Raw genomic sequence first — 288,358 nt, 5'->3', positions numbered from 1 at the left:
AAGAAACGACACTTGAGAAAAATTCAGCTGCCTTTTGCGAAGTACACGGACGTTCTGATAAAAGCAATCAAAGCTACTATTACCTGCCATCATCATCATGTCGTTGCTGCTCTGCATGAATCATTTTTTCATGCAATTCACCACGGAAGGGCTTGAAAAGACAGTGCCGAGGCCACAGCGCAGGGTCTTTGAGCCGCTCAAAACAAGCGTCGTCCACAGCGACGTAGAAAGAGGCGTAATAGTCATGCCTCGTCTTTAAGCGTTTGCACACAATCGGGGCGGCCCCCACACCGGACAAGTGCTCGAAGACTTGAGCTGAAGTTGTGGACGGAACCACTTTTCTTACAAACACAGCTTTTGGGGGCTTGCGACGGCTGACAGCCACAAGACCAGATCCCTCAGATACACCAACAGCCAGGGGACGCGGTACGGAGTTCTTGGGAGTGCGTTGCTGCAGAGGTAGGTGCAGGGGCGGACGGTCCAGGCGATGGGATTTCGAAGAAACCACCTTCGAGCTGGGGTCCGCCGAGAGAGGCGATGCGGCAGGCGAAGCGCTCTGCGACAGCGGAGTGGGGGTATTGTTTCCGCGTACGACGCGGTTGGAAGCGGCGGGAACTCGGCTAGCCGAGAGGGGGAAGGAGGGTCGGCCCTCAACCGAGTCAAATCTGTGCGCAGTGCACGCACCTCCTGCCGCAGGGTCTTCAGGACATCGGCGTGAGCTTCAGCCCTTGTCGCATTGTCCCGGCGCAGCCGCTCATTGTCCTCTCCCAACTTGGTAACCTGATCGGAGAGGAAGGAAATTCCTTCCAGGGCGTCCACGAGAAGGGCGCGCAGGGACAGCAGCTCGGCCGCAAGGTCAACAGGTTGGGTGGCGGGGGCTCTGCGGGGAGGGCTCGACGAAAGGGTCGCTGCCGAAGCAGCGCCGCCGTAGTCGTCGTTAAGGCTAGCCAGCACACACGGCGACGAGGCAGACTTGCAGGCATTGCACGCAAAACGACGCGCGCCTGATTTATAGACTGTAGGTCCTCGTCCGGCAACGTTATGCAATTTGCGTGAGCATGCCTGTTGCACTCACCGCAACGAAGAAATTTCTGTTTCCCGTAGAAGACGCACGAGCACAGAACACACGCATCCTTACTGGGCGCCATCTATTAATAATCAATCAATCAATCAATCAATCAATCAATCAATCAATCTATCATTTATTTAACGTGCCCAGGAACAACCGAGAGGTCTTGATGATGGCGCACAAAAAAGAAACAAAAAAAAACTAAGAATAACACAATATAACAAGATGACTGTTGAGAAGAAAACTATCAGAGACACAATGCGCACAGAAATATTAGGACGACAGGACAAAAGTAGATTAACACAGCATGTAAAATAGCTAATGATAATGACGAAAAGACCGATAATATACATACATACATACATACATACATAGATGCATACAACAATGCGCCAGATAAACTCAAAGAGAAGGATAGAACAAATTGCACATGTGATGTTATCTTATAACGGTAGAAACCTTGGAGGAAAACAATAACTGTGACCCATCAAAAACATCGAGGTCAAGAAAATAAAAATTATAAGACTTTGTATCCTGTTGAGGGTTGAGTGCTGAGAGAGGCGGGTAGTTACAAGAAACGGCCTGCTTTCTCTTGTTTGCTCCCGCGGAATCCGAAAATTAATACTATTGAGCAGTATAGGACAGGATATAGTACCGTGAACGAGCATGAAAAGAAAGAAGAGATCGGCGCGATTTCGCCGACAGCTAAGTGAAGGCAGTGACAATAGTTCAACGGGGTTAGAACACGAGCGAGAGCCATTTTTAGCGAAGCGATGGTTGTAAACGCTTAGAAATTTTTTCTGGACACGCTCAACTACGTTACTTAAGGAATTAGAGATGCCATTCTAGATCACAGATGCATACTCAAGTTGAGGAAGACATATTGCAGTGTACAATTTGCGGAGTGGCATAGGAGAATTGAATTCTTTCGATATTCTACAAACACAGCCGAGAGAACGAAGACCCCGCATAGCAACACGCTTAGTATAAGCTGAAAAATGCAAGGTGCTATCAAAGAGAACGCCGAGATCATTGATCTCACAAACCCTACATAAAGACACAGAATTGACAGAGTATAAAAAAGATACGCTAGATTATTTGCGAGTGAAACTCATGACTTTTGTCTTTGAAATATTGAGAGAAAGGTTATTGTTTTTACACCATTCTAAAAAAGAACACAAATCAGACTGCAACAAGCGACAGTCGTTAAGTGAATGAATTTCCCTAAATATCTTTATATCATCTGCATACAAAAGGAAAGAAGAATTGCAAATAGCAGAAGAAACGTCGTTAACGTACATTAAAAAGAGGAGTGGGCCTAATACCGAACCCTGAGGTACACCACTGGTCACTTTGTAAAAGGAGGACGTTTGGCCATTGCCTGCAACATAACATGATCTCTCACGAAGGTAGCTATGCAATAGATTCACAACAGCGGTGTCAACATCAAAATGAGCAAGTTTAACCATAAGCATTGAGTGACTGACTACATCGAACGCTTTGCTGAGGTCACAGTAAATGGTGTCGACCTGTCCTCTCTTGAATACAGGTGTAGATATTTGCGTCATGAAACTGGTAAGATTAGTGACGGTTGAGCGGCCAGGGACAAATCCATGTTGAATATTATTCAATGAGTTTTTCACATTAAAAGACAGTATGTGGTGAAGGGCCAGCTCAAAAATCTTTGACATGGCACAGAGAAGAGAAATCGGTCGACAATTCGAGACATCAGTTTTAGAGCCAGACTTAAATACTGGAAAAACACGAGCAATTTTCCACACGCTAGGAAATGTGGAAGTAATCAGACAGTTATTAAATATGCTAGTCAGTACTGGGCCAATATACTGCGATAAGCTTTTAGTATGGCTGAGGGGATACCATCTGGACCACATGATAAGGATGGTTTCAAGCGCTTAATGCATTCGCTGATGAGATTTTCATCTAGCGACATAGCATTGGGTTTGTTGATTTCGAAATGTTGTTCTATAGTAGTGCTAGAGTCAGAGGCTTTATAAACGGTAGAGAACTGCGTGGCAAAACACTCAGCGACGGCTTGTAGTTCTGTTCCATTGGAGTCCAGTAGTATTAAAGGCTCTTCACTTTTGTTAGACCGTTTGCGTACATACATCCATAACTCAGCCGGCCTGTCAGAGGCGCTTTTTTCTAAGTGTGCAATATATGAACTGTGATCCCGTTTATATAGGCGTTTACAGAGAGCTCGAAAGCATCGGAAATCTTCCTTGCGCTCGAGAGATGGAGTGCTTTTAAGCTTTCAGTGTGCGCGATCTTTATGCTTTAGAGGACTTATAAGTTCAGACGAGAACCAAGGGGGATATTTATGGAGTTTAAGAGTATATTGGGGAATATATTTGCGCATACTGCTTAAGATAAGTTCCGTAAGCTGATCTACTTGGTCATCAACATTGGTTTTTTCAGTTACCATAGACCAGTCAATGGAGGATAACTCACGGTGTAAGCCAACGTAGTCATCTTTTTTGAAAGAAAATCTGGGCGATTTGTTGATGTTATTTTGAAAGCTCTTTTTTCCCCTGACAGAGAGAGTGTTATTTTAAGTGGTGGGTGAAATTTATCGGGACGAACAAGAAAAACGTCTGAGAGTGACACTTCAATAGGCAGATTGTTCGAAATACACAGATGTAATATGTTACTGCAAGGATTGGCAATATAATTATATTGTTGAAGGGAATAAACGCAAGAAAATCTAATAGCAGGCCGCACTTATTCTCTATGTATTGATGGTAATGAGAATATTTAAGTGTTCTCCAGTCGATACCAGGGGTATTAAAATCACCAATAACAACAACCCTGTGCTTCCTATGTGAAGCTACGACATTTTCAATGGAAGAGATGATGTCATTAAAAGAGATTGGGGTAATGCTAGGCGGCACATAGAAGGACCCAATCAACAATTTTTCGCAGCGATCAAGGTTAATTTCGACCCATATTGATTTAGAAACAGTTTCAGTGTCACTTCGGTGAACAGATCTCAGAGATTTATCTACAGCCATAAGTACGCCACCCCCTTTTTGTTTGGTTGCACTGAAGTCACGATCACTGCGGAAGGTGTTGTAACTTGATAGAAAATTGTCTGATGAGGGAATCTCATTGCACAGCCAAGTTTCGGTAATCACAATGACAGGAAACGAAGACGAAATAACATTAGCGACGAATTCAGTTGGCTTAGTTCGTAGACCACGAGCGTTTTGGTAAAAGATGTCCAAATTACACACCTTCACTGTCAATTACACACTCTTAAGGATGGAGCATATCATCATGTAGAATCCCATGGAATGGCTTGAAAATGCAGCCACGCGGCCACATTGAGGGGTCGTTCAGACGCTTCATGTTTTCTTCGTCAACCATGACGTAGAATGAGGAGTACGACAAATATTTTGTTTTCAGCCGCCGGCAGGAAAGGGGACAAATATTTTGAGACTCGATGTGCTTCTTGAGGTCAGCAGTGGCAGTGTCCGGGCTCAACTTTGAAACAAATAGTGCCCTTTGACGCTTCGGCCGCTCAACCACCGACAATGCACACGACTCCATGGCTCCAAGGAATGCAGGCCTGTTTCCCCTCTTTGTATTCTTTTCACCCTTTGTGGCAACTGTTGTCAAAGGGGGTCGGGCAGGATCGTCAACGCGTTGCTCAAAAGGGGATTGACGAGCTGGCGGCGTAGGGCAAACAGGACTGGTCTCGGTGTCTCGAGGCGTGTCGGAGGGCGAGGGGTTGTCGGAGGTTGAGGGGATCACGGAAGCTTCAAGCGGAACAACCGTCGGGGACTTCGCTGGCGCGGGGATCACACGGCGGGCCAGCTCCTTACGTAAAAAACTAACCTCGGAGCGGAGGGAGGCGACCATTCGAGCCTGCTGTTCGGCAGCGCGGGAATGGTCCTTTCGGAGGCGCTCATTTTCTTCTCGCCTTTGAGACACTTCGTCGCTCAAAAAAGAAATTCCCTCCAGCGCGTCGAGGAAATGACAGCGGAGACCGGCAATCTCACCACAAAGGTTACCCGGAGGGGAGAGAGAGGAACCGGTCGGGGGAGCGCTGGGCTGCGGAGAACACGTTTCCGTCGGGGATGCCTCCATCTCGTCTCTAGGCTTAGCGCCATACTTGGTAGAATTGCACAAATTGCAGAAAAATACAGTGATCCAGCCCGCAAAAGTTCCAGTTGGTCGTCCGGCCAGGTCACACACTTTGCGTGCACACGTTTTACACAGCTTTCGCAGCGATAGAACTGTTTTTTTCCGAAAAAAGGGCAGGAGCAGAGAAAGCATGCATCCCGGCTGGGCGCCATGCTGCGGGACTAATAATAATAATCAATCAATCAATCAATCAATCAACCTTTATTTTCAGTGCCCAGGAACCACCCTAAGGTCTGGGTGCTGGCACACCATATACAATACATTATTAAAAGAAACGTAAGACAGCACGTCACAACACACAAAATCCCCGATATGACAGAAAAGCAAAAAAAAAGAGCGTTGCAAGCTATGGCACTCGGCCAGCGAAACTTTCAAGGCACTTGAAAAAGGAAATATACAACAAAATACACAGTGCACATGATGGAGACAGAATGTACACATAAAACGAGAGTTTTGATTTTTGAAAAGTCACACTGCAATAAAGTATTACCCTAAAACGAGCGATGCCTTTGCGATGTCCGATCTTGTCGAGACACACAGCAAAAAGAGCAACAAGTTTGACAGAACAATAGCGAAAAAAAACAATGGCAGGAGTATAGACATAAATGATCAGACCAACAAATCGCAAATAAAAATGATGAATGAAACAACCAATTAATTGTTCATTAGTGTGTCAAGGAACGATGTGCTGGTGCGGAAAGAAAGAAAAGTGTATATCTCAGAGAAATGTAGAAAATAGCATTGTATAGTCTGAACGAGAATGAGACACTTTGAGATACACACACGCCGACACACGCACATGACCCGAGCACATATGCAAACAAGGCATTGCAATCAATGCATAGCAATAAGACACTGCTGACTGCTATGGAGACTACAAGTGTAATACAACAAGGCATGATTAAAACTCTGTACACTGAAACATGTAGACCGGAAAAAGATATTAGCTAAAGATCACGCCACAATGAAGGCATAAAACTTAGATACACAAGTGAATATCGAAACAATTAGCATACATACATAGTTAACCGACCCCGGCAGCATAAAGTGTGTGAATGGACGTTACATACTAGGGCAAGCAAACTACTCCTGGTTTGTCAAGCGACGCAGTTTCTTACAAAAAGCTGGAAAGGGACGCTGGAATACGTCCAAACTTTCTGCGTGCATATTGTATAGGTGCTGAATGCGTCCCACGAGACTCTTGACACGGGCAGAGACATGAAACGGTCTAGGTGCCCTGGTGTTGCCTGTCGGGGTTCTCAAATTTATGGCACCCAGCAACTCTGTACAATCAATGAGGCTGTGGACCAGTTTGTACAAGAATAAAAGGTCAGCCTTGGCCCTCCGACTGTGTAATGGGTCCATTACAAGCAAGCTGGCGTCATCAACACCAGGATCATCTTTAGCCTTCGCAGTAGCGTACCTATGCTTTAGTATTGAGAGAAATTTAGTTTTCACTCTCTCAATGGCCGCCGCGTTGGACCGACACGTTGCATTCCAGACCACGGATGCGTATTCCAATAGAGGGCGACACATTGAGGTATAGAGCTGAAGAAATGTGTCTGGATAGTTGAATTCTCTGGAGACACGACATGGCACCTAGTGTTCGCAAAGCACGACGGGTAATCTCATTAATATGGGCTGTAAATGTGAGCTTAGAGTCAAACAAAACTCCCAAGTCTCTGATGTGGCATACCCGATTCAGATCTTCTTCACTTATGCGATAGGTGAAATTGATATCATCTGTTTTACGGGTATACGACACCACCTTGGTTTTTGCACTATTGAGTATCAACTTATTTCTGTTGCACCAGCCCGCAAAAGCGGCAATATCACATTGCAGTTGTGCACAGTCTGAGATGTTGCCAATAACTTTGAATATTTTTATATCGTCTGCGTATAGCAAGAACGATGAGTACTGAATTGCTGTCGAAACATCGTTGACAAACAGTGAAAACAAAAGAGGACCAAGGACTGAGCCCTGAGGCACCCCGCTGGTGGCTGAGTACGTTCCGGAGTGTTGCCCGTTACAGTGAACGTAGCAGTGACGACTGGTAAGGTAGTCACAAAGCAGATCCAGCAACGGATCAGGAATGTCAAGGTGGGAAAGTTTTCTACACAACAATGAATGGGAAACCACATCGAACGCCTTGCTAAGGTCACAGTATACCACGTCAAGTTGGCCTCGGTCTTCCACTGCCTTTGACGCATGTTCCATAAAAGAAACTAAGTTTGTAGTGGTCGAGCGGCCACGTATAAAACCATGTTGATTTGGAATAATTTCATATCTTACTCTGGATGTAATGAGGGAATGAATTATAGATTCAAAAATTTTAGAAGCACTGCACAGGAGGGAAATCGGTCTATAATTTTTTGCATCTGTTTTTGACCCGGATTTGTGTACAGGTACAACTTTAGCAATTTTCCAACAGTTAGGAAACGTGCCAGTACTAATACAGTTGTTAAACACACACACAAGCACTGGAGCAAGGATAGGACTGAAAGCCTTGAGTAGAGCCATGGGAATGCCATCTGGGCCACAGGCTAGCGAAGGCTTCGCGTCCCTTAGGCTTTTCATCACGATTTCCTCCCCCACAAATGCCGTGCTAGGTGCCGTACCGCGACAATTGGACATCGGAGCTGAGGGAACGTCGCAGGTATCCCACTGTTTTAAACTGCTGAGCGAACGCGGCAGGGACGTCATCGATGATTACTCCATCGGAGTTAAGAAGATTAATGCATTCAGTGTTATTCTGGGGTGATCTACTGCGGACATATTTCCATAAATCTTTGGGGTTCCTTTTAAGATTGCTTTCTATGGACGTAATGTATGCAGACCGATCACGATCATACAGTTTTTTACAAAGTGACCGGTATTCTTTAAATTCTAACTTCCATTTTGTCACCCCATTCTTTTGAGCTTTCCTGTGGGCACGCTCTTTGCCTTTTAGCGCCGACCGGAGTTCACTCGAGAACCAGAAAGGATACTTCGAAGATTTGGATATTTTGAGTGGTATATATCTGCGCATACCTTCTTGCAGTACTTTGGTTAATTCGCTGGCCTGAAAATTTGGGTCATTTGACGCGAGGATTGCCGACCAATCAAAATTCGACAAGTTTTGGTACAAACTAATGTAGTCACCTACAGCAAGATTATAGCGGGGCAGTTCGGAGACACGTGGCTTGGCCTTTTGCACATCACTATGAATAGGTAGTACTATAGATAAGGGTGGATGGTAATTGTCCGGGGTAACCAAACCAGTAGGGCTTATGTTGACACTGATGTTTTCGATATTTGAAAAACAAAGGTCAAGTAAGCTGCCAGCAGAGTTCACAACGTGGTTGCACTGTTCAAGACCAGTAAATGAAATAAAGTCCAGTAAGGCTGAGGCCTTTTGAAGAACGTAGGTATTGTAATGAGAAATACTAAGGTCACCCCATTCTATTCCCGGCGAGTTAAAGTCACCGAGAATCATGATACGGTGTCTAGGATGAGAGGAAATTACATTTTCTATCGATGTTAAACAAGTTTGAAAAGAAACCGGAGCTATGTTAGGAGCTAAGTAAAATGCTCCAAGCAGGACGCGTTCGCCACCGATTCAACACAATTCAACCCAGACAGACTCATCTTCTGTCTCAAGGTCTGCGCGGCTCACGCATCTAAATGAGCTATTGACGGCTATCAAAGCTCCCCCTCCCGTGCGTGTGGCACGGTCACTGCGGAACACGTTGTAATAAGGCGGAAAATAATCTTTAGACGAGATACTGGGTAAGAGCCAGGTCTCCGTAAGAACAATCACAGAAAATATTGAGGAAGATACATTACAAAAAAACTCGTTAGCTTTAGTCCTTAGACCACGGACATTTTGATACAAAACGTTAAGAGACCTATTCATGAGTGACCAGTTCATTTTCTAACTCAGATGCGTGCAGGTGACGATCATGAATAATTCCCTGGAAAGGTTTAAAAAGGCAGTTTGTTGGCCATACGCCCGGGTCCTGCAGCTTCTTTAATGTTTCGTCGTCTACTGCAACATAAAATGAGGCATAGGATTCGTACTTGGTTTTCAGCCGTTTGCACATCAACGGTGCGATCGCGACGCTAGAAACATATGCCGACACCTGGGAAGACGATGTTTCAGGAGCCAGCTTTGTCACGAACAGCGCCTTTGATCGCCGATGTTGACTGGCGACCGACAACGTTGTACTTGTTGCCAGTCCAAAGCACGCAGGTGATCGTTCCTTCGTTGGCCGGCGATAGCCTGTTGCCTGTAGAAGGGGTGGGCTCTCACCAGTGGTGGACGATTGCGAAGGCGTGTCCGAGGCAGCAGTTCCGGGCGCTTTCGGCTGCACTGGCCCCACGGGCCCGCATACAGACGGCGAGAGCGCCGGAAGCGGCGACGATTTGTTGCCGGGCGGGGAAGCACAAGCGGACGACTTCGGCGACGCCACCGCACCAGCAGGGCCCGGCTGCGCAGGCCACACAGTCCTACTGGTAGTGGCCGCCAGAGTAGGAAACGACGTCGATTCAGAGCGTTGACGCGTCAACTCGTTCCGAAGCGTATCCACTTCCTGCCGCAGCGATTTAACAGCAGCTGCGTGTGCATCTGCCTTCGCCGCCGCCTCCCTGCGCATCCGTTCATTCTCCTCCTTCAGTTGGGAAACCTGATCTGTCAGAAAGGAGATTCCCTCGAGCGCGTGAACGAGAAGGCCGCGCAGGGGAACCTGCTCGAGGTCAACCGGTTCCTTAGGAGGGGTGGCCGCTGCCGTCGTCGCCGCCGGCCGGGTAAGGGAATGCGCCGAGGCTGCTTCGGCTCCGTCGGTAAAGCCGATGTCGCGGGTAGGCCTAGGCGAAGCGGCGGCACACTCACACTTATTGCAGGTAAACTGCCGCTCCCCAGACTTCAGCATGTTGAGCTCATCGTCCGGCCAGGTGACACACTTCACATGAACACGTTTCCGACAGTCAGCACAACGGAGAAACTTTTGTTTACCGTAGAAATACTGCGAGCAGAGGGAACACGCATCCGTGTTTGGATAATAATATTAATATCTGTTTATTGCCGTTCACATGAGAAAATACATGGTGTTCGGGCCCGTCAAAGCCAAAAGGAGGCTTGAGGGACTGGGCCCGGCAATCGGCGGGTCAAACAATGGCCGAAGGGAAAAGAACACAGTGACACAGACTAAGGAACACCAAAAGAGCACCGTGAAGGCTGGTTTTTTACACTATCTTAAAAAAAAATTAACGGAGGGATTGTGACAATTTCTGAAGTTGTCTTTTTGAGGTCACAGCAAAAAAGTCTTCCGATAATTGAATAAAACAAACAGGCACATATACATTTCTTGTTGCTTTACCGTATCTGGTAGAGCAACGGGGCACTGAAAAACAAAACTCGTTTCTTAACACTCTTGAAGCATTGGGTTGAAGCTTGAAAGCGCAGCTCCAGAAGTGCTTGAGAATGACAGTCTCAAAAAACAAAGAATTAAAGGAAGGCAGTTTAACAGCGGTGAACAAATTAACAGAAGTGGATAGGGAAGAATTGTAAACGATACTTTTTAACATGTTCTTCAGCAGGCTATTAATTCGGTCCTTCCAGTTGGCAGAACAATGTGCATAAACTGTGATACCATATCTGAGGACACCGTACGCCAGGGCGTGCATAACCATTTTTTTTAGCAGTAGTGGCACAAAAGATTTCATGTTAAACAATGCGCACGCATCCCCGCGCAGTCTTCCGCAAACAAAAGCTAAGTGGCTGTTCCACGATAAGTCACTGTCAAAATAGACACCCAAGTATTTTATCGAATTTACGTAATCCAACGGAACACATTGACACTGCACGCAGTTTTGCTCATGCAAAGAAATTGGAACGTTTAGGTTTACCCTTTTCAACGGATTACGGAAGCATAACAGTTCAGTTTTTTTCATGTTAACTAACAAACCTTTTTCCGCGAAAGATGTCATTGCCCTGCAAACATTGCTTTGCAATAAACATGCTGCTGTCGTGAATGACAAATGTGAAGTCAGTAAAGCCGTGTCGTCTGCATATTAGAAAACTGAACATTTTGAGGTAACATAATCAATCAATCAATCAATCAATCAATCAATCAATCAACCTTTATTTTCGGTGCCCAGGAACAACCCTAGGGTCTTGGTACTGGTACACCATATACAAAACATACATAAAACAAACTAAAATCAAGACAACACAACACCCAAAACCGTATGCATGAAAAAAACAATAAAGATAGTTACAGTAATCTCAGAAAGAAAAAACAGCAAAAAAAAGAAAAGAAACAGGAGACCTAGCGTTGCAAGCCATGACACTCGGACAGCGAAATGTTCAAGGCACGTGAAAAACAGGAAATACTCACTGAACATGACAGAGATAAGTTATACGCATAAAACGAAGGTTTCATAATAAAATGTTCGGAAGTTTCAACTTTGAAAGAAGCTCAGCATTACAAGCACTGGCACTCAAACCTACAGAAATTCAAGCAAAGCAAAACCAGGAAATGTGAAAAACAAACAAACAAGAACATGATTTGCCTAAAATAAATACGGCACAGAAATTTGCAATGACATAAAGGCACATCAGCTACAACAGTTTTCAAGTCGTTTGAGAACAAAGAAAAAGAGCTCTGGAATATATCAAGACGATCAGAATATTCATTATATGCACATTGTATTCTGCAGATGGACGAGCGTCTTCTACTTAAAGCATCTGTTCTAAAAGTTCGAAATGTTCGGAAAAGTTTGTTCGGCAAGTTGACATTGATAAGTGTAACCAAGTCGTCACACAAAATATCCCCGTGAAGAAGTTTATAAAGAAAGATAATATCAGCTCGCATTCGTCGACACTGAAGGGAAGGAAGACTTTTCAGAAAAGGCACGCTGCCGTGAGCGTCTTCTTGTACATGACGGAAACGGTGCCTAAAGATAGAAAGGAACTTATTTTGAACTCTTTCGATACGGTCACTATTGGACTTGCAAGTTCCATTCCAAACTACAGAGCCGTATTCGAGAAGAGGTAAGCAGAGAGCCGAATACAACTTGAAGAAAGGAAGACGACCTTTAAACTCTCTAGAATATCTGCAAACAGCACCCAGACATCGAAGAGAGCGACGGGTAATTGGTGTAACGTGGGAAGAGAAAGTCAGAGAAGAATCAAATAGTACTCCCAAGTCTCGAATTTCAGTCACCCTCGGCAATGCAGTGCTTGCAATTTTATAAGAGTATTGCAGCTGTTGAGTTTTTCTACTATAGGAGACAACTTTCGTTTTTGAGGGATTCAAAATTAGGTCGTTTTTGGTGCACCAACGATAGAATGACACAATATCAGCCTGAAGAGAATTACAGTCCTGAACATTACGCACATCTCTGAAGATTTTCGTATCACAAGCATACAACGAAAAAGAAGAATTTTCAATTACAGAAGCAACATCGTTAATGAAAATGGAGAAAAGAAGGGGACCCAGAACAGATCCCTGGGGTACACCACTGGTTGCTTGGTACCTAAATGAAGTTTGACCAATAACACTTACATAGCAATATCGCTGCTGGAGATAGCAACGTAGAAGACCCACCAAAGAAGCGTGGACCTCTAACAGAATGAGCTTGGCAAGCAATAACGAGTGGTTGACTACATCAAAGGCCTTGCTCATGTCACAGTAGACCGCATCAAGCTGGCTTCTACCAACGATTGCTGGGACGGTCTGCTCCATGAAGCACGCGAGGTTTGTGGAAGTTGAACGACCACGCATAAAGCCATGTTGATTAGGAATGAGGACGTGTTTAAGTGAGAAAGACAAGACCATATGAAGAGATAACTGGAATATTTTAGAGGCAGAACAAAGGAGCGAGACTGGCCTATAGTTTATGGCGTCAGTTTTTGGGCCTGACTTGAATACAGGGAATACGCGAGAGATTTTTCATGAGCGATGGAACGTGCCAGACCGGAGACAGTTATTAAACATTGAAGTGAACACAGGAACGAATATGTTAGCATACGTTTTTAGAATGGCGGCAGGAATACCATCTGGTCCAATAATAATAATATATTAATAATAATAATAATAATAATCAATCAATCATGTTTATTTACGTGCCCAGGAACAGCCAGAGGCCTGACTGCTGGCGCACGGATAGTTACATGAAAACAAAACACAAGAAACATATAGCAAGAAACAAACAAGCCACAAGACACACACAAATTGAAGTAGTGAAAATGACAGAAATAAAGCACAGGCGGAGCCTGGGTACAGATAAAAAATAAAAAAAGAAGATGGCTATGTTGCTCTGCCTGTCGTAAAGACCACACGACAGGCAGAGTAACAAAGTTTGACAGTAATACAACAAAAACAACGGCAACAGTGTAGAGACAAATGAGAAGACGAACAAATAACAGTAAACAGTTTCAAAAATAGGGAACTATGAGTTGGATAGACCCAACAGCAAAGAAAGCAAATTAATAATAATAATAATAATAATAATAACCCATGGCCTTGAGACCCCCTTGCAACACTTTTTTGGAGTCTCTGCTCATCACAGTTCTTCAAATTCTATGCAAATGTTTTGAGCCTTACGGTTGCGATTGAATTTAGCGCTGCCGTGAAATGTGGGTGATCCCTTACATCTCATGCGACTCGGCGTGGCCTAGGCAACTGTTTGTAAAAAATGGCGCAGCTTGCCTAATCGTGCAAGGTAGGAGAAATAGCTGAGCTGGCGGACCCCTCCCCTCGTCGGAGACCATGCTGTTGCATCTCACATTTATTTCCGAATTTAGCGCTGAAAGCTCTCCATGAATGGCAGGCCCGGATCATTCCGCCCGCAGGCTTTCACATATCTCCCAAAGCGGACCGCCTACCACGCGCTAGAACTGGCGGCCGAGTCTAAAGTCAACGGCCGGACTACGAGCCCAAAGGAAATGCTGTGCACCCGGGATGCGATTAAAGCAAAATCGGTATCCGTAACGCGACGGATCGAGGTTCCATTCGACTGCGGACAGAGTTTTTTTTCTTTCCAATAATTGTTATTGTGTTGTTCACTGCTGCCGCTACTGCCGTACCCATGGGCCTTTCGGGTGGCACAGTTTTAGGTTGCCGGTTTCTCGGCATTAAGGGCCGGGGTTTGATTGGCGGAACCTCCATAACTACAATTATTGCTCAGGCCTTAAGATTTTTTGGTGCGACTGACGGACAAAGCTCGGCCTAACCAGCTGTGTTGTTAAAATGACTGAAAATGCACCATCCTTCGCATCCGGAGAGCACAAGGACGATGTTACCAGTGTGTTATTACATTGCCCAATAAGCTCCTGGATAAAACGTGAACTGTACCACAAACTATAGCAGTAGCTATCCACATTATGGTGGGTACAGAAACTGTTAGTTATATGACCTGACGCTGGCCGTTAAAATAAGGTTGTCCGTGCTTTAACTGCGTTCTTTATTTCAACAGGTATCCCTTCAAAATGTTGACGGACAGTGTACACCTTTCACCGCGAATCCACGAACCAAGGAGGACCAAGTAGACCTGAGGAACCTTGTCTACTTTGTCGTGTACTTGTGATTTTTTTTACCGGACCCTTCATTCAGTGAAATGGAGTGGCCGAGGCTTACTGGCATCCAACCCCTCCTCTGAATAAACAACTAACCAAGCTATGTACCTATTTTCCAAAAGACCTAGATGGGTTCCTAGGCAAAAACCTCTGAAGATAGCTTGACTGGCGCCTAGGGTCCAATACTTGGCATGGCTTACACTGCATAAGCCCACAGTGTCAAAATGTTTACAATATAAACAATACGATGTTTCCGAGAATGTGTACCTTGTGAAAAATTAAAAAATTCAAAGTCACTACATACAAGAATACAGAAGTTACAGAAACGAACACACTAAGTTTGAATATGAAAGCAAAATGTGTTTGCGAAAGAAGAAAGAAATGCCCAGACCATCTCTACTAACGTGAAACCTGGGGGGGGGGGGGCGAAGCATGCAGTGTATAACTGTATTGTTGGCGCTTTGGCGTTTTTGTCCAAGGAGATGAAACCGTGGGGGGAGTAGAGATATAAAGCTTTGCGGAAAGTCTGGTGTCTTTGCTTTGAAGCATGAAACGTTCTAGCACGACGCGCTGGAAAATGAGTGTACCGTTATTTTAGCACCGTGACTACAACGACGACGATGACAGGAGACGACGATGACACGAGGAGCAGAACGCCCAAACCCCTAAGGGGTTTCGTCCCTAAAAAAACATCAAGCAAATACTCATAACCTGTTACCATGAAGCAGTCACTGATGATTGGCTGAATATACAGGACAGTGATTGGGAATAAAACAAAATCACATCTTCGGCTCTAACTAACCATAAATTATATTTAATTTAGTAGGTTGCAAAGTAAACTGTATATACGCAAACACTTTGGAAAACAAAGTGGTCATTGAATATAACGCAAATTATTCTTGCACAGCTGATATTCAAGGCGAAACCTTTCCACCGTGGATATGGAATTATAACAGTGGTTTCAAACAAGTAAGCCTACAATCAGTTCACGCGCTGAAATAAACCGCGCCTCATAAATGCCTTTTTATAGAACGGCGTTTGTTTGAAGGGCATTCTTTCCAGACGTTTCGTTGAATTAAATCCTACACTTGTGGAGAAGCATCTTTGCGTGTATGAAAACAAAAATACGCGAGGCTGTTGTATTGCCGCTTGCTTATACCTTCAGGCTTACTGCCTTTCAAGTTAGTATTTCGACAGCAATCTTGTGCGTTCTCATTTTATTGTGCACTATAGCTACCCATGCATGCAGCTCATTTATTTCTTGCGAAACAATTTTATACCTTCAAGGGCTTAGCTCTTTGGCCTTCTGCGGGATAGTTTCATGCCTTTTCTGAGCGTGGCAAAAATGTGTGCCTTGTTTCGATTGCTGCCTTTCAAATGCTGTATTCAAACGCGGCTCCAGGAAACAGAAAATATTCAAAGCTCCTGTCATCTAATGAGGAAGGTGGCTGAAGTACGAAGCGTTCCATGGTTGAAGAGTCTTCCCGCCAGGGGGCCACGGCATGCACAAGCACTGCACCCCCGCTCCCAACTCGCAAGCGAAGTTCTTTGGTAACATCCACCTCAGACTGATAACACCGGCACCGTACCATTTGCTATGTCAAGCGGATCAACCTGACACCAAGATCGAAGGGATCCACCTACCCAGCGGTCAGTAGTCGACACCTGAAGTCTGTTCCTTTTCGCCAATTTCGCTAGGCCTGATCAGGCCTAGCGCCACAGCCTCGGTGGCGCTGCACTGTGGGTGCGCGCCATTGACCACTGCGAATGCGCGACACGGATTGAGACTCCCAGCTATGGATACCGTAGCCGGAGAAAGCATCGACCCCACTGAACTTAACAAACCAGAATGGGCAACTATACACCACAGGGAACGTACATTTCTTAACGGTGCAAATAATCTCTCAGCATCGCCACCACGAGATACCAAGCACAGCGAATCGAGGGCAGCCACTACACTCGGCGCGGCCTACCTGCTACGCCTCTACCTGAAACTGACATCAAGGTCGTCCTCCGGCCCCGCGGACGACTCGATCTCAGGTCAGTGGCTCAGGCCTCCCTTGCGGACGCTGTTTTTCAACAAGCCAACATCCAACAAAGCCCGACAGATAAAATACAGGCCCAGCATGTGGCCAACTTTCTGCTGATGAGCACCTCCTTCGAAGAACGGGCTCGAAAATACTCTGCCATCCAGTCCCGGTCTCTGACAGGTCGCCTGTACGCAGTCGCCGCACGCGTCTCCGCTTCAGTTAATACGGCAACAGGAGTCCTCTTTAACATACCAGAAGACGACACACCCGAGGAAATACACCGCAGCATTATCGACTACAATTCTGATGCACGGATCCTTTCGGCGAAATGACTTGGCACCTCGAACATGGCCCAAATATTATTAGATGACCACACAAATCCTACTGGATCCGATATAGAGCAGCAATGTACCGTTGCAACCCTTTCTCCGCAATACCGAAGCCTGCACGTCATGCTGCCATCCCGGACATTGCCAGGACATTTGCCCTACCGCGGGTGCGACCCAAGGTGCTAGAAATGCGGAACCCCTAATCCCGATAAACCCCACCGCTGCATTCCCAAGTGCATTTTGTGCGATGGCCACACGTCACGGGCTTGTCAAACGGTCCACGCCGCTTTCAACCCCGCAAACATCATCAAACATACGCCCATGTAGCTGCTTCTGGACAAGAGCAAAGGGACACCCAGGCTCTCCAAACAGTGGGTTCCAATCAAGAGGCACGTCCAGGCACAAGCTCCCGTAAAACTACCCAAGCTGAAGGCGGAACAACGAAGCCCCCACCCGGGTTGCAGAAGTCAAGCAAGCAGCAGCCCATGCAATCACCGAAGAATACTACGCCTGGCGGTGGGAACAAGGTGAGCTGCCCCAGCACCAACTCACACTGCTCGCCTCAAACCGAGCAACTCAATCTATCGATCTCCCCGGATATACTTAATGGACTAGCTAATATCAGGGAAGAAATCACCCTGCTCAGGCAAAAAAATGCGTCCTTCCGGCAAGAGAATAGGTCTCTTAAACTCCAGATCGAGAACCGTACTCGCGAAGACACCGCTCCGAATCCTCCTCTGCCCAAACACAGAGCCACCTCCGACGCTCCCAACACGGCAGCTGATAAAATCACACGGGACGAGCAGATAGACCAGCCGTTCCCCACCCTCGAGCTGAATGTGGTATCCTAAAGGCAAACTCTAGTACAACAAAAGAAGGAATACCTAGCACTCTATCAAGTGCTACAGGCCAATTTAGCCACCCTTCAATCGAGCTTGACATCCAGCACTGAGGAACTCCACACGAAAATTCATAGGTACATGAAAGACGTTCTCAGCTGCATAAATATTCCAATGGGATACAACCTCTCAGTGACTACTCACTATGAGCCTGCCCATCAACAAAAGTACCAAGACCGTCAGGGTCTGGCAGTGGAACTGCAGGGGCTTGAGAAAAAGCGTAGCAAGCTGCAGCTACACATTCAGTCGGTTGTCTTTCCCCCGGATGTTGTAGCCTTACAGGAAACGGGAAGAAGCGTTAAATGTCCCGGATACAAAACCCTGCAGGGAGATAGTGAGCCCAAAACAGCCGTACTAATCCAGTGTTGCAGTTTCTTGAATTCAGTATGTTAGGATTGTGGAACAACCTGCCCATCCCCTTGGAAAGTTGAAAGCCAATATCATCTTTTAAACTTTCACCTAAATGTTTCTTATTGAATGTTCTTCAGTCACTCTGACCCTGTAAATCAAAGGAAAACGTATAAAACCGGGGAAGCTGTATGTCTTCAGTTGACCAACGTTGATTTTTCTGGATCCATCCCCGTTATGTGTTTATTGTGTAATATTGAAGTTTGAAGTTCAAAGTTTGAAGTTTACTTTTTTTCTTTCCGCATACAGGGCGAAATGACGGAAAGACCGGGGGAAAAGCAAAACGCTAGAAGCCTGACAGAGGCTTTTCCCCGATGGGAGTTCTGCACGGCTATGCATTTACAAGAAGAACATTATAAGAAAAGTTACACAGCACTCATCTTTGATGTACCCCAAACAGTATTTCAGAATTGCACATATGTACAAAAAGCAGAGTCCCTGAAAAAGCATACATTTCGTAATAAATCAAAACATACAATGTTAGCATGGTACATGAAGGTGAACAAAAATACAAATTTTGTCCAAAAGTGAAGCAGCTGAAAAAAAACACAAGTTCGAGAATGCTGTTTACATTCACAATCTGAAACAGTACGAAAATATATTGACATTTTTTATAAGTAGTGTTTTATATTTCTTCTTTCATCTTATATTACTAAGGTCAATGAGGTGGCCGACTTTTTTTACAAGGGTAGAAACGTGGTAGTTTACGTGTAATTTACCATATTCTGTTTTCATGGTGTGTTTGCTTTATGAAGGCTTAACAAATCAGCCTACGCCGTTTTGCCGCAATTAAACTCTTTTGTTCTATATTTTGATATGGTTAATGCCCAGCGACGTGTCTTATTTTCTTTTAGACAGCACTGAAATTTTGGTCTAATCAATAATGAACAATCATCGCAATTTATTCATTTTTAAGTGTTCTATTGATTAGTGTATAAATGTACATTATATTTCTGCCTATTTCTTCTGACTGCGCATCTTTTACCTGCTATGTACTTTTTAACAAGAGGTCCCACCACAGGGATAAACTATGGGACCTCTTTTTCTATTCTTTTCCAATGTATGTACTGTATTATTTGCAAGTTTCCTAATAAACTTCAACTTCAACTTTAACAAAACATCCCACCACAAAGGACCCAATTCGGAAGCGTAGAAGTTCCCCATGGCCTAATCACGACTTTTCCCACGAAAAAAAGGAACCTCCAAGCTTTTTGTTCTAAATGTATATACTAACCCTAAAACGCTAAACCATCAATTCAACCTTTTATTCTCCCTTGATGGGAAAGAGGCTGGACCGCATGTTCCAGTTCTTTCAGGTGATTTCAATGCACCTCACACAGCGTGCGGCTACCCCAGCTGTACAAGAAAGGTAAGGGACCTCTTGGACCAGATGCAAATCCGTCATTTCAATTTAAAACCAGAACCAAACACCTCCACTAGAACCGGTAAGAGTGTTCAAAAAGGCTCCACCCTGGATATCTCATTTACACTTGGCGTGAAGGACACCCAATGGTCAGTCACCGACGCCTCCCTTGGAAGTGATCACTTCATTACCCTTACTCCATCAAAGCACATCCGCGACAACAGCAGCTCATAAATTGGGTCAAGTTCAGGAGTTTCCGGGAATTGCATGATGAAGCATCAGATAAGCCAACCCCATCAAATATCATTGCTTGGGTTCAACAGCAGCTTGTAGACACACGAGCCGCAACCAACACAATAAACTCATAGGTACCTTTAGAAGTCATAGACCCGCTCCTACAACATTCTCTGGGAGGCATACAAAAGCATTCAAGAACGGTGAAGGAGAAATAAACAGAACCGCAAACTACTCCGTAAACCCGCAGATCTAAAGAATAAAACTGAAAATTACACTCTCTGACTTTCTCAGGATCACTCGGGCCAAATCTGCGAAAAGGTGCGTGTTAACCTGGGCATGAGAAGCACCTGGCAAGAAGCATCTTTTGAACCCAAACCACTCAAAACAGAAGAGGTGCATCGCCTCATTAGCATTATCGAAAATTTTCCAGGCTCGAACTGAGACCTTATTGACAAAGTCAGATATTTGCCTGCCCCAAGGCGCTTGCATTCCCCTTCCCCCATACGCAAGATGAGCAAACGCCCCTATGGACGGCGATATAACAGAGGCAGAGGTCAGAGGAGCCCTACTAAAACTTTGGTCAAGGTTAGCCCCAGGCCCATAGTAGGTAACCAATAAAATGCCTAGGAATCTAGATGACAGCTCTATCACGTTTCTCACAGGATTCTTTCAAGAATGTTGGCAACCAGGATTCTTACCACAATCGTGGAAACATGTTAAAATTATTATATCCCCAAACCGGGAAAACCATCGGCATTGGAACATCTTCGACCAATTTACCTTACATCGTGTTTGGGGAAGCTCTTTGAACACATTATCCTAACGCGTCTAATCTCCCGCTTTTGAGACTCCGAGTCTCTCCCACACACAATGATAGGGTTCCGTGCTGGCCTATCCACACAAGGTGTCCTTCTCCGAATTTCCCGCGAAATATTAACACCCCAAAAAAACCTGGGCACGGCAGCCATTCTTGGCTTAGGTTAACTAAGGCATTTGACAACGTATCCCACAAAGCCATAATGATCTAACTGCAGTCTATTATTCCGGGAGCCCACACCTATAACTACATACGTAGCTTTCTGTCCGGTCGAACTGCAATTATCCAAACAGAGGCATTACCTGTGAAACGGTTCAAATTCAATCCACGAAACCAGACAAGTGGGGGTGCGCTCTCCTGTACAATTAAACTTGGCAATACGAAACATTCCCAATCGATTAGAACGAATTTCCGACCTCAGTTTCAGCCTAAACGTCGGTGACATTATCTTATGGGTCACGGTTGGCAGCGATCCACACATAGAGAAGATTCCGTAGGCAGGTGCTCAGGTCGTAGTAGAAGAATCTTGGCGTTCAGGTCTTTCCTGCTCCCCTAATAAGTCAGAACTGCTCCTATTACCTCTAAAAAGAAATTGTAAAGTTTATCAGGACAATAAAACTCAGATGGCCAACAAGCAGACCCCGGAGGTTCATGTACTGACAATATTGGGGATGACAATTCATCGAAATCAAGCCAACCGTCAATTTCTCCATAAATTAGAACAGCATGTCACCCAAACTATTGGGGTCATTAGGCGAATCTCTAACTGTCGCAAGGGGCTCAAGGAGGTGGAGAGGATCCGACTAATCCCGGCAATTCTTATCAGTAGGATCACTTACACACTCCCCTACTTGAACACCAGTAAAAGTGAATTAGAGTCAGTCAGTCGCCTCATCCGCCGGGCATACAAGCTGCCCTTACCCTGCCTCTAAATACGTCTACTGCCAGATTCGAGGGACTTGGGATATATACAATGGCAGAAGAGCTCATCGAAGCCCATTTATCCGATCATGTTATCCCCCTGTCGAAAACTCCCACTGGGCATCATATTCTCTAACAATTCGGAATAACCACTCTCGACGACCTTGAAGCGAACCTCCTCTCTACAGCGACATTCCCTCCAATATCACCATCAGACCAATTCCGCGTAACATGAATCCTATTCACAACGCGGGCCTTAGAGAACAAAAGGTACGAGCTCTTCACAATCGTCTCCCTGTCCGACCCGATGTAGTATATGTGGATGCTCCCGAATAAAGGAGCTACAGTGCCTACGCCATCGCTGTAATTAATGACCCCGATAACCCCCCACTCACCTGCCTGACTGTTAACCCTCCCAGGCCAGCCACGGCGGAGGAGGCGGCCAATTGCGTTACAACTCTCGATAAAGCCAACCCCATCAATCATAATTTCTGATTCTAAAACGGCCGTTCAAAATTTTGCTAGATGCCTAATATCAACGCTGGGCTTCAAAGGTTCGCAACAAAATTCACCTCATTCACCAACAGAGCTTACCCTATCTCGACTCCGGCTCACGCTGGTCTCGAAGAAAATGAGGCTGCTTACAACGCGGCTCAAGGACTTACGATCCGAGCCGAGGCCTGTCAAGCTCTCTACCAAGGGGCCAGATCTGCCAGAAACCGACTAGTCACGTACAATGAAATTACTAGACATTACCGCCTCTCTCGCCGAGATACCTTCCCGCCCATATACAACTCCACATTTCCCAAGAACACGCGTGGCGTCTTCTGCAGACAAACACCTACCCTAATCCCGCCAAACTAAACCTTATTCTCCCTTCTATACCCTTCTCCATAATGCCCTGCATGCGGTGCCCTCTCCACCATGCCTCACATACTGTGGGGATGTTCAAAGACCCGTTTCATTCAATTGTGAAGAGCAGTGGGCGAAAATGCTGCGGAGGTCAGACCAAGAGGCGCAAACCACTGTGGTCAACACAGCTACCGAAGTCGCCGCTCAGAACAAGCTGGGGGCCACTACAGACCCTCAGAGCTCAATAAGGGGGTTCTCTCTCTCTGGTTGAGACGAAGAAAATTGGAGTTTACGATTTATTTCTTTTAATTCGGTTTATTCAAAGGTTGGAGCAGCTTGGAGTATGATTAAATGGAGCAAGGATGCAATTCGTAGCTATTTATTACGGATGCTCTTCCTGGCGATTCCGCGTTATTTTTGGCGAGCAGGTGGTTATGCGGCCTTGCTAAAAATGTCTGCTTATTTGTTGAATAGGAGCCGGAATATTTGTCGCTTTGAGGGAATCTTCGTGTTCATTATTTTTTCGTGTGGCTTATTTTATAGACCAAATCAGTGACAGTATCCTCGTGTTTTTTTTTTCAGTCATTTCTTGTAACGACTTATAACCATATTTTTTATTTTCAAATATCAGGGACAGGAATTATTTTGTTGCACTTTAAGTAACCTGTGCAACAGCTGAGTAATATGGCTCCACGGCATGCGTAATTAAAATGAGTGCGTGTTGAAAAGGCACTCAAAAATTATTAGTTATTCCAAAAGCATCGACGAGCGATCCTTTTTAAATAATCGCACAAGACATGGTATCAAAAAACACGCGAAATTATAGTTCTAATATTTTTATTCTTGTTTCCAAGGTTATTTTCCGGGCTTTTCTTTTTAGTCTCTGTTGATTGTAGCATATGTAGAAGATGCACACTTTTTATTTGGTTAATTAATTTTTTTACTTTTTTCTTTCTATTGTTGAGTGTTCAAAACTTCATCGGACCAACTTTCTGCACTTACACTGTTATCAAGATTAAACGTGTCAGCCCCACAAATTATGCATTTCTTTTGCCTTAGTCTGCAAGTATGCTTTCGTAGTACCTAGGAAACTCTCCGTAGGTTTTTCGTGCCAGGAACGCCGCAAATGAGAGGGGTAGGAGAGAGTGTAGGTGGCGGCCGAAGGGCAGTAAGGAAATAATTGAGACGATATTGTGCAGGAGACTTTAGAATCACAGAACTTTACACTCGCACATGCTGACCTCGGCTCGAAGGGTAAACGTAGAGGAACCGAAAATTTCAAGTAAGCCGTTCCACGTGCCCCGCGGACCACTGACGGTCGTCATTGCATTGCCGTGGGTCATCAAAAACCTGATGTGGCGGGATAATGGGAGTGGAAAGGAAGACGTTGACCAGAGAGGTCTGCCGGCGTTTGCAGCCGATAGCTGGCATGTTGCCAGAGAGCACCCAACGTCTACTGTATACGTTTTCGCGTTGCAATATACGCAAACGAGTGAGGGAACAAGCACTCATGATATAATTAGTTGGAGTGTTCAATCTCGTCTGCATCGTCGGTGAAGCCGCAACGAGTCCTAGAGGGCTCGCGGGTTGTCACGGCCTCCGCACAAAACAAAAAACGTGAAAGATATAATGAGAATAAATCAACTCAGCCGCTGCTTGAGCCGGCGAACATGTTTGTGTCGTGCCCGCTAATTCAAGTGATGAAAATGACGGGAAAGACAAGCAAGAAGGGGCCCTCTAGCTGGGATCCGGTCAATTAGGTGTAGGAAATTTCGGTTTAGGACGTTTCGTTGTGGAAATTTCAGTCCAGGGGATATCCTAGGCATTCTTTTAACATTTTAGCTTTAGTATAAAATTCCATCCCAAGATGTGATTTTTAACGTTCTAGAGTTGTGTTTTAGCCACAATGCGCGGAAATGAACAGTAACCCGAGGCGGAGCGTGAGAAGGTAAAACCTCATTTCAATAAAAAGTAATAACATTAACGTTAATTTACGTCCGTTCAACGTTTTTTTATATTAGAATTTATGAGAGCGGATGTAAGCCTTTAAACTAAGTATTACTGAAGCGCTGTGATTTCTCTTCACCCAACTTCACTTTCAGTCCATTCCTATTCCAGCACCCCGCTTAACTGCCCCGAGAAAAAATGAAAGGAAAACAGCTAGCTTAAGCGTGCGTGCATTTCCATTTCAATGTTCTCTCTATTAACCTTATCTTCGCAGCATTCGGGGTCGGTTCTACTTAAAAACTAACCAAAGATCGCTCTTGCGTTGGCGCCTCTAAAGGGTTTTGGGTGAGGGCACCGGGTAACACCAACGCCAGGAAAAACTTCTCTAGGTGGCGTTGGTGCAACTCCCCTTGGTAAGGAGAGGAGTGTCGCTTGTAGTTCTCTAATGCGTAAACCGAATGTAGAAAAATTAGAAGCGTAGAAGCGTAGGCAACAGATAGCTTTAGCTGTCCATCTGTTCCGTGGTTTACGTAGTTACCGTGTTGACCGGGACCGGACTGTGCGTGCGCGCGCGGAGGTACGCGGAGGAAGGACGAGGAGGTGCACCCCACTGTGACGAATGCACGGGCAAAGCGAGGGCCGGCACCGTAACTAATCCATCCTTCCGCGACGAATGCACAAGCGCCCAGACGGGTCCCGGTCAACACAGTAACTACGTACACGACGGGGCATCCGGAGTGCTAAAACTCTCTAATGACTGCCGTAGCTCTCGCTGAACCATCCTATTCAATTGTTTTTTTTTCTTCTCTTTTATTAGAGGAACGCGAGGAATGTCTGGGGTGCTGATGATATGCGTGGTTTGAAAAGTTAGTTGCTGATGGGGCAACCGAGGGCGAAGAAGAAGCGATTCCTGGAGAGGGGGCGCCGTCGGTACGATCGCGACGCGCAGAAGGATGTTTTCAGCAAGTCTGTTCCTGGAGAAGAAAAAAGGGGCCAACAATACCAGCCATTGTGTCCTCAGAGGCTCTCTGGGAGGCTTTTTGTTGAGCATTAAAGAGGTTGTGTGAGCTAATGGTGAATATTTAGCTTTTTCTTGCATCAATGCGGTGACGCTTCGGCGACCATGATCTTTGGTAGGCTTGTAATGTTTTCAGGAGAATCGAACATAATATGAGTGATAAATTCTGCGGAAATTCAGAAAATTATCTACTAAAGCGTAGCATTCTGATGACGCCGGTCTTGAATGTGTTTCTGCAAGCCAAATTTTGGTTTTTTTGCTAAGTCCTGTCCGACCAATTATGTCCATTTACGCTATTGTAACGATTACAGGTGGAACTTTCTCGAAATCAAATCATTGTTGTGGAAAGAGCATGCAATATAGGTTTTGATATTTCCGTATTTTTAATATATTTATCTTATCTGTTAATTTTTAAAAAGTTCGCAGTTGCTTAGCTGCGCTATGCCAGGATATACGTAGCGTGAGCTAAGGTTCAGCTGGTTATTCTTAGGTATCCTAGTTGTCTAGGATAAGCTGATTATCATGCTTACTGGTGCTAAAACGATTTCCAATCCAATCAAATCGGTTTCATTCCTATTCAGTCCAATCCAGTCCAATCTAGTTCAATCCGGTCCATTCACTGCTCCTCGCGCATGCGCAGCACAGCTCTCTAGGAGCCACGCGAAGCGGCTCTCAAGCGGCTCCGGCGCAGCGTGAGACTTGGTTATTGCGAAACGGAGGCGCACAGCTGGGCATGCGCCGGCACCAGTGCGTCTGCCGCGGCTTTGACGCCACTCCTCTGTAATGCGCAGACCGGAGAATGTGCAGACCCAATCCTCTCCACACCCGTACTCCAATGGGATTGCATTTACAATCCAATCCAGTCCAATCCAATGTTCTTCGCGCTTGCGCAGCACGCCCCTTCAAGGTCCACGCAAAACTCCTCAACCTCGGCCAGTGTAGCTTACGCTACAATATGGTCATACCAAATATCTCCATTTACGTTATTACAACGATTACATTTCGAACTTTCGCGAAATCAATAATATTGTGGAAATGCACAGCGTTACACGGTTCGCCATTTTCCGTAATTCTTTTTCTTATTTTTTTAATTTTTCAAAATTTCGTTCGACAAATTATATCCATTTATTCTATTGAATGACTATAGGTGGAAATTTTGCGTTATTCTGGAATTGCAGCGCGCTACACGTTTCGCCGTTTTCCGTAAGGTTTAAAGACTATAGTCTTTCTTGGGCTACTTAATCCCAGAAATTTGGTCTGTCTGTCTGTCTGTCTGTCTGTCTGTCTGTCCTTCTGTCTGTCTGTAACTCGATTCAGCCATCCGGCCAAGGTAAAATTGCTATTGCTCAATAGTCTTATATACTCACAGCCAAATGTAAACATCTAAGCCCGGTTTATATGTTCCTACTTGTCAACTTTGTGGAAGAAGAACTAGACATTACGCAAATATGAGACAGGAAATTGTACACAAGGGATATTTACAGTGTTCCTTTATTAAAATTCATGGACGCTTGGTTTTTCGATAACAAATGATGTTCTACATCTACTGAAGAAAACCGCCGCCTCCTGGCGGCATCAGAAAAATCACGCGGCAACAGCAACGAAATGTCCCACTAGCTAGGTTCCACGTTCTGCTTGGAACGCCACGCGGATCTATAAACCTTGAAGTATTCTAGTTCACTATACCTGTAGTCGGCCGGCTCCATTCACGCGCGTCTCCACCGTAATGCAGCGCTGGCATCGAGGAACCCGGCCTGTAGCAGTGGGACGCGGTAAATTCAAATCGCCTTGCGCAAACCTTTAGTGTGTTTACCTTAGGATGAGCGCGACGGTACAGGAACAACATGAGAGGTGAGCGGGAAACCAAAGGGGGTCATTCCTTGGCAAATGTCTACAAAGACTATCGTCTTTTCACGACATTTGTAACAAAAGGAGTCGATACGCGGCCAATTTTTTCTTCGTTTTTATTACTCTGTTGTTCTGCAAAATTTCGTGCGACAACGTATCTTCATTTACGCCATTGTAGCAATTTAAGGCGGAACTTCCGCGATACCTAAATTTTTTGTGGAAACGCAGGGCGTTATACTGTCCTGGCTGTGGGGGTACTCGGCAAAGAGTGCTACACAGTAAAAGACAATCATGTACTCTACTACCAGAGGGCTCTCGTTTTCTGGCCCACTCTCTCCCACTATGCTGATGGAGCCCACGCGTGTTTACGTCTCCCGCCGTAGTGGCAAAACTTCCTGTGATGTCACCCAAAAATAAAAAACAAAGTACAAATATGCAGAAGCTCTTTATGGATTAAATAGTAATAAGGATGATCATAAAAAGTAAAAATATTGCTGCGTGTGTAAGCGTTTGCATCGAAACGTTTCACGCATTAACGGAAGTGGGGCGGACGCGCCACGAGTACCTTCTAGTGGTAACAGCAGTTATCAAAAAAAAAACAGCGGGCGAGTGCGATCGTCCAGGTGCGATGAGCCGCTGCTTGTGTTTACATTCCCGATTAACAATGGTTGTAATCGCATTGTTTTTCAGCACTATGCCAAGCTTTTCATATGGAACATTTCTGTGCTAATGCTTGACCCGAGCCCTGTCGCCGAAGCTGTAATTGTCGATAAATAATGGTATTTACTAGTTAACAGTTAGCGGTAGCGGTTGGATAAAAATGCACACAGGCCCTCACGGCGAGTTGTGAGCCGGGCACGCTTTTTGGCGTTCCGCCTGGACGGAACGCTAAGCAAGGGCTTTCTCGAAGTACCCTTCACCGTTTTTACGTTTTATAAAGAGCGCGTCCTGCACCTGTAGTAACTATTTTTAGTCAATCCACGTTTAGTTTTAGTCAAGTTCACGAACAAAAACACAGCCTCCGAAAAAATTGTTGTTCTGGTGTTGTATTTCTGAAAAGTAAGGAAGGAACGTACATTGCAAGATTGCTTTCTCAGCCAGCTAACAATCGGTGATATAATTGCAGAAATAATATTGAAATAATACTGCAGCAGGTGATGTTGGGACCATTTTTGCAGGGGCCGTGCTCACAATTCTCAAAATTTATATTTCTCGAGAAGGCGTATGTGTCAAAATTGGAATGTTAGCAGCAAACGTAGATAAAGAGAGCATTAAACGTAAACCGCACCTGTTGACTGTCATTTGCGAACGGTTTTGTTTATTGTCCGTACCAGTTAACAGCGGTTCAGAGACCAGAGTCACGTGACTTTGTTGGTACAGTGTAGGATATGGGGCATCTCATGGCACTATTCCCTAGTAGGCTGCATTGCAGATGCTTAAAATATAAATTATAGCCTACATCTGAGAATTTATGTCCGAAAACCTGTGTCACCGAAATAATGCGAGGGTCATTGACGAAACGTTTTTCTCTTATTCTCTACAACTGGAATGCCGCTATCTACCACCAGCTCAGCTCCAGTTTCTAAAATTTCCGTAATTGGCGACAGTGCCAGGGTTTGAGTAAACTACTTATGTACTTCATTTCCGCTTTCCAGTTTCCGCTACAATTTTCGTAGACTTTTTCTCCCATTACTTGCAATGTTTGAGGTGAAGATGTGTGCTAGCAGTCCATTTTTCTTATATTGATTTGATGAATCGTGTGGGGGCACGATCCAAAAAAATGTACTTTCGAGCAACCTCAATCCATAGAGGTAATTTCTTTTAAAAGCTTGGTCAACTTTTCAAGCGTTGTAGTCACACGCCAGGAGCACCTTCTAGTGGTAACAGAAACCGAGCACCAAGCTTGTACTTCCTTTCTCAATAGGTGCCCGGCACCAACAAGGCACACGAATGCACATGGCGACTTCCACAGCAACGCTGGACACTCTACTCGGTAACCGCCTGTGGTAGGACATGCCGCCAGACTCTTCCACCCTTCGGCAATGCGGTGTTGTAGAAGGCCGGGGCCCCACCAGATTGACAAAGGTCAGAGTCGCCTCGCAAGGGCAAAGGCAGCTTTCCAGGCGTGAGTTATCCTTTCGAAGGTCCGCACTTGACCAGGGGTGCCTGTACCCATTAAAGAAAGCAGTGGGTGCCCGGTGGTGCGCGGATTCGAACCCAGTACTTCCCCCATATGAGGCGAGTGCAGTACCTCTGAGCCATCGCTGATGAGGCATAGCCACATCACGTTTCTGCAGTGGGCTGCAGAAAGTTGTGTCCACGTAATCGAGGAACACACTGACCGCCATGCTCATAGGTTAACTGCTGAGGGTTTTCTGACACCAGTGCTTAAGGCGGTTGCAGACTGTCTTCGTATCAAGTTTAAAAGGCAAAACCAAAGTGCAGAGGCCTGATGAAAACAAGTTGACAGTGATGCCGTGTCTTCACAAGCCGTCGCACAACATAAAGAAAATTGTTTCATGGCACGGTGTTCCAGTAGTGTTTCCCACGCCATGAAAGCTGTCCAGGCTGTGCGCTCACATTGAAAACGCCAATACTGGGAGAGCCGGCAAAGGTGATGGCGGAGGTGTGGGTCCTATACAAAAATTACACTGGTGTGTACAAGAGAAGCACCAACTTCACAGTCTGACGCCCTGATATGAATACATTGTACTACATTAAATAGTCATCTTCAACTCTCACCGCAGCTTCATGGCTGTAAACAAGAGGTGTGCTTGAGAAGCAGCGGCTGTACAGCCCGAGGGCCTCACGTGAATCTATTCCAGCGTACTACATAAGCCTGCAATTCTTGCCGTAGCCTTCTAGTCAGAAGCAACAGCCCACCTCTGCAAAGGGCAACATTAGCAGTTTGAAGGATTGACATCAAACCATTTCAACCTGCTGGGCAACTGGTTCCTGCAGCTGTGCTGCAGGATTATTACTGCAGCTGTGCAGCCAGAATATTCTTGGAAAGCTGTGACATGAAGCACTAATGTCGTGAACTATTCTGATATGCCGCATCATTTTCTATTCTTACCGAAGCTGCATAATCAGATGCCACTGTACATGCATGAAAATCCGTGGCACAGCACTCTGAAGCCCCTCCAACTCGTCATACTAGCTAGAACAATAATACTGCCAAGTGTGTCGAAGAAGTGTTAAATCTAAAGAAACTAAATATTTATGGGAAGTCTGTGAAACAATTGTCCCACCTGGTAGAACAACGGCTCTATCATTGCAATGGGACGCTGGACACCTGACTGTTTGCCAATACACTTTGTAAACCCTTTTGTAAAAACTTATACTGCACTGTTAAACTGCACAAGCACCCAAACATAATCATAAAACTTCAGCCATTACTATGAAGCATAATTTCGAAAAACACATTTTTATTGCTCACGAAGGCCATTCTACAAACTCTGAAAAAAATAAACGAAAGATAAATTGCTGGGTTCATTCCTCAGAAATGCACTGCACAATTCCAAAATAACTTTAATAGCTGACAACACTTCAGACAGAATCCAACACTGCCAACAAAATAACGGCAATTTGAGGTCCCTTTGATGCCACGTTCATTAGCAATGGGAACAACGAACCAGCAGCGTAGCAGGCATAATAAAACACTGCGTGTACGTGGATTTTAAAAATCAATTTATCAAAAACACGTGAAGTAATGCCGCGGGGCCACATACTTCCAGTTTTCTGCAATGATGGGGTCCAAATCCAGCAATGGCTTTGGTACCTTTCTCATAACTTGTTAAGAATACTACTGTAGTGTCTTATGTAGTGGCGCTGTCGTCCCATACTCCGGAAACACAGCCGCGTGTGGAAATTGCGGCGCACAAAACTATCTACTGTATGCCTGTGTAGCACGTGGTTGAACCTGCTTCACGTGTGGCCGCCTCGAGGTCACTCACGTTGTGGGCGTGGAAGACGCCCGACCCGAGTCGCCGAAATTGTTCCAGAGGAAGACGCTGAGAGTGTCATGAACACTCTTACTGTTCACACTGACAATTAAACGTACGGGTGTATACTTTGATGTCGGGGTTCAACCTGTTTCTGTTGCATCACCCCCGCGCAGCATACCATTTTTAGTGGACACTGGCTCAGCTGTATCAATAATGGGAGAACAAAGCTTTCAAAACCTATTCAGAGACCAAGTTAGCTGGAAAAAGTGTCGCTAACATTGCTGGATTTTTCACGTAAAAAATTCTAGTGCGGGGACAGTTCCCCGTTCTCAATTTGCACAAATCGCAAGCAGCTGTAGTGACCTTCCACATTACTCAAGGTGGAAGATCACTTCTGGGTATTTATGCCGTACAAGCTTTTGGTCTCCAGATTGTGGGCACAGAATTACGCTGCCTTACTATGGCCAAACATTGACACAAACCAAGTAAAACGTTGCCACAAGGCCCCAAAATGCAACGCCCGAAATGCATCCACAGCGCTCAAACAAGTTGTCACCGCCCACCACGAAACCACCCGAGTCGGAAGAAATAGCGTCACTGATGACGTCTGTACATCAAGATAAACTGAGACGGGCGACAGTGGAGGATAACACTCTCCGAGAAGTTTTTCGTTACGTGCAGGCCTCGTGGCCGCCCCGCAAAAATAGGGCACCTAAGCTGACTCCATACTATGAAGTCCACAAGGAGTTGACATTTGTTGATGGCATGCTCTTCCGTACTAAGTGCATCGTAGTTCCTGCCAAGCACACATCGACTTTTGTCCAGCTAGTCCACAAATACCACCCTCGTATTGTGAAAACCAAACAGCGCCTACTAGAGAAGTATGATGGCATGGGTTAGGCAAACATAATGAAAAGCTATCCGCACTTGTTCCATTTGTCAGCACGCGGACAAAAGTGCCAAGATCTCACCCACATCACTTCAGACAATTCCGCTTCCTGACAAACCTTGGGACAACATAGCTATTGACATTGTTGCTCCTTTTGAGCGTGCACCTGCAGAATACGGATTTGCCGTTTCAATAGTTGATTATTTTTCAAAACGGCCAGAAGTAGCTTTTTGCACTGATGCCACTACTCACATGGTGACGAAATTGCTTCTAGCACTCTTCGCACGCGAGGGTTACCCTACCGAAATGGGAGGTTCCCGTTTGAACCCATTCCCATTTCACCCTTCCCGCTTGTTCCGTCCCGTTTTAACCCAGCGCAAAACGACCTTCCCGTTTCGCCCTTTCCCACTTCGCTCGTTCCCGTTTGAACCCGCTCCCATTTCGACATTCCCGTTTGTTCCTTCCCATTTCAACCCGGGGCGAAAGAACCTTCCCGTTCCGTATTTTCCTATTTAGCCCGTTCCCGGAATAACGTACCCAGTTTATGAAAAGTTATAAAAAACATTTTCATATTGTTTTTCATTTATTTCTGCTTGTTCACAGCCGCTGCGATAGCATAATCAGTACATTCAGAGTCCTTGACTGCTTTTCAAACCTGGGCTTCACTTTTTGAATCTAGAGACGACGACATTTGGTTACAATTTGTCATACCAATTAACAAATCTTATAAATTAACAAATCCTAACAAACAAAGTAACAATTAAACAATTAATAAAGAAATCTTCTAAATTACAAACAAATCTTTTAAATTGACCAACCAAAAAATGATAAAATCAGAAAGGCCAGAAAAGCACGCGGAAGCACAAATAAAAAATCGCAAAAACACCCTCATTTTGAACGAAATCGTATTTGGCGGACTAACACATGTAATCGTTATAATAGCGCAAGTTTACATCAATGTCGAGAAGAAACAGATGAATACTATAAAAGATAAAAAAATATGTATAAAAATAAAGTAACCCTATGTATCTGGATACATATGCCACATCTGGCTATAAAAAATCGCAGTCATGAGAAGCGGCGAAAATTATAAACTTAGCTTTGCGTTTTATTGATTCTGTTTATTCCCGTCACTCTAGCGTGCTCAATTTGCACAATAGGGCAAACCTTCAAAAACTTAAGCAGCGCAGGGTCGTCTCTAGCCTAAATTTTCTTTACTACAGAAACTTAAAATTGTCGCGGGAATACAACCTCCAAGGGCCTTTCAGACGTTCAGCGAGAAGACATCATAGTAAGACTATTAGGCAGCCAATCAGCTGAATTACTATTCGAAAGTTCTATTTGTTTCCTCGTACAATTTCTTACTGGAATAAGTTAACTGAACGAACAGTGAACTCGGTATCTTTAGAAGAATTTTCCCCACACATTGTAAATATGTGTTCTGGTTGAGTCGTCGTATTTTAAAATTGGAATACATTACTAATGCTTATCCTTGTACAAACCCCTTTGCGTCTATTACATATTTATGTCTTTTACTCATTTGCGTGGGGCGTTTTTAAACTACGCCAATCAATGCTGATGTGTTTTTATGTTCACTCCTGCATGAGCCCGACCAGGCCGTAAAGTACCGGTAAATAAATTAAAAAATCTGCCCATTACTCACGTAGGAAAGGCATTAGTAGCCAATTCTCAAATTTTTGCACATGTTTTTGCCTTTTTAAAGACTCTCCTACGGACATCTTTGATCTATAGATCTCTCAAACCAGAAGACAAAGCTACGCTTCAAACAATGAGCATAAGACCGGCTGATAAATAAATTTCAGCCGCACGTACGAACACCAACTGCAGAAAAATCCAATGTGTGCATTACTCAAGATATTGGGTATCTATATAATACACTTTCGCCGCTACAAATTTTGTGTCGAGAGGGCAGTTTCGGCTTAAGGCATTCAGAAACTTTTATCGGCCGGAAATATCGGTCGATTTCGGAAAATTTGGTGCATACAAGATTTTAGTGCATCACCCGTTGCTTGTAAGCACATTTCTGGGAACAGTTTCGAAGACGGTAACGCATATTTTCAGAAATTCAAATGGGTTGCAATGATGCGGGTTCAAATGAGAAGGGCGCTTTGGGAGCGGGTTGTAACGGGAAGGGCGTTTTGGGAACGGGCAGAAACAGGAAGCGCCCAAACGGGAAGGTCGTTTCGGGAACGAGCGCACACGGGACGGGTCAAGCGGGAAGGGCGTTTCGGGAATGGGTTCAAATGGGAAGGGATCAAACTGGAATGGGTTCTTTCGGGCTACACCCACCGAAATAGTGTCTGACCACGGTCGACTTCACGTCAAGGGAATTTGAGTCCTTCCTTGAAGACCGTGGAATCAACCACATCTTCTCTGCCGTGTACCACCCACAGGCAAATGGTCTCGTTGAGAGATTTAATCGTGTACTGAAGTCATACATACAACTGGCTCTACTGGAGCAGCGTCCAGTGAAGGAAACTGTGACTGAGTACTTGGGAGTATACAGAGCCACCCCTCACACCACCGCCGGTCTCTCCCCGGCCGTTCTTTTACATGACCGACGCATGAGATCTTCTTTGGTGTCATTGGTCAGCCGACAGCTGACTTCAGCACAAATCCTTCACGGGAGATGAGTCCGCTCGGAAAAAGAGTCGCATAGCGTCAACAAAAAAGTAAGGCATACGCTGAGCAACAGCGAGCTGCAAGGGTGCTCAAGTTCCAAGTTGGCACCTACATACGAGTGAAGAAGCCAATTCCTAGACCATAGGGCCCTCCAAGTTATGGACCGCTATTAAAATCCTCAAAATAATTGGCCGCTGGTCCTTCTGTCAGGAAGACAGTCGAACCTGGAACGCTTCACAGCTATCATCGGTACCAAAAAAGGCCTCACCAGGGCAAGATACTACCAAGGACAACTCTTGCACGTACAACATGCCCCCGTTGACGGACTACCAAAGTAGAGCTGCACCATCGAAGACTTAGATCACTGCACCTGGGGGTCCACCACAAAGACAATCTGCGAGTTCATCCGCAGATCAAAGTTTGTATTCACGCGCTGTACCACCACATGTACCACCGACCCCACCACAGCCGCAAGGTTCGCAGCCACAAAGTCTGGCCCCAGGCTCTGACACTGAGGAGGGCAGCGTACCGGTAGAGCGAAATGGACTCGATGCCGGGGCCACCACCTGACCGCCCCAGAAGAAATCGCAGACCTCCAGTGCGCTTCCAAGATTACGTGCAGTGATTTGGCAGCTGTCAGGGCTCATACCGTCAGTGACTGTATTGGTGATTTCTCTGTGCAGACAGTGACCGTATTGGTGATCGTTTTGTGCAGAAAGGACTGTCTAATGATTGCTTGTTCTCATGGAGGGAAATATGTAGTGGCCCGCAAAGCACCAGGTGCCGCCATATTATCCGTAGACGCCAACATGTGGCACCACCTTTTTAATATGCGTACACACAGACGATGTGCAGTGCATCTGTACGGCAGACGTAACTACTTATGATTAGGAACAACCATAGTGCATAGCAGTCATGAAACACTCTGTATATAACGCCAGCGCATTCAATTACTTCAACAATGTTTGCGCTCGTTGAAACAGCTTTGTTTGTAACCTACGCAGTATCGGACGATTGTGTACAACCGTTTTGTGCTTCCCACATCTCTTCAATGTTGCCGTAATCACGCCTGTTCACGTCAGGATAAAAACGCATCGTTGCTCCGATTGTACTACCGCCCAGAGCAACCTGCGAAACCGCTGCGTAAAGGATACCTTCCATTGTCAGTAGCTTGAACTAGAATATGAGTTTTAACGCCAGCTACGTAGGCCTCACGCTTAACATCAGGTGAGCCCGTGTTCACAGCTAGAAAAAAGAACCCTTGCAGCTTGTCGCCACTGCTGTCGTAGAACAAAGCCACTGAAATTCCTTCAGGGAGATTGCGTTACACAGAGACATCCCACCAGCAACAAATGAAGCCAGGACGTTCTCGGCACGAGATAGGTGACGACGCTACGAGTAAAAACATCCCAATACGACTTCCTCACGTACGAAGAACGACTTGCCAAGACACACGGCGCAGACGACTTTAGAGCCTTATAATGCATTACATTAACTGTTCGTACACAGATCGCACACACCGGAAGACGCCATTGTTTCTTTTTTACGGTGCTTTCTATCACTAGAAGGCGTGAAATGTTTCGATGCAAATGCTTACATGCGCAGCAATAATTTTACTTTTTATGCATCCTTATTCCTACTGAATGCATAAACGGCTCCTGCGTATTCGTATTTTTGTTTTTTTTTATTTTTGTTTGACGTAACCGGAAGTTTTGCCACTACAGTGTTTTGGAGACGCAAGCACGCGGAGACCAGACGTTTTTGTTTGTTTGCTTGAAAACGTTTTAAGTGATATACGTCATTTTGTTATTTTTTGAACCGCGCCGCGGTGACTGCACTTCGCTTTTTTTTGTTTTTATATCACCTTAACGATCACTTTGCCCAATTTTTATTACCAATGTTTTTATGTTTGGGAACACGGCTGCCGAGATTCAGCGACTGCCCAAGCCACCTTGGGACGGCTCGTGCTGAAAAATGTTTGGTTCAAGCCCGAGCCTGGCCCTGGCACGAGAAAATGCGTGCTACCCGGCCCGAGCCCGGTCCGCGCTCCGGGCCGAGCACAGGCTTTCGCGCCCGCCCGGGTCCGGGCGATGCACTAACTAGAACATTGCAAGCGCCGCAATTTCTAGGCCTGGCCTGACCCGGTCAGACAAATTTTTAAAATATGATCCCGAGCCCGGCCCGAGCGCCACAGAATTCAATAAAACAAGCCCGAGCCCGCCAGACAGTGGTTAGATATCATATAGTCCGACAGGCTATAAAGATGAACTCGAAGAAGACTACTGCTATCGTAAAAAGCGTAAGCACAAAGCGAGTACGACTAATTTGATTTCTTTGATCAAACTTTATTATACGAAATAGTGACCCTCCCTAACCTCGGGGGGGGGGGACCCACCGACGGGAGCAGAGCCTCATTTCCAGGCCCCATACCGGGCTAGCACCCGCGGGCCGCTAAGCTCGCGTGGTGCTTTGCGGAGGGGCTGCACCGAAGGATCTCCCATCGCTCATCACAGGGAAGGGGGTAGGGAAGGGTGTGTCGGGTATTGGTGCCTTTAGTGCGGTGAACTCTAGGGTGACGTGTTGTAACGTTCCTTTGCTAGTGTGGCAGAATGGACACAGCTCGGAGTATTGGTGTGGGTACATCTTGTGTAGTAGTGTTGGGTGTGCCGGAGACCCTGCCTGTATGCCGAGTATTATCGTCTGGTCCCTGCGGGTGAGGGAGAGATGAGGCTCAGGTAGTGTTTATCTAGTTTCCCTGTACATTGTAATGATATCTTTATACGTAGTGATTGGTGGCAACGAGTCGACTGCCGCCTCCTCCACCTCCTGGCGGGACATGTCTCGGGCGTAATAGTCGGTGATGTTGTTGGCGACCAGGTAGGAATACGCGGGGGTCCACATCAGTTCGACCTCGTTGTCTGGGGTTTTGTTTTGTTTGAGGACGCGTGCCGCCTCCGAGGTGATCAACCCCCCTCGGTAGTTCGCGTAGGCTTTCTGCGGTCTGTCACGACGTGAGTCGCCCAGGGTTGGATTGGTGCCAATGCGATCGCCATCTCTTCAGCATTTGTTGCGTTTCTTGTCCTCGTGGACGCCATGGCGACGAGCCTGTCTCTTGTTGTTACTGCCAAAGCGGCCTTGTCGCGTACCTAGACCAGGGCGGCGTCGGCGTACATGACGTTTGGGTTGCCTTACAAGCGCGTGTCCAAAGCCTTGGCGCGCGCTTTTCTCTTGTCGTCACCCTCCCCCGACGCCATGTTGCGTGCGCGGGGTTTTGTGTTGATCTTGTCCCTCTTGTGTTCAGGGACCGGCCGAACGTTTGCATCGGTTAAGGCCTGCATCCAATCTTTTCCAATATCCTCCTCCCGTGCTCGGACCCTCTGGGACGCACACTCTGATTAGAGAGCTGCGCATCCACGAGCTCGTCCACGGTGTTGTGGACCCCCATCTCGTACAGCCGTTTGGTCGGCGTGTACGCGGGCAGTCCAAGGGCTTGCTTCGTGGCTTTTCTCAAGATGACGTCTAGTTTTGCCTAGGGTGTTCCGGTTAGGTTAAGGTATGGAGTCGAGTAAGTGGTTCTTAGGTATGGAGTAAGACTAAGTGGCCGAGACTGGATCCCTAGAGAAGCCAAGCGTTGCAAGGGGGGGCAGAAAGTTGGACGGGCAGATGAGATCAAGAAGTTTGCGGGGATAAATTGGTCACAGTTGGCACAGGACCGGGGTAATTGTTGAATAATGGCAGAGGCCTTTGCCCTGCATTGGGCGTAGATAGGCTGGTGATGATGATGATGAAGTGGTTCGGATAACCACAAAGGACTGAACCATGGTCAACGCGTCGTTCTCCTTGATAACCCGATTCTTTTTTGCTTCGTGGCGGAGCATGCCGAGGACCAGCTCCGACGTTAGGCATATCTTGTCCACGGCCGCGTCCGCCTTGCCGTTGCTGCGGGGCAACAGCCTCAGGATCCGACACTGTAGAGTGGGATCGACCTGGATGCCATCGATATCGATCCACAGACTGCATCTGCTCCACTTGCCAACGCCCGGCTGGTCTACTAAGAGCTCGGACTTTTGGGGGGCGCAACTCAGGCCGCAAGACTTGGCGTACTCGTAGACCGTTGTCGCTGCGTGCGGCAGTGTTTCTTCCTTCCACCCCTCCGATCCGGCCCTGTTCGTCCATACCATGATATCGTCGGCGCAGGAAGCGTGGTCTAACCTGTCAATACGTTCCAGTAGTTTAGGCAGAGGTAGCAGTGCCAGGTTGAACAGCAGGGGCGATATTACGGATCGCTGGGGTGTTCCGCGTTCTCCTAGCGTTATCGGGTCCGTCTTCGCGTCTCCTATCATCAGAACGGGCGCTCTGTCCTCGAGGATGTTGAGGACGTGTTGAAAAGCTCTTGCGTCATAGCCGGTCCCATTCAGGTTACGCAGGACGCTGGCGTGGGTGACATTGTCGAACGCCCCCTTGAGGTCGAGGGCCAGGATGGCTCAATTGCTCGATCTCGTTGCTTGTTTGATTACGAGTTGGTGAAACTAAACCACGACGTCCTGCGTACCGAGATGTATGCGGAAACCAACATGGTCGCCGGCATCTGTCCTGTTTCCTCCAGGTGTCTCTGCAGCCAGCTACACCATCCTCTCCATTACCTTGCCCACGCGGCACGTGAGCGATATGCGTCACAGGTTCTCCATCGACGGCGGTTTGCCCGGCTTCGGCTTAAAGCGGACCATGGCCGTCCTCCATTCTTGCAGTAGTCGCGACGTTTCCCCCGCCTCGTTGATGTGTTGCATCAGCTCGTTGGGCGTTCTGCCGGACATGTTGAAGAGCAGCTTATAGGTGATGTTGCCCGCCCCGGTAGAGCTTTTCCTGTGGCTTTCGTATATGGCGTCCCATAGCTCGGAGATGGTGAAGGGTCTGTCAAGCTCCTCGTCATGGGTCCCCTCGTAAACTTGTGGTGGCAGATACCGCCCCTTTTCGGTCTGGAGGTATGGCTTTAGGAGGTCCGTGAGCAATTCGCCGCTGTCGCCGTCGTAATTGTTGATGACTTTGGTCAGGTTCCGATTCGTGGTCGACTTGCTTTGTGCTGGGTTGAAGAGGTGATGCAACAACTTCCAAGTCTTTCCCGAGGGCAATTGCCCTTGTATGCCTTCGCACATTTTATGCCAGTTTTCCCTGCACAAAATTTGGCCACATACGCCGCTATCTCTTTGTTCAGTAGGGAGATGCGGCTGGCCAGTTTCCTATTATGCCACTGGCGCTTTCACATGCGAGTGAGCGAGTGGTGCAACGACCACAGGTTGGAGAGCCTGGCGTCAACGAAAGCCGTGTCCACCGTCATGGTGATATCTTGCGTGTACTTTTGGAGCGTGGCCTGCAGTCGCCTGGATTAGTCTTCGCAGGATTCCGAAGACGGTTCGGCATCTTGTTCCCGCTTCCTCTCACTCCTGTGCTTTTTCACCTTATCCTAATCCGTTATCCTCGCCTTGCCGTACACCGGCTTTTGCTGATGCAAATTATAGCCCCACGTGCAATTTAGAGCCCCACAACCGGCTGATGCAATTTATAGCCCCACATGGGGTGAGGCGCCTTAAAGTCGCCCATGACCAGGGACGTGCGGCCTTTTGCTAGCTCCATCGTGTCCTTCAGTATGGGATCGAAATCGTATTAGTGCTTGGCTCCTGGTCGGCACTAAACCTTCAGTATGAATACGTTCTCGGCGTGCCCAACGTCTCTCGCGTGCAGCTCGACCAGCGTGTGGTCGCAGCCGTGCTGCGCCGTGACGTGTTGCGTCGCAGCGACCATATTCGCACGAGGACGGCGGTGCTCTTTTCGGCCGGGTCGGTATACGTAATGTACCCCAAAATGCAAGGCTTAAATTTGGTCTCTTGTAGCGCTATGACTATGGGTCATGGGTGTGCGTCCTCGCTCCCTATGTGAAGGATAAGCTCCCTCTCCTTTCATTTATGTTTCGGCAGTTTAACTGCTATATAGTTCCACTGATATAGCGGTCACCTCTTTGACGACGCGTGTCCGATTAGATTTGTTTCGTTGTTTCGGCTTCATCTTTCTGGCTGGTATCTAAGAGAGAGAGAGAGAAATAACTTTATTCGTCCCCTTCTTGTTGCAATTGCTTCCTTCAGTCCTTGTGCTCGTTCCTTCTTTAATGTTCCGTGTTCTTTTTACTTCTAGGGCGTTCATCCTAGCCGCCAAGCGATCGTGCTTGGCCTCAATCGTAGCTACCCTTTCTTCAAGCCTTCCCAGAGCCTCCAAAATGACAGACTCGCCGGGAGTTAGCTGTACCTGTTATTCTTTCTTTTGCTCTTGTTGCGGTGGAAGTTCCTCGTCCTCCATCGCTTGCCCTTCCGAGTTCGGCGTCGCTCCGACAGGTACCGCGGGTGGCAACCTTCTCTACGGCAGCTTGCACGGTACCTCTCCTACCGGGTTAGCTAGTGTTTCTTCGTGTATCGGTGTGTGTTGGGCGGCGTTGTTATTCGTTGCTTTCTGTTTTTTCCTCATTAGTTCACGAATCTGCTCATTCTGTCTCTCTATGATTTTCGTTAGCTCGTTCACTATGGCGTTATCAGGGTTGATGTTGTTATCGGGGTTAGAGGGGGGGAGGGAATCGGGGGATCGAGCTTTGGGAGACCCGTTGGCCCAGCCTACCCTGTTATCGGCGACTCCACGCTGGCCTCCTCTAGGCCCGCCCTGGGCTCTCGAACGTCCGCACTCCACGGTCAGCTCCGCCTCATCCCGACGTCTCGAGATGCTCCGCGCTGACGATGCCGCTCTCCCGGCTGTTTTGCAGAGCTGGTTGCCCGGGGCCGGTTGCCTCGAAAGAGAGCGCCCTCGGTGCGTGCTGCTTCCTCCCATGGCTTGAGGTCCGTGTTCCCGCATTCTCTGTCTCCGGTGACGTGTTCGCCTCCACAAAGCCTGCATCTCGGCTTTCATTTCGTCTGGTGTTCGAGGCCCGGGTTGAAAATGCCGCAGGTGAAGCAGACCTTTTCGTTCGGGTTGGGGCAGATCTCACCCCTGTCGGCACTTTCGTGCCCTCGAACAGGATGATTACGGCAGTAGGCGTGCCGATCCTGAGCGTTTTTAGCGCAGGGGGTTGTACATGTTCATGATGTTCGCGTTGATGTCTTTATGGGCATCCGAGACCGATATTCCCTTGATCACCCCCTTCACTGTGCCTTCCATGGCCGCTTGGTATGCTCACTCTTCGTGGCCAGTACCTTCTATTGTCAGACACTTTATCCTTGAGTATTGCCTCGCTCGGCCCTCATCCGGCGTGCTCACGACTATGATATTCTGCGCGGGGTTTGGGCAGAATATATCCCCCGTAGCCTCCTCTCTCTTGACGCCAGTAGCTGCCACATTTGCCGACATCGGCGTCGGCACTTTCGTCCTCGCAACGTTCAGCCTGCCTCTAGGGGTAATGACGATCTTGACACGTTCCCGCGGCATGACTCGCGGCATGCGTGCCGCCGCTGTGGCTGCCCTCGCTACTCTTTTGGCAAAACTTTCTCGTTCACGAGGCCTGGATTATGTCGCTCGTTGGGCGGACTCCCCGTTTTCGACGTTCTGGATGTTATTCCGAGTTGTAACAAAATTTACTTTAAATTTGAACCGAGCTTTGTACAATTTAAACATCCTCACATAGAAGCCGTATTTTTGGTAGTCGTGTAAATTCATTTTCCACTACATCTCCCAGTCTTTGAGGATACCTTAAAAATGATTCTGATCAGGTGGATAATTTTTTGATTGCTGCAATCCTTCCACAGGTATTCCACCTTTGGTTGTTCGATTACATGCAGAAATTCGAGCAGACGATGCGTCCGATATCACCACTACATTTTTGTCTTTCCCTCCAGTTACGTTGCAGCATTATTTTATCTGCGCTTGTGTTCTTTCTTGCCTTTAATCATGGTTTTCAAAACATGTCTTAACCGAAGAAATCATGGGCTCTGCATCAAAAATTCATCCTTCAAACTCTGCTCACAGTGCAAAGAACAGGTCACGCTTGTTGTCTTTTAGTTTAAAAAGCAGAGGGAAAAGGCAGTCATGTTGAAATTTGTGGCTGGAGTGCCCTTATTTTCTGCCCGCTCTCTTCCACTATGCTAATGGGCCCAGACGTTTTTCTATTGATGGCTTTCTCAGCGCAATCGTCTTGTTATCATATCTGGCGCCTTAGTGAATTCGCACACCACTTCTTTTTGTTTCCTCTTAACCTGAAATACTATTAACAAGAAAAGTTTTTGTTGCGAACAATTTATAATTTGCGGCCCAGGATTGGTGGGCCTCGAGGACTGCCCGGCCCGGCTCGTGCAGGCACTGCACGAAAAAAGTTTGGTTCAAGTTCTAGCGCGGCCCCGGCCCGTAAAAATCCGTGCTACCCGGTCCAAACCCCGCCCGCGAGTGCACTATTCCACACTACAAAGCTAGTCCACCACACCCAACTGTTTCATTGATTGATTTGTGGGGTTTAACGCACCGACGAAACGCAGCCGATAAGGCGCGCCGTAGTGGAGGGCTCCGGATGAATTTTGACCACCTTGGGATCTTTAACATGCGCCGAAATCTCGCACACACCCCAACTATTTCAGTGCTCTGCTCTGGCGGTGTGCTGTTTTGTCCTGTGCTGTTTTGTCGCCGTGCGCTTCTGTAGCGTGCGCTTTTGACGCTGCTCCCTTTTTACGCTATGCTCTTCTATTGTTTGCGCTTTTGACACTATGTCCTTTCGTCGCGTGCGGTTCTGTCGGTACACTAATACCTACTACCACAGCAATTGGTGACGTGGAGGTCCTACGCCCTAACCAATTTTTTCTGCGCCATCTTGCTCCAAAACCTATATCTGCGGTAAAACTGCTGCCAAGCGATGCATCAGTGCTCCAAAAAACTTGACGCAATACCGCGGTGTTTAATGCCAATCGCTTTGCATTAGGAGAAGTCGAAGGCCAACCCGAAATGCATGCGTTGTCGGCAGCCGAATTGCAATCATTTCGCTCATTAAAAAAACGAACAAAGTAACTTTGCCGGCTTTGCTGTTTAATATAACCTGCGCAGCCGCGCCTTGCATCTTATTGTGAGTTGGTTTGTGGTTCCATACTTTTAAAGTTAGAACCGTCGTGCTTTAACGGACAGGATGTGATAAGAGTCGTCGCCCAGACGCGAGCTAGAAGGTAGCTTGTGACAGCCTAGCAGATATCTGCAAGGAATGAGCACGGTAGATGCGGCTTAGGATGCATGGATGATTCCCCCCCCCCCATAAGCAGACTGTTAAAGCGCCATTAAAAAAAGACGGGTACGCCCGATATGTGTTCTGCGGAAATACGAAGTGGTTGTGCATTATTTTTATACGTCTATACAAGGACACAATCCAGCAGTTTGTGCGGAAAATGTGTTTCGACCCTTTTTCTGACTGCCTTTTTTTGGTGTGAACATGGTTTTTCGGATGTGTATGCAGGTTAATGGTCGAATCAATGCTGTCTTTCAGAGTTTGTGCTATTTGATTTGATTGATTTATTGATTGTAGGATATAATCCGCAGACGCAACGCAGGCGATGACGCACGCCGTAGTGGTGGGCTCCAGATTAATTTTTACCACCTGGGGATCTTTAGCGCGCGCCGAAATCTCGTACACATGGGCGTTTCTTGCTTTTTGCCTCCATCAGAAAATCGGCCGCCGTGGCCAGGAATCGACCCCCCACCTTGCGTGCAGCAGCGCAACGCCTTAGCCACTGAGCCACCGCGGCAGGTAGAGTTTATGCGAACTTGCCTAACTGTAAACCTTGAAGCAGAGCTGTCCATGCTTTTCTTTATTTATAGGTTCCAGAATATTGTTTCTCTGAAGTGAAACGATTTTTTGCAACGTCTGACGTGCATTCCTGTCTACAGGCGTGCCCTAGAAAAAATGGAGGGCAACTTTCAAGTTTTTTTCTTCTCCGCCGAAACGTGCGCGAGCAAAAAAATCTGCGTAGTGACGAATTGACGTAGTGACGGCACTGCTTTACGACGTGTTCGTTAGCGCCGTCGGGGGGTATTTTTCATATTTCGCGGGGTATCCTTATCAGTCAGAACAGAGGAGTACCTAATTAATTTGTCGCGGAAAATACCGCCATTAGATGGCTCTCATGGGCACCTACAAGCGCCCCATTGACACTTTCTTTATAGGGGCTGTATTTCTCGACATATATAATAATTTGCACTAAATCCATTTGAATCCCGAAAAAAATACTAGCCGCTACTCCACTGTACTGGAAATGTTATGCACAAGGTTTTCTTCGAGTATCCGCATTACTCTTTTTTTTAATCTTGGTGCATGGTATCTGGGACACCCTGTATAACGAATGCTAGCTACCCCAGTGTAAACATTCGCCCATGCAAGAAAGGACGCAAACCATTGACGACATGTCGCGTTGTCCGACCTATCGAAGAGAAGAACAAGTTGTACGCTGAATTTCCTAAGAATAAAAATTTTTACATACTTAAGCGCTCTGAGTTTTTAAGAAATCGCGTATACAGCGAAGTAAAGTTAGCGAAGGCAGCATTTTACAAAAATCTTCTTTCTCGGCCCCATGCCCGCAATCCGAAAGATAAGTGGCGATTACTCGATCAGTTCCTAATAAGAGACTCGAAGTCATCCGAAAAGTTTCAGAATTAATGGCAATGAGATTGCCTAATGGAGTTTAGCCATAAAGTTCAATCATTTGTTTTCTGATGTAGGCCACAGCGCAAATACCCCGCGTTTCGGTCAAGGGGAAAGATTGCCTGCGTCGATTTTTATTAAGCCAATGGACGTGCATGGAGATTTTTCTAGCATTGGAACAACGTGGTACTCAAACAAGGTATGTTGTAATAACTTTGCAAGCCAGCCAGTAAAATTTGTACCTGAAGTAATAGCACTGTGCCTCACACAAATAAACAATATCTCCTTATCCACGGGGGAATACCAAGCTAATAAGCAACCAACGAAAGTAGTCGCGTCTTTAAAACGGGGGATCTAAATTGGGGGATCTAAATTTTGGTAGCTATTGGCCGATTTCAGTACCACCATTCTTTTCAAATTGGCTTGAAGGAATCATTCATTGCGGTATTCATAAATTCCTGCTAAAAAATTCTATTATACCTTGTAGGCAGTATGGCTTCACTCCTAAAGACCGACTGAACAAGCTCCTTGTTAAAATATTCTTTTTTTCTAAAATGGTTTAGAAAATGCTCCTTTCTAAATCTCCTGGTTCAGTGGCTAAGGCGTTGCACTGCTGAGCACGAGGTCGCAGGTTCGATTCCCAGCCGCGGCTGCCGCTTTTCTGATGGAGGCGAAAAGCAAAAACACCCGTGTGTACGAGATTTCGGCGCACGTTAAAGATCCCCAGGTGGTAAAAATTAATCCGGAGCCCTCCACTACGACGCGCCTCATCGTCTAAGTTTCGTCGGCGCGTTAAACCCTACAATCAATCAATCAATCTAAATCTCGTTTTTAAATGGGAACGCGAAGTCGTACGAGGTCATGCCTCAAAATTTAAGTAGTACTTGCACTGCGACACCAGTATGCAAAAATTAGTCAAAGCTCCTCAGACACAAAAATTCCCCGCATTTCCCCGAGGGGAAGAATGTGAAAGTGCGAATGCACGAGTTGAATTTGCGCTGTTCGGTAATGTTCGCGAAAGAGAGATCACACACACACACACAACTACAAAGAAAGAAAGATGCATTTATTCACAGACACCTATTTGTGTTGTCGTTGTACTTGATTGCCAGAGCGGATCTCAGCTTTGAAATTTCGTATCATTACTCCTTTAAGCAGGTGCCCTTCTAACGCCCGATTCTTGGCCAATCCCCCACGTGGGTATGTCACATGTCAGCGGCCAGGCAGCGCGCGCCCATCTCCCCCCGTTGTCAAGGAAGACGAGGAGATTCCTGGCCAATCCCCCACGTGGGTATGTGCCATGTCAGCGGCCAGGCTGCGCGCGCCCATCTCCACGTGCGCGGACATCGCCGGTGGACGCAGGTTCAGGGTCGCTTAAGAAGTGCATTAGCACTTAATAAAAATTTCAAACGGAGAGAACAATGCCAAGGAAGACGAGGAGATTCCTGGCCAATCCCCCACGTGGTATGTGCCATGTCAGCGGCCAGGCTGCGCACGCCATCTCCACGTGCGCGGACATCGCCGGTGGACGCAGGTTCAGGGTCGCTTAAGAAGTGCATTAGCACTTAATAAAAATTTCAAACGGAGAGAACAATCTTTATTGGAACTGGCGATGCCATTGATTTTATGCAGGGCCGTCATCGCTTCCTGCACTGCTGATTTCAGTTCATCGGCAGTGTCCGAAGTACCCTTGAGGCTATGGTGTACGGCGCGAATTTTAGCTCGCATTTCGCGCTTAAGATCCTGAATGGCCGTAATCACCTTAGATGGCTCTGAATTCATCGTGAGCGACACTTACATGCAGGAAAAACAATTGGAGGCAACAACAGAACCACGTACATTCGGCAGTGGCCAGAATGACGAGTATCGTGTAAACTTTAGCGGCATAACCTTAAGCGCACAGGGTAACCTCTATACTTCCCATGCATTTTGGCCATTTTGAGGTACATTTTCTCCATATCTAATCAAGGTAGCTACATAATGTATATAGCATTTTCTTTCAAATCTTGCGCTTTTTTACCTGCTGCAAAATTAGGAATATTTATCAAAAATGGATTTTTTTCTGAATTTCTGTCAGTTAGTACCTAAATTTTAGGCAATATGTTAGTATTAAAAGATGTGTAACAAAAACACGGTTGCGTGCATATCTTCAAATCTGGTACAGGAGGAGTGACAAGTTATGTAGATAACAGAAAACAATCAGTTCGTTTTCCTAGGAGATATGGGAAATAACGGTACCTATGTAATAAAAACCTTGTTTTGAGGTAATTCAGTTTAAAATAAAAAAAATGTCGTTCCCTCTTCCATGGGAAACGGTAAAACACGAAAGTGAAACATGGCTTTACAGGAGCATTTGAGTGTTGATTGCGCATCGACATGAAACTTGCACGTCGCTGTTTATATTTCGTCGGTATGGCACCGTTAGACGCATCAACGTTACACACTGGATTTCACGCGTAGGAGCCTTGCGTAAATTCGACTGAAACCACACGCGCTCGCAAACCTCCCGACCGAACGAAACCAAACGGATTACCAGCGAATCGTTTTTTTTTTTAACCGGTCCGCTTCAGCGAAAGGAGTAACGGGCCGTGTCACGAGTGCCACATCCGCAAGACGGTTCCTGCGCAGTTTACGCTGCGCGTGGCGCGTACACATAGGCGCCCGCATCTAGGCGCGAATTGTCGGCGCTCGTTAGCGTTATGATGCACTACTTGCATCGCCTCTCCTAGATGGCAGTGCCATCTGAAAGGAAAGTTATCAGGCGCGTTTGTCGTCATATTAACGCGTCTGTTTATAGCGCAGTCGAGAGCACCTTTCGTACCTCCTGGTGCGGTGAAAGAGACCGTGGCTCGAATCCTGGCTACGCCGTGTCATTCAGAAGTTTTTGTGGTCATGTAATTTCCGTGACAGATGCGACGTCAATTATTTATTGCTGGACCCCGGCATAAAACAGGTTCGTGGTAAAAGAAATAAAAAACAATATTTTTTTTGCAAAAACACCACTGCAGTCACTCATTTAAAAAGCACCAGCTTCGTAATCACCGTCGCAGATTTTTGTTTTTGCTTTTCTGCCTGTCGTCTGTCCTTCCCGCCCAATTTTTGCACCATCGTACAGCTCCGCTCGCAAAGTATTTTCACTTGTGGTCAACCTCTTTCAGCCAATTGATGGTAGTTTAGCGCCCACGTTTTGATCTGAATTATTTCCACATGCTGGCTCGTGCGTTGCTATCATCATTTAATGAAATAACAGCATCCAATGTTGCAATCTTGAGAGTACGAAAGCACAAAAAAGATGTTTCTTCGAAGGACAAATTTGGAAAGGAACAATGTGGAAGGACAAATGTGGAAAAAAATTCAACACCATCTTTGGATTGCCCTCGCTGAAAAAAGAGCTATGCAATGGTTGCAAAGCAATTCCTAATACAGCTGGTTCCAGAAAAGCGTCTTGACATGGAACGGAAAATTCCTTGATGCAAAAATGACAATAAACACGGAGAACACTCTTAAATAGTTTGTGGTCACTTGCAACCTGCTTGCGGAAAAATTGTTTAGCGAGAAATATGACTTTCTAAGAAAAGTGTGAATATAAAAAATGTTCACAAGGAACTGAACTTCCCCAATTAGGAAGAAAAGGAACGCCATTATTTTAAATTTCGCCTTATCCTGTGCCCTTAAGTACACTCGCCCATACCTCGAAAAAGTTGGCGCGGCTCACTCAAACTCACTCACAATTTTTTTTTCGAATCACTAATCACTCAAACGCAGATTCAATGCTGGGCAGCACATCTGCGCTCACTCAAACTCACACTCACATTGAGCGTAAAACTCAGAACTCACTCGGACTCAAAACTCAAAATGTACTCAGAACTCAAAACGTACTCAAACTCAAAATGTAATCAAAACTCAAAATGTACTCAAACTCAAAATGGACTCAAACTCAAAATGTACTCAAACTCAAAATGGACTCAAAACTCAAAATGGACTCAAAACTCAAAATGTACTCAAACTCAAAGTGAACTCAAAACTCAAAATGTACTCAAAACTCAAAATGGACTCACACTCAAAATGGACTCAAAACTCCAAATGTACTCAAAACTCAAAATGAATTCAGAACTCGAATTACCTCACACAGATTTAGACAGTGAGAGAGTGAGAGTGTGAGAGTGTGAGAGTGAGAGTGAGAGTGAGTGTGAGAGTGTGAGTGTGAGAGGGTGAGTGAGAGTGAGAGTGAGAGTGAGTGAGAGTCAGAGCGAGAGCGAGAGTGTGAGTGAGTGAAAGAGAGAGTGAGAGTGTGAGTGTGAATGAGAGTGAGAGTTAGAATGTGAGTGTGAGTGTGAGTGTGAGTGAGAGTGAGAGTGTGAGTGTGTTACTGAAAGTGAGAGTGCGAGTGAGAGTGAGAGAGTGACAGCGAGAGTGTGAGTGAGAGTGAGAGTGTGAGTGTGAGTGAGAGTGAGTGGAGAGAGTGTGAAAGTGAGAGTGTGAGTGTGAGTGTGAGAGTGAGAGTGAGAGTATGAGTGTGCCTGGGAGTGAGAGTGAGAGTGTGAGTGACAGTGAGAGTAAGAGTAAGAGTGAGAGTGTGAGTGTGAGAGTGTGAGTGAGTGAGAGTGAGAGTGAGAGTGTGAGTGTGAGTGTGAGCGTGAGCGTGAGTGAGAGTGAGAGTGTGAGTTGAGTGTGAGTGTGAGTGTGAGTGAGAGTGAGAGTGAGAGTGTGACTGTGAGTGAGAGTGAGAGTGAGAATATGAGTGTGAGTGAGAGTGAGAGTGTCAGTGTGAGTGTGAGTGAGAGCGAGAGCGAGAGTATGAGTGTGAGTGAAAGAGAGAGTGAGAGTGTGAGTGTGAATGAGAGTGAGAGTGAGAGTTAGAATGTGAGTGTGAGTGTGAGTGTGAGTGAGAGTGAGAGTGTGAGTGTGTTACTGAAAGTGAGAGTGTGAGTGAGAGTGAGAGAGTGAGAGCGAGAGTGTGAGTGAGAGTGTGAGTGTGAGTGAGAGTGAGTGGAGAGAGTGTGAAAGTGAGAGTGTGAGTGTGAGTGTGAGTGAGAGTGAGAGTGAGAGTATGAGTGTGTCTGGGAGTGAGAGTGAGAGTGTGAGTGACAGTGAGAGTAAGAGTAAGAGTGAGAGTGTGAGTGTGAGAGTGTGAGTGAGTGAGAGTGAGAGTGAGAGTGTGAGTGTGAGTGTGAGCGTGAGCGTGAGTGAGAGTGAGAGTGTGAGTTGAGTGTGAGTGTGAGTGTGAGTGAGAGTGAGAGTGAGAGTGTGACTGTGAGTGAGAGTGAGAGTGAGAGTGAGAGTGAGAATATGAGTGTGAGTGAGAGTGAGAGTGTCAGTGTGAGTGTGAGTGAGAGCGAGAATGAGAGTGTGAGTGAGAGGATGAGTGAGAGGGTGAGTGTGAGTGAGAATGAGAGTCAGAGTGTGAGTGTGAGTGAGACTGTGAGTGAGAGTGAGAGTGTGAGTGTGACTGTGAGTGTGGTGAGAGTGAGAGCGAGAGTGAGAGTGTGAGTGTGAGTGAGAGTGTGAGTGTTAGTGAGAGTGTGAGTGAGAGTGAGAGTGAGAGTATGAGTGTGCCTGTGAGTGAGAGTATGAGTGTGCCTGTGAGTCAGAGTGAGAGTGAGGGAGTAAGAGTAAGAGTGAGAGTCTGAGTGTGAGGGAGAGTGAGAGTAAGAGTAAGACTGAGAGTGTCAGTGTGAGTGTGAGTGTGAGAGTGAGTGTGAGTGTGTGACTGAGAGTGTGAGTGGAGTGAGAGTGAGAGTGTGAAAGTGAGTGGAGTGAGAGTGAGAGTGTGAGTGTGAGTGTGAGTGTGTGAGAGTGTGAGTGTGAGTGTGTGAGAGTGTGAGTGTGAGTGTGAGTGGAGTGAGAGTGAGAGTGAGAGTGTGAGTGTGAGTGTGAGTGTGTGAGAGTGTGAGTGTGAGTGTGTGAGAGTGTGAGTGTGAGTGACAGTGAGAGTGAGAGTATGAGTGTGAGTGTGAGTGAGAGTGAGAGTGTGAGTGTGAGTGTGAGTGAGAGTAAGAGTAAGAGTGAGAATGAGAGTGAGAGTGAGAGTGTGAGAGCGTGAGTGAGAGTGAGAGTGAGAGTGTGAGTGAGTGTGAGTGAGAGTGTGAGAGTGAGAGTGTGAGAGTGAGTGTGTGAGTGTGTGAGTGCGAGGGCGAGTGTGTGTGCACGAGTGCGAGTGCGAGTGAGATATGAGTATGAGTGTGAGTGTGAGTGTGAGTGTGAGTGTGAATGAGAGTGAGAGTGAGAGTGAGGGAGAGAGTGAGAGTGAGAGTAACAGTAAGAGTGAGACTAAGAGCGAGAATAAGAGTTAGAGTGAGAGTGAGAGTGAGAGCGAGAGTGAGGGTAAGAGTAAAAGTAAGAGTAAGAGTAAGAGTGAGAGTGAGAGTGAGAGTGAGAGTGTGAGTGTGAGTGTGAGTGAGAGTGAGAGTGTGAGTGTGAGTGTGTGAGAGTGAGAATAAGAGTGAGTGAGAGTGAGAGTGAGAATGAGAGTGATAGTGAGAGTGAGAGTGTGAGTGTGAGTGTGACTGTGAGAGTGTGAGTGTGAGTGAGAGTGAGAGTGAGAGTGAGAGAGTGAGAGAGTGAGAGTAAGAGTAAGAGTAAGAGTAAGAGTAAGTGTGAGAGTAACAGTGAGAGTGAGAATAAGAGTGAGAGTGAGAGTGAGAGTAAGACTAAGAGTAAGAGTAAGAGTGAGAGTGAGAGTAAGAGTGAGAGTGTGAGTGAGAGGGAGAGTGAGAGTGAGAGTGTGAGTGTGAGTGTGTGAGAGTGAGAGGGAGAGTGAGAGTGAGAATGAGAGTGAGAGTGAGAGTGTGTGTGAGTGTGTGAGTGTGAGTGTGAGTAAGAGTGAGAGTGTGAGTGTGAGTGTGAGTGAGAGTGAGAGTGAGAGTGTGAGTTCAGTGTGAGTGTGAGTGTGAGTGAGAGTGAGAGTGAGAGTGTGACCGTGAGTGAGAGTGAGAGTGAGAGTGTGAGTGTAAGTGAGTGTAAGTGAGTGTGAGTGTGAGTGAGAGTGAGAGTGTGAGTGAGAGGGTGAGTGAGAGGGTGAGTGTGAGTATGAGTGTGAGTGAGAGTGAGAGTGTGAGTGAGAGTGAGAGTGAGAGTGAGAGTGAGAGTGAGAGTGTGAGTGTGAGTGTGAGAGTGTGAGCGTGAGTGTGAGTGTGAGTGTAAGAGTGTGAGTGTGAGTGTGTACCTTTTGCTATATACCTTTTGCTATATCCTCATAATTAAAACCAGAAAGCATTTTTATTTGTCCCACGTTATCCCCCTAACGAGACCTTTAATTTGATACCCCACACACCCTAACAGGGTCATATGGAATTCATACCAGTCAAAATAACCATGGCTGTCATGACTGTAACCAGGACGCATTATTTAGGTGTCCGACGTGATTCCCCTAACTGGAACCTTCAATTTGACGCCCCACATGCTTCAGCGGCCTCACCTTGAATTTAACCCAATCTATGACTCATAATGACTATCTCATGATTCGAACTACGAAGCCTTGTTTTGTACCACGTGATTCTCCTCGTCAAGACCGTAAATTTGATACCCACACGCCCTAGCGGGGTTACTTCGAATTTTACCCCAATATAAGACTCGCCATGACAATCTAATGGTAATAACCAGGAGGAATTTTTGTGTTTCTCCCACGTGAGTCCGCTCATCAAGACCATTCATTTTATACCCATCATATCCTAGCGGAATCAATTTCAAATTAAACCAATCAATGACTAACCATGACTATCTCATGATATAGCCCTACCACACTTTTTTCCCACGTGAGTTCCCTTATCGGAACCTTCAGTTTGATGCCCCGGACACCCAGTGGCATCATTGTGAATTTTAACCTAATTTATGACCCATTTTGACTATGTCATGATAATAATCGGGAAGCACGTGATTACCCTCATCGAGACCTTTAATTTGATACGCCACACGCCCTAGCGTCATGAACTTGAATTTTAACCGAATTTATGACTTACCATGACTACGTCATGATATATCCATAACTCATTTTTGTCCCGAACGATTCCCCACATCGAGACCTTGAATTTGATTCTCCACATGCCCTCGCACTGTCATTTTGAATTTTAACCCAATCTATGACTCATTATGACTGCCTGATGACTACAATCAGGAAGCATTTTTTTATTTACCCCGCTTGATTCCGTTAATCCGGACCTTTCATTTGATACCTTAGACGCCTTAGCCTCATCAGTTTCACTTTTCACCCAATCTAATGTGGTCATTATTCTGCCTTAAGGGGCGCTGCCAAGTCAATTCAGCTAATTCATTTGAAACCGCAGAAAGGACAGCCCCGGCCCCCTTTTCCCCCCGGCTCTCACCTCTTCCTTTGTGACCCCTAGTATATCAAGCCGTTAACAGTAGCAGGCGAACAACCAGCAGGCTAGCGCCGCCGTGTGCTTTCCCACAACCCTTTCCCACGCTCTTATTGGATCCGTCAGGAGGAAAAGCTAAGACAACCCTTTTTTATGACCTCACCAGTGAATTATCACTCAAGCGCCCAGCCGCAAAAATTAGGTATACAGCAACTTTTTTTGGCCATGAAACTTCAACAAGAAACTAAAAAAAATCAGACACCCCCTCCCTCCCAGCCGATCATGCATATCGCGATTGGTGCAGTACCCGCAGGTAACCTGAATTCCGAGCCCACAGTGACGCATGAAACTTAACAGCCAACCATAGCTGTCTGCTAGGCTACTCATATGTACTCAAACTCAAAATGGACTCAAAACTCCTATGTACTGAGAACTCAAACAGAACTCAATATGTAATCAAACTCAAAATGTACTCAAACTCAAAATGTACTCAGAAATCAAAATGTACTCAAACTCAAAATGTACTCAGAACTCAAAATGTACTCGAACTCAAAATGCACTCAAACTCAAAATGTACTCAGAACTCAAATTGGTCTCAAACTCAAATTGCACTCAGAACTCAAAATGGACTCAAACTCAAAATGGACTCAAACTCAAAATGTACTCAGAACTCAAAATGGACTCAAACTCCAATTGTACTCAGAACTCAAAATGGACTCAAACTCAAAATGGACTCAAACTCAAATTGTACTCAGAACTCAAAATGGACTCAAACTCAAAATTGACTCAAACTCAAAATGTACTCATAACTCAAAATGGACTCAAACTCAAAATGGACTCAGAATTTAAAATGGACTCAAACTCAAAATGCACTCAGAACTCAAAATGGACTCAGAATTCACTAGGTCTCAGGCGTACTCAAACTCAATCGGACTCATACTCAGATTAGGGATCACTCGGCTCGAACTCACTCAAGCTCAAACTCACTATTCCACACTAGCCTCGCGCTCACTCAAACTCATGCGTGAGTTTGAGTCCAAATGAGTCTGAGTGAGTGGACTCATGAGTGAGTTCGCCGACCTCTGCACTCGCCTGCAAAATGCAAAGCAGAGACACGATGAACGCAATGCGTAAGCTGTTTCACTGCCGACTGGGAGCCCGCACGAAGCTGGCACTTTTATGTAGCCCTGCCAGCGGCCACAAGGTGATGACGCCGGCGGGGGTGGTGTTCGAGATCAGGCGGTCAAATCACTGTAGGTGATAAGCAATGTCCAATGGGCTTGCTTGGTTCGAGTATACCCCATGAAATTATTTTGTGTCCGCTTCTCTTTTATGTCGACATGAATGATATAATTAACCTAAATAAGGAGGCTAAATATATTATATATGCCAGTGGCAGCTTTATTTTCCTCTCTTCCCTTGACGTCTACCAATTTGTGTGCACTGAAAGCCGGGTCTAAATATTCTTAATACAATGGGCATCCAGCAATACTCTGAGAACCAACGAATTGAAGACAAAGGCTGTGCTTTTTAACGCTAAGGGAAAACAAGTTCTAAACTGACCAGTGCTTTATACTGTTGACACCCCGATCGAATATGTAGAAACGTTCGGCTTTTTAGGAGTCATGTTCACCCACACTACGTTGTGGGACTACCATGTTGCTGATGTGTTCAGCATTCTAGGTTGAATGGTATCACATTCCGGAACAAAGAGTTGATGCGGCTTCAAATAAAACTGCTGTTGTACTATCCGTTTTCATTTTCTTCCCAATAACTGTTTTCTTGTGTGAGGCAGCCCTAGAGTGTCAAATATTTCAAAAATACAAACCTTACATAAGCGCTTGCTGCGCACGATTTCCAACTCATCATACGACGCCCGAACAAGGCCAATTGATCTAAAATATAATATTGTACCCCTTCACCAGGTTGGAGGTGCCACGTTTGCATGTTTCTGTAAAAAAGTTATATAAAAACCACAATTGTTTTTTCAGCCTTTGTGCACTGAACCATGATGGGACACCTTATCCAATCTTTTGTGCTGCTCCGATGCAGAAAGATTCAGGAATTCTGGATGTTGCATACGTTCGCAGTAATTTTTTGCAGGGCCTTTTGTCTTCATTTGTACATTGTTTTTTCAATGCTTCCTAGTCGTTTGATTAATAAGCGTTGATGCACTATCGTCCCCGCCATATAGATGTGCCAAACATATGTGCATTTTGTTTTATTGGTAATGCTACGAACATATTATAACGTACCTCCAGTCGTGCTGTTCCTATTGTGATCATTTCGACAAAATGGAGCGGCGAAGGCTGTAAGGTGGTGGCCCAACAGTTGTTTTTCCTTCCTGGCCTCAGTTTTTTCAACGTGTTTGTAGAAAGAATTGACAAAAAGAATTTCAATTTCTATGTGCGTGCCCTCTCCTCCAAGGCAAAGCACGCCTTCCGGCGCCTGTCGCTTTCGTCTCAGTGATATAAAATTTCAACGTGCTAGAGGTGCTTGATCCAGTTTTCCCCATAATTGGTTTTCGACAGGGATCTATTAATGAGGGAACCCCAACTACTCCACAGGAGTTAAATCCTCATAGACGCAGACGTAAACTGTCAACCGGTGATAGCCGGGATCGAGTTATTTACTTACTGGACAAGGTGGCACATGAAGGTACCATGCTGCGCGAGTACTTTGACTAAGGCTTCATGAAAAAGGCAGACAGATCTAAACACGTAAGCGCTGAGTTTCCCGGTTCAGAACCATCGTTTTCAGGCGCTACAGGTGTTTACCGAGTAGCAGCCTGCTTTCAAAAACGGGATTGTGCGGTGTTGTGATTTTTCCAATGCCTGGTGCGTGACCCAAGAATGATATCTTTAGGTCCATACGGCCGGTCTTACCTCAAAAAACCTTAGTGAACAAAATGTAAAAGAAACGTTGACGAAGGACTCTTGTCATACAATATTGTTACATGGTGGAATAACGAGGGACAAACCATGATTGATGAGGCGATGATTCTTGTAATTGGCGTCCGCTATCTTGGCACAAGCACGGCTATGTCACTAGATGTGCTTCATCTTCTTCGAAGGTGGGCAAACATGGCGTAATGTGTAATTGTCCACTTCTTCATCTCTTCCTGGTGACAATGTTTATTATTTCCATGTTCAGCAGCAAGCAATTGTGCCTTCCTGAAGAGCTAGCGTGAAATCAATTAAAATGTGTTCATAAACACCAACACCTGCTCTTTCAAAATCCAAACAACAAAAATCATTTCGGACAAAGGTTGACTTCTTAAAGAAACACCGTAGAATCAGAGCCACCTCAATGATATTCAGTTTTGATAAACGGAGCAGTATTTGGTATAAATAAGCATGCGCGTAAAACAAATGTTTTTGGCGTGAAGTAACTTACCATTAGTCGTGGCACCTGTAGTTGGATATAGAGATTCCGCAGTTTTGCTGTTTTGACATTCACGTAAATGAGACAATAGTTTTTATTGCAAGAGAATAATGTGACAGCTCGCGACTAAATACCCTGCACTTATACAGTATTTTGGCTCGTTGCGGGTTTGCCACAACCAGAAATCAAAAGGTACACTGCACTGTCACCAAAAACATGCCGGACGCCGCATTACATGTAAATGGTCATTGTGAACATTGGACGATGTTTTGGCGGTGTTTCGTCAGATTTGTCATTGCTGTCTAAGTTAAAGAAAAGTTTCTTTAGAAACCGGAAAGACAAAGTTTGAACACTTTTTTCAAACCCATCAAACTTTGTCGATGAAATAATGGTGTCTGCTATTATATGTACAAGCTGCTTGAGGGGCAATTCAGAAGCCAGCTAAAGGAAGACTTTATATACCGTAGGAAGAAACTGCCGCTCTGTTTGCACGTGCTGGACGGATATGAACATAGCAACAAACTTGTCTTAGCAACGAAATATTTCTGTCACGGCAGGCTTTAGACGAGGAAAGTGGGTGTCGATGTATTGCAGCATGTAGGCTATTGTATGATGCATAGATCTTTCTCGTCCCGTTTGACCTGAAAAACACGCGGAAACAAACATGCAGGGTCAGCATGGCGTGGAGTCACGCGAAATTAAAATCAATATACTGTTGTCCTCACGACGCATCCTCATGACGCAGATTCTTTAACTGAAAAAAAATCCCCTAATGCCTCCAAACAAGGCGAGATCACCTATTGTAAATTTACGTGGGTTTTTTTCACGGTTGGAAGCTCTTCTCCAGATGCAGTTGCAAACGTTTTCGCCTAAATATTGTCAGCATCCTTATTATTGTTGCTTTAAATATTCGTTACTAGGACCAGGCAGTACCCCCCATTTGCCTTTCCCACCAAAGATGACATTTAGTGGCGATGTATCTTGCTAAGCGACAACATTTTACACAGCAATTATCATGCTGAAATGTTCCTTGTTTCCTTCAGTACATACTCTAAAGCGCCTTTCTCAGTCCAGTGGTGCTTCCAAACGCGACAAAACTCGCAAGCCGTTTCCCGATAAAGGTTAACAGGGTCGGAATAGAACTTGAGCAACGGGAAGGAAGCCTGCAGCTTTTAACGCATCCAAATTTGTAGACACACTGCGCATATTCTTCCCGAATATTCTCGTACGATTACTCACAATCCCACCAAAAAACATGTCACAAGTGCGACGAAGACGCACCATGACGGTTACAGCAATGTATCGGCAAAGCCAAATAATTACCAGGGGGGTAACGTTTTTTCCCCGCCTCCGTGCCGTGTTAGGATTCCTGCAAATACCATCGCACCAAACGACACTCTCTACGTTCCAGGATTCGATGTCTCTGCCCCACTTGATTTTGTTTGCACATTGCCGCTAATCAGGGATAGAGTTTTTGTACTCTGAAAACGTTCTGGTGTAAAGGTATGAAATGTGAGCTCTCTCTTAGGAGTTGCTGTAGGCACTGTCGGACTAGAACCTGGTTCCGTGAGACTACATAAGGGTTTACCAAGCTCACAAAACCGAGAGCCTTTGTCAGACAGGCCACGTTTAACAGTGTTTTTTTTTCAGTTTAGGGAATGACTGCGTCTGTCAAGATGGCCCACTTTACTCCGCGGGGGGGGGGGGGGGGGGGTGATTGCAGAATGAGTGAAGACACAACCTTGATACCTTAGCAGCGTCATCCTTCGCATGTACAAGGAATATCGTCTGCTCTCGCGACGTAATTGACGTTGTAAGAGCTAACATTGAGTTGCCACAGCAGTGTCCTTGCAGTGACTCCCAGAGAGGGGGAAGGTCGCGAGACTGTTCTAGCAGTTCGCTCCCAAGTTTATGGAAAACCCATGGTATAGCACACTCCTAAAACATGGCATATTAAGGGTACGTCATGGAGTTGTAGCCTGCGCCCAAAGATTGTTTGGCAGAGCTTTACGTCTCTTTACAAGTGGTCGCGGACCCAGGTGTTAAGCAACTGTCATAGAGCGCTCACTAATCAGCGATCATGCTGGCTCAAAAAACACGATAGCATTTACCTTGTCGTAGACTATCACCGAAGCAACAACATTGCATTCATTTGACTACCGCTCTCCTGGAGCTATATCCTTACAGCTTGTCTGTGTCCCGCTGAGTTGCCAACCTTATACTGGTAATAAATTTCTACACATTTGGACACACTCAACCGACGTTCATACAAGACCCTTCACTTGCTACCCCGGTTGCAAAAAATTAGCCGCTTGTCATGCTTTCTTATACTCTGACCAAGTAATGTTTCTTTACAAAGTTCTACGCATTGTTCATGGTGGCTTGCTATGCGTATATTCGAAGCCGCATATGGTGAAGTTGCATTATGACGTGCCTTTGAAACACATGCCCTACATTTAGCAGACGTACATGATCGCGCGAGCTTGGTTGGTCTCAGCGTTATTTTTAAGACAGTACGAGTAGTGACAAGTCATGTTCAACTGGACAAAAATCTCTAGAGACATCTCAACGATGACTCATAGACTGCAACGTTCACTTTCTAGACCTAAGCAGCCCATCTGTTTAAATGTTACATATCAATGGCTAATAAAGGAGCTTCCCATAAAGGCAGGGACTCGGATTGGGTGACCTGTCCAACTGCATTTCAAACAGTATGCTCACCGCCACGAAACAAAAATACACAATCAACAACGAGTTACTGTCGCGAGTGAGATCTTGTAAGAGTTGTTGCGTACATCTTGGTATTGTTTTCTTCGTGTCAAGTCCCGCGTGTTCTATATGGCTAGAGCGTTCGCAGTGCTTTCCCTGGAGTTTTCCAACCGAATGGTTTCAGTTTCCGCAAAATTATTTCACACCCAATAACTTATTCAAGGAAGCCCAGTCACGTGAACTTGTACTTCCAAGGCGGCTGTTAGTTAAACGGACCGTTAACCTGCTCAAGTAATGCGCTCGCGAGTTGAGCACGTATAAGGGTCGGAAATGTTACAACTTTGATTAGCCTCATAAGTGCCATAAAACAAAAGATTATTGATTTTATATTTACTTAAGGGGCTCGCCTCCGGGGGCGCAGCTGCCAGCTGCACCTGTGAGCTGCCTATGGTCTGTGCCTTTCTATACTTTCTGCGGCATAGATTCAACAATTATCTTGCAAACACCGTATCGGGGGTCCGAAGGCCCTAGCTGACGACGGACATCGTTTTCTCGATCACTGGACCACCGCCCAGCTTATACCAGCCGGTTTGTCCAGCGAAGCTGGGCCGCTCTGCTAACACTACTTTGGAACTACGGTGCAACAAGGTGGAGCGGCGACTGCGGCCTGAGCCCAGCCACCTCGCCCTCACTCGGAATCCATTCCGTCTACCAGCACCTCAACCCCGGACACACGGAGGTGCGTAATGGAAAGCATCGAAGTGGGCGGTGAGTCCATTTCACCTGATGAAAAAACCGAGGAAGCCTGGTGGTTTACGAGCTACCACCGACGGGGTGCTCGAGCTCCCGTCCAGCTAGGCATAGCCCCGGCACACTCTTCCAAGCAATAAGGCGCTGGTTCCATGCAAACCAGCCGGCAGTCACGGGCCAAGAAAGCAGCAAGCCGGCCACCGCGCCTTCCGCGTCATTCGCCCTTGCCCAAAGAAGACATCAAAGTCGTGCTGCGCCCACGAGAGGGGCTTAACATCACGAAAGTTAGCCAGGCCTGTTTGCGCGATGGCGTGCTCCGTGCGACCGGTCTCAGCTACGACGAGGTAGTGGAAGATCTCCTATCATCGTGGCCAGCACCCCCCGTATGGAGCGTGCAAGTAAATACATAGCTGCCAAGAAGCTCCACTTGGGAGAAAATGCTTAAAAGATCACCGCTTACGCGGCGCCTACCGTAGACACCGTCAAGGGGATCATACACAACATTCCCCCGCCCGCCCTGGAGCAAGGGGGGCGGCGCTGTGCAGTTCGGACCATGAGGACCGGCGACACTTGCTGGACCGGGCACGCAGGACCGCAGCCGCCGCAGGGGCCCTGGACTGAGGGCTTCTCCCTCTTTCAAGCAGGAACCTCTTTCACTTGAACAAATGTTTAACCACCACCATTAACATCCCTTAGTACGACAGTAGTGACGATATCACAGAAACCTAGCTACAAGAAAATCCAACGATTCTGCAGGCCCGGAAAATGTACCGTACTACTTCTGCCATTATCATCTTTGAAGGTACAACGGTGCCGCATTAAAGAGGGTGCTCAAAGTTAAGTCGACAGGTTTTCTTTTTTTTTAAATTAGGCGCTCACAGTTACGTGAAGATCACCTCTACATTGAGAATATGGGCCCGAGGTGACACTGGATGAGGTTTTAATCAATGATGCCGGTGACTTAATTAGCTAAAATTGAAGGTATATCTTTCTGATAGCTCCAGTAACAAGGCATGTTTGTATTGAAAAGTTAGAGGCAATCTTGTTTCAACGCAGTTTCATTTGGCAGAATTCTCCTACGTATCCGTACTCCGAGATATCGAACTGCGAAGTTTAATCGCCGTTCGCATGATTCCGCACGCAAGACAGTGAAGACCGGCGCAAAGCTCGTGCCTGCTGTGTACGGTGTAGTTTGACAACGGGGTGGAGGCATAGGAGAAAGTGATAACTGGTAACATTTCAGTCTTGGCTGGCGTTATCGCAATCTGCAGTACTCGGAACCGCTATCGTAACACAGAAAAAAAGGGAGTAACGTTGCGCCGGTCTTCACTGTATTGCGTGCGTAATCATGCGAACGGCAATTAAACTTAGTAGTTTTATATTTCGTAGTATGGATGCGCTAGAACATTTCTGCCAAATGAAGCTGCATCAAAACATTATTGTGACCAACTTTTCAATACCAGCATGCCTGCTTATTACAGCCACTGAAAAGTAATTATTCAATTTTATTTAAATAAACCACCGATATCGATAATTACCCCATAATTCTGTGCTACCAAGAGCGCAAAACCTCACTGTAGAGGCGGTCCTTACGTAAATATAAGATACTAATTTATAAAACCTGTCGACTTAACTCTGATCCCCCTGTATATAAATGCTACCGTGGGGCTGAATATCACTGCTTCATCCACAAGAAGCGACAAGAGGTGTGCGATGGGTTCAGCTGGCTCAGCTATCGCGCGGACGTTTGCCCAGCACCAGACAAAAAGATCTGCAAGATGTGCGGCACCCAATGACCGCTCGAGAAACATCAATGCGAACCCAAGTGCACTCTCTGCGGACTAGATCATCAAACCGGCGACAAGAAGTGCCTACTGTGATTCCAGACGCCGTACGTTCACAAGAAGCGCAAGTGTGAAAAACAACAGCAACAAAATAACAACCGTCGACGACGAGAAAACGGCGAGCACGACGCAACCTCGACGTCGACCACACTCCATAAAGACGGGCCGAGCGAAGCGATAACCGGACAGCGTGGGATATCAGGGTCCTTTACACGGCTTCGGCAGCATGAACGACCTAGTAGAGGAGACGTGAGTCGCGGGCCAGGCATCAGGGACAACTCCGCAAGCAGTGAACACCTGCAACACCTGAGCTCTAGTATCCCTGGACGCCAGAATCAGAGACACAAGTCGAGATCTCTGTCTCGAAAAGGAAGACAGCCGAGCGGAGGCAACCAGGCAAACCAGGTGACCTGGGCAAACATGGTCTCTCATTGCAAAACGTTCCAAAAAAGCAGCGCCCTAACGAAAGGCATTCATGGTTCTCAACATTCAGATCAACAGTCCGAGATTACTAAAATTAAGCCTATGTTAGGGCTCGTCTTCTCGAAAAATACAGCACTCAAAGCTGAACCAGCTCTACTAAAGGGAATCAGTGCGGACTCAACGACATCCTCTTTCCCACGCAACCTAGGACAGCCTGCTAATAATTCAGGACAACCAAACCAGGTCGTTACGCCAGCTGAGCAGTCTCCTGTAATTATTTCAGAACACACCCCTACAGACGGGATGGACGACTCACCGCCCGGCTCTCCACCGCCGCAACGTAAGGCCAGAGAATCGACCCCCAGTATTTCTAGCCAGCCTGCACCCTCAGGCCCTAAAACATACGTCGATGAGGACATGCTCGGTCAATTCGGAGATTACCTCAGTAAGGCCGTAACCAACACGCTCAGCGCGAAATTCAAGGCCACACTGGCGGAACTGGCCGAAAATATCGGCTCCCAAATTTCCCTCATTCAAGCTAGACGAACAGCCTTAGAAAGTGCCACCCCGTGGATGGGCAGGGATGGAAGAACTGGCCCCATAAAATCAACTAAACCCTACTTCCGCCCACCCTCATCGAAAGCTAAAAAAAAAAACTAATGACCATGTCTAATTTTTTGTCTTTCGCGAATTCTAAAGAAATCCCGAACGCCCAGTAGGCTTCTCGTCTGGCAATGGAACAGTCGAAGATTTAGGAGGAAACGCACTCACCTTGAACAATTTCTTAGGACCAACAATTCGAACGAAATGCCTGACGTCGTTTGCCTCCAAGAGACCGGCGCTTCTGCAAAGCTTAGCAATTACAAATCTCTCACAGACCTTGAAGAAGACGCCGCTGGTGTTAACTCCAAGCAAAAACCCATAGTAGCCACTCTCGTGAGGTGAAGCATTCCGGCCATTCGTCGCGATGCCGGGGTGAGCACATCGCCTGGAGCTCACGTTCTTGTTGAAATAATCCCAGACAGCCGACACAGAACACAGAGCATATTGATACTGAACATATACAGCTCTCGTCGAAACGCCCACAAATTCGGTAAACGTTTTCGTAAAACCCCCGAACTGGCCAGGGGAAACACCCTAATAGTCGTCGGAGACTTCAACGCTCACCACACCGAGTGGGGCTATAAACGGGACATGATTAAGGGGCGAAACCTCTGGGTCGATGCGCATAGAGAGGCCTTACCTTGATCACTGACCCGACGCAGTCCACCCGCATGGGAAACAGCGTGAGTGGCGATACTGCTCCCGACCTTGCCTTCACGAAAAAAAACGCGCAAAGAAGCCACTTGGCTCAACAGGAAAGAACACCTCGGCAGTGATCACTACATGGGGTCGAATTCAGGGTCACTAAATACCCATACGGTAAAAAACTTCACTTAAACGAATTGGACGCCTTCCGCAAAATACGGGACGTCCAACATACCTCATCTGCTGTTGAAAGAAACCCTCCCATCGAAGAGAGATGTGACATTCGGGAATGGACAGAACAACTCTGCAGGGATGCTAAGCAGGGGACTATAGAAATACCAGCAGATGGAGGCCTTTATCAAGCCGGTGCAAAGCTCCTTCACAAGCACACTTGGCACCAGAGACTTCGGAATCCAAAGCTACATCGCAACCTCAGGTGGCGCATCGTTGCTCTCAATCACGACTGTCGAAATTCTGCCGAAATTCAGAGAATTATATACCAATGTGTAGCATTCTTATGCCACTTGTCTTGAGTGTCAGGTTTTTTCCAGCCAAATTTTTGTGGTTTTTTCTAAATCCTGTCCGACCAATTATGTCCATTTGCGCTAATATAATGATAAGAACAGGAACATTCTCGAAATCAGCATTATTATAGAAATGCACGGCGTTACAGAGTTAGCCATTTAACGTTATTTTTGCACATTTCTCTTATTTTTTTTACTTTCAGTAGTTCTTTCAACCAAATATTTAATTTACGCTAATATAACGATTATATGGAACTTTCGCAAAATCCATGTTGTGGAAATTGCAGGTCCTTATACGATTGGCCATTTTCCGTAGGTTTCTCATATTTATCTTATTTTTTAATTTTTGAAAATTTCGTACGAACCATTATCTCCCTTTACGTTTTCATAAGGATTACATTTGAAACTTTCGCCAGATCTGCATTATTGTGGAAATGCAGGGCTATACATGGTTTCCCATTTTTCGTAATTATTTATATTTTTTTCTTATTTGATAGTTTACCAAAATTTCGTTCGAACAATTATCTCCATTAACGCTATTATCACGATTACAGGTGGAACTTTCATAAAACATACATCATTGTGGAAACGCCACGTGATATAGGTTTTGCCATTTTTCGTAATTTTTAACATTTTTCGGACTTCTTAGTGTTCAAAATTTAATCCGACCTATTATATCTATTTACGTGATAATAGCGACTACAGTTGGAACTCGCGAAATCCACCTTATTGTGGAAATGCAGTGCGTTACACGGTTCTGCTTTTTTTCGTAGGTAATTATTTTATATTTTTTCTATTTTTTAGTTTTCTAAACTTTCATTCGACCGATTATCTCCAATTACGATATTATAACGACTACACGTGGAACTTTTGTGAAATCTGCATTATTTCGGAAATACCCTGCGTTATACATTTTGTGATTTTCTGTAATTTATTTTTTTTTATTTCTGGCTTTTCGAAATTTCGTCCGACCCATTATCTCCATTTACGTTATTATTTCCACGACTCGTAATGAGTTCGAACTTTACCGCGATGCCTTGGGCAGGCATTAACCAACCGCTCCTCTTTCTCCACATAACCAACTGGCGGCTAGCACCTGACAACTTGTGACGATTAAGACGACGAAGAAGGGAGCCGGAGAAGAAGAGAAGGTTTAAGAGCACGAGAGTTCGGCCAAGGCTAGACTTTCGCAGCTCACTTGAATGGCACGAGTTCGCCTGTTTAAATAAACAATTCTACTACTAGTTTTGTTTCATACGTTCAAAAGTGGTTGAGGTGCTGGGTATATGAGAACCGGTTGATCAAGTGCTTAGAGTAAGCGCCAGGGCACCCAGATCACACCTGTTTACGAGAGGACCAGCCGCCGCATACTTGGTCTCCGGGTGGAGTACGGGACACTGCCAGATCGCACAGGCAGGATGACGGAACGGGACAACAGCGCACCGGTCCCACCGGCGACTTCCACGATCGGTGGGTACCTTGTTCAGCAGCAACTGGTGCCGAAGCTCTTTTATGGCAAAGCTTTCGAAGATGCAGGTGACTGGGTCGACCAGTTTGATCGCGTCGCCAGGTTCAAAGAATGAGATGAGCACGGTAAGCGTCACAATGCCTACCATGCTCTAGAAGAAGATGCGTGAACCTTGTTTAAGAAATTAACTGCAACACGGATTATTTAACTGCAACCTTTCTTTAGGAGCCACAAAGCTTCAATGACTTCCTGGGAGGCTTTTCGCCAGCGGCAACTCGCTACCTATTTGAACATGGACCCCAAAAAAAAGGCTGAAATAGTGGTACAGCCGACGAACCAACGTTCGAATGCAGTGTTGCCATGTACGTCGAAGACATGGTCGCTTATTTGGGCGCTCTGATCCATCCATGCCAGAGGACAAGAAGTTGCGACATTTGATGCGCGGCGTCAAGCAAGAGATCTTTGCCGGACTGATGAGGAGTCCTCCAGGAACCGTCCCCGGATTTGTTGAAGAGGTAACCGTGATAGACAGGGCGCTGGCACGGCAGAACAGCCACCCGGAAGCTGCCATCTCTGGTACGAACGTTCTGACGGCGTGGAAGGCAACGTCGACAGCTTTTGCAAACTTTTCAGGAGGATTGTCCGGGAGGAGCTGCAGGCAATGCTTCATGGTGATGAGCTGTCTGTTGTCTGTTGCTGTTATTACTGTGTCTGGTGCCGAGCTGATTAGGAATGAAATAAGGCGGGCCGTGCGGGTTCCCGAGCCAGCTGACGAGTGTGCACTGTCAGAGCTGCCCAGATGTATGTATGCAAAGACCCTGTGTCCGTCCCGCTACTGTCCTTCGCCTACTGTCGCCACTTTTGAACCGCAACCAACCGCCGTAAACTTCATGCAGCGTCCCACCGTGCCACGTCCCGCCGTGCTGTTCTCAAAGGACAGAAACTCCCGGAAAAGTGATCTCCGGTGCACCCCCGACCTCACACCCCTTGCTTTCACTGCGGGGAGGCTGGTCATGTGTATCGAGTGTGCCCATACCACCAGACCGATATGCGTGGATTTGCACTCAGAGCGCCGTGTCTACGAAGCGAAGTACGGCCGCCTGAGATTGCAAGATACCTTGCAGAATGTCACGACATGTTCCCGCACCGACGCACTGGGTCCCGTTCACCGTCGCCAAGCCGACGCCACTCCGTGACTCCTCGCTTCGCGCCCAACCCCACCAATGGCCTATCGGGCACCCCTGAAAGCCGGGGAAACTGAAGTCAGCGACTCCTGGAGGTGAGGCCGCTGATGAGGAATCGCTCGAAGATCCTCCATTGCGACGACGACGACGGGAACGACCGGATACCAATGACGAGGCGGACAGTGACAACGAAATCTGCACCACCCAACTGGATTTCTGCGACGTACTTGTACGAATCGACGACTGTACGACGCCTGCAGTGGCCGGCACGGGTGCAGAATATTTTGTTATTAGCAAGGCGTTAGCGATTTCACTTAAGAAAGTTATCATCACCTCGAGAGGCCTACAACTTCGCACAGCTGGGGGTTATCTAATTACACCTGCCGGTAGGTGCATTGTGTGGGTCGAGATCCGCGGCCTTACATACATCGGCACCTTCGTAGTACTTCCAGAGTGTTTGAGGGATTTGATACTTGGCATGGACTTTCTGAATTATTGAAGTCCACAATCACCTTCCCCACAAAGAATTCTGTAGCCGGAAGCATTACCGACCGACATGACACGGCCCTTCGCATTGTCGACCACAACGTGACGCTTCCCGCAGTTGCGCGTTGTAGCGACCGCAGTCTGCTGGTAGCGGGGCCGGACGCCGTCGCTCTCTCGAGCCAAGACTAGGGGAGAGCTTCGGGCAAACTCAACGAGTTTATTTATATTTTTACAGTGAGTTGTCAAGTTGAAGACAGATCTCTTGGCGAGCGCAGCACGCCCTTTTTGTTGACCGCCGATCCCTAGTTCCCTAGATTGGGAATCACCATACAAAACAATGCGGACCAATGGTGTAAGTTCCTCGCTGTGAAGCACCGCCCTTTGGAAGGGACACGCGTTTCATGTATGTCGATAGATGCACAACACACACACACACACACCCTTGCCAGTCGTTAGGTGCCTGTAGGAGAGGGGAAGAACGGAAGCCGCGCGGGCGCCCCGTGTACCGTTGGTGTCAGCCGCGCGCTGCGTTCCCACGGTGGGGTCCTCGCAAGCACTTCCCAGGAAGCATAACCGCACGGATCATCAAGGCTCGTGGAATCACTCCGGGGAGATTTAATGGCTTGGCCATTGCCACTGCATTACTCGCTGTGCCCCTGCCGCCACTGGGGTCCTATTGTCCAGTCGTTGCTGTCTGGGCTTTCACGCGCACACGCATGGAGTTGCATAGGCCGGGGGAAGCGCAGCAGCTCCTTAATCCCTCAAAAGCCGCTGTCAATCAGTGGCCGCCGTCGCATCTTGTCAGCCATTTTCGTTTCCGCCGTCAAGCCGTGGCGAGCCGACTCCTGGGGCGATCGACCGGCGGGGCAAATGACCCGCTAGAGCAAGGCGTCGCCTAGTCGCAACACCGCCCGCACAAGCCTACTTGTCGGCGGTAGAAGTGTCGCATTCCTGGACTGCGAAGATACAGCTGAAGGGAATATCCGATTGCTACTGGACAAGGGTATCTGTATCGCAAGAGGGTCTGTACAGCTGCAAAATGGGTGCACACCAGTCTGGCTTACCAACTTCACCAATGAGCGTCGCCATCTATCGAAAGGTACCACCGTTGCATTCATCGAGGAAATCGCCGAAGTGATGCATTTAACCGCATTGGGGACCACTTCGTATGAGTCTCCGACAGCTGAGAGCCACATTCCCGTGGAAATCGACCACAAACTCTCCACCACTGAGAAGGATGCTTTAATACGCCTTGTACGCGAATTCTACGATTGCTTTGCCACGACATGTACAGTGCGCCGTACGCCGTCTGCGAAACACCGAATAAGAACGAATGAGGCCGCTAGGCCTGTGCGGCAGTACCCATACAAGGTGTCCTCAAAGAGCGGGAGGCAATCAAGAAGCAAGGGGAAGAGATGCTGGCAGATGACGTGATCCAGCCGTCGCAAAGTAAATGGGCGTCACCAGTCGTGCTAGTAAGGCAAAAAGACAACACCATCCATTTCTGCGTTGATTACCGCAGATTGAAAAGTGTCACAACGTGAGACGTCTCTCCCCTCCCCAGGATTGGTGACACATTAGACCCTGCACGATGCTACATTATTTTCTTCACTGGACCTGAAATCTGGCTATTGGAATATCGCAGTTGACGAGCGAAATCGCGAGAAGACGGCGGTCTTGATACCCGCCAGCCTGTAAGAATTCAAGGTCCTTCCTTTCGGCCTATTCTCATCGCCAGCTACGTCCCAACGTACGATGGACACTGTTCTGGTAAGACTTAAATGGCAGACGGGCCTGGTGTATTTAGATGACGTGGTTGTGGTCTCTCGCCCGTTCGCAGAACCAGGGTGTCGAACCGGAACCGGAACCGAACCGAAAACCGGAACCAAACCTGAATTTTTGCCCGGAACCGGAACTGAACCGGAACCGTATTTTTTCCGCCATTTTGGAACTGAACCCGAACCGGAACGAATTGCAGGAACCGTTCCGCACCGGTTCCGGTGCCTCAAAACTGTGATTTTTAGTTTTCCATTCCGGTACCCTACCTTGAATCCGAAGACATTTTTACCATTCGCCAGACTGCACCACGAAATATTTTGCATAGTCTGCAGTTCCCAAGGCCCATAAGGTCCTCATCCTATTATTACCCTAAATTTAATGTAAAGTCGGTATACACTATTAGTTTGCTTTAGGTATTGCCCGTCTCCCAAAATAATCTTTTTGCATTTACAATAACTTAAGTTGGAGTGCATATTCAGTGGCAACATATCATGAGGTATTCTTTATTGTTTCTATCGGCAGTGTGTCTAAAATCGTGTGAAGTTTTTGTATTATTAATTCGAATGCATCCGTGTCCGCTTGTGAAGGCCTTCAGGGACACCATCAACAATAAATTCGTATGTTCCACTTATTTTAGTTAGAGTGGGTACTTATATAAAACAGAACAACAGCACTGAGACACAGTTCTCTACGTCACCATCACTTTTTCTTGTACAGTGCCATTGTGTCCTTTGGTTACTGCCCTAGGAGAACATGAGAATTGGAAAAAAAATTGGGGCCTTCTCATTTTCACTTTTAAATTAAATGCGATAGCATTTCGATGCATGGATTGAAGTCTATTAACGCCGATTAGCGGGTAGACTAGGGTGGTTTAGTGCTATGACTGAATGAACTAATGTGAATTAGTAGGACTGCGGTGTTGATTATTATGGATTAGAGGAATAAGCGTGTCAGTTAAGGCGGATTAGAGGGTAGGACCAAACATGATAGATTTGGGGTCCTTGGTATTTGTAAATTTTGCAGCGTTCTCTTTCTCGACAAATCAGGAAATTTATTTACGCACAAAATAGCCGGAAAGTTATGTGTCGACCACCTGAGTGCTATAAAATAACTTTTTATGCACGTATTACGCTCTTATGTTATTTCTCGCGTAAGATTTACATCTCGCACTGAAGTTAAAAACTAATCGCCAAATGCATGTCATATATTCACCGAAAGGTTCTCAAAATACGTATATATATGAGGTAAGACTACGAAGCAACTAAACTGAAGAAAAAAAAGGAACGATGAACTGGTTTGATGCGAAAGACACCCGATAGCATTCTCCGATACCTTCTCTTTCTTCGTGCTGCCGTTCTGCAGCCTTGCACAGGTGTAGCATCTCAACCCCCGAACACATCCCCTTCCAAGCTGAGGAAGAGGCGATAGCACGTGCGCTTAGCCAAAGGGCCGCCAAACGTCTCATAACAGACTTTTATCAGGCGTGGCACAACTTTGCCAACAGTCTATTGCATGTTACAACACTTCGAATGAACAAGCAGAGACGACCAACGAGACCAGCCAGGATTATATGGGCACCAGCTCATACTGGCATCGCCGGCAGACAAGATAACCAACCTCGTGGCTGCACATTTGACCCGCGTAGCCAGCGCTGATGAAGCCGAGCCCGAGCGCATGCATCCTTTATACATACCAGGAAATTAATTAGCACTATAGGCTCTCCAGTAGAACGTTATCCTTCCCGCACAAATCACTAGCGAATAACCAGGAAAGATTATTCCGTGCCCTGCGGATTAACACCTTCCGACACATCACCAGTCTTCACCTCTTTGATGGGACACAATTCTCTCCATTTCGTCGCTTCCGTTGGGAGCCGGGAACCTCATACACACAGTAGGCGGCTGTGACAAGTCCACCCTAGATCCACCCGACCTACACGTTTCCATAGAGAATTGGGAGAAAGCCTTGGCCAGCTCCGGCCTGGAAGATCAGTTTCTCTTGATGAAAACGACTGTCGACTCTACCCCTTGAATGAGGACGCCTCTCTGAAACTTTTCCTCGATTTATTTCAAGTTCATTTTCCCTCTTTATGAGGGATAATTACTGCTGCTTGTGACTTCACTCAGCTATTATCTTTCGTTGAGCCCAACCGCTCTCACCTGTCGCTGAAGTGCCATTTAGCAAGTTCCTGTCTCCGGTGGTTCCCTATACAATGCCGTCCTGAACACGCCGTCCAATGAGTCTTTAAAGCCTTTATTTCTTTCTAACTGGTACGTTAGCTTATGAAAGATGAGCAGAAGGAAATCGCTTTAAACGCCACCAGCCACGCTTGACAGTCGGAGGTTGTCGCCGACGCGGGACTGTTTTCGACTTCTAGCAGTGCTAATGATTTCGTGTTAAAGCTAAAGCGCCGTTGAAACAAGGGTTACATGAAAAGCGTAGCTGACCAATCAATATATTTAAATGCAAAATTATTTGTCTCATTGTGCGAAAACAGGGGTGCATGCGCGCGTGCGTGCGTAGACATTTGGTGGAACCAAAAAAGATGTTATGTTAAGCGCTCAGGTTCTCCTGCCCGCCAAAAAGACTGCCCGCTCGCCAGTAAACTACCTGCCTGCCTCGCTGCTTGCCAGGCAGGCGATTCCTGCGAGGATGCGTGATTTCCGGACGAAGGGCGGCCCGCCACGAGACACCCGGGCGGAGGGGGGAGGCAGCGGAGACGCAAAATACTGCACCATGGCGACACTCCAGGGTACTAAAAAATTTCTGCAGAAATTCAAATAATTATCTACTAACGCGTAGCATTCTTATGCCGCTTGTCCTCAGTGTGAGCTTCTAGAGCCAAATTTTTTGGTTTTTATAAATCCTGTTCGCCAATTATCTCAATTGACGCTGCTATAATTACAAATGGAATATTCGCGAAATCTTCATTATTGTGGAAATGCAGGCAGTTATACGGTTTGCCATTTTCCTTAATTGTTTATTATTTTTCTTATTTTATAGTTTTTCAAGATTTCGTTCGACCAATTATTTCCGTTTGCACTATTATAACGGTTACATTGGTAACTCGCGAAATAAATCTGCCCTATTGTGGAAATGCAGGGTGTTACACGGTTCGCCAGTTTGCGCAATTATTTTACAGTTTTTTTTATTTTTTACATTTATAAATTTTGTTCGAAAAATTATCTCCATTTACCCTATTAAAATGATTACAGGTGAAAATTTCCCGAAATCCTCACTATTGTGGAAATGCAGGGTGTCACACGGTTTGCCAGTTTCGGTGTTTACTTTTTTTTTATTTTTTATTTTTTCAGAAATTTCGTGCGACCAGTTATCTCCATTTACGCTATTCTAGCGATTACAGGTGGAACTCCCGCGAAATCGGTATTTTTGTGGAAATGAATGGGGTTACACGGTCCTGGCTTTGGGCTCAGAATGGTACGCTTTACCAAAAATACGCTGATACCAAAGAATGGTATCCACAATTAAAACGATTATGGACGGACGGGTCGTCTGCTGAGTAGGACGGGGCAATAGGCAGTCTGCAGGGAGGCTACCCATTACCAGAAGATTCTGGCGAAGATGCACCGGGGGGAAGGCGTCGGAGGCATCCGTGTGCTGCCCACTGGTAAGGAGGCCACCTTTTTCCCTTCCGGAATACTGTGGCGAGAACAGATTATTTGGAGACGACGTGCGGCCCGTCACTTGTCGGCGAAGGGAGTGGATCACATGGCTGCACAGCGGCTACGTAGAGCCATGCGTTAGAGCGTAGCCCTTAAGCATCCGCTCCTGTGGTTTCGCGTAGTCCCTCAGCGTCGGACTCGTTGTAACCGAGAGAACGAAGACGCCACCGAAGATAGAGCTAGCAGAAAAATGGAGGTTGCAAGTATGACGAAAGTGTAAGGGGGAGGGCGTAATTCCGTGACCGTGCGAGACGTGTTTCAAAGTGGCGACACCTTACGAGATAACGACAGAGTATGCCGCGCGCCGTCGTGCATTAGCTGATGACGAGATCCCTTCCTGAGGCACAGCATCTATGCGCCGTTGCCGAGAAGACTACAGTTCGCGCTGCACTCAAATTTCGCTTTAGCGAGTGTCGTCATCGTCCGTCATTTTCTTCCTCAAGAAAACAACTGCGGGGTATAAAACTGCAATGTTATGATCCAAGAATGAATGAATTAAATTATAAAAATGAAAGAAACTAAATCAATAAAAATAAACTTGCGGCCATAAAAAGCAGGGCTTTCAAATTGATACAAATACCCAGTCTTATGTGTCCGAGCGAATTTATCATTTAGCTTCAGTTAATGTAGTAATCGTGTACCTACTATAGAAAACATTTTGCAGTACATGTTACAGTTAAAGGAACTCTTCAACACTTTAGATCAACGTTCTCACTTTATCTTTGCATCTGGAAGCACTGCGAAAGTTATAGCTATTGCCAGCACAGAGGACCAGTGCGGGATTTGCTCATCCCAGCAGATGCGCCTTCCGTTTCTGCTTCGTTTTTGTGGTTTCATTTTAATGCCGCAACTTAAGGAAAGCCGGCAAATATCCGCTACATCGCTGTAATGACGTCATTCCAGCGGTAGAGGAACACCCAGTCTGGGGAAGAGAGAAAAATATTTCAAGCAAGTTTGTAAGTTATCTGATGGGGACAGAGCAATACTTTTTGTCTGAAGGACTTTCCAACTCTATGATCTATGTACTGGATGTGTTGGTTGACTGCTTTCTGCAAGCATTCAAGATTTCGAACAAAGTTGAAAAATTGTTGCAAGGTTGCCTATTTTTGGGAAACAAAACATTTGCACAAAAAACCTACATTATGGCTACAAGGAAACCTGACAAGGAAACGAAAACCGAACACAAAAAAAATTAACAGAAAAAAACACCCTTTTTTTTTCTCTGAACCCGTTCGAACCCGTTTGAACCGGTTCGAACCGGTTCGAACCGGAACAAAATGGTGCGCCGGAATTGAACCGAAACCGAACCCGAAAGTCTTGAACCCGAACGCGAACTGAACCCGAAAAAATTCCGGTTCGACACCCTGCGCAGAACATTTGTCCCACCTGAGAACTGTCCTCGAAGCCATTCGGGCAGCACTATAAAACCGGAGAAGTGTCACCTGGGTTTCGAAGAACTGAAATTTCTGGGTCATATTGTCAGTGGTATTCCGTGTGAGAACTTTCCGTGAGCACTTGCAAACTGCACCAGTACTGGCCCACTTCCACGACCCTTCGGACACCGAAATCCGTACTGACGCCAGCAACGTTTGCATCGGTGCCATCCTTGTACAATGGCAGAACAGTGTAGAGAAAGTTATAGCATACGCTAGCCGACTCTTTCCAAAGCTGAAAGTAACTATCCGCGACACAGACAGAATGCTAGCAGTCGTGCGGGCTACCAGCAAATTTCGCCCGTACTTGTCATCGGGGAACAGGTGGCTTTTTGTTGCTACGGATTATTTGACGTGGTACGCTCAGCTGGCGGCACTTCGACGAGCCACTGCTACAGAGTTGGCTCACAACAAATCACATGCACTATATCTTTATGGGTATAATTTAGCGGTCCCTTGAGAAGTCTTGCTCCGCAGAACCTACACCTTCAAGCCCTAAGCCAAAGTGTCTTGTGCTTCTGATTTTTTTCAACAGAAATAAATGGTCCGTGTTGTATTGGCGGGCTTATCGCTCGCACTTAGCTTCTCTAGCAGCAAATCTTTGGTCCCGCGGCATGCCATTGACGTCTTAGGCGAGAACTGCTGGTTCTTGCCTAGCCTGACGCATGAGCTAGCCCTCGAATGATGTCAACAACCTCCCCTTTCAACAGCAGCTACAAACCTAATCTTTGCCAGAACACATTGGGCGAGGGGGGATGGTCCCAATGTTCACCGGCGCCTTATCATACATCTTGCGGTTCTGATGCTTGTTTTCGGTTTTTTTTCTTTAGAGCAGTATGAGGTGGATGCTGCACGCCTAAATAGCTTGACGCTTCTCTCTGCCTCTCGAGGCAAAACTGCTGTGCCCTGGTTTGATATTTCGTTTCCGACACAAACGTTTCCCACCTAATTAACCGCTTCGCTGTAAACCTACCAAATTTGGGCCAATACATGGTCTCGTCGGAAGCCTAAGAGCGGAAACGAGTTAGTTAGAAAGAAAAATGTGCACATGAAGCGGCTTCTAGAACGTCAGTGCAAGAAAAAGGAAGAGGATTAAGGTGGGACAGCACGCAGAGATTACTGGAGATTTTAAAAACAAATCCATGTATATGGTGGCTTTCCGCCAGATTGGCTGCTGGCTGCACGGAGGAAAACAGTACCCTGCTGCTATTGTCCTGTCAGATTTCGGGGCCATTTGATGAAAGTAAAATAATATGCACACATCCATTACTTGTAATAAAGAAACACCACGTATCCATCAAAGCCAGAACAAGAGTCTTATCCGAACCTAGGCAACAGTCGAGATCTGGTCGTCCAGGCTAATGTCGGCGGATTAACTTAGGAAGATTCGGTTGGTTATGGCAACGTAGTAAAAATATATTTGGTACACGAAGCACGCATACAAGCAAACAAGTAAGAGCAATCTCATAATGTCGAAATGAACACTGCCGCGCACTAAGCAGCTGCAATGCTGTTACCGCGAAGACAGAGACAGCCGCACAAGGTGGGCGAGAAGTGAGCAACCCCACTCACCCCGTCGCCGTAGCTGCGGTGGCAAAACATGTGAACGTTTTGCCTGCGCAGCGCAACAATGATTGCTGTGTCAGCCCAATCCCGTCTTCCGCGTCAGGTGGCACAAGTTTAACCTGCGCTAAGTACCTGTGCCGTTGGATAAGTAACCCTAAAAAACGAAGCTTCCCTCCTGCCTTGTTTCTTACTCCTTGATCAAAGCAAACTCAAGACGATTCTCGCAAAACGAGTTCTTTTTGCCTTCAGCAGATTTAAACAGAACTCCAGGAGCGAAACATGAGTAGCTGCAGAAACAGCGAAACATTTTTGGGCCGACTAAGCCAATAAATTCATGTCTGGACAGTGTTTACAGGGTTAAATTGTCAGGGTAGTAACTGCAAATCACGGAGTGTTATATTTATATTCGGCATCTATTCGTGTGATTTCAATTGACGAAATAAAACAAGGCGTTTCTGGAGGCTCTTTAAATGTTTAAATCGGCAGACTGCTGTCTTCAGGGTGACAGAAGTATAAACCTAGACAGGGCAGCGCCGAAACGCCAAGGGGATTGTGGCAATGCAGAAGAGGGCAAGAAAGAAGGCATGCAAAAATTCACGTAGAAGTGTTTTTTCGTTCAACATGAGTAAACATCATGGCAACCACTGACAAACGAGTTTTACGGGAAATAAAGTTTCTATTTCAAGTCCTGACACAGTGGTCATCATGTGGTCGCATAACGGAGCAGCCAAAAGCAACCATTATAGTTTTCTGCACATTAGCAACACCTCGAGAGGAAAAGCAGGACTATGCTAGCGTTTGCTTTGTGGAATAAAGAAGTGAGAAGATGGCGTTGTCAATGCAATGACTACGTCGTGACCGAATATTAAAAAAAAAGGATAATTATGATTGCCGTTAATTTCTATACATGAAACGTAATGCTTTATTGATACTGGTATCAGCGCTGCTATTGTGGTGAAAATAAGTAGTCGTCCAGTATTATCGAAATCGTTTTGAGTGAAACCTCTATTACTGCTGGTAGAATCCCAGAAATTACACCATATTCCCGTAGGGGAGCTCTGAGTAGTCTGCGAAGCAGCCACGGGGTCGACTGAAGTTCCATTATATTTCAGTTCGTCGTTTCCGTTGAGGTTCAGCTTCGCGTGCCTTCGTTGTATTAGTAGCTTCTTGACGTAGTGTGAATGAGTGAAAGACATAAGGCGCGCTCGTAGCACATGCTTCCGTCTCGGTTTGTAGCGCAGTGGGAAGAGCACCACCTACATCCTTTTCCGGCCAGACAGTCGTGGGATCGAAACCGGGCGCCGCGTAACTATTTCTTTTTATAGTGGACTGCGCTGACGTAAGCCCAAACGTTGACGGGGCTGAAGAGACGCCAATCCGCAGTGGAGTGCAGACGGCAGACAACGACAACTACGAGGGAGGGAGGGACACAGCCCCGAGTCTGAGATGCTTCGCATGTAAAACTGGTTCGAGAAGATCACCACGCTTGGGAAATAACCCCATCTATTCAAATGACCTGATCTGATCACCTGATCTGATGATCTGATCTGATCATTGTGCATAAAATGTGTTCTGCTTCAAATATAAAAAAATTTATTCGTACTCGTAGTGCAAAGTCTACGCCTTGCTGTGCAATTATACAAATATTCTGTAACAAAATCTGCACTCCATACACATGGTTATCCATCAACGCTCTGACGAGTGGCCGGTGTTTCCCCGCGTTTTAATACTAAACTGATTCATAACAGCGTTTTTTGTTTTAGTGCTCCACTGTGGTGTTTTCATCCTTTATCGTTCGTGCTCGCGGCATCGCTGATTTTAAGAGGCCTGCACTTATAAGTACAGTGCGATCGACTATTAAGGATAACCGGAGAACCCATGGATGCTGAGTTCCATGAAGCGCCAGCGCCCGAAAGTGGTGAGAATCGTATACATCCGGATTTTGCTCACAGACTGCATCAGGCACAAAAATCTACCGTTGTGCTGAGCCCCCCGGTGGAGCACCGTAGTAGACGACGGCGCGGCTACTCCCACATCCCGCGGTCAGTGCGCATGTGCCGGCTGTCTTCTTTTTTTCTACATCTCGGCACTGTCGCTTTACCGTGGTAAGCGACCACGCACTGCCCAGTTCTCTTTAACACTGTAGCGCACAGTACGCATGACGCATAGTTTTGCAAGCAACCCGTGTTTGCCACGGCCTCTCTGACGCTGCTCCGCCGACCCCACCACACAACTCTACTTGCTGTTGTGCTGTAATGGCTTACTATCTAGCGTTACCTTTACATCTTCAAAAAGTGTTTTTTTCACGCATGGGCATTGTGTTTGGAATAAAAACTTACCTGGGAACTGACGGCTTTCGCCTAGCCGTATAATGTTTCGCCTAGCTATATAAAGCGATATAAGTATCGTAACGCAGTACCGAAGAATCGGAGTTCTGGCAGCAAATCCTCGGCATGTTGTGCAGTTAAGAGGCAGGGTAACAAAACTTACACTATGACAAGATCGTACTTAGTCCGACAGAAAGTTACGCACTGGATTTTAGACTGTCTATTTTTCGACGTGTGTGCATAAAAATGAGCTCGTTCAAAATTTCTAGGATAGCCTCAAGTACATCCTCTAGCCTTGCAAAATGCTCGTCGAAATTGTCGGAAGCATGGCAAATGCCATTGAGGCAAAGGAGGCATGTATGCCGCTTCAGGCACGCAAGCAAGTTTTCTAAGATTAGTCGGAATGTTTCTGGGGCCGTGCACCGCTCTTGCGGCATTACCTTGAATCGTACGGTCTGTCCTATGGTATAAACGTAGTCTTCTGTCAGTTGAAAACGCACACTTTTATTTTACAGGATAAGGGTATTCAGATCTCTTGAAGAGTAGCACCTCGCCTGGTAGGAGTAGTTCATGGCATCGTAGGTTCGTGTAGGGGGTACACGTCGGTTTCGTGATTTACTGCAGTCGTCATATTAACTCAGAACTTTACGTGCGTTTTTTTCTACACGAACAAACCTTGGAGGGCGCATGAGCTTTCTGCAGGTGTACAATGTCGTCCGCGAGCATGTCTTCCCTTTGGTCCTGGTGGCTTGGTGCTTTTGTGAAGGCCTTGCCTAGGTAATGCAACTGACAATTTTCACCTTTTATTTAGGTGTTGGCCACCTTTCGAAGTGAGTTGTTTTCTTGCTGCGAACTGCCAAGACTGAGCACCCATGGTTATGTGCGTGCACGTCATTCGAATTCCTGCAATGGCAACTAAAGACGGTGCTACTTTTTTTAGAACTGAGGAGATACTGCCTTGGTATTGAATGGGGCTTGAAGCTTTTACAGACGTCACTATTAAGAACGCAAATGGACATAATATGGCGTTTGACGTGAATATAGTGTTAATTTTTGTAGCTTTACAGTGAAACCACTCTGCATTGCTTAAAAAAAGCAACTCATCTCATGCTCGCCCCTCTGTCCTTCCTGCGTCTGTCCGGCGTTGTCCGCACAGCTGCGCCTGTCCTCCTCTCCTGTCTTCGATAGCGAACACTCTCTCCCAAATAGCTGCGGGTTGGCGCAGCCCGCTCTCACACCGTAGCTAGGCGCCGGTGGGCGGCGCTGTGCAGTACACTCTCTCTCCGCGCTCTCCTTTCCTTCGGGTACTGTGAATATAAAGTGGCATGCCACGCTCCGATGGTCTCAGTCGACGGTCGTCCGCATTACGCTTGCACTCTCTCGCAGTACTAGACGATTGCTTGATGCAATCGTCGAGCCCCTAACTGTGCACTTTACGGACCACAAGGCACTCATTCTCGTCTGCAATAAAGACCGTACCTGAGCATACGTATACTGCATGTGCATTGCGTTGTGAAAATGTAAAATTACGCCCAACTCCCTTCGCGTGAAAATCCCTGCTATAAGCGTAATCAATACGATAGAAAACGCCAATGGAACACCCCATGAGATGCGTTGCACCACACCAGGCTTCCCGCGAGGGGAGGTGGGCGTAATTTTCCTCAGGCGAAGTAGTGTAAAGGTGTGGACGCCATACTGGCCTGCAAATATACCTGCTTTACAAATCACGCTGTAATAAATCGACTAATCATGTGCAAGTACAGAAAAAGGCAGAACTCACCTGCTTCTCATCCCGGGCTTTTCTCGCTTTCAGAGCCCCCAATGATGAACGGGGGACTTCCCTAAGCTGTGTTGCTCCCGTCACTAGGACAACAGATGCGCGTGGCGACGCAATAGTCAGCATGCTTGTCCCTGTAATTTATTCTAAAAGCAGTTCTTTATACGCGTCTCCACTGATCCCTGAGCGAAGGCCTTGCCAAGCTTCAATCGAAGAACGGAAGATGATGTATTTACAATTCAGTTGATATACTGCCCAGCTTCTTGGGTAGCAGGCCGCTAAGCAACATTCGGTTTTGTGTAGCTTGGCATGCAGAGGTGAGTGGCGAGTGATTTTTGTTGGATCGCGGCTACAGCAGCTAAACTACCCCTGCTGACTGAATCATGGGTGTACACAAGCAACCGAATACTGTTTTACACATATTAGAAGTTAAAGTAGGTGCATTAAGATGAGCTCAGGATTTGTAAGCTTCATTTTGTATTGTATACCAGAGGCGGTGAAGATCAGTTGCCCTCTCATTGAAACAGGTACCAAACATGAGGCGACTGTTTGTAAAGTATAACATTTGACTCATCAATTCAACAACCGACATGAGCCGTTTAGAAACCTGAGTTCTATAGAGCTGCGGCTGTCCGCATACTTTCTGGATTTTCTAATTATCACTGTTTGATTCCTTTTAATTAGGCATGCCGCCTCTATAAAGACAGCTGCACATCGTGATTAAAACATTTCCGAGCACAATTCATAAGATGCACTCAAATTGTAACGACAGCAATCATGTATACATTAGCATGTATTCATGCATTGTTTTGTATACTATTGACAATCACGTATTGTCAATCATGTATTCATTTTCAACTGAACAAATAAAATATTTTTCTGATTTTGATGCTGAATCGGCTCTACCGTCAAATCATGCTGGTTTAGTCGACGTTTGCATAAGGAACTACAAAGTAATCGATGAAATTGTTATTAATTCGTCTAAGGCGAGATTTTTCGACAGAGAACTACAGGATGGGAGCAATCTGTGGCTGAAGCCAGCAATAGACGCATAGTTTCACCCTTTTATAGCTAAACTATGAGCACTTGCCCCATTAGATTGACCTTTAAGACCAGAAACATACGCTTTCCCTGATGCGTCTCGTCGATGACTGCAAATCAGCTACAAAATTTATACATTGAAAACTGGTTAGCTATGAAAGGTATACACGTCAGCCCAAAAGCTTTGGGCAAACTTAATGCACGTTCGGTTTGTTGTAGAAATTTGTACACGTCGACAACGGACATTATATAATGGCAAAATCGGCCCTGATACGAAACGGGGCTGTGTGTTAAAAAATACACATTACGCGGAACGAAAACGGCCGGTTCACAGATAGGTAATACAAGTATTATCGAATAGTGTAAAAGAGAGTCTCTGATACTTATAGTACACTAATCTAACTAGAGAAAGGAGTTGCTTGGCACTATAGAAGCATCGCGTCTCCTCACCTTCAGTGCCGTCTTCCTGTGCTCTTCTCAACTGCTGGTCCTTTAGATTCCTCTCCACGTCTAGAAGCAGTCCCTATGTTTAGGAAAAATGCAAAATTGCAGGAACAATACTTTTTGTAATTTCTTGCGTTTTGTTTTATTTCTGTTGATTCGGATGAAGAAAAGGCGTTTTTATTTCGATCTTTTACTGTGAAATTGTTGTAATGCAAGTTGCTCGTTTTATTAAAAAACATCCCTCTTCTGCCTTCATTTCTTTGGAAGGATTCCAGTCGGGCGCCTATTCAAAAGCACAAGCGTTGCCTTTATACACAGCACCGACGATTCAATGCGGCTTTTCGGGTTAAAACATATCCTGCAGAACATTAATCTTTCCTTTGTTAATCCGCCATTTCCTTAATTTCAGGCCACTACGTGCCTTAACTTGCAGTAATTTTTAAAACTCGCTGTTTTTTATTTCTTTTAGACACTATCGAGGAAATATGCCGGTCTTCCTGAACAGGACGCATACAGAAGAAGATCGCTATAAATTATTTTTCCTGACGCGAACACAGTCGTGACGTTCCTACTTATGCAGTATAAGTCAAATGAATGGTATATATGTTGCTCAGGCCACTATTTCAGCTCCGGTTGAGTGGTTTTCCTTGAAAGTGGTATATTTTATTATAGCTTCTTGCCCACTTGTCTATAGCTTTCATACCAGTCAAAGCTTCTGCAATAACAACTGTTTCTTATACTAGAATGTTCATTAAAATCACCAGAAAACTCATGTCTCTACCAGTATTTTGCTTTCCCTGTCCGATAATATAATTTGAGCACTTATGGCGCCAACCTTCCACTGTAAAGTTTAGGATACATTTCCCGACTGGCACGCATGTGAGCGTAATTGTTCTGCAGAGGCTAAAATATGTAGTCTTCTGCCACCCTACCACCTGAATGCATTTGCCCTGTCTCCACCCACATCTCATCTTCTTCCGCTAGCGTGTCGATTCCTTTTCCGATAGCACGCTGAAGGTTTGCTCCGGTCAATTCAATTTCTATGTGTTCGACTGCCTGCGCGTATCAGTAAAACGTTCCGCTAATGTTGGATTTTCCATAACGCCACAAGGTCTAGTTCTGGCCGCGAACTGGTTTCGTATTCCAAGCCATTGTTCCAAGCCGCGAACCATTGTTTCGAACGCATAGTTTGAGGTTTATATTGAGAATTCCAAGAGATTTTCTTTTAACCTAAAAAACCACCGCCTTTTACCATTTATGTATTGCTGTCTCGCCTAAAATATGCCTATTTTTTTTTCCGGATCAACAAAGTTGACAAGTATCAAGTCAGGTACCGTAGTTATTGGTACTGAAAAGGTATGGCAAACATAAATGTTCCTTTTGAACAATATTTTATTTTTTGGCCGGGTGGCTGTATTGAGAGCTAAGAGAGAGGCACAAATATTCGGGTTTAAGTACCCGGAGAAAGACTATCAACGCTAAAACCGCGTTTTCTAGGAGCCGTTCGTCCGTTTCCTTGAACATGGCGAAGAAGGACTGGTTATTTTTGAGGTTTAATGCGGCGGGACTAAAGGAAGCTTCGAAAACCACTTCAACCTGATCTTTATGGCAGAAAATAACGCTCAAGAGAATAATTTCTTCAAGGGTGAACTTTCCATGACTGCCACGGGAGTGCGCTGCATGAGACTCTCCGTTGGAGATGTAGGAATGCAGTGTGCGGAATATCCATCCGATTAAATTTTACTTGTTGACTTTACTCCTTAGCATTGCTTTTAATGCTGCATGGTCCCTGTCTGTATTCTTTTGCGTGCCGTGTTTTGTAGAATAACTAGAGTCCTCCGCATTGTTTTCTGTTATTGACATCTTATTTTCTTTGTTGTTACATAATCAAACAATCCACCAATCAATTGTGTTTTAGTTTCCGTAGGAAAAACCATAGAGGCCTTTCTGGTGGCGCACGAAAAAGAAACACAAACGAACGAAAACCGGCCACTGAAGATGTGTACATCTCACAAAAATGAAGGAAAGTATCATTAGTTGTACTGAACAAAAGTATACCCACACGCACCCACACGCACACGCATACCCGCACACCAATATACACATGCATAAAAATATTGTAATTTAGATGATGATAATTACAGTCATGATGAAATTTCATTTCTACTCCATAATACAGGCCCAGAAAAAGGAATGAGGAAAATAAGCTGCCGTATGCAGTTTGACGACGGCGCAGCCATGGGCTGCTCAAGAGCAGCGTTGCCACAAAGCGACACAGTAGTTACAAAGACGACCCTAAAACCATACAATAGAAAGGCTATATTATTTCATTTTTTTAGCGTCACATTCGATTTGGCGAGTTGAAATTTATGATTTTAATTCGCTCTTGTGACTGGTACTGTCCTAAGATGATCACTTGACGGGAATGGCTCCCCAGTGATGCTGGGTTGTTGACACCCTTAGCGGTACGTAACGGGTGATTAGCTGAGTTAACGCTTCATTTTCTTGATGTGCGCACCGTCTCTGGCGTCTACAAAGAAGGTCGAAAAACAGTATTGATAAAAGACAAAAACCAATAAACATTCACATATCCTTTACCTTGGCGTATATAATTAAGCGTTCTCTTGAGAGAAGTCTTGCTCGGCAAAACCTACACCTTCAAGCCCTGAGCCAAAGTTTTTTGTGCTTCTGGTTTTTTTCAACAGACTTAAATGGTCCGTGTTGTATTGGCGGGCATATCGCTCGAACTTAGCTTCTCTGGCAGCAAATCTTGGGTCCCGGGGCATGCCATTGACGTCTTGGGCGGGAACTGCTGGTTCCTGCCTAGCCTGACGCAAGAGCTAGCCCTCGAACGATATCAACCCCCTCCCCTTTCAACAGCAGCTACAAACCTAATCTTTGACAGAACACAATGGGGGAGGGGGGGGGGGTCCCAACCAATGTTCACCGGCGCCTTATCATACATCTTGCGGTTCTGATGTTCGTTTTCGGTCTTTTTCTTTAGAGCAGTATGAGGTCGATGCTGCACGCCTAAATAGCTTGACGCTTCTCTCTGCCTTTCGAGCCAAAACTGCTGGGCCGTGGTTTGATATTTTGTTTCCGACACAAAAGTTTCCCACCCACCAGCAGTTAACAGCTTCGCTGTAAACCTACCATCTTTAAGCCAATACATGGTCTCGTCGGAACCCTAAGAGCGGAAACGAGTTTGTTAGATAGAACACGATGCACATGAAGAGGCTTCTAGAACGTCAGTGCAAGAAAAAGGGAGAGGATTACGGTGGGACAGCGCGCAGAGATTACTGGAGATTATAAAAACAAATCCATGTATTTGGTGGCTCTGCGCCAGATTGGCTGCTGGCTTCACAGGGGAACACAGTAGCCTGTTGCTACCGCCCAGAAAGGTTCAAGTGCCATTTGATGAAAGGAAAAATTACCTGGATGCATACATTCCTTGTATTGATGAAACAGTACGTATCCAAGGAAGCCAGAAAACTGATCTGTTAACCAAACCACCTGTCCAGATGTGGAAGTCCTGGCTATTTTCGGCGGAATATGTCTGGAAGATGTGGATGGTTGTGGCAACGTTGGAAGAATATATTTAGGTTGCGAAGAACCCATAAAGGCGAGATTGGGAGAGCCACCACACAATTTCGGAATACTGACGCGCACTAAGCATCTGCGAAGCTGTGACGGCGAAGTAAAAGAGAGACAGCTGTTCTTGGTGGGCGATAACACCGCAGCTTAGTTCACCCCGTTGCCGTGGCTGCGCAGGCAAAACGTTTACCACATTCTGCCTGCGCAACAAAATATTGATTGCTGTGTCAGCCCCATAATTTCTTGGGACAGCAGCTAAACCTGCGCGAATTGCTTTTGAAATTGTATAAGTACCCAAGCAATCGAAGCTTCCCTCCTAGCTTGCTCCTTACTCCGTGATCAAAGCAGACTAAGCCAATACTAGCAAAATAAGTTTACTTTTTCCTTCAACAGATTTCAACAAAAAAAATTACTCCCACTTCCCCTCGCGGGAACCCCTGTGTAGATGCGACGGATAGGGGGTTCCGTTGTTGTTTCCTTTAGGTTGATTCTCCCATCGCGTGAAACGTGCCGTGAGCCCCCTGCCGCGGCTATGACGCAACGTGGCGCGGCTATGACGCAACGTGGCGCGGCTATGACGCAACACAATCCAACACAATCCACTTTAGTCCAATTCATTCCAAATCCAATCCAATCCAAGCCAAGGCAAGCCAAGCCAATCCAATCGAATCCAATTCAATGACCCTCGCGAGAGAGTGTTCGCTATCGGAGAGGAGAGGGGGTGAGCGGCGGAGAGCGCAGCTCGCGAGGCGAGGAGAACGGGGGAGGGGTGTGGACGGACAACAACAACGCCGTATGGAGGGACAAGGCGAGTGAATGAGATGCTGTCGCATCTAAAATTCCCGGAAATAAATTTCAGCAGCTGGAGAAACAGCGAAACATCTTAGAGGCCGACTAAGCCAATAGATCTATGTCTGGACAGTGTTTCCGGAGTTTAATTTTCAGGGAAGAAACTGCTAACCACACTGTATTATATTCATATTCGCCACCTAGGCATGTAATTTGAAGCAATGAAAGCGAAAGTTCTAGACGGTATGTTTAAATCGACATACTGATCTCCTGAGGGTGACAGAACTATAAACCTAGACAAGTTAACCTATAATCGCCGAGGGGGTTGTGGCAATGAAGAAGGAGGAAAGAACAAAGCAACTAAAAAACTCACGCAGGGCTGTTTTTGTGCGACAGGCGTCCCCATCATGTCAAACTCGAACAAACGAGTTTTATGACAAACAAGGTTCCTGTGTCAATTCCTCAGACACTGGCCACGATTTCAATGAATACCGGAGCAGCAAAACAGAAACCGTCATTTTTTTGTGCGGATTAGCAACACCTTGAGAGGCAAAGCAGGCAAATGCTAGCGGTCGGTTTGTGGAATATAGAAGGGAGAAGATGGCGTTGTCAAGGCAATGATGACGTTGTTACAAAATATTTAAAAAAGGGATAAGATGATTGCCGTTACTTTCTATACATGAAACGTAATGCTTTATTGATACTGGTATCAGCGCTGTTATTGTGGTGAAGATAAGTAGTCGTCCAGTATTGTCGAAATCCTTTTCGGTGAAACCTCTATTACTGCTGGTAGAATGCCAGAAATTACACCATATTCCCGTAGGGGAACCCTGAGTAGTCTGCGAAGCAGCCATGGGGTCGACTGAAGTTCCAATTAGTTTTCAGTTCGTCGTTTCTGTTGACGTTCAGCTTCGCGTGTCTTCGTTGTATTAGTAGCTTCTTGACGTAGTTTGAATGACTAAAGGACATAAGGCGCGTTCGTAGCACATGCTACCGTCTCGGTTTGTAGCGCAGTGGGAAGAGCGCCACGTACCTCCCTTTGCGGCCAGACAGTCGTGGGATCGAAACCGGGCGCCGCCTAACTATTTCTTTTTATAGTGGACTGCGCTGACGTAAGCCCAAAAGCTGACGGGGCTGAAGAGACGCCAATGCGCAGTGGAGTGCGGACGGTGGACAACGACAATGACGAGGGAGGGAGGGACACAGCCCTGAGCTGAGATGCTTCGCATCTAAAACTGGTTCGAGAAGATCACCCCACTTGGGCAATAACCCCATCTACTCAAATGACCTGATCTGATCACCTGATCTGATTATCTGATCTGATCATGGTGGATAAAATTTGTTATGCTTCAAATGTAAAAACTTTTATTCGTACACGTTGTGTAAAGTCTACGCCTTGCTGTTTATTATATGAATATTCTGTAACAAAATCTGCACTCCACACACATGGATATCCTGCGACACTCTGACAAGTGGCTGGTGTTTCCCCACGTGTTAATACTAAGCTGATTCATACCAGCCTTTTTTTGTTTTAGTGCTCGGCTGTGGTGTTTTCATCCTTTATCGTTCGTCCTCGAGGCATCGCTGAGTTTAAGAGGCCTGCACCTAGAAGTACAGTGCGATCTACTTACTATTAAAGAGAACCGGAAAGCCCATGGACGCTGAGTTCCGTGAAGCGCCAGCGCCCGAAAGTGGTGAGAATCGTATACATCCGGATTTTTCTCACTGACGGCATCAGGCACAAAAACCTACCGTTATGCTGAGCCCGACGGTGGAGCACCGTAGAAGACGACGGCGCGGCTACTCCCACATTGCGCGGTCAGTGCGCATGTGCCGGCTTTCTTCTTTTTTTGCCACTTCTCGGCACTGGCGCTTCAGCGTGGTAAGCGACCACGCACTGCCCAGTTGCAGTGTAGCGCACAGTACGCATGACGCATAGTTTTGCCATTTCTAATTACGAGCAACCCGTGTTTGCCACGGCCACTTTGACGCTGCTCCGCCGACCCCACCGCAGAACCCCACACTCTTACGCAAAAAGGACTAAAATAGGGACTAAAATACAGCCGTTAGTCTTCAGGGGGAACCGTTCATCTTCAAAGGGAGTATCTGCGGCAGACTATCTACCGTGTGCACAAATGCGGAGTAACTGTTCGTCCCCACCGATCGATGAGGAGCAACGGGAAGATGAAACGTATGCAGTTAGTCTCTTTGCTGCGTCGTTAATCCCCTGTAATGGCGTCGTCGTTGCCCTTTCGCGCATATGTCTGTGAACACTTTTAGATTTCCGAAACACAAGTCATTGCAGTCAGTGGGTTCTTCGATGGTGTGAAGGGAGAAAATATCGATGTTAATTATAAAAAAATCGCCTGGGGTAATAGAGCACCGGGTAATGGTAAGGAGCGGCGAGCGGGATGGCCAGACGCTTCTCGGCGAGGTTATCTTGATACGCTGTGTTGCATACGATTCGTGCGAGGTAATAACGTCCAATGAAAGCTTTCAAGCGCGTTAACCGTAACACAAACATTAGTGACAATAGCGAAAGTGGATTCCTACGCGTAATGAGTATGTATATGTTTACCAAACGAGAAAAAACGCAGTTGTTTCTGATGGCAACTGCAAAATAAAAATGCTCGCTACAGGTAAGCGTCTCGAAGTTATCTTTTGCACTCGGTACATAATTGCCTTGTGCACCAAAGCCATGACAAAGCTGCAACCTCTGTAAAACCCGCTTGCATTTCCCAGTCGCAATCGCCCAGCGACACGAACTTGAAGAATTCAGGCTAAGCAAAACCGAATTCGGTTTCGCCGATGCAGGACAATATGGTCTGTTTTTCTATTCTGACACTCACACAGACAACACCTTTCACATACGTTACATAGAGCACTGAACATATGCATCCAACACTAAGAATACACCTAGTTTGCGCTAATTTGTGCGGAAACGAATGCGTCGTTCGATCGCCCAGCTACCTACCTCAACTAGGCGACGACGAGTTGATTGTTATTTACGAGAAAAAACTACGGTTGTTAGGCTGTACATAAAATAAAACTGAGCAATAGTCCCTAAAGTCAGCCAAGCGCTAAATACAAAGCGGAAAACCCGGTCAAGTTCGCGTGCACGGATAGAAATTCGGACACGAGTTGCAATGGATCTGCCGCGTTATGCACAAAACAACACGCTGTACACTTGAATGTTATCTACTGCTGATTCGACCCCCACCGCGGGGTCCAGCGGTATCGCGTAGGGTTCCCTGCGTGTATTCCCGAGCGTTGGTGGTTCGATCCCTGCTGGTGCTAACTTTTCTTCTTTTTTCTGCGACTCTCAACAGTTCGTCCTTGAGGAGTATCGGAACGGACCATCTGGGAGGGCGACTTACCGTTCGTCCCCTCGCAGTTAGTCCCCAAAGGGACTACTGATTGTGGCAGAGGCCGTTAGACCCCAAAGGACGAAGTTTTAGCCCTTTTTGCCTAAGAGTGTAGTTCGTGTTGTGCGGTAATGGCTTACTATCTAGCATTACCTTTACCTCTTCAAAAAAGTGTTTTTTCACGCATAGGCATTGTGTTGGGATCAAAAACTTACCTGGTAACTGACGGCTTTCGCCTAGCCGTGTAATGTTTCGCCTATCTATATAAACCATATAAGTATCGTAACGCAGTACCGAAGAATCGGAGTTCTGGCAGCAAATCCTCGGCATGTTATGCAGTTAAGAGGCAGGATAACAAAACTTACAGACTAACAAGATCGTACTTAGTCCGACAGAAAGTTACGCACTGGATCTTAGACTTTCTATTTTTCGACGTCTGTGTATAAAAATGAGGTCATCCAAATCTTCTAGGATAGCCTCAAGTACATCCTCTAGCCTTGCAAAATGCTCTTCGAAATTTCCGCAAGCATGGCAAATGCCGTTGAGACAAACGAGGCATGTATGCCGCTTCAGGCACGCAAGCAAGTTGTCTAAGATTAGTCGGAATGTTTCTGGTGCCGTGCACCGCCCTTGCGGCTTTACCTTGAATCGTACGGTCCGTCCTATGTTATAAACGTAGTCTTCCGTCAGTTGAAAACGCACACTTTTATTGGACAGGATACGGTTTTCAGATCTCTTGAAGAGTAGCACTTCACATGGTAGGAGTAGTCCAGGGCGTCGTAGGTTCGTGTAAGGGGTACACGTTGGTTTCGTGATTTACTGCAGTCGTCATAGTAACTCAGAACTTTACGTGCGTCTTTTTCTACATGAACAAACCTTGGATGGCGCATGAGCTTTCTGCGGGTGTACAATGTCGTCGGCGAGAATGTCTTCCCTTTTGTCCTGGTGGCTTGGTGCTTTTGTGAAGACCTCGCCTAGGTAATGCAACTGACAAATTTCACCTTTTTGTTAGGTTTCGGCCACCTGCCGAAGTGAGTTGTTTTCTTGCTGCGAACTGCCGAGACTGAGCACCCATGGTTATGTGCATGCAGGTCATTCGAATTCCTGCACTGGCTTCTAAAGATGGTGCCACTTATTTTAGAAGCGAGGAGATACAGCCTTGGTATTGAATGGCGCTGAAAGCTTTTACAGACGTCACTATCAAGCAACATAAATGAATACTAATATAGCGTCTTGCGTGGATATGGTGTTACATTTTTGTAGCGATACACCGAAACCACTCTGCATTGCTCATTCCTCAGGCGAAGTAGCGTAAAGATGTGGACGCCATACTGGCCTGCAAATATACCTGCTTTACAAATCACGCTGTAATAAATCGACTAATCATGTGCAAGTACAGAAAAAGGCAGAACTCACCTGCTTCTCATCCCGGGCTTTTCTCGCTTTCAGAGCCCCCAATGATGAACGGGGGACTTCCCTAAGCTGTGTTGCTCCCGTCACTAGGACAACAGATGCGCGTGGCGACGCAATAGTCAGCATGCTTGTCCCTGTAATTTATTCTAAAAGCAGTTCTTTATACGCGTCTCCACTGATCCCTGAGCGAAGGCCTTGCCAAGCTTCAATCGAAGAACGGAAGATGATGTATTTACAATTCAGTTGATATACTGCCCAGCTTCTTGGGTAGCAGGCCGCTAAGCAACATTCGGTTTTGTGTAGCTTGGCATGCAGAGGTGAGTGGCGAGTGATTTTTGTTGGATCGCGGCTACAGCAGCTAAACTACCCCTGCTGACTGAATCATGGGTGTACACAAGCAACCGAATACTGTTTTACACATATTAGAAGTTAAAGTAGGTGCATTAAGATGAGCTCAGGATTTGTAAGCTTCATTTTGTATTGTATACCAGAGGCGGTGAAGATCAGTTGCCCTCTCATTGAAACAGGTACCAAACATGAGGCGACTGTTTGTAAAGTATAACATTTGACTGATCAATTCAACAATCGACAGGAGACGTAGAACATGCTCAGTTCTTTAAAGCTGCGCCTCTCCGCCTAGCTTTTTGTATTTCTAATTATCGCTGTTTGATATTTTTTAATTAGGCATGGCACCTCCTTATAGACAGCTGCGCATCGTGATTAAAACATTTCCGAGCACAATTCATTAGATGCAATCTTATTTTAACGACAGCAATCATGTGTACATTATGATGTATTCATGTATTATATTTTATCGTATCCACTATCACGTATTGTGAATCATGTGTACATTATCAATTGAACAAATTAAATCTTTTTCTGATTCTTATTCTGAATCGGCTCTACAGTCAAATCTCTGGTTTAGTCAACATTTGCATAAAGGGATACAAAGACATCAATGAAATTGTTGCAAATTTATTTGTCTAGGGCGAGAGTTCTCGCCACAGAACTACAGGATGGGAGCACTCTGTGGCTGAAGCTAGCAATAGACGCATGGTTTCACCCTTTTATAGCTAAACTATGAGCACTTGCTCCATTGGATTGACCTTTAAGACCAGAATCATACGCTTTCCCTGATACGTCTCGTCAATGACTGCAAATCAGCAACAAAATTTATACATTGAAAATTGGTTTGCCATGAAAGGTATCCACGTCAGCCCAAAAGCTCTGGGCAAAACTCAATGAACGGTCTCTTTGTTGTAGAAATTCGTACACACCGACAACGAACACTAAATAATGGCAAAATCTGCGCTGATACGAAACGGGGCTGTATGGTAAAAAAATACACATAACGCGGAACGAAAACGGCCGGTTCGCAGATAGGCAATACAAGTGTTATTTAATAGCGTAAAAGAGAGTCTCTGATACTTACAGTACACTAATTAAACTAGAGAAAGGAGTTGCTTGGCACTATAGAAGCATCTCGTCTCCTCACCTTCAATGCCGTCTTCCTGTGGTCCTCTCAACGCCTGGCGCATTAGCTTATTCATTTCTTGAATTGTCCTCTATGTTTAAAAAAAAAACAAAATTGCAGTAACTATACTTTTTGTAATTTCTTGCTTTTTGTTTTAGTTCCCTTGATTTGCATGAAAAAAGGCGTTTTTATTTGCATCTTTTACTGTGAAATTGTTGTAATGCAAATTGTTCCTTTTAAGGAAAAAACATCCTTCTTTTGCTTTCATTTTTTTTGGTGATTCCAGTCGGGTGCCTATTTAAAAGCACAAGTGATTTCGTTTAACGCAGCACCGATGGCTCAATGCGGCTTTTTGGGTTAAAAGTTATCGCGTAGAACATCAATATTTCCTTTGTAAATTAACCATTTCCTTAAATTCAGGCCATTACGTGCCTTAACTTGCAGTTCTTTAAACCTCGCTGTATTTTATTTCTTTGAGGCACTATGGAGGAAATATGCCTGTCTTCCTGAACAGGGCGCATGCAGCAAAATAACGATATAAGTTATTTTTTCCTAGCGGGAACACACCCGCGAAGTTCCTACTTAAGCAGTATAAGTCAAATGAATACTAATATATGTTACTAAGGCCACTATTTCAGCTCTGGTTGAGTGGTTTTCCTTGAAAGTGGTATATTTTATTATAGCTTCTTACCCACTTGTCTATAGCTTTCATACCAGTCAAAGCTTCTGCAATAACAACTGTTTCTTTTACTAGAATGTTCACTTAAAATCACTAAAAAACTCATGTCCCTACCAGTATTTTGCTTACCCGGTCGTATAATATATTTTAAGCACTTATGGCGCCAACCTTTGACTGTAAAGATTTGGATACATTTCCGGACTGGCACGAATGTGAGCGTAGTTGTTCTGCAGAGGTTAAAATATGTAGTCTTCTGCCACCCTACCACCTGAATGCATTTGCCCTCTCTCCACCCACATCTCATCTTCTTCCGCTAGCGTGTCGATTCCTTTTCCAATAGCACGCTGAAGGTTTGCTCCGGTCAATTCAATTTCTATGTGTTCGACTGCCTGCGCGTATCAGTAAAACTTTCCGTTAATGTTGGATTACCCATAATTCCACAAGGTCTAGTTCTGACCGCGAACTTTTTTCGTATTTTTCAGTAAACCATTGTTTCGAACGCATAGTTTGAGGTTGATGTTGGAAATTCCAAGATATTTTCTTTCAAGCTAAAAAACCACCGCCTTTTACCATTTATGTATCGCTGTCTCGCCTAAAATATGCCTATTTTTTTCTTTCGGCTCAACAAAGTTGACAAGTATCAAGTCAGGTACCGTAGATATTGGTACTGAAAAGGTATGGCAAACATAAATGTCCCTTTCAAACAATATTTTATTTTTTGGCCGGGTGGCTGTATTGAGAGCTAAGAGAGAGGCACAAATGTTCGGGTTCAAGTACCTGGAGAAAGACTATCAACGTTAAAACCGCGTTTTCTAGGAGCCGTTCGTCAGTTTCCTTGAACATGGCGAAGTAGGACTGGTTATTTTTGCGGTTTAATGCGGCGGGACTAAAGGAAGCTTCTAAAACCACTTCATCCCGATCTTCTTGGCAGAAAATAACGCTCAAGGGAATAATTTCTTCAATGGTGAACTTTCCATGACTGCCACGGGAGTGCGCTGCATGAGACCCTCCGTTGGAGATGTAGTAATGCAGTGTGCGGAATATCCATCCAATTGCATTTTACCTAATGACTTTACTCTTAAGCAGTGCTTTTAATGCTGCACGGCCCCTCTCTGTATTCTTTTGCGTGTCGTATTTTGGAGACTAACTAGAGTCCTCCGCATTGTTTGCTGTTATTGACACCTTATTTGCTTTGTGTTTACATAATCAAACAATCCACCAATCAATTGTGTTTTAGTACCTCAGCAAAAGCCAGCAAAGTCTTTCTGGTGGCGAACGAAAAAGAAACACAAACGGATGAAAACAGGCGACTCAAGGTGTGTACATCTAACAAAAATGAACGAAAGTATCATTAGTCGTACTGAACAAAAGCATACCCACACGCAACCACACGCACATGCATACCCGCACACCAATATACACATGTATACAAATATTGTATTAATGATGATGATGATTACAGTCATGATGAAAGTTCATTTCTACGCCATAACACAGACACAGAAAAAGGAATGAGAAAAATAGGCTGCCGTACGCAGTTTGACGACGGCGCAGCTACGGTCTACTCAATAGTAGCGTTGCCACAAAGCGAACACAAGTTACAAAGACGAGCCTAAAAACAAACAACAGAAAGGCTATATTATTTTATTTTTTTGCGTCACATCCGATTCGGCGAGTTAAAATTTATGATTTTAATTAGCTCTTGTCACTGGTACTGTCCTAAGACGATCACATGACGGGAGCAGCTCCCCAGTGATGCTGGGTTGTTGACACTCTTAGCGGTTGACGTAACGGGTGATTAGCTGAGTTAACGCTTTATTTTCTTGATGTGCGCCCCGTCTCCGGCGTCTACAAGGAAGGGCGTAAAACAGCGCTGATAAAAGACAAAAACCAATAAACATTCCCATACCCTATATCTTGGCGTATATAATTTAGCGTTCTCTTGAGAAGTCTTGCTCGGCAAAACCTACACCTTCAAGCCCTGAGCCAAAGTTTCTTGTGCTTCTGGCTTTTTTCAGAAGACTTAAATGGTCCGTGTTGTATTGGCGGGCTTATCGCTCGCACTTAGCTTCTCTGGCAGCAAATCTTGGGTCCCGGGGCATGCCATTGACGTCTTGGGCGGGAACTGCTGGTTCCTGCCTAGCCTCACGCATGCGCCAGCCCTCGAAAGGTGTCAACCCCTTCCCCTTTCAACAGCAGCTACAAACCTAATCTTGCCAAAGTTCACCGGGGCCTTATCATACATCGTGCGGTTCCGGTGCTTGTTTTCGGTTTTTTTTCTTTAGAAACAGTATGAGGTGGATGCTGCGCGCCTAAATAGCTTGACGCTTCTCTCGGCCTCTCGAGGCAAAACTGCTGGGCCCTGGTTTGATTTTTTGTTTCCGACACAAAAGTTTCCCACCCACCAGTAGTTAACAGCTTCGCTGTAAACCTACCATCTTTAAGCCAATACATGGTCTCGTCGGAACAATAAGAGCGGAAACGAGTTTGTTAGATAGAACACGATGCACATGAAGAGGCTTCTAGAACGTCAGTGGAAGAAAAAGGGACAGGATTAAGGTGGGACAGCGCGCCTACTATCTTTGGGCCAATACATGGCCTCGTCAGAAGCCTTAGAGCTGAAATGTGTACGCCAGAAAGAAAACAATGCACGTGAAGAGGCTGGGGGAACGTCAGTGCAAGAAAGAGGAAGAGGATTAAAATGAGACAGCAGGCAGAGATTACTGGAGATCCTAAAAACAAAATCATTTGTATGGTGGCTTTGCGCCGCATTGACTGCTGGCTTCACGGGGGTAAACAGTAGCCTGTTGCTACCGCCCAGCAAGGTTCAAGTGCCATTTGATGAAAGGAAAAATAAAATGGATGCATACATTCCTTGTATTGATGAAACAGTACGTATCCGAGAAAGCCTGAAAACTGATCTGCTAACCAAGGCACCTGTCCAGATGTGGAAGTCCTGACTGTTTTCGGTGGAATATGTCTGGATGATGTGGATGGTTGTGGCCACGTTGGAAGAATATATTAGGTTGCGAAGAACCCATAAAGGCGAGAGTTTGAGATACACCACACAATTTCGGAATACTGACGCGCACTAAGCATCTGCGAAGCTGTGACGGCGAAGTTAAAGAGAGACAGTGGTCCTTGGTGGGCGATAAGACCGCAGCCTAGTTCACCCCATTGCCGTGGCTGCGCAGGCAAAACGTTTACCACATTCTGCCTGCGCAAAAAAATAATGATTGCTGTGTCAGCCCAACAACTTCTTTGGACAGCAGCTAAACCTGCTCGAATTGCTTGTGAAATTGTATAAGTACCCAAGAAAGCGAAGCTTCCCTCCTAGCTTGCTCCTTACTCCGTGATCAAAGCAGACTAAGCCAATACTGGCAAAATAAGTTGACTTTTTCCTTCAACAGATTTTAACAAAAAAAATTACTCCCACCTCCCTTCGCGGGAACCCCTGTGTAGATGCGACGCATAGGGAGTTCCGTTGTTGTTTCCGTTAGGTTGATTCTCCCATCGCGTGAAACGTGCCGTGAACACCCTGCCGCGGCTATGACGCAACGTGGCGCGGCTGTGACGCAACACAATCCAACACAATTCACTTTATTCTAATCCAATCCAAATCTATACAATCCAATCCAAGCCAAGCCAAGCCAAGCCAATCCAATCCAATCCAATGACCCTCGCGAGGGAGTGTTCGCTATCGGAGAGGAGAGGGGGTGAGCGGCAGAGATCGCAGCTCGCGCGGCGAGGAGAAATGGGGGGAGGGGTGTGGACGGACAACAACAACGCCGTATGGAGGGACAAGGCGAGTGAATGAGATGCAGTCGCATCTAAAATTCCCGGAACTAAATGTCAGCAGCTGGAAAAACAGCGAAACATCTTAGAGGCCGACTAAGCCAATAGATCTATGTCTGGACAGTGTTTCCGGAGTTAAATTGTCAGGGCAGAAACTGCTACCCAAACTTTATTATATTCATATTCGCCACCTAGGCATGTAATTTGAAGCAATGAAAGCGGACGTTCTAGACGGTTTGTTTAAATCGACATACTGATCTCCTGAGGGTGACAGAACTATTAACCTAGCCAAGTTAACCTAGAATCGCCGAGGGGTTCGTGGCAATGAAGAAGCAGGAAAGAGCAAACCAATTAAAAAACTCACGCAGGGGTGTTTTTGTGCGACAGGCGTCCCCATCATGTCAAACACGGACGAACGAGTTTTATGACAAACAAGGTTCCTGTTTCAATTTCTCAGACACTGGCCATGATTTGAATGAATACTGGAGCAGCAAAACAGAAACCGTGATTGTTTCGTGCGCATTAGCAACAGCTTGAGAGGCAAAGCAGGCAAATGCTAGCGGTCGGTTTGTGGAACATAGAAATGAGTAGATGGTGTTATAAATGCCACCATGACGTTGGGACTGAATGTTCCAAAAAAAGGATGACCATGATTGCTGTAAAGATCTATACCTGAAACATAAAGCTTTACTGATAGTGCTATCAGCGCTGCTATTGTGGCTGGTGGAAGACAAACCCACTAAGGAAAGTAACCCCGCCTACTTAGCTGGCTGCTCTATTAGGAGTTTGCCGGGCGCTCGATTTAAGTATACTTCCTACTAAATTTCAATCGTAACCGCAGTACGTATCTGGGACCCCTTGTATGACCTCATCCACGGCAACACAGACAAAGGTAGCGGAATGGACGGTGCTGTATTGTACGCGATATAAAATAACTGTTAAATGGCTCTTTAAATCGTCTTTATTTACAACACTCGATCCACAAAAAAATTGTGCCGCACGTAATTTTTAGAAAAATGACAACACAAACAGGATGAAATTGAAAACACAAGTTGAATTACACGTGTAGTTGGAAGTCTAATCAAAGTATGTGCAGCTTATAAGTGCAATTCTGTATGCGATTGTGTATTATGTGATGCAGCATGAGATCTTGGTAATGTGAATAAACCTTACACTCATACTTGACATTCGTGTCTTTAACCTTCAAGATCTTTCTATTTGTTCTTCACCTAACATTTTCTAATAAACAAGGGCGTTGCATTTGCTTCTTGGGATCATGTTATACTGATGGTATTCTATATAAACTTTGTTTTGCATCAAATTGAAGAACAGTATTAGAACACTTTGTGTGAAGTGTACGCCCCGCTGTTTAGTTATATGGATAATCTGGTAGAAGATATGCTCATGCACACTGTACAGATGCTTACTAGCGACACTTCGAGGAGCAGCCGGTGTTTCTAACGTGTTAAACTTCGAATCGTACTTTAAAACATTTTGACAGTTTTGCGCGAGATTGAAGTGATTTCTTTTGATTAAAGCTCGCGGCGTCGCGATTCTAAGGTGCCTGCAGATTGCAAGTACCGTGCCGACCATTGTAAAACGAAACCGACGAAAGCGTAGATGCTGAGCTCCGCGAGGCGCCATCGCCGATAATTGGCAAAAACCGGAGACAGCCGGAACATGCGTACTGACCGCATGAGGCACAAGAAACCGCCCTTAATTAAGCCTCCCGGCGGAGCTCCGTAGTCGACGACGGCCCGCCCACTCCCGCTTGGTGCGGCCACGGCGCAGGTCCCCCCTATCTCTGATTCTCCGCACTTCTCCGCGATGGCGCTAAACGGACCTCAGCGTTCACGCACTGCCCGGTTCCCTTTAACAGCGTAACGTACTGGACGTATGTCGCATAATTTTTTTCATTTAGAATTTTGAGTGGCCTCTGTTTGTCACAGCCACGTTTACACTGCTCCGCCGACACCACCACACAGCCCTACTTACTGTTGTGCGATAGTGGCTATCACCCCTTACCTTTAACTCTTCCCGAAAGTGTTTTTTTAGACGCAGAGCATCTGATGCACTCGCCTTGTCCCTCCGGCGGCGTCGTCGTCGTCGTCGTCGTCGTCTTCGGCGTTGTCCGCCCCTCCCCCTTTTTCCTCGCCGCGCCAGCTGCGCTCTCCGGCGCCCACCCCCTCTCCTCTCCGATAGCGAACTCTCTCGCGAGGGGCATTAGATTGGATTCAATTGGATTGGCTTGGATTGGATTAGATTAGATTGGATTGGATTGGATTGGATTGGCTTGGCTTGGCTTGGCTTGGCTTGGCTTGGATTGGATTGGATTTGGATTGGATTGGATTAAAGTGGATTGTGTTGTATTGTGTTCCGTCATAGCCGCGGCACGTTGCGTCATAGCCGCGGCCGACGCGCTGGGGCTGGCGCATGTGCAGTACTCTGTCTTCCGCGGTTTCCTCTCCTTCGGGCGCGCTGCGCATATAACCGGTGTGCCGTTCTCCTGCGAAGCAACATCCACGCTTGGCTCAAACACCTAGAGTCCACGCCGCTTTACAAGTACGCCAACTTCGTCATTGACTGGGACCGGCTTACGCAGTCCCCTCAGCGTTATGCGCGCTATAAAACGCGGTCCCTTCGCCGCTCCGCCTATGCGTCGCATCTACACAGGGGTTCCCGCGAGGGGAGGTGGGAGTTTGTTGTTTTTTCACGTATGGTCACTGTGTGGGGAAGAAAGAGTTGTATGGGTTCTGACCGCTTTCGCCGAGACGTTTAAAGTTTCGCCTAGTCATATAAAACCATATAAATATCGTAATGAACTACCCGAGAATAGGAGTTTCTGCAGCAAATCCTCTTCATGTTGAGCAGTTTGTAGGCAGGGTAACAGAACTTATGAACTAAAAAGATCTTATTTGGTGCGACAGAACAGTAGGCGACAGATTTCACGCTTTCTATTTGTGAGCGTATCTGCATTAAAATGACCTCATCCAAGATTTTTTGAGCAGCCTCAAGTACAGCCTCTAGCCTTGCAAGGTGTTCGTCGACATTTCTGCCAAGCACGACAATGCGGTTGGCTATCAGGTCACTTGGCTTGTTAATTTCATCGAGTATGAAAGTATATGCTCCTCAGCTTAGATGACTATACCACTCAGTGAAATGAGTTACACAAGTGCCATTTTGTCGCTTCCAGCACCCTGTGCCTCTTGCGATGGACACCGCGTGCTCTAGAAGCAATCTGGTCACTCTCCACAATAGCTTCGGTGTCAGAAGCACCACCTTGAGAGTACGCGGTAGTGAGGAGGCTTCCACGTGGAGCTAGTGTTACGAGGGTATCAGAAATGGTAAGCGTGGAGCGTTGATTATTGCTAATTTCGCCGTTTTACGCGGTCTGCGGAAAAAGGTATTGGCTTTATCCGCAGGTCTAATATTGCTCCAATGGAAATTGTGTGAGCGTACGTTCTGTTATATTGTACGGAAGTCAGTTTGAATTTTTGAATAGGATGGTGCATTGATAACGGGGGAAAAGGGAAAGGGAAAAAACTGGCTGCTTTGGGCGCATGTGCAATAGATATTATATATTTCAATAAAGCTAGTATTATATATTATATTAACAATAAAGCTAGTTGTGAGTCTGCGCCCGTCATGTTCCTTTCATATTGTCTTGTCCCTCACGCGCCGCAGTTTTTTCACACCTAAAAAATATTGCTCCCTTGTGCGAGAAAAATACATTCCGTGGATCGTATTGCGGCAGCAGTTACAGAGCACGTGCTTTTGTATACGGTCACCTGCTGTGTGTATTTTCCTCTTGACTTTACGACATTGACTCGTGCTTTGCGGACGGGCGGGTCATCTGAAATTCTCGTAACGCTTTTCTCCTAAACGCAAACCATCCACTCATCATTGAGTTGTCGGGTCCCGTGAGTATCGTCACCCCTATAGGCAGGATGGATGCATGTAGGGGCAATAATGGGTGGCCTGTAGGTTCTTGTAGGGGAGTGATGACTGTAGTTCAGACGTAGTCCTTTCCAATTTTGGGTACCTCAAAGATTCCTATCTCAGCCCGGGCACGGCGAAGGTTGGGTGGGCTGCGTCACATACATAATATTCATTCATGGCATAGTGAGCTCAGGTATGCGCCGCGTAGTTAGGCGCGTCGTGTTCGGGTGAGTCTTTAGGGTTCGGACGGGTGTCCTGCTGTCGTGGCGCGGTGGTGCGTTGTCTATTTAGTGCGTGCTTGCTTCGACAGATGGTTTTCGTTTTTTCCCCTGGAACTGCTACACATCCACGCTTCAGAGCGACACGTATCCCCCGAATCGCTTTGGCGATCCGTGCGGGTCCTCCAGTGCTTCAGCGAGACATGCCATAGCATTCACCTCATCTACGAACGGCCCGGCCACAGACGCCGCCGCGGGCCCAAGCTGGACTCGGCCGCCGACCTTCTGAGAAATTATCAGGCCAGTGAATAAAGTCTTGTCCCCCGCTCTCAAGCCCAGAATCTGCTGCTTTGATTTAACTCTCCGTGGGCTAGAGAAAGTTTCTGGCTCAAAGTCAATATTGCTGAAGTGGTTAGGAGAAGTCTGTAAATACGGCCAATGGGGACGGGGGAAACGTGCGGGCCCGCCTGGATGGGCATTTTATGATGTTCTTCTGGCATTGTTCGACCAATCGGCGGTGTGCGTCTGCACGAAAGCCTGGCAGATGGAGCCGCTTGTCAGAACTGCCACCGTAGATGGGTCCAGTTTCTCCCCACTGGTAGCATAGCGGACCACAATAGGGATTTCCCAAGTTGTCGACGTTCATTGGTGTGGGGTAACCCAGCGCTGGTGACCTGGCGGTTGCTTCGGTCAGGACCCTTCTGGCGGTGGGACGCCGGCAGGCCTGTGCAACGAAGAGCGACTGCTTAGGCCATGAATTGCCGCTCTCGCAGTTCTACCGACGTAGTAAAAGCCCCTATGCTTGCTGCGCTTCTTCACGGTATATTTCGTCAAGGAACGGGACCTACATTTGCGCCTTCGTTGGGAATTGTTTCCTCAACTCCTTCTGAACGACTGCTTACATTGGCATTATCATTGCTATCAGGGCAGCATGCATACGCGAACTCGGAGACGCACATAAATGAAGCTAGTCGCTCTTGATTGTGACACCACGGACCAGAAAAGGCATCTTCCTTTGTTCTGTAGTTTATGTTTTAGCGCCCCGGTACACATTCCTCGTTCCTTCAACGAACACTACACATTCTATGGGTTGTTGGTTGTGCGTGTACAGGAAAAGGCCAGCTCGTTCTTTATGTATACCAGTGGCTAACGTTTTCTCAAGCAACGATCTGACGAGTGTCCACAACGTAAGCAAGCTGTAGTGATTTTATACCGCCACGCGAGAGTAGTCCTTGAGGTGAAAATTAGTTCCCTTAAGGGTGCTTGTCGTCTGACCTGTTGAAAATTCCGCCTCTCTTCAGCTTCACCAAACACTCTTGCGTGTTTTCAGCAGGTTCTCACGGAAAGAAGTTCAAAGGGCATTGTCGGACTATAGGTAAACTTGCTTTTTGACCTTGGTTCGGGTCACGGCGTCGTCTGCCTCAAATTTCTGTAGCAGCCATCCGAAGTTCAAACTCAAATTCTGCACCTTGATGTCGGCTTCTAGCGCGGGTTGGGGTTTCTTGGTGACTTGCATGGTGCTTAGGGTGCCTGTACCCCATTCTTCTACCAGATGTCGCGAAGCAAAGGGCGACTCCAAGCAGTAAGGAATAAAAATCACAAACCTGCGCTACCTTTTGGCAAAGTTTCGTGCACAGAAGATTTAGTCAAATAGGATGTTGCGGTGTTCCCACTTCAGGGCTTTATTGTTTTTGCACTTTTTGCTGCCGATTCTTTTTGCTGGAAACATCGCTTTGGTATGGAACATTACGAAATTGACAAAACCAGTTGAAGATCATCAACCGCGAAGCAAGGCTCTTTGCTTATAAAACAGTATTGCTGGTGAGACGAACAAAAGAATGAAATGCGCGCTTCTCATTAAAATGAAGACAGCTCACACTAACGCTAAAGACTTGAAGGTAGCGAAGCTATACAGAACCTTCACCACCATCACGACGTCTTAAGTCCACAATTGCAGACGATTTGCTTCTTCTTCGCTGCCGCAACGACTTTTACTTGCTATTGTTGCTATGAGTGTGGGCTTGGCTCATTTTTGTAGAAGTGATAATCATTGGACGTCACCTTGGAGGGGCGAACGCTATGACGTGTCTTTCGCGTTCCGATCAAGTGTTGCCACAATTATAGTGAACGCTGGAGTATTTTTTTTAGCAAATCTTGGCCAATCTCCAAAGTGACCATGCTTGGCTTGACAAAGCTGTCCCGGGGAGAGAGAGAGAGACCGACAAATTTATTGCGCAATAATGTGAAAGTGGGTCCTCAGTACAGGAGCCCAAGCGCTCCCCAGGCTGCCGTAGCCCTTGTCACAAGCAGGAGCTGGTCCTCGGATGGGGATAGGTTCAGGGGCAGAGTGTCTGAGTTTTCTGAGCAGTCGAATAATATGTGTGTAAGAGTTGCAGGTTCCTGACAGAATTTACACTTATCAGAGTACTGTGTAAGAAAGAGTAATTGCATAGGAAAGGAGTGGGGGAAAGTGCTACTTCAATTTGTCTAAGGAGGCAACTAGCTACATAACTTGCTTTAGCTGGCGGGCTCATCACTAAAGCACACTTTTTAAAATACGGTAGATATCTTACTGCATAAACACTCCTGTCATGAGAAACGCAAAATACACTGAGACCAGCACTTGTTTTAGGTTTTTCGAATAGAATACCTACAAGCAGAACTTCCAAGGACGTGGAGTGATCTGATCCTTGCTGTCCGCACGGCCTCCCGTAGTGGAACAGGAATTGGCATCTGGTTGAAAATAAATAATAATATTTTACTAAGCTGTTGATCAAACAGGGCTATAGGTTACGATTTACCGTCGGGTTTGTTCACACTGAATATACACAACAAATTTCAAATTTGTTGTAGCCAAGTTGATCACAATTAAGAATGCAAACACTTTTTCGGGTACGCAAAATGTAGATTTGCGTAGTTAGTTTGGCTTTTTCGCAGAAAATACTTCTCCCTAAGTTTGAAGAAAATAATTCACGCAGTATTTCACGACGCCTTTCTAACGTGAACCAAAACGTGATAGCTAGCGAGCTAGATAGCCGTGTGATGCTGGGATGAGAAATAGTTTTATAAGAAGTGTGTCAGGAAGGGCATTCAATCCCAGTTGACGGGTTCTTAGCCCATACGCGAGAGCTAATTTTCTTGCACTTGGTACACTCGCTTTGGTGGAGCCCTCAGCAACACCCGAAGATCACAGGCGAAGAACCTGTCTCCTCATAATGAGTGTTTCTCGAGAGGTTGCACTGTATCGCAAACCAGTGCTGAATGGCACTCCAGTATTCTGACATGTTCACCTATCAATATCGAAATGCTGATTCCTGCAGTTTTTATTTACACAAAATAGCAATTAGCCTGGCCCTCACAGACAAACTAGATTAGAGACCATTTTTTGTATACTCGTGTCCTGTTTTAGGCATACGGATGCGTATACACTGGACTGGTCATAACAGTACAGAAGCCATGATGATTGAAGTAGCTCATACTCTGCCCATTCATACGAAGGCATTATAAAAAACATCACCGTCTGTAAGAAAAGCGACAGCATTTGGGAGGTTTTACAGTTGCCTCGGCCTTGGCAGTCCCACAGAAATAAGATATGAAATTCCCAACACGTCCGCACTACAATGGGCGGGGCGCCGAAGGCTTAAGAATAAAGCTACTGCTACTGACATTATAGTGAGCGGCATTATTAAAGTAAGAACGCAACATCTCGCACGCGGATACTTCTATTTTTCGGAGCAAATTTACTTTGCATACAAGAGACACACTCCTGGCGGAATTGTTAAACTATTAGGTGTACAATTGGGGCCAGTTCTTTTCAGTTTCATGGGAAAGACCAGCGCTATACCTACTACGCCCACAACGAGCCTTACTTGCCCCCGCCCTCTGGGGACCGGCGCGCCGGGCTCTCGAATTCAACGACGGTGCAGGCGAGCTCAATATTGAGGTGATCAAAAAGGATCGCAGCATATATTTCCGAAGCACCTAGCTGTTTATGGTCTGCGATAGGGCTGCGGAAGAGCCTATATTTTGCACGGAAGTGGTACTTCGTGCCGAACATGCGGCCTAACTGTGTGAAGCAATATAGAAGGTAATAGAAGTGGATCTAACTAAAAACATCGCCATTCGGCGAATTTACGCTTTCTGGCAGCGGGAGAACGGCAACTGCTTGTCTGCTGCTTATGTAGGTCTGCCGAGTCTCCCTGCGTTTTTTCCCTACTTTTTGGCATCGCCCGTGTTCGTTTAAGAAGCTTTCAGCGCCTCTTGCAGACATGTTGCTGGCAAAACAAACAACGTCGAAAAATGTAATTTTGGAAAGCCTTCCATCAACAAAACTTGAGCCAAGGCTCATATTTGTCAGCAGTGTTTAACGCAAAAAAATCATGGGCATGATTGACACTTACCCATGCCCATGATGAGATTTATTCCTATCATCATCATCATCACCAGCCTATCTACGCCCACTGCAGGGCAAAGGCCTCTCCCATGATTCTACAATTATCTCGGTCCTGTGCCAACTCTGACCAATTTATCCCCGCAAACGTCTTGATCTCATTTGCCCATCTAACTTTCTGCCGCCTCCTGCAACGCTTGCCTTCTCTAGGGATCCACTCTGTTACCCTTAATGACCAGCGGTTATCTTGCCTTCGCAATACATGCCCTGCCCACGTCCATTTCTTCTTCTTAATTTCTACTAATATGTCTTTAACACCAGTTTCCTCCCTGACCCACTCTGCTCTCTTCTTGTCCCTTAATGTTACACCTATCATTTTCCGCTTCATTGCCCGCTGAGTCGTTCTCAATTTAATTTGAACCCTTTTAGTGAGCCTCCAAGTTTCTGCCCCGTACGTGTCTACCGGTAAGATGCAGCTGTCATACACTTTCTTCTTCAGCGACAATGGTAGGCTGCTATTCATTATCTGAGAATGTCTGCCATATTCACCCCACCCCATTCTGATCCTTCTAATTATCTCTGCCTCATGGTTGGGATCTGGGGTCACAACTTGGCCTAAGTAGATATATTTGCTTACCACTTCCACTGCCTCGCAACCTATCTCAAACTGCTGTGCTCTCCGAGGTTATTGATCATTACTTTAGTTTTCTGCATATTAATTTTCAGGCCCACGGTTCTACTCTGTTCGCCCAGTGCGGAAAGCATGCTTTGCAATTCGTCCCCCGAGTTACTTAGCAAGGCAGCGTCATCAGGAAATCTGAGGTTACTGAGGTATTCTCCATTAACCCTTACTCCCACCTGTTCCTATAACAGATGCAAAATACGCGTCCAACAAGGCAAGATAAATTCCTTGTAGAATCCTAAAATGTCTCCAACAAATCGACAAAATTTGTCCGTGGATGTGAAACTCTGCGCTCATCCTGTCTCCATCGGACGTAAGATTTAAAGTTTGCTGTCGCTCTCTCTCGCTCTCTTTCTCTCTCTCTCTTCTCTCCCTATCTCTCTCCCTCTCTCTCTATCTTGTCTTTGTCCCCTTTTCTTCCGTAGTATTAACTACTTTTCAAGGAAAATTGCCCTCACTCGAACTCGACTCCACCAGAGGTGTCTTTGTGATTGAACAGAGTTTCGGCTATTGGCTCAGGGTTTTACGGCATGAACAGCGTGAACCGATTGAAGGAAAGAAATATTAACTCGTGCTATGTGCCCGTATCTTTTTTATTGGTTTTGTGCGCTGTTTATTCGAACAACAAAAATCACGTTTCTGCGTGGCTAGACCATTAAAGTGCGCCTATTGTCACAATGAGAACGGGCCAGAACACTAGCCTCTTCTCGAGTTCATCTCCCAAACAATTGTTCTGCTAACATCTGACTTCCGCACTTTACTGTAGCCAAAACGTGCTCTGGAACTACACATATCCCGCAAGCCAATCTTTTTCCAAGAAAGGCCACCCGCAGTGTGCTCTGTGGAGACGACTGAAGGACCAATACCCAGATCAGCTTGCGCAAATAACCCTCGTGCAACCGCGACCTTGAGGATTCGGCTACAGCAGCTGTACTTATTTACCCGGCGAAACGCGCTATAATTAACCGTACAAAATCTGCAATGAAGACCGCCAAGTATGCGCAAGAATGCAGCAACCCAAAATACTCCTAAATAAGCAACCAGGTCAAATTGCTGGACAGCGAGAGCTTCCGACTTCCCCAAGACCACGCAGCAGCAGCGTGACGCCAAACGTACCCTCCTCTAAACCGATCAGTGAAAACACCTCCACGTCAGCTATCCATGCAGTGCAGACGGAGTTTTGTCACATACGTCTACCATGCCAAACTGAGCGCAATGGAGATACGGACTGGCGTATTTATGGGAGGTTGTTGCCATTACTACACCAGGGTGGCCAATCCTGCTATGGTGAGGGTGTGCGTTACCGGCAATAGTCACCCGGGGCAGGCCGCACCCCAAGCCTCGTTCTGCAATTCCATACACGCGCAGACTTTTTTACATCCGGTGGTATTTGTCCGGCACCGCGATTCCAACCACGCTCGTTCTGCACACGACGCGGACGATCTACCTCTACGCCACCGCTGGAAGTGGACTCGGTCTAAACATCAGCAATCATTCAGGCGTTAAGGAACCAGGGTGTAGACGAGCATTCTGTAAGAATACTAGAGGACATTTACAATGGTTCCACAGCTACCATCATCCTCATAAGGAGAGCAGTCAAATACCTATAAGGAAGGGTGTCAGACAAGGAGACAATCTCTCCAATCTTATTTACAACTTGTTTAAAAGAAGTATAAAGAGCATTGGATTCGAACAGGTGGGAGTAAGGGTTAATGAAGAATACCTCAGTCCCCTCACATTTGCTGATGACATTGCCTTCGAGGGAAGCAACTCGGGGGAAGAATTGAAAAGCATGCTTACCGCGCAAGACAGAGGGGAACCATGGGCCTGAATAATATTATGAAGAAACTTAAGTAATGATCAATAACCTCGGGACAGCACAGCGATTTGAGACAGCTGGAAAGGCAGTAGAACTTGTAAGCGAGTATACCTACGAAGGCCAAGTTGTTACCCCGGATCCCAAGCATGAGGCAGAGATAATTAGAAGGATAATATGGGATGGAGTGCCTTCGGCATGCACCCTCAGATAATGAATGGCAGCAGACCATTGAATCTGAAGAGGAAAGTGTATGACAGCTGCAGATTACCGGTACTCACGTACGGGCCAGAAACTCGGAAGCTCAGTAAGAGAATTCAACGTAAACTGAGGACGACTCAGCGAGCAATGTAACGGAAGATGATAGGTGTAAAATTAAGGGACAAGGAGAGAGTGGAGCGGGGCAGGGAACAAACGCGTGTTAAGGACATATAAGCAGAAATTAAGAGGAAATGGACTTGGGCAGGGCATGTACTGACTGCAAAGGCTAGATAACCGTTGATAAATAAGGGTAACAGAGTGGATCCCTAAAGAAGGCAAGCTTGGCAGCGGGCGGCAGAAAGTTAGATGGGCAGATCAGATCAAGACATTTGCGGGCATGAATTAGTCGCAGTTGGCACAGGACCGGGACACTTGTAGAATAAAGGGAGAGGCCTTTGCCCTGCAGTGCGCGTAGATAGGCTTGGGATAATTATGACGACGACTATTCCTACGTTACACTTACCGAAATAGGGTTTGCTATACAGTGCGTTATAAACAAGCTGCCCTCGTGTAAAAATTCTGAAGAACGGTCCGGCAAGCCTCTCCATGAACCTCTTATCAGAATCAACAAGTTCCTCACGAAAATCATTGAAAATAAGCTGTCAGTGTTTGTCTACAACAGCACAAATTTACCACGTGACACGCCCCGGTAGCTCACTCACCAAGGCGCTGTATTGCTGCACCCAATGACGCGGGTTCGTTCCCGGCAGCGCCGACGACTTTTTATACACGATAGCCTTTCTTGGGCTACTCCGAGGAAACACACATGCTTGGCCTGCCGGTCTGTATGTAAGTCAATTCAGTCACCCGGCCAAATGTTAAGAAAAAGGCAAGTATGTACACGCCGAGAACGATAAGAAAGACACGATAAGAAAAAGGCAAGTACGTACACGCCGAACCATTCGAAATGTCTGAAACTGGTAGCATTGGTTTTACACATCGCAATTATTTAACGCTAAGTAAACCTGAGGCCCATTTTAGACACAATGTGAGTACTGAACTGGTTACACCTGCATTCTTTTTGCTTAAAATACACGTTGGGTTGGTTTTCACGGTAGAAAGTGAAAAAATAGGCCGCGTATCTGCTCCTTTCGTTGCAAATGCCGTCAAAAGACGATAGTCTTTGTCGGCTTTTGCGAAGTAAATGCCTCCCTTCGCTTTCCCGCTCACCTCTCATGTTGTTCCTGTTGCGTCGCGCTCCTCCCAAGGTAAAGACGCCAAAGCTTTGCTTAAATCATTTTAAATTTCCCGCGCTCCACTGCTCCAAACCGGGTGTCTCGATGCGAACGCTGCCGTAAGGCGAGGACGGGCGTTAATCGAGGCGCCCTACTTCAACGTTTATTGAACCGCGTTTCCCTACTCCACGTGCGTTGCAAGCAGCACGTGGAACCTATCTAGTGGAACCTTGCGTAACTGTTGCCGGCTGATTTCAATAAAATGGTGCCAGAAGCTATACTGGCGCGGGCGACCGCAGGCGACGGCGGAGTGAATTCTTTTTAGGGGCGAAGCTCCTAAAGCCATTGGTCTGTCCATCCCTTGTGTCTCGTGGTATGTGACCGCCGCATCCTTTCGGAGATGTCGCAAAGTGGGCCGCGTTGCACGCGCAAGACCTGCTGCAACCGGCAGCGCAAACTCGGCACCGGGAGTGCGAGCTTGTCTGTGTTCGCCAACGGAGGCGCGAGCGCACGTGACTGCGAGGGGGAGATCACGCAAGAGATCACGCCACGAACGCAGGCAGTCGTTCTCGGAGATCGAACGAGACGCAAGGACCTTTGCTCGTTTCCTCTCGTCTTGTTCGGGCACAAGTTCACCCAAAATAAAAGTTCTTTCTTTACCGCTGTGTCCCATCCTACGTGACAAATTGTTGTGGAGGTGCGGGGTAGTCCTCGATGGCGCGGGGTCTTTCACCCGGTCTAGGCCTGGGAGCATTGACTCCGAAAATAAAAGTTGATTTGTACAATGTTCGCACACAGTCTTACGCCTTTCTTAATGATGTAATGCGCGAACTTTCACGGGAGAGTTACGGTTACCGATTATCTCCCCCTATCGAGCTTCGCCCCACTTATCATCATTCATTCCGTGGGTATGGCGTGATTTTTTTCTGTAGTTGATGAAGTATTTAATTTCGCAAAAGTCAAGCGTGCTTGATTTTTTTATAAAGGAACACTGCAAATATCACTTCTGTATTGATTTGTTCTCTCATATTTGCGTAATGTCTTGTTCTTCTTCAACAATGTTGACAAGAATCTACATTAGGGCTTAGACGGGTAGATTTAGCTGTGACTATATGAGAGTATTGCGCAGGCATTGTTTTGCTTTGGCCGGGTGGTTGAATCGAGTCTCAGACAGACAGACATACAGACAGACCAAAATTTCTGGGTTTAAGTAGCCCAAGAAAGACTATCGTCTTTAAAAAAGACAAGTACAAAATGAAAGGAGCAGCACCCGCAGGAGCCGGTGAAAGGCACCTGCGGGTGCGAATTGAATGAGAGCACTTAAAGAACACAGGTCCCGTTCCTCCTACTACAGACAGAAGAAGAAACCAATGAACAGAAAAAGGTTACACCCGTCCAAATAAACAGCGCATGAATCGTGCGATGGTGGCAAAATAGAATTTCAATGAAGAAACACACATTGAATAAATCCAGAGAAGGGAACAATGGGAGAGAAGAGCGCCACGTTAGATATGTGACCAAAGCAGATATGCGGACATTTTTCAACACAGGTACAAAAAAAGCTATGTAACAAGGTTTTAGCAAATGTAGAGATACCCTAGAGGTCAAAATCTATCACCAGCACTACGGCGCGAGGCATAGGCCATGTTGAGCTAATGAGATAAATTCCTAAAATTTTGAAATTTGAACAACTTGGCGAATTGCTAAATCAGCTACCTGAAAATAATAGCACGTCAAGACCTTTGGGGATACATCTTATTGTATGGAATGACATTCTTCGGCTCGAGATCAGACGGTCTCCAAAGGAACTCCACTCACGTATAGCTCTGTCAAAGTACCTATTAAGGATTATTTTTATTTATTTATTTATTTATTTATTTATATATTTATTTATTTATTTATTTCGAGATACCCCAATGGTACTCCGGCGGTGGGTAATACGTAGGGTGTGCATCTAATCAGAATGGTAAAACCATAAATCAAAATTTAATTGAAACAAAACACAAAAACAAAAAGGGTAAAGTAAGTGACAGTGCATCACGTAACAAAAAAAAACACTCGCAGCAAATACACAAAAAATTTTGGGACCACCATATCAAAATTGACACAACGTTACACGCACGCTTAGAAGCCTGTGAAAAGAAAGATAAACAATAACAAGAAAAGGAAAACAAACGTACAAATGAGGCAGTGAAATTTTGTTAGGTCTGCAAGTTTCTGTTAAGAGCATGTTTATGTTTCGGGACATTTGTTTCGGTGATGATGTGTGATGGCAGAATATTTCATTATATCGCGGTTCCAAATATGAATTATTGAGGAAATGCCAGTGAACGACACGTGACGCGTTTGACTTTGTGGGAACGATCAGGACGCGGGAAGATGGCTGAGGGTTCGCACATTAAAATCATTATGAAGAACCACATGATAGTAAAGTTTCTGAAATGGTGTTACACGAGATATACAACTACGATGACATAAGAATTCAAGCACGGCGCGATTTTTTAATGCTGTTACACTGGTGTAACGCGAATAATTCGAATAGATGAAGCGTGCATCACGTTTCGCAGGGCTTCCAAATCAGTTATTAGGTATGCTTGATGGGTACCCCATATGGCTCAGGCGTATTCTATTTCAGTACATACCGTAATTACCCGATTCTAACGCGCCCCCGATTCTAACGCGCACCCGATTTTCCTGGCAAGAAAACCGAAAAAACTTGCACCTCCGATTGTAACGGGTACGAAAGTTTGTGAGCAAGAAAAACGAATGCGAGAAAAACGGGCAATTTATTTCCCGAAGTAATCTCACTCATCTGACGCCTCGTCGCTCTCCGCTGACCACAACATACCGTCCTCGGTGCCGTCAAGCGCGTTCCCGATGCCACACTTCTGAACGAACTGGAGAAGCGAGCTTCTCCAGAGGCTCACGCTTCAGCCGACCGCTCGTTTTGAACGCGAGAGAGGCGCTGCTGCCATTGCTGTTATCAAGCGCGCAAGTTGAACGATTTGACAATTTGCGTGAACGCCGATAGAAAAGCCTAGGCGCCTATGCTTCCTGCGTCCGAAAAATTGTTGTTAAAAGCTTTGGCGCCATCTTGAGATGGCGATGGGTGGGACGAAACTTCCGCTGTTTCGGCAGTTTCGGTTTCATACCCGATCTTAACGCGCATGCGATTTTTCGACCTATTTTCCCGGGAAAAAGTGCGCGTTAGAATCAGATAAGTACGGTATTAATGTTTTGTACGCCAGTTTGCGTAAGTGTAAAGGAGCATGTTTGAGGTTGTGTTTCAGGAAGCCAAGAGAACTGTTTGCCGATGCCAGAATATGGTTCATGCGATCATTCCACATCAAGTTAGTCTTTATGTGAACGCCAGGGTATTTGTAGGAAGAAACCTGTTCCTTTGCTTACATGCTGCTTACATTTTTTTGTTTACATGCTGGTAACACTAGCGCCGCGCTCTCAGCGGAATACCTTCAACTTAATCGCGATAGCGTGAACATCTCCAGCCATAATTTATGCGCTCTCTTTAAATAACGGTCCCCAAGTACTTCTTTGTGAATTCTTTCCATGGAAGAGCTAGGGGAATATTAAGTAGGATGTACCATGACGAATTCGAAACTCTCCCTTCCCTGCAACTGCGTTACGTACGAGGTTTATAAGAACCTCGACGATCCGGCCCTGAGCCGTCTCCTCGATTACATCAATGAGGTGTGGCTCTCGGGCCAAATACCAGAGTCATGGCTCCGGGCAGATATTGTCGCTATACCGAAGCCAGGCAAACCACCCCAGCATCTCCCCAATTTGCGCCCAATCGCATTAATGTGCACCTCGTGGAAACTGTTGGAGCGAATGCTGGCTACGCGGCTTCAGTGGTGGATGGACACTTACCGATGGTACCACCCGGCACAGATTGGGTTCAGTCCTCGCCTGGGGACAGAGGATGGACTTGAGCATTTATCATCAATGGTGCTACTGAGCGGCCAATCTCGCAAAGTGCGGACGTTGCTTGCCATGGACATTCACAAGGCATATGGCAACGTCAGCCAAAGTGCTATCCTGGAAGCTCTCCAAAGCTTACTTGTGCCGGAAAAGGTCCGATCTTTTATCCGGGCCTTCTTGACTAAAAGATCATTTTCAGTACGGATTGGTGGAGCTAGTTATGGCCATTTTATGCCCGTCCGTGGAGTGCCTCTGGGATGGGTGATTTCACCCTTCCTATTTAACGTAGTTGTGCTGCCGCTTGCCTGGCATCTTGGCTCCATGCCAGACATACACCTTTTGGTGTACGCGGACGATATTACAGTATGGATTGTCCACCCAGACCTGTCTCAACAAGCCGCGAGCCTGCAACAAGCTTTAACCGACCCACTGAAGTGGTGTGAATACGCTGGTCTCTCGCTTTCAGTCGAGAAGACAGCCCTTCTGTCCGTGGCCAATGATTGGGGCCGTCGTAGAGTGGAGATATCTCCGATCGCGCTACAACTATCCGGCCAGCCTGTGCGCACTGCTACCTCTCTTCGCGTGCTGGGATTGGAAATTTCGTTGTCAGGGTCAGCTGCCTTGTGGCTTCGATCTGCCCGCCAACAAGCAGGTCAAATGGTACACCTTATCCGACGCATGTCACAAAAGGCTGAAGGCTCCTGCTTCCAAATAACCCGACTCTTGGTGCGGTCAATACTTCAGCCTTGACTTATCTATCAGGCTCAATTCCAGCATATGACTCAAGCGGAGTGGGCCCGACTTGAATCAATTAATAGAGCTGCAATGCGGACAATCACCTGCCTCCCTCAAATAACGCCCATACCATCTCTTCACGCAGAAGCTCAACTGAACACCCTGGATGAGCTTGTACATCAGCGCCGCTCCGCCCGCCAGCACAAACTTAATTTTGTTCCGGAGGCAGCGGCGTTGGCAATTTACATGGGCCGTCCTCTACCCGCCTTTCCAGCCCACCCCGTAACTAGGCCGCCCTGGCTATACCATCAAGTGACCGACAACAGGCCGCTAACTAGACTCCACAGTCGGTCGACCGGGAACGCAGACGCGCAGACCGCGGGCGCACCATTACGAGCGGCTGCGAACCAGCCCCAGTTTGTAGAGGCATTTGTGGACGCTGGGGTCCAAGACGGCGTTTTAACTACGGCGATACAATGTCCCTCTCATTCAGAAGCGAACCAAACCTGTGCCTATGAATCACTTCGCACATGGCCTTCTATGCTGGCGGAGCTTACAGCCATCCGGGACGGACTGCAAGCGCTACTACCAGCACTTCAAGCCCCTGGAAGTTTTACTGTACAAATGTACACGGACTCAACGGCGGCCATCCGGGATTTGCGCCATGTATCCTCCAACTCGTCCGTTTCAAGAGAGATTCATAAACTGCTGGACACGTACCCCTGCCCTCTCCGACTGTCGTGGATCCGGCGTAATACTATCACCGCGCATATTGCAGCGGATACTTCCTGTCACCTTTCCTCGGTTCCACGACCGCTGACCTTGCTGACAACGGACCCACATGAACAATTTGTCCAACTAACGGAAGATCTGCGTCGCGCCACACGCGTTCTTATCCCACCGTGTGGAACAGACCTTCCCAGTGGGCTCGCTCACTGGGAGGAGGTCCTGCTGCGTAGACTTCGAGTTGGGGTGGCCCTATCTCCTGCGGTACCCCGGGCGTGGCCACCACGATACAATGCCCCGTTTATCAACACCTGCCCCTTCTGGACGGTTCCTGCCGAAGACACCGACACCAACCACCTACTATAGGCGTGCACTTCCCTGAGTGCAGCGATATCCAGACACCTTCACGCACAGGCCTGCATCCTGGGAGACCTCCTGATCTGCAACGATGGCTGTGGGGGCCCCACCACCACTGTCTTCTGGATTTCCTCCGGGAAACGGGTGCCAACTTGTACCACTGAGACATTATGCCAAAGGGCATACTATCGCAAAAAAAAAGTCGAAAAATTCGTGGCGGCAGTTACAATAAAATATTGAAGTATTCAATTCTGCGTGAAATTAAACGGGTTGTTGTAAATTGCCCCTTTTTTATTTTAAATAACGTTCGTATTAAACGCATCTTCCCAAATATCTTCACGTTCAGCACTCTCAGGTGAGCTGAAGTATGTTAACTGATAATTTAACAGTACTCATTAAAATTTTACGTATTCCGCTGAACGTCAAATCTACACACAAAACACGAAGTGAAGAGACTGGCCCTAAACCCTTACAAACGAAACGTTCACCCATATCATTCGCAGAGACAAGTGCAAGAGCGAAATTTCCTTTGGGCATTCAGAACACAAAGTCTTTCACTTTAATTAGCTGAGAATGTATTAAGACGTATTACCTTAGATAACCGAACAGCGGTATCTATCTAACAGTTTGTAATACTCGCTAGTGTTTGCAATTTCCCCCCTTTCGTTCGGTGCATATACCAGCCCACTCAACACCGCCCTCACGGGTGGCATTGCTGTTGTAGAAGAGAAAATTGCAAGTCAGAATTACCTGAAGCAGACCGGGTTTCTACATCCAGGGCAAATATGAAGTCCTTTACAGACTTGAATTCCCTGGCTTGTAGCGGTGTTCCTTGTGTTCCATACAAATACGCACTCCGGAGTCGGACAGGGCATCCAAGAAATGGAGGAGCTCTGCGAAAGTTTCTCGTTAAGAGACCTTCGGGCAAGGGTGCTGAGCAGCTCTGGGTCGTCGCTGGTGACTTGGGACACGTCGGCAATCACCCAGAGTGCACCGCAGTTCTGGAGAATAAAACAACGTTTTCGTAGTTACATTATTATTGTTAATACTTGAGCGCCCGTTTTTGCTCAGTACAAAGCAAGAATGATTGGCAATTAATAGCAATTTGTCTTCCGTAGGTAAAACGTTTTCTCCTCGCCCATTTTCTCTGATAAACCGAACTTCCCCGAAGTAACTCTCTACCCAGTAATGTCAGAGTAACCACGTATGCCCGCAAAAAAAACAGTACGAAATTGTCGGTCAGCCTCGCAATTGGATGCCAAGAAACAGGAAACAGGACCTGGAGATCTTCAAATGCTTTAGCTTGGCTTTTCTTAAATGTGCCCTTTCTTTAAAAAAAAGATGGCTAATACTCGAAGCTGTTTCTATGTAAACAGTGTCATAGTGTAGTTTACCATCCACACTTCTTAAGTACAAAATCAAAACTGCCGAAGTTGAGAGCCAACTTAGCGTATCTCCAAAGCCAACGCCCGCGCTACGACCGCAAAAGAGGTGTGGTGCGCAAACCTTATTTTATGAGATTCCCAAGCTACAAGACCCTGACTACGAATGGCTACTAGTGTTGAAAAAGCTGTGCATTTTTTATATTTATTGTTTTTCGATGAGTCAATGCATGACAGACAGTTTGAACAGGAAAGTGTTTAATGCTTGGGTACACAAAGATCTCAGTCACGTCATAACCGTCACGGAAGTGACGTCGCCAGAAACCTGCCATTGTTGCTGCGGCGCACGGTTTTGAGCCCATGCCCTTTCGCCGCAACGGAAGGTACCTGGCGCTGTACCGAAAGTGCGATTAGCAGCGACGTGCGCAGCTCTACGAACGCGCCTCATGTCCTTTCCTATGACTAATTCAGATGGTGCAGCCGTTTACGACAGGCGAAGCGAAGTAGCGCATCATGACGGTAATGAGCGCCGACAATTGTCGTCATCTCGATGCCAGCGCCTTCGTGTACGGGGTAAGTGCGTGTGTTCTGCAAGGCTCCCCTATGGCATCGTTCCAATGACCGCTGTGTTTCAAGTTTCCGCTTTTGTGCATGACATTTTTGGTTTTGTTGTCCCGGAATAAACCGGTTATTTTTGTTTCTTGCGTGTCGGCGTCACTTCGCCTGGCGGGTTCAGGCTCGTGAACTCTTCGCACATGAAGCAGATTCCTTTGACAATCAACTGGTTCTGTGAAGGCTCCTTTCCCTTTGGTGTTCTACCGTTTCCTATGGCACACGGATCAACCACATTTTTTAGCCTATCTGCGGCATAACATTTTTTATTGTAAAACCAGCAATAAAAATCATAGCGCAATCGAAAAGACGCCGGTTTCTCAACGTTAGTTACCAAGGTTCGATTCGGCCCACTGAAAGCCTTTTTACAAAACACAGTCGTTTTTGGGCTAACTAAACGCAAAAATTTTGGTCTGTCTATATGCCTGTCTTTCCGTCAGTCTGTCTGTGACTCGATTAACCACCCGGCTAAAGTGAAACAGAAAGTGCGCAATAGTACTATATCCTCACTGCCAAATATAAATGTCTGATACCGGTGTTAACGTTCATACTTGTCAAAGTTCTTAACGAAGAACAAGAAAACGCAAATATGAGGCATAAATACAATACATGAGTGATATTTGCAGTGCTCCTGTATTAAATAATTCAAGTATGCTTAGTTTTTGTAATAGCATTTAGAGTACCTAATTACTGCAAAAACCATCGCTTCCTTTTGCACGCACTACCTGGGGGGGCATCGTGTTTCTACAAATGTTGTAGTAGGGTGCCTCTCTTCGAGGGTGCCTCTGACATCGAGGCACCCGTCTTGGAACAAAGAAACGTGGTAAATTTAAACTGACTTGAGCAAACGTCTAGCGTGTTGTCTTGGGAGAAGCGGGACGAAAAGGAACAGTATCAAAGGAGAGCGGGAAAGAGAAGGGAGGCATGTATTTGCCAGGGGCGCCAGTTGACTATCGTCTTCCGTTGACATTTGCAACAAAAGGAGCAGACACTCGGCCACATTTTTTTCTTCAGGCGCGCACTCCAACATTTGCTCATGGTCTCCTTGCCTAGATCCACTTTCCCTCACACTTCTTGGCCTGGTATTTTACCTCTCTTCACTTCCCCAACCGGAGTTTTCTGTGAATGATACGCACGGCCTAAGCTCAAATTGAAACAGCTCCGATGTAAAACAAAAACAAGTTACCAATGATTGGTTGATAAAACATGGTGTTCATCAGGAACCTACTAAAAGTCGACTTATTCAAACGCGAACCTGTGCTTCCGCATCGTTTTCACGAACGACATCTAGAATCACTCGTGCGGTGAAGATATACATGTATAATGCCCCTCAGGTGTCATTCTCATGAGGTCGGTTTACACGACACTGCTTCTCCGCTCCTCCTCGCCACCGCCGACGCACTTTCACAAGTTTTAAACCCCGCCCCACTACCGACGACTCCTTTAAAATGGAACATCTGATCAAGTTAGTGTTTCATTGGTACCTGGCGTCACTCAATACTCGGCGTAAACAAAGTGCGGAGAACGGAACTTTTAGGCTAGGAAGTGTGGTCGAAAGTGGCGAGAAAGAAATAAGCCGACGAGCAGATGTGGGGAGTGTACACCTCATGAAAAAATGGCACAACTTGCACTACTGGTGCAATGCCGGAGGAATAGCAAATCTGGGGCTCGATTTAGTTTTTACCCACACTGAAAGTCGCACACAGAAGTGCCAAGCCGTATTGGGTGGCACCGTAAAGCAAAGACCAAAAATTATGTACAGTGTTTTATGCAGACGCAGTCATCGCCATTACTTTTGTCGCCGTCTTCAGATGGCATAGGCCTCAAAGGCGAATCCTTTTGTATAGCGTCCTCGCCTCTGTACACCTCCATTTCTTCGTCAGCTAGTCCGGTGGCCATCTCCACCTTTGGATTGTTAAGACATGGCTTGAAAGCCGCGTGCTCGTTTCTTTTTTAAAGCCAAAGTGTGGTGCTCTACCACTGGGGAGTCGTTACCCGGCATTTTCTGCTTTATTCATTGGCGGGGCGGCCACTGCAAATCACTTGGTTTTTTTTTTCGAGCTTTCACATTGCGAAAGTCCACCGGCAAGCCTGGACGACGCCGGGCGCACCTCGCGAGGCGCTTGCTCACGTTCGGGTGGCGTTTTTTTTTATCCTTTTATGCAAACACATTTTGCGGACGTCGCCAGACCAAAGTGAAGCCTAATTAAAGAGCCATGCTGTTAAAAACACTTCCTGTGGGCAGCATACAACCTGGGTTCCTCGACCCTGGGTTCCTAAAGGTAACGTAAATATCATCATGAGCAGCACCAGCAGCAGAAGACTGTTTAGACCCACTGCCCCGAAAAAGCCTCTCCCATCGATCTCCAATTATCCCGGTCCTATTCAAACTGCAACCAATTTATCCCGGCACACTTCTTGATCTCATCTTCATATCTAACTTTGTGCCGCCCCCTGTCACGCTTGCCTTGCCTAGGGATCCACTCTGTTACCCTTAATTAACAATGGTCATCTTGCTTCCACATTACATGCCCTGCCCACGTAGATTTCTTATTCTTAATTTCTCCTAATATGTCCTTAGGACGCGTTTGTTCCCTCACAAGCTCGCCTTTCTTCTTGTCCCTTAATGTTACACCTATCATCTTCCGTCTGATTGCCCCGCACGTCGTCCTCAGTTGAAGTTGAACCTCTTATTGAGCCTCCAGGTTTCTGTTCGTAGGTGAGTACCGGTAAGGTGCAGCTGTCATACACGGTCTTCTTAAAGGACAACCGTAGGCTGCCATTCATTATCTGAGAATGTCTACCGAATGCCCTCCACCGCATTCTTATCCTTCTGATTATCTCTGTCGCATGGTTCGGATCCGGGGTCACTACTTGGCCTAAGTACAATATTCGCTTGCCACTTCCCTACCTCACCACCTATATCAAACCGGTGTGCTCTCCCGAGGTGATTAAGCATTACTTCAGTTTTCTGCACGTCAATGTTCAGGCCCACGATTTTACACTGTTTGTCAAGTACGCCAATCATGATTTGCAATTCACCCCCCGAGTTACTTAGCAAGACAACGTCGTCAGCAAATCTGAGGCTATTGAGGTATTCTCCATTAACCCCTACACCCACCTGATCGCAGGTAGGTGTGAGCATTGATCGAGAATACCTCAGTGTTTGAGCTCGTGTTCGAAGCCGGATAAAGCACCACAAACTTAGCAATAAGGTTCCGTATACGCCTCAGCATAAAACATGGTTAGCCTCCGCGAGCAAGGAGAAATACCAGACTCCAGCGCACGTGACATCAGTGCCTGAGCCCTGTGTAGTATCGAATGAGGGATACCGTAAACTCTGCGGCTAAGCAAATACTACTTTCTGATCTCATTCTAAAGATGTCTCTGTTCTCAGGTAGTACCGCCTTGGTGTGACGCGGGGCAGATCGGAAGGTAAGATCTCGCGCTGCCTCGTGAGATCACTCACAGAGATTTAGAGGGGCTCCCCGAATTGCGCCAACATGAGCAGGAAACCAACAAAAGCAGTGCTGAGACATCTGATGGTTCTGCATGACTCTGAAAGCAACCTTAGCCACGTAGCCATTCCCAAAAGGCGTAACGGCTGAATTTCAGTCATTACACACAAAAGGCCTGCACATATCAACCAGGGCACGCGCAACAGCTGCCTCCTTCGCGACCTACGGTCTATAAATCCTAATGGAAGCAGCGTTGACGATTCTGCCCCCATTGTGCACGACAACCGCGGCAAATACCTTGCTATCCTCATTCAAAGAAGCATGGACGAAGCTGACCTTCTCATTTTCATCGCGCTCAGTCTCAGCAGGCAATCACCCCTGGTTTTTCATGTACCCACATTTCGCTCCATATGCATATTCCTGGGATCAGGCTAGACTTGATACTGTTTACGTGCATTGAAGGGAATGCTGACCTGTAGCTGCGAGATCTTGTCCTGAGGGGCATCTCTCTCAGAATCTGCCTATCCGCCCTAGTCGCTGATAGCCGCACCATCTGCTCCCTTTCCTGAACCTCAGCTATCTCATCCAAGGTATGATGTATCTGCAGCTGGCCGCGTAGCTGGTTCTGAGGGCCCTAGTTTTTGAATTTGTACAGAAGTACATAGTCACTCTATAAAGTACTGTCCAATGGTCCTTATATCTTGATCGGAGTAGCGTACCGCGATACTGTTTTTCTAGCGTACCGCGATGCTCTCTAGACCATACAGCATTTTGGCATCCAACGGTAGACCGTCCGCATTCTCAATATTAAGGGACCCAATTTTGCAAGTATGCAGAGGCAAATCTTTTTTAATACTTAAAAAACGTCTTTAATTGTTTCGGTTTTCTGGATGCAAACAGTGCACACCACAAGGAATGAACCATCGATGTTCCTCTATCCAGGTCCTTCCGAATACGAAAGTACAGAAATTCCTTTAGGGGAACTGCAAAAGCGCTATTCATAATTGAAAGTTCTATTTCGCACACGGGAATAGAAGTGTCATGTGAAAAAACATATTTTTTTACGAGTAGGTTGGTCCTCAACGGAGCGATTCAAAGTGCAGTGACGTTGCTGCTGCTGGTTGAATAGGGATACTCGGTTTTCCGATCAGCTGAAAAGGTAACGCGGGCGCGTAGCTTCACAGTTGACGCCACATGAAAGAAAATTCTCCACCTCACAAAACAAATCTCGAACGAATTCGCAGGAGCAACGCAAGATATAACGCGAATAAGGGTACAAAACACACTGATTTCCAGAGCATGCAACGGGGCCATAAAAGTCCACATAACACAGGTTCAAGCTCAGCGAAAATCTACACCTGAAGCCGTTTGTGTGATTACGGGACTCCTACAGCAGACGAAGATGGAAGAACGTGACAGGTACAGCCGACTTCTCGCTTAAATAGCATAAATGCCCAGAAACCTCGCATTGACAACGCAAGACGCCATTTCACCGCACAAGGCAACCATTTCCTTAAACACTACGACAGAATGTTTAACACTGTGAGCGTTTGAAACGTTGGAATGTTTAGAAAACGAGTGCAACTGACACAAACCGGCAAGAATGACCTCTAAAATATGGTTCCCAAATTGCAGCATCCAGTACCACGCAACATTCCCATTGCTGCCAAAGTTGCCCTTACCAAACCACGGACTGACTACGCAATCACGTAAAATATAGCGGCACATTGGATACACTTCATGAACCACAGAAACGTGAAAATTCTTCCAGACAAACTCCTCTACCATCTATGTCACATGGAACCATCGACCACTAGCCGTTTACTCTGGTCTTGTCCGGAACTGGCAGATATCCGAGACAAACCCAAGCCTTCGCGAGTAAGAAGCCTGGATGATCGGGTCTTCTAAGAGAAACGAATGAAAGGCACACTGCTCGAAATCAGGGCCTTCTCCAAAGAAGCACCCCCCTTTGGGAGGCTTTAAACGTGCAAATTCGGAGTATCATTGCTAACCCTCACAACCCTTTTCCCTCTTCAACCATAACGCCGTCTCTACACAATATATTTATTTATTCATTCACCTCCAGTGTCCCAGTACGGAGCTTAAATGAAAGATTTACCTCCACCAATAACGGACATTCTTTTAATCGCTTTATTACATGTCTATGAGGTCCGAAGTTATAGCTGTTGCGATGTATTGGCGCCGAAAATGCATTCTCAACGAGAACTCCTTAAAGTGCTTCCTGAGACACCGACTTGGTACTCTTATAGCAAGCACTGCGACAAAACGATACCACCACACCACCTTTTTAAATAAACCATGTACAGCACCCATCATATAATCAGAGCTAACACAGAATTCGCGGAAAAGCCTTGCAACTTGCAGCAGACAGAGGGTGCGAAGACAAGCGTCTTAAATATCGCGAAGAAACACCACGGTGTGGAGTTTGTGTGGAGAAAGCCTCACCTTTAAGCCATCTTTACCTTAAGAAAAGGGCTTTGTCTTTTTTCTACGTTCTTTTCTTTCTTTTTCCAATCTTTTATTAAAAGGTGAGAGCTCAGGGAAGCACTCAGCGCCAACTTTCAAAATATAGTGTTTCCCCGGGAGAAATTTTATACTAGGGTAACAACCGTTGGTCACTAGCGTGCGTGATCAGAAATGTTGCCGCGATCTCCTCGCGTCGCTGCAGATGCTGTAAAAACACAACAGTCGTGTGCCACTCACGTAAATGCTCCACCATTCTCTTCGCCGACCTGTCACGCTATTCCCTACTGTGTCGGTCCACCCATTACAGATTTGCGGAGTTCAGTTTTTCCGCGTTCGCACTGCTGCGCAACCTGTTGGGACACACGGGACTTAGCGCTTGAGCCGCGGGTGCGAGCGTCGGCGGCACTCATGTATTTCTTGGATGAAATTTTCTTTTCAACGAGTTTTTTTTAATTTCCTCTCGGAAATTGAACCGCCCGTCTACGTTTAAATAAACACAATGCAAACACTAGTTATTTATTATTGTTCTTCCTCTAATAAAGCGTATAATATATTTGCTCTGAACACTAATGCATAATATGGAGCATATTTCTAGATCAACAAATTCGTAATTTTGTGCCTATAAAACGCCTCGCTGAACAATATATGTAACTTTGGACTATGCAGCTGAATCGAGGAACAGCAGGCACAAAGTTTTCCCGCATGCGCAGCCCAACAAACACTATTATGGCTTGGGTTACTCAAACGGGAAAATTTTTTGTCTGTATGCCACTCTAGATTTAGCAGACAAATTACGAGATAGACAGTGCGATATCTCCAGAATCTCTTTGAAGAAGCCATAGCCGCAACACCATCGACCGCCATAAGACTGGTACGGCCTGCCATTGTCGTTAAAAAAAGCAGAGGTCAATCTCCTTTTGCTGGCATAATTCTCATGTCTAGGGCGCCAGGAGCGCCCGCACTGTTTTATTTATCTCCAAATACCGTCCTTGACATTCCATTAAACATGGACCTTAAAGGTCGCTCCTCTCCTCCTTGACGCTCGAGTCTTTGGGGGTCGACGGATCCCACAACGTGGTGCCAAAACCCTGGAATCGTGTCTTCCAGGCTAACACCGACAAGCAGGACCGATAGCCTTTATTCGATGGCTTCTGCTTGAGAGACCGGCGGACCTACCATGAAGGACCAAGGTTTTGCTTCAATCGAGTTCAAGCTGCGGGGGATACTGCCCTTCGGGACAAGCTTTCCGCCGTCCTGACGGAGATAGAAGGCGGCATCCCAAGTGGCACCTGGCTACAGCGATTTAAGGAACGATATACTTGGAGAGGATCGAGGCCATACATTCATTGATCCAGAAGCTCGACGACGACATTTTTCTGGAAGCGACGAAGGAAATTGTCACGGAAGGGACCTCCAGCGCGACTTCGTTAAGTGACATGGTGGTAGAGATCATATCGGAGCTTCGCTACAGATCACGAGCCCAGCAGGCTGGTGAGTCTCCCGTGCCTTCTGTAACGAGACAGTCTCATAGCGCGCCCGCAACCACCAAAACGAGGCGAACGACAATAAAACTGACGAAGTTTGATGGAGGCTGTCATAGCTGTACAAGATTTTGGAGCCAATTTGAGCACGCCGTACACAAGAATTAGGAACTGCGAGCGACTGAAAAGATTAATTAGTTCGCTAACCTACCGACCGGCTCGTCCGCTTCCGCAGTAACTGGGCTCCTTTATTACAGAACGGTGCTATAACGACGCAATAGAGAACTCCTGAAGCGATTCGGCTATGAGACTCGGATTGCTCAAGACCACCTACAGGCGCTGATTGACATCAGAGCAATTTTGTCTTCGAGTGACTTCGCACAACATTGAAAGCTTTACGACAGGGTTAAAGTACACTGTAAGAGTTTGAATGCCCTTTTAATAAGCACGGACACTTATTGCTCTATGTTACGTGTGCTTCTTCTACTTACACTCCCTCAATACATGGTCCTGAGGTACCACCAGTGGTCAAGAACGTCGTGTACAGCTTCGATGTCAAGTGGCATAGAAGGTGAGCAACAACCTATCGACCACAACGAAAAGTTTTACAAACTGATGGACTTCATTTAAAATGAAGTTGAGTGCCTGGAAGCAGTTATTGAGAACACGTCCGGGATAACGAAGTTTAAGAATGACGACTAGCCAGGGGAACAGCTGCGAACAGGACTTTTCGAACATGAACATGCTGCAGCGTTCCTGCATGCCGCAGTTACTGAGGTACGAAAATGCACATTTGGTTCCGCCTCACATGATGCAGCATCTTGCGCAGCTGAAAACGTATCCATGGAGCAGAAGAAGAGCCTTCTTACCAAATACGGACGTTGCTTCTGTCGTTTGACCCGAGGACACATCCTCCGAGAGTGCAGAAAGAGAATTGCTTGCCTGCGCTGTAAACGACGACATTCTCCTTGATGTGCAATGAAGATCCGGAGAGTCATCAAAAGAGACAAGTTATACGGGCTCCCCTACAGCTCCTCTCAGGACAAACAGGTTGCGTGATCCTCTTCCAGAAGCTGAATATCTAGGCTTCTGGCCCCACTAGCGCCACAGGTACAGAATTCTGTTGAACGTGGGAAGCCAGCCAAGCTTCCTCAATACCGAACCATCTAGGAAGCTAGGATGCGAGTTTAAGGGAAACGAGGTCCTGACCGTAGGAGTCTTCGGAGGGAAAGAAACGAACGAAACTTTAAGGAGAGTTTGGGTTCACTTGCTTGACCGTACAGGTGAAAGGGCACTCAGTGTCGAAGCACTGAAGGTGAAGTCCATTTTAAACCAGAAGATCCCTGTTCCTAACAAAATGATCTTAAAGCCTTGAAGTCCCACTCAATTCACACAACAGTTGTACCGTGCAGCTCGGAATGTGACAAGGGAATCTAGATTCTGATTGAGCCCTACTTCTACTGGGATATTGTCGCAGGAAACTTTCTGACGGTTCGACACAGAATGAAAGCGATTAAAACACGATTGGGCTGGACGGTTCAAGGACCTGTCCCAACTCGGAGAAAGGTAGTCCACTCTATGGACGTCGTTATTTTGCAAGCGAGCTCCTCTCACGTAACTTCCGCTGCCGAATGATTGTGGGAATTGAAGGCCATTGTTACAAACGAACCAGTGCATGCTTCAAGCAGTAATCAGGTCTCAGAAGACGCACAATATGAACACGCTGTTCCTCAGAGGCAGGACATCAACCTATCGGAAAACCCCGTCGTAGAAGAGCGAAGACGTGGCGGGTTCATTAGGATCGCAGACAAGGGGCACGGTTGCCCTGGAAGCGGCAACCTCACTGACACCCTAACAAAAGTAACAGGAACCCAGTCACTGCTACTATCCCCGTCATGGTGAAAAGAACCTGCATGGATCTCCTCGCATCGGCACATCCTGAAACAAAAGAGTTCTCTCATGCTGCCACCGAATAAAGCGCAGGAGGTGAGTGTCCAGAACTTCACCCTTCAGTTACAGACTTGGGATTCGGTGAACATTACCTGAGTGACCTGGCTGGTGCGAATACATCCTGTAGTCGCCTGGTTGTATGACTTCCCCTATCAATGCCGCGATGGTCTTACGAGAGTCTTCAGTGATCGCTACATGTTCCTCACATGAGGGTCAAGCGAAACACGCCAGTGGAAGCAGCCTGATTTTTGGTTCTTGAACATTTGGAGAACTCCCAATCCCCTTCAAAGTATTACGGATGGCTCAGTCAAATCCGCACAGAGAGGTTAGTGCAGCGGGGTATGTAATTCCTGATGCCCAGGTTTCCTGGGCAGCACGCCTGGATCATGTGGTGTCCTCCACCGAATCCAAGTGCATTGTCATCGCGGCTGCTTTGAGGAAACTTGAGTCATATAAGCCGCAGTTACTTGTAATTCTGACTGACACAAAAGCAGCACTACAACTTTTGCAGTGTCGGATCCGCACGAAAAGGGACCGTCAGTGTTCCTTACGGCTTATGCAAGAACTCAGCAAAGGGTTTTGATGTGCGGTTTCAATGTATTCCATCCCATGTTTGCGTCAAGGGCAATGAGACCGCTGATCAGATGGCACGAAATGCGCTGCAATTTCCACTGGCTTTAATGTTTCCGCCAATCACTTGAACGACTTCAGGCAAACCGTCGTCGATCATTTCAAGTACATAGGAAATCCCTGTCCCCAGCCTTGCGTCACGAAGTGACTTACTAGATCGGAGGGAACATTGCTATACCGCATGCGAACGGGCTCAGCAAAGACCACATAAGGCTGTCCAAGTTCGGCCCCGTGCGATCGCCTCTGTGTGCGTCATGAACAGTGATAGGGGATGTGCAACCCTACGTAATGTGTTGCCCAGGGCATGATGTCGAGCGGACTGCAATGTTCTCAGCGATTCGAAAGCTGGCAGCCCCACACAGCACTGTGGACCACATCGTGTTTTCAAAGTGACATTGGATGCTTCGCAGAGACGTGTCGCGCCTTCTATTAACCTTCCTTCATTAGACGGAACGGGCAAACTCGTGGTGAAAGGATATTACCATTTACTAATTAGGGGAAGTTAGGGCGCAGCAATTGCCGACATATCCAGCCAGGCAAACCCCGCCCTATCCTACAAACCAACCACCCCCCACCACCACAACATGTTCACAAAGTTTTGAACGAAGAAAGGATCACTGGGAGCATGACGACTGAAGAATGTTTAAAGGCAGAGTGCTGCTGCCTGCAGGACATCACTGGACCACGTTTCCTCAAAACTGCATCAAGGAACCGCGTCCACAACGACATTCTCTATGACGCCGATACAAGAGCCATTCGCCTCGAACTGGCCCCTGACATGAATGAATGGATGTATAAATACTTTAATACTATATACATTTGCCGGTATAGGTGCCCTCTGTTCAGGAAACCTCTCGGTTGGCTGTCGTTGCTTCCTAGGCGGCGTCATGTGGACTAGGTTGAGTTCTTGTCGGGGGCTTGTTGACGTCCCTTCCAGTGGCGTTCCAAGTTTTGCTTGATGGAAGCGGTGAGGGCGGTGTGGTCTTTACGTGACGAGAGTCCCACAATGATTTCTTCACCTGGTCTCTTGCTGCAGTTGCCGAATAGGTGACGCTCGTCCAGCACTCCCAGGCATTTCGAGCACTGTGGCGGTGGCCTTCCTTGGTAAAGGGCCATTCGTGCTGGGGTTAAGATGGTACCCATTCCCGCCTGCCTCAATAAAAAATGTTATTCTTTGGTTAGGTATTTGTGTTGTTTAGGGTAAGCTTCCGGGTGGTGCCGTAGATCTTTCAGTGTGATGTGTTTTGTTAAGATGCGATCTTTCAGGGGCTGGAAGCGGTTTCAAGGAGCATGGAGTGCGGTTTTGCGGGCGAGTGGGTTTGCTCTTTCATTACCCTGCATCCCAACATGACCAGGTACACAGTAGAGTCTAATCGTTCCTATTATCTTTTCATAAAGCATGCGTGATGGGGGGTATTAGATTGTATAGGATGCGTGAACATGCTTGTGGGAATCAGCGTAGATGCTTAGAGGTTCGGTGGGATGCCCGTATTTTGGGATGGCTTGGACAAGGGCGTACATTTTGCTTCAGTGCTCTGTGTGCAGGGACAGGCGCCCGTGGCTTCATTTCCTAATAATTCGACGGTGACCCATTCCCATTGGTTCTTAAGGTTGCTGGCGTCTGTGACGATGTGTCGTTCATTTCGTGTGCGCCGTATTTTCTTCGTAAATAGGCTGCTCTAATTTTTCTTCTTCTGTCGTCCTTTTCGCTGTTCATTTGGCTTGGGATGGGTCCTACAGTAATTCTGTTGTGGTCTTCCGGGCTGATTGGTTTCTCTTCTTCTGGAGGATGGTTAATGTCGAATTTGAGTAATCGCAAAAGGACTTGTCCTGGGATGGTGCTTCTTAGTCTAGCTAGTTGGTTGTGCTTGCGTGCTGCTACGATGCTTTCGCATGTTACGTAAAGTCCGGTGTTTTCGATTTGCGTGTTGGAGGTGCTCATCAGGACTCCCATGGCGAGCTTGGTGGATTTTTCTAGTAACGCCTTAAGCTTCTCGTGGTGTTTCTTGCTTAGCGTACAATACGGTATGGCGTATCTGATACGTGACGTGATGAGTGTGTCAGGAAGTTGTAGTAGGTCGGCCTCTTTAAGGCCACTATGTCTGTTGACAATTCTTCCGCTGACTTGGAGGAGCTCACTCCTTCGTCTTATTACGTTAGCTCCCGCAGCATCTCCTTTTCCGCTGGTGTGTATGCGTAAACCTAGATTTTTTGTCTCCTTCACTTTTGTTAGGGGTTGTTGGCCGATGTTTAGATGTTTCGGGGGTGGATGCAATCCTGGGTGATGTACTGGCAAGCGGCCAGGCTTTTCAGCGCTGCACAACAGTCAGATTCCTGCATATGCCGTTTGAAGTGCATCCAGTGCCTCTTGTAGCGTATCCTGAATCTGTCGTGGCGACCCCTGCGTGACCTATAAAGTAATGTCGTCTACGTACAGGAGGCATCGAATTCTTTTGATGCCATTCAGAGCTTGATGTATTTTCAGCGTAGCTAGGGTGAATAGCGTCGGCGAAATCACCGCTCCCTGAGAGATGCCTTTCTGTGGGTGTCAAATTTCTTTAGATTGATAGTTGCCGATCTGGATGGAAAGTGTTCTGTTTTGCAAGAATTGAAGGACGTAGTTATATACTGCCTTTCCACAGTTCGTTCTGGCCCATTCCTGCAAAATAGCGATATGAGTGTGCAAAAACTGCCCCGCTTTGTATCCTGCCGTCGGGTATGCCAGACTATACGCACAGACTGCACAGGGACTTGCATCATGGCTGCCGACTCAACATCTCTACCCTTTAGGCGCATGGTGGCTCCACGTCCTTGGCGGAAGGGAAGATGTAGAATAACTTACAAGAGGTCACAGCCGCATCGCCATAGACCGCCATAGGACTGGCACGGCCAGCCATTGTCTTTAAAGAACAGAATTCAATCTCCCTTTGCTGGCATCATCTTCATGTCTGAGGCCGCAGGAGCGCACACACAGTGTTCTTCCTCTTCACAACCTTCCCTTTTACGTTCCAATAAACATGGACCTCGATGGTCGCTCGTCTCCCCCTTGACGCTGGAGTCTTGTCCTTGCAGGTCGATGGATCCCAAAGTGCCGGCTCGGGGAAGAGAGCTTTGCGGCTAGCGGCCATCACAAATTAACAGTCTCGCGAAGGGCACATTCCCAAGCTAGTTCCGCTTGCTAGCCATTGGTACAAGACACCCTCACTAAGAGCCTCTAGTTGTCCTATGCTGTACTTATAACACTCAAAGTGGTTCATAATACCCGTAGGTCACCAGCCTAGCCTCACTAGGTGTGGCTGCATCTCTTTCCCGGCGTATGATTCATCCCCCTCGGAGCTCTCATCCGACCCTTCTCCCGCACTGCTGTTTGCTTGTCTTGGCGTGAAATCTCCGGCTCACGACCTCTGACTCGCACCACATACTTTTTCAGCGAACCTCCCTACGGCTAGGATGCACGTTTTTACGGCGTCCGCGCGCAAACACGCAATGTGGGAAAGCCAGATTAGACACACTAAGCTTAGATCGATAAGCTACTTGGGCCACGATAGTTTCACCGAAAACGGGTGACACTGCCCCAGAAAAATTCTCTTCCGAGGTAAGAAAATATGCTTAGAAGTAAAGCCAACTATACCCATCAGTGTCAGCTAGCTCTGGTGACAAAGACCATGCTTGCACCGGTGATGTACCACGGATATCATATTTTCTTATACGACGGCTTATACCACTCCGAGAAAAAATGCCTCTCATTTGCATTCAGGTGGCTGCTACATTACTCTATGTAAACTGACTTTGAATATTGTGTTCTGAAGATGGTGCCTTCTCATACATAAATATGCTATGAGAATGGGGCCAGATGACACGGACGTGAGTGTAATTGTCCGTGGTGTACCGGTACTAATACGTAGTCCGACCAGCGTGCCCTCACATCGGCCCGTAAATGACAAGGGAGAACCTTTGAAGCATATCTTGATTCTGAGACTGAACAAAGAAGAGTTCGAGGCCCAGGACACCATGTGGCTAAGACACTTTCTGGGCTGGTCTTTCGGTTCCAGCTCCAACTTCTGCAGCAGACTGTGGTTCGTTATTACCTGACTACAGACCCAGATGTCCAACACACTTTCCTAGGAGAACCAGCGCGTCCACACCCTTTGCACACGCACATTCGTTTACCAACCGCCTCCACAGATCGTAGTGACCACTGAATTTAAAGCAACGCTCTATTAATCTCGTCGAACAGTTTCGCCGTCGCGGGTAATATGCCCTTCATTTGACCGCAGCTGGGCCGTATCCTTTTCAACAATCACGTTACTCGTCATGCCATGCTACGCTGGCGGCCCCGTTTGCAGCCGGCGCCGCCGCTGCCAGCTTGACGCATGCTCTCTCCACTCCTGGGTTGCCGCCTTAGACCGAGGCTGAGCGCGTGCATGCGCGCTTGGCCATGGCTGAGACCGAAGGTGGGGCCGCGGGCGCATTCGAGAGTCATCGGCAAGCGGTGTGTCAACGCCCCATGCATATTGCCCAGCGAGCTGCTCTATTGTGGAGGGTCCGGAACGCCAAGCGCGCGAAACAATGGCCTTAGTCTGAGAAAGAGCGATCCCTACGCCTCGCAAAACGCCGTCAGCTACACCACAAGCGTAAACAAAGGCCAACACTGAAATATTAGTACAATAATTACATTTAAACCGGAAGGTAACCAAGTGAAACCAATAATTGAAAAGCATAAGCCAGCTTTCGCTGTACATATCCAGGGTTAGGAGAGCTAAGCCGAAGTCATTTTTGAACGCTTTTTTGGTACTTACAATGGGCGTGCTCGAAAGAGAGGTCGAAGAATTCCGCTTTAAATGGGGAACAAAATTTACATGGAATCTTCGTCGACTTTTACATGCGGGCGTTGAAAGGATGCTCGCCTGCTAAGTGAGAACATGGCCATGGCATGCACTTGAATCGTTCACCGTGAAATGTTCACGGGGGCTTCTTCCCCTTGTGAAGGGTACGTCGCATGCTGCTGGCGTAAATGTCCGTGGCGTGACTTGAATTTATCGACCACTTATATTCATGTAGGTTACTGTCGCGAGAGCAAATAAAGGGACTCCTCTGCTTTGCGTAAAAATTTATTTCTGAGCAATGTCTAAATCGACTATCAGCGGCACATGCAACTTGTTTCGGCATACGTCACTGCTAAATTTGGGTTCTTGCTTTGGCTATCATCATTTCCATTTTGCGTGTTGGTGAAGTTCCCGTACCGGTTGGTGTGTGACGCTCGCCGTACTGGAGGGCTGCGGAATAATGTTGTCCACACGGGAATATCTACCGTGCCCCAAAACCCAGAGCACACGGTTGTTTTCACTCTTGCCTTCTCCTGAAAGCGGCGACCATGGCCGTAATCGCACCCGCGTTCTAGGGCGCGGCATCACGCCTCAGCCGTTGAGCCCCCGCGGCGGGTCGACCTCCTGTCCCAACAGGATCATCCACTGGTTTACACGTACAGCACAGTAAACGATTACTTGGCGAAACGGTGAGTACTGCTCGTACCATGGTACCGACGTCAATATTACTGAAGCAGTATTGGGCCACCTAGAAGCTGCCACTGCGAGTAGACCAATTTTTTGATGACTGCAAACCAGTCATGTGGGCGGGCGTAAATGACGAATGTAAGCTTGTTCGGGAATTTGTTTCTGCCTTCTACGAGTCATTTCCATTCTCTATGTGATCATTCGTTGCAATAGATGGGAGATGAAGCTTTACGGAGCATAATTGCACAACTTGGTCTCCCGCACACGTATTGCATACATTCAGCAGCAAGAATGTATGCTGCTGGGTGTATTAAGCATCATACTGGTTCGCCATAACAACACTAAACTGCTTTCATAATACGCGTGGTCTTTTCTTCCACAGTCTGCTTGACGCACGGTGAAGCGTTATGCCACCATGACGAACCCTTAATCGTGTAGTAGCTAATGAGTAAATTTCCACTTACTTATTTTTTGAAGATTTCAGTTTCTCAGTCATGCCTAAATGATTATGATGTCGTCAAAGATTGTAAAATCGACAGTTGGGCTAGTTGGTGTTTATACATCGGTAAGAAGCGCTCGATACCTCGAGGGGTTGACCTAGGCATGTATTCATTCTGAGTATATAATTGTGTTTATGCGAAATAAAAACAGTTGCAAGTTAGCGCCGTCGCGTGTGTCTTCTTTGCTTTCGCCCTGTTTCAAGCTCTACTTAACGATGTATCCCTACAGCACCTTACGGGTACGCTAAGACACAAATGGAGACAAAAGGCGAACAGACGGTGGGTCAACATGATGAGTTCGCTGAAAACATAGACTACTTCAATGTGCGCTACACAAGCGTGACATTTAGCGGAGCCCGCAGTAGGCTGCTCTCATAGAACCAGCAGCCACACGCTCCCGTGCTCGCCCCAGCGTGCTCACAGTTGTACACTGAAGTACTGCTGTCATATGCAGCAGAAATTCAACTAAAATGATGATGATACCCCCTACGTTTTTGGCAAGTACCCACTAGGGAGGATTGGCCAGGGTTAACTCACGTGTGGAAATTCGGGAGGACCTGAAAATGCTAAAATGATGCTTGTGTTCTCCGCGCGACAAGCTTTTTCTTCTTTGGGCCGGCAACTAGTTCTTACGCAAGGTAAATGAAGACATTGCAACGCTGCCATAGTCATTGCACGGCTCTGCAAAGGTGAATGACGACAAGTTTTGTTTATTAATATTTTCGCCAGCGCACCCTTTCCTCCACCGACAAGTATCCTCCTTTATCGGTTTTCTTTTCAGTTACTTGCACCGCAATTATTCATTTTTTGCTATTAACCTTTCCTCACACAGCTTTGTCATTGCTGGCACTAGCCATAGTTTACAGCGCACTCTTTGAGTTCGTTGCACCAAAACTCAATTATGGCGAAGCTAGAACACCATAGTACTTTTGTTATATACTGTATGTTCCTCTTCATAAAACTGACTTAGGCGGGTGGAAATAACTATTTTGCCACGTTGCTTAGCAGAAGGCCTCAATATTTACTTGGAACCGGGCAAATTCCACGTAAGTAATTGTTGTTCCCACAATTTTTTTGTCGCGCTGCAATTGATGCGGAATTTTTATTCCGCTATTTTCAATTAACACATCAATGACCCCTCTGTGGAGAGCACAACGATAGGGGAACGTGAGTATGAAACCAAGTCCAATTCCAAACGAACCAACGTCGAAACGAGCGGACCCGCAGCACACCACATTACCATGCACGTGAGGTTTTTCTTATCGGGTCGGTTTGGTGTTACATTCCACTGCTTTAGTGACAAGGGAGTTTGAAGGTTTTCCGTAGCATTCAACCATCCCCGTCGTTAGGCAGAGAGCTGCTTCTTCTATGTGACTTTGCAGCCCTCTCCAAATCCAAACTGATTCGATCATGCCGCAATGGCGCAATCGGATAGATGTCGGCGTCATAACGCGAGGGACCTAGATTTGATTCTGATCACAGGAAGCGCTTTAATTTTTTTCCACTCCACCCACAGTCATTATCATCATCGGAACAAAAATTTGGGTTTGCTACAGTGCGTTTTCGGTAGAGTAATGACGACATGATTGATGGGCTGAAAGAATCGCTTTAAAGTTCCGCTGAAGACGAATTCAGCGGTAGATGTGATTACTGCTAATACAAGAATGTGTAAGCTCAGAATACAAAATTACGACAAAATGAGACGGGCCACAAAGGGAACGAAGAGAAATATTTCCTTAGGTACTAACATTTATATGTGAGCGTGGCTTAGGATGTCTTTCATTATTTCAGTCTGCAGCCTTCTGCATCTGAATTGTCCCTTTTTAATATGAATAAGGCCTCTACAGTAAACTTCGTAGGGTCATAACTGTTTTACTGGATAAACTATTTTTGTTTGAGACTACAGATATACAAAATAAGTGTGTCAGCTTGATTATCGGTTTGACAAACAGTGCGGACGCTGTAGGGATATTCTGCCCATATATATTTTGTAGTGTAATAGTGTAATGGGCCATAGGTTCACCTTAGCTATCAGGGGAGCCGTAGTAAAGGGCTGTTCCGGATTATATTTACCACATAGGGAACTCTAGTGTGCGCTCAAATCCGGACACATAGGCGTATTCGACTTTCGCCTCTTTAAGAGAAACAGCCAAGCCGTAAGTCAATCATGTTGTTCAGCTCCACCAGAAGGCGCTCCGTCGGCTAATCCAGGCAGGCAGCAATACATTTTCTGCTCATGACTATATCGGGCTGACAATTCATTCGACTCAAAAGTTTCGTTTGCGCTTTCCTACCACGCAAGGAAAATATTGCGGTTTGCATTGCACCACGCCAGTCAGAGAAAGGTGACACCTTAGACTCAAACGGTATGCTCACTGCTCTCGCTCGCTTCTTTTTTTTCATCGTGACATGAACGGAATCTAGCCATCCTGACGTGCTAGCTTGGGGATACACGACCACGCTACACAAGCGCAGACACCGAAGCAATTTGGCATGTGAGCTTAGTGATTCCCATTCATACACATTTAAAATAGTTTAGTCAGTGAGAATGGCGACAAAGCTGAGGGAACTATTATTATCGCGTTTTATCAGATTCAGTTGCTGATTTCGCATTTTGTATTACCCCTTAAAACACGACGGAATTGGTATTCACCAATTTAAAAAACGTTGTCTCATTAGCGGCAAGCAATCCGCAAAAGGTAGCGTTTCTCTGGCAGCCAGACGACTTTGTGTGCCTCTACATTTTGTTTTCCCACACTGAAAACAAATCCTTAACGTATGTTTGCCGTACATTCACTTAATTTCCTCGGGCGCGGGTTACCTTTAAGGTGGGGTGGAACACGTTAATCAAGTCTTCGAAGTAAGCGATGAATAGACGCGAAGCTGCGCCAAAACAGGCCTAAAACAATTGTCGCTAAAGGAGACGACAAAGCTGCCCCTCCGACGCTCCCGCCGGTGCGAACAGTCACCTGCGTGCGGGGAATGCCGGGAAATAGCGCCCTATCACCGCGCCATGTCCACTGCCTCCGTGACTGAAAAGTGGCCGCCCCATCCCCAGCCGCGTTGGGAGTTTGTTGTCTCGCACGCCACGAAATAAAAGAAACAGGTAGAAAGGTTTGCTTCAAAAATAATATTTTTTGTACGTCGTGATGTTGCTCTTTTATTCTCTCCGTCTACCAAGGTAGAAGTGGTTTATGCTCGCAGGTTGGCGTGCTTCACTAGCATTCTCATTTTTTCAGAACTTATGTAAAAATTTACAGCACTCACTCTGAAGAAAAATGCTGCCAAGAACATTCTGGTGAAGCAGTTTGAGTGACCAGATAAATTCCCGTCTTTTGGCCCAGCGTAGGATTCTACTTCTGATCTCTCTACACAATCATGCCATGGTAGAAAAGAGTGTTAAAACTTTGTTGTGCTATCAAAAGTCTCGTCCCGCGTTTGTCCATATGTCTAGTAAGCAAAATTTCTGAATTAGAAGCGTACTACATGACACAAACAGAACAAGATTTCCTCGATGACGAGCTCACTGGGAAAAGACAGACGAAGAAGATGAATGGAGGCGAAAGCTCCTTCTGGAAGTCCTGTTGAGATATATTACTGATATGTATTGCGTGCGGCGCTTTCTCCAGCTGTTGACATCGATAGGCGTCTAAAGCACCATCACGCGAATATTCTTCGGATATTGCGCCGTGTCCGTCGAAAGTACTGCCAAAATACATTTTTCACCAACCCCGCTCATTGAGGCCATTCTGGAAGTTCACAATTTTTAAAGCAGTTTACTGTGCAAGCTTCGTTAGTGTTGTGAGAAAGGTATATCTTAAAACTCCATCTGTACCTCTGAACAAGACTATTTACCTTTCACTCTTGGTTTCGAGCACTCTTTACACAGGCACACAAATACTTGACTATCATCTCGTGTGGAGTTTGAATTTGACTTACAACAAGCATCCATGCAAATTCAGTTGGTAGTTATTCATTGCCGCAAGTTCTCTTGTGTAGAGATGCTCGGCGTATATCATTTTGACCCAGTGCGAACATCGGACGGACTGACGCCCACAGGACTGCATACCAAGCTGCATGACTGCATGACGCCCACAGGACTGCATACCACATTTCTTTTAGGTCGTCAGCTAGAAACGTGAGACAACCGCAACAACATTTTTACACTGTTTCCTGGCATTCAGGCGAAACACGCTCCACTTTCTGTGAGTATTTTGCCATCTTAAAAACATTAGCGAAACTGGGAGCGTACTTCGGACACTCGGGTTCAAGGTCGCGAATCCGGCAGATAGTGGCCCCTCGATACTGGCTGAAAGGAACGTACCGGGTGGAAGCAAGTGAGAGGCAGAGGTGCAAACTTTACGGCAAGTGTGAGGCAGGGCACACAATGCAAATGACCGCAGCTCTCCATACGGTGAACTTTACTTGGCTTGACATCGCCTCCGGTCGAGCACTGTGGTGGTAGATGGCAGATAGAGCAGGTTTCCTCGACGGCTTTCCAATGCGGCCGCACGTCCTTCTCTGCTTGAAGCTCTCGCATGAGGTTTTTGACCTGAAAATGGGAAAAACCACCTCTAACGTTTGCGTCTTTCCTTCCTGAACTTCATATGACGATGTTTTCAGAAGAAAACAACAGAGAGCATTCCATAAGTGTCATGGTGCTTCGATTGCACGTAAAGCTGCAGGTAACGGAGTGATCATTTTTGGCACCCCAACTAGCCCACACGAACAAGACTAAGTGTAATCATGAATTATTCTTTAACAGTGCACTACTACGTAACCATTATTATGGCTACAAGAACACTGTCTCTGAAGCAAGTTTTAGTCCGTGCCAAACACCGAGCATTTCCTCTCTAGTAAATAATTTAGGCTTTATATTTCTGTTCGGTTAACTTAACCTTAAGGCGACCAAAGTGCGTTGCTTTTATATAGCGTTCTAAAGCTATTCTACATTACTTACTTTTTCAATGGCTTCCCGTCCTCCACATACTTCGATGCACTGCAAGGTTGCGTCAAATCTAGCGTCGTAAAGGCCACACTCAGAAACCCACTTCTCAAGGTCGTGTCCAAACCTGGCCAGAAATGACCTCAGTCGGGTAGACCGCTTCGAACCGAGATCCAGTGTTTCCATGCAGCAGTCGTTCTGCATGTCAAAAGGTTCTGTTACTGGAGATAAAACATTAAAACCATAGATGTCCTTCTGCAGAAAACTTCAAATTCTCTCCGGCAATGTTAATGTTTTAGGGAGTATAAATGTTATATTTTTCTGCTGCATTTTGTGTTTTCGTTAACCAATATCCGCCGTTATGTACCTTATATTTTATTACGAGCAATGCTCCCGGGTCAGAGACGGAACACGTATTATTTCAGTGAAACGTTTTGGGGAGCATTTTTGCTCTTTTTTATTTTTTAGTGAAGTACTAAAAAGTACCCGCTGAATTACTTTAGAGCACACAATGTACGCCGCAATTTCAACCAGAAAAGTGCTTCACAGCCAAACCTCAGCATCAGAACTGGTGAATTACAATAAACAAGCGATGTATTCAGTACCAAAGTACTGAGATTCATTTATCGGCGTATGAAAAAGATAACTGTGCAGGCACCATCAGCAAAACCGGTCCATCGAAATCTTGTATGTGTGATCAATGGCGCAATAGTGGCTATTCAGGAGCAAGAAACTTTGGTATTAGAGCTCTAAAGGGGCCGGGTAGTTGATGTGAAAGGAATATTAAACGCAATTTAACAAATCATCGCAGGGCTTCAGCAACCTAATTGCAGATGTCGCTCGCACAACAACCACTACTAAAATGGTAAGTTATCTTCTCCCAGATTGCATTTCTAATCACGAGCTACGGGAGGTGTGCCTGAATTATTAGATGTTTAAGTCGCAGATACCTGCCCTTTTGTTTTTGCCCTGTACAGTGTGTTGAACCAAACAAAAATATCTGTTCAGTTATGGGTCAGGTACGCGTGCTACTATTTAGTTCAGTCAGTTCCTATTTTATTGAAACACATAATGAACCGGTTGGCGAATAGTTTCGGCAGCTTTGAACCGGTTCGTAAACCTGCTCGACGAACGTGATCATCAGCAAAGTGAGTTATAAATGTTAAGTAGTTTATAGCGATGATAAATTGTAAGCGCAAACAAAAAGTCAGCACACCATTTTTTCCAATAACAAAGCGTAAGCTATATTTGGGGAAAACACATGAATTAGTGAATAATAACCTGCAACTTTTTCGTCCTTACAAGTAGGCAGAGGTGTTTTCACAAGAGGTGGGGCAGGTGTCTTCTAGATAATTTGAATTTCTACAAACAAAATTTTATATCTGCTTCTGGCCCTGAAGCAATTAAATACCTGAAGTTAGCACGCACAATAAAAGTATTTCACACGTAAACAAGCAAACAAACTGGCTCGGGTAACATATAGCTTCCACGAACCTTGAAAAATTAGGAACTTTACCTCTGTTGAAGTAGCAACAACTGGACCTATTTCTGGGTATTTTTTTCTGTCAAGGCGTTACATACATTTAAGTGAAAGTCTATATGTTCTGTTAGAAGTAATTCTCTGCAATCAAACTTTAGAAGCCAGACACAATAAAAAAGAATGCTAAATTATCAAGCCCTGGATTTCAGCATGTGAACAAGCTAAGTACCTGGTTGACATTTTAAAATAATAACGGTCCGTTATTTTCGTGCCTGTACAGATGTAAACATAACTTTAGAATGTACTGTTTATAACTTGCGTAATTCGAAAAAACCGTTCTGCGCAGCGTCTTTTCAGTTATGAATGGTTCACTGATGTGGTTTTGTACCTTTTCCTTTTCTTATGTTTAATAAATGCATCACCTGGGGTGGGTATTGGCATGCTTTGCCGTTTCCAAGTAAAACCTTTCGTCTCATGGGAAAGTTTACCGGTATCTTGTGTAGCGATCGTACCTCCAACTTCTACTGCACACTCCGTCGTAATGCGTGTGAGATTGTCACTGGCTTCCTCTGTCGTAAACGCTGCTTCGTTGGTTACAGCTGAATATCGGTTCTTCAGCGCGATCCTGAATTCGTGAACCTTCCGCCTTACTCATAGCTCAATATTCGGCTCCTTTCGTACTAGCTTTTTTACGGTCCCTCCTCAAATATAGCCGTAATCGAGATCTTAGAATACGGTAGTCACTACACCTCATCGTTCCGAGTGCTTCGGCATCTTGTACGACACCAGGGTTATGGCATCGTACGATGTCAATTTCATTTTGATGTTCCCCATTCGGGCTTCTCCACATCCGCTTCAGTATAGAACAAGAAATAGAACTTCGGAACAGAAATAGCGGAGCTTTGGACGTCAACCAATACCCGTAACACATCAGACATATGGAAGTATAATATGAAGAAGATTCAGCACGGTTTCAAGAATAGAGGCAGCCTGAAAGCAGTAAAGAGGCGTGTAGGCACGGGGAAAAAGCAAATGCATGCACTTGAAGATAAGCAAGGTAATGTCATCACAAATAGGGATCAATGAGTTATAGTAACCGAGGACTTCCATAGAGGTCTGTGCAGTATCTGCTACATCCAGGAAAACACCTCAATAGGAAGTAATTTAGAGGAGACAGACTTTCTCCCGGTAACGACAGAAGAAGTAAAGAAGGATTTGAAAGAAATGCAAGGGGGCAAAGCACCTGTTGAGGATCAGATAACAGCAGACCTCTTGAAGGATGGCGGGTGGGGGGGATATTGTACTGAAAAACTAGGAAACCTGTGTCCGCAATGCCTAATGACCGTGAGTGTTCCAGAATCTTAGAAGAATGCGAACAGCATCATGATTGATGCGAAATGTGGCATGAATTACTATACAAATTACAGGCCAATCAGCTTACTGTCAGTCGTCTACCAGGTACTTACCAAGGTAATCGATGACAGAAGTTCTGCAACCTTAGATTTCAGTTACCTACTGAACAAGCCTGGTTTCGTAAAGACTATTCGACAGTTGACCATATTCACAGGATCAATCAGTTGAAAGAGAAATGCGCGAAGTGTTCTAAACCCCTATTATAGCCTTCAAACAATAAGAGAAAACATTTGACTATCGGAACCTCAACAGTAAGTCAGGCATTGCGGAATGAGGGTGTAGATTAGCATTACGTAAGAACAGTAGAAAACATCTACAGTGGGTCCACAACTGCCATCTTCCTTCATAAATAGACAAATCAAATACCTGTAAGGAAAGTGGTCGTACAAGGAGACGCAATCTTTCCAACGTTATTCACAGCATGAGGTATTCAGATCTCAGTGGTAACAGGTGGGCGTGAGGGTTAATGAAGAATACGTCCGTAATATCAAATTTGCTGATGATGTTGCCTTGGTAACTCGGGCTATGAATTGCAAAGTATGATTACGACACTGGAGAAACAGTAGAACCGTGGGCCTGAACATAACGTGCGGAAAACCAAAGTAATACAGTGGAACACCGCTGATACCTTCCCCGAACTTACGAGGACCCGCTTCGTACGACGAATCGCCGTGTTCCCGGCAAACTCCCAGTAAAAACAGTGCATTAAAAACCCCGATGATTTGATGCTCGGCTGCGCTTAGTCCACTTCATACGACGGACCCTGGCGCGGATAGACAGGTGTTTTTCCTTTATTTTACACTGCTTCACCAGCTCGTCCCGTCCTTTTTTATTCTGAATCTAAATTTGACGCTGCTTGATGTGCAAAGGTCCGCACGCCTACCAGACGACTTGCTCAACAGACGCAAGCAAGCCGGCGGGTAATCGTGTGCGAGAGTTAACCCGCAACGGCCCCTCGCCACAGCACTGCGCCAATTCGCCAACCGCAAGAAGTCGAACTTTAGGCGGCAAGCGGACTGTGAATTTGAAGATCCCGTCGAGCAGCCGAAGAATGCGAAGACACATAAGATGCAACCCCTCGGCGATGACTGCACAGCCACTTTTCAAACTAGTCAGTCCTCCTCGTTCTCCGAGGCCGCACGCACGGCCGCCCTCCACAACCTACCCCAGAACCACAACAGACCATCCACGGCACGCCCATTGCTGAAGTCACCACCCTTCGGGTACTTTCACTACGACGGCTCCGGTGCGAGTCTTCTCCCACAGCACCACAAAACAACCACCCAACTTACGCAACTCATTCGGTGCATGCGATGCTCCACCTAAGGCCTCTAAGAACACGACACCTGCAAACGCAGTCAAACCCTCCTCATCAGTCACCTCACATACAGCTGCCCTTTCGTCAACCTCAAAACTCAGGAAGCTAACAAAATGGACGCTCTGATCCGCGAGACCTACAAAACAGCCTTAGGCCTCTTACCTAGACCTCCAACACACGCCACCTCCAGCTGGGCCTTCACAACACCGTCACACAAATCGTGGAAGCCCAACGCACTTCCCACCTGCACGGACTATCCGTCACACTGGCCGGTCGACGGGTACTTCCGGTCATTGGACGCACCGCCGCTGCCACCCCACACACCCCCCAACGTATTCCCGCCTCCATTCGCCAACGCTTCCACGACCCTCCCGTCCCCGAACACATGACTAGCTAGTCACGGTGACACCGCAACGGACATGTCATTGATGAACCACTTCGTATTTTTCGTTCAGGTCCTCGGTTTTTTCCGGTTTGGCCAAGGTGGTTGCGACTGCGCATAGATCCTTCTAGAGGCAGCATCGTCAAGTGTTGCTCACACCGAGCAATGTGACGCGTCGGAAGCCTATCTGCGCTACAGCCACATCCCCTTCAAGCTGGACGAACTGCGCTACATGTTCCTCGGGTTTACCTCGACAACCGCAGCGCCATCGGCCTGTGATGGATATATAGCAAGCATCCCTCCGGGCGCGGGCGTTGGGCACGGTGACACCTCAACGGACATGTCATTGACGAACCACTTCGTATTTTTCGTTCAGGTGAGAAAGCGCTTCGGTAAATGTTACAAAAGCAACGACGTGTTTCTGTTGGTGTTGGCGTTTCCACGGCAGATGTGTGCGCTTGTTGGTGATTGCATTGTTTTAATGAAGTGGCTATTGTTGTTAGCTGGCGATATTGAAAGCAACCCCGACTCTGGAGCAGCTTTCCTCAAACATTCGAAAAATGGCCGCGGACGTAAGTAGTATCAAGGAAGACAACAAAACAGCGCATGATTCACTCGCCGCGATTCACAACAAGTTGGATTTGCTGACACACCTAGAAAGTAGAATAACTGAAGTTGAAGAGAGAGTGAATGGAATCGAAGCTACCCTGCCAAGGTTCGGAAAACAGATAGATGACATAGAAAATCGTAGTCGAGGCTCCAATCTTATCATCTACGGCATTCCAGAAACAGAAAATGAAACAACTGAAGATCTTGAGTCCGAGGTGGTAAGCAAGCTAATTTAGGACAAATTTAAGGTAACCATCTCCGGGATCGAAAGAATACACCGTCTAGGAGTAAAAAGCGAGGATAAAGCGCGGCCTGTTATCCTTAAGCTACTCGATTTCAAGGACAAAATAAAAATACTTAAGAACTGCCCCAAACTCAAGGGTACCAAGATATCTGTCAGCGAAGATTTTTCTGTCAGAGTACGTAACATCAGAAAGCAACTTTGGAAGAGTTGCCGAATTAACCGGGGTAACCGTGCGAAAGACTCGCTGGTGTATGTCAAGATCAAATTAAATGATACACTCTACATGTGGGACGAAGAAAGGGGCGTCAAAGTAGAACCAAAAAACCGCTCAAGTCAAGGAACAGATTAAATCAACGTGAAGTACCAAAACGCATCTCTGTGATTAATATAAACGCGAGAAGTGTAGTGAAAAAGACAGTTGAACTGGAAGTGTTTACACTGGAACATTCCCCCGACATTGTTACCATTAGTGAAACGTGGCTTTCTTGTGATGTCTGCTGCCGCCGGGCTATGTTTTTCTCCGAAAGGACAGGTGCACCCGTGGGGGTGGCGTTGCAATCTTAGTCAGGCATAATGTACCCGTTACACCAATGCCCGACGTTAACGGCATAGAAGCCCTGTGGTGTAAAGTTACGATAGGCAAGTTTTCTATTTACGTGGGAACAATGCATCGCCCGCAAGGAGCAGGCCCTGATGCGATACATGTCCGGAATTAATATATGCAACGGCACCTTCATGACTCAAAAAAAATTATTCTGACCGGTGACTACAACCTTCCTGGCCTTGAGTAGGAACAGCTCCAAAGTGGAACCGCCGAAAAGGCCAGCGCTGAAGCACTGCTTGATTTAATCTATAACTTCGAACTAAAGCAGATAATTTTGCAACCCACACGTGTCACTGCTTCATCGCAGAATCTTCTGGATCTAACATTTGTGAGTGATACCATTTTAACAGATGGCGTTTCTTGGGAAGTTACCGAGGGCATATCTGATCACAAGGCAACAAAATGCGGGTTATCGTTTCCGAGTGTGCGTAACGGGAGAGTGCAAAAACGTTTATATGACTGGGATAACGCTGATGACGTCAGTGTGCTTGACTACATGAAAATTTCATACCCATCTTTTGAACGTCTTTCAAACGACCCAATGGTATCAGTTGACTGCTTGTGGATACGTTTTAAAGGGGTCCTAAAATACCTTCCGCCTATGCGCGGATGTACATGTAACCAAATAAAGCAATGTATTAGCAATCTCCTCCCGCAAGAATTTTGTTAAAGCGATGAGTATTAGCTGAGAAATCGTAAATCAAAAACCGCGCATTAACGTCGCGCCGCGTTTCCTCCTCCTTTCAACTTACTCTCCGCTGTTGACGGCGAGCGAGCCTTCCCTCCCATGATGCTGCGCTCCTCGGCGGTGACGTACTTCCCCTATTGCGCTGCTCACACTGCCGTCTGCTACGGGCCAGCTTTGTTGACACCATGAATCCCGCACTCCGCTCAAGGCTGGTAAAGCGAATGAAAAATCTGGCCGCATGTGTGCGGCGGCCTGGCTTTGCCCTTTCGCGGTGTACGTTGCTGCAGAGTTTGCTATCGGCGGCACGTGCTTTTTATCGGCGGCGAACTCGCAGCCGCACGGGGGGGGGGGGTGTCGTGCGCTCGCTCCCTTGGATGCTCAGCGCACTGTTTATCCAAACAGCACCGTATCATATGTGGCCCCGCTGGTGCCGGGTCTTATTTTGTGGCGGTGGTAATTCCTGCCGGCGGCATGGAAAAAAGACATTTTAAATTGATACAGAACCCGTGCACAAAACGCCAGTTCAGCTTGGGGTGACGCGAGGTGGAGAGCGGCAACGTTGGCACAACATGCTCCGCCGCGGCTCTGAGCTTTCTAGCGCTGGAGCGAGCGCCATTTTTTTGACAATATGAAACATCGGTTGCCCCGGCAACAAGGCACAAACCTCTCTAGAAGTCAGTTACGGTTGCGTGATCCCGGTTCAGCTTGGGGCCCCACCTCGCGGCATATGGGCACTGAGGCATACTACTCACTCCCATTTGAGGTGTGAGATGCGTTTGGCATTACAGGAGGCGATGGTGTGTGTGTTGTGGACGCCTTTGTTTCGCGATGAAATGCGACGTTGTGCTTCTGCGGGTGGATAGTGCTTCCCATGGTCTGGATTAGCTTTCTCGAGCGGCGTACGACTCAACCTCGCATGGGGTGTGCGTGGCTATAAGCCTTCTCTGCTTGTGCGTCAGGGTTAAGTGACTTGCTGTTCGTCCCCGCAAACCGCGCGCGAGGTGAGTGACGAATTTACGAGGGGCAGGAGGAGGCAACCCATCGTTGTCAATAGCGGTTCGGACTTGTAACGGACGTTGTGACGTTGTGTTCGTTCGAAACGCATCTCTGGATTGTTTGGAAGTTGAATAAAATGTATGCGTCAAACCTGGGCATTCGGCTCAGGGCGTTCTCGGCGACTGCAAGAAAGAAGTGCCACGCGGCTTCAACGCTTTCTTTATAGAACGTACTCAAGTAAGAGAATATCCATGTCGTGTTATGGCCCTGTTGCATTCAATACATACGGTTAAGCGTTTGTTTACACTTGTTTCGTTTGTCGTAAAATGTCCAAGCACTCCGGCACTCCGCTTGCAGATCAGCCGGCGAGCCGACGCTGAGCAGATTACTCATCTCTTTGCCGGAAGTGCGTGAAAAAGCCGCCCAATAGCAGGATGTCTAGCTCATGACGAATATCTGGGAATCGATGACGTAGACATGTGAAGATGGCGGCGTCCAAAAACACGAAGGGAAGGCTGAGAAAAAAGCGACAAACTTTGCAACAAAAGTGTGAGCTTTCCGCAGCGCGTAAAAGAGTAATACTTGGCACAGATGATGTTGACGACCCAATCTAACGATTGCGCTAGTCAATTTAGTGTGCTCAAAACGCCTTTCAGGGCCCCTTTAAGAAAAATGTGGAAGAATGTTTATCTAAATATTTTCCAACTAAAATAACAACAGCGAAAAAAACTAACCCTTGGATAACAAGAGATATCATACATCTCAAGCGCAAGCTATCAAGACTTTAAAAGCTCAAAAACAAATATTGCTCACAAAGGTATAAAAACGAGATTGGCGTAAACTCCCGAACTCTTGAAACTTTAGTTCGAAATGCTAAAGATAAGTACATGAATGTTACGTTAGGCAACTTTATAAAAGCTTCCCCGGATAAGTTCTGGCGATACTTAAATTCGGGAAAACGCGAACATAGTAACTTGCCGCCTGCAGACGCATTGCTTAGAGCTGAGAAGTTTAATAATTATTTCCAGTCTGTATATACTGTCGATGACGGCATTACGCCCCCCTTTAACCCCCCAAGTTTTGATAACAGCATGCTTGAGGAAATACATTTAAGTGAAGCCGGAAGTCTGTTCTTGTTACTCGCCCTAGATATTAAAAAACCATGTGGTCCTGACAACGTACCGAATCCTTTTTTTAGAAGATACGCGGAGTGCGTGAGAAAATACCTGCTGCTTATCTATATAAAATCCTTAGATACATGTGACGTCCCCAGAGATTGGAAAATCGCTAAGGTAGTTCCCATCCATAAGTCAGGAAATGAGGCCCATCTTTCAAATTTTAAACCTATTTCACTCACTTACACTGCCTGTAAAATAATGGAAAATATAGTACTGAAACACATATTAGCCTTTGTTGAGGCAAATAATCAGATCAATAAAACTCAACACGGATTTCAAAAAGGGCGCTCAACTACTACTCAATTGCTAGAAACTTTTCACGACCTTGCACGAACAGTAGACAAGCGTGGCCAGGCGGATATTATATTTCTTGACCTACCAAAAGCTTTCGATCGCGTGTCATCCTAAATTGCTTTTTAAACTACTTAACATTATCGGATCTGGAAAAATTACAAATTGGTTATCTTCCTATTTGTCACATCGTTTGCAGTACGTAGAACTTGAAGGACAATGCTCAGATACGGTGCACATTACGTCGGTTGTCCCACAGGGAACAGTATTAGGCCCCATCTTGTTTCTTTTGTTTATAAATGATATCTCAATTACGATAGATGCAACAGTACGGTTGTTTACAGATGATTGCATTATCTACAGAGAAATAAACACCCAGAACGATCAAATGTTGCTAAATAACGCGCTAAAAAGCATTTCCAAATGGTGCGACGACTGGCAAATGTTACTTAACATCGACAAGTCTGTATGTATGACTGTTATTAGAAAAAAAGTGCCATCCATGTAACAGTATATGGTTGATGAACACGTTCCTAAAAGAGTGGATGAATACAATTATTTGGGAGTTATTATCTCTTATTATCTCTGCTGACCTGAAGTTTAATAAACACGTATCGTATATTACTGCTAAGGCCCTTTTTGTGCTGTACTCTCTTAAACGCTCCCTGAAATCAGCTTCACCTGAGACCAAACTACTTGCCTACATTTCCTCAGTACGCTCTATACTAGAATACGGGATAATCAGTGCGTTCCCACACACTAAAACGTGCGTAGAAAAATTAGAAAGTGTTCAGAAAAAAGCCGTTAGGGTTATTTTCAACAAGTACCGACGCTACGACTCTCCCACAGAGCTTCTCGCCCGTGCTGGCCTCCCAACTATCAGCAGTCGCGCTAGAATCCTGCGCCTAAAATTTCTATTTGTTCTTTTAAATGATGGGCTGAGGACTGAAAAAAACTTATTTCTCAACACCGTCTCATACCAGAAGCACTAGAGCGAAACACAGCCGACATTTAACCGAATATAGAATCCACACAGACGCATTCAAGTATTCATTTTTTCCCAAGCAATGAGATATTGGAACGCGTTATCAGATGATGTGGTTGCATGCAGAACCCTTGATGCTTTTATGTCGGCAGTATCAAGCCTGGACCATGTCTGAGCAGCGCCCGCCTAACTTATCTATTGTGGTTTTCAGTCTGTCATTTTTGTGCACACGTGCATGAGCGTGTTCTTTATACCATTCTCCCGTTGTCATCTTTATCCCCCATGGCAAATTTGGTTCACAAAAATGGTATGTGTAATCTTGAATAGTGTACTGCTGCAGCTTTCCTACATGGTTCTTATTTTTCATGTTTTACGTTTCCCTTCTGTAAATAGATTATTGTAAACGCGAAGTGTGCCTTGAATTTCTTTTGGTATGTGCTATGTCATTACTCTGTTTTAAACGTGAAGTGTGCTACAAAAGTTTAATTGACTTGTGCTATGTCATTGTTCTGAATGTATCACCCAACTCCTGCAAAAGCCTCCACTAAGAGGCTAGCAGTATGCCCTAAATAAAACCCCTTCTACAACCAAGACAGCCGCTTCGCCCACGTCCGATTTATCAAAAACCGCTACGGCACGGATCCCAACACCCGCTATACCAACATCGCCCACTTCTCCACCCGCCACAGCACCCCCATCGCAGTCGTTACCAACGAGGGCCGCCTGCCCACCGCAGACTCTTACCGCCACAACCCCACGCTCACCGCCGAGTTCTTCGCCATCGCCCACGCTGCCCTCACCCACTGCCACCAACCCTACCTGACCATATTCACCGACTCGCAGCAAGCCTTCCGCCTCTACCAAGCCGGCCTCGCCCCGCCAGCAGCCATTCACCTCCTTCAACGCCTCCCTGAAGACATTGACCTCTCCATTGTCTGGACCCCCAGCCACTCCGGCCTGGCAGGGAATGGGACGGGCCACACCGAAGCCCGCAACTACCCCGCGCTTCGAACCAGGAGCCCTGACACCTCTCGACCCCACGTACCACTCCAACCTGTCCCGGCGGATATCCCCATCGGGATTTGGTGTAGTGAAACCAAATTCCGACGTCGATATTCGCCCACCCCCCTTCCCTCCCCGCCCAAGAAGCCTACATTCCTCCGGCGACTTCAGACCGAAACCAACTTTAACCACATCATCCTATCCCACATTTCCCCTCCTCTCTTTTCACCCGACTGCCCACAGTGTCACATCCCTCCCATCACCTACCACCTCGTCGTCTCCTGCCCCCAACACCCACACCCCCACCCCTCCCTTCCCCTGAGCAGTGGGAGTCCGAGCTGCCCAGCTCCGCACCAAAGCGACAGGTCGCCATTGTGCGGCGCGTCCTGGAGGCAGCTCGGACAAGAAGGTCTCCTGGACTTAGGAGGCTCACCACTCCCGTCAACCCCTTCCATTTGGGTCAATAAACGTTTTCCATCACACCACTTTCCCCGCCCGCTCGATCCAAGTGTCTTCATTTTATGGCGATCTCTCTTTCTCTATCTCTGCTATCTGCGCATCGGTGTCTTTGAAAGTCGCGTTGTCACTCCGTCCTTTTTTGTTACAGCGCCACAACTCACGCAAGTCAGCCGGAAGGATGGAGGCACGTACCCGTTCGCATTGCCATTTTGGGTCACTCGCTGGCCGCCGCAGCAAGTCACTGGAGCAAGATCACGCTATAATTTTCGCCGCAACATGGCTTACTAGCACAGTTTGTATCATACTCTCACTTTTGTGTTCTTGTGGGAAACGAAAACACCTATGTGTTGGGAACCTTGACCCAACAGCGACGGCAAGGGACCGGTCATAGGGTCTCCTCCTTGTACGAAGTGCTGTTTTTTCATCTCCGTGTTGTACTCTCGTCTGTTTTGCTTGGCCTTGGCAGTTTCACACTCGCAATTTCACTGCTCAATTTTCTCAACCACGTCGGCCTTATCACGCGCACGGATGTGCGGGACTGGCGGGCTAGAAACAGCGCCGGACGGCACGGGTGTCGCGTAGCGCGCAGAGTTAGGTTTTGAGGGCTAGCTCAGACACAAGGAGGGAAAGGGGGTACAAAATTAGCATTATTTTTTTTAACTTGGAATTTCAGCTAAACGTTCGCAAATCACGCGAGAAGGCGCTAAATATAGAAGCTTAAATTTGAGGTGAGGTATCTTTTACTTTATTTTTATCGTTCTAACATCGCAAGGCTGACGATAAAAGCTGCATAGAAGCAGCTTGACAAGCCCGTCAGCCCAATTCAAACGTCAGCAGCAGACGGCAAAAATGCATGCTGTACAGGTTCTCCTAAAGAACAAGCAGGGTTCCGTAAAGGTTATTCAACAATGGACCATATTCACACGATCAATCAGGTGATAGAGAAGTGCGCTGAGTATACTGAGTATACTGAGTAATGGAGCACGTGTATTTCCATGTTGTTTAAAAGTTCAACTGCTCGCTACCGTGATAATGTTAGTCATACGACACGCACATTTCATTTGTCAAAAATTACGTGCGGGCGACGCTCGTTCATTGTATTATTACTAATTAAGGTTAATTATTAAATATTTATTAGCCATTTATTGGGGTAAAAGTCAAATTGATATCACTAGAGCTTGCGAGGTATCAAATAAAGGTCTCGATGAAGTGAATCACGTTGGACAAATTAAAACTTCCTTCCTCGTTATAGTCATGAGATAATCCCGTTAGTCATAGATTGGGTTCAATGTCAGTGATGTCACTAGGCAATGTGAGGTATCAAATTAAAGACTCGGTGAGTGGAATAACGCGGACAAATTAAAAATCGCTTCCTCGGTATAGTCATAAGATGGTCACGTGATTCATAGTTTGGGCAAGAAGCAGTGTTGTACGGAACGGCGTTACAAGGAACGGCGCTCCTGGAACTAGTTCCTTTTTGGAGGAACGGAGGAACGAAACCGTTCCATTAAGGGTCGGTGGCACTGTAACGTTAACTGGTTACGTTTTTGAAGGAACGGCAGGAACGGCGTTCCTGCCGTTACATCGCTAGGATTTGGCTGTTTTTGATGCCAAGGCTCGAGTACTAAAATCCACAAGTCTCTACTGCGTTTCTCTTCCTATAAGCTGGTCAATTTGCCCGCCCTTCAGCCGTAAGTGCTTTCTCGAAGGTCGAAGGCAGAAGAATAACCACGCAGCAGGCCGCAGCTTGTGCTTGCTTTTATGCTGGTTGAACTTACGCGGCCTTCAACGGGTGAATAGCGTAGCCGCGAGAATGCTTTTCACCTTTCATCGTTTGCCTGGGGAGGCCAGGACGCGCGTCTGGCCGATAGAATTGGTCCCTGGAGGGGAAAGAGTCTCTAATACCGGATCCGGAGATTTCGGTGTAGGATATTTAGTTGCAGGACGTTTCAGTGCGGGCATTTCTGTGCACGGACATTTTGGTGCACGACGTCTTGGCACAAACATTTTGAGTCACGGGATGTCTCAGGCATTCTTTGAACATTTTAGCTTTAATATTGTAATTTCGTGACTTGATATGATTATGCGTTCGAGACTTGTGCTTGCGCCGCCGTGTGTTGAAACGAACGCTAAACCATGGCGGAGCATGGCCACGTAAAACCCAATTTATGTAGTAGGTGGTAAAAAGTAACGTTGTTAATTTCCATCCGTTCAACCTTTTTTTTTCATTTTTACATTCATGTGAATAACCCTACTACTTTAAGTGTTACCAAAGCGCTTTGTTTTCATTTCACCCAATGGTGCAAGACGATGCTGCTTTTAGTCCCTCCTTCCTCACCCCCCACCACAGCAAAACATCCGCGAAAAAAAAAAACAAAAGAAAAACGAGGTAGATTAAGCGCGTGTGTATTCCATTTTATTTATTTTCTCAATCAATCTCGTATTTGTTGCATTCGGTGTCGGTTCTACTTAAAACTAACCAGTCAATGATCGCACTTACGGTGGCGCTACTTAGGGGAGGGGAAGGCTGAGCCCCACCGGCTACCAGCCCCCTTGGTAGAGAGAGAGGGGTGTCACTTGCGGTTCACCATTGCGTCAACTCGAATTCAAAAACTTGAAGACGGCTGTTGCCGCTCTCGTCACACTATACTATTCAATTTTTTTGCTCCTTATAATAGGAGAAAGCAATGTAGGCCTGAGGTGCCCATTATTTGCGCGACTTGAAGAGTTAATTCCCAATAGGTGACCGGTAGAAAGCGCAATGGCTGATGGGTGCATTGTTTTCTCCCGCGGAGAGCCGCCAATTCCGGTTCGGGAGCTGTCCTGGCCTCCCGTACGCCTTCGGCTTTCACGCGCGTATGTGCTTCTTGTTTATTTGTTTCCACCGGGAAAAAACGCTTATGCATTGGGAATTCCATAAATAACAACTATTGACCCTACAATGGGTTTATCTGACAGGTAAGAGCCCTGTGACAAATAAACAACACGCACACACGCGCCTGACAGCCGCAGGTGCACGTGGGCGTACGAGAGGGCAGGAAACATCTCGAACCGGAAGTGGCGGTAGCAGACGACGTACCCATGAGCGCTTGCGGTTTTTACCGGGAGCCTATGGGGAGACTGAAGGTGAAGAAAGAGCGATTCCTGGAGTGGGAGCGCCATCGGTATGACCGCGACGCGCGGAAGGACGTAGCCCGCAAACGATAGTGGCCATTGTGTTTTCAGCGGCTTTTTGGGTGGCTTTTTGTTATACAGTGTAGAGGTTTCGTGAGCTCCTGGTGAATGTAAAGCTTTTTCCTGTATCACTCACACCAGGCCATTACCTCAGAGGGTGAAACCAACGACCGAACTGCTTCAAAGCCAGCACCACTGCACACGTACACCGAAATCTTAGCTCACTACAAAAACGACCGCCGTCGCTTCCCGCCACCTCATTCACAATTAACGCACGACGAAGAAACCACTTTCCGGCGCCTAAAAACCAATTCGTATCCCCATAACACCCTACTAAACGCTATGTACCCCACCCAATACCCTGAAACCTGTAACTTCTGCCCTGTTGCTGGTACCCTATACCAAGTGGTATGGGAGTGCCCACGGACCCCAACTCCAAACCCAAATCTCAACCCTACCTATGAGCCGTGGGTGGAGCAGCTGACCAACTCCGAGCTCTCGGACCAGCGCCGACTGGTGGAACGGGCCCGGACGGCCAGCCAGCTCCAAGGCATCTTGGACTAAGGATGCCTCTCACTGGGTAGAGGCCCTACGAACATCCTCCTGCTCACTAGTATAATAAGTGTTTGTCTCTCTCTCTCTCTCCTGTATCACTGTGGTGAGGCTTCGGAGACCGTGAACTCCGCCACGCCTGTAGGATTTTCAGGGGAAACCGAAGGTAATATGACTGAAAAAGAAATCTGGTCGAGATTCGAGCGTGCAAGCGAGGAGGGGGGGGGACGCTAGGACAAAGAATTAAAATGTGGTAAGTTGGGTTAAAAGCCAAAGTGATGCCACTAGGGCTTCTGAGGTATCAAATTAAAGGCCTCGATAAGGGGAGGCATGTAAACATAAAACGAAGGTTGGTTTTTCCGAACAGGATGGGTGCAATATGTATGCACAACCCGTACGCGCTTATTCAACATTTAGGACATTAGAAGCTGCGGCTGCTTTAAAAAGGCCCGTTCTTCCTCCACGACAATATCCTAGACCAGTGTTCGCAAATTCATTTTAGCAAGGCAGCCCAGCCTACGTAATACCCTACATACGGTTTTCTGCATTCTGGGGGGCTAGCTAATGTTTGTTACGTTTTGGATATTGAGGGTGTGCATGTAATTTATGTAATTTGGGGTTGTAAATTTAAAAAAGGCGTCGGACCAACGTAAAAACTGGTTAATTGTCTCAGCTAAAAAAGAGGCAATATAAATTAACAACCTGTCGTAAATAAAAAAAAGACGTGTGCTAAAGAATTCAATCGGCTGCATAACAAGTGTCCCCAGGAATAGTTATTAAACAAAAATATATAAATGTAGAATTTAAAAAGAATCAAAAAATAAATTCACTGTTCCAGATTGTTGTCCATTACCAAGGTTAAGTGGAAATAAAAATACAATGGCTGTCGCAAACAGGCAAGCACAGGATAATTTCGTCGCCGAGAAGATTGCGCACCGCAATGTCCGTACACCGAAATGTCCATGCCACGAAACGTCCGTACACCGAAATTTCTGCACCGAAACACCCTGCACCTAAATGTCTTAGAGCCGTCTGGAGTTTGTACGGTGCTCCTTGAAAAATTCGCCTAGGAGATTTTCTTTTGATTATTTTATCTCCAGATAATCTGCTGCCGGCGGTGTTAATATTCCTATAATATACGTAGGACTATGTGAGTTTTGAATTACTCACTTAATTTCGCCCCACGATTATCCGACACTACATTTTAATTTAAAAACTCATTGTAACGTTATTGTAGCGACACGTTCCAATTTTTGAAGTGGAACTGGAACGCGTTCCTTTCGCAATAAAGGAACTTGTAACGGGAACGCGTTTCAAAATTGGGAAGGAACAAGGAACGAGCTTTCGTTCCTATTTTAGAGGAACGTGTACAAAACTGGCTAGAAGTCAAATTGAGGCCACTAGGCCTTGTGAGGTATCAAAATAAAGGTTTCGATGAGGGGAGTCACCTGGGACAAATTAAGAATCGCTTCCTAATTATGCCCATGAGATAGTCACGTGAGTCATAAATTGGGTTAAAAGCCAAAGTGATGCCACTAGGGCTTCTGAGGTATCAAATTAAAGGCCTCGATAAGGGGAGTCACGTGGGACAAATCAAAACTGCTCCTCATTATACTCTTGAGATAGTCACGTAACTCATAGATTGGGTTAAAAGTCAAAGTGATGCTACTAGGGCTTGTGAGGTATAACATAAAGGTCTCGTTGAGGGTAATCACGTGGGAAAAATCGCTTCCTAATTATGCCCATGCTATAGTCACGTGAGTCATAGATTGGGTTAAAAGCCAATGTGATGCCACTAGGGATTGTGAGGTGTCAAATGAAACGTCTCGATGAGGGGAATCACGTGGGACAAATAAAAGATTGCTTCCTGGTTATAGTCATGAGATAATCACGTGAGTCACAAAATGGGTTAAAAGACAATGTGATGCCCCTAGGCCTTCTGAGGTATCAAAATAAAGGTCTCGATGAGGGGAATCACGTAGGACAAATAAAAAATTATTTCCTGGTTATAGTCATGAGATAGTCACGTGAGTCATAGATTGGGTTAAAATCAGCGCGATACCAGTGGGGCTTGTGAGGTATGAAATTAAAAATCTCGATTAAAGATCTCGAAGCTCGCATGCACGTGACCCGCCGGCTGCATGCGAGCTTCGCCATGAATGCCACCGAGTCTGGGCCGTCTACATTCTCGGGGCGTTACGAGGGAAGTGGAGGCTCTGCGCCGTCATCGGCAGCGGCGTCCGACCACACCGCGGATATTCCAAGGCGAACCCCTTTACATCGGAGGGTACGGAATGCCAAGCGCGTGAAGCTAGCGTCGCGGACTGATGAAGAGTGAGCCGTTCGGCCGTACACTCTTAGTTGCGTCCCGGATGGCGTCCTAGTTGTATGCGGTGGGCAGTCTCAATACCGTGATATAAGAGGCCCTGACAGGTTTCTTTTCCGTGACAAAACCTCACGTGGTTGCGTCACGCTTATATGCTGCACCAACGGCCAGTGTCACGGCTATAAAGTAGCAGACAGCCTGACGCCAGAACTAAAATAAAAAAGGGGGGCAATCGTGAAGCTCCGAGCGATATGTGTGGCTTGCGGCGCATGCGCGTATTCCTCCTCACACAATCGCCCAGGAGCTACTTTTGGGGTGGCCGACGACGCGCGCCCGACGACGCGGCGAAAGCCGAAAAACCTTCAAAATTGTCTCGCGCGCACATGCGCAGTAGGAGTGGAAAAAAGTTCGCGCGCGGCGAGTTGTCGTACGGTGATTTGTCTCTATCGCGCACGTGCGAGGAATTTGACCGCGGAGCAAGTTGGGGTCCCGCGCTTTGACTCCTGCTCTGTGTAGTTCATACTTAGTTCCGAGCGTTCACACTTCCTTGACCACGTTCGCTTCCGCTGACATCGAATGTGTGCTTCGAGGTTCGTGCAACAGTGGAAACAACTGAAATGCGATGGGAATATTAGGGCCACCGGTCACGCAAGCCGAACAGCGACGACATTTCAAGCCGGCTCGTGTGTGTATTGCGGCTATAGCCCGGCTGAACACGAAATGATAGATCCCTGGACTTCTTGTTTTTTTTTTCCGAGGGGGGGGGGGGGGCGCAGACTGTAAAAAATAGGTGTTTGCAGACAATTAGTAAAGGCCATGAAATTATGCCTTTTTCGTCGTCGTAAGACGCCCGCGCCAAAACCGTTCTCCGATACCCGGGGGCGTACGGTAAATTTGAAGGGCTTTATAGAGATGATTTGGTTTCCCTGTGCGACGGCCGTTTTGGGATCCAGGCGAAAAATGAAAACGCTTGCACATGTGATGCACTTCCGTTGCCGTAAAGAGCACCGTGGTGTCGTAAAGAAATTGCATTTTTCTATGCGTTACATTGTCCAGGTCAAGGCACATAAAACCCAGTTTGAATTTTGTATTTTTCAATATTCCATGGCCACTGCTTGCCATTTTCGGTAGGCGTAGGAAAAAGTTATGTAACGTTTTTTTATAACTAGGTTTTCGCGTCATCGTTTCGGCTCGTGACTTTTCTGGCGCGTTGAGTAGTCTGGCTTCTGCGGCGATTTGTAAAGTTCATTACGGTGCGTTTAAGTGGTAAAGTTTTCACATGAAGCAACAAGTATGAGTAACACCAGCACAGATCTTGTTGTGTTCGCCACAGCTGTCGTCTGTCTGGAGTGTCAACTCGCGGTTTGCAGAAACATGATAGCATTGGCAGCGCACACGCGGCGCGTCGCCGGCGTGGAGGTCGCTCGAAGTTGTGGCTTCTAATGTTGCTACAGATGAGCTGGCTGTTGCTCGGTGCGCGCAGTTTACCTATGCTGTATCAAAAGATATTGCTAGCAATTTTCTTCCATCTTTAATAAAATGTTTTGCGCCATACTATTGGTGGCAATTGTTTCATAAAAATAAACTAGGGCACATTACCCTCCGTATGTAACAGCGAACAGACTTTCTTTTCGACGTGAAATTGACGTATCTCCGTCATATAAAATTATGGCAACGTTTTCTCGCACGCCTTTGCACTGAAAAAGCGCTCGGCATTCCTATGTATATGAAGAAAACGTCCTTTTGGAGTGCGTTTGAATCTACAAGCAGTAAGAAAGAAATAATTGCCTAAACTACAGCGATGCACTTACCTGATTTATATTTTCGCATATCTGCTAACGCGTTGGTAATACTTCTGCTGCGCCCCTTCAGGATATACTGTTTTACCACCGATAAATAACGGCACCCTTTTGTACCTGGTCAGTTATTCACCTGCCGTTTCTTCACGCAGTGCCAACACAACGAATTGCTATCCGTGATTCAACGTTTTTGAGATGTTTACAACGCTGTTTCGATTCCAGTGGTGCGAAATTCCAGAAGCAGCAGCTCCCGGCCCAAAGATTGCTTGGGGCGATTCTACAAAGGCCATCTACATCATCGGAAGTGGTGTACCTGGACCATAATTGAAGCCCAGAGAATGTACTTTTTATTTGCTTGGTATTATATTGCATGAAGGACATGAGATACCCGTCAGCTTTAGGCCAAACGTTGGGCGTTATACAGTCAGTAGCCTGAAAAAAGACGAGTTTCCTTCCTGTTTTGTAAACAGGAAGCTGGTGAAAATTCTATAAATAAAAACAATAATTTTATCTTGACAGGCCGTTATTTGCTCTTGCACAAAAATATTTTCATTTGTGTGTTCCATAAGGGCAATCTGCTAATATTTGTATTTGTTATTTCGGTATAAGTCGTTTGTGTTCATATTTGTATTTTGGATATCAAATAAAAAGAAAACATCGCTACTTCGACATTGTGTCATTTTGCAATTTTCATCTCACACTTGTGCATGCTCATGAATTCGAGAATGACAAAATACTTAACATTTACCTACCCAACTCAGTTCTCTGTTCGTGTCCCAAGCTTGTATGAGTATAAACTATCAGTTCAAGATCCGGATAGGTTTTAGGTATACAGATACTTGCTTTACAGCTTTGCTTGTAACATGGCATTATAAATAAAGGGAGTTTTTTTTCGTGGTATGAGCATTGAGGCCTGATAAATCGGGTTGCAATATACTGAGATTATGAAGGTAAAACCTCATTGCATAAAAACAGGTCATGAAGATGTTCCAGAAGGGCACAAATTAAAAAGGGAAATTGCAGCCATTGCAACCCATTTATTTGTGGCATTGTTTTATACGGCTTAAACTTTCGATGCTCTAGGGTGCGTTCATCCCCAAGTGCTATGGTTTTGGTGAACTGCCTTGAAAGTATTGAAAATGCTGAATCGCGACCTTGCGCTTCGGCGTACAATAATATAACTCGTTAATAACGGAAGCGCGAATGAAACGAGGCCACTTAAAAAAATTGCACGAATTCCGAGAATTGTCTGCTAATGCGCCGCATTTTTATGCCGCTTCTCTTGAGTGTAAGTCTGTTAGAGCCAATTTTATTGGTTTTTCAAAGCCCGGTCCGTCCAATTATCTCCATTTACCCTATCAATCACTTACTTGCGCCAAATCTGCATTTTTTGTAAATGAAGGGCGTAACAAGGCTCAGCATTTTCGTATTTTTTACTGTCCTTGTTCTTTAGTTTTTTATAATTCTGTTCGAGCAATTATCTCCATCTGCGCTATGATAACGATTAAAAGCGTAATTTCAGCTAAATCTGCATTATTGTGGAAATGCAAATCGTTATACAGGTCGCCATTTTTCGTCATTGTTTTATATTTTTCCTAATTTTTAGTTTCTCAACATTTTGTTTGACCAATGATCTTCATTTACGATATTATAATGCATAAAGTCGAAACTTCCACGAAACCAGCATTTGTCTGGAAATGCAGGGCGTTACAAGTTACACGGCCGGGCGCTTATCTGGCCTGCGCGAGAAAACGCTAAGATATTTGTTGTGTGCTCACGATCCATAAAAGAAAACGCAGTATCTGGCCTCCCAACGGCTCTTTACCTGGGCGTCGACGCAGCAATTCTGCAGGCGTCGCGACACAATGTTAGGTAGAGTGGGTGATTCAATATTGCTTCATTACATTACCAGATGCGTATTTTACTACCGCACCCCTATTACAAAAACAAAGGTCAAAGCATGTAACCGCACCATCAGAAGAGCTACGACGAGCATAAAAAATTTAGTACACCATTTCATGCTTGGTATAATTGCCACTCGTGACGAGACAGCTCTTATTTGCAGTAGAACAGTGCGCCTTACGTGTTAGTTAGTTGCAAGCATTGTCATATGGGACACTTTCCACCAATGGCCAAGAATACTTTCGGTAACCAGGCAGAATACCTGTTATCAATTCCGTTTGCATCGATTGAATAAATCCCCGCACGGCGCATCATACTGTTGGAACGGGCACACAGCATGACAAAAGGTTTCCGCTCGTACCAGTGTACTTAAATTCCCGCAAACCATATAGTATTATGCCTCTTTTGTAGAGCGATTCAAAAACGGTGGTCTAAAGAAAGCCACCCGCCGCCGAATGTGTTATTTAAGACTCATGCTCGACGCTCAACAGCATGCAGAATACTTATAAGCCCACGCTATCACTACCCAGCAGCCCATGGGTCGTGGCGCAGTGGTTATGATGTCCGCCTCTTGATCGCCCCTTGATGTGTTGTAGTACGCCAAGTTCGATTCCCCGTAGGGTTACGTGAATGTGCTTATGAATACTTTGTGTGTCTTGGATAACGTAGCGTATATTAGAGCATTCACCACGGGGTGCTGGCGTTGGCCTGTCAATGCGGACGGAAAAAAAACGGATAGAACCGATCCTGGCTGAGTGCATTGATTGTTTTTCTTTTTTTTTTTTTGATGAAAAGCAACAAGGCCGCTTATTTGAGGGGCCGTATGATTTCGGGGCCGCTCGTAAGCGGGAATATATTAGCATAACGGGCTAATAGAAAAATTACGGCTACGGTAGAAAAATTACGGCTAGCGGCCCGCCGAACACATGGCCCGGGATTTAGGTGGCCCTCTAGTTAGGCGGCCCTCAATATGGCCGCTTAAACGCCGGGCCGCGTGTTCGGTGGGCCGCGTGTTTTGCGGGCCGCTTGTGCTCGAGGCTGCCTGAACTTCCGCTTGATAAGCGGCTTTAAATTTACGCGGCGGCCCGCCTGCATGCGGATCGTATAACCAGGAATTGACTAAGAGTGAGACAAAAGCAGGCTTTGGACAAGCAGAACAATAATTACAGTAAATGAAGCATTAAAAAAGGAAAGCAAGAGTTAACGAGGCTAAGCAAGCTTCTGCTTTGCGTATTTAGGGCTAGGTAAGCTAAGCCGCAGCCATTTTTTGGTGTCCAGCCTTTCTCACGTTTTCTTGGCAATAAATTTGCTTGTGTTGCTTTCTCGCAAAAGTATTTGGAGGTTTTGTTAATATGATGTCTGTAATAATTCCTTGGTTGATTGCGCAATGTCGTTGAGAGATTTTACTGCAGAATGGACACAGCCTACTGCAACACTCGCGTTGAGAGGCCGCTGCTGAACGGATAAGCCATAACTGAGATGTCAACTCCGATGTATTGCGCGTTAACTATGTAACGAAGCATGCCACATCTTATGGCAAATGCTATGAGGCTGTTGTTTACAAGTTTCCCCTGCGTGTGCAAAATATTGTATCGGTCAGACCAGGCACTGTGCTTATGACCACATAAAGAAGCACGCAAACATTCCAAGTACCGGAACCGGAAGCGTCCTCGCTTTTCGTATAAACACATGAAGATGCACACCAAAATTCGAGGACTCCCGTATCTTAAAACGATACATGGAATGGCAAACACACGAATTTCATTAGGCGTCCGTGACACACAACGAACGGATGTCTCGCGTAAGCACGTCATCATTTAATCGCTAGACAAAGAACTTGCATATTAGGCGAGATAGGGCGATCCCTTGTCTCCTCAATACTCTAACATGTCCTCATTTGAGAGAGCGCAAAATTTACATTTTTATTTTTACTTTTCGTTTTTGTTTTCCTTGTTTCACGCGGGCAAAGGTGCTTTTCCGCGAGTATGACGCCTTTTAACCCAGTTAATACTTCTTCTTTCCATATAAAATAAACAATTGCTATTAAGCACCGGTGTTTGTTCTTCTTGTGGTTTTAAGCGCTTCCACTTAGCTAAAATTAATTGTTTGCAATTTTTTACATTGAACCTTTGAAACATTTATTTAGTCTGTGAAGAGAAAAGAATAAATCACTCAAAGTGCATCGTACCTATGACACGCATTGGTTTTATTAACAGCATTTGCTTACCACTGTCTTGTGCTGTAACTTTTATCCATTTAGTATCCCAAGAAATGACGTGGTGAAGATGTCACAACTGTAGCACATGTAGGTATTCGAGTACCCTTTATTATAGGCGGCCTGACAATATTAGACGAATATTTTTAACGCGGTTTCCCGAGGAACCATTATTAAATTTTTGGTGCCCCTTCTAAACATCTTAGTTAAAATCAAAGCAGCGAATTACTGCTCACCACTCCATAATTACAACAAATTAATTTTGCATCTGGTGTGCCATGAGTATAAAACCGGACTACTTACGTGTGCGAGATGAGTAACCCTCCGTACAGCTTGCTTGTACCCAAGCAGGTGAACTCCTCCAGCCTTGTATATCACGTACACATCGTCGGGGTAGGCGGCGTCCTTAATGACTTGCTCGACATGTTGTGAATGCACCGAAAAGCCTTTTCTAGTAATCTTGACCCCTTGTAAGACGGCACAGAGGATGTGAACAAGAGCTTCATATCCTTGCCAGTATCTTGCTCGCAGCGTAACAGAAACCAGGTTGCCGTAGGTCGACACTTCGTAGTCACAGTGGTCGGTTGGGTTGAGTTTGTTTCTGCGAATCATTCTCTCTAAAAATTCGCCTTCAATGGCGATAAAACAAGGCAGTGGCAAAAAAAAGGTGCCCTCCACAACAACTTCCACGGGTAAATGCTCGCTTGGAGCACTTTGCGAATGTGTCGTGTCCAGACGGCTTTGTTTTTTATGAAGAAGAGCCAAAGCCCTCTCAGCTGCTTCAGGGTCCCAGAACAAAAGGTACCCTTTGATGCAACCATTTGGGTCTATTTGGTCCTCCATTTTAAGCTCCGGCGTCTGTAGGCCGAGTTCTGCGCTCAGTATCTCTTTGATGTTCCAAAATAAAATGTCACAACTTGAAAAAGGAGCATCGCGTTCGAGCCCCTGAGCATGACTTTGACTATTCACACCTACGCACTGTTCTTCGCCCCAATGCTTGACTACCCTTGATGACACTGACGCTGAAGCGAATTGCACAGTGTTCTGCTCCGAAGAAATGTCGTCTTGCAGTTGACAATGTTGAAGAGTACCAGTGGAGGCACTAAGTGTGTTGATTGGGGGGCGGAACGACACCACTATCTTTAATGGAGCATTTCCTTCCGCCAGGTCATTTCTACATCTGAGCGCCTGATATTTAGCTTCGACGCTCATGCTTTCTTCGTTCTTGCACGCTATGTAGGCGGCATTGGCTTCTTCCGCTGTCTTGTACGTGATGTGACAGGAGTTGTCTTCGTTTTTACAGTCAAACTTAACCACGTCTCCAAATTGTTGAAACTGTTTTTCTATTTCTGCCACTGAAAGCCTGGCGTCTCGGACAATTATCGTGCGGAAAGCAGCCGCTGATAAGACATCGACAACTGTACCTCCATGGCCAATAACACCTTGAACTGGTCGCCTCCCAAAAGGGGACATGGCTGGGGTAAGAAGGACTTCTCGATCTTCAATTTTGAGTTCCATTAGCAGCTTATCATTGAAACGTTCCAGCGACTCACCAACGGCAGCGCAGTAGCGTTGAGTTCCTACTAATAGCACATGCTGTCGTGCCACGTCTAGAACGGCTGATCCCTCTTCTTTTCGTATTTCAGTGCTACCGGATAGCTCCTTTTCTAGGAACTGCTGTACATGCAGATGACTATAACGGCCGTTACAAATAAGGCCTCCAAGTGGCACAGCTCTCTGGTGGACGTTGGTGGCTTGCGTCCTGTTAGTCGAGCTCAACGCATTTGAACTCTGCGGGGAACATTCACTGTCACCTGGAAGAATGCAGGCATTCATTATTTCTAGCGTCGCACCATCTTGATCCCGAGAGAAGAGGCAGCAAATTGCCATACCCTTCCGCTGTAATTTATGCCCTAACAAGGAAAATCTGGACTCTTTCATGTCTTTTCCAAGGGTAGGGTGTTGACAGCCTTGTTCTGTAACTTCTAGCAGGCCGCTTGGAAAGCACTCCGAAAGTATGTTACCTAAAGTGACAACGCTGTGCCTGTGTTGCCCGGAGCTACGTTGAGATGGCTGGTGTGTGCTCAATTTCAAGAACTCAGAATAGGCAGATGTGGCTTTGCTGTGCAAGTTGTCGAAAAAGAGAGCATTAAGCATGTTCCCGTTGCACCAAGTAGTCTTCTGGTTCTTTGGCACAGAGCACCAAGCTTTGTAGGTTTGGATAATATTTGCGAAGCCACAACGGTCTTCAGAAAGGGGCACTTCCGGCGAGCCACATTGTTTTCTGGGCCCCCTGAAAGCAGCACACAAATCTTCGAAAGCTAATATTGATAGCAAAATTGCATCCAGCGTAGAAAGTCTTCCGATTGACTGAAAAAGCAACTTTCCAAGGCGGGGCTCCGCACCTATTCGACACAATGCGTTGCCTAGGTCAGTTACCTGTCCTTTCAGGTCGATAGCTCCGATTTCTTGAAGGCCAATTTTCACTTCTTCTCTCAACTGCTTCGGCAAGTCCTCTAGGAAAAAGGTATTCGCGTCCGTCTTTTGAGCCAAAAGACGAAGAACAACGTCTTCCATGTACCGCAAGTCGCTGGTAAAGCTCGGACACGAAGATATTATTTCACTTTCACTGTAGACATGATAGCATGTGCCCTCGCCTCGCATAGCGGCCAAGCTTCGTCTTTCCTCTGCTTCAGCGGCACATAAGAACCGAAATTCTTTCACAAAGATGCCGCCTTCAAGAGCAGTTGTCGATACCACACCACAGTCTACGATGCAGCGAATATTCAGTAAACTGGCGCTTACATCAGGACAGTCCACGGTGAAATATACCTTCCAGAGCGCATGTGCTGAGCCTTCAATGGACGGCAACGGAATCATGCCGGCGTACATGACTTCGCACCTTAAACCTTTTGCGTGGTCTTCAAGAAAAGATTTTGCTTCGAACGCGTCTGCCACCGTAGGTACGAAAACCAGAATGTCTCCACCAGGGGTTTCTGCTGAGCAAAACTCCAGGATTGCATCGATGCATGCGCGGAGCCTATCTTGAGACGGCTCTTTCCAGATGACGCGCACAGGGAACCTTACGTCGCAGTGCACAATGTTGTCAGCTCCAAAATGAAAGGACTCCTGCACTGACAATGGTAGATCCAACCCTGTGCTACAGAAAATCAAAGTCACATCTGACTGAAGGTACCGTTGCAGTATATTTACGATGACGCGCTGGTACACATTGTCTTCGTTTATTCCGTCGACAATGATGGTCTGAAAACCCGCTACTTCTTTGCCAGTATTTTGGAACAGTTGAAAGAAATGTGAGGCTGTTGTGAACACTACTGTAGCCTGTGGGTCAACCTCTTCACCGTGAAAAAGCCAGCAGTCCACGTTTGTCAGTGTTCTTTCATAACAAGCGTGCGTGGCACAAATTCTTGCCTCTATGTCAGTAGGCTGAATACTGAGCACACGATGACCTAACTCTTGCGCACAGAAGGCTACATCAAGGCCACTTCCGGAGCCAGGGTTGCTTACAACAAGCAAGACCCGATGTTCTCGCAAGGCATTGAGAAGCTTCGATTTCAGATTTCGGCCATCTTCAGTGCGACAGTCTCCTCCTGCCGCTTGATGAGATGATGATGGGCTATACTGATTTATTGTTACACGGTGGGTTTCAGGACGCTCTGACGGAGGTGCGCTATGGAGGGTGAACTGTTCGCTCACTGTATCTACATGGCTATCCCCTGGTTCCTCCTCCCAAGACAATTGCAAAGAGGGATCTTCTTTTGTAAGCTCAAAATCAAGATTTCCGAAGGGCCCGTACCTAGAAAACTCGTATTGGCCTTCTTCGAGCTGTTCTGGTACAATGGCCTGTTTGTTGTAGCGCATGAAGCTTTCTCGTAGCGCTGCCACAAAGTCGGAAAAGCTCGTGCCCACGCAGAAACTTGTCTTTGACACTTCAGTGCTGGGATGGTTGGATGCGAAAATTACCCAAATGACTTGTTTGCACCGCGCTTTCTCAATGACATCTAGAAGATCGATGTCATCCGAGACTAGAATAACATGCAAACAACTAAACTGGCGCCTATTCAAGAACTGCTGCAGCGTGAAGCTCAGTTTCCTTTTGGAGCAGTTTGCCTGTGTGTGAACAAGTGTTACGTGTTCATCAAGAAGCTCAGAAAGCTTTTCGGTTCGTACACGAGACACGTTGCAGAAAACGTTCAAGTCTATTTCCTTGTAACCTGTACCCAACTGGGAGCGCAACATTCTTGCAACCAAAATTGGAGAGGTTCCACATGGAGCTGGTACACTCTCCATGTCCCAAAATATTGCAAGCCTATCTTTTGATACGTCTTCACCAGAAAAAAAAGTATCAGGAAAGAATGGGCGTCGTGATGTCATTTTCACGGTTCAATGGCAGGCTGATCCGTAGATAATCATATCATCATCCTTCCCAGGGAGAAGAAACACTGAAGTATTCGGTTCCTGGTTGAACTTTCCACACTGAGAGAGTCCTCGATCGTTTCGCGGGGTCTCGCTGCAGCCCAGGCTCTTTCACCCATTGTAGGGCCCCGTCTCCGGCTGAACGTTGTGTTCTGCAATCGCAACATGCATTGATGAGTTAAGTAAACTTCTAAACATGTCCCAAATGGCGACATAGTGATCAGCATTAAATGTCTAAACAATCGTGATGTCACCTAAGAACACAATATTTACTGTTTTGCAGCTGATTAAGGTTATCGTTGGAAAGCGCTAAAAACTTGGCTATTAGTAAAACCCCACTAAGCGCAGTTCGCAGCTTTTAAGTGCTAAACGCTTTAGGACGTCGCAATGTCCGTGCCGTTGTCTCGTGTTGTCCGCGCGCACAGCATCGTAACCCATCTAACGAGAGCGGCAGACACTGTAGTACCGCCCGCACGCCTCTGAGGAGAGCGCAGCAAACTGCAGTAGCAAAGCCGCGAATTTCAAAAGGTACAAAATGCAAAAACAAAGCAAAAATCATAAACTGTCGACGATAATTCGCGGAAAAAGAGCAGTTGTAATTACAATTGAAACTGCAGTGACTACAGCGAGCTACACGAGAGGGTGCTGCAGTGGGATGCGTATATAAGCGCCTACCGTAAACAACCGACGACCATCAGAGGAACTTGCATAGACCTCGTCTTTGCCAACCGCAATCTAGCCACACTCGAAGAACCACTGTCTCTGCACTTCACTGAAAGGGAAACGCAACCTAGAACTAGTCACAGCGTAACATTAGAGAGTTATAGCAGATCGGAAAAACGGTTCCGGTACGGTACACGGTAGCTGCTACGGGACCGTACCGGGAAGGCTCGTTTTTAGAGCTGTAGCAGGCCGTAACTACCGGCCATGCTACCGTGACTGGGAGCGACTTGTCTTGTACCTCGTTTGGCAATTTTTCGTGAGTTTGTGGCGCTTCCTGTGCTGAAATATTAGTTTTCAGTTCTCAAAAGCGCTAAAGACAGTATTCGAAAGAAAAAAAAACATCCAACGCCCCTACGGAGATTCGAACTGCGACTGCGCGAACATGGAGCGGCATTTTAACAGTCCCTCGCACTGATACCGCCTGTTCCTCACTCGCCGATTTGTAGACGGGCCCCATGTTGCTGTTAATACTAGTTAAGTAGCCGTATCGCCTTTATTTAACCTAAAAAAAGCTATCGGACATGCGTCGTTCGACGACACAAGCCACGAGAGTTGGGCCGGGACGGTACGTTTCGCTTGCTGCTTGAGCTGTCAGAATCGCGTGGATTTCACTTGTTGCAACCTCATTTTTCTTAAACGACCTCATATTTACAATTCGTTCGACTAGGCGTGAGCCAATCGTACGTATCCTAAACTCTTCCAAAGCGGCCGCCCGCTTCCGAACGACGGACACGGTATGTCTCGGTACCGCGTGGCCGAGTCGCTCCGGTATACGGTAGGGTTCTGCGCATGCGCGGTGGTGTCCAGACGGTAGACGTTACCGTACCGGAACCGTTTTTCCGATCTGCTATAACTCTCTAATATTACCGTCATAAAAACACTCTATATATACAATGCACACACCTTTGTCCATTCATGAATGCATTTATAGCGCGATAATTTCTGTCAATTTACCCAATCCGGGCCAATAAAATCACATCTCCACGCCGTGAACGATGCCGAGCGTGCGAAGTACTGGGACGCAAATTGTTTTTCCTGTGGCGCTTGTCATGTACCGGGCATTTACCGCACCACAAAATTATTTAAAACTGAGAGTGTATCAGCACGCGTGGACGATGACGCTCATCACACAGGCAATTCACAGCTTTCGTCCAAGTGCTTCGCCCCCTCGGCATCGTTCACGGCGTGGAGATGTGTAATTTCTATTAGGGGTGCTTACACACAAGTCTAAGTGTTCTCGGCTCTTACATTGTATATATTAGTCTCTCGACTGACTAGCTGAACTACGCATTAACCATATATTTATAATCAAAAGTACAAGTGTAATAAAGGTTTGCCTACGTGGTAATGACGGTTCTTCTAGCAGCGACTGTTTCTGTAGGGTAAAGCAACAAATATTTTCACACAAAAGTAGCCTGTTGGAAATAACAGTACTATTATTGTTGGTTTTCTTGTTATTATCAAAATTATTATTACTCCGGAGTTTAGCCGTCACCAGGAAAGGAACATGGACACTTCTGCCACTAGCAATACCTAAAATAAGTTGTATGCAGTGTGTGGCCCGAAGACGCGAACAAGAGAAAAGGACGTAGTCATATTGGGCACCCTTAGCGAGTTTATTATAAAAATGTTTCATATCCACTTTCTTGGTTATAAAGACCAAAAAGAGAACAGAGTTAGGCCGCTTGGTGCAAACTAAACAGTATCACTATGAATTTGTACCAATGTACAGCAGTACGCCGAACAGGTGTGAAAAAGCTTAAAGTGAATCATAATCACTTCGCAACAAACAGATCTCCGCAGTGGCCGTACGTAACTATTAAAGGGGCCCTGAAAGGCATTTTGAATGAACTAGCGCAACCGTTAGACTGGGTCGTGAACGTCATCTGTGCCAAGTATTACTCTTTTACACGCAGCGGAAAGCTCACACTTTTGTTGCAAAGTTTGTCCTTTTTTTCACCCTTCCCTTCGTGTTTTTGGACGCCGCCATCTTCACATGTCTACATCATCGATTCCCAGATGCTCGTCATTAGCTAGGCATCCTGCTATTGGGCCGCTTTTTCACGCACTTCCGGCAAAGAGATGAGTCGTCTGCTCAGCGTCGGCTCGCCGGCTGATCTGCCAGCGGAGTGCCGGAGTGCTTGGGCATTTTACGACAAACAAAACAAGTGTAAAACAAACGCTTAACCGTTTGTATTGAATGCAACACGACCATAACACGACATGGATATTCTGTTACCTGAGTACGTTCCATAAAGAAAGCGTTGAAGCCCCGTGGCACTTTTTTCGTGCAATCACAGAGAACGCCCTGCGCCGAATGCCCGGGTATGACGCATACATTTTATTCAACTTCAAAACAATCCAGAGATGTGTTTCTAACGAACACAACGTCACAACATGCGTTGAAAGTCTGAACCACGATTGACAGAGGATGGGTTGCCTCCTGCCCGTCGTAAATTCGATACTCACCTTGCGCACGCTTTGCGGGGACGAACAGCAAGTCACTGAACTCTGGCGCACAAGCCGATGGCTTTTAGCCACGCACACTGCACATACCCCATGCGAGGTTGAGTCGTACGTCGCTCGAGAAAGATAATCCAGACCATGGGAAGCACTTTCCACCCGCAGAAGCACAACGTCGCATTTCATCGCGAAACAAAGGCGTCCAAACACACACACCATCGCCTCCTGTAATGCCAAACGCATCTCGCACTTCCCAATGGGAGTGAGTGGTACGCCTGCAGTGCCCACATGTCGCGAAGTGGGGCCCCAAGCTGAACCGGGATCACGCAACCGTAACTGACTTCTGGAGCGGTTTGTGCCTTGTTGCCAAGGCAACCGATGTTTGAGATTGTTAAAGAAATGGTGCTCGCTCCAGTGCTAGAAAGCTCAGAGCCGCGGCGGAGCATGTTTTGCCAACGTTGCCGCTCTCCACCACGCGTCGCCCCAAGCTGAACTGGTGACATGATTGAAGAGTTTTGTGCACGGGTTCTGTATCGGTTTAATATGACTTTTTCACATGCCGCTGGCAGGAATTACCACCGCCGCAAAATAAGACCCGGCACCAGCAGGGCGACATCTGATACGGCGCTTTTTGGATAAACAGTGCGCGGTGCATCAAGGGAACGAGCGCACGACCCTCCCCGTGCGGCTGCGAGTTCGCCGCCGATAAAAAGTCATGTGCCGCCAGCAACGTACACCGCGAAAGGGCTAGGCCAGGCCACCGCATACATGCGGCCAGATTTTTCGTTCGCTTTTCCAGCCTTGAGCGGAGTGCGGTATTCATGGTGTCAACAAAGCATGCCCGTAGCAGACGACAGTCTGAGCATCGCAATAGCGGAAGTACGTCACCGCTGCGGAGCGCAGCATCATGGGAGGCAAAGGTCGCGCGCCGTCAACAGCGGAGAGTAGTCGAAAGGAGGAGGAAACGCGGAGCGACGATAATGCGCGATTTTTGATTTACGATTTCTCAGCTAGTACTCATCACTTTAACAAAATTCTTCCGGGAGGAGATTGCAAATACATTGCTTTATTTGGGTACATGTACATCCATGCATCGGCGGAAGGTATTTCAGGACCCCTTTAATTTGGAACAATTTTGCCGATCCAAATATTTCTCTTCCCTGCGCTTTTGTGTATAGGTAAACGATTTTGCATTCCACTCTCACGCGTATGCGTAGAAAAATCGATGTTCTGTAGCTACATTTAGGAGTGCAACAAATTCAGGAAAGCTTTCCGGTAGGCAACAATGCCGCGTACATGGAACTCTAACTTAAAACAATCAAACAAAAATTGGCTCGAATATACGCTGTGAAGCTACGTAAAACGCAAAGCTGTGAATGACGCCCACAACAATTCCACATACGACATCACTTTCATGCACCTACATGGCACTAGAAAGAGTGAAACCACAGATTCTCCCAGCTGTTGCCTGGCATTGGCGGGGGCGGCATTCCGAAGGCACCAGTGTTGGCCACTGCCGGGCAGTAGCTCGGCATCTCAATCTCCATTCCTACCAGTAAACGTTACGCCTGCCCCGTTGCTAAATCGCGTCTAAGAGCTGGGAGAAGTACGTGCTTAAGTGCACAAACGGTAGAAATGGCCCCCCTGAAACGCCAAATCAATGTATTGAAACAACCGCCAAACAACTACCCCAGGGACCCAGTGAGACCATGAAGATGGAGACACAAGTCAGCACTCCACACCCCATAAACGAGGAAAAAATCCCTCCCCTTCACCGCCCAAAAACAGGCGATCTGGGCCGGCAACTTGCTCAGCCCGGCAAGGCCTCAAGAGACGCTTGGAACTATACAGAGAACCATAGCCATCCGAGGGCACGAATACCTCGGGTATGGTTTTTCAACGCACCGAAGTTGCACCAGGATTATGAGGCGCGCCGTATGGGAGGGCTCCGGAATAATTTTGACAACCTGGCTATCTATAGTGTGTGTCGCAATCTTGACACACACTGTAAAACAAATGGCCAATTTTACGCAGAAAGCTGCTGGTAAAATGTTGCCGGACACATTTCCGTAATTTAGACAACGGAAAGAATTTTAAGAACGGTCATTCCGTAGTACGGGAAGGCCGTAACAAAACAAACACTCCGTTTCAAAACGCACGTCTTTCCGTAATTGATAGAACCTTCAGACAAGAAAAAAAAATACTTCGACGAGGAAACGAACCCGCGACATTGATCGAATGGGCATGACGCTCGAGACCACTGCACCACCAGACGAACGCTGCACTTGTGCCGAACAACCTGTATACTACATGGATGCCCACCCTGCGTGTGCCATACATCAGTGTTTATTAGCTGGCTTACAGATTTCCTGGCTGATAAAGTGCGGTTTTGTAAATAGCGCTTGCGCAGTAAGGTTCCGCGAAGCCCCCACAATAGTTGATCGCCATCAACTCCGCTGTTTCGAGAAAGCAATCGCAAAAACGTGTGTGACTGGCTGCTACTGCGATTTCGCACTGCATGAATAGTGCTTGCTGTGCTTTGATTTTAAGCTTTCGGCTAAATACTTCGGCCGATATTGATTCCTTAATAACTATATTACCTTTCAAACTCTGCTTCTCCACGCAAATGACCTTATATTTTCTACAAGTGTGCCGGTCACACACGCATGTGCAGTTTGCAGGTCCGGGGCAGCGACGTCGCCGGAGCGTCGTAAAGACAAGATACAGCGCTCGTGTTGAGCGGTATGGGCCCCATGGTCCTCCCTAAGTTTACTACACTTTAGACACTAACGTAACAGAGCCGCACTCATTACGCCACGAATGTTGTCGGGGCGCAGTTTTTGCTTCTCGATCAATTCCCGACGATCGACACGACAATATATTTCGTGCAGTTATTAATAAACTGATCTTTTTCTGTTCTGTATCATACAGGGGAAACGCCCCTATTTCGCAAAGCAGAAAACGATTCCGTTTGACGTGTAACGGAGAGAGCATCCCTATACTGAGGGACGGAGCGCACTTCTGCTACATTATGGGTGTTTACTTTGTTCTGCATCAAACGGAACACGGCTCTGTGTTATTACGGCCGTCTGGTCCGGAATTTGTCCGTAAAATTACGGATTGTTTTCATAGTGCACGTATATTTTAGCCTCCCCCCCTCTATCACAAAAGCAGCCACGGTCGACAGGATCGAATCCGCGTTCTTGGAGTCAGCAGCACTACGCCTTCAGAGGAATACCTAAATTTCCGTGAAACCCTCGCTGCCAGTTAGTAAGTGCTATAAACCACCTTAAAACCAATGAAAAAGGATATACTGAATACGAGGAATCAACAATTGCCCACAACGCCCCAATGGACACAGACGACAATCGCAAGATGAAATGCGATAATAGCAAGGCAATGGAACTGCAAAAAAGTTCGCCAAAAAGGGGCATGCCTACAGCACTTATTTTGATACGAAACGAATCTCCCAGGAAAAATACCATTGCACGAAATACGAAAGAGCGTCACATTGCACCAGTGGCTCGGTCGCGCAGCGCCAGGCGTAGCGGAAAGCGTGCTAGCAGCCGAAGCAGTAACCCTGCAGAAGGACAACTAGCAGGTTAATTGCAAGATTACAATCCAGGACGCGGCCAAAGAAGCCGCTATACCTGACGCTATAGGTGGCAAAAACTGTGCATGATGTAGCGGCATGTATTGGGGTGCCACCGGCCACAGTACCGGGCGACGATGCTAAAGATAGGCTTGTAGGCCGGACAGCCCTGTAGCCTAGATAATTTGATAATGGCTTTGGCTGCGAGGCTGCGTTATACGAGGTAACATGTCAGTTGCCAGGGCATTTTACTCCCGCTGGCTATAAATCCAGCCCACAGCACCAGTTCTGAGATCAACCTCGTGGAGGGTGGCGTTGAGCAATACACACGAATCGGTAGAAGAAGCCCTCTGTACATGCTCGCATAGCAGAGTGGGACGCAGCTGCTGTACGTAGTGGGGCCAGGCCCTGCTCGGAGAATCGTCTGGCATAAACAAGGACAGCTCACGGATGGGTACTGCACCAGTCTCGGCGGAGGCGATGAACCTACTTCGGCGGATGAGTTGGCTGATCAGGGTGGGTAAATCACTTCTTCTCTAAATGCTGTACTGTACTGCCAAAGGGTTGTATTTCATTTTTGTATTTCGTTAGGTATTAGCCTGGTAAATATATGTTTCCTGTGTCCGTTGCCAACGCGCCTCACTTTCTCTCAGCTGGGTCAGCACAACATCTGTATCGTAACGACAGCCTGCTTCCTACAAGTGATGACATATCAAGGCCAAACTTGGCTTCTTACTAAACACGTTGAAAGCAAAGTTGAATCCGTTCAACAGCCGATACAAAGGTGAATGATAGGAGTGCCGCTCAAAGAAAATATGAGCCTTCAGGATCAGGGCGCACACTCGAGTAGAAGATTACATAGGTCCAGTTAAGAAAAAGTAGTGGATTTTTTTTGGCATGTAATCAGACGGAATGACAACCAGTGGTTACCAAGGGACGTGTGAAGAAAGTTACGGCCAATTACTCGATGTTGGGACGAATTAAAACAATTCAGGGGCAAAGAATGGACTCTGGCAGCGCAGGACAGGAGCAGGTAGAGTACAACGGCAGGGCCCTTCTTCCTGCACTGGACCTAAATAAGAATATGTTTCATGATAATGATGCTGACTTTTACACGCCGTGATTAGCCCCAAAGTATCTCTATGTTTCGAGCATCGATAAAGGAAAATAAATACCGAGCCTACTACCCCCAGATAAAATGCAAGCCTAGTTGCCGCATTTGTTGTTGCAACATCCAGTGCCAACACCTTTGGACAAAAAAAATCCGCAATACCTGCTGTCTTTAGTAGTTCCTGAGGGTGGTGAGCATCTATACCTGTCCTTGAAAGGCTCCAAGAAAGAGGTGATTGGTGGGACGTATGCTCCAAATAAATGGATGTGGATTAGCTCGGGTAGGCCTGGTTAAGCAAGTGGAAGCAGCGAAAGCAGAGCTCGTCAATTTAACTACATCGCTGGTCGAACGTTGTGCGCTGCAAGCACTCACTAAGCTGGTTATGTCAGTTTTCGAAGACTTGATCGAAGGCGACGCGTCCCTTGCCGCCTCAAAAGCTTGTGGGTTTCAATTTTCTGCATCCTTCTCCCGACGCTTAGCTCGCTGAAGTTCCTCGCCTTTACTCGTCTTACTGGTTTTACCCTGCCTTTTTAGCCCTCGTACTCACGTTTCCTCATTTAATGTAACTTGTTGGCAAGTTTTGCGACATCTGCGGCTTTTTCCACAAGTATTACATGGGAGTAACCACATGGTGTGCTTTCGGAATTGCAATATTCATGAATAAATACGGGGCATTCAATTTAGGCGAAAATGTACGCACAATCCAATAATGTGTATTTGCTGTCCTCGAGTTATATCGTGGCTTGTGACACACTGATGCCACGACGGGGGTTTGCCACTTTGAGGTTTAATAATCTGTTCCATGCGTATATATAATTCATATTATGGCGTCCGAATTAAACATTTGATCTGCATTTTTCCAACAACCTTGAATTACTCAGTAAAGCACTGGTGCGGAACATCCTGAATATGTGGTTAACGTTCATGGCAATTTGTTTAAAAACAACCTTCATATACGGGAACTGACAATGCGGCACCACAAGAAAACATATTAACCAACAGAAAATATATGCATAAAATGTAACCATATAAACACGAACCCTAAAAAGACAAAAAGTGATTGTCGAAAGAAGAAACAAATTCTAGGGTAATCCTCACGGGCTTCAAATGGCAGCAAAATACCATTGTATTTCCACTTTCCCCCACTGGCATGCCACCGCCCTGAGCTCCCTGAGCTAGAGTGAGCTAGTGTGAGCTCCTTGAAAGCAACCGTACGGTTGCTCCAACGCTTGCTTTCCCGTTAACGTACGGTGAGGTGCCGCCAGATAAGCACCCATACTTGCGATGCGTTATTATTTCACGTCAAATTTGTTCACGATCCAAGCAACTACGTAACAATGTTAGCGCTCTATTAAATACACGTTCAAGACGGTATTTGTCCCAAAATCTACGCACTCTCTACATGTGTTATTCGGAGGCTGCCAGACCGTGACACTCCGATTTTCACGTCATTTCTGTCGTATTCGTTGCACAGATTAGGCGGTACAAAAAAATTTCCCCGCATTTCCCCGAAGGGGAGTATTAGGAAGTGCGAAGCACGGGGTGATGTTATGAGGGGGAGTTTGTTAAAGTTTGGTGCATTTTGCCCGTTAGTTACATTAACACCCCCTCGTGATCACGTTCGGCTTAACATACCTCGTTTGTCCTTCTGCGGAAACCTTGGTGAATTAACGTGTATGTTCGAGAGATATTCCAGAGGGAATGTAATCGCGCACACACACACGCACGACGAAGACGCGTGTGCGACTACAGGAGCCGAGCGAGAGAGCACGCGCGAGCCGACCCACGGAGGTCTGGCCGTTTATTGCTGCATATATAGGGGAGTGTGCCGCGCCGAGCGAGGCGACTGAGACAGAGTAGGCGCGGGGCGAGCGCGGCGAGCGAAGGGGAGAGGGCAGCGAACGCGCGCAACGGCGCAGCGGCAGCCGAGCGAGGGGAGAGGAGGCGCGCGGAAGGGGAGGGAGGCCCGAGCGCGTGACGTCACGGCGAGAGCGCGCGCCATCACATGGTGTAGTGACGTCACTGCGCCGTTGCTATGGACGCCTTCCCTCCGCTACCGCGCCGTTTCTAAGGAGAGGAGGGCGCGATAACACCTGCGGGCGACGGACGGCGGTGGAAGGAGTAGGTCCGACTAAGAAGTGCTTCGCACTTAAAAGAGTCACAAAAGCTTGATCAGGGCTAGTTGGTTGAACATACTGAATAAATTTGAGGCGCTAAACAACGGGGACCAAAGAAACACGTATACACAGACAAGGCGCCACTTCCAACTAAACTTTAATCATGAAAAACCCTGGATTAAATACACTGTTTGACGTCATGCAAAAACGTCACACCAATAACGTTGGCCAACCTACACGTGTCCATCTAAAAACTGGAGTTCTTTGAATGATAATGTAACCGATGGTGTACTGATGCACTTATCTCCCACCTTGTGAATGAAGTAAGCCTCCACAATTTCTCTTTCTTGCCTATCACGCACCCATTTTAAAAATGTGGCCTGTTTGAAGAGCGGAGTGCATTTAGTTCCCTGCTGAGTGCACCTTTTACAGTGCTCAGCCATGTGGCCCCCTGCGTTGTTTTTTACAGCCCAACAATGCTCGCGCGCTCTGTCGTTGAAACATCTGCCTGTTTGGCCAATATAACTCTTGTTACAACTCATGGGAATCTCGTATACAACTCCCATGGTGCATTCCGTGTATAATTCGCCGTGCTTCTTGGAGCACGATTGCCGCTTCCTTTCCTTCATCATTGGGCAAACCTTCGCCAATTTGCAGGGCGCGCTAAACACCACATTGATGTCGTACCTTTGAGCAACTTTTTTGAGGTTATGCGAGATCCTGTGCCAATACGGGATAACGTGAACTTTCTTTTTTTCTGTTTTCTTCTGCATGTCACCTTCCCTCTGTTTTTGCTTAAATTTTTGCAGCAATGCTTCGCAAACGGCAGAAACAACTGCAGAAGAGAATCCCGCAGTGCTCAGCCGGGAAATCTGTTCATTAAATGCGTCATGTACCTTGTGCGCGCACGACTTGTTTAAGGCTGCCGTGATGCATGTCTTGGCCACACCCCTTTTGATTAATTTTGAGTGAGCGCTATCAAATGGAATCAGCTGCTTGTTAGCGCGCGGCTTGTATTGCCAACACACGTGCGTGTCCTGAAAAGTCAGGATCAAATCTAGGAACCGCAGGCAGTTATTGCTTGGTAACTCCCACGTTAACTTAAGTGATTTTGAAGAGCTGACAAACGTTTCAATGACTCCATTTACAACATCATTCATGTTGGTTCCAGCAACCTGATTAACCACAACAAGATAGTCATCCACATATCTCAGTACGGTGAGGTGATGTGCATCTGCCAGTTTCGTCTTTACGCTCTTATCAAAGACACTCAAATAAATATCAGAAAGAATGGGGGCTAGCGAGGAACCAATGCAAATTCCTCGCCGTTGAACATAAAAACTGTCTTCAAATTCGACAACAGTACTCTGAAGGTAAAAATGAACAAGTTCTAAAAAACTGTCACTGCTAACACCGGTTTTTCCGTTAAATTTGAGTTCACCGAAGTCATCTATTTTGTCTCTCAAGGCACTGAACAATTCATCATGGGGAACACTGTAGTATAAGTCAACAACATCCAAAGAGAAGGCATGCACTCCATTCCAGCGACCATCTTCTAGTAGTTGTACAACTTCATCGGAACTCCGTACCAGGAAAGGGTCTTGTAGTGGCAAGAGGCGAAGATGCCGCTGCAGGTATAGTCCAACCTGAGCCTGCCACGTAGCCTTCTCAGAAACTATAGCACGGAACGGGCAATCCGGCTTGTGTGTCTTGGCCGTGAAGAATACTTCCAGGACTCCCGTCACTGCCTTCGTCATAGCCTTTTTGAGGGACTCCAAGTTGACGTCAGTGACTAGCTTGAGGGCCCTTGCTTTCTGTTTTTTCGGGTCAAAAGGAACCCGCTTGAAGTTCTTTTCCAAGGCACTTAAGGCTTTTTCTTGATATGCCCCAGCCGGAAGGATCACAAAGCCACCCTCCTTATCAGCCTGAACGATGGACAGTTCATCCCGCTTGAGAGCACCAACGATCCTCCTAAAAGGAAGAGTAAGTGCCTGTGTAGTACTCACAGTCTTCAGCAGGGTGTCCACTCCATCCCCAGTTGCCCGTTCGCGTTCTTGTTCATCCGCACGTTCACCAAGATTCCGCACCATGGCGAGCATCCGGGACCTTGTTGCAGGCGGTTCCACGCTGTACTTGGGGCCTTTTTGTAGTATACGCAACACATCATCTGGAACGCTGGCATCGCCCAGAACGGTGACCCCACCGGATTGGGCTTTCCGTCGCTCCCGTTTTGGAAGGGTGGTCCTCGCTTGCTGCCACAGGAAAGCCCAATCCGTTGGGGTCACCGTTCTGGGCGATGCCAGCGTTCCAGATGATGTGTTGCGTCTACTACAAAAAGGCCCCAAGTACAGCGTGGAACCGCCTGCAACGAGGTCCCGGATGCTCTCCATGGTGCGGAATCTTGGTGAACGTGCGGATGAACAAGAACGCGAACGGGCAACTGGGGATGGAGTGGACACCCTGCTGAAGACTGTGAGTACTACACAGGCACTTACTCTTCCTTTTAGGAGGATCGTTGGTGCTCTCAAGCGGGATGAACTGTCCATCGTTCAGGCTGATAAGGAGGGTGGCTTTGTGATCCTTCCGGCTGGGGCATATCAAGAAAAAGCCTTGGGTGCCGTGGAAAAGAACTTCAAGCGGGTTCCTTTTGACCCGAAAAAACAGAAAACAAGGGCCCTCAAGCTAGTCACTGACGTCAACTTGGAGTCCCTCAAAATGGCTATGACCAAGGCAGTGACGGGAGTCCTGGAAGTATTCTTCACGGCCAAGACACACAAGCCGGATTGCCCGTTCCGTGCTATAGTTTCTGAGAAGGCTACGTGGCAGGCTCAGGTTGGACTATACCTGCAGCGGCATCTTCGCCTCTTGCCACTACAAGACCCTTTCCTGGTACGGAGTTCCGATGAAGTTGTACAACTACTAGAAGATGGTCGCTGGAATGGAGTGCATGCCTTCTCTCTGGATGTTGTTGACTTATACTACAGTGTTCCCCATGATGAATTGTTCAGTACCTTGAGAGACAAAATAGATGACTTCGGTGAACTCAAATTTAACGGAAAAACCGGTGTTAGCAGTGACAGTTTTTTATAACTTGTTCATTTTTACTTTCAGAGTACTGTTGTCGAATTTGAAGACAGTTTTTATGTTCAACGGCGAGGAATTTGCATTGGTTCCTCGCTAGCCCCCATTCTTTCTGATATTTATTTGTGTGTCTTTGATAAGAGCGTAAAGACGAAACTGGCAGATGCACATCACCTCACCGTACTGAGATATGTGGATGACTATCTTGTTGTGGTTAATCAGGTTGCTGGAACCAACATGAATGATGTTGTAAATGGAGTCATTGAAACGTTTGTCAGCTCTTCAAAATCACTTAAGTTTACGTGGGAGTTACCAAGCAATAACTGCCTGTGGTTCCTAGATTTGATCCTGACTTTTCAGGACACGCACGTGTGTTGGCAATACAAGCCGCGCGCTAACAAGCAGCTGATTCCATTTGATAGCGCTCACTCAAAATTAATCAAAAGGGGTGTGGCCAAGACATGCATCACGGCAGCCTTAAACAAGTCGTGCGCGCACAAGGTACATGACGCATTTAATGAACAGATTTCCCGGCTGAGCACTGCGGGATTCTCTTCTGCAGTTGTTTCTGCCGTTTGCGAAGCATTGCTGCAAAAATTTAAGCAAAAACAGAGGGAAGGTGACATGCAGAAGAAAACAGAAAAAAAGAAAGTTCACGTTATCCCGTATTGGCACAGGATCTCGCATAACCTCAAAAAAGTTGCTCAAAGGTACGACATCAATGTGGTGTTTAGCGCGCCCTGCAAATTGGCGAAGGTTTGCCCAATGATGAAGGAAAGGAAGCGGCAATCGTGCTCCAAGAAGCACGGCGAATTATACACGGAATGCACCATGGGAGTTGTATACGAGATTCCCATGAGTTGTAACAAGAGTTATATTGGCCAAACAGGCAGATGTTTCAACGACAGAGCGCGCGAGCATTGTTGGGCTGTAAAAAACAACGCAGGGGGCCACATGGCTGAGCACTGTAAAAGGTGCACTCAGCAGGGAACTAAATGCACTCCGCTCTTCAAACAGGCCACATTTTTAAAATGGGTGCGTGATAGGCAAGAAAGAGAAATTGTGGAGGCTTACTTCATTCACAAGGTGGGAGATAAGTGCATCAGTACACCATCGGTTACATTATCATTCAAAGAACTCCAGTTTTTAGATGGACACGTGTAGGTTGGCAAACGTTATTGGTGTGACGTTTTTGCATGACGTCAAACAGTGTATTTAATCCAGGGTTTTTCATGATTAAAGTTTAGTTGGAAGTGGCGCCTTGTCTGTGTATACGTGTTTCTTTGGTCCCCGTTGTTTAGCGCCTCAAATTTATTCATTAAAAGAGTCCCCAAACACAAAATTTCTCGTTACTTCGAAAGGCAAAATCGGGCCTGAGCTGTTTGTTAAGGAATGTTGCACTCTGATTACTGAATGCTTTCAGGTATCTTGAGTACCCGAATAGTTTCATTTCTGCGTGATTTACCAGAAATGTTCCTATCGGCGATTATAACTTAGCGCAACGGGATAATATTACAGCAATGGCCGAATATTTTCCTGGATCACAGCTGTAAGGTCCACTTATGAGATCAGCGGCCAGGCACCCGGGCGGCGCGTGAGAACCCGCCACTCTGTCTGACGACGTAGCCCTGCCAACACTGCAGAGCAGTCGACGCCAATTTGTCACGGCGCGCACGGGAGACGGACCGTCTGGCCGACCGAATACCACGGGGATAATCTCCCATTGAGAAAGCAGACGGCGCCGCCGGATTCCGAGAACCGTCGAGGTGCCTGACGCGCGAAGGTGGTGGAATTACCGGCGTCGAAGCGCGCGCCGCGCGAGGCACCAATGTTAACGCGCCCCGGGCGGCACAATGCACTGTCGCCGCCTTTCGCTCTCCCTCGGCGGGGTCGCGCGCACCTGCTCGTTCGCGAGCGTGCCTTTGACCCAAAGATGGCGGCGCCTCATTGAATATTCCGTAGCGCGCTCAGTGACAGCTGTCTACGTGAATTTGGGCACTCACGCGTGTACGAACGCTACAGGGGCGTTCCCGAGAGAGGGTGATCTCGAGGTGTTATAAGGCCGAACTTGGACGTTGGAAATCGTTCTGGTCTGAGCGCCGAGCTGGGCAGTTCGCGACGGGACAAGGAGTCTCAACCGTTAAAGCTAGGTTGGGATTTATGAGCCGCCTAGGCTAGAAGTTAAGATCGCGTCAGAGGTTTAGGGTACAGCGCCGCACCGGGCAACTAGACGGATCTCCCGGCGAGACAGAGTCTCGGCCGTCGTTTCTCGAGCGGTTTGTGTACGCTCCGATAATAGGAGAGTTAGACGAAGTCGAGAAGCTCGAGTGATTTGTGCCCACTGGGAGCTAGCGCCTAGCTGAATTTTGAAGTTTTTTCTTTTCTACTCATGTACCCAGTTTTCCTACTGTAAATAGCTGTATATGAACTCTTTGTTTCATTTAATCAACCTCAAGGAATCGAGTTCGTCAATTCGACCGCCATCCCCAAGAACTTCAACACCATCGCCCTGCCAGCCTCCTGCCAAATCAACCGGAGCCTGGGCGATTGGGTTCCTGATCGACACCGGACTTCGGGGAACGAACCACAACCATCTTCACTACTGCCTTTCCCCATTCGGTGAATTTTTGATACACTAAGCTATAAAAACAGATTATTTTGTGCTCATTATTTTTATACAACCAACTAGTTTAATTTGAAATGCTTTGAAATATAATGCAACAGACTTGATGCGAATGGTAGGTTTGATTGAGGAAATGCGTACTAGGAATACATATTTGGCAAGCCCGAACAAAACTCGTTTAACTTAAATTTGTTTTAAAAAAAAAACTATATTTGCCTATGGAACTAAGAAATGTACATTTATAAACGTAATTGAAGAAGTAAAAAATTCAGGAAGCTCGTTTTCTCTCGTACTACTACTAATAATGAGAGCATTATATGTTTTGTTTTGTATACTTAAACGTGGAAAAAGAGAGTCAGCAATCACACTGCAAGGTGGCAGTATAGGGTACCAACAACCGATAAAATTGCAGCAACGCTCATGTAGTGGTAGCAACCATCAGTAGAAGCCCAAATATAGTTTGTAGCGAAACGTATGCAAAAGACAGTAACTCTCCAAATCTAGAGAAAACACTCTGAAAAGCCTTTTTCTAAAGAAAAATAAAATCGCTTATCGGGCAACCGGGCACAAAATAGTGACCCTCACTGCAGCTCATGACGAACATGGCATTGACGAAGTGCAAACAAATTTAGAACGAAAGCATTGGAAAATGCACTTCTCGCGATGTATCGCGCATTCAGCTCGACGCCTAAACGGCCGCAAGCGCCATCTCCCAGGTGCGTCACGAGGTGGTGAATTCGGTTCCGATAAGGGCCGCCAGGCGGTAATCACACGTCCTCTATTTTAGCCACTTTGCATGTATTTCGCGTCCCGTCCATGTCATTTAAATTCTAGCTCCTCCCATTGTCTGCAATCTTTACTTCACATACTGTGTTGCTTTCTCTGCCTCCTTCATATTACCGTATTTAAACTCGGTTTACGACTCTTTTACACACCCTTAGCTCTCACGACTGTGAAGAGACACACCGGTGACTCACGAAACAGTCACTCACTAGAAAGGAGAGGCTAACGGTGGCTCACTAAATGACACTGAGTCAAAAGCCCGTAGCCATCCGTCGCACCAGCAGTTTTGCCTAGTTTATTTGTGTGATAGACACACAAATGTTGGAGTCCAACATAACTACCCTTAAAACCTGTCACTGGCCCAAGTAATTCGCGAGTGAGTTGCTTGCTGGCTAGAGCTTCCGAAACGAACAGCAATATTCAGGATAGAAAAAACTCAATCATGACAAAACATAACGTTCTCGGACGCAGGAACGCGCATACTTGCTCACCTGTTGCCTGTTAGACCAGATGGGTTGCGACCGGATTGCTATCGCCTTCCATGCTAACCTTGCCGCTACACGAAGGTCCCTGCTTTCGAGCAACACGAGGCACGCAACTGCTGCTGGGCAGCTCCAGTCACTTCGGCCTGAGCTCAGGCGCCCACTATCTGTTTGTTAGAGAGAAACGCCTACCCACCAGTTCGTGAGTTACGTGCACCGCTGGGAAAGCCTCAGCCGGAATCATCGAAGGCGGAGAGTGAAAACAGGGGCATCAGTCAATGACGGCCGCATGAGCGTTCATCCTCTTTCGTTGATTATATCCGACGTTGTGCCATTCCATACGATTGATGCCAGGGCGGGACGGTTTTTGGTTTGCGTGGTCTTATTTGTTCTTCGTTAGCCCAGGCGGTTTCAGCCGTGCTGCACAGAATTATTGACATTAAATAAGAAGGAAAAGCTGCAGCGGATGATAAGCGGAAGCGAGCGGTAAAAAAAAAGCAAATAATTTGTCGCGATCCCCATGCGTGTCGTCGGAGAGATAAGGAAAGCGTCTGTTAAGTAGCGCTCGCAAGGGCGCAATGGGAACGCTGAAGGGGTCCGCAGCACAGAGTTTTATACAATCATAACTTGCGAGTAATCTGGCGCTAGCGTCAACGCGAACTCTGAGACGGTGCTAACGCTTTTATGCGAACTATGGGTAGTAGTGGAACCGTATTGCGTAGGACAAAAACGTTGCTTCGTTTGCACATGTTGTATTTTTTCAACAAGAAAACATAAGTGCACGGTTCGCTATTTATAAATTACTCCGTGCACAAAAATATAGTTGCTAAAAAATCGGTGTAGAACGTATTAAAATGGCGAGTTTAGGAAAAAGCAGGCGCCATGCAGGCGAGAAAAGGTTAGGAGAGGACGTCACGTCTGTGAAGCCGCACTCGCCATGTCGATTACACAGAGTTTCATACGAATAGTTGCTAGAGAGAAATTTGGCGTCAATGTCTTGGGAAGCAGCGCTTTGGCGAGCGTTCCCTCATGTGCCGGGCAGGTACTATGGTTCCTAGAAAGATTTGCTAGGGACTATACAGGCACGTTCCACTTGTCCTTGGCATGTCTCATGAACACGCTGATAAGTTGGCTCTGGCTGCAAAAAAGCAACGCTATTACGGCAGAAGGTTAATCGAATTTGTTTTGTTCTTATAAAATTGAACTTCCGAAAAGAATAATTTGTCAGTGACTATGTAGAAGCTTCATGCACGATGTACAAAAGAAATGTTACCCTTTTTTGTTGACTTTGGTTTCCAGAAGAAAAGAAGCCATATTGCTAGCTGAGCCAAGTAGGCGAGAAACGTGGCTAGCGGCAATCGCGCCGCCCACGCCCGTCCGCGACTGCAGCGACAGATTTCCCTCTAGTAGAGTGAACTAGAATACTTCGGTAGTGGAAAAAGCGGCCGCCGCCGAGTGAGGCATTTCGTGTCAATCCCGCGTGGTGGCGCTCGCGTGCCCCGCCCGAGCGCTTTTTCGCCTCGGATAGCAGCGGGTAGGCGTGCGTTGGGGCAGTCTCCGAGGGGCTACAGTTCTTTTTTCATGTAAAAACCGTTGATAATGCTATTATTGTACCAGGGTTTTTATGGGAAAGGTAGTACGTCGTGTATTTACTGTTTGCTCATTTCTTCATCCCATTTACCCAACCGAGCAGACCGCGCAGTGCTTTAGCGATCGAGCTCGTTATCATGCCGATATTTATTTCTTCGTTGTTTGATGATTTTGCTATCGTATTGTGTCAGCTGAGGAAAGAGTGGCGGGCTTTAGGCCGGCAAGCCTGCGTCACTTCTGTTTTTTTTTTCTTTATTTTCTTGCTGATTTTTCTATCAAGTTCTGCATACCGAGCAAACTGCGTCGTGCGTACGCAAACGTTTCCCGTTTTCTTTTTTTTCAAATTTGACCCATGCAGCACACATAACAGATGTCTTAAAACTTCAGTCCAGTCAACGAAAAGAGCGCAAATACAGGATTCGCAACCGCAATTCTCAGAAAAGCAGCAAGTCACACGGCATAACTTTATTGCGTGATCATTTTATTTATTAAATAAACATAATTTTATTGGGCGTGCGTGTGCGCGCGCGTGTGTGCGTCCGTGCGTGCATGCGTGCGTGTATGTGTGTTCGCGCGTGCGCGCGTGTGTGCGTGCGTGCGCGTGTGTGTGTGTGTACATGCGCGTGTGTGCATGCGCGTGTGTGCGTGTGTGTGTGCGTGCGCGTGTGTGTGCGTGCGTGCGCGTACGTGCGTGCCTGCGTGTGTGTGTGGGCAAGTGTGCCTGCACACACACACACACACACACACACACACAGACACACACACGCACACACACACATTTCAATAAGCCTGAGCCGTCCAGACTGTTTCTAAATATGAGCCCGCGTCCGACATAGTATGTGCCCGAAAAAAATCGGCCTTTTCAACCTAAAGCGAGTATATATACAGATATTGCGCATTTATTTTCTTAAACTTGGACCGAGCTTTGTACAACACACACACACACATATATATATGTAGAATTTTTTGAGTCAGAAAGAAAGTGGTGAAAAAATGCCCGCCGGGTGGGATCCGAACCCACGACCTCCAGAATACCGGTCTGGTGCACCTCATCTGCCAACTCGTTCCCACTAATCCCAGCGTGTCCTGGGCCCCAGCAGAGGAGCACACACCAGACCGGTATTCTGGAGGTCGTGGGTTCGGATCCCACCCGGCGGGCATTTTTTCACCACTTTATTTCTGACTCAAAAAATTTTTCATCTGTTTGTATGACCCACCACAACCTCCCCTTTGCTTTCCGAGATTTTCTTGACTGCCAACCACCCCCAAGCACAGGAACAAAAATTACATCGACATAAATACCCCAGAAAGCGGGGGAGAAAATCGCCCCGCCGGTAGCGTAGTGGTTATCGCACCAGACCGGTATTCTGGAGGTCGTGGGTTCGTATCCCACCTGGCGGGCATTTTTTCTTCGCTTTCTTTCTTTCTTTCCAAATTCTTTATCTGTTTCAATGAGCTAACACAACCTCCCCTTTGCTTTCCGAGGTGTTCTTGACTGCCAACCCTTATTTCTGTGTTATTTCTACGAGTCCCTCATTTCATATTCTGATTCGCTACATGCATAGCGAGGGCCTCTGTTCTGGCAGTCTTGGTGCCAAAGGGAGCTTAAGAGGGTTCAACGCTGGTTGACCACTCTCGACATGTCGTAGACACTCGAGTCACGGCGCGGGGATTAAAAAGAAGGTCCCCTTCACCCCGAGAAGTCAGAGTGGCGCTGGCTACCACCCCCAAGCACAGGAACAAAAATTACATCGACATAAATACCCCAGAAAGCGGGGGAGAAAATCGCCCCACCGGTAGCGTAGTGGTTATCGCACCAGACCGGTATTCTGGAGGTCGTGGGTTCGGATCCCACCTGGCGGGCATTTTTTCTTCGCTTTCTTTCTTTCTTTCCAAATTCTTTATCTGTTTCAATGAGCTAACACAACCTCCCCTTTGCTTTCCGAGGTGTTCTGGACTGCCAACCCTTATTTCTGTGTTATTTCTACGAGTCCCTCATTTCATATTCTGATTCGCTACATGCATAGCGAGGGCCCCTGTTCTGGCAGTCTTGGTGCCAAAGGGAGCTTAAGAGGGTTCAACGCTGGTTGACCACTCTCGACATGTCGTAGACACTCGAGTCACGGCGCGGGGATTAAAAAGAAGGTCCCCTTCACCCCGAGAAGTCAGAGTGGCGCTGGCTACCACCCCCAAGCACAGGAACAAAAATTACATCGACATAAATACCCCAGAAAGCGGGGGAGAAAATCGCCCCGCCGGTAGCGTAGTGGTTATCGCACCAGACCGGTATTCTGGAGGTCGTGGGTTCGGATCCCACCTGGCGGGCATTTTTTCTTCGCTTTCTTTCTTTCTTTCCAAATTCTTTATCTGTTTCAATGAGCTAACACAACCTCCCCTTTGCTTTCCGAGGTGTTCTTGACTGCCAACCCTTATTTCTGTGTTATTTCTACGAGTCCCTCATTTCATATTCTGATTCGCTACATGCATAGCGAGGGCCTCTGTTCTGGCAGTCTTGGTGCCAAAGGGAGCTTAAGAGGGTTCAACGCTGGTTGACCACTCTCGACATGTCGTAGACACTGGAGTCACGGCGCGGGGATTAAAAAGAAGGTCCCCTTCACCCCGAGAAGTCAGAGTGGCGCTGGCTACCACCCCCAAGCACAGGAACAAAAATTACATCGACATAAATACCCCAGAAAGCGGGGGAGAAAATCGCCCCGCCGGTAGCGTAGTGGTTATCGCACCAGACCGGTATTCTGGAGGTCGTGGGTTCGGATCCCACCTGGCGGGCATTTTTTCTTCGCTTTCTTTCTTTCTTTCCAAATTCTTTATCTGTTTCAATGAGCTAACACAACCTCCCCTTTGCTTTCCGAGGTGTTCTTGACTGCCAACCCTTATTTCTGTGTTATTTCTACGAGTCCCTCATTTCATATTCTGATTCGCTACATGCATAGCGAGGGCCTCTGTTCTGGCAGTCTTGGTGCCAAAGGGAGCTTAAGAGGGTTCAACGCTGGTTGACCACTCTCGACATGTCGTAGACACTCGAGTCACGGCGCGGGGATTAAAAAGAAGGTCCCCTTCACCCCGAGAAGTCAGAGTGGCGCTGGCTACCACCCCCCAGCACAGGAACAAAAATTACATCGACATAAATACCCCAGAAAGCGGGGGAGAAAATCGCCCCGCCGGTAGCGTAGTGGTTATCGCACCAGACCGGTATTCTGGAGGTCGTGGGTTCGGATCCCACCTGGCGGGCATTTTTTCTTCGCTTTCTTTCTTTCTTTCCAAATTCTTTATCTGTTTCAATGAGCTAACACAACCTCCCCTTTGCTTTCCGAGGTGTTCTTGACTGCTAACCCTTATTTCTGTGTTATTTCTACGAGTCCCTCATTTCATATTCTGATTCGCTATATATATATATATATATATATATATATATATATATATATATAGATATAGATTTAAATATAGATGTATATATATCCTGACATAGAAAATATTTTTTGAGTATAGTATCAGCGAAAGATATTTTTAACGGCGCCGCAGTGACGTCGCACTTTGATTTTTTTTTTGTTTTTCATTTAAGCTAAATGATCAATGCAGAAACTTTTTGGCATCAACCACCACGAAGACAGTGCATGCATGCGCTCGGGCAAGTACGTCCCAAAATATTTTTGTTGAAGCCCGAGCCTGGCCCGGGCCCGAGAAAATGCGTGCTACCTATCCCGGGCCCTTGCAGTGCACTAATTCACGCAAAACACACGATACGTTTTAAAAACTTCACTCAAGTCAGCGAAAAGCATCAACATTCGCAACCGTACGTAGTTCTAAGAAAAGCACCGCATGACACACTTTATCGCGCGATCATTTTAAAAGTGCACAGTTCATTGGAACGCTGGTTATCCATTAACATGAATTAATTAGCGCCTTAGAAATGCACATGTTCATGAAATGTACTGCCCACGTCTTGCAGACGTAAGATAATTATGAACAGTTAGGGACTCAATAAAAAAAAGCAGGGTAAAACAAATCGCTGATATAAAATATTTCTAGCAATCACATAAATTTATTAGGGGTGCAGTCCCACCCCACAATACTGCACAATCCTTTCAAACTGCATGAGCCATGGCCCTTCTGCAATTAGAGACCGTTGCACGCATAATACCCTGTCCGTATTACCAATAAAAGACAGAATCAAGAACACATAAGGATCAGTGCAGTGCCTGCAAGTCTCCTCTTGCAATCACACACAAAAAGACCATGTGCACGGGTAAAAAACGTCAAAACACAGCGTGAATCGCCGAACAGCAGCATAGCGGCACGTCGATCAACGCGCGCCGCTTCGGGATCTCCTCGGGCGGGGCACACCAGCGCCACGTGCGGCGGTTAACACGTTTGGCTTCAAGGGCGCCGTGGAGAGCAGCCGCCGCTTTTTTCACTACCCAAGTATTCTAGTTCACTCTACCCTCTAGTATATTTGAGTATGAAGCTCTATGGTCCATGAGCCCACCCATGTTTCTTCCTCCATGAGCCCACCGAACCCAGCACTCTTCCCTATTTCCTCTCCTGTTTCCGTTTTGATAAGAGCTTCGCGGTACGGGCGGCTGGCGAAAGCAAAAGCAGACGACGGCAGCAGTGTTTGCGTCCGTACAGCACGGCGGTCTTTGTGGGCTGCAGCTCAGCCGGATGAATTTCACTTCACGGGAACAAGCGGCTGCAGTGGTTTGCATGATGTCTCACTGTTTCTTGCCGGGTTGGCGGTCGCCCTTGTGGTTGCACCTACCCGGCGTAACTTTTCAAGAGATAGTATATTCTCTCATGCGTTATTTGTCGAGCAAAACTTAAGTACAACGTGTCTGCTTCGCTGTGCCTTGTGTTCGTTGAGAATAGATTCCCAGGCGAAGGAAATTGCCGCAGAAAGTTGGTCGACGCTGTGCGGTTCGACCGCAGGGAATGGAGGCGACCAGTCGCGTGTGATCGAAGCATTTTCTTCAGGAACACCTGGATCACAGTTCGCCGCTGAAGGGTCGTCTGCAAGACAAAAAAACGCTGTGAAATTTTAATGTGGTCGCTGTTATATTCCTATGCGTCGAGAGGAAATGCAATCGGTCGAGATTTAAAGCTGCACCTTTTTAGGTTACTTATCACACAGAGCTGCAAGTATAGTATATGGCTCCTTTTGACAATGTTTTCCTTTTTTATTGTACGAGTTATAAAAACGTCGTGTAGCCGCACGACTACATGTAAGCATATGCTCTGATTAAGTGCATCGCAGTGCTTTTAGCCGACCACAGCCAGAAATCAATACGCGGTTCCGAGGCTTTCGCCATGTTCATCTGGCGCTAACAGCAGAAACGTTGTCAGATATCTTCCTAGGGTTTCCAAAACTTGCCGAAACTGCCAACGGCACTTTGTTAGCGGCTGACCGATAAGAATGGAAAACCACTGTGCCGAATCGACGATGTATCGCCGCAAGAGAACGGCAAGTATGCTCACCGACGACGGCCATTATTAACCCTATGATATTACTTTTAAAGTAACATTAGAGAAAAAAAGGAAACGGTAGTGGAAGAAAAGCTGCGAGACCACGTGTAGTGGACAGATTGCAGACGACGACGACGCTGTGGCGACTGCGCTATCTTTCTAGCGTAGCGAGGTCGCCACAGTCAAAGTGCCGTAAAAAATTGTCCGTGGCATTCCGCTAGATTTAGCCGCCGCAGCCATAAAAACTAGTCAACACTAGTAAAGGGTTCATTAAATGACGTCACTTCCTCAACACTTTTTTGTAGTGCAGTAGGATCTTTCCTCTATGAGTAGGATCATGGAGGAAAGAGAAGGTTTCAAGAGGCCCTGACGTCACGTTTGTGAAGCCACACTCGCCATGTCGACGAGCCCATTGAGCCCCGCATTTTTTACCACTCTCCTCTGCTGTTCCCGGTATGATTTGACCAACATGACGTCGCCCTGCCCTCTAGGTAGAGTGTACTAGAAGTTTTAGAGTGGCCCGAGCGGCAGCCTCTTCCATTGTTCCGCCGAGTCGACTTTTGCGCAGAAAGTAAACAGGTATAGCGGCGGCGCTGCTGTCCTCAACCACTGAAGAGTCACCGCTTCCAGGCCCCAGCTCCCGCTCTGCGCGCGGCTATATTAGCTCTGTTTGCTGCGGTATTTGGCGCCTTAGCAGCTGATTTATTGATTCAGTATGCGTTTTAATGCGCCAACGCTACACACGCGACGAGGGGCGCCGTAGTGGAGGGCTCAAGATTAATCTTGACCACATGGGAATCTCTAACCTGCGCCGAAATCTTGAACACACGGCCAATTCTAGCTTTTCTTTTTCATCAGAAAAGTGGCCGCCGTGGAAGGAAATCTAATTCATGCTTTTGGGCAGCTGATTTCGAAAGTAAACGCGGAACGTTGTAATTTCGCTTGTGAAAATTTTAAATTAGTACGACCCAACATAAAATTATCGACGCCTTCCTCCCAACGATATTTCATATTTCCTGGTGGGTATTCTGAAAACGCCCTCGATATACAGCTCTCGTTCACTCAAAGTCGTAGATTTATCTGAAAATTTTAAGATAAGTTATGTGGAATGCCAAGAATTCGTGGCCACGTAACTGAAATAGCAGCTGGCGCTGCTTAGCTCTACTGCAAATGGGTGCTTTCCTAATAAGGGGGAAATATTTCGCGAAAAAAATTTTTTTATTATTGCAAAAGGAAGAACTAAGTGATGCTCGCCTTTTTTGCGTTCACATCTCAACCAAAACGTTCTCAAGCTGCTCAATGCCTCACATCGGTTGTTGGTCGCCACCAGTGTTGCGGAATGGGCATCCCCATTCCATTCAAATTCCATGCCGAGGAATTGAAACTCTTCGGGATTACATTCCTTCTAATTCCTCGGAATGACAAAATTTGGCCCATTCCCATTTCTGGAATTGACGGGAAATTCAATTCCATTAATTTAATTCCTCAACGCAAAAACTGCCTCAGATGCTCTATCGAGTTACACTGGAACGCAACATGAACCTGATGTAATAATACTCTTTGAATACTGCAAACGTATGCAAAATGTCAGTTGTCACCGAAGTTTGGAGGTGGTAGCAGGTTGGTTAATATATCGTGCAGAACAACTAACCAAGGCAAAAAATTACAGCTCCTTCCTAATGAAAGTAGAGAGAACAGCAAAAGCAAAAAAGTACGTCCAACTTCGCTGAAAGTGCGTCTAACCAATCGTCAAACCATCAGACACCCAAACCGTAAGCGAAGGACGAACCCATGCAACCACTTTTCGCGCACTAAGTAAACGCAACTACGAACGATCTAAATGCACACCGTTACGTGGTTTATAAGATAAAGGTTTACTGTTGTACTCCTTCATGATCGACGCTTGTGTTGTCTTATTTAGAACCATTCGATTATGCGATTTTCAAGTTGGCATTATTACACAATGCAAGTCCAGTTTCTGAGCGAGAGAGAGAGGGAAAGTCAGAGGCTAAATTTGTGGCCCCCGATTTCACGCACGAGCCGTGTGTGTAGAGACCTCGTCAGAGCTTTTCGGTCACGCCACCGGTCTAACTGATAATGAATTAGTTTCCTGACCGAGTGCGATCGGCCCCACTAAAAAAGCTTTAGCTTTAAAAAGGGGCAGTGTCACGCTTCTCCTTTTTGCATAATAAGTACAAAGATCCCACTACTTATTATAGTATTGGCATGTTAGCATGTTTTAATGGTTTGTTCTTGCGCGACGCGATGTGAAGCAGCTATTAAGTTAATGTCTCCTTTTTCCGTTTTGTTGCACAGTCTGCGACATGCTGTCTTGCCATCTGCTTTGCGTGCCGTCATACCAGCGTAATTAGTATGATGTGGATAACTCACGGGCATGTCGATGTCGCGTGGAGCTTGCTCACATTTACACGCTTTCAAAATGCTTACTTGAATGACTTCGAGTGAACTTACTGCATTAAGAAATAATCCTACTGTGCCAACGCGAGAGACGGCAGGGCAGCGGCACGTAACACCGATAATCGCTTTTGGATTAACCATAGGAACGTGGCCTCCGTTTCCACATCGACCTCCATTGCGGATGTTTATTGTCCTGGAACTAACTCAGCTCAATCCAATCCGTTCAATGCAATACATTATTTATGACCTTCCACTTAAAGTGACAGAACCATACCGTGATGGGAGCCCTGTGAAAATAATGAAGTAGGGAAAGACAGTTTGTTTCAATTGAAAGGTCAATTTATTTGCCCGAGGACCTGATGAGAATTCTGAAATCAGGTCTCCCTACCTAAATAGTGGCCATGCTCCATCTTTCAAGCCGACGACTAAGGCATCAGTAATCAGGTATGCTTGTGCTCAGGCGTAAAGGGCGCGTGCACAGAAGCACAACCAAAGCACGAACAAGTTTGGCACAACTAGAGGAGGGGCCGCACATTCCTATCGAAGCAAACCAGGGTGTCGCCTAGCTGAGAGCCGTCAAATCACTCGCAAATACGGGTGCTATTGGAGCCGCAACTGTTACAAACACCTTTCGGAAGTTGTGTGTTTTGCATTGTCTTATACAGCACGAGCAGCGGATTCGATTTCTGGCCGCGGCGGCCGCTTTTCTGGTGGAGGTAAAAAGCAAAAACGCCCATGTGTACAAGATTATGCGCACGTTGAAGATCCCCAGGTGGTCAAAATTAATCCGGAGCCCTCCACTACGGCGCGCCTCATCGCCTGCGATTTGTCGGCGCATTAAACCTGACAATCAGTCGATCAATGCATTGTCTTATATAATATCTAGCGTGGAGGTAGAAAGCTCAGTAACTTATTCGAAGCTCGCTTCTTACATTTCCGGCGCTTCGCTTCGATTTGCTGGAGCCCCGGGGCCCCGCTGCAACTCACGGATACACGGTCGGCAGTTGAGCCCGCATTCCCGTGACATGCCTACCAGGTCAGCTTGCAAACTACAATGCTGATCACTGCGCGCTGGGTAGGGAGGGTGGAAGGAGAACGCCAAGCAGACTCACTGTTTCATGTTTCATACGCAAGCGCTTTGCATTGTTAGCTCTAGGATTTCGCAGCATCTGCTTGCGGTGGGAAACACCGCGGCTACGTACCCCTCCCGCCCGCCTCCCTTTTTCTCGACGCTATTCCCCGCCTACTAGCCTGGACACGCTGCGCCTGCTATTGAGACGCCGGTCCGTCATTTGTCCACGGAGTGTTGTACAAATAAAGCTATGCCTCAAAAAGCTTGCCAAGCACGGCGAGCCGACCTAATGGAGCCACCTGCCATGCGCGCTTGGCCGGCTTGCAGTTATTCGAGATTCCGGGTGTGCGTTCTTGTTTTCGCCGCCGCTGCTCCCTTTGAGATATGCCAACGCAGTCGTCGCCACAGACTAATTAAGTCGCCGGAAGGCTCCAGCGATCGTAACACCGTCGTCTAAAAATCACCATTCCACTCCCTTTCTATTCCGAGGAAAAGGAGCGTAATTCCATTACGATTCCATTCCCCCAAGCGTTATCCTCATTTTATTCTCTTTCCATTGCGGCATCTCAAAAGGTGGAATGAATCCGGAGTCATTCCAATTCCAGAATGGTAACTCCGCGACACTGGTCGCCACCGCTACTTTCTATCTTGTTGTGAAACAGACGGTGCATGTGTGGTGTTTCTTCTCTTGTGGGCACTTCTGGAGGCTCCTCGTCGTCCACAATATCAGCTGACTGTTCACATGTAGCTATGTCAATACGATGTAAGCGACAGACATCATTCCGGTAACGGGAAGATCGGCCTTGCATAGGGCGTACTTCGCGTAAAATTGCAGTCCTCTACCGCGTTTGGCACGTAGTGGAAGCTAAGCGTTCGAACGTGGACATTATCAGCTGCCTGTGCCAACTTTGCCTTGTGTTTTCTCTGTCAAGGTTTCAGGATATCCGTGGTCCTAGGGGAAAAAAACATTTCAAAAAAGGAGGCAAATGCGTACCGCCTATGGGGGGTAAATGCACGGAGAGGAAATGTTTTCATTTGACAGATATTTCGAGATTCCGAAATCGAGTTAAACTTTGACGGTCGGTATCGGCAAAGTTTTCCCCTTTCCCGGCATTGGTTGCAGCCAGCACAGTGAAACCTTGTGTGCAAACTTGGTTGGGTTTTACATCGTGACACGGATGCATTTCTATATAAAAAAGTCTAAAAAAGTCGTGTGATTACATGCGAAGTTGTTAAAATGCGTTGGCCCTGAATATAAGCAAAGTATTTTTGTCCCAGTTAAATCTCTATGCTAGCGTTCTTGTACCTTTCTTTGCTAAATAGACTTTGTGTATCATTTTCAGCGTTTCATTGAATTCTTGTTGCCATCGAAAATGCAATAAGAATGTGTATTTATTCCCAGTTCCATTTATTTGAACGTTGAAGTTTCCTGTATAATAGACTGTGTATGGTTACCCGCGTTATATTGAATTTTTCTCGCGGTTAATATATTTGTTAATGATCTAATCTATGTCTTGGTTTGGGTTTAAGTACGTGAACTTGTTCTCATCAGTATGACTGGGAATAAAATTTGTGTTTCTTTGATTAGACTCCTTTCTAGGCTCAGTTACGCTCTTCAGCTCAAAGATGCGGCTTTGATTCCCGGCCATGGCGGCCGCTTTTCTGATGGAGGAGAAAAGCCGAACCCCCCTTGTGCTCTATATTTCGGCGCAAGTTAAAGATTCCCACGTGGACGAAAAAAAATTATCCTGGAGCCCTCCACTACAGCGCGCCTCATCGCCTGTGTAGCGTCGGCGTGTTAAACGTCGTATTCAATCAATCAATCAATCAATCAATCAATCAATCAATCAATCAATCAATCAATCAATCAATCAATCAATCAATCAATGAACCAGGTTGAAGGTGGTACGAAAAATGGAATTTTGAGGGAACACTTGCCATAAAACAAGGTTTTGGGGACAACTGGGCTAACAGCTAAGACAACCCTTTTTTACAAAAAACAATTTTTCTCTAGCGTGGGTCATTTTCTGCTGGGCCAGGCGAGAGCATTAAGACCACGCTGATTCTTAATTATCACAAGTGGGCGACTGCTCACAGCTATAATAACAGCTCACGTATATTACCCCACACTAAAAAAACTCTTCTGATCAAAAGCTATCATTCCGTGCCTCATAATTATTCATTTCATTTGTGGGAAGGAATAATGTCGATCTAGCAGCATAATAAGGACAAGATCATAAAGCAATCATGAACTCGTTCATATTAGGCCATTTCACGCAAAGATATTTTTGGTGGGGAAGTTGTAATAGCGAAAATGTCGTTGCAGTTACTTTATTTCAATGCGCTACGAATACTGCACCAAAGGAAAAACCGTAATTTTATCGTTGTTGTTGATCGGAAAGCGCAAAATTAACAAAGAATGTGCCGCAGCGTTTATTTCTCACTTCGCTACCCACAGTCCACTGCACCTACAGTATATTTAAGCAGTCGGACGTCCCTCAGTACAAGCTTCAAGCGTTCCGCGCGTACAGCAGCAGCGTTTCCTGGCCGCCGACCATGCGGAGGGGCGCGCGGCAGTGCCCGCGGCCAGACGCAGCTTTCAGTGATCGTTGACTACAGCCCAGCCGCTAATTTCTGCACGAAAGGAGCACCGCTCCGGGCCGCCGGTCGGGCCACTCTAAAACTTCTAGTACACGTAGTATTAACTCTACGCCAGTGTTGCAGAGTTACCATTCCGGAATTGGAATGACTCCGGATTCATTCCATTAACGTAATTAACGTAATAGCTGCTTCACCTCGCGCCGCGCAAGAACAAACCGTTAAAACATGCTAACATGTCAATACTATAATAAGCAGTGGGATCCCTGTACTTATTATACAAAAAGGAGCAGCGTGACACTGCCCCTTTTTAAAGCTAAAGCTTTTTTAGTGGGGCCGATCGCACTCTGGCAGGAAACTAATTCATTATCAGTTAGACCGGTTGCGTGACCGAAAAGCTCTGACGAGGTCTCTACACACACGGCTCGTGCGTGAAATCGGGGGCCACAAATTTAGCTTCTGACTTTCCCTCTCTCTCTCGCTCAGAAACTGGACTGGCATTGTGTAATAATGCCAACTTGAAAATCGCATAATCGAATGGTTCTAAATAAGACAACACAAGCGTCGATCATGAAGGAGTACAACAGTAAACCTTTATCTTATAAACCACGCAACGATGTGCATTTAGATCGTTCGTAGTTGCGTTTACTTAGTGCGCGAAAAGTCGTTGCATGGGTTCGTCCTTCGCTTACGGTTTGGGTGTCTGATGGTTTCACGATTGGTTAGACGCACTATCAGCGAAAGTTCGACGTACTTTTTGCGTTCGTTCTTCTCTCTACTTTCGTTAGGAAGGAGCTGTAATTTTTACATTGTGTAGTTGTTCTGCACGAGATATGTAATCAACCTGCTACCACCTCCAAACTTCGGTGACAACTGACACATTTTGCATACTTTTGCAGTATTCAACGAGTATGATAACATCAGGTTCATGTTGCGTTCCTGTGTAACTCGATGAGCACCTTAGGCAGTTTTTACGTTGAGAAATTAAAGGAATAGAATTTAACTTCCCGTCAATTCAAGGAATGGGATTTGGCTATATTCTGTCATTCCGAGGAATTAGAAAGAATGGAATCTCGAAGAGTTTTCATTCCTCGGAATAGAAATGAAATAGAATAAGATGCCCATTCCACAACACTGCTCTATGCTGCCCTCTCACTTCGCAGCGAAAACAGCTTCGTCGCTAATTCCTCAGTGCGATGTTATGTTCTAAGCTCTTGATTTCACTTTCAATATGCCCATTCTAACCCTTACCCAAAGCTTCAATCGAAAAACGCCCATCGTTTTCAGATAGTAGCCGGATTTTGCAGGTCCTTAAGTTCTGCGAAGCAGCCTTTGCCGTCGTTATAACAGCAGACTCCCGGGATCATAAGTGGCTACTCCAGTGTCTGTTCGTAGATGGCGCTGGGCATCCAGGCACCCTACGTGCGGCGTGTGTCGCGTACGAGTTGAAAACTACATGCGCGTGGACTACGTACGCTTTTAACGTTTGCGTACGTGAACTCCGTACACTCGTGAAACTTAAACTGTCTAATCTCACTTCACGTGAATAAGTGGCTGCACCGTGCAGTGAGGCATCTTGCAAACCACTGCATCAGCTGCAGTGATTTGCAAGATGCCTCACTGTTGCGTGCCGGGGTTCCGCTTGTCCTCGCGGTTTCGCCTATCGGGCATAACTTTTCACAGGTAAGTGTAATCGCTCATGCGCTACTTGTCGAGCAAAACGGAAACACTACGCGTCTGCCTCACTTTGCCTTGTGTTCGTTGACAATAAATTCCCAACTGCAGAAAATCGGCGCAGAAAGTTGGTCGACGGTGCCGAAGCTCCCAACGCGCACGTTTTCACCGGCAGGCCGATAAAAACGGAAAACCACTGCGTGAATCGGCGAGATATCTCCGCAAGAGAACGGCAACTATGCTCACCGACCATGCCAATCATTACCCATCGGATGTTGCCTTCAAATGAGCATTGGACAGCAAAGGAAATGGCAGTACAAGAAACGCTGCGAAATGAGCTGTAGTGCACTGAGTGCAGACGACGACTACGACGCCCCAGTGGGGTCCGCACTGTGTTGCCAACGTAGCGAGGAAGCCACAGTCAAAGCACAGTAAAAAATTGTCCGTGGCCTTTTGCCACGTTTAGCAGCCGCTGCCGTAAAAAACCAAGGCAACACTGTCTACGGGCTCAAGAAAAAGGACGTCACTTCCTTCACACTTTTTCCAATGCATTCGTATGCTAGAGGCCTCTCCTGAGTATCCTCCTACACGGAAGACGAAAAGTCACGGTGGCTTGGGGAGCACGGTCTCCATTTGCTGCAAAATATAGCTTCACGAGGACGTCTTCAAAAACTATTTGTCGATGTCTCAGTTCTGGCAGTTGCTAAAATTAACAAAAACGTTTGTCCTAAAAAAATACTTTGCCTCTGCAGAAGTTCTTTTAGCCTGAACTCGGGACATTGAGCAAGCTCCAGCGCTACACACGGGCGGCCAATATAGCTTCGGCTGCGGGCCGCCCGGTCTACGCCGTAGCGCGCCGTTCACACAATAAGTAAGGCCGTCCCAAATATTTGGCAGTTTGCCGAAGTTGAGAAAATAAAACCCTCTACCACACGAGCGCCACCGCAGCACCTTAGTCGCAGCTAAACTCGCCGCCGTCTTCGTCTGTTCGTACTCGTTCTGCCGGCAATGAATGTGCCGAACTGGCAATATTGCTTGCGAAACATTTTCACTCAACGTGGCGCCAGCACGCGTGCGCCACTAAGTTAAAAAGCGAACGCATTTCGGAAGGCGTTTTCCTAACGGGCCTCATACTACGTAGACTAGCAAAGGTGAGGAATCAGGTCCACGACGAAAACGACACTGGCATGATCCAATCCATGGTACTTTCCGCGAGTAACCGAGCGCCAATCCGAATCCACTTCTACCCATCCCGTTTATTGCGGCGGATGATCGCAGCGCCTGATTTTTCCGAAGTTTTATTAAAACTTTTTGATTTACAGAGATTCCGACTAAGAGGAAAACAATCAATTGAAGCCACTCTAGTCTTCACAAGAGGAAAGCGGGGCGCGATAAAAGCATATTAGTGGAGGGAGCCTAATGAGATACCTTCATTGGAGTTCCTTCACCAAGCTGTAGAAAACCGACACAGGCCAACTTGTACTCGGCAGACCTTCCACCGATGAGCAATGCCGGTATGCTAAGTTTTGGCAAATTTCAGTAGCAGAAAACTCGTTTTCCCCTAGCATCTGGGCCATATGCACAACGGAGCAGTAAGGGAAGAGGATCCATGTAGGGCAACGAGAGTGCCGTATTTTGCAGCAAGTTTAGTTTATTTGTTCTTCTGTACTAAATATCGCCCTCTTGAAAATTGCAAGTTCTAGAATTCCATTGCAAAATTTCACAAATAACATGTGTAAAGAGCCCTTTTCAGGCATTCGCCGTATTTTCCAAGGCAGAAATACAGTTGTCCAGCCCTATTTTTGGCTGCGGAATACAAGGAAACTGTTGTATACGTTTCGGGTTATTTTGGGAAAGGTACCGTTTACCTGCAATTGCCCGCGAAATAGCAAACCGCAGGCACCGTTACATGCTCATGGACGGAATACCATTGTGGCATCACGCTGGTTAACAACACTGTTATTGCTAGCGAAAAAGTCTAGGCTTTCTTTTCTCCTGCGAGTAGTTATTATAGACCTTTGGTCTATATACTGACATCTTGCTGGTGAAACAAGCCTACCCCTGTGTGAAATTCAGCCAAGCGCACTTTTTCACCGTATCGTTACAGCGGAAGTCTGCATATCGGGAAAGAGACGAATGCCAAAAAAGTCGTTTATCGTCCTCCTCCTTTAACAGTGTTTTCTTCCCGTCCACTTTTTTCTACTTTAAATGCGCGCAATTTAGCGCGAACAACTCAGAATACGTTACTCCAATGAGATGCAACAATGCGATCGCCGATATAGAGTATGGCTCGTTGATTGAAGGCACCTGGCAGACGGCGGTCTCTTCCAATAATTCAAATCATTCATACGATTCATTCATTCATACAATTACAATTCGTTCATACAACTCGAGGACATAACAAGGCAGACAAGAGCTCCAGTAGAACCCGCAACAAGCGGCGCTCTTCCCTGCCCTCGTACCCCCTCAAGACGTTGAACATGTAACTGCAATTCCCAGAGATCGCGCCTTCAAAGTGGGCAGAAAAACAGAATGCGAGACGAAACATGACTATCGCACTCTTGGCAGCTCATACCCAAGAAAATATAAACCAATCAAGGCGGTGTTGCACGTGGCCTACTTACTCTCCCAATATTGCCTCGACGTTCGCACCCGAACACAGACTATTCCTCAAAAGGGGCAGGCGGAACCCACGAAAAAGCTTACAAAGTCTCCACCCATGCCACCAACCATAGAACGGCACGAAATTGCACCAAACGAAAGGTGTTCTCCAGATGGCAGGTGAGTCATCTGTTCCCCATGCTTGCCCCTGTTCAAGCGCCAACCATGGACCACTTTTTTGATGAACGGGACGAATGGGGAATTTCACAACGGCTATTCAGCGAGTAACTCTAGGTGAACGATGCATCCCAGCCGCCTCTAGGTCGACGTCACGTCACACAGGAGTCCATTCTACGTCATAAGTCGTCGTCCAAGAGCTGTTGCTCAAGCTTCAAAATGTCCACCAGCGGCCGCAGCCGTCGCGGTTCGCGTCGCGGGTGGACGCACTTCCGGTGCCTGTCCAGGTGGTGCTTGATCACGAAGCAGCAGTGGGGGCACAAAAACGGCCGCTCACCTGTATGGCCCCGCAGGTGAAGGAGAATGAGCGCCCGCCGCTCGGTGTGGCAGGCGCACACGTTGCACTGGTATACGTGAGCGTGTAGCTGCCTGTGCCGCTGTCCAACGAGGACTCCACGGAGACTCCTCGCCGATGACACCACCTTCGCCGTCTGCGAGCGGAGAACGCCCGGCGATGGATCGTGGGGGGTGGGGTGCAGTCGCTTTCCGGGACATCTAATCAGAAAGCGTGTCACCTACCATCAGAACCCAATCTGCTGCCCTCAAATCCCACCTCGCTGGATCCAGCAAACACAAAATTTTGGTTCCCGGCCTGTAGCCCAGGGAACCAGTTCAAGGTTTCTTAGAGATGAGGGGCTGGGATTCCAGTAGTGTGTTCTTGACATCACGCCTTCCCGCATGCACATAGTCACAGCAAAAGGCAGAGCACGGCCACGAATACCTCAGGGAAAGAATTTAGCCCCTGCCACAAACAGCTTTGCCAAATGAAGGTTTGCTGTCCATTGTCGAGTCCGCCATTGGTGATTTTGTCGCGGTCGAATTTCAGAACGCGTGTGGTGTGAGCAGGAGTGGTTTCTTGGAGCTTTTATATTCTATCTTACATCAGCCTCTGTTTCATTTAACAGAAACATTTACCTGCAAAAGCAGGGTGTTTGTATTGGGTCGTGCATCTGACCTGTTTTAAGTGATTTGTTTTTAGCCCGTCGTGACCATGCCCTCTTTCTGCGGCTGGCGGATCTTAAAGTGTTGAAAATTTTCAGATACGTTGAAGACTTCTTCATTGTTTTAAACACTTCATGTTTTATTGAACCATCAGACATGAATAGCATTATTGTTTCTTTATCGTTGACTCACCCTGCTATTTCTTGTATCTTAAGCTTGTTTTACGCCACTCACTTTCACGTTTGAATTGCCCAGCATGGCAGCATCAGGTTTTCATATTTGCGGCGGCGTTTTAACGATGATCACGTGTGTTCAATGTACGGGCCTGGAGCCAACAATCTGCCACTGCCGTACAGCTCGGCACACTCTATGTTGGTCAAGAGGAGTAGAGTATTGGGCTGTTCTTCTTGTCTAATGATCTCAGCAAGTCATGCCAACACGTGGTGGATGAAAGCCTTGACATGCAGGTGGCACGTTGGGAAGCTGCGGGTTTCGCAGACAGGTTATTAGAGCTTTAGCTGACCGTTTCTGACGGTCCGCTCCGCTCCGATAGCTAGCTGAAGCGCCATTGCGCATGCGCGGCTGGCAAGGGCGCTAGCGGCGATACCGCAGCGGGGACCGGCTCCGCTAACCGGGGTCTCTTATCGGACCGTCGCGGCCGCTTACGTTACCCTGCGGAACATCAACATGGCTGCTGCTACGAATCAGCCCGCCGCCATGCTTTGTGCAACATCTCGGCTGTATGGCGAAGCCTCCACTACGTACGCCTTTCAAGCAGGCGTACGTAGTGTACGCAGGCGTCGGTGACTCACACTTGCAGCCGTCGGCTTCAAACGCGCTGCTACATGTCTGGATCACTGGCGCCTCGCTATCGGCGTGATTCAAACTTCGGCGGGGGCAGACGAGGCATGCTTCAACTTGTCCGAAGGACGCGGAAGCTGTTGCGGAGACTTCCTCTCTTCCCTCTCTGGGACTCAGCGTGCGCCGGTGCAACCAACCGCTCATGAACTCTGGAAAGAGTGCTGTGTGTGTCTGTGCCGTTCGCGTCGTGTGCACAAACTAGAGGGAACGCTTGTTTGACCGTTAGCGCTTTGGGTGTAAATATGACCCCCCCCCCCCCCAAGCGCTGTAGTTCATTCCTATTGAGCAGTGAATCAAGTCTGTCACTCTGCTCGAGTCCTGTAGTGTAACGTCGCCCGTCGGGGCATTGTTCTTGTCTGGCTTCGGCCATCTCCTGCCATGAAGTAAACAAGGTAAGTTTACCTTCGGCTTCTGGTCTTCTTCGAGGCAGCAACATTGGCTGGCCGCTCCCTTCAACACGCTACCAAACTTATGTCGGAGGCGACCAATCTCGGCTCAGGTACGCCTTCCCATATGCAACACTGACCCGTGATGCGAGCGCGCTCCCGCGAGCGAAGAAATCGCGAAAGCTCTTCCGAATAGGCAAAGGTGCCATGATCCTCAGCAAGCTTTAGTACGGAAGCGGAAAACGCCGACCGAAGTGCGGGGCTACTTCTATGTAGCGCCGAGAAAGACAGCCTTCTTTTGCCTATTTCAAAGTTTATTTGTTTGTTTGTTTGTTTGTCTTTATTCGCATCTTGCACAACGTACATGACGCTTGGAGCGAGCAGTAAAAGCTGTCAGAAATCGACAGCTTGACAGAGCTGCAAGCCTTAAGCACTGGGCAGCGTAACGGCAACATCAAGTACAACTTGTATATTGAACAGAAAAGACGAGCAAAAGAGAGAGAGAGAAAAAAAAGAAAGAAAATGGACCAAAAATTAACTTCCAACACAGTAAATACGCAGAAGCCGTACTGTGGTACTACACGTACTTCAGCATTACACAAACTGCACATGCTATCATGTATTATACAAAGAATATAATATCATTTATTATACAAAGAATAACACAGTCAAAGACAGGGCTATACACTGGAGAAAAAGAAAGAAAAGATGAAAATAAAAAGAATACAATTTTTGTAGGGACATCAATACGAGGCACTCGATAGGCGAAAGAGTAGTCTTTTTGATATCGTGTGCACCGATGCGCAACAAACAATCAGCACATTCAACATTTTTTAAAATACTCTCGTAGTTCTCGGAAAGTCGTTTCGGGGAGTCTAATGTGCTGGCGATCTAGCTCATTTAATAGTCTTGGAAGTTTATTTTGTAGGGTTTGCAGTCCATATGTAGTTTTGTACGTTTTGACGCAGAACGGTTCAACATGCCTTGTTTGGTATGTTTTGATGCTCTCTTGAAGTTTTGCTAATTTAGAAAAAAGGGGGGAGTTGTTAAGCGTTACCTGCTTTACAGCTTTACACAGTAGGTAATCGAACCTTTTTGCAATAGGCATTATATTATATTTCGGGAATAAATGTTGCGTAGGTGAACGCATAGGAAGGTTTTCAAGAACTCTAATAAACTTTTTTTGTAATCTGTGTATACTCTGTAGATTCGTTTGCGTAGTTGGTGCCCATACTAAGTTGCAATAATTAATTCTGGATAAAAATAAAGTATTATATGCTAACAACATAATGTTACGTGGAATATGTGCTGGTGACGGTACATTAAGCCAACTACCTGCGATAACTTCACGATTGGGAAGTTACGTGACTATCTCATGAAAGGTTTTCGTAAAAAATTACCCCTAAAGTCTTAATTCTTGGTACAATTTCCACAGCGGTTGATCTTAAATATATTGTGTTGTTGATTATTACGGTTTTATTTCTGGCCCGGAAAAGTACAGCTTTAGTCTTAGCAATTTTCATTTTCAGACAATTTTTTTGCGTCCATGCATCTAGTTTAAGTGAAATTAGGTTTGCATCATCAATTAAATCATCGGCTACGCTACCAGTTAAGAATAAAGTGGTGTCGTCTGCGTAAATGACGAATTTAGCACGCGGCCCGATACTGACTATGTCATTCACAAATATATTAAATAAAAAAGGTCCTAAAATGCTGCCCTGGGGTACTCCTGCTAGAACTGGCAAAAGATCAGAGGAAGAACCGTCCACAGTAACTATTTGGCTTCGGTGTTCAAGATAAGATCGCACCAGTGATCTGGCCTTTCCCCAAATACCATACCGCGCGAGCTTTTCAAGTAACAGATTGTGATTAATGTGGTCGAATGCCTTTGACAAGTCGATGAAGATTCCTAAAACAAGCTTTCCTTGCTCAAGTTGTGTGAGTAGATGTTCTTTTTGTGTCAGCAAAGCGTGTTCTGTACTGGAACCCTTGCGAAACCCAAATTGGCACTCCGATATTATGTTATGTTTTTGTTCAAATTGCGATAGTCGCTTTAGTATTACTTTTTCGAGAATCTTAGAGAATACGGGAAGTATCGATAATGGCCTATAGTTTCCAATATCATTTCGGTCACCTTTTTTAAAGACAACTGCCACTCTTGCAATCTGCATCCTTTCAGGAAAGATAGCCTGGCTTATACACAGATTGAAAATATGCGCAATACATGGGCCGAATAGATGCGCGACGTGCTTTATTGGTTTTACTTGGTAACCATCGAAATCTGTGGCGTTGGTGTTATTTAAACTCAATATTGTGGTACTTATCTCACAGTGATTTACCGGATCAAGTAAACTGGTGCTGTTAATGTGAGGTATATCCCTAAGGTGATTACGCACTGTAGTGTGAGAAGCAATATTAACAAAGTGCTGATTGAAGCCGTTTGCAAGCGCCTTTCCCGTGACCTCTACGTCGTTTATTTTGAGACGGTGTATTCTTTCAGCTGGAATCTTTTGGTTTATTATTGTGTTTATTTTTCGCCACATCACGTCTACACGGCCAGCAGTTGAATTAAATGAAGCAGTGAAATAGTCTCGCCTCGCCTTTTTGATGTTTTATCCAAACGATTACGAAATACTTTGTAAGTTTTAAATACTTCTTGGCTTCTATTTTTGAGAAATTTGTTGTACAGCGCATTCTTTCTAGTGATTCGGCCGTAACCCAAGGTTTTCTTGATTTTTTCTTTTCATAAAAGATGTACACGGAAAACTAGCGTCGTATATAGATTTCAATATTTCACAAAATTCATCATAGGCGCTGTTCGCGTTTTTTTCCATAAATACACTGTCCCAACGGGTTCGGGCTACTTTATCATATCGGCTTCTTTAAAATAATTTAGAACTATTATAACGTGTAAGCGACTACAATGTATTAAAAAGCTACTACACACGGTACGTTACATACTTGAGCGACCAAATTCTAATTTGTATTTTTAATTTGCGATGGCGCTTTGGTTTGCACACGCACGGGGCACGACCAGTGACGCGAATCATTCCCCGCCGAGGGAGATAGGTTATCGCTTAGCTAAAAGCATTTCTGTAGCTGACGCTGCGGTTGTACATAGCGGGCCGTCGGGAACATAGCGAAGCATCAAAAACGGTCAGATAAAACTCTCTATTGTTTCCGTCGCGGAAGCCCTGTGTAAGGTCCACTTATGAGGTCAGTGACCAGGCGCGCAGGCTGCGCGTGAGAACCCGCCACTCTGTCTGGTGGGTCAATACTGTGGAATCTACGCGGCAGCCGTCGCCAATTCGTCACGGCACGCATGGGCGCCGGATAGTCCATCCAACGGAATTCCGCTGGGATGATCCCCCATTGAGGACGCAGTCGGTGTCGAAGGTGTCGAAGGAGACCCACTGATGAGTTCAGCGGCCAGGCACCCGGCTGCGCGCGAGAACTCGCCACTCTGTCTGGCGGCGTAGCACTGCCAACACTGCAGAGCAGTCGACGCCAATGTTTCACGGCACGCACGGGAGACAGATTGTCTGGCCAACCGAATACCACGGGGATAATCCCCCCATTGAAAACGCAGACGGCGCCGCCGGGTTCCGTGAATCGTCGCCGTGGTGCGCAGGGGTGGGGTAATTGCCGACGTCGGGGCGTGCGCCGCGCGAGCCTCCATTGTTAACGCGCTTCGGTTGGCATAGTGCACTGTCGCCGCCTTTCGCCCTCACCCCGCGGGGTCACGCGCGCGTGCTGGTACGCGAGCGGGCCGTTGACCCAAAGACGGTGGCACCTCATTGAATATTCCGTAGCGCACTGAGTGACAGCTGTCTACGTGAATTTGGGCACTCCCTTCCACGTGTACGAATGCTACAGGGGCGTTCCCGAGAGACTGCGAGCTCGAGGTGTTATAAGGCCGAACTTGGCTGTTAGAAAGGCTTCTTGTTAGAACGCTGAGCTGGGCAGTTCCCGGCGGGATAAGGAGTCTCGACCGTTAAAGCTAGGTTGGGATTTGTGAGCCCCCTAGGCTAGAGGTTAAGATCGCGTCGGAAGTTTAGGGTACAGCGCCGTGCCGGGCAACTAGACGGATCTTGCGGCGAGACAGAGTCTCGGCCGTCGTTTCTCGAGCGGGTTGTGTACGCTCCGAGGATAGGAGAGTTAGACGAAGCTGACAAGCCCGAGGGATTTGTACGCACTTGGAGCTAGCGTCTAGCTGAAGTCGGAAGTTTTCCTTTTACTACTCATGTGCCCAGTTTCCATACTGTAAATAGCTGTATATAAACTCTTCCCTTCCCTTAATCAACCCCAACGCCTCGAGTTCGTCAATTCGGCCGCCGCCTCAATTTCATCATCGCCCTGCCAGCCTCCTGCCAAATCAACCGGAGCCCGGGCGATTGGGTTCCTGATCGACACCGGACTTCGGGGAAACGAACAACAACCATCTTTACTCCCTGCAACGCAAAAGAAATATTGAGTCTCGTTTGAGCGACGAGCAGACGGCAGAAAACCAAAGGAAGGACAAAGAAACAAGAGCGAAAGAAAAGATAGCTGTTATCCCATACATACATACATACATGCATAAAATCTCGCACAACCTTAAGAAAGTTTGGCAGCATTCAGGGGCCAATGTCGTGTTCATGGCGCCTAACAAGCTTTTGGCTATGTGCAGGTTGAGCTGCCCCACGCGTGCTTGGAAACCCATCCGCGCTATCAAGCACAGAGACGCCTTTTTAAATGCCAATGGAGCGTTGTCTACAAAATTATTCTGTCGTGTGGCAGACATTATATCGGCCAGACCAGCAGATGCTTGAAAGTTCGCTTACAAGAGCACAAGAACAAGGTCAGGAGCGTTGTCACCGACGGCCAGCTGGCTGCCAATTGTAAAAAATGCGTCAGGAAACCCGTGTCATCCTCTGTACGACCAAACGACTGTCCTGTATGTTCTCCGCTCAATCCTGACAAGAAAAATTGTGCATGCGGCAGAGATTGCAAGGTTTGGTGATCAATGCGTAAGCACCCCGTCTGTACCTCATCGAAACTTGAGCTTGAATTCTTGTGATAGGCGGTGTGTCACTGTTTTTCTTGTTTCGCCGATCATATTGATGTTTTTCTTTCCTTCCTCCTCTGTTCATGCTAGCCAGACGTGTTTATATGCGCTGGTTACGCAATAACCATTTTGTTGAAAGTTAGCGCTTGTGCTGTCCACGTCTCGTCCAGTTTGGTTTTTACAGCGCTTGTTTTCTGTGTGGCTTTGAGCACGCCACGTATCTGTCACAAGCAATGTTCGCAACAACGTTCAGGTACACATGCAAAATAAACACATAACGACTGGTGTTGACAGCATAAGTTGTGGTGCCCATTACATGCAAGCTTCGTAGAGAGCGTGCTATTGACTACTTGTCACAAAGCGCTTCGTCACGCCTCGTTGATTGCCAGAAGTAAGCATCAAGGGCTGAGTGACCAGGGTGACAGCAAATCTGGCTGGCATTAAGTAGGGGGAAGTGACGGGACATTTCTTAACATTTCGATGACTTACAAACATCGTAGTATTACCTCATCAAATCGGTTTCTAGAAGGAGTGGGACATGTTTTCAGTTTCGTTTTTCAATTTACACACAGTGGCACCCCTGTTCTTGCGTTTGCACTAAAATTGCGTGCAGTACCCACCAATTTTGTGACACCAAATGTGATGGCACAGCCTCAATTTACTAGGCGATATGTATTGAACTGCATTCATGTTCAACCTATGTAGCCGCACGTGAAAAGAAAAAAAGTTCAGAGAGCATAAACCCGGCTGAAATTTAGACAGTTTCTCGTAAGTTGGCCATTAAGGGTGCGCACAGTTATCACGCATGTTTTGCACCTGAACGTAGCATTTCTTGGGAATTGCAAATTGCGAAACGTAAAGGATTGTAAACGTTCGATTATACAACCCCGGTACACACAGAGAGTGGAAAATTTCCTTTCTTATCGCTTAAATGGAGTATCATCCAAAATTTTATATTTGCAAAATAGGTTGTAACTTCAAATCCTTCCCAAATGTCATTACAGAGAAGAAAACTTCAGTAATAATATCCAATTGAGCAAAAACATGCAGCAATCGTGAACAATCAGCTGGCTACAAATTGAGAACATGGGTTAATGCAAGCGAGGAACTTGTAGAACATTTTCTTACCAACTTTCCAAAACTTGGAAAACAAAGGGAAAAAACCACAATCAAGCAGCGCCAATAGTCAATGACACATCAGTAGCCAAACGACACTTTGTGTACTGAACTAATGCTTGAAAGAAGGTGAGCTGCTGCAAATACAAGACACAGACAATAAAAAGCGCCGCACGCACACCTGGTTTGCACACAAAGTGCGAGCTCTTTTTAAACACCCAAGCCTACAGGTCACACTTTGCCGTATGGTTTATTTGCGTTATCGTCAATGTTGTAGGTACTTGTTAATTCCGAATCATGTCATGGTAAAAAAAAGCTCTGACAGCCAGTATAATCGTAAACCAGTGCGAGAAAGCAAGAAAATTTCGCGGAAAAATTGCACAAGATCTACAATTTTATTCTTGAATTCCTAAGGCTGCAACAGAAAAATGCAATAAATTGCAGTTTTACATGCAATACGATACTTTTAGATGCACTCAGAGCATTACAGTACATCAAACCGATTCTATCAGACACCTCACAGCACACGACAAGGCATTATGAAAGGTGCAAAAAATAAAAGAGAAATTCATGAAGTGACCAAAAAAGGCGTACTGGATATTTGTAGAGTTAATGGCAAGTTTACATTAACTCTTGCTAACGCAACCCGACTGACCAAGACGGTTACGTGTGCTTCGACCAATGATTACCTTCTTGGTGGGGTGAGTAGTCTCTCCCAAACGATTCACCACTAGTAAATTAAAGAACAAGTTAGTGCATCAACTAATGACCGATTTTTTTCTTCGTGCGTCGACGCATGGGAAGAGTTACGTAAATAAAGGTAAGGATACCAAGAAGCATTTCAACTCCTATAAGAGATGTAATGACTTTTAACAAACGGTTCACATCTTGTGCGCGGTGCGCACCTAACTGACCCATCAGGGAGGAAACAACTAACAGTCGTTTCTCATTATGGGGGCAAACTAAAAAAAATGGAGATGCATACTAAAGCGTGAAGTATTCACAGAAAAAAAAATGGCCCCACATCTACTGGCTTCATTGGAAATGACGTCTAAAGACGATAGCTGTCAGCCACCCCTGTGAGGTAAATCAATTCAACTTTACGCATTCAACTACTCCATTATAACGCCCTTCTCTACACGCGATGCACCTGCCATATAGTGGAATCTTTCCTTACTCTGCAACATCTTGGAATGCCGCCAGCAGCTCTAGTATTGTGGGCGACCGTGGGCGACGGCGTATTTTTTTCTATGGTGGCTGTAGTATTTAATTCGCAATCGCTAAGTACAATCATCCAGATATTTTAAGTAAAGCAACAAAGCAAATATTACTTTTTCGTAATTTTTTTTATCAATGTTAACAAATATGAGAATTGCCACCAAATTAGGGCGTTTATAAAAGACTTTGCGCATATAACCATCTCATTCAACAATTGCATTAACTTCGGCTGAGCGGCTGAATCGAGGGACAGGGAGACAGACCCACATAGAGATAAAACAAAATTTTGGCGTTCGTAGCAGAAGAAATACTGTCGTTTTTAAAACATTTGACCGCGTGTCTGCTGCTTTCGTTGCAAATGTAAACAAAATACGATAGTTTTATCAACCTTTGCCAAGTAAATGCTTGATTTCGCTTACCCGCTCACCGCTCATGTTGTTCCTCTTGCGCTGCGCTCCTCCCGAGGTAAAGACGCCAAAGGTTTGCTTAAATAATGTTAAACTTACCGCGTTCCACTGCATAAGGCCGGCTGTCTCGATACCAACGCTGCCGTACGGCGGAGACGCACGGGAATCGAGGTAACCTACTTCAGCGTTTATAGAACCACGTTGCCCTACTCCACGTGCGTTCCAAGCAGAACCTGTCTAGTGGAACCTTTCGTAACTGTTGCCGGTTGATTTCTTAAAATGGCGCTAGAAGCTATAGTGGCGCGGGCGACAGCAGGCGACGGTGGAGGAGTGAACTTTTTTCTGCATTTGATAAAGAATTTAATTTTGCAAAAATCAAGCATATATGATTTTTAAAGGAACAGTGCAAATATCACTTCTGTATTAATTTGTTGTCTTATCTTTTGATTAATGTCTTGTTCTTCTTCAAGAATGCTTGCTAGTATGAACATTACACCGGACATAGACGGTGTTGGGAATGACCATCCCAGCGCTGTCCGCCGGGTTGTGACTGGCATCCAGCTCGCCACCGATGTTGGAAATCAGCCATCCCGACGCTGTCTCCGCTGTAGGGACTGGGCCCTCTCACCGCAGCCTCCACTGTTGCGAATGGCCATCCGACCGCAGTCACCGGTGTAGCGACGTTGCCGTGCTCTGTCCGCTATTGACGCTGCGCAGAGCAGAGCGATGAAGTTCTCGAGCCGATGAAAAGTTGAAGTAACATTTATATACAGTATGTACAGGGTAAGCAAACGTTACATGACTCACACAAAGGCGACAGCACCCTTTTACTCGGTGCCTCCGAAAAGTGCCGCCGGAGAGAAGCCGCCGAGGAATGCCGATGATGAGAGCCTCCGGGCTTCTTTTATAGCCCGGGAAGTTCGTTGTGGCCCCGAGAAGTTCGAATAGCTCCACTGAGGGCTCTCGCTGCGTGAAGTTTGCATTCCGACGTATGGTAGCGAAGCGGTGAGTCAGCTGCGCTACCAATGGGGAAAGGGAGGGCGGTGCCCACGCCGTCTCCGTGACCTCGCCTCCAGGCGTAGCGACATGCCCTTATTTGGTCGTTCTCAGATGCGGGATTCCGCCGCACCGCCGCGACGAAAGGGAGAGGCGCCTTCGCGGTGGGAGAAATGTGGGCAATCCAGCCGCGGTGGTTTGATCCGGTTTTGACGAAGTGTGATTCAGCCTCGCTGTCTGCGGGGCGCCTTGTGCAACGAATTTTGGGCCAGGCGCTCTGGCCCAACAACGGGTACATTTAGCTGTCACTATATAAGACTATTGCGCAGGCCTTGTTTTACTTTGGCAGGGTGGCTGAATCGAGTCACAGACAGACAGACAGACCAACATTTCTGGGTTTAAGTAGCCTAAGAAAGACTATCGTCTATAAAAGGCGTTGGAATCATATCTTACACTGTATTTTGATTATACGGCTTTCCGGCATAGCTATTGCGTTCCGCAGAAAAGCGGACTTCTAGGCACCCGCTAACATCTGTACAGAACTTTACTGAGCACTGGTGGCGCAAACAAAACGCCAGAGTTCATTTATACAGTGAATGGATCCACAAGCACACTGACCTTGAATGGGAAGAATATTCCCTTGGATACTTGAGTCGTTCAGGTGCCTTGAAGACGAAAGCGTAGCCATAATATTGAGGCTTTTAACTGAGCAAATGGCGACATTTCTTACACAGCTGCTTTTTACGACTTTTTTAATTACCGTAAGCTGCTTTTGTTTACGGTTTGCTGCTGCGGCTATTTTTTGCTCTGCACTGGACAACGGCCGTCACAACACTGGTGCTTCGCACGGTGGCTCAATACTTGAGGTTTTCCCCTTATAAAGGGTATTTCCGGAGCCTACATTTTCTTTCCCTCTAGCGTTCATCGCCCTGGCGTTTACTTCTAGGACACTAGGTTTCGAGCCTTCTAATTATTTTTCTCTGTTACAGTCCACGCCAGGGTATCTCGAAAGAATTTTCTTTCAACGTGGTCCACCTCCAGACCGCACACCTACACACACTTCCCCTGCCTGTGATTTTATTTTAAATCTTTTTTCTTTGAACTATGACTACTGTGCTAAGCACACAGCGATTTCGTACAGGGTGGTATGCCCTTTAAATACGTACTAACTTAGAAAGTTAGGGGAAAACGACGACTTAATGCTTTTTTTTGACGCGGTGACCTGATCACGTGCACTTCAAGTCATCCACTAACAATGCCATGAAGTCAGAACACTTTTTTGTTCAATTGGAAAGAAATAGCCTCTGCAACTCACTCAGTTCTTCATCCGAAAAAAACGTGTTAACAATTGAAGAACTTCAAATTTTGTGCTACGATAACGCAATCTGAGTAGGAGTGACGTAACATGGGCTACCACGGGAGACATACTTCCCAGTGTGATAGCTGCACGACGGCATCAAAGTGATACGATTAAACCGAACTGGAGGCCCCACTAAACTCTCGAACTCATGTGTCTTTACGGTGGTCCAGCTCGTCGGCCGCCAATCGCAGAAACAAGATTCTGCGACGTCATAGAGAAGTTGCTGGAAAGTTTCTGGGGAGTCGCCGCTTAGTTCGTTTTTTTGTAATACATAAACTATTTTTAAAACTTTGCGATAACATTGTAATCCAATGATTGCTTCGCTACAAGGCAGTTATTTTGATCAAACTTTTATTTTGTCTTCATGGCCCCTTTAAATGCCGTGTCTTGACTTTTACATTTTGACTTTTGCATCGCTTCTATGGAGCTTGTTTTCGTAAAAAAAAGTGAAACACACTTTTGAACATCCCCCACACAATGCAGCCAAAAAATTTAGCATGCGGACATATACGTCTGCAAATTTCAAGTAAATGTTTTGGCCCCGCAAAGGCACTGGGTTAGAATTTGCGAGCAACCAAGTGAATGATGCTTTTGCTTTGCGGGCTAAATTTCCAAGTGAATGAAGGCATGCTGATATTTGGGAAAACTACGGTAGATAGACACAGGTAGATAGACATAAATGCAAAGCAAACCAGGTAACGTGGTTCAGTGGCGTAACATTTGTGTTCACAATTTAATGTCCACATTGATTTACAGACACGAAAGATTCACACTGACGTAACACCCACAGCACCGGTGGAAAATATTATGTTGTGGAGTGCTACTGTCCTGGTGATTAAGAATCTACAGTCGCTCCCTGATGAATCACCCAAAGCATTTACGGTTCTTTTTAATTTCCTTGTCGGCATTGTCTTCCACCCTTCATATCACTTGTGGAAGCTCCATGATGAAGTTTCAGTCTGGAACTGTAATCTTCATGCTGAAGCAATCTTCTTTCTGCAATGGGCTTGCACTATAAATCGGTGCGATAGCTTGTCTGGCAGGAGCAATTGCAGCATTTCATTGTTCAATGGACACATATCTGACATATCTGACTGACATATTCACATATCTGACTGTTTAGCACAAGGTCTGCACAGGCCAACCCAGACCAATAACTCTAAAACTCATTAAAAAAACTAAGATATTAACATGTACTTGAACAATTTTTAGCCGAGTCTAGTTGAAGGCAAGCATTGAAAAAACCGCATCAGGCAAGCTCCAAGGCTGAAAAGGGTACCCATTCTCTTGTTGGTGTTATTTAAGAAATGAGTGTGTTAGACCTAAACTGAGCCGACCCATACAACGTGCTGAATTGTGCTCACGTATAAAGAAAAATATTCTCAAATCTAGGGATTAACGTGCCAAAGGTAAACCTGGCTCTGTGCGACGACAAGCCCTTTTCGACAAAGGACACGGTCAATAGTCTAGACCATTCAAGCCATGTGCGCCTCTAGTTTCATTTTTCTCGCATCAATTTAAAGCGTGATGGAGTTGGCACACCGTTGCTTGTACCTTCCCAAAGATAGGAAGATTTGCGGCCGAAGGCGCTTCACATGTTCTCCGGGAACTTTCAACTATTTCTCTGAGAATCCATCCCAGTCAGATTTATCTCTGTTATCATCGTTTTCACCTCATCTTTGTGCACTAGCGGGTACCTCTCCTGCGCCGGTGGGTGCATTTTTGAACAATCCACGACGGTTTCTTTCGGGCAGGTGCGCTAGGCCTGCCGCTGGTGTTGTGGGCCTAGTGGGAGTATGGCGACAATGCAAGGCCTGCCCGACGACGACGGAGGCTGCACCGCGGCTGTTCCAAGCGTCAAACCTAGACCCGAAGAAGATAGCGAGATGCAACACGACGCAAGCGATGACAAGCCAGACCCTACACCGGAGGAAGATGACATGCCATGGATCGACGTCGTGTCAAGGGCTCAGCGACGCCGTCAACGCAAGACCGAACACGAGCTCAGGCTACCTTCGGCTCCGCCCATAATCCGAGCTACCCCAGCCCCACGAAAGCCTCTCCCGCGGCCCAGCCCGCTGCCCAGAGACGACTACAAACTCGTGCTTCGGCCGCAAGACGGACTAAAGCTAAGTGAAATCCCACCATCCGTGCTTTCACTGACCCTACTCGACGCCACCAACTCCACGTGGCAGCAGGCAAACCTACGCCTCCGCATAGACGCGGCGCAAAATACTGCCACCGTTAGCACCCCGTTTAAAGAGATAGCTAAAGCCCTCTGCCGACTGACCCAAATACATGTCGGCAACATCACGCACGCCGTCCAGTTATATGGGCTGGCTCCCGACGACGCAGTGAAAGGTGTCATTCGCGGAGTCCCCGTAGGACTCACCGAAGCAGAAATTCTGAAAAAACATTGACCAAGAGCAATTTGAAGTCTACTCCTGCCGACGGCTGGGAAAAGAGTCCACAACCGTTGTCCTAACATTTACAGGACCAAAGGTTCCCTACTACGTTCGACTATACGGAGCTGAACATCCATGCTCACTATACAAGAAGACTGTTTCCGTGTGCAGTCGCTGCCACGAGGTGGGTCACCGGATAACAGCCTGCCCTCATCCAAACATCCACGTTTGCCACCAATGCGGCGTCCACAACCCCTCGACAGGCCATACCTGCGTGGCCAGGTGCGAACTTTGCGAGGGCCCACATCTCACCGGAACTAAGGACTGCCCCAAACGCTTCCTCACACCCTACATTATCCGGAAAAGGGCGCACGAACGACGCCAGGCGGAGGAGCGGTCCTCCCGACGGGACCAGACCGCCCAGCACGGGCTGTCTCGAGACCGGTCCTCTACCCCGCAGCGGAAGCAGTCACGAAACCGGTCCTGCACACCGTCTCGGAGAGGCCGCAGTTCCAGCACAAGACCAGCTTCCCAGTCTAGGTCTGCGTCTCGGACCACGCATCCCGATTCCAGTGTTAAACAGGTGAGCTGGGCACGCAAAGTGTCTCCCGCTGCTCTCGAAAACCAAAACCAGTTTCCCGCTTTAACACAGGATATGCAAATACCATGTGCAGGATGCAGCCAATTACAGGCCCAACTAGCACAACAGACCAAACTGATAGCGTCACTGCAAGCCCGCTTGGAGGCCATTGAGCAGGCCCGACAACAGAATCCTTCTGACAAGCGCAAGAAGCTGAACCCTCAGCAATCGGTAACAGAGACAACTACTATTCTGTCACAGCAAGCGACAGCAGCAATTGAAACACCACCTACCACCGACGCTAGCCCTACGCTTATCCCTAAACCAAATAGTCTCGCCGAGGAGATTCAAGAAGCCATCCTAAATATGTCAAAAGTTCTTACAGATCGCATGAACGTGCTTCCCAACTCGGTCCTCCAGGAAATCAGGGAAATTAAACAAGACGTGCAAAACACTCAGGCAAGACGTGCAAGTACTGAAACAAGACGTGCAGGTACTCAAACAAGAAACACAGAACCACGCTACAAGACTAGATCGACTTGACGCCGACATAAGCCAAAGTTCAATGAACCACTCGATCAGGCGCTCAACTCCATACTCAAGACCACACATAGACATCAAGAGCACCACTAGCACTCAAGATGGCCCCAAGCAATAGATCGGGAAACACCACGACAATCATTCAATGGAACTGCCGTGGAATCAAAGAAAAAGTAGGAGAACTACAGCAATTCATCGCAACACTCGATCCCCAACCATATATTATAGCACTCCAAGAGGTTAACAGCAGGACGCACTTGCCTGGGTATGTTACGTACACCGATCCAACAGGCAAGGCAACAGCAACGCTTGTCAGAAAGAACGTCGTGGCAACGCAGCACCTTACAAGCCAGAAAGGATGTGAACACACACTCATAGAAGTTCACTCTTCCTCCACCAAACAGAAAGGAAACCTGTTCGTGCTCAACGCGTATTGCCGACCGTCTAACAAGAAACCCGGGATACAGGACACCATTCAAGAGACTCTCAACCTAGCCAAAGACCATCCAGCTCTTATCCTGGGAGACTTCAATGCTCCTCATCAGATGTGGGGATACAGATTCAACTCCATGAAGGGAAAGGAAATAGTTACCATCATTGGTCAGAACCGACTCACTTTACTTAACGAGCCTCACGTGGCCACCAGGATTGGTACTAGCACGTCACGCGATACTTGCCCTGACCTGTCGCTGTTGGCAGGCTCTATCGACATTGCCTGGACAAACACGCAAGTCAGTCTTGGTTGTGATCACGAAATCATTAAACTTACCGTCAAAGACGTCACCTATAAAGCCCATATAGGTTTTGCCCGAATCACCGATTGGGACGTTTCGGAAGACTCGAGCAAGTAGAGAAAAGAACCCGGGGTCGTCCTACGATGATTGGGCCGCTGAAATAATGAAGGATTGCAAAACCCACACCCAAACGATTGCTACTACATATTTAACACCCCACGTGGATACGAGACTTCTCCACCTGTGGGAAGCCAGGCGAAGCCTTACAAGGAGATGGAAAAGACAGAGGCACGACAAAAAACTCCGCAAAAAGATCGGTCAAATCAAAAAACAAGCAGCTGAATACGCCTTGTCGTTATGCAAGGAAAACTGGCTTCAATTTTGTGACGGTCTGCAGGGAACCTTATCCACCAGAAAGGCTTGGTTTCTCCTCCGTCACCTGATTGACCCTCTAAACAGCAAGGGGGAAACCAATCGTCATATGATCCGCGCAATCAATTCATATCAAGGAGACTCCAACAAGCTCCTCAAGGATCTCGAAACAAAGTACCTCCAGACCGAAAAGAGCTACCACCCACTACCTTACACAGGAAAGCCGAATGAAGGTCTCGACAAACCGTTCCAACTGTACGAACTCCGGGCTGTAATTTCCGAAAACAAGCGCAACAGCGCTCCAGGACCCGATCACATCTCCTACAAACTATTAGCCAACCCTGACGACGAGGCTCTCGAGACCTTGGTGGAGTATTTTAACGACTTTTGGACTAAAGGCAAGATCCCAAAGCAGTGGAAAACAGTAGAGATAAGATTTATTCCCAAGCCAGGCAAATCCCCGCATATTGATAATTTGCGGCCAATATCCCTCACATCGTGCGTGGGAAAGGTGATGGAAAGGGTTGTGCTCAACCGTGTGCAGCAATACCTGGATGAAACCCAGCAAATGCCAGACACCATGTTTGGATTTCGAAAGCATCTCGGAACCCAGGAGGTGCTGATTCAGCTAAAAGAAGAAATCCTCGCACCCGCCACTCGACACTCCCCGCGAGCAATACTAGCGCTCGACCTCAAAGGGGCTTTTAATAACGTGTCACACGAGGCAATTCTACGAAACCTTAACAACACAGGATGCGGGGAGAGAACATACAACTACATTGTAGACTTTCTTTCAGATCGCACAGCGACACTCAAAATCGGCGATATCACATCAGATCCCATCACCCTCGGAAGTAAAGGTACACCCCAAGGCTCGGTCCTCTCCCCGCTCCTATTTAACATCGCGCTCCTGGGTCTACCGGCACGGCTAGACAGTATTCCAAATTTAAGCCATGCGCTCTACGCAGATGATATAACAATTTGGACTGGCACCGACTCACTCGGGAGACTTCAAGACTGCCTGCAGCAAGCTGCCGATGCTGTACAGCAGTACGCAGAGGAAAGTGGACTCGAGTGTTCCCCACAGAAATCAGAACTCTTGGTGGTCCGGCGTCGCCGCACTAAAAATGACAAGGACGACATCGAAATAAATTTACAGGGGCACAAAATTACGCCCTGCAGCTCAATCAGGGTGCTTGGGCTTTTTCTGCAAGCGGATACAAAATGGAACATAATGATCCAGCGCCTGACCAGAAACACCGAACAAGTTGTACACATGATTCGTAGAGTCACAAATAGACACCGAGGCATGAAAGAAGACGATACCATCCGTCTTGTCCAGGCTTTCGTTCTATCGAGGCTGACATACGCAGTGCCCTACATGACTGTAACCAAGACAGATACGGAAAAACTTAACACCCTCATGCGTAAAGCCACGAAGCAAGCCCTTGGGATCCCCATGAGCGCGTCAACCGATAAAGTCCTACGCATCGGCCTGCACAACACGGTGGACGAGCTCATAGAGGGCCACCTCTCCAGCCAGAAAGCGCGGCTTGCAATGACACAAACCGGCCAAAAACTGTTGAACAGAATCAAATGGAGCTCCCCAGACGTGAAGCCGAACAAGCAGCTTCCTGATCGGTGGCGGCATAATATCTTTTCCAACCCACTGCCAAAGAACATGCACCCGGTTCACCACAGCGGTCGACGAGAAGCTAGAGCGAAAGCCTTAAACAAAAAATACGGCACCCTCCCGGAAACGGTCTACACGGATGCAGCCACAATCCGTGGTAGAAGAGCCAAGACAGTGGTAGTCACCACAAAGACAGAGCTTCTTGTCAGTGCCACCGTACTAACCGCATCAACCAAAGAAGCGGAGGAGCTAGCGGTGGCACTGGCCCTCACGCAGACGGAAGCCACGGTGGTCATAACAGACTCCCAGGAAGCGTGCAGGAGCTTCAGGTCGGGTTGGGTGGCACCAGCAACGCACCGCATGCTCTCAACCAAATTGCCTGACAGAAAAGTAAGAATTGTATGGACGCCTGCACATGCTTCAATGGAGGGCAACGAATTTGCCCACCAAAGGCCCGAGAACTTGCCGACCAGGCCTCGGAGGATGTGGAGAAACCTGTACCTCTTCTAACGTACCACGAAATAACACAACATTACAAGCTTAATCGACGGACTTTCCCGCTACCTCACCCAAACCTCACGAAATCTCAAGAAACAACACTTAGACTCCTGCAAACCAACACCTTCCCGCATCCAATTAGGCTTCACCGGATATCCCCCACCCAGTATCCAGCAGAATGCAAATACTGCCAAGAACCTGGTACACTACGACATATCATCCTAGAGTGTCGAAAAAACATGCACCCACCACCCCTTCCCCACATTTCAAATCCCCCAGAGCAGTGGGAGACACTGCTGTCCAGCCCCTGCCTCTCGGACCAGCTCCTGCTCATCGAGAGGGCAGCCGCTGCTAAGACAGCTCATGGATTCCTGTGAAGAGGGAGCCACTCCTACAAGAACACCGTAAATGCTCTCACAATAAACGTTTTCTCTCTCTCTCTCTTCCCAAAGATACCACTGCCGACATATAACAACGGTGAAAGCTTACCAATATTGATGTTTTAAAGAGAAAAGCCCTTTACGAAGCTACACTTGAGTTACCAAACCAAGGTATGTACTTCTTTCAAGTTGAAAAAAGAAGTAAGATGTATTTATGCCAGATTCACAACTATACCCACCATTTGTAATGGAGCTTTGTAAGGGAAGGGCCATTTGTAATGACCCTTCGTCGAAGGCCCACAGCTAACCGCTAGGTTGTGGGTTCAATTTCTTGCCTACGTTCTGATGTGGCTGAAAGACAAATACACCCACGTGGTCTCTTTTTAAGACGATAGTGTTTTATTCCGATGTACACAAATTTCACCGACGTGGTATCCGCCACGGAAATGACATCACCAGAAAAAGCCCCATTGGTGCGGCGGCGTTAGGGTTCGAGAGAACGATTCGTCTATCCGAAACGGGATGTGCGAAATAGCCTACTGACTGAGCCTTGAAGTCATGCCCTGATACCTGCACGAACACACCTTATGACTATCCTCTAAGTTGTCCATTGAGATGGTGCTGCCGTGTAGGAGAGGCGAAGTGAAGTAGCTGGTCATGACGATAACGACCGCGGATATAAGCGCCTCTAAATGGCAGAGTGTAGCAGCGGAAGCTGCTGTGTTTATCGGTAAGCCGCCTATGTGGAACGCCACCACCGCGTCCCACAAGCTGAGCTCGTCACAACGCAAGCGTATGGCATACACACCCTGAAGCAGGAACAATGTGGTCCAACCTTTGCCTAAGCGAACCGCCAGCAGGACGTCGCTCGCCAAGCACAACAACAAAACAGCTTCCGACACCCAAATTATGCTAATTTTGTTGTAGCGCACTGTGACTTCACAAAACCATTCGCTGACAACTCGTTCTGTTTTGTTTACATGGTTTGCGAGCGCCTGGTGTTTCAATCGGATTTCCGCAGATCTCCGGCGTGTTTAACAACTTAGTGTGTAATGTTAATGCGTCTAAAGTTGCCATACTGACATAATATAAATATTGGTGTGCAAGTCCATATCTATGCACAGCTAACATTCAAAAGCTTTTCTGAAGGTACATTTCGCTCTTGTGATTTATCGAGTCCTATAAAAGAAGGATCAACCAGATTTTTTCCCCTCATGCGTTAAGCAACCTCGGGTGGCCTAAAATAATACCCACCCTTCCACTGCACTACACATTACAGCGTGCACACAGCTTTGGCGTGTAAGTAATACCCAAGATTTGGCCCGACTTTGACCTCGGGTCAGGATAATGCGACTAGGAACCTTCGAGTGGTCGAGGAATGTTCTTCACTGTACCTGCAGATTTGCAGGTACATCAAGACAAAATATAACTTTTTATAGCTAGAAAAAAAGAGCTTCTGGTATACCACTCAGCTTCATTGCATCCACAAGGGGCATTTTTTTAAGATAAACAAAATGCCAGAAATATTGAAAAATTTCATTTCGCACTGCAGTAACCTGCTGTGGAAAAGAGTGAGGTAGTAATTGCCAGGACTACAACCATAGTACTCAGTGAGCTAGCTACACGTTAGAACTTAAGTGATGCACTCAAGTGAACTGGAGGCCCAATTGTCCAGGCATGTTTCTCGCTGGTGGGAGGAGCTTGGCGACTGCCAATCACGCCAACAATATGAACAAGATCATGCGACTTGCGACTTTGTAGAGAAATTTCCGGAAAGTGGCTATAAGCCACCGCTGTTCAATATGTTTTCTTTATAACGCCAGATATGTGCTTCAAGTTTGTGATAAGAATTCTATCATGGATATGACGGCTGAGCAGTCTTTTGGACGATGGTTGGTTCCTAATGGCATACGGCCAACAAGGGGAAAGATCGGCAAAGAACGAGTTATTTATTGGGTGATGTGACTGTAAGTACAAAAACCTGCGAGTAAAAGTATGAGGGAAACGAAACAAATGACAATTCAGATGGCTGGTGTATAGGCCAGGATGATTACGCATGGTAAGACAAGAGCTGCAGAAATTGTATCTCTGCTAAAAACTTAACACGTTGGACAGAAAACATTGATTCGTCGGATAAAAAGTGTGATGGGTGCAGTGGAAGGAGTCGTTTGCAGATTTCGAGGAAATGTTCTCCTCATGTTGTATCGAGTGCCTTGCATGGGACTAGGATTTGGGATACGGAGAGGACCTCTCCACACCTGCCCTACTAGGGTCTTGCAGATCCAGTGCGCAGGTGGGAGCGTGTTATATGCGTGAGCAGAGCAATATTTTTAATGAGCCGATTATGTACATGTCTTCATGGCCCATTTAACTTGTGGCGCTGCGAGGAGCTCGTGGAACCCCACACCTCTTCAATATTATTCAGCGCTGAAAGAGAAGTACGCCGAATACAGCCCCTAAAAAAGTGCAGCAGAACCTACAGCAGTGTTTAGAAAGTTTTTTAATGGAACCGTAAAACAACAAAAGTCTTGCTTTGTTTAAAAACTGGCCTCGTTACAATGACACTATCACAAATCTTAGGGCAAATTTGAAAACAATTTTCTAGACTTTAACGCCCCGAAGATGCAACCATGGAAATCGGGTGTGTTGAGTACTAGGAACGCTCCACATTAATACTTTTTGCGACGTGGGAATATTTAACGTTTAACACAAACTTCCCCCAGTGATCTGCATAAGGGAAATTTATGCGTGGCAAATGACTGCACATTCTGCTGCGCTCAGCTTGCGATGCTGTAAGTCTAATTGGGTTATATTTCAGGCCAGGGGTCGGCATCTTGTGACCGAATACAACTGCGCCCGGCACAGACATTATCCCGCTCACTTTGTCACTTCCTATCTGGAGTCGGGCATGGCAGTTTTGACTTCAAAAAGGCTTAGGCAATAACAAAGAAACATCGCTTCCAGTTGCAATTGGTGCCCATCTTCACTTTTAGCCAGATAAGAATTTCACTTCCTTTCTTTGACCACGGCCACAAAAGGAATCAAACTTCAGCCATCAACTGCAAAAAACAGAAAACTGACTGACTGACTACAGGGTTTAACGCGCCGACGCAACGCAGGCGATGAGGTGCGCCGTAGTGAAGGGCTCCGGATTAATTTTGACCACCTGGGGATATTTAACGTGCGCCGAAATCTCGTACACACGGGCGTTTTTGCTTTTCGCCTCCATCAGAGAAGCGGCCGCCACGGCCGGGAATCAAACCCGCGCCCTCGTACTCAGCAGCGCACCGCCTTAGCCACTGAGCCACCGGAGCGGGTAAAAAAAACACAAAAAGTTCCCGCGAGGCTCGAACCGTAGACCACCGTAACTGGTCGAAACACCCATCCCCAGCATTGAGCCCGCACGTCGGGGAGAGGGGGGATACATTATATCAAGCTGAAGCGTAAACAAATGCTGTCAAATGCGTTTAGTTTTTTAAACATTTGAGTAATTCTGCCCCATATCCCCAGCTCTGCATTCCGGCGCCCGCCGTGTCGACATCGTGCAACTCGGCCCTCCAATTCAAAATGTTGCACATCTCTCCTGGGCAAGCCAGTGCCTCTGCTGACTCACTGGGTATGGGGCGTATAAAACGATAATCTAACAAGGTTGGAGCAGTCTTACTGCTGTGTGGGGGCCAGCGGTATAGGTGAAATACTACTATCTCGCTCTACCTCTCTCTGTATTTCAATTCTTCTCTCTTCGTCTGACTCTAAACACAACCCATCTAGATATGGAGTGCTGCCTGCTTCAGAAGTAACAATCATCCCGGATAATACCTGAGAGGCTGAACCAGATATATTCAATCATGCTTGGAAGGCTCTTTTGTACACAAACACCACTCCCTCACGAGAAAAGGACCTGGCCAGCCTGGTGTAATAGTTGGCCGACACGTCATACGACTTCCCAAACCAAATTTTGGCTTTCTGGATCCGGACAGGCAGCCTTCAGAACTTGACCCTGGCAACATTAAACACATGAACCCTGTCTTGCGTGGGAAGCTTAGCTGTATTACTAGAGGAGCTCTCGGACAATTGGTGTGATATCACAGGGTTAAGCGAAATTAAAAGAGCAGCACAGGGCTTCGTGGGGCTGACTAGCGGCATATGTTGTGCTACAGAAGACACCAAGAGAAGAAAGAGCACGGGTGGAATTCCTAATCCATAAATATATAGCAGCAATGTGGAAGAACTCTTTACCATTAACGATAGTCGCAATCGGTTTGGTCAAGCTAAAAGAGCGATACAGGTAAACATAGAACATGCCTATGACCCAAGAGCTAGCTGCGATGATGAAGCCGTATACATTTTCTACGACGACGTTGAATCAGCTATCAAGAAGGGAGCAACCCAGTTCACAATTGTGATGGGAGACGTTTACGCAAAAGTTCACATAAGCAACCGGGAGAAAGGTCAAGGGACATTTCTGGAATACACAAACGCAACAGTCGAGGAGATACACAGGGAGGATTTACTGAGATGAATAATCTGTGGTTGAGGAACACATTCTACAAAACGAAAGACTAGAAAATGTACATAAAAAGTCCTAATGGTAGAAGAAAATGCAATTGACTTCATTATACGGGACAACACAGGTATTGTGCAGGACGTAGATGTGCGAAGTAAGATTGGAACCCCTTACATCGCAGCCAACCCCTTTAATAACCATTCCAAGGTACCCCAGATTGCTGGATCTTCAAGAGCAGCAAGCATCAGTTTTATTGTCGTTGATTGATTTCTTTCATCTAAAATGCTTGTGAAAACATGCTTGTAGCCCTTCAAGAAGACCTTGTGGTGTATATTACAGGCCTTATTAGATACCTTATTACAGGCCTCGTCCAGCTGCAACTGATTTGTGCGCCTACTGCAGTGAAGACGATTCTGTCGATTACTACCTTTTTACCTGTCGACTATTTTCAAGCCTAAGACGTCGCCTCCTTGAGGTGCCGCTTCGTAGTGTGGGAAAAGCCTTATCAGTCTGATGAAAGCCTCGCTGGCTCTTCCACCGCTCGAGTTTCTAGAAAAGAGGTTCTGCCGTCAGGATGTTTGCTCTGCACTCCTAAGCGTCATTGAAAATTCCAAGATATGTGCAACGTAATTCGATTTATATCAGTGAAACCTAACGGAACTTCTTCAAAAGTATACTATTCCGCATCTTTTTGTTTTCTTGTATTTTATCATTATTAGGTCTCGACAGCCTTCATTCGGTCGGTTTCGACAGCAGACGTCGTGCCTCCAGAGTGCGCAGCGACGATTTTTTCTACGCTCTCGCGTGGTACTAAATATACGTGCACGTTTCGTCAACAGCGACGCACCCCGTTTCTACGAGCAGCCAAAGATAAAGGGACACTGAAGTGATATGTAAACATTGCGGGATTACTAGCGCAAATTGTAGTCCGGAGTCCCCAGGCCATGTTTCGACCACTCTAGGCGCGTTTACGCGATTTTATTTAGTAGAAAAACTAATTCGAAAACGCTGTCCTCCTCTCTTTACGCTCGCCCATTTTCTGTGGCGTTTTCGTGTGACGTCAGGAGGGGACGAGCTGGCAATTGGCTGCGCCACGGCTGCGCTACTGCACGGCTCCCCGGCCGACAGTCAGTCGGCCCAGCGTTTCGTCCGCCGGCCACCGGCGGGTCGTCGCAATCAAGGAGGTTAAAAAAATTGCTTGGTCGCAATTCGTTCGCTTAGTTGAAACGAAGCCAGGACACGTTTGTGAATGGAAGAATGTGCCTTTCTTTACTTGGTTTGTTTGTACACTGTATCTAGCTCCAAGTCAAGGTCGCTTCACACAAGCGCTGCACATGCGACGCTTCGCTGACTGGTACGCCAGTAGGAAAATATAAGGCCTCTTGAAGGCGGGAGAAGAGTCAGCGAAGTCAATATAGGTACTAAGCAAATAAAATCAACTGATATTTTTACCGTACAGCGTAAAACTAGGGCGCGGGAAGCACTTTTTTGCGCTGGGCGAACAAGCACAGCGGTCAGCAGCACGACTACGCATCTGCGAACGCTTTTCCGTCTACGACATGCAATTGCTAGACGTGAGCTACTGTGGAAACTCGGGCGACGCTTACTGCACGATCGCAGTACAACAAATAGTCACCTAAGCGGATTGAAATGCCAAAACTAAATAAAAGTGTAAACCGGTTGTACAATATATACCCTATATTAGAAATGCTTTCGCGTCCCGCTCCGTAGCCTAGCAGTCTGAGGCGCTAGGAATTCATTGCAAATCTTTTGCGAGTCACGAGTTCGAATCCCCGCGGGTACGTGCTTTTTTTTTGTAAGTTAACTTTTTTGTTTTCGCCGATGTTTTCTATATTGAGTTCACCTTTTTTGGGGCCGCAACGTTCATGGCTACACGAACTAGTTCACAAAACGCGCGCAGGCTGGCACTGGCGCGCTAGCGAGTTCTCGTTGGCGTGCTGTTGCCATAAGCACCGACTTCTTGCAGGCAGTGGGCACAGGCCAGAATGAACAGACCCTTGGCCTGGTGCGAACACGCTTTTTACGATACAGGCATGAGGGAGGCAAGCTCCAAATATGGGGGAAAAGCGCATGACATTTGGGCGTCTGCGGGTACGCGGAGGGCGTTCATGCACTGCGTAGGTTTCGGCTAGTGAATGCTACGATTCCAAGCCGTCCTAGGAGGCTTATCTTTATGCATTTTTACAGCTGACAACATGGCAGAAGCGCGGTACGATGATTACTGAGTTATTGAGAATGCCCATCCAACAACGCCAACGGTTGTGTTTTACAGAACCGAAACCGAAACCGAAACTTGTTTGGTTGCTCACCTTGGGCATCGTCCAATCACGGTGCCCGCTCCTCCTAACGTCACAGCTTTAGTTGGTGCGGCCGCCGCAAACAGCGCATGGTAGTTTTTCTTCTTTCGCGCTTTGTAAAATAATTACCGATTTGTCAATCGTAAAAACGATGAAAAGTGTGCTAATTTGAGCCAGTCTACTCAGTGCAAGCAAAAACGGGAGCTTGACAAATTCACTTCATTGTCCCTTTAACATTGCACACTGTGTAACCAGCGCGGGGGGGCCTCACTTGCGCACGTTTGGACAGGTTCCGACACGAGGAAGAGCAGCCAAGCATCAAAAACGCGGTGCGGCAACAGACCTTCATGCATCGACATCACTACCAGCGGAGACGTTCGAGCACATACCGTATGGGCGGCCCACCACCAGCTTGTGAAAAATCCTGTGGTCATCTCAGCCAGTAGGGTTGTTGACTTCGGATTGAAAACTTTTGTGTCATGTCGTACGCATCATTTGGCGGCTAGATATGGAGGCATAATTCTTTTCTTGTTGCGGTTCCAGTGCGTTTCGTAGCCGTTTGGGGAGTGTTACTTTCCAGGTTCGAGTTATCGCGCCCCAAGATGCTGAGTCTTCTTTTTTACGTTCCTCATTTCGCAGGAACGCCCTATGAATTGGTCGCCCCTGCCACGCCAGTGACAGATCGATGCGAGACAGGGCGTAATCAGCCGGATAAATTTGCAGTCATTCCACACTAATCATTCTAAATCACAATGAAGCCGTAAATCACACATTGCAGTGTCTGCAAATGTGTTGCACTGACATGAATAAATGCTTTGGAGTGATTGGGTTTTTATTTTTCGGAAGATCGTGTAACGCACCCATGGCGTGTGGTGCATTGTATTTTGTCGCGCACTGCAGTGTCTACGTTATTTTATTCGACAATGGCGTGTATAGCATGAACCAATGGTACGAGATAATCGTCTTTCTTGGCTTACTGTAGTAAGCCAAGTGAGAGATATTAATGGCATCCCACCGACCAGATTGCAACTGGAATTTTGCAGACGTTTACAAGACGTCTTACGTGCCAATTCAGCAATACATCCAAAAAGAATTTTACAGGCTCTTTATTACCTTCATTCTGTAAAAAAAAACTGGATTTAGATGATGTAGACAATGTTGAGCCATCCGGACATTCGCAGAGATATAAGACGGTGTCAAAACGGGGCGAGTCTTTTTCTAATCGTTTTGTAGACACTTTTTCGTCTGACATACGAAGCGTATACGTTTTGTAAGCTTTTTGTGCTAGCTGGGGTGTGGCTACATCTACCAACCTCTAATCTACCACTCTATACAACTTTGCTAGTTTATTTCGCGCCGAGAACAGTGTACGTTTACACTATCAACCTCAACCACGTTGCCGATAGGCATTGGATGCTGTCAACGCAATTTTTAGTCTGGCCGCATGAGCCTTCTGATACACGTTCATGCGAACCATATATATGGAGAAACTTTTATACTCAAGAAAAGAGAATAAACACGCAACTGTAAGTTTCTTTTACGAATAGACCACATGAACTTTATTTCCCTTGGTAAAATTCCAAGACGAACAATGGGACAATGCATACCACCAGTGAAACAAGTCTGCCATTACCGTTGTTTGTCGGAAAGATGGGCTCCGCAGCTTGTTGCAGAGGTCGCAGAATGGGGTTGGTTCTACATAACGCCTTACCGGTTGCCTATGCTTCCAGCGGAGATATTTCGCATACAGCTGAAAGTCACCGGCTACTGTTTTCAAGTATTGGGCAAGGTGTTTCGGTGACCTAGAGCTTAGCGCGTCAATGAACGAACCCGGAGGGGAAATGGCAGTGTAGTTGGCTCCTCCGAGGACCACGGGAACGATGTCGTATTCCAGGACATTGAAGAATTTCTCGGTGACGTACTCTCGGTAGATCGAGTTCTCAAAAGAAAGGTAGAAGAAGTATTTCTTCGCGAACATTTCGTAACATCTGGTTCTGTTTGCTCTCGGGCACTTGAGGTTTCCGGCAGCGTCTGTACACGTCGACGCCGACGTACTTCCGAAGCTGTTTCACATAGTACTCCGTACGGCTCAGTGTTCGGCAAGTGTTAACAGCCCAAACAGTCATCCTTGTCTTGCGTCGCCATATCTTCCAGATCTCCTTATATTGACAGCTCTGCTTTGTCTTGCGTTTTTCAGAAGCCGTGTTTGGGTACAAGGTGTCCGAGTCTGACCTTCAAAGAAAGAGCAAAGAATAAGGAATTTGAGCAGGAAATTTCGCGCACCATAATAATTTGCAGGATCTTATTTCTGCTGTAACATGCATTATTAAAGGGACCCTGCAACACTTTTTGTGCAGTGGAAGTAAACCTACGCGATGTTTAGATAACACTGCCATGAATACCTAAGCCAAATATTACATGTTAACGTCAAGCGGTCAGCGCGGCAATCGCTGAGAAAGAAGTTGAAAAAACCAACCACGCTCTATTCATATCTTCTCATTAAGCTCTCCTGGCATGGCCTAAACGACGTCACTGCGGCCATACCTGTATTATTGGCTGCCGCTGGTCATCATTGCGGCTTATTTCTCGCATTTCCTGTGATGATCAGGCGTCGTTGGCGCTGTGTACCAACTTCTTCAATGCCTCATCAGTACCTATGTTTTGGCATTCATTTTGTGTTTTGAGTGCGCGCGGAGTTTGAGTGAAGGACCAAATACTCCCCTTTAAACTAGACGATGAGACAACGTACGCTTATTGCTTCAAAACGCCCCACCAGCCTCAGGGCGCGCTTGCGAGCAGGCAGCCATGCCAGTTTTTGTTTCACCAGACCAGAAATAGAGCCCTCCACGTTTCGGAGAAAAGCCGAAAACTCCCCGACATGTGATATATCTAAGGCTGCCGAAGAGAACTCCGCGAACAGCCCACCTCTCCTGGATAGAGAGCGCAGCTTTCATCACGTTGTCCGCGCTTGAGTTGATAGCGAACAACTACGCGCGATTTCTCATCGTGCGTAATTTCGGTGATAGTAACCTTATTTTCATAATTCTTGAGGGGGGAGAATGCTGGGATAATAGAATCTACCCCAAAGAGAAAGAGAGGAAGTGAGGGGGGAGACGTAGAGGAAAAGAGAGATAGAGAAAGAGAGAGAGACACGCCGGGATGGAGGGGAATATGCACGACTCGGGAAAGAGGCGAGGGTGGCCGAGAGGTTAGTAAAAAGTGGGCCGAGAGTTATACACCTTAAAACTAGATGAACATGCTTCACTGTCCAACACACAATATGAGAAAGACTGCTTGCCATAACCAAGCTAAAACGTCTACGCCAAAAGGTAAGCCCTACCAGTAAACGCGAATGCATTGGCGGGAAGACATTTCTAAGTGGCATTAAACCTATTTTCCAGGCCCTAACGAGAGCCGTAGGAATTTTTCTAAACACACGCCATGCAGGAAACTGTTGACCCTGAAATCCTAGCCCTACGCAACTCTGCAGTAAAACAAAAGGACAAATGTCGGTTCCCGATGAAATAGTTTCCCCGTGCACGTTTGAAAAGTACCGTCAATGTCATTTGGTTGCCTGCTCTTTCAGGCACCATCAAATTTAAAAAGCCTTACACATCTTTCCCCTCTCGCTCTTCTCAGTTCCGTCGGGGAAAAAGGTCAGCGGGAATATTGGAGGTCTTTTGAGCTTTAGGTAGCTCTGAAAGGTTGCATGAAAGAAATATCGAGCAACGCGCGGCACAAAGCTTCCTTTTTTTCTATTGCGGGCATAGGTATGGCCTCAATCACCCAATGCGCGAAGGTTGCTGCATTGCGCAAAGGTTGCTGCATTTGACGTCATTTGAACATTTTTTTTAATATAGCACATTGGTAAGCGTAAATGGCCGAGAAGTGCCTTTATGTGGGAAATAATGTCAACGTGCAAAAGTCAAACAGCTTGGAGCACATCAGGATGACGTCATGGAATAGACACCGGCTTTGTAACACGAGGGACCCAAGTACGATTGCGTCCAAGAGAAGCGTGTTTTCCTTGACGGGCATGAGGCGTCTTTGGGAAAAACCGAATGTGTTAGTTGCCTTTTCTGCGGTTTGTTTCGAGCTAAACGATTTAAATTTTGTGTTTGGTTATGCGCTTTGAAGACATTGGCCTTAAGCAAGAGAAACCTCCGCTTTCCAGCATGCTTTTTCTTCACCAACGACCATCTTCCTCATCAGAGAAAAAAGGCTTCCCTGCAGCGAGCGCGTTTTCGGCGAATGGAGCCATCGGGAAGGCAAGCGGAAGCTTCACTCAAGAAATTGAAGGCCGCGCATTCGTGGCTTCAAATCATTACGCATGGTGGCCGAGCACAAGAAAAAACTTAGCGCAAACTTCGACTTGCAATACCGACATGCATAAGCCCCTTTGCTATGAACCTAAGCCATTGATGCACGCATTTTGATACCGAATAATAAACACACTGCAGTCGGAATAAAGGCATAGGGCCTTTCACTAAATGCATTTTGAAGAAACCCTTGTATCTGCAAGAATTCGATATATACCGAACTCCTTCAAAGCCGGCTTCGGTACAATTAACGGCAGCTTTGTTGGGAAACAATCCTTCAAGGGCAATATAAGAGGGCTGATATAAATATTTGAACTTTTTGGGGCTTCATATTAAATACCTGCTTGAAACCCCTCTCCAAGACTTTTCAGAGTCGGCGTCACTGCCGTACGAAAATGCATTGTTATAGCCGAGTACAACTTAAGTACGGCAACGGAAGTTGCCGCTATGCTTCATCACGGCTGCCGGATGTTGCTCCGCGCGGCGCAAGTAGTGTGTAACTGGGAATATTTTGAGCACAACATGTGGCGTTTCCGTGATTTATAGGAGTTATTATGCCTATAAACTACTGCAGAGACAACAAACTACGCGAGAAAAGACAGACGATATCACGCATTCATCGCCAGTTCCTTTCAAAACGCGCGCGCCCGTCCACATCCGGGTCCGTCGCTTACGCGGATGATGCCGTACATGAGCTATTGCCGTTCTTAACTTGTTCCTGAGTATAGCAAAAACCTTTTCCAAGGGCTATACGAAGAGTGTTTTCGTGGGCTAGTTGGGGAGATACCATAGTTTGAAGCAGACAGGATAGACAGCGTGCCGCCTGTCTTGTGTAGTATGTGTTTCCCGTCTGTGCTTCTCGTCACCCTTCAAACCATTCCGGAATATAACGACTGCGATAACGGTATATCGATGGCCTAGCAGCATTCATTGCTGGTATTTTTGTGTGAGGGAAGGTGTGATCCATAAGTTTATGGCGACCGACGAACTGATATCCTCGCCGAGTCTGAAAAAAAAGCGGTGATGCCTTTCGACTGGTAATTGACCTCTACGTGGGGGGTGTACTGGGCGAATGGTGGGTATCTGCTTGAAAGCGTAGAAGAAATTGCATCCAAGTGTTGCTTCTAAATGTAAAAATTCGATGAGGCAGCCATTAGGAAGCCTTTAATTCTTAGACGCACATTTACGCGAGGTATTGGATAAGCTTTTCAGGTTGTTGTTGAACAAATAGGAGACGAGAAATAGTGCGTTTTTACTTATATACTTGTCAAGCTGGACGAAAGTCTTTTGCAATGAAGTCCACAAGGTGCATATTGAGATTGCACTCACTATACTAGCACTGGCAACGACGCGTTAGAGAACAATTGGGCCCGTTGTACCTTCTCGGGGTCTCATTTGTTCTACTACACCCGTTTTTGTTTCTTTACAAATGACCATCTATCTACTAGGTTCGCTACAGACACGCGTGGGCGACCAATGCACCACAACATATAAAAGTTCTGTTTTTATTCTGCCGCCATACTTCAATAATTGGGTTCACAGTTGACCAGAGTTTCCATGTTCACGAGAGACTCTAGGAATAAGTGGAGCGTTTTGTTCCCTGAGTAGCCCCACTTCACCACATTGTGGTGGGCGAACTCCTGACGCTTCCCTTTTAGCCTGTGTTTCCGCGCAATAAATTACATTTTGGATACCGTAATTCACGGGGCACATACATCATCCGCATACATATTACCATGCACTGTGAGCTGTTTCTTCATCGCAGCTGTTCGAAAAAGAAATTGTATTCACCATGGAAGCATACCCGTGAAAAGCCTGTTGTCTGCGTGCGTGCGTGCGTGCGGTGTGCGTTTGCGTGGGCGTGTGTGTGTGTGCGTGTGTGACGTGTGTGTTGGTGTGTGTGTGTGTTGGTGCGTGCATGCGTGCTAGAATGTGTGCGCGTATGTGTGTGTTTGTGTGTGGCGTGTGTGTGTTGGTGCGTGCGTGCGTGCGTGCGTGCATGTGTATGCGTGTGTGTGTGCGTGTGTGTGTGTAAGCAGCTGTCTTGTAGGAAAAACAAGGTTATTGGAGCGAACTTGTGCTCCCATAGCAACTCAAAGAATACACAGGCGGCGAGCCAGCAGTCAACAGAGTGACGTGTGCAGGCAAGTGTGTGCGAATCGAATACCGCGGCGTCTCCTCTGCGGGCATTTATCTCTCGGCTCGACAGTTTCACGAACTGCCGAATTACATCCAGAACACTCCAGGTAAAAGAAGACTTTTCCAGGCTGGTTGCGTTAGTTCAAAACACTCTTCCAATCAAAGGAGATAACACGTGCGGCACAAAAATAAAGTATGCAACAAGCGCTTCACTTGGCCTACGGATAATACATATAACACAGCCCAACGAAGCCGGCCGCCAATAAGAAAACATAAATAAACAAGCATGGTTCACGCATTACCCCTCTGAGAGTGCATAGGCCCGATGCTAAAGTGAAAGACAGTTCGTACAAACAACAAAGTTCATCTAGCGTTGCGAGGTTTCAGGCGAACCAAGTGAACGACTTCGGGCCCTTTACATCGTCGTGGTGTTCCGGAATCACCGTTAGGGATCACATGGTTGGTAAGTTTGACAACACGTTGTGGAATCCGGTACGGTCCTAAATGCCGTCGAAGAAGCTTCTCACTGAGTGCACGTCGTCGGATGGGAGCCCAAACCCACACACGGTGCCCTGGGTGCTACTCGGCGTCTAGGCGTCGGAGGTTGTAGCATCCGGCATCGACCAGCTGCTGGTCTATTGTGCGAACTCGAGCGAGCTGGCGGGCCTCCTCCACAGGCTGAAGGTATCCTTCGACGTCGGCGGGGAGTTCGCCGTCTCCCACGTGCGGAAGCATGGTGTCAAACATTGTAGTGGCCTGTCTTCTGCAGACAAGTTCGAACGGTGTCATCTCCGCAGTTTCCTGAATAGGCTTGTTGTACGCATACGTGACATACGGAAGGACTTCGTCCTAAGTGTTATGTTCAACGACCACGTATATAGACAGCATATCCGCGATCGACAGCATATCGGCGATCGTTCCGTAAGTCCGTTCGTTTGGGGGTTGTACGCCGTCGTTCTCTACTTGAAAAGCTCCGCAGTGAAGGCCATTCCGCGGTCCGTAATTAAGACTTCAGGGGCTCCATGTCGCAGCAAAACTTGTTTTATGAAGAAGTGCGCCACTTTTTGTGCAGTCCCTCTTGGAAAAGCGTGAGTCTCTGCATAGCGCGTCATGTAGTCTGTCGCCTGGACAGTCCACTTGCATTCTCGGATCATGACGTAGGAAACGAGCCCAGAATGTCCATTCCACTCTGTTGGAAGGGCCTCGATGGGACGGCGATCGGCTGCAGAAGTCCGGCGGGTCTCCGCGGCGGCGTTTCTCGTCGCTGGCAGTCAGGGCAGCTCCGAACGTAGTGGGTGATGTCGAATGTAAGGCGGGGCCAGTAGTTCTTCGCCTTGATTTTTCCAATACAGTCAAACGCTTCTATAACGAAGCGTGCGGGGCCGTGGTAATTGTTCGCTATACATGTCACTTCGCTATATGTGTCGCGGACTAAATTGACACCCTATAAAGCAGGTAAGCATATATAGGAAGCAGAAGTTTATTCAATCTCACAAGAAGATGAAGGTTCCAAAGCAATATTATACAGACGAGGGTCCCATAGTGGAGACTGCACCAGGACCTTCGGGTAAATATTACATAGAAGAATAAAACACAGTGAAAGCCGCTTGAATCATATTATACAGTGGCAAATTAAAGAGCTATATGCATTGCAGAGTAGTAATACAAATTATAAAAAAATATTGACAATATAGCAATACAAAATAAGTAGTATATTTAGGGTGGACTCGAAGGGGGAGAAAAAAAGGACAAAAAGAATAACAGTAAACCCAATATTATACATGTAAAACTATAGTAATATTCAAAAGAACACTAAAGAATTTTCACGAGATAGAAAACACTAAACCGTGCATCTAGGTGAAATTTCTAAACACCCTATGCCACAAGAAACAAAAGCAGGCATAATTACATTCACTCAGTATGAGAAAACACGATGAAGCAAAAAGGCAAAGAAGGAATTAAAGTGAAATGTAACATAAATTAATAAAAACCCAGTGCAGCACTACAAACATACATTCAGCGAGAAAAAACAATACGCAAAAGTGCAATGAATAATACTCAAAAATACACAAAAATGTCACTATGACTGTTATATACCATTCAGCACTCTAGAAGAAACTTTTTAAGAAGCCTTTTAAACGATGATAAAGATGATAGAGCTTCAATTTCATCGGGCAGGCTGTTGTAGTTTGCAATAACTGAAAAATGCGAATGCATTTTACCGTAGTTAGTGGAATAAAGTAAGCAAATAATTAGAATTAGCCGCGAACCTATATGTTTATTTACATAAGATTTAAACTGCAATAGGCGAAAAAAGTCAACAATTTTCTTCTGCACAGTAGTATGACGTACTCAATGCGCAACCACCACCGACCTGGTGCTATCGAGGTTCACGGCATGCTGCAGCGCGAGGTCAGGGAGTGACGAGACATATATCTGTAGCGCGTCAAATGCCGCTATCGCTTCGAGGGTAGTCATAACGCTTGGCTCCTCTGCAAGCTCTTCATCGCTACTCGCCTGGTCATTTGTGGCGTCTCTTTTCTCTATGATGGCCTCCACGATGTCGTCAGTTGTAAGGTAAGAGCAAATTAGGACCTGGTCGTCCACCGAGACGTAATCGTCGGCCGTCACAACCAATGCCGCGTCGCAACACGCATTGTACGTGTTTATGGACCCCTGCAGCTCCGTGGCCGAAATGGGTGACTCACGATCGTCGGCACATATATCGTCTGAGTCGTCAGCTTCAGTGAAGCCAGCACTGCGCCAGCAATTGCGCACAACGTCGTCGGGCACCTTCCACCATGCGCCGGGAACCATTTCAATGGCCTGGCGGACATTGATCCTAGTTGGCCCTTCAATGTTGTGTTGGAGGTTGAGCAGAATTCGGTGCAGCATCAGCGTCGGTAGCGGGCTTTAACGGACCGTATGATCCCTTGTTCCAATGGCTGCAGCACCGACGTGCAATTCGGCAGCATAAAAATCACTTCCACGTGATTTAGCACCGGGATCATGTTGTGTGCGGCGCAGTTGTCGATGAGAAGAGCAATCTTGCGATTCTGAAGGCGCATTGCTTTCTCCAGTTGCAAAATCCAGGTTTAGGAAAAGTCTGCCGTCATCCAGGCCTTTTTGTTTGCAACATAATCTGCTGGAAGGCTACGCACGCCCTTAAAGCATCGTGGCTTTGCCGACCTCCCAATCACTAGCGGCTTCAGTTTTTCAGTCCCTGCTGCACTGCAGCAGAGCAGCCCAGTCAGACGTTGCTTTGACTTTTTTCTGCCTTTGCAGCAATCTGGTTTCTCGCACAGGGTGTTCTGAGGTAGCAAATCATAAAAAAGAGCAGTTTCGTCGGCATTAAATGTGTCTTCCGGCCTGTACTCGTGCAGCACTCTCAGCAGTTCGGACTCACGCCAATTGTCGGCGAGATCGTGCGGTGCGTCGGCCTCTTCGCCAGCCACAGTCTTCAAAACAATGCCATGTCGTTGCTTAAAGCTTCTCAGCCAGCCGCTCGTCGCTTTGAAGTCCGCTTCATCCACGCCGAGGGCGAAGGCAAACTGTTTGGCCTTCTGACACAGTAACGGCCCGCTGACAGGAATCTTCCTTGCACGTACGTCGGAAAACCACGTGTAGATGGCGGCGTCAACATCTTGAAATGTGGCTGCACGAACCCGCTTCCTTGACGGGTTCGTTTTATGTTGTGCCACTTGCTCCTGTATCTTTTCTTTGTCCTTAAGGAACGTCGACAAGGTCGATGCGCTGATACCGTACTCCTCGGCTACGTCCTTTTTTTTCCGGCCGCTCTGCACGGCACTGATGATCTTCATCTTCTCATCGAGGCTGAATTGTCGTCACTTTTTAGTCCCTGCACCTTCACCTGCTCTCATCGCGAGTCCAAGACGTTGCAACACGAACACGGCGCAATCGAACAACCACGCTACAGACCAGATCAAGAAAAGACTCGCATCTCTCCGCAGTCAGTCAGTGCGCGCATACGCACACTTAGCTGACTCTTCTTACGCCGTTTTTCTGCTGCCGCCTCCCCAAGACTAGCACGAAAACTCTCTTCCAAATCGTTATTGCCCTTTGTCACTTCCTTCTCGCAACCGCCGTGTCATTCTATAAAAAAATCTCAAATACGTACACGTTTCATCCCAAATTTGCACACCGATCGCCCTTTTCCTTCTTTCTTCTCGTTAAAAAAGTGAAAGTGCTCCGGGAACAGCAGAACAGCCAGTCAGGACTTGGGACCACGGCGATGTACCGTGCCTGTTTTGTGCCATTTCTCATTTCATTTATTACACTGTAGACACTGCTGCGACTACAAAACTCGGTCCAGACTGCTTTTCCGCTGGCAGGAAAACAGTGAAGGGAGCGGAAGAAAAGGGAGGCCACCCAACCTGGAAGTTAAGAGGCGACACGGAAATTGTTTGTCGATGTCTTCCGCGCTCCTATTTTGTCTATTCGGTGTCTGTCGACACAAGAAAGGCCGAAGGTACAGCTGGTTCAGCTCCAGGCCAACGCCTTAAAAAGAGCGAGTAACCGCAGTCGGGCCACGCCGCCGCGTGTTTCCGTCTCCAAAACGCCGTAACGCCAAAACTTCCGGTGACGTCACACAAAAATAAAAAACAAAAAACAAATACGCAGAAGCCATCTATGCATTAAGTAGTAATAAGGATAATCATAAAAAGTAAAAATATTGCTGCGCGTGTAAGCATTTGCATCGAAACGTTTCACGCATTAACGAAAGTGGGGCGGATGTGCCACGAGCGCCTACTAGTGGTACAAAGCACTCGTAAAAAAAAAGAAAAAGAAACAATGGCGTCTTTTGATGTGTGCGATTTGTCCACTAAGTTTGTGTAGGAACTGTTACGAATGTAGTGCATCATAAGGCCGATAAGGCTCTAAAGTCGTCTGCGCCGTGTGTGTCTTCCCAAGTCGTCATTTGTACGTGAGGAAGTCGTGGTGGGCTGTTTTTACTCGGAGCGTCGTCACCTATCTCCTGCCGAGAACGTCCTGGCTTTATTTGTTGCTGGTGTGTTGTGTGTCTGTAGCAGTTATCAAAAAATAATAATAAACAGCGGGCGAGCGCGATCATCGTACAGGAGGCGATGGCGCGCTGCTTGTGTTTGCATTCTCGAGTGACAATGGTTGTGATCGCATTGTTTTTCAGCAGTATGCCAAGCTTTTCACATGGACCATTTCAGTGCGGTTGCTTGCCCCGAGGCCCGTCGCCGAAGCTGTAATTAGCGATGTTTTTATTGAGGGTATTTACTAATTAACAGTGAGCGGTAGCGGTATGGTAAAAATGCACACAGACTGCCTTCACTGCGAGTTGTGAGCCGGGAACGCTGTTTGGCGTTCCGCCTGGACGGCTTTCTCGAAATCGAAGTTCACGAACAAAAACACAGCCTCCGAAAGAGTTGTAGTTCTGGGTATTGTATTTCTGAAATGCAAGGGCGGAAAGTACATTGCACGATTTCTTTCTCAGCCCGCTAACAAACGGTGATATAATCGCAGGAATAATATTGGAATAAAGCTGCAGCATCTGAGTTGGGACCATTTTTGCAGGGGCCGTGCTCACATTTCTCGAAATTTCTATTTCCCCAGAACGCGTATGTGTCAAAATTGGAAGGTTAGCAGCAAAAGTAGATAAAGATAGCGTTAAAATTAAACTGCACCTGTTGACTGTCATTCGCGAACGGTTTTGTTTATTGTCTGTACCATCTAACAGTGGTTCAGAGACCAGAGTCACGTCACTTTGTTGGTACAGTGTAGGGTATGGGGCATCTCATAGCACCATTCCCTAGTAGGCTGCATTGCAGGTGCTTAAAATATAAATTATAGTCTACATCTGAGAATGTAATTCCCAAAACCTGTGTCACCGAAATCATGCAGGTGCAATTGACAAAACTTTTTTCACTTATTCTCTACAGCTCCAATGCCACTATCTACCACCAGCTCAGCTCCAATTTCTAAAATTTCAGTAACTGGCGACAGTGCCACTGTTTCAGTAAACTACTTATGTACTTTATTGACGCTTTCCAGTTTTCGCTACAATTTGCGTAGACGTTTTGTCCCATTAATTGCAATTTTTGAGGTGAAGATGTGAGCTAGCAGTTCCTTTTTCTTATATTGATTTGATCAATAGTGTGGGGACACAAACCAAACAAAAAATTGCACTTTACAGCCACCTCATTGCATAGAGGTGATTTCCTGTACAAGCTGAGTGAACTTTTCAAGTGTAGTCACACGCCAGGAGCATCTTCTAGTGGTAACAAGGGCCGGGCACCAGGCTAGTACCTATTTTCTCAATAGGTGCCCGGCACCACCAAGGCACACGAATGCACATGGCAACTTCCACAGCTACGCTGCACACTCTACTCAGTAACCGCGTGTGGTAGGACATGCCGCCAGACTCTTCCTCCCTTCGGCAATGCGGTGTTGTAGAAGGCCGGGGCCCCACCAGATTGACAAAGGTCGGAAGCCCCTCGCACGGGTAAAGGCAGCTTTCCAGGCGTGAGTTATCCTTTCAAAGGTCCGCACTTGACCAGGGACACCTGTACCCATTAAAGAAACCAGTGGGTGCCCGGCGGTGTGCAGATTTGAACCCAGTACTTCCCCCATATGAGGCGAGTGCTGTACCTCTGAGCGATCGCTGATGAGGCATAGCCACATTACGTTTCTGCAGTGCACTGCAGAAAAGTTGTGTCCACATAATCCAGGAACACATTGACGGCCAGACTCATAGGGTTTTCTGCAGAGGGTTTTCTGACACCAGTGCTTAAGGTGGTTGCAGGCTGCCTCCGTATCAAGTTTAAAAGGCAAAACGAAAGTGCAGAGGCCCGATGAAAACAAGGTGAATGTGATGCCGTATCTTCATAAGCCGTCGCACAACATAAAGAAAATTATTTCATGGCGCAGTGTTCGAGTAGTGTTTTCCGCACCATGAAAGCTATCCAGGCTGTGCACGCACATTGATAACGCCAATACTGGGAGAGCTGGCAAAGGTCATGGTGGAGGTGTGGGTCCTATACAAAAATTACACTTGTGTTCATGAGAAGCACCAACTTCACAGTCTCTGGCATGTTCTCTCACCGCGGCTTCATGGCTGTAAACAAGAGGTGCGCTTGAGAAGCAGCGGCTTTACAGCCCGAGGGCCTCACATGAATCCATTCCAGCGTACTACATAAGTCTGCAATTCTGGCCGTAGCCTTCTAGTCAGAAGCAACAGCCCACCTCTGCAAAGGAGCAACATTAGCACCTCGAAGGACTGACATCAAACCATTGCAACCTGCTGGGCAACTGGTTCCTATTCTTACTGCAGCTGTACAGCCCGAATATTCTTGAAATGCAGCAACATGAAGCGCTTAGGTCCTGAAATATTCTGATATGCCGCATCATTTTCTATTCTTACCGCAGCTGCATAATCAGATGCAACTGTGCATGCTTGAAAATCAGTGACACAGCACTCTGAAGCCCCTCCAACTCGTCATAGTTGCTAGAACAATAATAACTTCCAAGTGTATGGAAGAGGTGTTGAATCTAAACAAACTTTATATTTATGGGAAGTCTCTGAAAAAATTGTCCCACTTGGTAGAATAATGGCTCTATCGTTGTAAGGGGACGCTGGACACCTGACTGTTTGCCAATACACTTTTTAAACTCCTTTGGAAAAATTTATACTCTACTGTTAAACTGCACAAGCACCAAAATGTAATCGTGAAACTCCAGCCATCACTATGAAGCACAATTTCAAGGGCACATTTTTATTGCTCACGAAGGTCATTCTACAAACTCTGAAGAAAAATAAAGGAAAGATAAATTGCTGGGTTCATTCCTCAGAAATGCACTGCACAATTCCAAAATAACTTTAATAGCTGACAACACTTCAGACAGAATCCAACACTGCCAACAAAATAACGGCAATTTGAGATCAGTACACCCTTAGTCGGCCCCTTTGATGCCACCTTCATTAGCAACGGGAACAACGAACCAGCAGCGTAGCAGGCATAATAAAACACTGCGTGTATGTGGATTTTTAAAATCAATTTATCAAAAGCACGTGAAGTAATGCCGCGGGGCCACATACTTTCAGATTTCTGCAATGACGGGGTCCAAATCCAGCAATGTCTTTGGTTCCTTTTTCATAACTTGTAAAGAATACTACTGCAGTGTCCTATGTAGTGGCTGTCATCCCGTACTCCGGAAACACAGTCGCGTGTGGAAATTGCGGCGCACAAAACTGACAACTGTCTACATCCGTAGCCCGCGGTTGAACCTGCTTCACGTGTGGCCACCTCGAGGTCACTTTCAACAGTATTGTTGAAGTTTGCGTCGCGGGCGTGAAAGAGGCTGGCCGCCCAATTGTTCCAGATGAAGACGCTGAGAGTGTCATGAACATTCTTACTGTTCACACTGATAATTAAGCGTACGGGTGTCTACTTTTATGTCGGGGTTCAACCTGTTTCTCTGGCATCACCCCGGCGCATCATAAAATTTTTAGTGGACACTGGCTCAGCTGTATCGATAATGAAAGAACAAAGCTTTCAAAACCTATTCAGAGACCAAGTTGAGCTGAAGAAATCGCAACCAACATTACTGGATTTTTCACGTCGAAAAATTCCTGTGCGTGGACAGTTCCCTGCCCTCACTGTGCACAAACCGGAAACAGCTGTAGTGACCTTCCACATTACCAAAGGTGGAACGTCACTTCTGGGTATTGATGCTGTACAAGCTTTTGGTCTCCAGATTGTGGGCACAGAATTACACTGCCTTACTATGGCCAAACATTGACACAAACCAAGTAACACGTTGACACAAGGCCCCAAAATGCATCCACAGCACTCAAACAAGTTGTCACCGCCCACCACGAAACCACGCGAGTCTGAAGAAATAGTCGCTGGTGACGTCTGTACATCAAGATGAACTGAGACAAGCGACAGTGGAGGATAACACTCTCCGAGAAGTTTCCCGTTACGTGCAGACATCGTGGCCGCCCCGCAAGAATCGGGCACCTAAGCTGACTCCATACTATGAAGTCCAAAAGGAGTTGACAGCAGTTGATGGCATGCTCTTCTGTACTAAGCGCATCGTAGTTCCTGTCAAACTCGCAGCGACTTTTGTCCAGCTGGTTCACAAATCCCACCCTCGTATCGTGAAAACCAAACAATGCCTATGAGAGAAGTATGATGGCCAGGGTTAGGCAAACATGATGAAACAGCTATCCACAGTTCCATTTGTCAGCACGCGGAAAAAAGTGCCAAGATCTCACCCACACCACTTCACAATTCCTCTTCCTGACAAACCCTGAGACAAGATAGCTATTGACGTTGTTGCTCCTTTTCAGCGTGCACCTGGAGACTACCGATTTGCCATTTCAGTAGTTGATTATTTTTCAAAATGGCCAGAAGTGGCTTTTTGCACTGACGTTACCACTCACACGGTGACGAAGTTGCTTCTAGCACTCTTCGTACGTGAGGGTTACCCTACTGAAATAGTGCCTGTTCACGGTCGACTTTACATCAAGGGAATTTGAGTCCTTCCTTGAAGACCGTGGAATCAACCACATCTTTTCTGCCGTGTACAACCCACAGGCAAGTGATCTCGTTGAGATTTGATCGTGTACTGAAGTCATACATTCAACTGGCTCTGCTGGAGCAGCGTCCAGTGAAGGAAACTGTGACTGAGTACTTGGGAGTATACAGAGCCACCCCTCGCAGCACCACCGGTCTCTCTCCGGCCGTTCTTCTACATGGCCGACACATGAGAACTTCTTTGGACGTCATTGGTCAGCTAACAGCTAACTTCAGCACAAATCCTTCACGGGAGATGAGTCCGCTCGGAAAAAGAGTCGCAGAGTGTGAACGAAAAAGTAAGGCATACGCTGAACAACAGCGAGCTGCAAGAGTCCCCAAGTTCCAAGTTGGCACCTACATACGAGTGAAGAAACCAGTTCCTGGACCAGTTCCTGGCTCCAAGTTATGGACCACTATTAAAGATCCTCAAAAAAATTGGCCGCTGGTCCTTCTATCTGGAAGACGGTAGAACTTGGAACGCTTCACAGCTATCAGTGGTACCAAAAGAGGCATCACCAGGGCAAGAAACTAAGGACCACTCTTGCACGTACAACATGCCCCCGTTGACGGACTACCAAAGTAGAGCTGCACCATTGAAGACTTGGATCACTGCACCTGGGGGTCCGCCACAAACACAATCTGCGAGTTCATCCGCAGATCAACTTGAGTCTTCACGCGCTGTACCACCACATGTTCCACCGAGCCCACCACAGCTGCAAGGTTCGCAGCCACAAAGTCTGGCTCCAGGCTCTGGCATTGAGGAGTGCAGTGTACCGGTAGAGGGAAACGGACTCAATGCCAGGGCCACCACCTGACCGGCCCAGGAGAAATCGCAGACCTCCAGTGCACTTCCAAGATTATGTGCAGTGATTCGACAGCTGTCAGGGCTCATACAGACAGTTACTGTATTGGTGATTTCTGCACACAAACGGTGACCGTATTGGTGATTTGTTCAGACAGGACTGTCTAGTCTAATGATTGTTTGTTCCCCGGGAGGGAAAGATGTAGTGGCCCGCAGAAGCACCAGGTGCCGCCATATTATCCGTCGATGCCAACATGTGGTACCACCTCTGTAATATGCGTACGCGCGCACACGCACGCACGCACACACACACACACACACACACACACACGCACACACACACGATGTGCAGTGCGGTGTATCTGTACAGCCGACATAACTACTTATGCTTACGAACAACCATAGTCCATAGCAGTCATGAAACAGTCTATATAACGCCAGCGCATTTGATTACCTGAACAATATTCGCGTTCATTCATACTGCTTTGTTTGTAAGATACGCAGTCTCAGACGATTGTGTACAGGATAAAAACGCATCGTTGCTCCGACTGTACTACCACCCAGAGCAACCTGCGAAACCACTCCGTAAAGGATACCTTCCGTTGTCAGTAGAGTGAACTAGAATGTGAGTTGTAACACCAGCTACGTAGACCTCACGTTTAACGCCGGGTGATCCCATGTTCACAGCCCGAAAAAGAACCCTTGTAGCTTGTCACCACTGCTGTCGTAGAACAGAGCCACTAAAATTCCATCGGGGAGATTTTACACAGACACACAACACACCAGCAACAAATGAAACCAGGACGTTCTCGGCAGGAGATAGGTGACGACGCTCCGGGTAAAAACAGCCCACCACGACTTCCTCACGTACAAATGACGACTTGGCAAGACACACACGGCGCAGACGACTTTAGAGCCTTATGATGCACTACATTCGTAACAGTTCCTACACAAACTTCGTGGACAAATCGCACACATCAGAAAACGCCATTGTTTCTTTTTTTTTTACGGGTGCTTTCTACCACTAGTAGGCGCTCGTGGCGCATCCGCCCCACTTTCGTTAATGCGTGAAACGTTTCTATGCAAATGCTTACACGCGCAGCAATATTTTTAGTTTTTATGATTATCCTTATTACTACTTAATGCATATACGGCTTCTGCGTGTTTGTTTTTTGTTTTTTATTTTTGTGTGACGTCACCGGAAGTTTTGGCGTTACAGCGTTTTGGAGACGGAAACACGCCACGCCGCCATTCTGTGCAGGCGTTTGCGCCCCCGCAGTGATTGTGTTCTTCGCCCCGAGGGCCAAAGGCGCAATCAGACGAACTGTCCCCTCTCTGGCTGCGTAAAAGGAAACATGTGGGCTTCCCTGGGAGGAGTTTTGTGGGACGAAACACGAGCCCTTGCTTACGCGCGCTGCCTAAAAAATATTTCGGAAGGAGGGGGAGAGGGCGGGTGGTCGAACTCCCTCCTCCCGCTGGCTACATCCCTGAGCAGCAGTGCAGCGGCATCGTCGCCATTTTTTTATTTTTGTAGTTCTTTAAAAGATAGCCCGGGGTGACCTTGGTCTGGCCGTTTGCATTAGCGAGTGCCATCGGCGGCAGCAGCGGGCCGCGGCGACACAGCGCGGTTGCTCGGATTCGGTTCGCTGTTGCGCGTTACCACGTGTGCGGCTAGCCGTATTCGTTATCAAACAACAATTCAGCGATTAGGAACGCATGATTTTCTTCGTTAAACAGGCAAGTTCGCTATAGTGGTATTCGCTGTAGTGGCGTTCACAATACATAGGAAACACCAGAATCTGGCCAGGCCATATGACATGCTTCGTTGTACAGGCCATTTCGTAGTAGAAGCGTTCGTTGTAGCGGCGTTTGACCGTATTTCTAGCTGTGCCGAGATGTCCGGAAGACGGGTCCTCGTGGCACGCTTCAAAATTTCTTCATGTAGGTCTGCGGGGATGACAAAAAGATAATTGGTGCTTGTTCTGAGGCTGAAATTCTTCTTTACAAGGACGGCGTTTTTCAGGCTCAATGGTGGTAAGTTCCGCCGTTTGAACGTCATGGGCACGGCCCCTTTGCGTCCTTCGAGTTAATCGATCATTGGTTGTAAGTCGGGGTCGGCACGCTGTTGGACAGCTGGGTCGCTCTTTGCCAAAACTTCAAAGAACGTGCAGTCTTCATCGGAATCTAGTGGTCGTGGCTCGATGAGTGCGCGGGACTGGCAGTCGTTGTCGGAGTGTTTCCTGCCCCATTTATGGACGATTGTAACATCGAACTCTTGGGTGCGCCAGCTGCACCGCCCAAGACGGCCAGATGGATCCTTCAAATGTCCGAGCCATTACAGCACATGGTGGTTTGTGACAACCTTCAATGGTGTACCACACGTGTATGGACAAAATTATGAAACGGCCCATATAATGGCAAGGCGCTCTTTCTCAGAGGCTAAATAGGCTTTTCTTTTGACAGATCATCGCTGGTAAATGTGATTGCTTTTTGTATCGCTTTGCTTTTGGAAGAGGACGGCACCCAAGCCTATATCACTGGAGTCCTTCTATATTTCTGTTTCGGCGTTTTTGTCGAAATGAGCCAGCATGGGCGTGTTTTGCAGGCGCTGTTGGAGCTCGCAGAATGCTTTTTCTTAAGCGTTTTTCCAGAAGAAAGCTGTACTATCTTTCGTCAAGCATGTGAGTGGCTGTGCAATGCGTGCGAAGCGCCTGTAGTATGTGCACTGTCCGAGAAAGCTGTGCACGCCCTTCTTGTTTTTCGGTCGTGGGAAGTTCGCTTAGGCTGAAGTTTTCGCCGGGTCAGGTAGTACTGCCGCGGCGTTGACGACATGGCCCAAAAACTTGAGTTTCTCGTACGCGAAGCGGCACTTTTCAGGCTTCAGCATTAACCCCGACGTACGGATGGCCTCGAGTACAGACTGCAACCTTGTAAGGTGTTCGTCGAAAGTCCGGGAGAATACCACAACGTCGTGGAGGCAGGTGTGCCACTTCAGGCCAGCTAGCACAGTATCCATGACTCTTTGGAACGTTGCTGGTGCCGTGCATAGCCCAAAAGGCATCACCTTGAACTCCTATAGGCCATCCGGGGTTATAAATGCGGTCTTCTCCCGGTCTCTCTCGTCCACTTCAATTTGCCAGTAGCCAGTCTTCAGATCCATCGATGAGAAGTACTTCGCATGGCAGAGCTGGTCGTCGGTGTCGTCGATTCGTGGCAGGGTGTACACGTCGTTTTCGGTGATCTTGTTTCGGTAATGGAAAACCTTAATGGCCCGTCTTTTTCCTTAAAGTACCACCTGCGCAGCCCAGGGACTTTTCTATGGTTGTATATTGTCGTCGCTTAGCATGTCTTCTACTTGCTTCCGGATGGCTTCCCGCTCGTGTGAATACAGGCGATACGGTGAGTGTCGAGTAGGTCGGACTTCATCTTCGAATATAATTCGGTGCTTCGCCAGAGGTGTCTGACGTAATTTTCAGCTTGACGAGAAACTCTCGCTGTAGCGGCGCAGCAAAGACAAAAATTTGTTCCGTCCTTCTTGCGGTAGCACCGGATTCATGTCGAAGGGATGCGGAAGCTTGAAGGATACTTCGAGTGGGCGTTCAAAGTCAGCGACTGCGATCACGTCACTTGCTTATTGCGTTTCTTCGAGGAACACAATTGCAGCGCCCTTGTTCAAATGATGGTACTCCTCCGTGAAATTAGTTACCAAAATGTGAGACTGGCGTTGCCTAAAGTGCGCAATGCCTCTTGCGACGGATACACCGCGGTCAAGAAGCAATCTTTGGTCACTCTCTATGATAGCGTCAACGTCAGGAGCAGCATCTTCACACTAGACGGTGATCATCAAGCTTGCGCGGGGTGGCAGGGTGACATGATCATTGGCGGTCCTTACAGCAACATGGTGTTCAGGTTTCGGTTCTGGCGTCATGGAGGGATCGGAGGAAAAAGTTATCGCCTGGGTCTGTAGATCAATTTTTGAACCATTGTCCGTCAAAAATCCCTTTCTAAAAATCAGGACGCGAGAGCAGTTAGGCAAAATAACGAACGCGGCAGGGTACGTGGTGCCGTCTATGGCGACGCGTGATGTGCACTTTCCACTTGGCGTTACCACATGGCCTCCTGCAGTCTGTATATGCGAACCGTCCCATCTGGTCGTAACGTTCTTTAGGTTAGACGCAAATGATCTGCTCATTAATGAGTATTAGGCTCACTTGTCTATGAGGGCGACTATATCAAAGCCGTCGATGTACAACTTTACGTCGGACGCCGCCTTCCTCGAGTTCCAGGTGCGTCGGGGCGTCGTATCTCGGCTTGTGCGTGTTGACGGTGCGTGTTGACTATGCGTGCGTGTTAACTATGTGCGTGCGGAATATTCTTCGTCGTTGTCGCCGTCTTCAAACACCAGCAGGTCCAGTCATGACGTGTACACGATTACCATGTGATAGTTGTCGTGGTCGGGAGTCACGTCAGGGTTAGATCTCGTCGTCAGGCTGAGGGCATGTCGGGAATCACAGTCGTCGGTGCGTCCTTGCGTCGTTCGAGGGTTTTCGTTTTCCCGCCGTTTTGCAACTTCACCTACAGAAGTCGCTGCTTTAAGTTTACCCCGCAGGGGCTGGTGGGCCTTCAACGTGTGAAGTCAGCATTGCTACGACGGTTCGACAACTGGCACGGGTAGGGCGACAGCAGCAGTCAACACAGTGACGTGTGCAGGCGAGTGTCGGCGAATCGAATATCGCGGCGTCTGCTCTCCGGGCCTTTATCTCTCGGCTCGAGTTTGTCTCCAACCGTCGAATGAGATCCAAAACACTTTAGATTAAAGAAGATAATTCTAGGCTGCTGATATAAGTTCAAAACACTCTCCCTATCAAAGCATATAACACGTGCGGCATGAAAAATAAAGACTGGAACAGGCGCTCCATTTGGCACACGGTTACACATAGCACAGCCCGGCGCAGTGGCTCGGCAAAAAGAAAACATAAGTAAACACATGGTTCGCGGCAATATTCAAAGGGGCAGAGGCGGCCCTTTATGCAATGTGACAGCCGTGCAAAGGAAAAGAATTGCGGAAGGTGTGCAGGAACAGCTCATGAGTGTTTTCTCGCTATGCTAATGGCTAGTCAAATACCAGGCAACGATGATGGAAGATTTGAGGTTACGATTTTATTGCATGGAACCAATTTTTGCACGCATTGTGCAAAGTGTACACTCAATGTGTCATGACCGTAGGTGTACCGGTATCTTCGAAGAATGCAAACACCATCATTACACATCAGAAAGGTGTGATGAAGGACTTGAAAAATCACAGGCCGATCAGCTTACTGTCAGTCGTCTATGACGTACTGACCAATGTAATCGCTCACAGAATTTCTGCCACCTTAGATTTCAGTCATCCTAAAAACCAATCAGGGTACGTAAAGGCTATCCAACCATGAACCATATTCGTATGATCCATCAGGTGATAGAGAAGTGTGCGGAGTATATTGAACCCCTATATATAGCCTTCGTAGGGTATGAAAAAGCATTTGAATCGGTCGAAACCCTAGCAGTTATTCAGGCATTGCGGAACCAGGGTGTAGACGAGCATTATGTAAAACTACTAGAGGATATTTACAATGATTCCAAAGCTACCATCAGCCTCCATAAGGACAGCACTAAAATACCTTAAGGAAGGACGTCATAAAAGGAGACAATCTCTCCAATGTTATTCACAGCATCTCTACAAGAGGCATTCAGAATGTTGGATTGGGTACAGGTGGGAGTAAGGGCTAATTGAGAATATCTGAGTAACCCCAATTTTGCTCACCGCGTTGCCTTGATAATTCGGGGAACGAATTGCAAAGCATGCTTACCGCACTGGACAGAGTAGCAGCGTGGGCATGAAAATTATTATGCAGAACTCTAAAGTAATGATCAATAACCTCGGGACCACGCAGCGGTTTGAGATAGGTGGAGAGGCAGCGGATGTGGAAAGCAGAATTATCTAGTTAGGCCAAGTTGTGACCCCAGATCCCAACACAACGCAGAGATAATTAGAAAGATAAGAATGGGGTGGAGTGCATTCGGCAGGCATTTTCAGATAATGAATGGCACCATACCATTGTCCCCGAAAAAGAAAGTCTATGACAGCTGCATCTTGCCGGTACTCACCTACGGTGAAGAAACTTGGACGCTCACTGAAAGGGTTCAACTTAAATTGAGGACGACTCAGCGAGCAACGGAACGGAAGATGATAGGTGCAGCATTAAGGGACAAGAAGACAGCGGAATGGGTCAGGAAACAAACGCGTGTTAAGGAGGTATTGGTAGAAAATAAAAAGAAGAAATGGACGTGGGCAGGGCATTTAATGCGAATGCCAGATAACCGTTGGTCATTACGGGTAACAGAATGGGTCCCTAGAGAAGGCAAGCGTTGCAGGTGGCGGCAGAACGTTAGATGGGCAGATGATATCAAGAAGTTTGCGGAGATAATTTGGCCGCAGTTAGCACAGGACCGGGATATTTGGAGAATAATGGGAGAGGCCTTTGCCCCTCAGTGGGCGCAGATAGGCTGGTGATGATAATGATGTTGATTATGATGTGCCAAGTGAATTCGGAAAACTAAACCTGCGTCCCAACTCGAATGATATTCACTTCAGTCTGGCAAGTCAGGTAACGGCTTGGACAAGCAAAACACAATAATGGACATCTCATGTTAGCTCGCTACGCGAAATGTTGAAAAAAGCAACATCTTTGCCCCGAATCGCCTGGCGATGCAATTATCTTCTTGGGAACGCCGACGTTCTTTAACGTAAAATGAAATCGGTGCAACCAACTCATATTACTACTTCAAAATATAGTCCACAGCTAATGCTAATGAACAAGTCAGAATGCACCCCTGGACAGCCTATTTTGCTGCTGGTCAATGTAGACGTTATACCTATCGCAAAACGTTTATCAAACTTTGGGCCAGCGTTAAAGGCTGCGATCCCGAGCCTTTTTTTGTAGGTCTCTTCGCTGGCGATAAGCAACCAGACGACCTTCATGGCTATATGGCCGACTTGGTGTTAGAAAGGGGTACCCTTAAGGCTGAAGGTGTCACAGAGAGTGTGAAAAAGTGCGCTGTTCAAGTACATGCGTTTGTTTGTGAACTTAACTATACAAGGACATTTTTGAAATGCAATCATCAGCATGGAGCGTTCTTGAGTTGCGAGGAATGCACCCCATACAGCTTTTTTACCGGCAGCCGCTAAATTTTCGAATTCACTTTCATTGCAGGTTTTGCTTTTCAAGGTAGTACCATCAAACCAGAAAAAGCCGCGGAGCGCATCGACGATGATTGCCAGTCCCGAGCCAGTAGAAATTCGTAAGTGAATATTGCTAAAATTATGTAAAGGGGTGGCTTGTTCAGCTAATCAAAATGGAAAAGCAAATAAATTGAAAGCGCAGAGCACAACAGGAGCTGGAATGACCACGACAGGTGCTACTTTCAACTAACCAGATAAACATCTGAAAGGGAGAAGAGGGGGTAGGGGGAGGTGTGGGAACTACTTGGTGATGCTGCCGATCGCCCACTCCTTTCAAAAGGAGGCGCCCCGCCCAAAAAAGGTCCCTCTCAGTGGGGAACTTACGGGGGGGGAGTTAAGTCTAGGGTGGTAACCCCCCCTCCACAGGTCCTTCAACCCAATCCCCCTCCGCAGGCCTCTTCCACCCAACTGAAGTTCGTCGAGCCAAGTGTGCAGTCTAGGAAAATTTTATTAATTTTGGACATTCGTTGGTAAATCTCGAAGAATATTGCTTGACCGGTACTACAAAATAAAACAAGAGAACAAGAGCACGAGCTTTTTAAGACTGTGCATTTAGGACTGCGCAGACAAACGTGCATATAAATTGAAGTAGTTTAGGAAAAAGAATAAGAAAAAATTTAGTGGCACAAAGATTGCCCGTGGGTAGAAAATTTGCGAATGCTTTAGAATCCCTGGGGGGTTTCAATTATTCCGTAGCTCCCCCTCCCACGGCACGCCTCTTAGCCCACGCTAAACCGCAATTAGTAACACAATTTTGTAGGGCCACATTACACCACTTTCTCAACTTGTGCACGCAACTTCTGTCACGGGATTTGAGCCATTCCTTGTCTTCAAGACAAAAAAGGAAATTGAAATTTCCCTTAGGTTTGGACTCAGTATTGTCGAGCTTGCCATCTGACCTCAACTAAAAGCTAGTAATATCAGATCGAATTGATTTTCGGTTATTTTAAAGCTTAACGACTATTTTTTTCTTCATTATTATGCGCTATGTGAGCTTAGATAGCCCTCCCTCTCCCGTTGAATAAAAAAGGTTAGGGTTTCTTTAATATATATATCGCCTGAATTTGTAACATAATAGTGAGGAGAGCGGCAACGTTGCTTGCGCATTTAGAATAACCTGTGCACACGGACAATGATATCTTGTTAAATCGTCTTTCAAAAATGTGGGTTAATTTGACTGCTCAGCACAAATTGTGCCAACGTATACGAACAGATTTCGTTCACCTGCAGATAGATGGAAGTTGAGTAAACTTTCGCATCCAGACATATTTTTCCAAGTTTAGGCTCTTTCTTTGTTCCTCGAAACTGGCTTCTCCTTGCAAACCATATTTTTTGTATTTGGTAAACAGGTGAACAGTCTTTCATTCTATCCGGTATAGCAAGGAATACCTGTTGCGAAGCCTCACTTGCGTTTGATGTCATTTCTTGTGTTGACGACGACTCCTTCAGCCATCAAGGTGACCGTTTTACTAAGACACCCATGTAGACCGTGTTTGTGCGCCGTCCAACTGGAAGATGCGGCGAATACGGTGTGAGGCGAGTGTCGCAGAGGCTCGGGTTTCCGCATTTTAGAAGATTCATCACCTCCTGTAGTGTTCGCTCCGCGCTCCGAGCCCTCCCTATTGCCAACGGCCGTTACAATTTTTTCGACTCTTTACACGACTGTTTTGTCTGAACAATTTTGTCTACGTCAATACTTCTTTCGCCGAAGGGCGTGTTTTCGGATTTAAACTTTGTGTGTGTAAGTCTTTGGTCTCCTAATTTGCGGTGGGAACGTGGCTGCTGGGTGTTAAGAAGCGTCTCCAGGATTGGTGGCGGGAAGTATGTTTAGAATGCGCGTTTCTTTTGAAAGACCCGGTCAAAGCAAATCAAAGCCTTGCCCGCCGGGTTCAAGGGGAGAAGCTGCCGGCGCCGAAGTCTCACATGGGAAACGCAGCCGCCCGTCGTTGGTCCCTATAAGGCCAACTGCACTCAAATTTTCGACAACGTAAATATAATGCCGCCTAATAGTACACATAAAAGGTGTGCGAAATGCGAAATACTACGTTACAAATATGAACGCGAGCGACGCAAACGTCTCATGACATTGGCGTTTTCGGAACCGAAACTGAATAAAATAGGCGGCCATTACCGGCGGCCGGACGTGAAGTACGTGTGGAACGGAAGCGACCGCGCTATAACCGGCGGCCGCTGAGAGCCGCCTTCAAATCCGCGTGGTAGCGTCGCGTTTCGCACCTTTATTTCCACAGACGAACTTCCACAAACGCATGCCCAAGATAATGGAGTTAGGCGGAATTCCGACATCGCGTTGCTATTTTTCGAAATGAATTACCCCGGACGAGAGTTCTTTTTCATAAAAAAACTGCCGTTAGCAATCCTTAGCATTGCGAGTAGAAAAATGGCCCTCATTTCCAAAGCTACTAGCTCGTGCGACATCAAAAAGTACGTTTCTTTAGTCGGCGCCTCGGTTGTCACATCGCTCTCTTTAAAGGGAATAAACCGCGCTCGGGCGGAGATCAATGACTATTTTTACTATTCATTACATGCAAACAGCTTCATGAATATCAACCTAGTATTTCTCGCTTCGCTGCACATCTAGAATCCGATTATAAAACATATCAAAAACTCTAAACCACATTTCAAAGCTAAATGATGCACTAAAACACAAAAGAAGTTGCTTATCTACTGGTGTTTTCTACCTTCACCAGAGATGCATGTGCTGTTGAAAACGTTTAATTTCAAGGAAACTAAATCTAGCACTATACAAATGTAAATACTTCATTGGGGAATTAGAAAGAATTAAGTTTATTGTTTATGAGAATAGCAGTTTTGTTAGCTTTCGCACTTTGCGAAGACGACGGCAGATATTTGTGCGGGTTTATTTATTACCACGAGCAAGGTTGACTTTGGTTCCGTTAGCCAGTGAGACAAAAGTGGCACAAATGTTTATAGCCGCGTGTACAACGACTCTAGTTAGGTAACAAAACTTTAGACAGGTCTAAAGGATGGAGGTGGTGTTGGCCCAGCCCAAATATTGCAAATATTGGACGCGGAAGTGCAAGTGGTCAGTAATTTATAAATGATCCTTTTTTTCTGTGATAGACGCAATAGGATTGACAAATGTGAGGCAACTGTGCGTGTCGCGCTTTTTAGTAGAAATAATATTTTCAAGTAAAAAATTTTTTGCTATCCCTGGAACGTTCGCAAGCGCCCGTATAGTTTGTAGGCTTCTAATCCCTTTTATTGCAGTGTTAAATGGCGGATATTGCTACCTACGAGATTATTTTGAAACGTGCGATGGCTAAGGCGGTACAGCGCGGTGGTGTAGCAGAGAAACCCCGGGAGAACGCGTCTCTGTGCCTGGCGGAGCGCCTTGCAAGTCGACTGAGAGGCGTGAGCCCCACGGGAAAGGTTCCCCAACCTCCGCCACAGGCCGCTCGAAACTTGTTTCGGCGACTCTCCGTCAGGTCCGAACGTCGTCTGCACAGAGCTACTTTGAATGATGGTACCTTGTGTCCTGTGTGCTTACGAGGCTTAGAATTTCGCCAAGGAGATTTAATTAGTTTGGACTGCTTATTTGGATCAATTGTGGACAAAGAAAAATTTGACTGCAGTTGGTCTTTAATTACCTCGGAACCGCTTCACAATCACCTATTTATTTATTTTATTTTATTTATAAATACTGCAATCCCTGATCGGGATTTTAGCAGGTGGGTTACAGTGCATAAAAAGGATATATGGTTTACAACAATTGTACAATTCAACACAGATGAAACGGCTCTTCTTCTCGGGTACAAAAAGTTGTTACAAATAATATCACACACAAATTCAGATTCAGACAAATTACACACAAATTCAGATTCGTATACAATGCTCTTTTCTATTGACTAATTTCTCACTTCAGATAATGAATGTATTCTTTGAAATTTGCGTGTTAAAGATGTGGCAAGGTTATTAGTCAATTATACCAGTTAACCTTAAAATACTGAAATTTCTCGACTGCTTCACTGCCCGTCACCGTGCTACCGCAGCGGTGAAGGAGGGGCAATTTTCGTCATTACATAATAGTCAACTGTACGGCGAAACACCTTTTTCTCTGCATTTTTGCAAAACTAATTATCACAAAGAGACTGCACGTGCTTTACGATTTGCTAGACTTCATCAGCAAAGAAAGCGTTCAGGGATGCGTTAATTGTACATATTTCCTTCCCGCCTTGATCGCCCACTTTCCCTTTGTTCCCATTGCACTTACAAACTTGGATCCGAGACTTCAAGAACAATCAAAAGACTTCTTGTGTCTTTTATGTGCGGAGTACCTTTGGACCGCACAATGTTCGTCCGCGTCCGTGCACATAGCATTTACAATTGCAGAAAATCACACATGCACCGGCAGGATTCGAGTGTCTGGTAGAGCAAAGTTAGTGTCAGTCGTCTTACCCACTGGGCTACGACCATGAGTTAGTAACCGAGAGTCAAACGGCTTACTCCCTCGCCTGTAACGGTGCGGAGTACCTTGGGAGCTCCCAGTGTCCGTCCGTGTCCATCTGTGCGCACACCACCATCAAGTGAAAATCAGGAGGAATTCGATTTCAGCCGTGAGTTTCTGTTTCAATAAGGGAATGATCAAGATGCAACTCACGGCTCAAATCGAAAAACCGTCGGGGCGCAAATCGGATGTCACTCGGGGCGCAACTTGGATGGCATTTCGATTCTCCGTACTCCGCACCTTCGCCATCATTCACAGAGTGGAGATGCTTCCATTTTTGTTATTATGTAAAGGTGTGTCCATTTTTACATTCCTCCTGGAGGCCATGTGTATAGGATGTGGGGGCTGATTTGACAGTTAATTTTTTTGAGTGAAAACTAAAACTCGACAGCTACTCTTTTACACCTTTATACAGTTTTGTGGGTATGTGTTTTTAGTTGTATTTATTTGTATTATCTTAATTTCCTCTATATTTGTTTTTATATTTTTGTGTTCGTGTATTTTTATATTTTATATTTTCTGTCAAAATTTCGAACCCCCACCCAGAAAATAATTCTGGCTGCACCAATATTCACTTTGGATACAGAATTTTCTTTTTAATCTACTGCGCGCACTTTATCACAAGTTTGGAGCCTACATGCTTTTATTGGGGCCGTATTGATCATGCACAGCCGTCAATCGCCGAAATAAAACCGACATACTTTGAGCAAAAAGGCTAGTTCCACTACTGTCCATCGGTGGTGTGGTTTCGAGCAACTTGAATGAAAGAGTTTTTCTTCCTTAGTTTGAGGCGCACTTCCCAACTTTTGACAAAGCCTGTAAATGCTTTGTTCATGAATAACATGAACAACATTGTGCGTATGAACAACAACATGAATAACATTATGCGTATGATATGACGAGGTAACAAGGCCGAGCGGGAAAAAAACAAAAATCAAGGTTAAAGTGTACTCTAACTTTATTAGCTGCAATGGTGAACGCGGCTTCTCAAAAACTGACCCTTCCGACATTCGTGCAAACAAGGAATCCCTGGGTTGTAAGATTCTGCAGTCTTCTCCTCCTTTCTTTCCGCTAGCCTGTTCCAAGCACGCCATTAAAACATGTAAAACAACTCTTTTCAGTTCTGGGAAAAGCTGGGATTGAAGATTCCCAGTGTCTAGAGTACCTTCCGACGGCACTCTAGCTGATTGTTGCCGGCATGGCTAGAGTGCCGTGGCACGACATTCGAATATTTAACACTAGGCTAGCACCTCCCCAAGAGTCTGCCGTTGTAGTGTAGAGGATCCGTCTTAGCTTGTTGATCCCAGAGTCGGTGGTTCGAGACCGGCTGTTTTTTTTCATTATTTATTTGAGGTGTAATTTTTGTGCTTTAAATGGTGTTTTAAATGATTTCTTTGTGTGAGTTAGGTTAGCTTATGTTATGTTTAGGTTAGGTTGCCTAGCTTTACGTTAACTAGAGCGATATACTGCTGGACGCGGCAATTTTGTCATAAAACGCTGGTGGACGTCGATATAGTGGAGTGCTTATAAAACCGTCAGACGGCACTCTAGACACGGCCTTGAAGTTTTCCGTTTCTGAGTCCTCACTTTCGTTCCTTTTTATATGTAAGTAAACTTGGACTGTTCTACATATTCGTCTTCAAAGGGTGTGTTCTTTTTGTGACCTATCTGTGAAACCTTGGTACCCCCTTGTGCTGGTTTTAGGTGAAAGTTCTGACGGACTGGGGAAGCAAACGTCGCTTCTAAAAGCAAGCATATTTTCAGATGGGCTGTTTCGGTTGAGGTAGCTGTCATGTATATGCAGTTCAAATGGAGGAAAAAAAAGAAAAAGGTTCGAGAGGCTTTGAACCTGTTCCCTAGTATTTGGTGATTGCATAAAATTGCTGCTAGGGTATTCGGACTTGTTTTATAGCTCAATTTATAAATTGCTATGCAGCCCATAACTACTTGCGCCGTATGTTCCTATGAATTTAGAGTAGAAAGGCTTTCTTGCGGTCCGCGTAACGTTTGGCGAAATGACGTCATGGGACGTTTTCAGTTGATTTTAACTGTTTTTTGAACGTTATTGTCTCGCTCGTTGCAAAATTACTCTGAGGTTAGTAATTTGCACTAAAAATCATTAGTTGAACACTTGAAAAAGAAAACATTGTTCTAAGATTAACACCAAACAAAGAAATAAAGTTCTTCTAGTGTTTTGGGGCAACTTAGGAGCATGGTCAACTTGGCAGTGGTAAAATTTTCCTCAGGTGCCAGCTCTTGTTTCTCCATTGCCTTGCTTGGCATATTAAAGCGAAACTGTCTATGGTGCACTGATGGCGCTCTTGCCCCTAAACGCACTGCAGGAAAGCCAACTTTATGTGACGATGGTGATGATGTCAAAAACATGAAACATGGTTGAAACGCGGAGATTTCTCTGGTCGAATGTCAATGTCTTGAATTTGAATTCCAAAATTCGAATCGTTACGTCTAAATTTCACTGCACGAAAGACGACTTTCACAATGGTTTTTCACAAAGGCATAAACTTTCTCGTGGTCCAAATCGACCCAGGGACCCTCGCGTTATAAAGCCCACGTTTTCCTATTGCGCCATTCCCACACGGTACAAGCATGAAACCTATGGCTGGACGGAAGGCCGTCCGGCTTGGGTGGGTCATTATACAACGGGGAATAAAAACGCAGACGAAAAAATACATTTCTTAAAAAAAACAGGCTCCTACATGGGCGTCACGTTTACAAAAATTTTCTAAGGACATCAGATCACGTTTTATGTACGTCTAAGAATGTGACCTAGGCGGTGGGAGTAAACTGGAGGCAGATTGATTTTCGTTCGATTCAATGTTGCTTCGTTGTCTGTATAATATATGATTCCAGATGAAGTCGTGACAACAGGTTCTTCTCTTTCGCTAGAATGCATACCGCACCCTAGCTTATCTCGTGGCCCGAAGTGTCAGCATGCTCAGCCACAGCCTTCGAAGCCACGTGGCGTTTTCTGACGTCGTAGTCATATTGTTTTATACTTTTTTCGAATATGCCGGATTCTCCTATGTAGCTGTACTCGCAATCGCCACAAGGGACTGAGTGCACCACTCCTGGGAATTTTTCCTTTGACAATTTGTCTTTCACATCTACCAGGGCATCCTTCAGCTTGCGAGTAGGCACGTGCGCTATCTGGGCGCCGCACGTGCGCATGACACGGGAAAGGATCTCAAAAACAAGGCTATCTTGTGGGAGCCGAAACATTTTTTATTTAACGAAATATAATTTTGGTAGGTGTTTCTATTCCCCGTTGTATCCCGGTAGAAGCAGTATGAATTTTGGAGTTTGTCTTTCACCCAGGTTCGTCAGAGAAAGGTTCCCGTTTTAACCATTGTCACAAGAAAGTGTTTTACGCCAGGATCCACCAAAATCTCACTGACGTCATATTCGTCAGGGCAATGACATCGCCAAAAAAAGCGCCGGCGCCTGTATTCGAGCCAGGTGCGACGCGCCAGCAGATTGTTGGAAGCCAAGCACACCCACAAGAAAGCCCCGCAAATCTTGTTCTTTCGCTGCAGCGGACCGTGAGTTCACCAAACGATTCGTGGGCAATCTGTTCGGTGTCGTTTGTGGGCTGCGAGCGCCTGTGGTGTCATTGGGGTTTACGCAGGGCTCCGGCGCGTTCAGTCCAATGTCTAATATTGATAAGTCTGACGGTGCCATACCGAAGAAATAGAAATTGCGATGTCCAAGGTAATATCGATGCAGAATAAACATTCAAGTCATCCTGTGAATGCACATCTCACTTTCGTGTTTTAGCAATTCCTGTGAAAGCGGGGTTAACCACTTTTTTTCGCTTAAAAAAATTACATTGCGCGAGAGAGTGATTGAAGTTAGATTTCGAGCAAGCTTTTATGATGGGGTGGTGGCTCACCCACTAAGAAGACTTCTAGTTATAGTATTTACTCGGAGTAAACTTGGAGCCACTTTCTCGACAAGCTTCAGCCCTTGTGCGAACGTTCTGCCATGTACCAGATAGAAACATTCCACTCGTCCTTGGCATGGCTCATGGACAGGCTGAATTGTTGCCTGTGGCTAGGAAAATACAACAAAATTCGTTTGTTAATTCGCAAAATAGAGTTTATTAATATTTATAGTCAGGGGCAATTCAGAAGCTTCTTGCAAGACGAATAAGAAAAAATCTTACCATTTTTTGTTGATAGCGGAAAAACATTCTGGGAAACTTGCACTCACAGGCGACCTAAATGGCGAAGGTGTTGTAGGTGCGCATTGCTGGACACATAGTTAGGTTTACGTATCATTGTTTATTTGCATAGCTGCGGTGATAGTAATCCTCTTCGTATCCATCGAACAGTTTGTTGTCTTCATTGCGGCGAGTGGTGGGTACAAAGTCACCCGCAGCATTTTGCACAAGCCCAACTGGCGAACCTTGCACTGCGTCGCACCAGGCTTGAACCATAGCGAAGCTGCAGGATTTTAAATTGTTGTTTTCCAGTTACTTCATTGCTTTCCCCTGTGCTAGTATAGTCATCGTCGTATGCATCGACACCGTCGTGTTCCTCAGGTGAAGCATTACATGCGTAATACCGCTTGACGACAGAGATGGTGTTTTTTTTTCCCCTTTTCTTTTTCTAAAGCCGCTGCTCGAGCCGGTGGACTCGGCAGCCGCCGGAGGCACGCGCACAAGAGTGCTCCGCATTTTGTTAGTATTTTTTTCTGCAACCCCGAACTTACGGCTTCTACCACAGCTCCACTGTTAAAATGCCGCTCGGCTAGCCAGTTGTAGAAACCCCCAAATCTGGCTTCTTTCTTCTAGCCATCTGGCAACAGTGTATATCAGCCCCGAGCTCACTGAGTAGGCAGCAGCACTATCGAAATAAATGCAGTCATTGTTTGTTCCTCACAACGGTGTTGTGTCGCTCGGTATGTCGTCTTTCAAATTTCATTATTTTGGTGCCCAAAACGCGGGACAGTAACAAGGCTTACCGTGGAACAACGAGGCTATCGGGTGGCGTCGAGACGACAAATCCAAGGACATTGTGAACGCACACAGACGTGGAAGTGAAACACAAGTTGACTCTGTCGCACCCACGAAGGAAGCCTAAAGACGCCATCCAAACGAAGCCGAAGAACCAAACGAAGCCTACCACGCCACAACGGGGCTATGGACTGGCTCAAACAGAAAAGAGCAGCATTGTGAAATCAGGTGACGAAACTGATTTCCGAAGTGAATTCACCGCTTGAAAGCCACGCATAAGAAAATGCTCTAAACGTTCTAACGGCTAGACGTAGCGCCCTGAAAATACAACTAAACGAAACGGATGCCGCAATTGAGCCACTTGTGTTGGAACACGAAGCCGAGCACAACTACGCCCTCACCATAGAATACGATGACTCGATCGTCATGTGCAAAGCGAGGCTCGGTCAGGAGGCCCAAGAAGCACAAAGAGCAAAAAAGAAAACGGAGAGCGAAGCAACAACGCCGCCTTCCTACGGTAACCGGAGCTCTGCGATTTCGAAGGTGAAGTTGCCGAATCTCGCGCCACAACGATTTAGCGGCGTTGCCACGGAGTGGCAGCCGTTCTGGGAGCAGTTTCGGCAGGCTATGTACGACCACGAAGGCCTTTGTAACTCGAAGAAGTTGTACCTACAGACAATGCACACTCGGAAAGCTGCATCGGCGGTAGCTGGGATAGAAGTGACAGGAGCGAACAACGCCAATGACATCGAGCTTTTGAAGAAGCGTTTTGGCTGCTCGGTTGTGCTTTTCCAGGAACATCTCACCCAATTACTGGACTTGCGTGCCATACAAAGTAAAAATGTGGTTGACAGCCTACGCCACTTCTACGATCACTTGCAGCGCAACGTGTCGACGCTCACGGCTCTGGGTGTGAAGAGGGAAAGGTAGGGAGCAATGCTTTGCTCCGCGCTGCTGCGAACACTGCCAGGTCAACTTGTCATCGATTATCACAGGCGTCATTCCGCAGTCAAGGAAGACAACGGATTGTGCATACAGAGCTTCCTTGATTTCTTAAAAACCGAAGTGGAAAGTAGAGAACAAGCATTTCAACTTGGCCGACAACAACGCAAGAACCCCAGTATAAAACCGCATTTCGAAAATGAAACAACGAAAAAGTCGAAAGCGTCGACGGCTTCACTGTATTCTGGAAGTGGGTCGCGGCATATGGATCGATGCGCATTCTGTGCTGCAAAGAACCAGGGAACCAAAGAATGTCAAGAACCACTTTCTCGGGAAGAAAAGAAGAAAACACACCAGGATTCCGGTAGATGCTTCCGCAGCGCTGTCAAAGGCCACGCTTCGAGACAGTGTCACAACAAAAGCGTCAGGTGCAAAAATTGCGGCAAAAGGCACTTGACTCAGATGTGCGACCCTGGGTGGAAGAAAAGTGAGAACATTGCAACAGAGCTGCACTTCGCAACGGGAAAGAAGAACGACAACCCCGCACGGGGCACCTTGAGTATTCATGGTGACGGTGAGCAGCGACACCAAGGACCCCGAGCTCCCAACATAAGCCGTGTCCAACCGTGGCGAGGTGTTTAAAGGTGAAGGGTAGAAGCCGTAAACGGTGGCCGTCGGAGCCTTGGTCAAGCTCCGGCTGATGGGCTCCCTGCCTGTCTACCAGGCAGGGAGCTCCGGGACCTCTTTGACTACCAGGGTAAGGTCAAAGGAGAACGTACCCCCGTCTCCCTGCTTTTCAATGTATCATATGGCATTTTCCAAACATCCCCCCCCCCAGACGTGATCGGCCCCCAAAAAGGGGCCGCACCGAAGTATCTTTTCCTCCTTTGCAATCGATCTCTCTCCCAAAGCCCGATAATTTTTCGCGCTTTCTGATCATGGAATCTCTTGACAAGACAAAACCAATCACTTCGCAGTTCGTGTTTCTAATCTCCAGGTATCTTGAAAGCCTTGTCAGACAGTCCTACAAGGCTAAGAAACTCACAACAGGAGAAGTTTTGATAGAAGTAGAAAACAAACAGCAATCATCTAACCTCCTCAAGCAAACGCGCATGGTAGATGTCGACATCAAGATCACGCCCCATCGCAGTCTCAATAGCTGCCAGGGCGTGATCTCTGATCGGGATCTAATGAATGAGACTGAAGCAGATCTGCTCGAGGGCCTCCGAGATCAGGGCGTGACAGCAGTGAGGCGAATCACCATACGCCGAAATGATGAAATAATTCCTACCAAGCACATAATCTTGACACTTGACTGTTCAAACCTTCCTGAGTCGGTGAACGCAGGTTTCTTGAGATGTCCAATCCGACCCTACGTGCCGAACCCACGCCGCTGTTTCAAGTGTCAGCGGTTCGGGTACGGCACAACGTCTTGTCGTGGTAAATTGACGTGCGTAAAATGTGCAGCACATGATCATCTAACTGACAATTGTAAATTCGAGAACTTCACCTGTGCGAACTGCCAGGGACCTAGGACAGCCTATTCTAGGAGCTGTGAAAAGTTTAAACAAGAAAAACAGATCATTGCCTTGAAAGTCAACGAAAACATCACCTTCCCAGAGGCGCGGAAGAGGTCCGCCTCCTTCCCTCTGGGCAGGTACGCCGACGCAGCTCGCTGGGGGGCGGAGCGGCGTCTGGTTACGGCGGGGACCCAGTACCGCGAGTCAGACTTGGTCCCGCCTCCGCCCTCCCCTGGGTTGCCTATGGCAGCCCAACCCGCCTCCGCACCGCTCGCTCAGCCAGCAGCGGTTGTGGTGGCAACCTCTTCCGTCGGGACTGGTGCCGCTCCCATCCCTGCCTCCCCATCGTCCAGTGCGTTGGAGGGTGCCGTGGACACCACGACCCCCGCACCGGCTCCCACCGCCACCGCACCACCCGTGCCACTTCTGGTGCCTTCGATACCTGCGGCGGTGGCGGTTCAAACGAAGGACCCTCAAAGCAGGGCCAATTCCGGGGGGCCCGGTTCGAAGGGTACACACAGGACATCGGACGACGAGATGGACGTCGTGCCATTCTTGCCTGCAACGCAGCGCAAGAATCGGCCTTCGACGTCCAAGCCTACAGAAAGGCCCAGAAAGCCCAATCCAAGAGTCACAGCCCCGAAAGACGACACATAAACATATACACTCCAGTAGCTCTCACACTAAATAATGGGAAGAGAAAACATTGTTCAATCGAACTGCAGAGGCCTTCTGAGTAATCTTGACGACGTATATGAGATTCTGCATGCCAATCAGCCAAGTTTAATGTGTGTCCAGGAAACACATCTGAATTCTAAGCACACAAATTTCTTGAATAGTTACGTGGTATACAGAAAGGACAGGGATGGCTGCACACACTCTTCTGGCGGTGTGGCCATAATCGCCCGCAAATCCTTAGCATGCCACCTTGTCACCTTGAACACCATCCTTGAGGCTGTAGCAATACGCTAATATTATTTAATAGGTTGATAACGGTATGCTCCATATACATTCCTCCTGATGTTACACTTTTGAGCTCTGACTTCGAGGCGCTGGTAGACCAGCTGCCGAACCGTACATTCTAACAGGCCACCCTAATTCTCACAATTCTCTTTGGGGCTCTTCTCGTACGGATGCCCGGGGTCGCCTGATAGAAAGGTTTCTTACATCCTCTGGAGCATGCCTTTTCAACAATAAACAGCCTACATATCATAACATAGGACACAACACATACTCATCTCTTGACTTGGCTATTGGCTCTGCAGTTCTCTTTCCTCTTCTCGAGTGGGGTTTGGGAACTGACCCATATGGCAGTGACCACTTCCCCACCTCACTTACATATACAGGTAAAGGCCCAAGCAGTTCATCTTCCCATAATAGGTTGAATGAAGCACGAGCTAACTGGAATACATTTACAGAGACATCCCAACTACACCACACATCCATAGGACACCTACGCGTTGAAGAAGCTACCCAACTCCTCACGGCGCACATCCTCGACGCCGCCGAAAAGTCCATTCCCCACGCCTCTGGTGCCCCGCCCAACCAGCGGAGGCCGTGGTGGAATAAAGGACTGTAGGCGGGCGCGAGAGACCCAGAACAAGGCGTGGGGTATCCTTCGTCGGTACCCCACGTCGGGAAACCTCCTCTTGTTCAAACGGGCGAAGGCATTAGGAAAACGTGTGCGTCGTGAGGCAAAACGAGAGAGTTGGCGTTCCTTCATAACATCAATAAACTCCTACACAGACACACTGAAAGTATGGACAAGAATACGCAAACTCAGAGGACAACAAACACACAGCCTGCCTCTGGTCAGCACAACAGGGGACACACTCCAATACCAGGCTCACACCCTCGCACAACAGTTCCTACACGTGTCCAGTTCAGCACACTACACAAACACTTTCATGCAACACAAACAAATGGCCGAAAAGAAGCCTATACTAGATCACAATAGGTCAACATCATCATATAAATCTCAGTTTTCACTGCATGATCTGAGGGCTGCTTTGAGCACGTGTAAATGCTCAGCTCCAGGCCCAGACAACATCACATACACAATGATACAACACCTGCACGCAGACACTCTTCTAACACTCTTACACCTATATAACAAGATATGGCTTTCGGGGCACATTCGAAACTCTTGGAAGGAGGCTATAGTTGTAGCCTTCCTGAAGGACGGAAAGGACCCGTCATCCCCCTCAAGTTACCGTCCTATTGCCCTGACGAGCTGCCTGTGCAAGCTCTTCCAGAAGATAAATCGCAGGCTCGTGTACTTCCTTGAGTACAACGGTCTTCTCAACAGCAGCCAGGCAGGCTTCAAGGTCGGGCGATCGACGAACGATCAACTGTTAGCTCTTAACTCGTACATCAAGGATGCCTTCGCGCATAAGCAGTATTGCTTACTGTGTTTTTCGACCTTGAGAAGGCATACGACACCGCTTGGCGTTATGGGACCCTTAGTGACCTCAAGTCATTCGGTGTTTCGGGTAACATGTTGAACGCTCTTGGCAGTTGTTTGTCAGACAGAACATTCCGAGTAAGAGTCGGTGGTGCACTCTCAAAGGTTCACGTGCAAGAAAATGGTGTGCCACAAGTTGGCGTGTTGAGCTGCACTCTCTTCATAGTAAAAATGAACTCTCTTGGTAAGGCACTGCCACCTACAATCTCTTATTCCATGTATGTGGATGACGTGCAGATATCCTATAAATCACGCAATATGTCAATCTGCGAACGTCAAGTCCAGCTTGGTGTAAAGAAACTTGCCGGCTGGGCAGACAAGAATGGTTTTAAATTGAATCCTGTAAAAAGCTCCTGCGTTGTGTTCTCCTGGAATCGCGGGGTCCATATGGACCCAGACATTACTTTTAATGGCGTGTCGCTTCCTGTGAACAAGGAGCACAAGTTCTTAGGTGTTGTGTTTGACCACAAACTCACATTCATTCCACACATCAAGGAACCTAAAAATACATGTCTCAAAACAATGAATATACTTAAGGTACTCTCCCATCAATCGTATGGTTCCGACAAAGAACTCCTACTACGGCTCTATACTGCTTTGGTTGGGTCTCGTTTAGACTATGGCAGTGTGGTATATGGGTCGGCGACTAAAACAGCGTTGCGAATGCTTGACACAGTGCTACACTTGGGGCTTCGTCTCGCCTCGGGTGCTTTTCGCACTAGCCCTGCCGAGAGTCTTTATGTAGAGTGTGATACGTGGAGCCTTCACAACCAACAAACATACATGGACTTGCTTTATGCTTTTATAATTTCGTCGCTGAATAATCATCCTTTTAATCCTGTCTTTAACGATACATCAAAATCTCTGCTCTTTGTAAATCGCCCATCCGTTCCTCGGCCCTTTTCACTTAGAGTGAGAGAGCGAGCCTCGGATCTCAGTGATTTGTTTTCAGATGTGTACAGGTCATCCTTTTCTAACAGTTTACCGCCTTGGCAAGTTCGCCCTGTGTCGTGCGACCTTTCTTTTATGAGACTTGACAAAAATCGTGTACCACGAGCTGCAATACTGCAGCACTTTCTGTCTTTGCAGTTTAAATACACGTGTGCAGAATTTTATAGTGACGCTTCTAAAACCTCCACTATGGTGTCGCGCGCTGCTCATGGTCCAAATTTCAATGCAGCCAGAACCATGAGCGTGCACACAACAATTTTTTCAGCAGAAGCGTATGGAAGTTTACTGATTGTACGACACATTCTTGAAACTCAAATTCCCAATTCCATCATCTACACAGATTCTTTGAGTGTTGTTCGCGCACTGGCATCGCACAAGCCCTCAAAAAACCACATAGTTAATCTTGTATTCAACACTATCATGTCTGTGTACGCACAAAAGCATGCGCTGGTCCTCTGCTGGGTCCCAGGACACGCTGGGATCGCTGGAAACGAGTTGGCTGACGAGAGGGCAGCTGCTGCTGCACTCAGGAACACTGTAGACATTACAATGATACCCTACACAGACCTCAAGCCACACATAAGACAACACCTGCGGAGAACATGGCAAACACACTGGGACGAACAGACAGACAACAAACTACATGTAATAAAGCCACACTTGGGACGGTACACAGCTGACTCACGCAACAGACACACGAAAGTCGCCTTGGGTAGGCTGCGGATAGGGCACACCCTTGCGACGCACTCGTATCTGCTGACTGGATCTTCTAGACCCCAGTGCAGCAGTTGCGGAGAGGCCCTATCCGTGGTGCACATACTAATCACGTGCAGGGCACTTCACACAACACGACACAAACACTTCAGAGAACTCTACAGACAAACATATTCCCCTACATCCATCTCTGTTTCTGGGTGACGATGCCATGTTTTCCGTTAAACGTGTGTTTGAGTACTTGTCAGATGTAAATTTTGTAAACCTCATTTCCTATCACGCATAATCAAATCTGGCCCTATACACCAGCCATCACCATTGCCGTTAATTGATTTTATTGTTGTTTTGGCTTTAGTAGCCACCATTTTATTTTAGATACTTTTGTTTGGCGCTCTTTGCCTCAGCTGGCCTTGCGCCAAAAAACTCTAACCATCATTAAAAAGAACGACAAGGCCTCTTCCGTGCTTCTCCAAACGGCCCAAGTCCAGGAAGAAGGACGTCAGGGAACAGCACTGGCCCGCCTCCTGTTTGATGGAGGTAGCCAGCATACCTTTGTAACCGAAGAACTTTCTGGCGATCTCCACCTGGAGGTCTTTGGGGAAGAGTACGTCACGATATACGCCTTCGGAGGAGCCGGAAAGATCATCAAGAAAAAACGCAAGCCAGTGCGACATTAGCTCAGGAGCCAATACAACCGAAAGGAGCATTCCATAGAAGCTCTACAATACCAAAGATCTGCACTGACCATGTCATTCTTCCTTAGACTGTCGTTCATGAAGCCAAGGCGAAGATAAGGGAACTGGCGGATGTCACCGTGCCCCCAGCCCACTTCAAGACAACTGGCATCTCCATTCTTGTTGGAGCTGACTACTACTGGCCTCTGGTGTCTGGTGACATGCAGAAACTGCATGGAGCTCTGGTTGCGGTCTACACTGAGTCTGGGTGGACACTTCACGGACCAATTCCCCGCAGCAGCTCAACTGCCTGCTGTTCGACCGCTGCTCTTCTCCGGAGCCGCGTGTGTAGAGAAACTCAGAGCCTATCCGCTGGACTCAGGTCCTTTTGGGAGCTTGAGAGTCTCGGAATTACCGAACCAGTCACCCGACAAAACGAAGAGGACCTTGTTGTCAAGCATTTTGCATCGTCCATCAAGCTGCTTTACGAACGCTACGAGGTTGGGCTGCCTTGGAAGGAAGTGAATTTTCAATTAGCTGACGACAAGGCTGTAGCAAAGAATCATTTGTTCAACCTCACTAAGAAGCTGGTCAATAATGAAGTGATGATGTCTGAGGACGATGAGTCGATACGCCAGTACCTGCAGCAAGGATTTGCGAAACGAGAACCTGCAGAGGCTGACGTCAAGCCCGAACAATGAATGTACTACATGCAGTCTTCACTACATGCAGCAGTCTTTAATCCTGACGGTCTTATGACAAAAATTAAAGTCGTGTTCGATGCATCGTCCAGTGATGCAGTGTGTGCTTCCCTAAATGAGAGTCTGGAGGCAGGACCCAATTTGAACCATGACCTTCTGAAGGTACTACTGAACTCAAAGATTCATGAAATCGGCCTTACTGCTGACATTGAAAAAGGCGTTCCTGAAGATTTCGTTGCGCCAGGAGGATCCTGATGGTCTACGATATTCCTTTGGAATGAGCTTATGACAACAAAAAACGACCCAAGCCCACCGATGGAAGACTGGAGAATGACAATGGTGCCCTTTGGAGTGACCCGCGGCCCGTTCATTCTCACCCCCACTTTGCGTCATAACTTTTCGATGGTGGATGGTCACCCCGAGAAGGCAAAAAAGATCGCAGAGAGCCTCTACGTGGACGATCTAATCACTGGAATGGAGTCTCAACAAGAGGCGGAAGATTTCTACCGTCAAGCCCTCGGAGTCACTTATCTTGCGAGCATGACGCTACGGAAGTGGAGCACGAAATCGAACACATTGCAACGATTGCTGGACAATGACAGAACAGGACATGGCGAGAGCCAAGTTGAATGCCCCACGGCCAGCTCCTCACGGGTCTTGGGACTCGTCTCAAACAAGGAGCAAGACTACTTGGCCTTCTCTATAAATTTCGTTCTAGACTTCTTGGATCAGAATAACAATACAAAATGCTTCATTCTTCAGGCGTTGCCACGCATTTATGACACGCTTGGACTCATTCCCCCAGTAACAGTGACCGCGAAGTTGCTGTTTCAGACAATCTCGTAACGGGGACTCGAATGGGATGCCCCTCTACCTGAAGACGTACAGACAGCTTGGAAGCAGTGGCACACCCATCTGCATCATTTACAGGAGGTCACACCCTGAAGATACAGTGGTCTCAAGGACGGCCAAATTGAAGTCCACATTTTCCCGGATGCTAGCCCCAAAGCATCTGGAGCTATAGCGTACGTGTGCGCAACAAGAACAGCCGAATCGACCGTGCCTTTGATTTTATCAAAGTCACGTGTGGCACCAATGAAGAAGCTATCTCTTCCAGGACTGGAATTGATGGGAATGCTGGTTGGTGCCAGGATGAAGAAATATTTGTCCCAATTTTTGCGCCAACGAGTTCAGATGTGGTACATGTGGACAGATTCCAACTTTGCACTACACTGGGTCCGAGGTCAGCGCGACTCTGGAAACCCTTTATGGCCAATTGAGTGCGGGAGATACAACTGCGAACTGATCCGGGCACGCGGAATCACTGCCCCGGAGCGGAGAACCCCGCTGATTTTCTGACGAAAGGAGTGAGCCCTAAAGCCCTCAAGGAAAACATGGCATGGTGGAATGGACCGAGCTGGCTTGCTGAACCACCAGTGGCCTGGCCAAGACATGAGGATGTCGAACTGATCGAAGCAGAGGAAGAAAGAAGACCAGTTCGCGTTCACAGCGTAACAGTCGAAGAAACGGTCTGCCCAATGAAGCAGTACAGCTCCCTTTTTAATCTTGTTCGTGTTGTCGCGTGGGTGCAACGTTTCTTGCATAACTCAAGAAACCGAGACCAGAAGCACACGGGACATCTGACAGCAGACGAGATCGCGCGAGCTCAGACGCTTGTGATAACGCAGGTGCAGCGCGAGGCCTTCCCCGAAGAGCTGCAATGTATTCGTAGATCAACTCGCTTGGTAAGCAACTCTCCTTTGCGTGACCTGGATGTCTCCTGCTACCAAGACGGAATATTAAGGGTCGGAGGACGTCTTGACGACTACGCCCTGTCCTACAGCACGAAGCATCCGATCGTTCTCTCTGCGACCCATCATTTTACCGAGCTCGTGATATGCGCCACCCATCGCCGACTTTTACATGCTGGCGCACTTGATACACTCACAGAGCTCAAGGAACAGTACTGGGTGATTCGTGGAAGACAGATGGTCAAAAGGGCCTTAAAGAAATGCTTTACGTGCAACCGTTTCAACAGCCGCGCTGCCACCAAACCAGTAGCTCCTTTGCCACGTGACATGGTGACACAGGTGACACAGGCTCCACCGTTTGAGGTGACTGGCCATGACTTTGCAGGACTAATTGATACAAAGGATCAGGGCAGTAACAAAACGTCATATCTACTGGTTTTCACGTGTGCGGTTACGCGCGCCGTGAACTAGGAGCTAGTGGGTTACATGACTACTTCCAGCTTTCTCATGGCATTCAAAAGGTTAATAGGAAGACAAGAAGTTTTTCGAACCATCTTTTCGTACAACGCAAAAACGTTCAAGCGAGCATCAAAGGATTTGAAGCGACGGTGGGAAACACTGTGTGCAGAAGAGGTCCACAACTATTTCACGGGTCATCAGATTCAGCGGAAATTTATCGTGAAAAGAGCCGCCTGGTGGGGCGGATTCTGGGAAAGCATGGTCCGGTGCGCAAGGAAATCTCTGAAGAAGGTGTTGGGCAACTGCTACTGCAATTTTGAGGAGCTCACTACGGTTCTGACCAGATCGAAGCGGTCATAAACTCAGGACCGCTAACATAGGTGTATGTGGAATCAAACGAACCAGAACCACTGACCCCCTCTCATTTTCTTGTTGGCAGACGTTTGACTTCCCTTCCCAGTGGGTCTGGTCACGAAAAGCACTCATCACCGCAGGATCAGTTGACCCGTCGTTGGAGATACTTGCAAAGGTTGGCTGATCACTTCTGGTGAAGATGGCGACATGAGTACCTGACTTCTTTGCGCTCCGCGCATTTTGCTGTACCAAGTGCATCCAGTGCAGTGAGGAAACAAACTCTTGTCATAGTTCATCATGAGTGTCATCTGCCAAGACACCTGTGGAAAACCGCAGTGGTAGACGATGAGCTGGTCAGACGAGGTGGACGTGTTAGAGCATGTATGGTGCGTCTACCAAGTGCAACCATCCTGAGAAGACCGATTCAGCTATTGTATCCTATAGAATGTACATTAGAATGATCTGAAGCTCATTCCAGGGGGAGTATGTAGAAACCCCAAACTTCGGCTTCTTCCTTCTAGACATCTGGCAACACTGTATATCCGCCTTGAGCTCGCTGAGTAGGCAGCAGCACTATCGAAATAAATTCAGTCGTTTTTTGTTCCTCGCAAGGGTGTGGTGTCGCTCGGTCTGGAGTCTTTTAAAGTTTCATTACCAGGCGAAGTGGGCGAGGAACGCTGCCAGCTGCTATTGTGGTGCCCGCGACGGCGCGCTCTTGCAGCAAACCATTACCCTGTAGTATGAATTAGTATGGAACCGCTGTCAGGTGCTCACCACCAGCCAATGCTGGAATGCAAGGTCGGAGCTCGCGTGCCCACATTTCGTTGGTTGAGTGGGGATTAGGCGTTAGGGGCGGAGTGTGCTGGCACTCCCATTACCTGAGAAAGTTTAAGGCAGGGGCATTACTGCACGTGGAGGCGTAGGTAGTGTGATACATGGCCTAAAGAAGGGTGCCGTGTGTTTAGCAGTTATTTTGAAGCCGTCTAAAGGTAGTCGTCAAAGCCTGTGCCAGGTGGAGGAGTGGATGATGGTATGCCAGTAGAGGGGGCATGGGTATCGGCGTGCGCAGGGTCCTGAATGGGAGGGGGCAAATTCTTATCAGAGCAGAAACCTCCCACAAACTGGCCTCGAAAAAATTGCATCTGCATTACGCAAAAAAGCATTTTCCAGCAGCCCCATCCCGATTATCTGAAAAGCAAGGATCAAGTTCCCACGAGGGTGTGGATTTCTAGGTGATGCGGCATTGTTGTGTAGCCGAGCCACTGCAGCTGCACTGCAGGAGTAAGTGGAATTGAGGCATGCGAGATGGTATGCGCGATGGGCCTCTCATGGTTTATTGCCAGTTGTAGACGTTTGTGCGTTGACGTGGCTGGACTTTGAAGAGAGGCCAAATGCGATTTTCTGATCTTTGCGCGTGGTTGGCGGTCGACGGTTTTGAACGCAAAGTACGGGGTAACATATTGTGCTTGAAGGTTTTTAAAGGTGTCCTAAAGTTGTGGGATCGTCAGTGATCGCATGTCATCCTTGGATATGTGGCTGTCTGGGATGTAGACAGAGAGAGAGAGAGACAGAGAGAGACAAGACTTTATTGGGCACAAATAAGAAGACAGGTCGTATGTCTTCTTTCTTGCAAGGGTTCCGCCGACCACATGGGAGTCAGCGCCCTCTATTGCAATTCGGACCAGGGCCTGTTGATCTGTGCAGCGCTGCCTCCCACTGCACATCGTTGTGTGTGTTTAGCAAATATGTTCTGTGTTCCTGTGGGTTCGTAGCGATGTGCGGGATTTCCACTTCATGTGTGAGAGGGTAGCCCACCCTGAATAAAATTTACATCTCGGGTCATATAAGTCGGGATGCATCTGCTTATACAGGACTGGGTTTGGAAACAAATTGGTGTGCAATAATCGTAGTGCAACTGCCTGTTTTCTATCGAAGCACTGGTGGGGGCCGGGATATGATCGTCTGCCTTCCCTATAGTAGGTGAGAATTTTTTTATACGTGAGAAGCCTGCCGCCGTTCCTAGGAGTGTACTTGGATGTGACTCGCAAGTTGGAATGTAGACTCGGGACGTTGGAGACAGGCTTGTACTTGCTATACGGTTCAGGAATATTAAACAGAATTTTTGTGGTCTGTAAAACAGCTGGAGATATCACGAAGGTTTTTTTTACGAGGCTGTAATATCTCAGCGAGGACTACCTGCTAGGACTTCAGGGCTCAAACAATAGTATAAACCAGAGCATCTTCCTTAGCGAAGCATTTCCATGTTCACTAAAGCAATTTTGGAAAATTAGGTAGAATGGCACGGTCTTCGTACCTACATTTCAGTACCTACCGCTTAATCCAGTCATAGTTGTGCATTAGAAAAAGGAACTGGCGATCACGATACTCCCTAATGCGATATTTGGGCCCAGCAGCAGTGCGCTGAGGCAGCACTCACTCGTGGGTTCTAACGACAGCAGTTATGGTGAGCCTCTGCGGTGGCGGCGCGAAGTGCGTCTCAGGGAGGGCCCGCGGACTGTGTCTTAAGCGAACGCACATCATCGTAACGCGCACGCCCGCCCCACATTTCCGCCCCAACGTCGAGCCTTCGAGGGCCCCGTGCGGGCATAGCATACTGCCCCCTTCCACTCCCCTATCACATGCTTTCAAAGAGTGCTGGCTCACGCCACCATGGCGTACCGCCCTCCCCTCCCAATTTTGCAACACTCTCCTGCTTTGCTTTCTTTCACCGTTCGCTTTTTCTTTCACTCGTCGGTCCATCTCATCGTTCCTTCAATTACACTGGCAACCGGCTCAGCCAAGAGACGGCCGCCAAAGGGCTGCGCCCTAAATTTGAACATTGAAAATGCACACGAACAGATGGGTGCTAGCACTAATCAAATCACAGAACATCACCCTTTGAATCTTCCTGTTCTCCCCAATTGGGCCTACAGCGTCCCTAAAAGTAGCCTCCTCGCCCGTGGTGCCCATATGTCGTGACATCGGAATTATTAGTTTTATTACACGGCTCTTCTTACACACGTTTATGCGAAGCATATATATGGGGAAAGTTGTAGGCTCAAGAAAATAGAATAAAGATGCAACTGTCACTTTCTTTTATGATGAGAGCACATATACATTATTTTATTTGGTAAAATTCCAAGACCAACAATGGGACAATGTATTAAACCAGTGGAGCAAGTCTGCCACTACCGTCGTCGACCGGAAAGATGGGCTGCGCAGCTTGTTGCACTGGTCGCAGAACGATGGTGGGCCTCGCTCCCGGTCGACGCGTCGCCTATTTTTCCAGCGTAGATACTTCGCATACAGCTTAAAGTCACCGGCTACTCTTTTTAAGTATTTGGCAAGGTGTTTCGGTGACCTAAAGCTTAGCGCATTAATGAACGAATCCGGCGGGGCAATGGCTGTGTAGTTAGCTCCACCGAGGACGACGGGAATGATGTCGTATTCCAGGGCATTGAAGAGCTTCTCGGTGACGTAGTCTCTGCAGATGGAGTTCTCAAAGGAAAGGTAGAAGAAGTATTTCTTCGCGAACATTTTGTAGCATCTGGTTGAATTTTCTTTTGGGCACTTTCGGTGTCCGCACTTGCCGTACACGTCGACACGGACGTACTTCTGCAGCTGTTTCACATAGCGATCCCTACGGCTCTCTGCTCCGCAATGGCTAGCAGCCCAAACAGCCATTCGTGACTTGCGTCGCCAGATGTTCCGGTTCTTTTGATACTGGAGGTTCTGAGTTACGTCGCGTTCTGCAATAGTGCCGTATGGGTTCACGATGTCCGAGTCTGACCTTCAAAGAAAGAGCAAATATTAGTAAAACTGAAGCCAAAAGTTTGCAAACTATATTTATTGAAGGAGTTAATTTCTAGGACAAAATTATTTATCTAGCATTTTTACACCCGAGCACCACTTGCTGCACTTATCATGTCTTTATGACTAATTTAGCATACAAACAGGGATGGGCATGCGTGAAAATTCAGACAATCACCATTGTACACGGAATATTCATGCGGCATCCGTCAATCGTCAGGAATGAAGGAATATACGCGAATATATGAGTAGTTCAAGCCACCGTCAATACATTATTGGACTGCGCGACAGGCTTTAGTACAGGAGCACAGGCGAGAAGTGAAGGTTTGGAAATAAAAAGTGTTAAGAAAAAGATTACCCCATCTTCCCGCGTGGGAACCATGAGTAGGACGCGAAGCATCATGAGGGTTCCACTAATTCGCGGCCTTGTTTCCTTCTTCTACGTTAGGGTGAACGTTGCCGTGAGCGTTTAAGGTGATGCTGTTTCTTGTACTGTCAGCCTACACACTGACAGGACTGTCGGTACCGGTCGAACGCATCATACAACACCGTAGCAGAACCAGCGCAGGTGATGTCTCAGAGCAGACTGAATGGGGCGGTGCGCGCGCACCAACTTTTGGTCGGGGCTATGTCCGACGTCCGTCCGTTATCAGCACCTCTCCCTCTACACTATAAAAAAGAAATAGTTAGCGGCACCGGGATTCGATCCCATGACTCTCTGGCCGCAACGGGAGGTACGCGGCTCTCTTCCCACTGCGCTACAAAACCGAGACAGGAGCAAGTGCTACGAGCGCGCCTTATGTCCTTGACTCATTAAAACTACGTCAAGAAGCTGCTGATACAACGAAGGCGCGCGAAGCTGAACGTCAATAGAAACGACGAACTGAAAACTTTAGAGGAGGATGTTAGCGCCTCTTGTTCGGGGGATGTCCCGCGTCCGTGCCCCGTCCGCAGCGCCTCTGGTTATGATTGTGGCAGGATGCCCCTGAAGACTGGTCAACAAAAGAATCCATCACAAGATAGCTTCGCGTTCAACCACCGTCGTCATCTTCCAGTAGGGGAACCGCTAAAGACGAAGAAGGAGAAGAAGACAAAGCTTGGAAGAAGAGGGCGTGTACGTTGCTCTCGCCCCGCCCGCGGCGCTTCTGATGATGATTTTGGCAGGATGCCCCTAGGGATGAGCCAACCAAAGAATCCATCACGAGATAGCTTCGCGTTCAACCACCGTCGTCATCTTCCCGTAGGGGAACCGCTGAAGAAGAAGCAGGAGAAGACAAAGCTGCGAAGACGAGGGCGTGAACGTTGCTATCAGCCGGTGCACCAACGTCAACCTTTAACTCACCGACGCTGACGGAGACTACCGATTCTGCCACAGAGACGACAACATCGACAAGAACATGATGAACGTGCTTCGACGCCTCGAGAACCACCGCCTACTCACCGTAACACAACAGTACTTCCGTGCCTCTACCACCGGTGTCTACACGACATGGAATTCCCTCTGGCGCTACTAAACACCAGATCACTCAACATAACGGCAACCCGCCAGATTCGCGTCTCCTCTCTCATCTCCTCTTATGTCCCCTTATCCGCCAACTACGGTAAGTGCGCCGGCCACCTGGATGACATTTTTGTCGAAAAATGTGGCAAACGGGGTCTCACGAGTTCCGAAGCTGTTATCAGTGCTGTTCTAGGACATGTCGTTGTACGCGCGTTTGCAGACTGGTGACAGAACTCCCCACTTACGGAACTAGTGCAGACGGACGGCGTGCCGAAATGATTTGCATGTCCTATACTCGGTTACAACTTAAGAACGGCCACGGAAGTTGCCTCTGTGCCTCATCACCGCAGCCGGATGTCGCTCCGCGCTGCGCAAGTATGCGTTACTCGGAATATTTTGTAGATGGCATGAGCCGTTTTCGTGATTTTCTGGTTTTAATATGCTTATAAACTGCTGCAGCGACGACTTATTAACTACGTGAGAAAAGGCAGGCGACATCACGCATTCGTAGCAATCTCCTTTCAAAACACGTGCACCCCTTGACTTCCGGGTCCGTTGCTTTGGCGGAGTGATATCATACATGAACTATTGCCGTTCTTGTTCCCGAGTACAGCTACTAATATGCTACATTTAAGGAAATCACCAAGGTTGAGTGAGGTACTGCGTAGCTATATTTGACATCCATCTGAAATTCAGCAGTAGGGCTACGAACGAAAGCTATAATGCTTTCGCGAAAATTTCGTTGGCGAAGAAAATTTGTCCTTTTCCAAGATGTCGACACCCGGGTCGACTTCCTACCTAGGGCAGTGGTACTGGTGACAGGCGATGGTTCCTTATTGAAATCCTTTTCCATGACAAACTTTTCTGCAACTGCCAAATTCTAAGAAACCAGTATAGCCTTTTTTGTAGCAGTTCTGGCCATGGTTTCGCCACTGGGAAAGTGGTATGTCATTGCAAGCAATACGAAACAATTTCTCAAGGTTGAAATTGCTCTCGCTGGAAAAGTGGTCTGCCAGTAATTAGCGAAATGGCTACGGGGAAAATAGACACGCATGCGGTAAGAAAATGAGGCCTAAGTTCGGGTGAATAGCAACGTGTTAGTATGGCATAAAGGGTACTCAGTTTTTTGGAAACTGCGCTCTACTGAATTTTCGCAAAGATCGTAACGTAGATCATAACTACGTAAAAATCGTAACTCAGGCAAGCAGGGTCAATTGAGCGCAGAGGATTTGAAGGGAAAAACCGCAATGCGAGAGGAATGACGCGCACCTCGTCGTGCTTGCTTGCTTGATTGATTGAGAGAATAAATAATAATCATAAAATTCAATTTAAATAAGTATATAATTAGAAATTAATAAATTATTGGAAATTAATAATTAGAAATTAATAATACTAATATAATCTGAAATTAGTAAATAATGATTTGAATTGTTGGTTGGGTGACATATTCATTTATTGATTGATTGATTGATTGATCGATTGATTGATTGATTGATTGATTGATTGATTGATTGATTGATTGATTGATTGATTGATTGATTGATTGATTGATTGATTGATTGATTGATTGATTGATTGATTGATTGATTGATTGATTGATTTATTGATTGATTGATTGGCTAGCTGACTGACTGATTGACTGGCGCATATATTGAATGAGGTAGGTACGAAGGTCGGTAAGTAGGCTTCCAGGAAGGCAGGCAGGCAGTAGATGGCAGAGCTTTACGTGTGAAAGGTACGCTGGGCCGTGAGGGGCGCCGTAATGAATGGCTCCGGATTAATCCGAAGTATTGGTATGCGGGTATTGGCTTTTCATATCCATCAATGAAGCAGCAAGCGCCGCCGGTTTCATATTCGCGTCCTTGGATTCAGCATGCCTTACCCATTGCGCCACCGCGTCGAACACGTGGCGATGTTTGTCCAACGTCACCCGCCCTCTCGGTGCTGCAGCTAAGGGATCATTTTATACACTACCAGCTCTTTCCTGCACGTCACACGCGATTTTCAATTCGCACTCTGCTATTTCATTTTTTTTTTTTTTGCTTCCACGGCTCTGTTCAGCTGTCTTGATAATAAAGAGGCCGTATGAGTACCATTTATATGCATGAGGAAACCTGTGTCCTTTCTTGTCTAAATATACAAGTGCTCCAGAGAGTAGCCGGGGACCTTGCTGAAAGAGGGTTACAACGAAAGCACTACCTACTCACCGGTAAGTCATCGTCCATTTGAAAATTCCCTTTAGCTTCTCGAGGGAATAGATTAGTCCCGGGGGCTCGCCGTTTCAGAAAACCCACTTCTGGGCTGGGGCTCTCCACTTAGGCATATCGTTGAAGCTTATGCTTCTACCGTGAAAGACGACCGCGTCGCTTGACATAAGCGTGCTGCGATTGTAGCTCACAAAGCACTGCTGAGGGCAAGTCAGTCGCCGTGTTGTTACGTTTTTTGAAAAACCTAAGGTAAATTTGCCATACGAGAGGTACCACAAGAGCACTCTAGGTCCATCGGGTCTACCTGCACTTCCCAACTTCCGCCTGTAGTGCGGGGCCCAGTCTGTGCTTCGGTCCAACCGGCTTCCACGTAAAGTGAGGCTCAATTCACCACGGGCGTAGCACAGGCAAGTGGCCAGTACGCAGATTGGCACGAAGATCCTCGCTACCATCTTCCACTTTGGGCGCGATTGCTGCACCTGCAATTGCGGGAAAAATATTCCTCAGTACAAGGATATATCCAATCAACCCACGACAATGTGCAGAAGGAAGAACGGCCGAGAAATATTGCACTACTCAAAAAGACAGCAGCCCAGTGAACAGAAGAAAGACACAACTACTGAGTAACTTTATGTGAAGTTGACAGCTACATGATGGAGGCGGAAACCTCGTTCTTCGCCCGCTCAGCCAGCTCGAGGGCATGTGGTGCCGCAGCTGCGGGCATTGACCGTGAAAGCCATCGATTGGAGAGGTCACCCACTGCATTCGAAGAGGCTTACAATTGAGCCCTTCCGCAGTGCCCATGCCTTAATTAATTAATGAAAGTAATGAAAGTTTATTAATGAAAGTTTATTTTTGAATCTTGCAATCTTTTCTAAACAAGATCAATACGAACCAATATCTTGTTCCCAAAGCCGAGCAAAAAATCGTAACTTTACATCCTCTTGTGCAATACCCTGGCATAACTTCTCGTTTCGCTCGTTTCTTCGCCACTATATGCTATTCCTTGGAGAATTTCAAGTATCTCCTCAAGATATCTACTGGCTGGCTTCACCACTTTGGCCCTTGCACTCCATCTGGTCTGCGACTCTGACTTTAAAACAGTTTTATTTTCTCCGAACTGAGCGAGAAAAAAAACACGTCAAGTGCTTCGGTGGTCCCAAAAAAGGTCAGCGTTATTGAATTAATGGGTCACAACATTTTTTTCTATATGGTGTATTGCTCTGCAGCATGTACTTCAACAAAGATGAGCCAGTGATTGTCGCAGTTTACGAAACTTGCCACTTGTTTTTTTTTAAGAGCGGAGCTTTTTAGCAAATCGTAATTTTCGTGTCCACAGTTAAAAAAGGGCCCATCTCCCCGCGAGGGGGACTCGAGTAAATGCGTCGCATAGGGGGTGGGTGTATTGAGTTAACGTTTAGTGTTTGGAGAGTTGGTGGTAGTGAATGCGTTGTATCAGCAGCTCCTTGACGTAGTTTGAATGAGTCAAGGATATAAGGCGCGTTCGCAGCCTTCCATTCTGTGTCGGCTTTGTTGCGCAGTGGGTAGAGCACCATGTACCTTGCGTTCCGCCCGCACGGTCGTGGGATCCAAACCCGGCGCCGGTATTTTTATATAGTGTAGGGGGAGGGGTGCGGACCTGTTGTTGAGAGCGAGGAGGGTAGCGTGAGGCGAGAGAGGAGGAGTGGGGGAGAGGCTGAGCTATTGCGGACGCACGGCGGACGCTACATGTGAGTTAAAGAAATGTAAAATGCCGGGAAACTGCCCAACGCGCGCACGTGAGCACGGGCCAGGCGGCGACAGCCCGGAAGTTAACAAAACCAAGGAAATGCCTAGCGTTCGGGACGACCGGCCAGCGTCCCCTGCCTACGTTTGCAAGCCACGAATGCCCACTTAGTGAGTGTCGAGGTTTCGCCTGTCAGGACGCCATGGCGACAGGAGCCCCGTTTACATTGACCCGACGAGGGCGCGTTGAGTTTAAATAAACAGGTTTTTTGGACTCGACGCACTGATGTATAAGCGGACGCGGTGAGTCGAAAAGCCGTCGGGCGAGTCCGTTCGACTCGCAGGCAGGGGGAGGGTTGACGCGTTCGTCGGGCTGAGTCGGCGGGCCATGGGGAGCTGAATACCATATTTGCACGATTATAACGCGCCACCGATCGTACCGCGCGGGTAGGTTTGCGCAGGAAAATCCGAAAAAAATAATTGTACGTCGGCTTTACCGCACAGGTGTAAAATACATGACAATACTTACCTAGAAGAAAGGGATTTTATTTTGCGCGTGCAACTGTGGCAGCCAAAAATAAATTGTGCTTCGTAAACTTGCTTATCCAGCTCCTGCAGGGAATAAAACTCTTATGTGAAACATTGAAGCTGCTTGCCATTTCAAGTGTCTTGACCTTCATAATGCTAGTGTGACGGGGTAATTGCAATACTAGAAAAATGTGCAACAGCTTAGCAAGGTGTGTCATTCAGGAATGAGTGCGCCGAAATTCACTCACGTGATATTGAGGGATTTTTTTATTGGGCTGAGTTGGAGTTTGGGAGGAACTCATGCCTATGGCAATTTTGCTGGCCGATTTAAAACTGTTTCGGTTTTGAGCTCGATTGTAATGCGCACACAAATTTTAAGGCTAGCTTTTAGCAAAAGAAGGTGCGCGCTAGTATCGTAAAAATACGGTAGCTCCTCTTCCGGCCCGGCCGCGGCGGCCGCTTTTCTGATGGAGGCGAAAAGCAAAAACGCCCGTGTGTTCGAGATTTCGGCGCACGTTAAAGATCCCCAGGTGGTCAAAATTAATCCGGAGCCCTCCACTACGCCGCGCCTCATCGCCTGCGTTGCGTCGGCGCGTTAAACCCTACAATCAATCAATCCTGTTCCGCCAATCCCCCGGCCCCCTCGCTACGACTGTTTGAATGGTGTTCATATATATGCGTGAGGGGTCGAGGTAGCCGAACCCGCCAGTCGACTCGACTCGAATCACACGAAACTGGTAAAACGGGGCATTGTTAAGTCTTGTCTAAAAAATTCGTTTTTGAAGTCATGTCACATTCAGCAGAAAAAAGCTTAATGGCTCAAATCAAACACCTGTTGTCTGCTGGGTACCCACAACATTTGCTGACCGCAGTGGCTCGTCACTTACTAAGGGAGTTAAAACGTGGTGACCAGTACTGCCCGGAGATAAGGCGAAGGAAAGAAAAATTTGTGATGGTTCCTTATATGCACAGGGTTGCGCATAACCTCAAGGAGATTTGCATGCGCGCAGGTGTTGATGTAATTTTCGCTGCTCCCAACAAGCATTCGAAACTGTGTCCGATGGTGAATGGCGGTGGCAGAGAAAAAGGGGGGTGCTCGAAGAATCACCGGGAACAATTTGTTGAATGCGATGAAGGCGTTATTTATTCTCTCCCGCTGGATTGTGGAAAAACCTATGTCGGCCAGACGGGCAGATGCCTTAATGATAGGCTGAGAGAACATAAAAACCTCGTAGAAAAAACGACTGTTTCGGGCCACCTAGCTGCGCACTGCAAAGATTGCGCCTGCGTGCCGCTATTCGGGGACTGCTCAGTCATTGGTAGAGGGAAGGACAGACATACACGGGAGGTTATCGAGGCCCTTCAGATTGAACGTATTCATAAAAACTGCGTCAGCGGACCATCTGTTGCACTATCAGAAAAGGAAAAACAGTATCTGGTGCAACGAGCGTACAAGGCGGGGCGCGTCATAAGTGTTTGTCATATTTTTTGGGCCTTCTGATTGGGTGTGTCTTCGTTTATTGTCTCTCATGGCGAATTAAAAAATCAGTTGTAGTTCAGCGCTTGTCCTGTCTTCTCTTAATTGTGTCGTCGTGTTTATGCGCTGTCAACCCTTTATGATGCTACACCAACTAGCCCACCAAGCCATCTTCGTGAATTATAAAGTCCTTTCTGTATATATGTCTTTGCAATTAACCCCGCTTTCAACCCTCCAAGAGATAGGCGAGGACGGAACGGAGGCGCGCGGGGGACCCGTGTCGCCACCTGGTGGAGGAAGGAGAGAAGGCCGCCGCCGTAGCGACAAGCGCGCGCCACGAAGAAATGCCCGGATGCCGGGGGCGGCGCAGAGCCGTGAGCGATGGAAAAATAAGAACATCCAGGTGTGGTCGCTCGTATAGCGGCCAAGCCTAAACAACGCCATGAGGGGAAAAAGATGATGAATAAACAACTTATTCACTGCTAACCTCATAATCAGCCCATCTACGACCACTGCACGGCAAAGGCCTCTCCCATTAATCTCCAATCATCCCGGTCCTGTGCTATCTGCAAACAATTTAACCCTGCAAACTTCTTGATCTGATCTGCCCATCTAACTTTCTGCCGCCCCCTGCAACGCTTGCCTTCTGTAGGGATCCACTCTGTTACCCTTAATGACCAACGGTTATCTTGCCTTCGCATTACATGCACTGCCCAGGTCCATTTTTTCTTAATTTCTACTAATATGTCCTTAACTCGCGTTTGTTCCCTGACCCACTCCGCTCTCTTCTTGTACCTTAATGTTACTCCTATCATCTTTCGTTCCGTTGCTCGCTGAGTCGTTCTCGGTTTAAGTTGAACCCTCTTAGTAAGCACTGCAAACATGTCTGTATATAATTGCAAAACCTCACCTAAACCACCCTTGAAAATGGGCAGTGCCAGGGCAGGGAAGCTTTCGCTATCAATTAGGCCTAACGAAACCTAAACCACAGTAATTTTTATAGTTGCGACTACAGTCTAATGGTCACTCCGACCCCGTATGATAGTGACCGAATCTACGAAGTTTGGCGAGGTGCAAAATAAGTTTATAATACTGTTTTCATGGGTTGCTCATTGACATACTGCAGTATCCAATAAGTATTTAGAATGATCTTCGTTTTGATGTTAGCGTCGGTACATGTTTTCAGTGCCCACATATTATCGCTCCAATGGTTGTCTGGTAAATTGAAGTCACCAGCAAGCAACATAACTTGATATGAAGCTCCCGCGATAACTTCGCTGAATGCTGGCCGTATCGCAATAGTAGAATTTTGTGACCGAGAAACGGCCCCAACTGTAAACAAAAAATTATCACGTAAGGTAACTTTACACCGCACTGCCTCCACGCATCATGATTCATATCAAGTGCGGAGGAGCTCAAATCGGACCTCACTAAACCAAAAACGCCACCACCAAGGCACTGCCTGTCTACGCTACGCAATGAATTTTTGTGGAAAAAACTTCACTATCGCTGATTGATCGGGTCAGCCAAGATTCTGTGCCGAATATATCCGCATTCACAGATTCTATCAAGGCTGCAAGTTCATCCACTTTATTGCTTCCGCTTCGGCAATTCACAACTAACGCAACGAGGTCGAGATACGGTTCAGTCTTATTTTGGTAACTGCGTCAAGGCTTCCTGACAGGAAGAATTTCTTTCTATTCTTTACCCAACATAAAAGCCTCATCGTTTATCATTGGCTTGTCAAAACTGAGCTTTACTTTGTTATTTTTATCTTCCTTTTTAGCTTTCGCATATTCCCTCAGGTGTTTGCGTACGCTATGAGTTCCTGACGAGTAATCCTCAGCAATACTGTAATCTCTTTATTTAAACTTCTTGGCATTAACTAGAACATCAAGGTTTTCTTTGTACATTAAAAATTTACAATTAGCGGTTTAACCTTTACAGTGAACGGGCCAATGCAGTGCTCTTATTGCACGTACGAGTTGAATTCCGAAGCTTTCCTTACATATCTTTGGGATAATTTTCCCAACTGGTCCCTTTTTCGATTTTGTCGCTGTCATGTACACCCTAGAAAACAAGATTTTGTCTCAGGCTTCTGCGTTTCATCTTGATCGACTTCTACTGTAGCTCATTCTCTTTCGACAGACTCCTGCTGACATTTGCTTGCCTGATCTAATACCAGTTTACTTACGTCCTCAATGCGGCCCTCTGTGACACCAAGGTTCTGGTTCCTTTCTGCTATCATGACTTCATGCTTTGCGAACCTCGTTTCGATAGTGTCCAACTTCTGCGTTATCGCCGCCTGACCACTCTGTGAAAATCTAATTGGGTAGCATCATCGTCACTCGGGAAATTCACTTGCGCAATTCCGTCGGGACCGGGGTTCAGTTCCACATCCCCGGCGAGCAGCAACAGCAGAAGCAAATATAACACTCGACCTCTAGGCGCAATTCTTTCTTGGGCAATTTCGAATGGACTCGCTTACGATACGCAGCAGAAGTACACAGAATCTTTGGAGGAACCGGCAACGCACACATTTTTGTCTGAAATTGAAAAGGATAATAAAAACTAACCTGCACAAACAAGAGCGGTGTCAGTTGCATTTCAGCAAGCGTGCCGACTCCAAATCCCATGAATCCGTAGTCCTGTGCGTTTATGTAGCCTTCTACCCTGTCACATGGTTCGTTCTAATCGCAGGTTTTTGGCGCTCATCGCTGTCAGGACCACCGTCTTCCGAAAACTTGTAGAACACGCTGACTGGCAGTGTGAAGGCAGCGCAGCATGCTGACGTGCTCCCCACGATTGTTGATGCGGATGATATCACAGGCGGTTGCGGAAACGACGTTTCTGCGGTGGCAGCACCACACACGATCGTTGACGAAGGGCAGCAAAAATCAGCTCAACCAATGGCAGCGTTAGCTGAATCTCGGCAACCGTGCCGGCTCCAAACAGGGCTGAAAAAGACGCGAATGGTTCATAATAAACCTACTGATTATGTTATTTATACGTCAGCATCGCCTGGTGCCTAAAAGAGTGGTGTATAAAAAAACTCGCCACGTATGACCCGTTTCCGGCTTTCGAGATTGCTTCTTCTCTAGACTACATGAATAATTATGGCCATCAGGATCAAAGTTTGTTACCCTGCCAGGAGTCAAGCCAATTCATTCAAACAGAAGCTACGCATACCCAACTCGACGATTCCTGAGAACACGCGTAGTGTCTTCTCCAGGCAAACACCCACCGCAAAACTCAACCTCATCCACCCTTCATCACTCCCATCCCTGGAATTACCTGCATGCGGTGCCCTCGCCACCCATACTCATATCGGTTGGGGGTGCCCTATGGACCCCTTTCCTCAACTTTCCTTTGAACAGCCGTGGGAGGAAATTCTGGGGTGCTTAGACCTACAGGTGACAACAGAGCACTTAAAGTCGCCCCCCCGCCACACACACAAGCGTGATGCCACTACAGCTCCTTAGAGCACAGAACGCTCAACGTAGTGTATGTCCCTCTCTCTCTCTCTCTCTTTCTATATCTCTATCTCTCTCTTTCTATCTCTCTCTCTCTCTCTCTTTCTATATCTCTATCTCTCTCTTTCTATCTCTCTCTCTCTCTCTCTCTCTCTTTCTATATCTCTATCTCTCTCTTCTCTCTCTCTCTCTCTCTCTCTCTCTCTCTCTCTCTCTCTCTCTCTCTCTCTCTCTCTCTCTCTCTCTCTCTCTCCACCGCACTCGTACTTATGGCTTTAAATCGCACTCATTGACTTCCACCTCTAGCCCTAGACATTGTGGCCGCGTGAGGAAACTGGTCCGACCGTCAGTCGTTTCCAACATAGCCAGGGAAGTCTTCGGGTGTAACGAAGCAAAATCGCGGTTATGTGAAGAAATGAAAGTTCGCAAAACTTTATTTCGGCCGAACCGTGGCAAAATGTTCTTTCCATTCTGGTACATTGCAATCGAATGTGCCGCAACTCTCGCTGCGTTCCTAATTAACACCAATTCAAAACAGATTCTTTTGTTTTCTGTGAATTTCATACTAATATAAACTAATATATACACACTATTATATACAAAGGGGGAAATCTGTCGCTGCAAGGGCGTGCCGTTGAGGACGCTGCCATAGCAGCACGGAACGTTCCTCTCATACTTGGCCTGGCTCGCCACATACCTTCCTTTGTTCGTGAAGCCATAATTAACAAAAAGGGTGAAAGCGTGGAAGAACAGAAAGGTAATACAGTAATCCCTCCTTAACTCGCAAATCTCGAAGTATGGCGAAACAAGTCGAAACCATCATAACTTGTTTTCGCCGTGCATTTCCCTCCCGTTGGCGCCACGCATTTGCCCCCATTTACCTCAAAGCGTTTTTTTTTCTCAGGATCGCGGATATCTCGAAATGTTGACAGAGATAACGCGACAAAGTCCGCTACAGACAGCTGATAAGGTATCTGTTATAACTCTTAGCTCCCACTACGCGCCGAAAGGGGTCACAAACGGCAAATTTACGCTGTAGGAGGACGATGTTTGCGTTACCGGAATGCTCTCCGGCGGCACCATTGTTGGTAGACCTTTGGACGATTCAGCTTTTCATGAGGATAAAGACGAGTCTCGAGAACTGCCTAGAATGACAGAATCAATAAAATGCTGCGCCTCATTCGCAAAAAGGGAGAGCGTATACCGGTGGCGACCAACAATTGATTCGATGCATTGAGCTGCTCTAGAACGCGTTTCTGGGATAGGTTGAAATGCGACACAGGCGAGTATCACGCAGTTCTTACTTCCGCAATTGTAACAATTAGTTTTTCCTGCGGACGTCTTGTGCTTTATTACGGACGCTTCCCTGTGCGGTGAAGCTTTTCTTACCAGTAATAGCTCTTATTTCGGTGACCTGGCCACAAACTGGCGGCTTCTCGCTTCACTCGAAACTCCCCTTACCTCGAAAATTTCAGCGGATTTTACGTCTTCGAGTTAACAAGAGATTACTATATTGCCTTGCTTTTTCGTCTTGCATGAAGGGTCTGGCTATCCCTTTTAAATCTTTCAGAGTTCGGCTTTTTCATCGATTAAAACAACCATAAATGTTCTTTTACAAAAATATTGCGCATTTTTTTCAGCCGCAGACAAGGCAGTGTAACAAAGACACGTGGAGCCTTGGGATTGTGCTTTAGCGCGAACGAGTTCCGCCACCTCGGGGAGCGGCAGGACACTAGCCACGAAAGTGATAGTAAAGCAGGCGAAGAGGGCGACTGTTTGCTCTAACGGACATAAAAATATGCGGACCCATACAGTTCCGCTGTGAATGCCCAGAATAAAACAAACTCGACGCCCCGCCCCCTCAGTGGATTCCTCGGCACAACGTGACCAGCTGAAATAAGCAAGGGGCGCTCACATGCACCCCTTTCCACAGTATAGGATGACAATGAGCGACGTGCAACACAAGACGGCGCCGCGAAGCTTCCAAAGCTGCCAAGAAACGCAAAAAAATTCTTCCAGCTCGCATCTATTCTAATTCTGCGCTTTTTCTTTGGAACACGTAATATCTTGGCTTGCATTTTCGGAAATGATTGTTGCTTGGACACTTCTCCACGGACATACTGCTGTCCAGCTGTTGAACTGAGGACCAGCTCCTGCGTGTTACCAGCGCTACGGAAGCCTGGAGAGCACACGGGCTCTGGACTGAGGAACCACTCCCACATTATTCCATAATAAAGTTGTATCTCTCGCTCTCTCTCCCCA

The 288,358-nt window shown here is 46.8% G+C and overlaps 1 protein-coding gene across 1 annotated transcript; it reads right to left on the bottom strand.

Moving 5' to 3' along the window:
- Positions 1–57,360: 57,360 nt before the first annotated feature.
- LOC144158378 (uncharacterized) lies at positions 57,361–183,460 on the bottom strand. The gene is made up of 10 exons (XM_077689239.1): positions 183,312–183,460; positions 138,289–138,471; positions 137,653–137,880; positions 116,066–116,316; positions 103,889–103,967; positions 92,625–92,694; positions 91,133–91,215; positions 81,975–82,047; positions 80,487–80,569; positions 57,361–57,923 (listed from the first exon to the last, which is right to left on the bottom strand). Exons 2-10 carry the CDS (start codon positions 138,457–138,459, stop codon positions 57,885–57,887), a joined length of 1,077 nt encoding a protein of 358 aa, XP_077545365.1. The 5' UTR covers positions 138,460–138,471; positions 183,312–183,460; the 3' UTR covers positions 57,361–57,884.
- Between the last annotated feature and the right edge of the window lie 104,898 nt (positions 183,461–288,358).

This window comes from Haemaphysalis longicornis, unplaced genomic scaffold, assembly GCF_048455015.1.
Source record: "Haemaphysalis longicornis isolate Haplotype H1 unplaced genomic scaffold, Haemaphysalis longicornis Haplotype H1 scaffold_10, whole genome shotgun sequence".
Lineage (NCBI taxonomy): Eukaryota > Metazoa > Arthropoda > Arachnida > Ixodida > Ixodidae > Haemaphysalis > Haemaphysalis longicornis.
The sequence above is the reverse complement of the archived record's forward strand: the minus strand, read 5'-3'. Positions and strand labels throughout refer to the sequence as shown.

What these genes read in the sequence shown, in the direction of transcription:
- LOC144158378 (XM_077689239.1), bottom strand. Translation starts at nt 138,459, where the DNA reads ATGGAAACACTGGATCTCGGTTCGAAGCGGTCTACCCGACTGAGGTCA. An exon ending in ACAGGAAGACGGCACTGAAG is followed by an intron (nt 80,570 to 81,974) that starts GTGAGGAGACGC and finishes CTGTTGTCCTAG; the next exon opens with TGACGGGAGCAACACAGCTT. An exon ending in AAGCCCGGGATGAGAAGCAG is followed by an intron (nt 57,924 to 80,486) that starts GTGAGTTCTGCC and finishes CGTGTTTTTCAG; the next exon opens with GTCAAACGGGACGAGAAAGA.